The sequence below is a fragment of the Lissotriton helveticus genome, chromosome 6 (assembly GCF_964261635.1).
Source record: "Lissotriton helveticus chromosome 6, aLisHel1.1, whole genome shotgun sequence".
In the NCBI taxonomy this organism is placed as follows: domain Eukaryota; kingdom Metazoa; phylum Chordata; class Amphibia; order Caudata; family Salamandridae; genus Lissotriton; species Lissotriton helveticus.
The window spans coordinates 1588335822-1588624179 of record NC_136067.1 but is presented as its reverse complement, the minus strand read 5'-3'; positions in this window follow the sequence as shown (position 1 = coordinate 1588624179).

Genomic DNA, 288358 nt, shown 5'->3' with positions numbered 1-288358 from the left:
TGTATTTTAATTAGTTGTTTTAGCTGTGCTAAAAGATCTGGTGCAGACATTTCTTCAATGTCTGGATGTGGTGTGTATCCGGCTAGGACCGGCCACGTTGCTCCTGGTCTACCTAGTGGACCGAGCCTGGTGATGTGATTATTATGTTTTAGGGCGCCATTAAACCAAAGCAGGTGCTCTTGGTATTTGAGTGGTATCTCCACTTCCTCGAAAGGAGTGTAGATATCCGGTGGTTCCTCTATTTTATAATAGTGGAACTCTTTTGTTACAGCGTTTGCTGCTGGAAAGTTTATCCATGAGTAGAATACCTCTGTCTGCCGATATTCGTGTGCCTCAATTACGAATATGACTGTACCACCTCTCGGTGTTAGTCCATTTTCTATAAGTTTTAAGGTTATAGTTTTTCTTATGTTGACCGGGATGAGTATTGCCTCCGGGTCTTGCTGTAGGAGAGTTCTGTCATTCGCTAGGAGTTGAGCTGCTATTCTAGCTGTCTCCCTTTCTTCTTCAGTTTCTGACATTTTACTGTCAGGAAGGTTATTTTGTTTATTTGCAGATCAGGTTTCTATGGAAACAAAGATTAGATGCACAATATTTTGGAACAGTGTATCCTTCAACGTTGAATAAACCAAGAACCATACATAGGAGTCTCCTCCTACGAAGTTTGGCGGATTTAACCTTTCACCCACTCCAGACGTCTTTGGAGTATTATGGGAAAAGGGGTCTGTGTGAAAAAGCACGACTGAGTTACTCTAATGTCTTACGTTAGATTTATCGCCTATCCAAAACGTTGGGCGCCATGTAGTGTAGTTCCTATTTTCCCAATAGGCTCTGCGCATTGGAATAATATCTTCAATAGTATAGACGTAGGACTGTGGTTAACTAGGTCTTCTACTGACGATATTAGACTTAAAGTTATGTGTGTGCCAGCTAGCTCAGAGTTCACTAGAAACTTTCTCGAATAGGCAAGGAGGAGTTTAACCTCCCTGGATAGACAAGAAGGGATTTAGTTTCTGACAACCATAGAACATGACAACTTTGCTCTCCCCTAATCAAGAGTATATCTCTAGAGTCGTGTGAAAACAAAAGACAACTTATTTTACTCAGTCAGTACGTGCATTCTTACTTTCACCAGATTGTAGAGAAAAGGAAGAGACGGGCGTGTTCAACAAAAAGGTGTTATTTATTGATCAGTCTCTTTTCTCGTACAAGAGAAATGAATCGCTATCATTGCAATACTTATAGTTAAGTAAAGTGCATACAGTAAAAACAGAATTATAAAATAATACTGTAAAAGCATTGATATGGTTTCTTAGCCATATAATACTTAAAATGGATAAAAGTTATATACATATATACATTGACTAATCGTACTCAACTGGTGCTTCTAACTACACCTACCCCGGTGTACCTGACCTAAGCCTAATACGTGGGCGGGAGTAGATAAGTAGCAGTTTTAGTTAAGTTTGCTTTGCCAAGGATCGGATTCAAGAATTCTCTGTGAGGGGTTATTCAGTTCAGTACCTGGGATTTAGAAGGCTGGAGGGCTGGTATCTCTATCTCAGGACTCGATATCCCAGTTGCCCGCAAGGGCGGCTAGGAACGCCGGAGCTGGATTTCTCGGCAAGAGAAAAGGCAGCGTCTCTCTCTCTGCGCGTCAAAAGGGAGGGGCAGCGTCCGTGGGCTTCCTGCATCAGCTGGGCTCCTCGGCAAGTATCGCTGCTCCAATCTCGTCACCACCACCGTGTGTTTGCTTAGGGCAATGTCGGTAATATTTATACCTGAAAGGTGCCGAGATTGACGTAAGGATGGACATAAATACGTCAATAAGGATGTCATAAGAACTGGTCGTTCGTACATTCTTTACTGGAGTTCTTGGTTAAATCAAAACAATAGCTGCGGGGGATTTCCCAGGTTGCTGGAGGTTTGATTTGTTTTGAGAACTCGGTATGCTTTCTATGGGGGCTGGAGGAATAGTGCTTGCCTAACGTGGTAGCATGCGCTATGACCTAATCAGAAAACAGGTTTCTGTGCCGTTGTATGGCCATTAGTGAATTATTAACCGGACAAGGGTCAGAAATAGGAATATCTATACAGTTCCCATAGGAAACATATCACACTAGGCCCTCTTTGAATAGATGCAACCTAACCATTTGATCTTCTGTTAAGGATTGATCCGCTGGAAAGCCATTGCTCCATACCTAAAATATGAAGAGGATTTAGAAATAAGCTGGAATTTCCAGAGGACACTCTTTTTCCACCCAGTCGAATGCCTTGAGAAGTGGATGGATTAAACTCAGATGACCTCAAACTCCAACCAACGACTATATTTCGAATCCACAAACTCCTTGCACTCAGCAGCTTGTCAGATGACTAATGCAGGCCAGTTTCACCTCACCACTACCTAGAAAGGGATTGATAATATAAGTTCCATGTGTAAAAATTCATCACAGTTCCACCTAACCTTTACCCATAGGTAGTCAGCTGCACCAAAGGCATTCAGAATGCACATTGTGACTGTTACTTGTGTGGTCGAATCCCCCATATGCCTCGAGACTTAGCAGTGCACAAACCATCCCCTTGCACCTCCACCCACAAATAGAAAGCAGAAGGGAATGGAGTACACACCATGATAAAAAACCCTGCACATAAATACATGATTCTTTTTTAATAGTCTCCCTAGAATGTGTAATCTGCCACTAAACTATGACTTGAAGATTGCAGCTCATGCTTTGCTATCCAAGGTTTGATTTGAAAACCTATTGTTATAATGAAGATGAACTCCGAGGCAAGGTAGGCAAGGCAAGATCAAACGTCTTTATTCTGTCATCCACTCTCCGTAACTGACAAGTAGTTCAACATTCCATAGTGAACTCTGGAGGAACGTTCCAAGACAGTGGAAGAGGCGGGGGAGAGCGGGAGGTACCAAAAATGAGAGAGAAGAAGGAAACAACAGGGGGAAAGAGCCAGGGGAGAGAAGAGGAAGATTACAACACATCTCCCTACGGACGGGGAAGGGAAAGTACCGGAACAGCTAGAGGGAGGAAGGAGTGGGAGGGCAAGAGGAACCAGTGAAGAAAACAGGATAACCATTTAAGTAACATGGTAACCCATGGGCCTGGGAGGCAGAGGGCACACAGCTGTCAAAGGGAGGAAACAAACAGGTTACATTATGATGAAGACAATTTTGCGAGAAGTATTGTGCACGGCAAATCAGGGGGTATGGCATTGGCAATCGGATCTCTTCCCCTGATGAAAGCAAAAGGGGTAACTCCCGTTATCAAGTCGGAAGAGGTGTGATATGCCCAAATGCTTTCTCTTAACATTTTATCTACATCCATGTTGTTGGTACAAGCTAGATTAGTTAGATTTTTGATCCAGAGCATTGCCATCTGAATGGGGTCATTGTCTCCTTGGCAGAACACTGTAGATTCCTCATGCTTGATGCCCAGCTCACACAGGAATGTCTTCATTTCCAGAAGATGAGAATTTGGTATCATTGTTAGTGACTATGCAAGCTGGCACACCTTCGCATGCAAATGCGTCTCTTCAGAAGTAGATGAGGGCTTTTGTCGAGACACGTGAGACCCACTTGTATTTGATCCAGTGAGATGTGTAGTCCATGAGAACCATCAAAAATCTCTTAGGGACTCCAGATTGTCCTATGGGACAGATTATCTCCAATGCCAACTTAGCCCATGGAGTATTAGGAACTGCTGTAGCATAATCGGCAGGTTACAAATATTCACAGCAGGCCAACTTTTAACAACATCAGTTCCTGATATAGCATGAATCATCTCTGGCATTTCCCCTTCTACAGGGTTTTTGGCATTTTGTTTAGAAATGATGTTCACCCCTGTGGGAGGTATGTTTCCAGGCATTGCTATTTACTCTTTGTCCTATTCCGGTGAACAACTCAGACCAATTTTTTTACATCACTGCTGGTTTCCTCCACCCCCCCAGATACAAGAACTTGGTCTTCATTGTTGGGGTCAAGTACAATCCCCAGCTCTCTTTGATGGCTCCAACCCAACAGATTTGACCCTTTGTTTACCATGTACACTTTGCCCCATGTAGTTCTCCCTTTGAATTTAATACATACACTCATCATCCCCACTAAAGGGATGTTCTCACCGGCATACCCTACAGCTGAAATGTCAGGTTCCATCATTTTTAGAAATGGAGGTATCAAAAATGTCTATTATGACATCAACATTGAATAAGGTAACCGGGGCACACACATCGGCGAAGACATTTATGGACTTACTATTCACAAAGATGGTACATTTTGGATATTCAATAGGCTTGAGGTCACTGAATTGCACTTGAGAACTTGGGGAAGCTTGGCAGTCCCTAGCTTGTACTTGGAAAACAAACTTAGGGGCTATGTCCCCTTCACTGTGCACTACTTTCACTTTGTAGTTTTCACTGTTGTTGCGCACCCTACTAAGGTGCCCCTTCTTGTTACATTTTCCACACGTGACATTGCGGGTGGTACAACGCACATTATTGGCAAGGTGATTGGTGCTGCCACATCTATTGCATTTCAACCTTCCCTTTTCACTGGTAGAACGGTTATCTTTGGCTTCTCTCGGTTTAACCATGAATACCTCATTACCAATGGAATTGGCGTGTATATCACTGCTATAGCGAACATTGGCAACAAGCTCTTTGGGAGTCTTCATCTCTTTGATATACTTAGCAGTGTGTTCTACTGAGACTGCTATACTAACCGCTTCTTTTAAGGTGGGGTTTTCTGCCCGGAGCTTTTCTTGAATTCGACTATTATTGGTGCACCTGACAAGTTGGTACCTGATGAGTGAATCAGTGAGTTCACCAAAGTCACATAGTTGTGTTAGACCTCTAAGTGCTGCTATGTAATTGATGACAGATTCCTGTTTACCCTGGATGCGGGTAAAGAACGTATGTCGCTCCAAAACTTTGTTTTCCCTGTCACCAAAATGTGACTATAATTTTAACAGGGTGACTGTAAACTCACCAGTATCCTCCTCATCCTCTTCTAGTTCTGGTTCTGGTAAGGTGTCATAAATCTTTCTACCTTGTATGCCTAAGTTATGCAACAATATGTGCTGTTTGCGAACTGCTGAATACCTTTCGCCCCCTATTGCAATGAGGTATGAGGCGAATACATTTATCCATTCCTTCCAGTGAATTTCCGGTTCTCCGATTTCATTTAGGAACGGAGGAGGTTGGCTCATAGCTTGTCCCGCCATGGTGGGGAAGGGAGCTGGCTAGTTAAGCTGCAGCAGGAATACACAATGATCAGGAAGGTCACTCAATACCCAGCAGTAACTGGAGGGGAAACAGGAGTTTAAGCACACGTGGTGGGAGTCCCACTTTTAGATAATAGGATTTCACATAAATATTATGAAATTAGCCTGTAAGGAAGCACTACCAGGATTAACAACCCAGAATTTACAGAATTACCTAAAATGATAAAATTAGCAAAATCTGGACGACCAGGCTTGTAACATAGTATCAATGCAACTGAAGTAAATGGCAAAACTGCCCCGCCCCACTAGTAGTATTAGCAAAGAACAATCAAGTATAAATGCAACTACACAGGTTTGAGGTGTAATATACATGCAACAGAAGTAAATATCAAACTGACCCCACAAGTATTGTCATGGCAATTACATAAATTACATAAGATTTTATCTCCTGTAAGAATGGTGTGTTTCGCCGTACAAAACGCACCATGGGGAGGAGATGGGAATTTAAAGACCTCTCAGGGATAATTAATAGATGAAAGTTAGATTCAAGAAATAATCTTGCAGCTATACTGGGCGATGTCAGAGCTAAGGCTGGAGAAAATTAGTAGAACAGGTGTGTGTGTCACAGATAGTAACACACAATGCAGCTGATCCTGAGAGGATTTTAAAGAAGCACGGCCGGTATACTGGTTGAAAACACAGGTTGGTATACAGGATGTGAGCATGTCGCTGGAAGTGCATAAAGAAATGACAAAAGCGGTACAGGTCCCTACACAGACTCTGCAATACCCTTACTGAAGATGTATGTCACCCCAAAGATCCTGGTCTCGCGCAACTGATTGATCTGGTAGAAGAAAGCAAGGGTGGCACGCAGGGTGCGAGCGTGTGATGGGGAATGGCACTGAAAATGACACACGGGCCCCAGAATGTAATTTGTAAAAGATCTTACTTGGAGCTGGATGGCCATTCAAAAGTCCTGGCCTTGAACAATGAAGTGATGGGGAACAGGTAGGGTCTACCATGTAATGGGTAGTGATCCTTAGCTGGGGAAGCACTATGAGGGAAAGTGCGCTCCAATGACACTAAAATTGCAGCAGGAAGCAGGACAAATGAGGCTGGGGCGTCAAAGGAAACAACGAGGAAAAAACTGCCCTCTAGTTGTTGGTGCGCCGGAGCCTCCGATGTAAGGACTGCCTCCCGCAGATAACGCGTCGAGCCGCCATAGGAAATCCATCTTCTTTGCTTGCTGACGCGGCGTTGGTCATGTAGATGTGAAGACAGTGAAGCTGAGGCGGCCAGATGACCTCGGGTCCACAAGAAAGACAGCCCGGCAGAAGGAGCGGACCAAAGAGACTGAAGAAGAATCACGAAAATGCCGCTGCCTGAGGTAATGACATGGCAGACGACATCAGCGCGCCCACGCAGGTCCAGGGAAGAAAAAAGTGTGACCTGCTAAGGGCACAGGAGCGAGTCTCACGTAAGCAGGGGAAATCCTGGTTCAGGAGTGAGGGTCGAAGGAGAGCCTCTAAAGCTAAATCCTCGGACAGACAGTATACCGAGGCAGGGTGTCAGCAGGACTGCGTAGTCCGCCTGAGGGAGGCTCACCGCGCACCTTGAGAAGTGTCGAGACACCGGCCGGGCAGCCGTCTAAAAAGACGCAGTGAGTCAAGCAGCCAGGCGGCAAATGATGCACAGAAAGAGTACTTACGCCCTCGTGAGACACACAGGATCATCCGAAAGTTCACACACAACTCCCAGCAGACTTCCAGCGAGCGTTTCACGGATAAAGCAAGGATACAGGAGCAGTTTCTCTGAGGATGACTCACAGCAAGAAGAGTGCAGCACGAAGATCACCACAGAAACAACAGCTTCCCACAGAGTGAGGTACACCACACACGTTTAGATACTGATTGAAAATATGAACACAGGAGCCCAAATCTCAGTAGATCCCAAAGAGCGTTGATCGCACAGGACTTGCTCCACCAGAGGTACCTCTTCAATCAAATAGGAAAAGCCAACAGCATAGGTGAAGCACTACTTTCTCCAGACACAGCTGCTCTTCATAACTGAAGAAATCACCAAGTAGAAGTGCAGGAAGGAGAGAGCAATGAAAGGGGAGATGACAGAGATGGCCCCCTTCGCCAATTTGTCGCCAGTGTTATAATGAAGATGAACTCTGAGGCAAGGTAAGATCAGACGTCTTTATTCTGTCATCCACTCTCCGTAACTGACAAGTAGTTCAACATTCCATGGCGAACTCTGGAGGAACGTTTCAAGACAGTGGAAGAGGCGGGGGAGAGCGGGAGGTACCAAAAGGGAGAGAGAAGAAGGAAACAACAGGGGGAAAGAGCCAGGGGAGAGAAGAGGAAGATTACAACACTTATGTTGATGTGAAGATTGTGAACACAGAGAATGTGGCAGGCGACCTGAGCACAAACTGTACTACAAGGGGCTAAGGGCCTCATTTAGGGATTAATCGAGAGGGAAGAACATCGTAAAGTAGTGATTCTCTATCCCTGCCAATCCTTTAGTTTTCCTACACCATTTTGAGTTGGGGAACTGCGGGGTTACTTTAGCAGAGCCTCATTTGGCTTTGTCGATGGTAACCCATGACCTGGTGGACCATCCAGGACAGGGCCACTACGTCTAGTGATGGTCATCCCACCCTATTAGAAGTTGAGTGACTTTCATTGATTTTCTTTGCCTAAGTCTGCCATGCAAGGTGTGGAAAAACTGCAGTGCTGTCTGGAGAGCTGCCACAGAAGTGGCTCCCCTCACAATGCAGAGATTCTCACCAATCTCTAATTTAGACAGATGGCCCACCGCCAAAGTGGCCAAGAACATGGGCATTAACTCAGCTCCTTATAAAGTAAAGCACTATGTATCTGATCATCAGGCCCATATTTACTAATGCTTTATACTGGGTCTGCATTGCTTTAATAATGCAAACCAGATGCAAAATGCTATTCTGTCATTTACTATTGTGTGCAAATCAGGATTTGAGTCGTATAGTTTCCCAAAGCATCACAGAGTGGGCATTCTGTGGGTGATACATAGGTATTCCCATGCAACCACCAGCGGTAATGCAAATCCCTAGCTACAGTCATTTGTAGACTAGGATTTGCTCCAGAAACCTACACCTCCTCGAGGCAGGTGTAATGAGGAGAAGCTTTACCATTCCACCCTTCAGCTTGGTGATTTGAGGGTCTGCGTAACTCCACCGGATTACTATGGGATCCTAGGCTTCATTAAGTAGGTTAAGTCACCTCAAATCCTGCATGAATCTCTACCAATGACTCACAACATATGTATTATCATCTCAGATATCTCTAATAAAGAAAGTATTTCATGTTGTTATTGTCATACTATCGTGAATGCTAAACCATCAATTCCACATATTGCTGTAACTAAGTGAGATATATTTCAATGTCAAATACGTTCTGAATGTTGTCAAAGCAATGCACCTATCTTAAATATTGTCAAGCTGATCCACACATGGCGGTCGGAGAGTGTGACGTAATCATTTTGTGTGTTCTTATTGTGTTCCAGGTTCTCCTGGCCAATTACATGTGAGTTAAAAACTGTTCAGTTGGATGGACATCACTAAACAGTTCACCTGTGGTAATCACATCCAGACATCAACACACGGGAAACAACTGTTACAACGCAACTTTTATAACGCACTACCATTACGAAACTTTTACAACGCTACATACATTACAACGCATGCCATTACAACACAACCATTACAACGCATGACACTACAAAGCATACCACTACAACGCATGTCATTACAATGCAGTCATTACAACGCATACCATTAAAATGCATAACATTACCATCCAACACTTACCCTACTGTTGCACCCCCTGGAGTTAGAATAGTAATTTTTACCCCTGCACTATCCAACACTTACCCTACTGTTGCACCCCCTGGAGTTAGAATAGTAATTTTTACCCCTACACTATCCAAAACGTACCAAACATGCAATGTAATGTCATGCGTTGTAATGGTATGTGTTGTAAAGGTAGTATGCGTTGTAATGGAATGCATTGTAAAGATAGTTTTAAAAAATTCGTTGTAATGGCATGCGTTGTAATGGAATGCGTTGTAATGGATGTTGCGTTGTAACAAATGCGTTGTAAAGGTATGCGTTGTAAAAGTATGCGTTGTAACGCCATACATCCCAACACACAGTTTATCCGTTTATCCCTTCAGAGTAAGATGAACATAGATAAGGTCCTAATGAAATGCCACCTGACCAGATGAGGCATCCTAAGGCGTGAAACATGTAGAACAAATTAGGGAGACCACCGAATGACTAATGTCCAATTGATCCTCGTGTGTTTTCGTTTTTAACCGTGGCATGAAACCCCACAGAATAAAGCAAGTGCGTGTGAGATTTCTGAGTCAATTTTAATACTCACTATTATTTCACCTATCACACACAACCGCCCACCAAATCACTGATGCACACACCACAAATACAGGCAGTGAAAAGATGGATGAAAAGCCAACTAGGCTTTGCACTGCTGGTTTAGCGTTGAGCTGAACCAGAAGATGAAGCAGGCAACCTAGGTGACTGAGGGTTCAAAGTCCCGAATTAGGGATGCCTTGAACAATTGTGACTGCGCTTAATTTGTAAATGAATGCATGCAGGTGCCCAAAGCTCGGCTCACAAACCCACAGCCACTGCAATTAAATATTAGCGGACCGAATACCAAAGCTGTACTGTCTAGAATTCACATCATGCTTCTTTAGTCCAGCACCTGACACTCCCTCCCTCTTTTTTTTCACTCTTGCAGGTTTCTGCTTTCTCCATTTGTGAAGGTTTGTCCGCCTTTCTCTTCCTCTGTCTCTCCACTTTGTGTGGTTTTCCCTCTCTTGCTGTCAGTAAATGTCTGATGCCACAAAGTAGGTGCCAGCCCCCAAAAGTAAGTGCTGGAGGCCTCCACCAGCAACCACTGGCTCAAATTAAGTACTGACTTGTGGAACACTAAGTCATCCGACCTGTTACAACCTGGGTCTTATATCCACTGTAGGTGGCCTGTGTTTGACCTCAGGGTCACAGGTTAAAGTCCTGTGGTCCACTCATCCTTCTGAGGTCGACAAAATGAGTACCATTGAGTTGGGCAACAATAAACACCTGTGGCTCAGTGCCAAGATACACTTGGGTGAACATGCGCTTTACAAAATACACATGTTATGTTATTAGGACGCTGCTTATAGGGCGCCTCCTATTTGACTCGGGCATTTTGGAGAACCCCAAGCAAATCCAGGATAATACTAACTGGAAAAGAAGCAGGATTTTGTCTCTTATCTTTTCACCAAATGGGTACTCTCCAACACCATTCTATTTTATTCTATTCTATTCTATTCTGTTCTAATCTATTCTATTCTATTCTATTCAATTCTATTCTATTCTCTCTGACAAAAGCTTCCCAGCACTGGCTAAAACACATGCCACTCTCCTGCGGACACTATTCAAACAATCTAGTAGTTCCCTGAATTGCAGTTCTGATTCAGTATGCCTTATATGCATCGGTTGAGACTTCCAAAGCCTCGGCTGGATGTAGGCAAAAGATCGACCTCCAGCTCTGACTCTCTAAATTCTGGGGACAGTGAGCAGTAGCTGATTGGAAGAGCGCAGTGATTTCACAGGCTTGTAAAAGCTAATGAGTTCCTGCATCAATTTGGAGACTTTTTTGTGAATTGCTTTGTATACAAGGCATAGAGACTTAAATTGAACTCTCTTGTCTTCTGTAGCTTTGTGGCTGCAAGCTCTCGGTACCTTACACATTCCGGTCTGAAAAGTTATGAATTTAGGGGTCTTGATGACAAACTTGCTTGCGAATGTCAAATGAACTCCATCACCTCGTCATCTTTCTGACAATTAGGAAAAGCCTACCATGCATTCCCTTCAAACTGCATAAGACTGTTGTAACAACCCTTGTCTTGTCTAAAATAGACTATTGCAGTGCTCTTTATTTGAACACGCAACAGTGACGTCTGAACAAGTTTCAGATACTGCAAAATTCAGCAGCTCGCTTGCTTCTAGGTATCACCAGGAACCAATCTACTTCACATGTCCTAGCCAAGTTTCACTGGTTACCTATCAGGAAGCGTGTTGCCTTTAAGGCCCTCTGCATCACCTTCATGGCCCTGCATGACACGGGCCCAGAGTATCTTAAGTGTAGTTTCCCTTGGTACATTACCACTAGGATGCTCCATTCTATCTCAGCCAAAAACGTCACAGTTCCTAAGATCAGGTGGTCTTCATAGGGGGGCAGAAATTTCATAGCATGTACCACCAAACTTTAAAACAGCCTACCTCTGAAATATAAATTTATGACCAGTCTCCCTATTTTTTAGGAAAATTTAAAAAAGCCGGCTATTTGTCAACTAGGAAGGGCTATATTGAATGTCCCAAGCGGTACAAAAGGGGGTGGTGATGGACAGAGCATCTGAACCAATCAAACACTCACACCAAGTCAACAGATCTGGGTTTAATCCATCACCGTTTTTTAGCCCACTCTGCCACCCCAGTTCAGACATGGCCATATGCAAATCAGTCTGACCCTGTGCCTCATGGGAACAGTCCAGCCCGAACTCCCAAGCCATGCCTTCCCTGGACCGGAAACAAGCTTCCTAGGACTGGTTTCTGGCATTTCAGCCGTCTTCAGCCAGGCTTGCTTGAATCCAGTGGCAAAGTGAGCAAGGGGCTCACGTCTGAGCATACCCTGCCAACTTATGGCGAATAAAGCGGTACAAAAGGGGGTGGTGATGGACGGAGAATCTGAACCAATCAAACACTCACACCCAGTCAAAAGATCTGGGTTTACTCCGTCACCGTTCTTTAGCCCACTCTGCCAGAGTGAGCTAAAGAACGGTGATGGATTAAACCCAGATCTTTTGACTGGGTGTGAGTGTTTGATTGGTTCAGATGCTCCGTCCATCACTACCCCCTTTTGTACCGCTATATTGAATGTCCAACACAATCTTTTGGAACAGCAGCAGCGCCCAGATGCCTCCGGGCATTTGTGCACTTTATAAATAATGTTCATATCATATATCAGATCATCATAGACAAATTTATAAGCTCCACAACTGGCAATGCTCAAATCAGTATAACAAACACAATCTGGTATGAACTTAGGATATTGACAGGTAGCCATGACATGAGCATAATAAAGGACCCCACCAGTAATAATATGAGCCTAGAAAATGATATAAAGATGGTCTGGGGTATGCATGGTTGCAATACTAAAGTCACATGTCATGGGCCCGAGCCTGTAGGGTGTAGTTTCAGATAAACATGTAGGGAATGCCAAATATCTTTGGGGTGTGAAGAGACAGAGAGAAACTCTGCATATAATGATAATTGTGCCATACAATAGACAAGATCGGACAGCCAGTTCTTAAACGCCCGCCCATGACCCCAGCAGCAAGCTACATGCCTCTGCAAGCAGCAGGGCTAAGGCCACATATTTCCGGGAGGTAGCGGGCAGGACTTTAAAATAACACATTAAGGCCATAAGAGGCGTAAAACTGACCCTGTCCTCTGTCACGAGGGAGAGCTCATTCTGTGCTTCCGTCCAATAAGAGTTGACCAGGCCACATGCCCACGCATAGAGAGGAGAAGTGTGGCTCACTGGTTAGAGGAGGTAGACCCTGAAGCAGAGGTCAGACCCGGGACCAGGGTTCAATTCCCGACGCGGCAGGGTCTTGAGCCCAAAATATCCACGGACTCGATAATTCTCGTTTCGGTGCCTACTCGAATCACGGGTTCACACTCTGCAGCTCTGGGCATCAGCATGCTTAATCTCCACTACGGCGCCATGCGGCGGGATGCCTGGCTTTCACCTTGGGGATGCCCAGTACGGGTATCTCACAGGGAAAAGCCAGGACGGGTTCCCAAGGCAAGCGCCGAGATGCCTACGGGTAATCGAGCGCTATATAAGAACGCATAATAATAATAATAATAATAATAATTATAATAGAGTAAAAATTCAGCTCTGTCTAAGCCACACCGAGCACAACGGGCACTCAACTTAAGCCTGGATCTATGTAACATGATAGGAGTATATTACGCCCTCTGTAGAAATGTGTAATGAATACAAATTCTGAGCCTGATACTGGCAGATATCAAACCCATCTGGGAGCAGCAGTATCACAATTGCTCAACCAAAAGAGCTAGTCCAAATTCCTGCTCTCAGCAGTTCCGAGCCCTGCTTCAAGAACTCAAAGGCTCAGTCTGTGCATTACAATACAGGAAGGACACCAAATGTTTAGGACTGGCGAACTTAGGCATGTTATGCAGCGTGACAAAGGTGGGAGACTCATAAGGGAAAGTGGGACTAATTGCCCTGGAACTGCTTTTCAGCCGCACATAAATGAATGCATCTAATGGCAAGACCGGGGCATAACCCTAGTACTCAGCCTGTGTGAGGAATGTGCCATTTATATATACATCGCCCCAGTAAATAAGTCCCCAATGTTTGAGCTGACAATGCCTCAAAGATTTATGAGTGACCAGTAGCATGACATGGTATTCCAAAGGGAGCAACAAAGAACAAGGGAGATGTTTGCCTGCCATTTGTCTCTGCCAGTCCTCGGTGGTCAAAGCAGCACTTGACCAGGAGGACAGAGACCCAACCCACCGGATGCTAATATAAGAGGGTGGAGGAACAGGAGCCAGATAGCCTTGCTTAATAGCCAAATGTGAAAGAAATGGGGTTGGCCTAAACCAATGAAGAACATGGTGAGCCTGAGCACAGAGATTGTAAATATGTATACCTGGGGCCTCGAAAACCCATTCCTGAAAGAGTGGTCACAATGACACAACCTTTTGACCTACAAATGTGGCTTGTGAAGTCTTTGAAAGGGTAATCTCATTAAAAGTAATAGAAACTTGGTCACAGGTGTAGTGTGTTAAATTACTTCAAGTCCACAACCCTCTGGGGCACTTACTGGATGATGCCATCAGTGATATCATCAATGATGCCATTTGAAATGTGATCAGTAATTTCATCAATGATAGTATTAACATGTCATGAGTAAGGTCATAAGCAGTAGATGGCAGGGGCGCAACTTAAAGTTTGCACAGTGAGCACTGACTGTTGAAATTCAGTTGTTGTTTGCTTTTTAAACATTTGTTTTTATTTAACCTCATCACTGCGGCGCAAATTCCGCCGCAGTGCTGAACATTCCTATCGCGGGCGTGGTCATGACGGCTCCCGGCCGTCATCAGCACACGCCCACCGTGACTCATGACAGCCGGGAGCCGTCATGAGCATGGAAGAGGCTAAGTTCAACCTTTATCTATAATGTTACTTTGACCATTGTTTTTTTCAGTACATTTCATAGGATTTAACAATGTAAGCTATTACCAATCCTAAATACAATGTCACTTTTACCTTTGTTTTTCTTCAGTGAATTTCAGGTTTTTTTATCATACGCAAGCTTGAGCAAACACCCAACACCTCAGTCAACCTAAAGATAAAACTTGCACTGCACATGGACAGTGGTTATGAACATCAGGAGGTTGACCGTAGGGCCTGGCCTCTGACCAACTCATCCACAGCCCTGCAGCCCTACACTGCACACAGTCCATGCACCTTGCTCTGCGGGGTGTTGGCCTCCATCCAGGCTCTGCATCAAAACCCAATGGTCAACCAACCTCCCACAGATACCCAACCCACATGCTACCTCAGTGCAATGCAAGCATTATTTGGGAAGATTGCATGGTACCACAGTGCCATTTGGGTGAGCTTGGTGGGAGTTCCCGCTGAAGTACTGCAGGAACCTTTGATCCAATTTTTCTTTTCATTATCTTGGCCTTTGGGCTGGTCCCTCTGTGCTCCCCTCCCCACTCCCCACAAGTACATGGCACTGCATTATATCTTATTTTTAAAACCATTACACAACATAGGGAAAAGGTCTCTGAGTCCGGCAATGGATTTCCAATACCAGCGTTACTCCTGCGGAACTACCCATCCAGAAATACCTAACTTTGTCATCCCTTTAAGCTTACATCATAGGGTTGTACTTCAAACCCCAAACGTAACTGAAAATTGTAGGTAGGGTTGCATTTTTTTTAACCTTTTGTCGCATCTGCAGTTTACCATATTTGGTTTAACTACATCATGGATTCCTATCGAGCTCAAAATTAACTTGTGAAGCTCCTGAGTTCAAAGTTGTTCATAAGACCAATTTATCAAACTATTTGTGGTCAGGACACAGGTTTGCAATGGGTCGGCAAAGTTTGTGAGGATGGAACTGGAAGTTTCCTTTCTTACAAATGCATCTTGCAATAAAAACACACAAAGGGTGTTCTCTGTCGCATGAAGAAGCTGAAATCCCCCCTGAATTACTGCTGCTAGAGACAATACTTAAGAGCTGGCCAGTCCTAACTGTAAGTATACTGTTGGGCAGAAATTAAAGAGTTCACTTCACATACCCTGTGTATGAGTATCTCCTCAAATTTATTTAGGAAATGCCATGACGGATAGGGCATATGTTCTATCCCACATAGAAGTGTGTCCGGTGTATTATTTTTTTTAAAATTATAGAAATATCTTTAAATTGTTATCATTCTCCAGAGTTATGGAGGGAACCTACATTTTCCAATGAACTAATACTTTATCTCATATTTTTCACTTTGACTATATCTATCTTTTTTTCAATACATTTATTTTCAATAGGTGAATCGTTGTATGCACTTCTAGTTTATTCAAGTAATTTTGAAGACCCAAGGAATGGGACCAAACAGAATCAATTCATCAACTTAAACTAAGGATCGAATTATGCTGGCTCCCAGCTTTAGCATAACATGAGTATTTGTAAAGCGCACGTTCACCCCAGCAACGGGGCATCTTGGTGCTGAAATAACAGATGAATATTGTTACCCAACTCAATGGTACTCATTTTATCGACCTCAAATGGATGAAAGGTTGAGTGGACCTGCCGGGATTTGAACCTGTGACCATGAGGTTGAACACAGGCCCCTGCAGTGGATACATTAGTCCACTGAGCCACCAGACCCGGTGGCTTTGGATGTAGGGCTGGAGATTCATTGTGAGCTTTAGGCAAATTATTTAGGTCCTGGGAGGAGAGCAGTGGGGTCAGTAAAGATCCCTGTTTTAGGCTATTCTGGATCTCAACCTTTGAGATAAATCTCTCTCTTCTCATAAGCACTTCCTACGAGGTCACAGAGTGGAATGCCATGACTAACCGTGCGAGGCTTGGAGATATTGTTAATGCCATAGCTTACTCCACAGGATCTGCATATCTATTCTTTCAAATATTGTTGAGAAGTTCTTAAATTATGTGCATACATTTTGCTTACTTATTTCTGTATTTCTTTCTAAGATTGAGTCAACAACAGTTATGTTGTCCATTGTAGAGCAGATGGTGTCCTAGGAATTGGGAAACCACATCATTGAGGCCTCACAACTGTTATTTACTTTACAGTGATAGATCACTGGAGAAAGGGGAGAGCCATCAGCAGGAAATAAAAGTCAGACGTGCCAGTAAGGCCGGTTAACACATTCTTTCATTGGGTGCTTTTGACCAATGTAGATATCATCTGCATACAAAACATCAAGATACAAACTTTCAGCAGGAAATGAACGAGCAAAATACAACAGAAAGTTCTAGGGTAAACCACAATACAGTGAAACAATTATTGGAATTCATTTAATATTCCTTAGCACTACTGAAAGGAAAGTACTCACCCTGGGTTGGCATACAATAGACTTTATACAATTAATTCCATTCTGGAGGCCATGGTTCATATGGACTTACTAATGACTCTGTTGAACCAGAAGCCTATCTGGGCAAGACCCATCCTCTGCTCTTAGGTTCATTATATGTCAAATTCTCAAATGTCAAATTCTCTTATATAGCGCACTTATCACCAAGGAGGTCTCAAGGCGCACCTGAGGTTGGTCATTCTCTCTGGTTATGTGATATGGTTTCATAGAACAGCTCTGTTTTAGAGAATGTTTGCCACCTCCATTAAAGTCTCAAGAGAAAGTCTTGTCCAGGATATTCCATCTTGGTTTGCGCACTGCTTAACTTTTGCCAAACTCCAAATGTGTAACATTTGCAAAATTATTCTACCAGGTTAACAATATCTTATTGTCCAGTATGCAATAGGATTGTATTATATCACATTGTTTATTATTTATACTGTGCAAACAACTGCTGCGTTTCAAACTAGTAACATAAAGACATCCATAAACCATATAACCGACAAGAAAAATGCATTCAAATAATCAGATCCCAGAGAAAATTCAATAATCAATAGAAATTAAGAAGCAGAAATTCACATGAAAAATGAAACAAGAAAGATTGTGTACATTATATAGATGAACTAGGCCCTGAGGGACAGTGCATGGGGGCTCATTGTGGAGACGCCTTGTTAAACATGGCTGTAGCTTATAATTGTATGCGTTGTGAACTTGGCAAAGACATTGTTATAGGACTTCTGTGCCATCCTCTTGAACATTGTAATGCCATTTACCCATGTTTGTCTTACATGTGCTTTTATTCATGCGATGCACCTGCTCTTTGTTTCAGTTTAAAGCATCTGCCGGGTGTGGCTGCATAAATCCCAAAAGCTCTTTTTTATCTTTGATGTACGGTACAAAAAGGTTATTTATTCATGTAAAATCAAATGTGAGCGAACATGCTATAAAATAGTCCATTACAAAAATAAACAAGCATTGGCATAGCCAATAGGTCTCGCTTTTGGGACCTTATAAGTACTTAATTATGCAGCACAGTATCCTTGGTGCATAGGAGAAGTTTCCTAAGATGGAACAGCGTGAAAACATTTCTAAAACAAATTATTAACAATGAACAGAAAGTGCATTTTCCTTGTTGCTGAAGCTAGCCATACATTTAATCCAATTTTGCCATACACTAATGTACTCAAAAGAGGCAAGACAGTAGGAGGTGCATTACAGACCAATTTTATTGGACACCCCCTCCCACCCTAAAAAAAATACATACAGTGTAAAGATAGAATTAGATCAAGGGAAAAAAAGTTACATCTGGTTCAGGTTGTGATCCCAAGTAAAGAGCCAACCATAACATCGATGCAGCAGGGCTGCTTAGACATTGGTCAATACGTGTCATTGGAACTTCAGCTCCACCAGTGGCACGGTGTGATCTGTGGCAGAATGGTTGTCTTGCTCACTTGTGACACTGATTTGTAACAATGATATTTTTAAACAGCTGGTAGCGAATACCTTCTCTTTTAGTGGGCAGAGTACACTGTGTGAAAGAGTAAACATAGCCGCAAACCAATTACATCAAGAGCAGATGCACAGGCAGCCCAGGGCACAAGAATTCTTATGGACATTATACTCACAACTGAGCACCCTCGGGGAATAATGTTTATAAAGTAATCAACTTGCAGATTCCTACAACACATCCAAGGCCTGGTATAAAGGGGCAGAAGTAGTGACCAGGTGATGACGTTACCACTACTTCGTACAACAAACTTGACCTTGAGAACAAATAAAATGAAAGCTTTCACCTTTCCTACATTTGAATCCAGGGAATGGCCTTGGCAATGGGCGTACACGGGCCTGGCATCCTCAAGATCAGCTTGCACGCCCAGGGCGCAAGAAGAAGACAGATGAAGCTGTGGTGCATCAGTCGGGCGCCCCCAATGACCTCTTCCTGTTCCGGAGACGGTTACATAAGGCCCTGTGTATCGGAGATTATCAACATGCGGAGGCACAGAGCGTGGAGCCGCCACAAGACAGCAGTCGTTAAAGAGATTATGGGTGCATGGCGATAATATCTTATCCAGACCGGGCCGGGGCTCCCCAGATTACTGCAGGATATGTTAATGTGCAGGTTCTTTACATGGCGCTTTACTATGGCAGCTATATGGCCTAGGAACACTAGCAACACTGGCAGAATACAGGAGGGATGCACAGAGGGCTGAAGGACAAGATCACACGGTTGGATCAGGCACAGTAAGGGAAGCTAGGAGAACTGCTATTGCATGAATGTACAGTCCACAGCTGACCCACTAGATGTGTGGGGGGGCGCAGGAAGAAGGCTGTGGTGACAGTCTAGTGTGCAGAGTGGTAGTGTTTGGAGTTTGGGGCAATATTGAGAAAAAAACTAAGCAAGGAGGAACATTTAATTACAAAGAGAGCAAAAAGAAAACGGTGCCTGGTGGGAGGCATGGGAGTGTGCGTGAGTGTATGTATGAATGACCAATGGTCAGATGTATGTGTGACGTCACACAACATGGGGACAGACGAGTAACTCAAGGAAGAATACATTTTTTTAAAAAGCAGGCTACGTCCTGCTGCAGTATAGAGAGGCGGGGGGGGGAGTGGAGGCCAGCAGAGTGACGCGATCTGTGGTGGGGGAGGGGGAGAGAATTGAAGCGCAGAGAAAGGCACGCAAGGCTTAATGAGCCTTGACAGAAACCCACATGGCGGCTGCGCGTGTGCACGCGCACGCGCACTTGAAGACAAGCTTGAGGTCAGGAAAAGCCTCTGGTAGCACTTTTATAAGCCTGTTTACTAAATTTCTCAAAAAGCAGCACATGTGCTGGCTCAGCGAGACCTAAAAATATTAAAATTAGAACAGGTGGTTTGGATAGAAAGCTGGTGCTGTTTTCGTAACATGAGAGGATTAGGCAAAAAAAGCAATATTATTCTAATCTGTCTTTTTGTCTTTCCAAATGGTTTCATAGACCCCAGTATGATCAGGCCTATGAGAAATAAATATCAATAGTATGCCTACGTGTGTTCTTCTGTTAGGTGAATATGTCAAGTTTGATGATTTCTGCGTTGGTTAGTTTGTTGGAAATTACCATTAACTGACAGATGTATGAATTAAAAACTATTGGTTTTGCATGTCTTAAGAAACATTAAGGGCTGAACATTTAGGGGTATGAACGTTTTTTGCATTCACAAATGGAGATATTTGGTAAAATCGGCCGTTTGCAAAAGCAAAATAGCCTTTCATGATGTATGAAAGGCTGTGTAGTCGCAATTTTAGGTAATCGCAAACATTGCTATTACCTAAAATTGCGACTACAGGAACATGTATGAACCATTTTCCAAATGCAAATTGTGCATTTAGAAAAGTGCAATTACCATCGACTTCAAGTCGATGGTAACCATGTGCAAACTTTGAGAAATGCACAACTGCATTTTTCAAAGTGCCATGTAGCACACATTAGGGGAATGTGTGCACTTTACATCTGCACATTCATTTCTTTGGGAGTGCTTCAGAGTGCCCTTAGGCCTACGGGCACCCTTGGTTTTGCTTTACCAATTAGTTCATCACAAATTAGCTAATGCAAAACCATTCGGCCCATAGGAACGAATGGAGTGGTATTACCTAAGAGCAATTTGCTATTTACCGAATTGCTATTAGGTCATATCAAGGAATCACAAAATCTCTGGCAATTCCTTACATACATAGCATTTTGCAATTACCAAATAGCAATTCGGGTAAAATCGCTATTTTATAATCGCAAAATGCTTATTTATTTATTTATTTATTTATTTATGAGACTTATAAAAGCGCGAACAAATGCCCAAGGGCGTCTCGGCGCTGTGGACGTGGCAGAAAAGAGAGGAAGAAAGTTATTGATTAAACAGCCATGTCTTTATTTTTCTCCTGAAGATGATTAAGGTAGGGCATGATCTGATGTCAATGTCTAAGGAGTTCCAGAGTTTGGCGGTTGACACAATGAATTGACGATCGCCCCAGGAGGTTGTTTTAGTTCGTGGCACTGCCATGAGGAGAGCGTTCGTAGAATGCAAAGATCTGTTGGGAGCATAGAATGCAAGGGAGTTGAGGAAAAAGCGGGGTCCTTGTTTGCGAGAGGCTTTATAAGCAATACAAAGGGCTTTGAACTTTATTCGGTTTTTGACCGTGAGCCAATGACAGCCTTTGATGACTTGGGCAATGGATTTAAACTTTGGGGTGCCCGAAAGCATTCTTGCCGCTGCATTCTGCACAGACTGCAACTTATTGATGATTTAATGCTGGGCATTGGCCAGGAGTCCATTGCAGTAATCCATGGATGACATGACGAAAGCAGTAACCAATGTTTTGCCTGAATTAGGGGGAAGAAAACGGAGAATATTTTTGATGGATTTAAGTTTAAAGAAGGATGTTGACACAATGGAATTTGCGTGAGCAGCAAATGTTAACTTATCATCTAGGAGAACTCCCAGATTTTTTACTTTTGTAACTGGGTGGGGCGGGGGACCTAGTTCACCGGCCACCAGGATCCCGGCCAGGCAGGGCTGAGCTTGCCGAATGTCATTACTTCTGTTTTATTGGAATTAAGCTTGAGGCAGTTTGTGGCCATCCAGTTGCTATTTTCTCTCCATTATCTTTTATGGCCAGAACCAGTTGGGTGTCATCAGCGTATGAAGTTAGGCTCATCCCCCAGTTCTTGATGACTTTTGCCATGTCTGCCACATAGATATTAAATAGCGTGGGACTGAGGGATGAGCCTTGAGGGACTCCACAGGGCAATGTCATCTGGGCAGAGCTGAAATTGCCCAGTTGAACCGTCTGGGTACGATTGGAGAGAAAGGAAGCGAGAAGATCTTTGGCTTCAGCCTGGATGCCTATAGCCTTAACACGGTCGATCAGAGTGTTATGATCGACCGTGTCAAAGGCAGCGTTCAGATCTAGCAAGATGTGCACTGCCGCTCCTCCTTGATCGAGAATGGTTCTTATCTCATCGGTGACTTTGATGAGTGCCGTCTCGGTGCTGTGGTATTTACGAAAGCCAAACTGGGTGTCATCCAGTAGGAGATGGTCTTCGATATACTGGGAGGTTTGAGTATTTATCAATTTTTCTACTAGTTTGGCGGCAAATGGCAGACTGGCAATTGGTCTATAATTTTTTGTGTCTTCAGGGTCAAGATGTGGTTTTTTCAGAAGAGGTTTGAGGAGGGTATCTTTCCAGATGTTGGGGAAGACCCCAGTACAGAACATGGAGTTAAAAATTTCTGTAAGTTGAGGGGCTACGATATCAGCTGCTGGGAGAAGTATGGCAGGTGGGCAGGGGTCATTTGCAGAACCCGATTTAATGGTATTCATTGCATTAGTTACTGAAATAACGTTAATTTTTTAAAACTGCCTTAACTCGGATTGGGGTTTGATTGTATGCTGGGTGAAAGGGTCTTCTTTGGTTCGGTCGGAGAAATAAATTGGTGTAAATATTATGGACTTTGTCAAAGAAATAGCTGGCGAGGTTATTGCAGAAAGCTTGCGAAGGTGTGGGGATCGCTTGAGGGGGTAGATGTGAAAGTTTAGATACAACCTGATAGAGTTGTTTGTTAGAGTTTTTGGCTTGCTCGATCTGGGAGGAATAGTAGTGACTTTTTGCTTGAAGGATCATGGTTTTATATATAGTGTGTTAATTTTTGTAGTGCCATTTCTCTTTGGAGGAATAAGTCTTCTCCAATGTCTTTCACGGTTTCTGCATATCTGTTTCTGCAGTCTGAGAGCATTATTAAACCAGGGTGCAGAGGGGGAGCTATGGTTTTTAGAGATGGATTTTATGGGGACTAATTTATTCATGGCAGTGGTGAGCTAGTGGGTGTATTCTTCAGCGGCAGTGTTAGGGTCGTTAGCAATGTCTGGTTGCAAGACCGGCAGGGTTTCCATAAGTTGTTGGTTGTCAAGATCTTTCCAGGATTTAAACGTACCAGAAGCACGGGTCGCGGCGCCTACATGTGGGGGAGAGTCCGATGAAATTTCAAACATCACTGCATGATGGTCTGACCATGCAAGGGGTAGGACCTCTTTTTTCTTGATGTTTTTGTCATTAGAAAATAGACCATCTAATGTATGCCCGGCTTCGTGGGTACTATTGGATACCCGTTGAGTGAGACCCAGGGAGTTTAAGTCTGAGTTAAGAGTGGTGGTATCTTTATGTTCATAATTTTCTAAAGGGAAATTAAAATCACCTAGAATGGTCGTGGAATTGTCTGTGGCTAAAGATTCCACCATATCAACAAAAGTGGCTAGGAATTGTGTTTTGCTACCTGGTGGGCGGTAGAGAAGAATACCTTTGAAGCGTTGAGACGGGCCTAGGGAAATGGAAAATTGTAGCGCCTCACATGTGGTGAGTGGGACAGGGTTTATAGATATTTTTAGGTGGCTGCGGTATATTATGGCAATTCCACCTCCTAATTTCATAATTCTATCCTGTTTGAGAACATTATAGCCTTCTGGAACGGCTACTAACAGATCTGGCTCTGATGAAGCATTGGTCCACGTCTCCCTAATAAAAAAGAAGATCGAGTTTATGGAAGCTGATTAGTTCAGCAATTTCTTCTTTGTGTTTGCCCAGAGATCTTGCGTTAATGAGTGCTGCAAGAATGGTGGTCTTTTTTTGTTTGCTGGCAAGTGTCGCGGGGTGAATGAAGCATGGTTTTGGTATAGTGTGTATTCTGAAGGGGCAGCACGTACAAGCTTTAGTTAGGGAAGGGAAATCATAACAGGTCAAACGGGTACCTGAGCATTTGACTTTGGGGCACAGATTAAAGAGAGCATTGCGTGAATAGCTGTGCTTGGCAGCAGGGGCGATAGCATCAGGGTTTATGGCCTAGGCCCGGTCCTGGCGCGGACGGGCGCACCTTTGGCGCGCCGCCGGCGCACCTGCTGCGCCCGTCCACTGCGGTTGCGCTTGCTCTCTGCCCTATGTACTCCAGGGCCGTCCAGACACTGGAGCGCTACCTTCGGCATCCGCCGGAAGTGGAGAGGTGAGGGGAAGCTCCCGGTCTAGCCCTCCGATCAAGCGGCACCAGCCATGTCGGAACGGGGCCTCGGAGCGGGGATGCAAGTTAAAGCAGGTATGAACAGTGAATTATATCAGCAACAAATTTTAAAAAGTAAAGTGCAAGTGGTTAGAATTACAAAGCATCAAGCGGCAACTATAGTAATCAAGCCGCACGCGTCAACTGCGATGCCCCTGCTCTCTGCCCTATGTACTCTAGGGCCTTTCAGACACTGGAGCGCTACCTTCGGCATCCGCCGGAAGTGGAGAGGTGAGGGGAAGCTCCCGGTCTAGCTCTCCGATCAAGCGGCACCAGTGTGTCGGAACGGGGCCTCCGGGCGGGGATGCAAGTTAAAGCAGGTATGAACAGTGAATAATATCAGCAACAAATTTTAAAAAGTAAAGTGCAAGTGCTTAAAATTACAAAGCATCAAGCGGCAACTATAGTAATCAAGCTGCACGCGTCCACCATTTGATTGGACGCGTGCATTGATATTTGATACATGTGGTCCTTAAAGGCATATTTGCGCTGTGTTGTATGCATGTGAGGAGTTCTTTCTGAAAGTGTTGTAAGACAGTGTGGGATTTGTCCTGGTGGAGATTGTTGCTGGGACCACGGTGATGCTCAACGATGTGTCATGTCTGCTGGTTTGGAAGTGTGTGCAATAGGCTTTCTATCGTGCTGTTTGGGCTTCATCTTGACAACTTGCAGAATCGATTTTGCTGGTTCAAAGGCTTTGCATAATTACAGCCAAGAGCAGGGAGCTGCTTCTGATGCTTGTTCCTGGGCCAGAATAATCAAATCACACTCAGCGCTGGAAACGCAAACGTGTTGAGGTCATAGGAAAGCCGCCTGTAGGCAGCCAAAAAGTTCTCATTTTCTAATACTTCACCCTCTACCCTCCATTTTACTAGGAAACACTGTCACCACAAATTGCCTTCAGGGTTCATAATATAATGCACAAACCCGTAGAAAGATATTCATGTAACTCTCTAGGACAGAGTAAAAGGCCACCCCAGTTTGTGGTTACAAATCGTTGCAGGAAATTGGAACTATACCAAAATGTTTCCCTTTGGCTCCACGCTGTATCAAATTGTTGCTAGTATACCATAGCTTCAGTTTTTTTGTAGATTTAATTTTATCTTAGTTACAGGATGGGGCAAGTGTATAAATTAAGCTTGTCAAAGACACCCAGAATGGCCTTAAGGAAGGTGGAGATAGTAACATTCAATTTGGCTGTGAAAAATCGTCTCTTTTTGTCTGTAAATTGCACCATCAGCCCCGAGGGCACCTGGCGTTATTTTAAAAGTAATTGGGCTTCTTGCAATTCACAGTGTGCTGTGGCTCTTTGCCACAGCTCTGTGGGTGCACTTACAAAGAGGAATTGGCAAGACCTGAGGAATTAAGGGAGTAGGGACTCCCAATTACTGTAAATAATCAATGTGTTTGGTTCTGGGTTCATTTTTGGCAAAGCAGCATTTTAAAATCACTAGATGAAAGAAAGCATTGCACTGGAGTTATAAGAAGAGTTGGACCTGAGGTAGGGAGTTACAATTGCTTTCACGTTTTCTCGCTTTGTAAGAGAACACTTCTTGAGTATAACGCTGCTATGCACACTGGGGGGGGGATAGGCCCAAAGGACCAGCACCAGGTAGTGCTGTACTAAATTGAATACAAAAAGAGGAACCTGGCTCCGTTCGATGTTATGCTCTTATTATTTTTGAGCAACAAACAGACCACTATCTTTTCTGCATGAGAAGTAAAGAGACACACATTTTTCAAATTAACATACAAAACATGAGAAATACTTATGACGGTTTGAATTCAATGCATACTGGTGTAAGCATTGCGAACAGATCATACTTTATGTAAAACAAAATCTTATATAAAGTCTTTCTTCTGGCAGTCGCAAGGATGTTGCCCCTTGTAGCCTATTGCTTCTGCTCCTCTGGTCCACTTGTTGGCTACCGTCTGCCTGCCTTTCTTCTACCAGTGACTACCCGCCAAATGGCTTGTAGTGCTTTGCTGCTGTGCCTGAAGTCCTTTCTGCCTCTCTCTTAACTCGGTGCCCTCCTGTGATGTAGATTCAAAGGGGCTGGCTAAAATGCTCAGCCCAGTACCCTTCTATTGTGGAGGTAGGCTTATGCTACTCCTATACTGCTTTATGAATCACGCGCCCCATCTTTTCTGGGCGTGAAACATGCACTGCTGCACGGTGGGCTTTACCTGTTCTGAATGGGATGCATGATTGCCTTGCTGTTGACTGTGCTGAAGTTGAAGGATGTGTATCCACCGACATGTGTGCTGTACCTGCTCCGTGTATGAGGTAGGCCTGCCCTGCTATTGCCTGTGCTGCTGCACCTGTTCTGCGTGGGGGAGAAAGTTTGTAATGCTTGTCTTGTGTGTAAGGATGGCTGGCTTGCTACTGCCTCGCTGTACTTCTACTGTGTGTCATGAAAGTGTGCTGCTCCTGCTGCACCTGCAATTTCTGCATGAATGGTCCATGCAGTGCCCATTCTCTGTGGATGGGGGACCTGACTGGCTGCTGTCCATGTGCAAGAGCTGTCCGTGTTGTCTTTGTTACCTCAGTTCTTTATGAAGTATGCATGCCCTGCAGCTGCCAATAGAGCACCTGTATCATGGGTTGATGGCAGCAGGAGCTCCTCCGCAATGGTGGAGGAGAGTCACGTCACTGCCTGGCTCAGAGCCACAAAATGACAAATAAAACAATGTTGTAGCATTGTGTTATTTTTCATTTGCCAGGAAGGGCAAGGCGGGGCATGGGAGTGGGAAGGAGGAGTGCTATGTGCACTCCCTAAGTGCGCATATGTGTTTGGCCGCCGTCTCAAGCCGGCCAAACACACATGCACATTTAGGGTTCTCCAGCCTGGCTGCATTGAACTGCCAGGCTGGAGAAACCTCACAGACTCCCTAGTTTGAGTGAAGCATCTTTTTAGCCCACTCAGGCCAATCCCTGGGCTGCTTTCATAGCATGAGGGCAGCACAGGGATTGGATGGGAGTCTGTCCCAGGGGCTGCTGGGACCAGAAAGAGGACAGGAGGGGTGACCCGACATGGGAGGTAGCCGGCTGCTTCAGATACTTTTTTAAAATGTGTTATTCCTAACACCACCACCCCCGGGGACTCCCAGTCCTCCCTCTCGAGCATTCCCTCCACCCACCTCACTCTTTGTTTGAGGCGGCCACCACTGGTTGATGCCAGTGATACAACTGTGCATATGTCAAGATGCTTGGCTTGATGCTATCAGCTTCTGAGAGATGCTACCGACTGGATGTGCTGAAACAGTTCTTTCTGTGAATCATGTTTGCGCTGCTGCCAACATGGCAGCATCAGCTCTGTGTGTGTGGTTGAAACTTGCATGAATGCTTTAACAGCCGTGTACTTGCTCTGCATGCAAAAGAAGCTTACACTAATGCTGCATTAGTTGTGCTTGCTCTGTGAATGGGAGGGAAACTTGTGCTACTCCTACCGGTACTACACCACTTCTGTGTGTGTGCATGAAAACTGCACTGTTAAAGCCTATGCTGTATCCAAGGTCAGTTTGGTTCCTTGGGACATTTTTAAAGCAAAAAGCACTGATCAAATGAATATACATGTCTTTTTACGACAGTGCCTCCAGTACCTCTGCACTTCTGTTTGGATTGCTGTTAGATACTTAATAGGTTTCCAAATCTAATTGAGGCTTATGGCCACTGTTCCTCCATTTGTGATTGTGTGAGTCAACTCAGAGAAGGCTTTCACATTCTTTTACCTTCGTAGGCAGTCCTCTTCTGGGATTCTATGCATATATAGGTCCACCTCATGCAACCTACTTATCTATGTCATCACTCAGCACATAGCTAGGCACAAGGGGGCATCTTTATCAATATTACACACAATGCAACTTATCAAGCCACCTTGCTGTGCTGCACTGAGGGAAAGGGAAAGGACAAGAATACACCAAATCAAACATTAAAGGGCTCATTCCTGCTCTCTTCCTGCACTGGTGCACAAAATGCTGGTTAGGTTAAATGCAGGCACCCTCGCACCATGGTGCAAGGGTGCCTGAGTTGTAGATCTTATCTTATCTTATCTTAAGTGACATTTATAGAGCGCACTGACACCATAAGTTTCCTGGCGCTGAGGTAGATAGGGTAGAAGGAGCATCTTACTGCAGAAAAGCAAACCTCAGAGGCATTGTCCTCTTTCTAAGTGTGCTGCAGAATGCAGCACACTTAGAAAGAGGAAATAATGAGGAGAAATAAAGATATTTCTCCTTTTTGTGCAGCTGGTGGGGAAGCATACACTTCTGACGCATTGCCAAGTCTACCAGAGTTGGCAAATCTGGGAATGTGTCACAATGCATTGCTGCAGAGTAACACAAGGTAGTTATTTGTGCAGCCTTGCATTACTCTATATTTCTAAAGCCATGCAGGGCCATGCTCGGTGGCCTTGTGTGGCTTGATAAAACTAATTTAGGATTTACGTCGCCCTTGAGTCCCCTTGGGATCTCTTGCATTCAGGTCCTGCTCTCTCTGGCTTCTCTCATGGGCCAGCAGAATTTTCTTTTCTTCTAGAGGCAACTTTTTCGCCTCTAGGACCAGGGTTTCTGTTGCTGGTGTCTTGTTTTCCTCTAGGGACATCTCTGCCACAGAATTTCTTTTCCTGAAAGGCTGGGTAGCCAGTTACAGCTTCAACTCCCTCTTTGGCAATCTGTACTCCAGCTCTGACTCAATGAAGCTGCAGGAGGTCACATTGCTCCCTGATCTGGGCACTGCAGATGATCTAGCCCCTGTGAGCCCATCCTCCTGTGGCTCTGGAGCCTCTTCAATGTTAATTTTGTTTCCTCCCTCCACCTTCTTTTCTTCTTCCTCACCCACTTGCTGTTGCGGGGTGGACAGCCGCATGCAAACTTCCTCCCAGGCTCTGAGGGCAACCCGGCAGTCCTCCTTCTTGGATGCTTTCACCAGCTTTATCCCCCTTTCTTTGCACATGTTCCTTAGATATGCCATGCTGAGGCTTCTCATGCTGCTCAGATCCACTTCCATCCTTTCAGAAATCACAGGTGCAAAAAGTTGAGGAAAATGAAAGAATTTGAAAATCCTAAAGTCAATTTTTGATGTTGCTTTAGAAAGTAATTTCTAATTTCAATGTAAATCTCTGCGTGGTACTGTAAAACACAAGCCTTGAATCCCACTGCCGAATACCAATCAAAATACTGGATTCTTAATTGGGGCAGGTGACTACCCACCTCAAGGACTAATCACAATGCTCGCTAGGGTAAACTCTTAAAGTCATTAAATTAACCTGAGCTCAACTCCCTAGTAGCTATGACACAGAGCAGAGAGGCTTAACTTAAAGCAATTTGTTTAGCATTTATGCAGTACCAAAACAGTAATAAAGTTGAAATGCAACACAATAAAAATCCCAAACTAAACTAGTAAAATTCAATAAACAAAATAACACCAAAATGGCAAAAGTTCAATGAGAGGAACTGGAGATATGTTTTTTTCAAAGTTTTAAGTAGGAATAGCACCAAGAACCATAAAGTGCAGTGGTAGTCCAGGACCTAGGCGCAAAATGAATTGCTGCGTCTTTGTAGCTTTAACACAAGGTTAGCCGTATGACCGTTTGCGTCCACTTCTTTGACCGAGGTACAAGAGAGTGCAGTTTTATTTTTTTCAGTACTCTTCTCAGGTCGCAGACAGCAGGTACAATCCTCTTCTGATCTTTGTCAGCTCCAGGAGCAGTAGCGGCTCCTGGAGGGAGTGCGACGAGCGGTGGGGAGGGGCAGGGGAGGGCGTAGTAAACTCCGGATTAAGGCCGAACGGAGTTCAGTAACTAAATAAATAAATAAAACAAATTACATTGTGCGTGCTGCAACGCCAAACCTTTGATGCAGCGTGCAATGTAATTTTTTAATTTATTTATTTAGTTACTGAACTCCATTTGGCATTAATCCGGAGTTCACTACTATTCTGACGCATCTTTTGCCGCTAAAGTGACGCATTGCTGGAGTTGGTTGTAAGACTGACATAACTCCAGCAATGCATCAGAACAACGAGGTGAGTCCCATGTTAAAAGCCCTGCGTCAATCCTTGTGCCTGGTTTGAGAAGGCAAATGGATTTTGACGGAGTCAAGTCATACAGTGATGCTGTGAAAAGTTGTAAATTTCCATGTGTCAGTTCTACGTGGCTTTGAACGTGGGAACGCCTACCCTGCATACATTATACTTGGCACAGGTATAATGTGACTCAGGCCTCCAAAAACTAACGCATTGGGCCCAGTGCGTCAGTTTGTAAATATGGAGCTGTGTGGAGCACTGGTTGTGCCGCCGCTGCTTAAAAGAAAATGACGCTGCGGCAGCGCTAGCTCCTTTCAAATATGCTTCTGAGTATCTTAGGTTCAGGGTGAATGCATATGGTGAGTCTATGGACCCAAAGAAAGTATCAGCCTTTCTTGAATGGCATTCTGCCATCAATGTCAAAGAAACCAAAAGTTTCCATGGATTTGCAAATTATTATTGTTAATTTATTAAGGATTTTTTAAATTGCCTAGCAACATTACACATGTTTTAAAAAGAATAATAATAAAGGAGGTTTTCATTGGAATTCCTGAGCTGAAAACAATTGAATAGTGTCAAAATATGTATTCCTTCCAATCCCATATGACGCACTGGATCTCGGTAACCACGACACGCCCTCTGGCACCCCGACCAATGCGACCGTTCGAGAAGTGGCTTACTCGCAAAATGAACGATCGTGGGCTTATATCTGAAATATACTCCTTTCTCACGTTAGGCATCCAAACAACTCACTCAGAAGGACAGAGACTCTGGGAGGTGGAACTGGGACGCACATTGTCCGATAAGGATTGGGAAGATATTTTTTATAGATCACACCACACAGCACACTCCATGGGCCATGCAGAAACTGCTTTTAAGATTCCGTCCTATTGGTACTACACCCCAGCCCGACTCGCTAAATGGCACTCTCGTTGTGACTGCCTTTGCTGGTGAGGGTATGGTAACCCTGGTACCCTCCTCCACTTGTTATGGCACTGCCCAAAGCTCACGTGATATTGGGAGAGGATACTAGACGACATTGATAAGGCCTTCTGCACTACTATTCCCAGGCTTCCGGCGTACACTCTACTAGGCCTACCCAACGCGCTGACCTTCCCCCTGCGCTTTATTAGAGGGAGACAGATAGCACTTGCACTGAACGCTGCACACCGAGTAATTCTGGCTGGGTGGAAATCAGATAGAATCCCGGGCCATACGCAATGTTTGCATTAACTCTGGTATCTTTTGGGTATGGAAAAACTCTTGATGGCTACCCTAGGGAACTACGCAGTTTATGACATGATTTGGGCCCCATTCATAGCTAGCCTCTCCACTGAATTTCAGGAACTGACATGCCCCAGCTATCTCCGGCTCCTGAAACTGATCCCTTGGGACAATTCCCCCACCTAATATGGTGGCTCCTCGTGGGGCCCACGAACCCCTCAGACTAATGGAGGTCACGCTCCCTACAATGCCTACAGGCTGGACCCTTTCCTTTTCCTTTGTTTCCTGCTCACTGGGGAGGGTGGGAGAGGTTAGGAAAGGGAGTTGACGGGTTTCTCTTAATTTTCCTTGCTTCTTGTGAAAAGCAGCACCACTATGAAGCTACGACCTGTCACAGGCTGCCAGCTATCACTGCTAGCACGACTGGCAGTACACTGGATCATATGGATACCCATATGCCGGGGAGGCGGTTGTCGCCTCCCTCCTCTTCTTTTTACCACGTGGCCTGCCCTCTTTGGGTTGTAGGCGACATGCTGTGTTAACTACCAGTCGGTATACTCTCGATCATTGTATTGTTGCCATGATCTGATCAGCTTTTAGCCGGCCCGCTGGGTCGTAGGCGCCAGTGTTCTGTTTTACCTTGCTTTGTGTTCTGCCAATAAAATTGATTTAATACTAAAATATATATTTCTCAGCTGAAAAGCATTGAATAGTGTCAAAAGATACATTACTGAGCAGAAAAACATTGAATAGTGTCAATATTTTGTTCGTTGAAGCTCTGATCTTGAGCCATCTAGATATTCCTAAAAGGTCTGTAGAAGAGACTGACACTTCCAAATGTGAAGTGGTGGCCATTGTATTACTCCTGCAAGAAAGTGATGTACAAGAAAACACTTTTTTCTACCTATCCCATGTTTTGTTAGAAAGTGAACAGAACTGTTCAGATTTGATACTAAGATCCCAGAAACTCACAGAAACGTACAAATTCACAGATATGTCATTAATATTGGTCAAGAGGAAGACTGCAATGCTGTGGCACAGTGATTCCTCAAACCAGTAAACAAACGGGAAGACAAGCTTATAGAACAGCCTGTGCCAGCGGCTAATGACCTGACTTAACTGCATAGACTGGGTGGAACAACACTGAGCTTCAGAGAATGTGACTCCTTCCTATTAAAAATATATAAAGAGGATAGCAGGCCCCGTGAGTGTAACATGTACAGTGACCATAGTTTGGCAAATCATGAAAGGGCTAAAAGAGAAATGAGCAACAAATGCACACATTGTTGAAAACAATGCATAGAAGTTGCCATGCCACTCAGAAATGATGGCAGAAGTGGCAGAATTACAGAATTCGCACATTTTAATAAGAGGTATGCAGCCCAGCAAAACCAATTCCCCTTTGGGCCCAAAGCAGGAAAGATTACTGAAGTTCTAGTCTACTCCAATGTTGACCATTGTGTTATTTCAAAGATAATATCCATCAAAGACATTCTTTCTCTAAGTGGCTATAAATGCTGATGAATATCTGTACTCATGATGTGAGCTAAATGCCGCCCATTGTTGTTAAAATGCAGAGAAGAAAAAGTATATATATCCAAAAACAGTATGCCGTAGAGAGGACTAAAATAATGTTTCTACACTAATACTTCAAAGATGCAAATGGGAATTATGAGGACCAGAGGGCATGTCATGATGGTTTGTATTGGCTCAGCACAGAGCCAAGCGGCTACTTTTTGATCTGGGGCATCTAAAATTCATACCTTTAACCCATATTTACTCCAATTTAATGCATCAACTTTAGGCATAACAATTCGAAAACAGAGAGAGGCAATGTCAGCTCACCGATTTTGTCTTCTCCTGTCTAAAGTTCATGCATGAACTTGGAGAAATTCTGAGTTAGATGTATGAACTTTGGACACCTCTGATTAAAAAAATACAGGCACTTAGCCAATCATGATAGGATCATGTTACGGCCCCGATTTTACAAGTACACTTGGAAGTATCATGTAGTAGCATAGCCAGTGTGACATGAGCCCTAGTACAAGGAAAGGAATGGCCTCATGACTGCGGTTTGAGTGATACAATACAGCAATAATAGGGTTCAGTTGAGCTCTTAGGCCCCTGGGTCCCAGTGCCAATACCACTACACCTGCTGCACCAATGACAGCTACACCTGGAATCATGATCAGGGAAATAGGCTCAGAGCAGAGCCGAGTACCTGGTTTTTGTGTGTGAGTCATGTAAAGTTGAGACTTATAGCTCAGATTTCCTAAAAGTTAATCCATGAAATTTGGACCGAACAAGTTGGAAACTGGAGCAGAGATTGCCTCTCCATGTTTCAGACTTGATCAGTCTAAAGTTCTTGCATTAACTTGGAGAAATTCCAAGTTATATTTGGGTACTTTAGTCACCTCAATTACATAAAATGAGGCATTCGGCTCTCTGATGATCCGGCGTAGCTCTTTATGATATGATCTCTGTCCTCACACAGATGGTGATTGGTTCAGTCAGACTTCACCATTAGGAGGATGGAGGTGGACAAGTTAACAGGGAGAGCAGAGGCAAGGGTCAGCTCTGGCTCTAAGAGCCCATGCACAACCCAAGCCCTGAAAGTATTGACATGTAACTCATGCAACAAACATCATGTTAGAGTATAAGTTGTCTTCAAAATTCAAGAAAGTGTATTTCTTTAACACACAGAGGCATTTCACCTTAGTGCATCAGGTTATTGAGTTTTTAAAAATGACCTGACAAACATTCCAGTCCCTGCCCTGATGATAGGGCTCTTAGTAACCTAAGATGCAAGTCATTTATCATGTATTCCGTATATGTAGCCTTATTGTAGAAGCAAAACCAAAGGGGATGGTGGACGGAGTGTTCAACATTGCAAGCAATCACCCCCAGTCAACTGATCTGGGTTTAATCCATCATCATTCTTTATCTCACTCCGCCACCCCAGTTCGAACATGGCCATATGCAAATCAGTCTGACCCTGTGCCTCATGGGAACAGTCCAGCCCGAACTACAAAGCCATGTCTTTCCTGGACCGGAAACAAGCATCCTGGCAGCAACTTCATGGGCTATTGAATCAAGCAAAAGGCAGGTTTTTGTACAGGGTGCATCATGAACTCAAGTACTTCAAGGTATTCTCATATGTGATAATGAATGAAAAAGATGCTTGGTAAAATAAAGTATTAGCCTAGGATCACACAATTTGGTAAAGCAAGGAAGCTGGTATTGATCCCAGATTTCCCGATTGACACTGTGCAATTAGGTTACTAGTTTGGTATCTTTTTCTGCCACCAAAGGTTAATACTTTATGCTTAAATCTTGGAGAATGAGATTAGAGTTGGGTGACAGCCAGAATGCAGATTTCATTTTAAGCAGTTTTACATAGCGGGAAGCCGGGAACCATTTTCAAGGACATTAGAGCACTTCACACCAGATAAAGTCTACGTTACATAATCTTCATTTTAATTTTTTTGTCACAGCTAGATTTGCCCGGATTCTCATGATGCTGAACTGAGGTTGGGATTCGAGCTACAAGGCCACGTGGCCTGCCATTAAAACTCGGCTCGTTTTGGGCTCGAGTTTCTCAAAGGACCGCGAGCTGAGCCAGAACCAGGCGCGTGGCTCGAGCCTGCGTGTGCCTTCAGCAACTCACTCACCTCTGAGAGAGGGCAAGTCAGGGGAGTGAGGAACAGCTGCCTGCCTGCCTGGTGGCAAGCGCTACACACACTTTAAAAAAAATACTTTAAATGTACAAATTGTATATGTAAATGAACGATGCACATTTTATAGATAACCTCGCTGCTCTGCTGACATATGCTCATGAAAACAAATATTATCCCAACAGTCTGCTGTAGTGAAGTGAAGTGAAGTGAAGTGAAGGGGTTTTGTAAAGCGCAGCTGCTGCCCGAGGGCGTCCAAGCGCTACAGTAGAAGATGGGGCTAGGATAAATATATCCAGCACGCACAAAACAGTCATACTTTAAAAAGAGCGCTGCAAAACTTCCAGCCTTTAAAATAGGCAGAATGGAAAAGGTGATCCCTCTGACGGGGCCCTGACAAGTGAAGTTTGGCCAGGCCGGCAACATCTATTTTAAAACCCCATTAGGTTAACGAAGCGACGAAGCTCAACGTCTAAAAACAGCGCGGCCATCCAAAAATGTGTCGAAAGCCCTTTCCTCTGCAGCGTGTGTAAATTCTGCAGCGCGTGGCAGCCAAAACAACTTCAGTGCGGCGAACAGGTGCCAGAATTTTACTCCGGCATATACGTCCCCCCACCCTTTACAAACGTTGCGGCTATTAGTAAATTGGAATTAAACCTTTTACTGCGTGGTGTTCTTGTTTGTTGGCCACACATGCTTGCTGTTGCCTCCTCCCGAGAAGGATCGCTAATGTGGTGCACCAATGGTCCAAAATCTCCGGGGGCGTTCCAAATGCGAATACGTCGCATGACTCATCCTGGCACGCACATGGCCGGATTAACAAACCTACAGTAGGATTTGCAAAGCTGCTAGTTAAAAATGCAAAGAGTGAAGCGAGCCAAGACCGCTCCTCTCCTGACCCTGTGTAATAGTAATTCTATATGTTTTCTCTGATTTTCTTGGATCCCCAATCAAGTCCACAAACCGCATTCCAGAAAATGAAAACCATGAACACATGCCTGAGGTACTCTGCTTTAGTAACTCCCAAGTGTGGTGTGTTAGTTTCTGTTTGAGTCTCTAAAATACATTTTTAGGAGAGTAAACATTATTACTAAGAAAGTGATACTGCATATTAAAGCAAGAACAGTATTTGCATAGAACATAATTTAAAACTTATTTTAAGATATACCATAACAATAAATGGGTTGATTATCTTCTGTGACCAAATAGCCGAATAAAGTCGAAGTTTGAGTTCCTTCTTAAGGCTGTGGAACTCTGAGGAAATTTGCACTAACGTCTTATGGTATGACTGAGGGTCTTTTATTCAATATAATGCACAGTCATACCCAAAATCTTCCCCATACAGACTAAAACTTTCCTTATGTTCATTTATGTAACTGACCATAGCAGCAAAATGTTGACTAAATGTATGAAGAAATTAAATACACTAATGCAGGACGGTGTATTATAACTCTCTATCCAAACGTGGGAATTTAGAACACCTTGTTATATAAATGAGATCCCCGCTGAACAGTACACAGTACATTACTTATCTATAACCCATCTTTATTATTAAGAACATTGATTTAGTCCTCCTCAGAGACCAACAACACATCCATTTGTGGACAAAGATCTAAAATTTATAATAATATAAACAGATTTCAATCAATATAAGAAAACAATTCACAATTTTCATGAAATATCGGAAAGAGCTCTTTAACAAATTATAATATAGAAAACCATACCTGTTCATTTGGTGCATAGGTAATTAAAAATACCAAGGGGCAGATGTAGGTGGCCAATTACCGGTCGGTAACGGCCGAATTCGGCCGTTACCGACCGGTAATTGGATTTTGAGATGTAGGGCCAGTCATTTTACAGGATCGGTAAATTTACCGATCGGTAAATTTACCGAATCTGTAAAATACCGAATCGGTATTTTTACTGATTCGGTAAATTTGATATGTAGGTGGGACTTTTCTGAGTCTCACAAGCCTTACAAAATCGGTATTTTACCATCAAATTCAATTTGATGGTAAAATACCGATTCCGGTGTGCATGCACATGTGTGCATGCACACCTGTGTCATATGACAGGCAGACCTGCCCTTAGGGCATGTATGCCTGCCACATGGCACCGACCCTGTTTTGGGGGTGCTAGAGGGTGTCAAAGTGACACCCCCTGCACCCTTGTGAAATTCGGTATTTACCGATTCGGTAAATACCGAATCGGTAATGCCCATTCATTCCTATGGGCTTCAAAGCCCATAGGAATGAATGGGCATTACCGGTCGGTATTTACCGAATCGGTAAATACCGAATATTACCGATTCGGTAAATGCACATCTGGATTTACCTACATCTCCCTCATTCTATTTTAACGATTCATAAATACCGAATCGGTAAAATTCGGTATTTATGAGTCGGTAAAATAGATTTACCTATATCTGGCCCCAAATCTTGATGCATGGTTAAGTTAAAATATTATAATAAATAAAATACAAAATGCTTTAAAAAAACACCACTTATTACCGGGTAAAGATGTAATATAGAAAAGAGGTTTTGAGGACCCAAAGCAGACACCTTACAATTAGCAGAATCAACTGGGGCTCTTGTTCTTCTTACTAATAAGCAGTTAAGGAGAAAATACCCCATCTGAAGGAGCTAAAGAAGGCGTTTCGCATTGATTGATATTTGATAAGAATTGAATGGGTTTCTTTCTGAAACGCTAAAGTGTGCTACCAGGCTACTATAAATGTTCAAATTTCTGCCATAATTTTGATCATGAATCTAACCTAGCTTGTCCAACTTTCAAAAAGTGGCGTAACTGACCAGTGGTCCACAATTTTAAAGCAGCCTTATGACCATTAAAGCACTCCAACCTAAAGGACAATTCTACAGCAAATGTGCTTTTTTCACCCAGTCCTTTTCTCAGACTTAAATTAAGGAGTGCCCTTAAGGAAAGTGCAGGTGCCTGGAGGAGTGTATACCCCAATTGATTATACTTGCAAGTGCTTGAAAGTAGATTCTGACAAGACCAAATTGAAGTCTGACCATGTGATGCTCTCGGGAACTCTGATGATGATCCTATGTTGCTGTGTGACGAGCTCGATGTCTGACGTCGCACACTGCTCCACCACAATGTGAGGAAAAGCCTCCGCGGCTCGGCCCGCGCCACCCCCCCTGCACCACGACCTCTACCTCGACCAATCAGGCCGGGTTTGGAAGACAGCAGTTTGTGGCTGCGTGAGAGGTCTGAAGCGGGCGGTTTGAAGGGGGTGGAAAGGACGAGGCGGGTAAGGCTAGGCCGTGGCAACTCCCGCTCTGAGGTGAAAACGGCCGGTGTTAGTTCGGTGTGGCTTGTCTTTGCAAGGAGACCGCAACCCCGCAATTTTCACCCTTGTCAATCACAACCAGCATCCAGAGTTCAACTGTTGATTTGTTTTGCTTCCTCCTTGTGCTTTTCACCCCCCGCTTCCCTGAAAAGTAGCATTACAAAATAATGGGGTGACCTATACTAGTCCAAGGACCTGGGTAATGCTCGGTATAGAAAACAATGGTTCTAGACTAATTGCCTTAGGAAGGTATTAATTAAGTCAAAATCTATGAAAATAATACACATAGAACTCAAGTTACATCATAAGTGTACCCCAGAAGTTTCTCAATTAAATTAAGTATATCCTCAAAAAGACACACAAGCACCATAAATAGCTTAAATAGTGACTGTTTAATCTCACAGTTATTATAACAAAACAGAAAAGAGGGTTACTCCAGGGGGAGTGTGGAAAAAGGATTGTGCTCGTGCGAATAGAACAGATGTATAGGGAGGGGAATCAGAGAGCAGTTAAAACAATCAATTACACATAGTAATGACCTTAGTAAACTGATCGTGGTTTACAGTAGCACCAGTTTTACAATGGGGCCTGCCTCTCAAACCCTTACAAACCGTCACCTGGAAAAAGCTAAAAATCATATCCTGGAACATAGCAGGAATAAAGAATAGTAGGAAGAAGTTGCATTACCTGAGTTCTTTAGAGGCAGATGTGGTGTGTCTCCAAGGAGACCTGGTGCATGGGAGAAGTGACTTGTGATAATAGTTTCATTTTAGATTGCAAACAACACCTTCAAGGAGGGGACATGCAAGGGGGGGGGGGTTGTCTACTGTCTAATAAAATCCAATTGAGACATGAATGTTATAAAGATCTGAGTAATTTATTTTTTTAATTTTGACAGCAACTCTAACTAATTCTGCTGGAAATCTGAGAATGCCCCCACTAATGTTGATAAATGCTTATATTCCACCAGAAGCCTATTATGATATTCTCTTAAGTGAGGTATTTTACAATATTGAAAAAGCATGTGATAAGGAGTTTCCTCCACATATAATTTTGGTAGGGGATCTGAACTGTAAGATTTCTAATTTTACTTTAGATTGGTTACGCGAGAAAGAAAAAGAGGAAGCTATGTGGATACCACAAGCCCCCCCCCCCCCCCAAATAAGGAGGACTAATTATAGAGGGAAAATGTTAACTGCTGAGTTAATAAAGGTTAATGGTGTCATAACAAATAAACGGTTACCAGCCAACTCTCCCGCAGCCTTTACACACAGAACTCATGGGGGGGAGTCCATTTTGGACTATGTGGTGGTGAGATATGCCTCCTTCTTTTCACTGGGTGATAAGGTCTCTGATTCTTTCCTTAGTGATCATAAGCTTCTAACTTCTCTTGTAAATTTAAATACATTTCCCATCCGCTCTTGGGTGCGAGATGGCCAGTCCTTTAGTTTTGATTAAAAAACAGGGAGAAGTCATTGGGATTATAGGGCAATTTTAGGCCTTAGAAGTACCCTAGAGGCCACTTTAGACAAGTTGTCCGGTTGGTCAGGAAAAGAAATAGAAAGTTTTAATACTCTTATACAGCAACTAGGTGAAACTGTAAAACAAGTGAATCCAAAGGCAAGTCTGAAAGGGGTTCCCCATCTTCTTCTCTGGTTAAATTGTAAAATAAACACTCTAGTCAGGGAACAATATTTGCAATATACCCCAGAAAGATATGCCAGAGTGTTGTAATTAAAAAGGAGAAGACACCGGTTGAAGGCTTGGTTAAGAAAGGAGGATGAAGATAGATCTGGATAAAAAGTAGGGAAGCAGTTCTAAAACACCAGACAATAATTATTTGGTCTCTTGTTGTGGAGGGTTGTGGAGCCATAGTTACTGTTATATCCTTCATATCTTTCCACTCAGCACCAAAATTTCGCGCCCAGAGTATATCTTGCTTAAGAACTCTATTATACCTTTCTACTTGACCATTTCCTTGAGGTTCATACAAAGGTGTGGTCAAATGATGGATATTTTGTGATTTAAGAAAGTCTTGCATCTCACAAGACTTCAACTGTACACCATTATCAGAAATAATCACTTCTGGATTACCTTCCCTGGCAAACACCTCCTTCAAAAACAAAATCACACTGCTGGTTGTGATTCTAGGTACTAGTTTGACTTCCGGCCACTTGGAATGGTAATCTACCATAACAATGGCAAATCTACAATCTTGTGGCAAAAAATTGAAAGGCCCTGCAAAATCAATACCCACTTTCTGCCATGGAAACTCTGGCCACTTAACAGGAATAAGTGGAGCCGGACTGCATCGGAGAGACTTTTCACTATTAACACACTCCGGGCACTCCCTAACCAACTTATCCACAAACCTGTCAACTCCTGGCCACCAAAACAAAGATCTAATAAGTATTTTCATTGAGGAGATACCAACATGACTTTCATGACTCAAAATCAAAAAAAATTCTCGTAAAGAAAACGGTGGAATACACTTTCCTTGTCTGTAAATAAAATCACCTCCAATAAAAACTTCATCTGAAACCTTCCAAAAAGGGAACAACTCCTCTGGAACTTCATTTTTGGAAGGCCACCCTTCATGACAGTACACCATAACTTTCTGCAAAACTTTATCTTCTATCATACTTTTTTTCCATAAATCCTCTGAAATACTTCCAAAATTCCCAGGTAACACATCAGCAATTCCTGCTACAATCTCAACATTGTCTAAATCTTCACTATTCACACAAGAAAGACGTGACAAACAATCCGCAGTAACATTGACTTTCCCAGGAACATATTCCACAGTAAAAGTATATTCTTGCAAGCGTGACATTAATCTAGCAATCCTTGCTGTGGCATTCAAACCTCCACCAGGAGACAGAACGGAAACCAAAGGTTTATGATCAGTCTCGATAATAAATCTCAGTCCCCAAATGTAATTCCTGAAGTGTTCTACACTCCACACACACGCTAATAACTCTTTTTCAATCACTGCATAGCGTCTCTCTGTTGAATTAAGAGTGCGTGAGGCAAACGCCACATTCCATTCCTCTTTATCTGAAAACTGCGAAAGAACACAACCTAGGCCATACAAGCTAGCGTCAACAGTAAGAACACATGTTTTCCCAACACAAAATGCTTTAAGAGATGGCGCAGCAATCATGTCCGCTTTAATCTTTTCAAAAGCCTTTTGCTGACTATCTCCCCATTCAAATACAACATTTTTTCTTATCAATTCTCTTAAAGGTTCCATTTTTTTTTTCTTTTTTAAAATTTTTATTTGGTAATTCACAAATGCAGAAGTATCGATATTTGTCATCAAAAACAAATTTACAGGGAGGAAACGAAAACAGGAAAAACCAAAATATTATTTACACCAGTGGATACATTCTAACTAGCACTTCTAATATTTGCTCCATTTCTCAATTGGTTTCCAGATCTTAATACCACGTGCTTGAGCTCTCAACCCTTTAGAAGCAAAGATCGCTTTCTCTTGATTATACATACCCAACAGTCTTGATAACCATATTTGAAAGTTGGGGGGATCTGTATCTTTCCACCGCGCTGTTAATATAATACGATACACTGCTGACCCCAAAAATAGTAGTACTTCTTCTTCGGTGGTATGTGATAATGTATTATCATATCCCAAAATAAACAAAGAGGGGGATTCAGCAACTGAGTGACTAAACACTTCCTGCCAAAAATCCATAATCATTTTTTTCAATACTAATAATTTTTCACACTCGTATAACATATGAATTAAATGTGCCGGATGATTTCCACATCTAGGACATTCTGAGTTAACTCTTTTCCCCCATGTAAAAAGTTTTGCGGGGGTAAAATATAAATCATATATGGTTTTATACAACTGTGCTTTTAAATTAGAAGACATAAACAATTTTGTTGACAGTAACAATATCTTATCGATATCAACATTAGGATTATTTAGTTTCCTTGACCAGCCCTGCTCCACCACATCGACATCATCAGGTTGGCTGTCTATTAGTACCTCATATATCGTACCAATCCTGGTTGATGATCTTAATAGACAGTCAAATAAAGGAATATTCTCCAGTGTAATATCTGCACTCTTTAAATCCAGTATCGTATTAATCTGAATGTACTTGAATACACTATTACTAGGGATAGAAAATTTAGATTGTAACTGTTGGAATCTTTGTCTGACAGGAGGCGACAGAAAGTCACCGACAGTCGAGACTCCACATGTTTCCCATTTTCTGGCGATTGTATCATATATAGCTGGTGGGAGTATGGTAGAGTGCCATAGCGACGTGTACTTATTGTGTTTAGTAATATTCAGTTGTTTTCTATTTTTTTTCCAGATACCCCAAACACTCAGTACAATCTTAAATTTGACTTTTTTGTAGTATGAAAACTCAAGCTGTTTTACTAAAAGGCCTCTCGCCTTATCTCCAATGATTAGTTCAAATATTGAGGGAATATAACTTTCGCCTACTTCAGTTCTCAAAGACCTTATACAAAACAGTGGCTTCATCTGATGTAATAAAGCTGCCAACATGTAGTGTCCCAAGTTAGGTATTGCAAGACCCCCTCTTATGACAGGGAGAGAGAGAAAGCGGATAGATCTCCTTATCTTCCCATATCCCCATATAAACTTACTCATCTGAGATTCAAGGGTCTTAATGGTTTTGTCGTCCACCAATAGCGGAATCGCCCGAAACAGGTAGAGAACCCGAGGTAAAATATTCATTTTAAGGAAATTACTTCTTCCAATGATCGAGAGATGTATACCATCTATCCGCTTTAAGTCTGTTGTTATTTTCTGTACTAATGGATCATAGTTTATTTTAATAATCTCATCAATTTTAGAGGATATCCGGACTCCCAAATACACTGCGCTATCTACTTTCCTAGAATCTATAAGTTGGGTATTTTGTGTACATATAATCATCGTTTTATCCCTATTTAAAGAATACCCCGAGACTTGACCAAATGCATGAGTAATTCGTTCGATTTCAGTTATTGCCTCCTTGGGGTGTGATGTTACTACCGCCACGTCATCGGCGTAAGCTAATATTTTAGTGTCAAATGAACCAAAGGTTATTTGTCTAATTGCCTCGGTGTTTAGCAATTTTATAATGAGGGGGTTTATATACAGTGCAAAGAGGATAGGGGAACATGGGCACCCCTGCCTGGTCCCACGGGATATATTGAAAAGACTTGATTCCTGACCCATCGCCAAAACTCTGGCCCTAGGTGAGAAGTACATTGCTTTTAAAGATTTCATTAGACATTGTCCCAAATTATTATGCTCTAACACCGCCCACAAAAAAGCCCATGACACCCGGTCAAAGGCCTTCTCGGCATCCAGGAGGACCACCGACATCCGGCCCCCCGCGACAGCCATGGCATCAAAAAGGGCAATGACCCGTCTAGTATGGTCCGTAGTATCCTTGCCAGGAATGAAACCATGCTGCCACGGAGAGACCAGACGCTCGATCGTCCCCCTGAGCCGATTAGCCAAGATCTTCGAGTACAACTTCGAGTCTGAGTTGATCAGGGAGATAGGTCGATAGGATGATGGCAATTTGGGAGATTTATCTTTTTTGGGGAATACCACAATATTCGTTTCCAACCATGATCTAGGGGGTTTGCCACTAACTTGAACTCCGATAAATAAATCAAGTAGTATAGGAGTTATAATTTTATCCAAAATTGTATAGAGCTCGAGGGGAATTTTGTCTGGGCCTACTGCCTTGCCCGAGGCCAATTCTGCTAAAGCTAATCTTACTTCACACAGGGTTATGTCCCTTTCTAGGTCTTGTCTAGTAGCCATATCTACCCCTGAAATACTTCCTGATTCAGCAGCCCACCTAGCCAGTTCATTTTGGATTGTATTGGGGTCGAGAGAGTCCTCATTATCATACAATTTCTTATAAACGTTTTTAAAAACTTCTAATATTGTTTCAGGTGTTGTATATTCTTGACCCTCTGACTCAATGCACACAATTGAATTGAGAGATTGTTTTTGCCGAGTACTGAGAGCTAGTTGCTTCCCTACCCTCTCTCCTGTTTCTTAAATCTTATTGCGGTGGGATTGATAAGTCTCCGCTGCCCTTTGAGTTAGTTTACTATTTATTGCTGCCTTGAGGATCGTCATTTCTCTCAAAATTAAATCTCCCTCTCCATCCTCGGCACCCTGGGCAATTATAGCAGTATGCCGCTCTTCTTTTCTAGCTAAATTTTGTAGCTGAAGATCATTTAGTATTGCAGTCTCTCTCCTGTGCCTGGCTACGTAGCTAATTGTCTCACCCCGTAACGATGCCTTAAAACAATCCCATACCATGTTTCTAGATGAGCTATACCTATTACAATCAAAAAATCCTTGAGCCCATACCTTAATGCGATCAATATATCCCCTATTAACGAGTAATTTTCGATCAAAAGTCCAGCTTGTCAGAGGTCTGGCCATATTTTCTATATTAATATAGAGTACTAACGGATTATGATCCGCTATAAGCTTTGGTAATTTACAAATTCTTGCCTGACTAACCCTGTTGCTGGACACCCAGATATAATCTATTCGGACGTATTTTTTGTGAGGACACGAGAAGTATGTGTATCCTGGATCTTGTGGCTGTTTTAGGTCCCATATATCGGATAGGCCTAAACTTTCCTTTAACTGAAGGAGAGCGCTATAAACTCTAGGCTTACGGCCAGTATATTTGTTACGAGGTTGATTGTGAGCAAATTCCATTTTTGGCAGGGAAATATTGAAATCTCCACAGAATATAAGCGCTTGAGGCCATGATGACAACTCTGTCTCGAGATCCAAAAATATAGAAGGGTCGTCCTCATTTGGGGCATAAATAGAGCATATTGTAATCCCCTGCTTAAGCTCCACAATAACCCACCTGCCAAATGAGTCAGCAGCTACGCGTTTGGGTTCACCCAAAAATGGTTTAGCAAATATAGCAACACCTCTAGTCCTTAAAGTATGAGAAGTACATCCCAACAAATTAAATCCAGGAACCCTTAATACTCCCCTTTCAGCCCAAGGGATATGTGTCTCTTGAAGACATATAATATCAAACGCATTCTGTGTTATTATCCCACACATTTGCTCTCTTTTTATCCTATCATTGAGGCCAGCCACATTCCAGGAGCAAAGTTTTATCCTAGCCATGTTGTGTTGTGTTTTGTTTTTTCCCCCATTCCTGATCCATTATATTGCCAAACATAGCTTTATTTTTTGCGTTACCAATACACATTCCTTTTCTGATTCTAATTCTACATTCATGATTACCTTTTTTAGATTTTTTCCCACGGCTGCTTCCCTGCCCATTCCCACCCTTAGACCCTTCCCCCCCCCGCCCTCCCCACCCTCCAAAAACAAAGGCATTTAGACTCCATTAGAGTCTGTGGTGATGTGCGTGCATTGTCACTCTGGTGCTCCCAGTCTAACAATTGATAATTATCCATAAGGTCCTAGACCCATAAGTGAAAAGAACCAAAACAAAAAATTGTAAGTGAGGGAATAAAATGTATAGTGAGCTAACAGATCTAGAAGCTTTTAATCGCCTCTTTTCCTTCTCATGAGAGACTATCTAAGTACTCTTTTGCCTGAACCTCAGAGGTAAAAAACTTTATTTGAGTGCCATTAATTACTTTCAGCCTAGCAGGATTATTTAAGTATGCCTGAAGCTTCTTGTCTTGAAAAGGTTTTATGAGCTGGCGCAAGCGCCACCTCCGCTCCACTGTGGTATGACAGAAGTCAGGGCGTACAAAATAGGTTATCTGCCCGCTAGTTTTTTTTTACTCTGGACGCGCTTTCTCCCATATTGCTTGTCTCAGCATAAAGTTACCGAAATATACAAGTATAGCTCTCGGGTAAGCACCGGTTTTCGGTGCATATCTCATGTTGAGAGGAACTCGATGTGCGCGCTGGACCTCTAGGTCCCAGTTCCAAGCTGAGAGTTCTGGTAGGGAGTCTTGAAATAGTTTGACCAAGAAGGGGCGAGCGTCCACACCCTCTGCTCCTTCAGGAACACCTAGGACTCTCAAATTATTTCTGCGTAAGCGGTTCTCCATATCTTCGAGCTTCCACATCACGTCAGAGAGCCCCTTTTCATGGTTGTCGATCTGCTCACGATTTACAGCAATCTCAGATTCATTACCGACCACCCTCGCTTCTACCTCAGTCATACGATCATTAAACGAGGTAATTTTCCTTGAGAGTTTGCGAACCACTCCTTGGACTTTCCGTAGCTCCGCTTGTGCCTTCCGCCCATCCTGAGACGTCTCTTCTCGATGTGCCGCGATGGCTAGCAGCACCGTCTCAATTGTAGGGGTGGATTTATCAGTTGGGGTCCCAAAATCCGGTTGTTGGGTCGAGCCATATAAGTTTGCTGATACTGCTGGCGGTGGCAAGCTACTTGTAGTTGCGTAGTCCCATGTTAATTCATCTGTACCATGTTGACTCCTTTTGTGTCTATGTAAGATTTTTTGAGCAGTTTTCACAACCTTAACGCTAGTTTCATCGTCACTAGAGTCACTTAAATTCGAACCTGATGTCCAACCGGGTTCGTCTGAGAAGGAATAGAAATCGCTCGGGTCCTTATCCCTTTCCTTATCCTTGTCTTTGTCCTTGTCTGTACCATCTTCATCATCGCTCCGATTACGTGACTCTACTGGGAAAGCCACCCCCTGTTCCGAATATGGAGCAGCTAGAGATTCTGTCTGCTGATTTATCTGAGCTTCTGTAGGCTCCTCTACAATTGGGACCAGGTTTATAGATTCCAGACTGCAAATCTCAGACTCAGCGGGAATTTCAGAGATTATATTTACTACGCTATGCTGAATATCTGTTTGCACAGCATTCTCACGGGGTATGTCGGGGTGTATATTGTGGATGCCATTCACTCTCTCAGTAATTATAGGCCCAGGGGTCGGCAAGCTAGTCTGCATAGGAGGAACAGGCAGTTCATGTGTGGTATTTGTAGCATTTGCAGCTACCAATGCTTTTCTATTCATGCTGTTCATACTCTCCTCACACCCCGCACTGGCATTGTCCCGGCTCACCATTTTATCTTGAGGTATTTCTCCTCCCTCTGTCAATGCGTGTCTGTGTGGAGCCCTTTCACTTTGATTGACACCAGCTGATTCAGCCAGACCAGCCTCCGCTGACGGCGTCTGAGGTATGCGCTCTGCTCCTGTCTGACTCTGCAGGCCTTGACCCGGAAGAAACTTCCCCGGGGGTTTGCGGAGGAGGTCGGCCACAGAGGGAGTGTTTTGCCCGCCTTTCCGAGCGGCACCAGCAGCTGCACCCGACTTGCCGGGCGTCCTCTCAGGGGTTCCCACGGCCGCTGGACTCTTCACCCCACCTCCCCTGACCAAAGCCTCCGGATTTTCACGAAGAGCAAGTCGGGCCGCTCTCGTCTTTGCTGCTGCCGCTACTGAGGCAGCATTCTTCGGCGCCATACCCTCACAGAAGTCCCGGTCTCCTGGCACACTCGGCTTTCTTAATGCAAAACAACACTCTCGCAACCACAAAGCAGTATGAAAATATGTAAACACAATTAACAATAAGGTAGAGAACAACAGCAGATCTTTAAGTTTCAATTATCCGGAGATTTTAATTGGATCCACATTCAGCCGACACGTGTTTCGTCGTGTTCAAAAGTGGAGTCAACACGACTCTTCAGGGCTGGAAAAAGACCCATGCATCTATGGGTAGATGCTAACGTCAGTGTAGTAGGGCGGTGAATCCTGTAGCTGAATTGTACGGTAATCCTAGCGCGAGTAATCCAATTGCATAATGTTCCAGGTTAGAAATTCGACCTTTCTATTTCAGGACGTAGGCGCTCGCTAAAGCGCGATAGTAAAGAGTCAAGAGACTAGACACGTGTAAGTGTCAGAGTGTACCGGGAGGGGATCCAATATACAAAGGACTGGAGTGTTCTAATTCGTTTTCTTTACACAAGTGGTACACTGAATTTTGGATCCCTCCTCTGTGTGTTCCCGGTCGCCGTGTTCCATGAACGGACTGCTCTCGTCTTTGCTGCTGCCGCTACTGAGGCAGCATTCTTCGGCGCCATACCCTCACAGAAGTCCCGGTCTCCTGGCACACTCGGCTTTCTTAGCTCCGACGTCAACTCTGCGTCCGCTCTCACAGCGCAGTTCAGGTAGGGCAGACAGAAGCTTTGATGTCTCCTAATAAGCTGACAATAATGCTGTATAAGAACGAGCCCAAGTGTCTTAGCCAATGTGGGGAGTTGGTTCTTTACTTGGCTCTTTACTTGCGTCGCCTGTTCTTTGTAGGGAGTGTCTGTGATCATCATGTGTATAGCCGCTTGTAATCAACGGCTGTAATTCAGCGTTAGCCGGCACAGACCTTCTCCTTCTCCTTAATATCTCTAAGTTGTAAATCTGCTCAGCGGTTTTCGTTCAGGATTTCTTCACGCTCATTCTAGGGTCAGTTTTCTTCCCAGAGAATTTTAGCAGAGTCACAGCGCCAAGACACCTACGGGTATATGCTGCGCTTTATAAATTTGTAAAATAAATAAATAAATAAATAAATTGACTTAGAGCACTGAGTGACCCTCCATTTTTGACGCAAAATCCTTAATAAATTTACTGTAATATTCACGAAGACCAGAAAAGGAAAGAAGTTTCTCTTTAGAATTTGGTGCAGGTGCTTTGAGAATGGCATCAACTAACGATTTTTTTGGAACAACACCAGTTTTAGAAAGTGTATGTCCTAAGTACTCGACAGACTGTTGGAAAAATTTACATTTTTTTTTTTTTAAAGTCAGACCATAATTCTTGAGGATCTCACATACATTATTTAAGTGTTTCGAATGATTATCTACATCTGGTGAGAAAATCAAGATGTCATCTTGAAAACACTTCACATATGACTGCATTCCCTTAAAAAGATGACACAGTGATCTTTGGAAAACTGACGCCGCAGAGGTAAGACCAAATGGCATTCTTTTAAATTGAAACAACCCTTGTGGTGTTATGAAGGCAGTCAAATGACGAGAATCCTTAGCTAGCTCTATCTGATGATATGCCGATCTCAGGTCTAATGTAGAAAAAACATTGGCCCCTCCTAGCGTACTAACAACCTCATTAATGTTGGGTAAAGGATGGCAGTCAATTAGAATGTTAGCATTTAGAGCACGAAGGTCTACACACAACCTCAGGGAATTATCCGATTTTCGTGCCAAAACGATGGGCGAAACCCATTCAGACGATTCCACTTCTTCTATCACTCCCTCACTCAACATTCCATCTAATAACTTTCCTAACTCATCTCTCACATTAATGGGTACATTCCTCAGTTTTTGGTTGACGGGAGAAGCTCCAGCCTTCGGTTTAATCTCATGACAAAAACCCTTAAGTTTTCCTAATGTATCAGTAAAAACTTCAGGAAACAGCTCATCAACTACAACAGAATAATCATTTATCCCAGAATAATAATCCATTTCCTCTACTAACATAACAGGTTCTTTACTTCGTGGATTGAGTTTGATACGAAGTTTCCATTGATCTCTCCAACCCAAAACATTGATACCTTTTTTAGCAACATACATCTTCACTTGAGCAGATCTCCCTTTGAATTCTAAATTCGAAGTAATATAACCAACAAAATCAATGGAAGATTCATTAAAACATTTGGCAACAATGTCAGGGCTAGTTAAATCATCCAGACTTAAAATATCTTTAAATTTCTCATGAAAATATTCTACAGTTATAATGGTCCATGGCGAACCAGAATCAGCCATAAGAATCAAAACTTCACCCAAACATTTGACATGACACTTAGGAGAAGGAAGATACTCTTCAACTGCACCCACATCTTGAATCGAGACAACCATCCCAATACAAGAATCCTCATCCACAGCATTCAAATCTCTCACAACTGAAACATCTCTACTTCTAGACCCCACACTCCTTTGAGGTTCTATAGGTCTTTTACGATCATCTTTACAAGCTTTAGCAAAGTGCCCAATCCTACCACACTTGATACACTCCTTCCCAATGGCAGGACAACATTTAAATGATGCCACATGGTTGGTACTTCCACATCTAAAACAGACAATATTTCTAGAATCTTTAACATATTGTGGTGTAGACTTCTTCTTTAAACTACACACTTCATCAATAGCTTTACTATTCGCTTTTAGCGTTGACATCATCCATAGTCTTTCTCCATTTCTCCGATTGTTCAAAAGCTTTTGCCGTGGATATAGTGTCATTGAGATTTGGATTTCCCAAAATCCATAACTGCTCTTGTGTTTTTTTGTTCTTCACGTTTACAATAATTTGGTCCCTTATCATTTCGTCTGCTTAATTACCAAATTTGCATGAAATCACAAGATTTCTGAGAGCAGTTAGAAAATCATCAAAAGTCTCTGAATCTCTCTGAGCTCTTGTATAGAACTTATATCTATTAAGTGCAATACTAGAAGAGGGCTTAAAACGAGTTTCAATACGCATGAGGGCTTCATCAAATGTTCCAAAATCACCACTAGCAACAGGGAGAGTTCTGAAAATAGCTTGCCCCTCTGAACCTAAACAATGTAAAAAGATACTTTTCTTCCTTTCATTACCCATCCTTTCTTCATCGATCGCTTTTAAATAAGTAAGAAATTCTTCCTTCCATCTGGACCAAGGAATAGGAGGATCTCCCTTAGATTGTAAGAACTTAGTAGGTGGGTCAAATTGCATAGTGGTAAGAACAATTAAAACTCAAAAATTGAATACATTTTGTAAAATGTTGTATTTGAATGGGGAGATAGTCAGCAAAAGGCTTTTGAAAAGATGAAAGCGGACATGATTGCTGCGATGGACATATGCACCGTGTGATGTCGACGCGCAGAAATTCCAAGCGTGCTGCCATAGTTACTTGCAGCGTTTGACGTCGACACACCTCGCAAGCGTCAGCGTCATTTCACGGCGCGTTGAAGGAAACAAACACGGCATTTCCGTAGCTTCTGTGTGTTTAATGGTTGCCAAGGTAATCCAAAATGGCCGCCGACGTGAAATGACGCTGACGCTTGCGAGGTGTGTCGACGTCAAACGCTGCAAGTAACTATGGCAGCACGCTTGGAATTTCTGCGCGTCGACATCACACGGTGCATATGTCCATCGCAGCACGTCAGGAGTTCCTCCGTTTCCAATGCGTCAGAAGAATTTTTTGCCTCGAGATTCACACGCGCATAACAGCAGCGCGACTTTTAAAATGATGCAGGTAATCTTCAAGAAATACCTCAAAATGTGCTAAAATGAATAACAGGCGATGGGAACGCATTAGAAGTCTCCAAACAGCATGTAGATATTACTCCGAGGGTGAGGAAGTTGAAACAGCAATAATAAATCCACGAATTCCATAAGAGAGAAAAAATGTTTTTTTTTTTAAATAAATCCCAAAAAGGTTGTACCGCTCCTGTGCTCCTTAAAGTAGCAGGTACAATCCCACCCTCGTTGCCAATATAAAATTCCAGGATCCAGTTTAAATAAAAATTAAGTTTATTCTTCTGGAGCACAGTACTCTTTCCAGCCAAGTTCATCAGTAGAAATCAGAATACAGATCTTAGTGATGTCATACATAACTGCTAGGCATGTGCTACAATTGCGATTCTCCTATTAACATGCCTAGAGAATCTAGATTTCATTAACGACACGGAGGCTCACATTATGCAATGACTTTTAATTGCAGATCCAAGCCAGTCGCATCACAATATAAAGGTTCCAATAAGAACACTGAGATAAAGTAATAGACAAAACATAGCAACCATCAGCCTCTTTTAAATCAGGCGAACAAAGAAGGTGTAGTAGTTTCCAGAAGATTCGAAGGCAAACGAGAATGAAGAAGTCAACCAGACGATTCCTTGAAGATGAAGCAACCAAAGAATCTTAAGTAGATGGATTACCGGAAAGAAAGGAGACAATGAAAATTGTATCCTAGATAAAAAGGTAATCATAAACAAACAAATCCTGAAATAAAAGGAGAATTGAACAATCATAAATAACATTTCAATTCAAATATAGAATACATCAAATTTAAGTGACATTCAGAATAAAAATATTATATCCACAACCAAACAGGGAACGGGATGGGTGGGATAATGTGAGCCTCCGTGTCTTTAATGAAATCTAGATTCTCTAGGCATGTTAATAGGAGAATCGCAATTTCATTACAAGAACGGAGGCTACATTATGCATGTTGGTAGCCCTGTAAAACTACATTAGACATGTGTTCAATAGGTTTACAATAATATCTTGCAAAGGTATTAGCGTTAGACCAGTCAGCAGCTTTAAGGATATCATCCAGCTTACCTCCGGACCAAAGAGACTTACTTGCCATGGCACCTCTAACGGAATGAGCTTGAAATCTGGATATATCAATGCCAGCTAGAGACATAGCAGATTGAACCCATCTGGCAATCGAGGTGGAGGAAATAGCCTTATGAGGTTTAACAAAGGAAATGAGGAGTTGATTCTCATTAAGCGGACGAAGGTTAGACATTGTAAAATCATACGCTTTCATACATTCAACTACACAAAGTTTTGGAGAAGGATCGAAACGAGGATAGAAAATTGAATCAGACATGGTCTTTGTCCTTCTATAGACCTAAAATTTAACCCCAAATAAATTATAAGACCTATTAGAGATCTCCAGAGCTTTAACATCAGAGACTCTACGACAGGAGATAAGGCAAAGAAGAGTTGCGAGTTTAATAGAAAGAAACTTCCTGCTCAAAATAGAATTATCCGGCCAGGAAGTGAAGAGATCTAGAATCAAATTCACATCCCAGAGAGAATCATATTTTGGTCTCGGGGGTCTCTTTAAACGAATGCTCTTCATTACCCTACAAACAATAACATTTTTACCAATTGACTTGTCATTAATAAGGACATGACCAGCAGAGATCGCCGATCTATAACAGTTGATTGATCTATAACTCAATCCTTTGTCAAAAAGTTCAGAGAGAAAATTCACTATATCAACAATAGGTGCTTGAGTGGGATCCAAATTCCTCTCCAAGCACCAACGAAACCAGCATTTCCAGATATTGTTGTATCTGTAGTGAGTTCCCGGTGCCCATGACTCTCTGAGGAGAGTAGAAGCTGACGACGAAAGTCCTGAGACCTCGTTAGATCGCCTGACACTCTCCAGGCAAGAAGGTTCAAACTCCCGGATAGGGTCATTAGGTGTGGATCTCCGTTTACGTCTGTAAGAAGATCTTTCAGGGAAGGAATGAGAAATGGAATTTCGAAGGTCAGTTCCAGAGCAGTGGGGAACCACGCTTGTGATGGCCAGAAGGGAGTTATTAAGACTAGGGAGCACAGATCCTGCCTCACTTTCTGCAGGACTCTCTGTATCATTGCGAATGGGGGAAAGGCATAGGCATTGATCCCTGACCAGTTTTGGAGAAAAGCGTTCACTTCCTGTGCGCCGGGGTCCGGCATCTAGCTGAAGTAACGCTCTAGTTGAAAGGTGAGACGGCTCGCGAATAGGTCTATTTCTAATGGACCCCAATAAAAATTTAATGAGTCGAAGACAGCGACGTTCAGTTTCCAATCGCTGTAGTCCGAAAGGAATCTGGAATTCCAATCGGCAGAAACGTTCGACTTTCCTAGGTAGTATTCCGCTCTGAGGGCAATTTTGTGTTCTAAACAGAACATCCAGAGTGTCCTAGCTAGGTTCGAAAGGTCGGCAGACTTCGTGCCTCCCAATCGATTGATGTAGGCCACTGCCAAAATGTTGTCCATTTTCAGAACAACCGATCTCCCTTGAATTGAGTGCTTGAAACTCATAAGGGCATATAGGCCAGCAGTAAGTTCTAGGAAATTGATGTGGTGAGATGACTCCTCCTGAGACCAGACACCACCCGTATTCTGGTCTAGGAAACAAGCACCCCAACCATGAAGGGAAGCGTCTGATTCCAGCACAAAATCCGGTTCTGACCCGAAAATTGCTTTCCCATTCCAGGCTTCCAGGTTTTTTAACCACCAGTTCAGTTCTGTTTTGGCCTCCAAATCTAGGGTTATTCGGTCTTCGTACCAAAGACCGGACCTCAACGCCCTTCCTTTTATCCTTTGTAAGGCCCGGTAATTCAGAGGACCTGGGAAGATCGCCTGGATGGAAGAAGATAAAAGACCTAGAAGTCTTGCCAGATCCCTTAAAGGGATGTCTTCCTGTCTTAAGACATGACGAAACTCCTTTTTGATCTTTGAGATTTTTGAAGGAGGTAAAAGGAGAAGGCACTTGGAAGTGTCTAGAGTGAAACCCAGGAACTCCAGAGATTTGGAGGGGGTTAGAATAGACTTCTCTTTGTTGACGATGAAACCTAGACTTTCCAGCAGATTCATAACCGTTTCTAGGTCGATGTGAATCTGAGGTAGGTCCTGGGACATTATTAGGATGTCGTCGAGGTAAATAATAAGATGAACACCCCGTTCTCTTAGGAAAGAGGCTACCGCTATCATTACCTTGGTAAAACACCAAGGGGCGGACGAAAGCCCGAAAGGGAGAGCCCTGAACTGATAAAGATGATTTTTCCAGAGAAAATGTAGGTAAGGTTGATGTATTTCCGCCATCGGAATGGTGAAGTAGGCATCCTTCAAATCTAGTTTGACTAGCCAGTCTTCTTTTTGAAGAAGGTCTCTCAGAAGATGTATCCCTTCCATTTTGAAATGCCTGTAAACGAGAAATTTGTTCAGGCCCTTCAAATTTATAACAGGTCTCCAACCCTTTCCTTTTTTCTCTACAAGAAACAATGAGCTTACAAAGGTCAATGAATCCATGGGAACTTCTAATATCGCTCCTTTTTGGAGCATAGAAGATATCTCTTCCTCTACTATTTTCTCCTTTTCTACTGAGATGGGAATATCTCTCGGGAATGAGGTCTGAAACGGAGTTTGAACAAAATCTATCATAAAGCCTATTACTGTGGAGAGTACCCACGGGTCTTGAGTTATTTCCTGCCATTTTTTTGAAAACAGTTTCAGTCTGCCCCCCACTTTTGGAGGGGTAGAAGGAGAAAGTAAATGAAGAGAACTTACTTGGAGGGTTTGATGAGAAAGATGATCGAGATCTACCTCCTCTTGCTCGATTTCCTCTTCCACGGTTGGAGGTATTGTAGTAATTATTCTGGTATGAGCCTCTTCCGAAGGGGCGTGATCTCTGGTTGGGCCTTTGGTTATACCGGCCGGAAGGAAGGCCCCTTCTTCCGGCCCTTCCAAAAACATTATTGGTGAACACTCTCTTCATATTCTTTTGGGCCTTATCAAGAGCAGTAAAAGTTGAGACGTACTTCCCCAAGGATCTAATAAGCTCTTCACCAAAGAGCAGCCCTTTTGGGTTCTAGGAAGGTTCTTTCTCAGCCATATCCAATAGTTTAGGGTCCAGTTTAAAAAGGATGAGCCTACGCCTTTCGGCGTTAATGCTAGTATTAGCATTACCTAAGAGGATGAGGGCCCTCTGACTCCAACCTCTAATAAGATCTGTATCAAGGTGGGTGCCCTTAAGGCAACATTCCTCAGCGGAATCAAGAATTCTGCTCAATGGGCCGAGCACGTCTAAAAGGCGATCTTGGCATCCTTTAAATGCTTTTTCAAGACCTTTTCTAGGGTCGCGACCAAGTCTGAATAGGTATTTGATTAATTCAGGATCTAGGTTGAGAGCATAACACGCTTTCTCATCGATTGATGGCCTTGAACATTCAGCCTTTAAAATATTCCTTGTCCCCCTTTCGAGAGGGAATCGAATCCATTTTTTGATAAATTTGGATACGTGCTCCTGAGGAGACCATTGTGTGGAGCGTGGGTGCTTTAGATTTATGGGGGAGAACATCTCTTCTCCCAAGGGATTTAGAATACTATCCTTGGATGTAGAGGGGGCTTCGTCCTCCTCATCAAAAATTCCAACATCCCCATCATCCAAGTCCAGAACGTATTCGTCTGCATCTAACTCATCATCATTATCCGAGCCCTCCTCGAAGTCTTGAGCACTTAATGGTAATGAGCCGCTAAGGGCATCCAAGGTGTTTGGGCCGTAAGGGGCACCCGATTGATGTGTGTCATAAAAGACATCTCTATTGTTTGAGGTGCGAAGATCATCCGAAATTTTTGTGGTGCTAAGACCACCAACAATATGAGAGGTGCTAGGACCTCCTGTGCTCACATGGGTCTCGGTAGCGGTGTTGTTACTTTTTTTGGTACGTTTTGCACCCAGTGTCTCACCATTAAAAACATCAGACATATCCTCTTGTGAAGGAATTGGTCTCTTATAAGGGGCGAATTGGGCAAAGGTCTCCCTAAGACAGGATTTCATTTCTTTCTGGATCATAGTCCGGAAATCCTCCCCATTAAAGTTAGGGATTGTAGCACTGTTTCCTTCTGAATCTGAATCAGAAAGGTTTTGCATACTGTCCTTCTAATATATACGATTAGTATTATTTTTTATTTATATTTTGTAAGAAACTATTTACCCTTACTATATTATATTCTCTGACTGTTAATATAGGTATCTGTGCTCACTCACTGTCAATACAGGTATAGGGGCTAATTAAGGATAGGTATTCTTAGGAAGGAGAATAGGCATAAAGGCACAAATATTCAAATGCCTAGACCTCTATACACTCCCCTTTTCCTTTTTTTTTTTTTTTTAAAATCTTTCCAGGCCACTAGCTCTGCCGAAAATTATTAATGAAGAAACCACGAAGCTCCGATGCCCAGAAACAGCTGATTTCCAACCGTCATGGGGGTGAGGAAAGTCCCTAGGCGAGACACTCACGAAGCGTGAGGTTCGCCAGGGGACTTTCCTCTAATATTCGCAATGCGCGTCTACACGCTGAGGGGGAAGCTCGACGAAGAACGAGACGGTAAGGGGCAGCGTTTTGCCAATCGAGTTGGCGCTTAAGGCTGGGTCCCCTGCGAGCCTCTCCGTTAGACCGCGGGCTGCGCGTGTGTCTGGAGCAGGCGCGCGGCTTACTGCGGGACTAGGGTTATCGTTAGGCAAGGTCTTTTAATACGAATACTCTTCATAACTCTACAAACAATTAAGTTTTTACCGACCGTTTTGCCGTTAACGAGAATATGACCCGCAGAGATTGCGGATCTATAACAATTGATCGATCTATAACTCAATCCTCTGTCAAAGAGTTCAGCCAAAAAATTTTACTACATCAACAATAGGTGCTTGTATGGGATCCAAATCCCTCTCCATGCACCGACGAAACCAAGATTTCCAGATATTGTTGTATCTGTAGTGGGTTCCCGGAGCCCAAGACTCTCTGAGGAGAGTAGAAGCTGATGTCGAAAGTCCTGAGACTTCGTTAGATCTCCTGACACTCTCCAAGCAAGAAGGTTCAAACTCCCTGATAGGGTCAGGGGGTGAGGATCTCCATTTACGTCTGTAAGGAGATCCTCCAGAGATGGTATCAGAAAGGGAAGATCGTAAGTTAGCTCCAGAACTGTGGGGAACCACGCTTGTGACGGCCAGAAGGGAGTTATCAGGACTAGAGAGCATCGCTCTTGCCTCACTTTCTGCAAGACTCTCTGGATCATTGCAAATGGGGGAAAGGCATATGCGTTGATCCCTGACCAAGATTAGAGAAATGCGTTCACTGCTAGAGCACCAGGATCGGGCATCCAGCTGAAGTAATTCTCTAGTTGAGAGGTGAGACGGCTCGCAAAGAGGTCTATTTCGAATGCACCCCAGCAGGAATTTAGTGAGCCGAAGACAGCAATGTTGAGTTTCCAGTCGCTGAAGTCCGAAAGGAATCTGGAATTCCAATCGGCAGAAACTTTCGATTTCCTTGGGTAGTATTCTGCTTGGAGGGCAATCTTGTGTTCTAAGTAGAACATCCAGAGTCTCCTTGCTAGGTTGGAAAGGTCGGCAGATTTCGTACCTCCGAACCGATTGATGTAGGCCACTGCCCAAACATTGTCCATCTTCAGGACGACCGACCTCCCCTGTATTGAGTGTTTGAAACCATTAAGGGCATACAGACCAGCCGTAAGTTCGAGGAAATTTATGTGGTGAGATGACTCCTCCCGAGACCATACGCCACCCGTATTTTAGTCTAGGAAGCATGCACCCCAACCATGAAGGGAAGCGTCCGATTCTAGCAAAATATCTGGTTCTGAACCAAATATTGCTTTTCCATTCCAAGCTTCTAGGTTTTCCAACCACCAGTTCAGTTCTGCTTTGGGCTCCAAATCTAGGGTAATTAGGTCCTCGTACCAGAGACCGGACCTCAGGGCCCTTCCTTTTATCCTCTGCAAGGCCCGGTAATTCAGAGGGCCTGGAAGGATTGCCTGGATGGAGGAATATAAGAGACCTAGAAGTCTTGCCAGCTCCCTTAAGGGGATGTCCTCTTGCCTCAAAACATGTCGAATCTCTTTCTTGATCTTCGAGATCGTTGGAGGAGGTAAAAGGAGAAGACACATGGAAGTGTCCAGAGTGAAACCAGAAACTCCAGGGATTTTGATGGGGTTAGAATAGACTTTTCTTTGTTGACAATGAAACCTAGACTTTCCAGCAGATTCATAACCGTTTCCAAGTCGAGGCAAATCTGATGCAGGTCCTGGGACATTATCAAGATGTCGTCGAGGTAAATAATAAGTCGGACGCCTCGTTCCCTTAGGAAGGAGGCTACTTCTCTCATTACCTTGGTAAAACACCAAGGCGCGGACGAAAGCCCGAAGGGGAGAGCTTGGAACTGATAAAGATGTTTTTTCCATAGAGATTACAGGAAAGGTTGATGGATTTCCGCCATCGGGATCGTGAAGTAGGCGTCCTTCAAATCTAGTTTGACTAACCAGTCTTCTTTTTGGAGAAGGTCTCTCAGGAGATGTATTCCTTCCATTTTGAAGTGCCTGTAAACAAGAAATTTGTTGAGGCCCTTCAAATTTATAACCGGTCTCCAACCTTTTCCCTTTTTCTCCACAAGGAACAAAGAGCTTACGAAGGTTAGAGAATCCAAAGGAACTTCTATTATCGCTCCTTTCTGGAGCATAGAGGAGATCTCTTCCTCTACTATTTTCTCTTTTTCTGTTGAAACAGGAATCTCCCTTGGTAAGGAAGCTTGAAACGGAGTTTGAACGAAGTCTATCATAAAGCTGTCACTGTGGACAGAACCCAAGTGTCTTGTGTTATTTCCTCCCATTTTTTCGAAAAAAGTCTGAGTCTGCCTCCCACTTTTGGAGGGATAGAAAGAGAAAGTAAATGAGGGGGACTTACTTGGAGGATTTTACGAGAATGAAGCTCGTGATCTTGCCCCGAGGGGGGGGGGGCCGAGATTGGAGTGACCCGCTAAAAAGGGGGGGGGGGGGGAAGGCGACATAACTAGAGCGCAGCAACCCAAAGGAGAGAAAGGGAAGTAGGATCTCCATAAATTGCAGATCCGGGGAGGTGGGAGGGTAGAGAGTTAGATAAACCTACATAAAGGTCGAAGGAAAACGAATTCAGCAGCAACATGATCTGAGAATTAACTCATCTTTAAATAAACCTCCCCAGATACTAAGATCTATAACAATATCAAATGACAATAGTACTAAAATTAGGGAGAAAAGTATGAGCTACTTATCTGCTTGGAGCCGCATTTAAAAGAGGCTGATGGTTGCTATGTTTTGTCTATTACTTTATCTCAGTGTTCTTATTGGAACCTTTATATTGTGATGCGACTGGCTTGGATCTGCAATTAAAAGTCATTGCATAATGTAGCCTCCGTTCTTGTAATGAAATCAAAGGAATACAATGTACCTAAAAAGTGAAATACATTAAAAGGGAAATACATAGAGTGAAAGATATTAAGGATATAACACATACTGCTCTGTACGGACCACTCCCAGGAAAATAAATAAAACGTATAATCAGAGGAATGCGTACTTCAGTGGCAATGAGCCCCAATGAAAACCAATTACTGTTATACAGCATAATGGTCCTATTTGGAGTAAAAATCTCCACCTGGTTTTTAAATGCTGATATGAACGAAAAAATGTTCCCCCTTCTTGGAAGGGAGTATCATAGTTCCACTATTTAAGAAAGGAGACTCTGAGCTACCAAAAAACTATTGTCAGATTGCACTTCTTGACGTGGGGGGTATAGTCTTCGCTTAATGCCTACTAACCCAGATTGGAGAATGGGCAGAAGCTCATAAACCCATAACTATGGAGCAAACTGGGTTCAGGACGAAGCATGGAACGATCAATACTATGACTGCCCTTCAGGTTTTAAATGTAAAATATGTTAAAGTTAGAAGGGGGAATGGTACATACAGCTTTTATTGACTTCTACGCAGCATTTGATAATGAAGATCATCCTTTGCTATGGAGTAAGCTTTTACATTTAGATATGCCACCCTTTCAGAGTTAGTTCATGCCCTCCATACTGATACTTGGTGTAGAGTTTTATTGGGTGGGACAGAGGTTTATCGCAAGCTATCCCTACTGCAAATGGATTAAAACACAGATGCCTACTTGACCCCTGCTCTTCTCCCTATACATTTCAGACCTCCATGAACATTTGGCCCGAAGTAGGGCTTGCCCTGACAATAGGTGGAAAGTCGATTGTGTGCCTACTTTAAGCAGACAACATAATCATTTTTGACCTGACTCCTAAGGGTTTAATTAGCCATCTGCAGACCCTCCAAAAATGTCCTAAGACTAATCACCTAATGTAAAATATGTGTATGTATAGGAGGAAGAAGCCAAAATATGGAAACTTTGCATAGTATCTAGGAGGTCAAAAATTAGAAAATGTAAAATCGTATACCTTTCTGGAAAAATAGTGTGTAGAAATGTAAGTGATACAGTCCATATAGAAAAGAATACGTCTAAAGCCATCTCTCAGGCGAAATGTCTGGGATCCCTTTTTAGGGCCACAGGGAAAGACACTTTACACTTTTATTGGAGGTCTTTCATGTTAAGATTCCTGCCCTTTGTTGTATGGTAAGGAATTGATTGATGTAATGAAATGTGGCTTTTAAACAAAGTGGAAGGCCGAATTTTCAGAAGCCTAGGTAGCCTCAGTTAATCTGTCATTCTCTGTGGCTGCCCTTAGGCTAGAATTTGGATTGAGAAGAACCTGGGCACAAGGCCTTGCAGGGGTAGTGCATTGGGACAAAGGTCTAGCAAAGAGTGACCATGGTACACTCAGGTTTTGGTTCCGAAAAGAAATGTTTGATGGTCTAAAAAAAATTGCATTAATCTATGGAAATATTATGACTGCAATAGATTTTAGCAATTAGACCTGTCTTTGATTTTTACTATGATGCCGCACCAGTTAAAAGCTACTCTGAACCTGGCCACATGGTCCTTTAGTTTTCATATGGACAGGGAACCTTGTACTTTAAAGAAGGGTTACCTTCTGGCTATTGATTCATGTTTGATAAATAAAGTACAAGCTTAGATTTCATTGAATCTGCTGCATGGAATGCACTGGTTTTGGTTACTATTGCGGCAGGGCATGCTTTCTTTAAATCCTCCCCTGGCCAAATGGTGCGGTTCATCAGTGATCTGTAACCTGTGTCAAGATATTAACCATGTATTATTAATCTGTCCTGCTTTGGTATTATGTAGGCGGAAATGGCAGAAGCCAATTTGTTTACAGTTATCTATCCCCTTAGACTCAGCAGTACTACAATCACTCTATGATCCTCCTAATAAAATATGTTCTAATAGAATTTTAAAAATGTTTAAATGCCTTTTACAATTATATTAAGGGGCATCAATCTGTAGGTTGTAGAGACGGATACTTACTTATGTGGGCAAATTTTATCTTCTATGTATCAGTCATTTGTATTGTTTGATTGTATTTTTGTGATATATAAATTCTTCTTCTCTATATATATATAATTAAACCCCTGCACTGATGGCACGAGAGTAACTTTATATTTTAATCTGCAATTATTCTGCTGTTAGTTAGAATCCTGTAAAATGAAACCATTTTGAACCTTGGATATTGCTTATGGTTGTCTGATCTCATGATGGGGTGAATATTTAATTATGTGTAACTAATTTTAAATTAGAATTTTATCTTTTGTACATTTATGTATTTTGTGATTTTGTGTGGACCTCTTTGGAGTTCTGTAATCATAACTAAAATAAACTTGAAACTTGAGTCTAAGGATCTGTACAGATATTGTTGAACTCAAATTGGAAAGTTTTCTTAAAATCGTACATTCATTCAAGTTTGAAAAAAAGACCCTCTAGACACAGGGGTATATTCCAGAGCGTATGTCAGAGTAGGAAGAGATGTTTGTTCTATATATTTCTAACAAGTTGAAATCTCTGTTCCCTAAAGCATAATAACATTTTGAAGAGCACGTGCATGGTGCACGAAGGCTTTTTTCCCTAGTTTGGAAAAGTGCAATATATCAAAGAGGTTGCTCACAAAGGTTTTTTCCAAGTAACAATAAATATTGACTACCTCCATTTTTTCTTAGTCCATGTACCAATGAAACTTTAAACCTTTCTTTTTCCCCCTAAATATTACTGCTGGAATGCTGTGTTGTCTGAATCTTCTAAGAAGACCAAAAACACCTGAGGGATGTGGAACCTGAATATTGTGACCTAAAATCGGTTGTCCTAATTGCTGTTTACAATAATATTGCGTCTTGGAGTAACAATGTTTTAGCCAGAAGATAATTTTGTTATTAATATTCTTACACACAGTTCACCTACGTTCTTCAGAACACTGAGCTATCTATTGCCATCTATGTGTAAAATGTACGCTCTAGGTGAAAAGATTTCACCAGCTGCTGAAATCAAAGTTAACTATGTTTGGGTACTAAAAATAAAGGAAATAGTCTTCCAAGCCTGGTTATATGAGCATGTAATTGTTTTGTTCTTTTTATATGCACGACATGAAGTGCATAGAGTGGAATCAGTTGATTATTTTATAGTCATACTATTCTTGATTACCAGGGATTGACTCCCACTCATACATTCTGGTTTCAAGATGTAATGCGTAAGTGTCTCTTTTGTGCTTGAATAACGTCTTTTTTCTTCTCACACAAGGTACCCTAACCATTAGGTCTATACCTACATATGTTCCATCCTTTGATTTTTCGGTCTGGCTGGACAGCAGACCTGTTACTAGACATTTTGGGATCAATCTAAAAAAGAGCTTTTAGAAGTACTACAGAAATGGACTTTGGCTCCGCACACATGTTTGTGGACAGGAGTACATGCTTTGATTGGGCAAAGGTTGTGTACTTCCAGAAAAAGGTGCTCCCCTACATGCAGCTATGATTATTTTTTTATTTATCCAGCTTCCAGAGTAAGCAGTAGTATGGCTGCGCCGAGAAAGCTCAATATTATGCATTTGGGGCCTGAATACAATGTCGGTTGGAAACTAACCCGCCCGACTCTTGTCAGATTCAGTTCTGACTGACTTGCAGTCGGCGGTTCCTACTGACCGATTATGATGCTTCTGAACACCGTTCGGAAGGACTCCCATAGACTTCAATGGGAGCCTGTGTTCCCACCGACAACACAGGCTCCTATGGGGAAAATGGGTGTCTGTAGAAAACCATGGACTCTGTGGCGGACACCCCATGGTGCCTGCCACACTGTGCATGGTTTTACAGTGTGGGTCCCTTGGATCCCACCTCGACCCCAAACGGGAAGACTCAGGATGAAAGGAGGCCTGCTAGGGGCACTCCAAAGTCACACGAGAGCCATTGGAAATTGCAATTGCGTTTATATAGCGCCTACTGCTTGGTTCTCCACTTTTAATTAGATAAAGTGAAAAAACGGGTGTGTATTCTATTTTTCACCTATTCAAAAGTCTATATGACCCATGAGAGCCAGGCGAATGTCTCTGTACACCTTGTGCGCGTGTGTCTACGGGTCACTCTTAAGGCGCTATGCCTCTCTTTATGACGGGATGCAAACGGGCTTCACTACAGAGGGTGAAGCAGGGCTGGAGGGGATCTCATTAAACTCCCATTAAGAAGTGTTTGGAGGGGGAGTGGGAATTCCATCCTGCTCCTCTTGGAACACCCGGCCCCGCCCCTGAAACTTACTTTAGCATCTGGGGTTGCAATTTGAAGCAGCGCTTAGACTTGGAGTGCCCCGGGTAAGCAAGAGAAGCCATAAAGAACTTTCTGGATTCTGGCTGGGAGCATCAATGCCAATTAAGTACAGTGATAAAAGATCGGAAGAAGCAACGGCAATTTGTGAGCACGACACAGTTGCAGGTAGGCAATTCTAACACTACACATGGCCAGCACTGCAGTGCGATAAAGTGTCAGTGAGGCAGATCAGGGTTAAGGAGAAGATGCAAACTAGCGCCCAAAGACAGCTCCTGAAGCACTGAGGCTCACCTCAAAGGGCGCTTTATGTTAGGCACAATGTCAGCTTTGTACAGGGACAGAACAGAGTGCAGGGAGAACAAGAACAAAATGTGCCCCCCTCTCCGCCGGTGCAGGACACTAATAACCCCATCGTGTGTGAACGTCGGAGACATTGGTATTTAGGCCAGTCCAAGCTAATGACAGGCCACGTGTATAAGTAATAAAAATATTACCATTCATAGCGCACGCATGACATTTCTTTTTTTTAAGTTCAAAATGATTTTATTAAATTATTTTGTAAACAGAAGAAATAGACAAATACAATACAAAAAGAATAAATCATACATGCGTAAATAGTGAAAATATTAGCATCAAATATAGTAAGCCAAAAATGAATAGGAAGGAGGGAAAAGGGAGGGGAGGGCGGGGGGATGTACATATCTTAGAATCATAAAATAAAACAATATAGAATCACAATCATATTGAAAACAAAAAAGGATTGCGAAGTAGGGGAAATTAATCGGCAAAACACATAAGAAAAGACTTAATCATATCATTGCAGAACATAAGAGTCAATAGGAGACCAAAAAGATTGGAATGACTGCGAATTGTGAATAACACCTTTGAGAGACAGCTGAGCACCTTTTCTTGTAAAGATAATCCATGACCACCAAGCATGCACTGAAAGAGAAGAAGCATCTTTCCAACAAAAAGTAATGGATTTTAAAGCAGCTGTGATTAAAAAATTAAATAATTTAGTTTCTGACTCATTAAGAGGATGGGAAAGGGCAACAGATTTACATATTAGCATAGCATAAGAAATATCATCTTGCAAAGGCAAAATTTTCAAAATGATATTCCAGACTTCTAACCAAAATTTCATAATAACTGGGCATTGAAATAACATATAACGAAGTACCCCAGAACTCGAATTGCAATGCCAACAGACATCAGAGGTTAACAATTTCGCATGGTATAGTCGAGATGGGGTCCATAAGGCATTAAATAAAACATAAGCATTAGTTTGATAAAGAGACACCGGAAGCCATCCAGAGATACTACTCAGCCATATGGAGGACCATACGTCTTCTGATAGGGAGAGAGAAAGTTCATTATTCCAAAAAGATGATATTGCTCCAACATTTGAGCCCTGGGAGGAGGTGAATTTTTTATAAAAAACAGAGACAGCTTTGGGGGAGGACGTAACAGCCGTAAGGTAAATTAATAGGTCATTAGTGGTGGAAGCGGGAATACCATTGGGAAAAGAGTCCAAAATTGAATTACATAAAGATTGGTATTTTGAGAAATCCGAAGCTGGGATATCAAATTTCAACTGTAGTTGGTCAAAAGGAATAAAGGTGTTTCCACAAAATACATCCTTAAGATAAAAAATTCCCTTTGAAATCCATGAGGACCAAAAATTAATGTTTCTGTTTAGCTTAAGTAAAGCACTATGCCATAAAGACAAGTGGACTGTAGAGAGCAAGGGTAAATCAAAGTTAGAATCCAAATCATTAATTATTAACCTAGAGGATTTGATTATAGATGATAGATGAACAACCTTAGATACAGAAGACATTGACATCAAAGAGGGGAGTGAAAAGGGACGAACAATTGAAGATTCAATATCAAACCAAATTGGAGGCTTCACCACATGTGAGTTTGTGAACCATAAAGAGCTTTGTTTCAAAATAAAAGCTTTATGGTAGAGGTAAAAGTCTGGAAGGGAAAAACCAGCCTGGGATTTAGAAAATTTTAATTTCTTGTAAGCAATACGAGGTACCTTGTTGGACCACAGAAATTTAGATAACAGTTTATCAATATCTTTATAAAATTTGAGAGGAAATTGAGTGGGAATCATGGCTAATGAGTAGAAGATTTTTGGTGCAATATTAATTTTTATAGCCTCCATTCTACCCCACCAAGTGAGATAAAGGGGCGACCATTTGGATGATTTGTCTTTGATATAATCAAGTATAAAATCACTATTAAGTTTTAATGTGGCTGGCAACGAGGAGGCAAATAGGATACCTAAGTATTTCAGTTTACTGCTCTGCCAAATTATATCGGTGTTTGGTAACATATCCGGGGTACAAAAAGCATTCAAAGGAAAAAATTCTGTTTTACTTACATTCAACTTATAACCAGAAACCATTGAATATTTGTCAATAATGTCTAATAATGAGGGAACAGAGGAAATAGGATTACTAATAAACAATAAAACATCATCTGCATAGGCTAAAGTTTTAAGAGTGACATCATTGATCGCAATACCCTGAATATTATCACAGAGTCGGATATAATTAAGAAAAGGTTCAATTCCTAGTAAAAATAACAGTGGGGAAAGGGGGCACCCCTGCCTAGTACCTCTAAAGAGGGAAAATTGAGTGGAAATTTGTCCATTAATAAACAAACGAGCAGTAGGGCCAAAATATAAAGCAGAAATCATACGAATAAAATGGGTACCAAAATTAAAAGATAATAAGGTTTTAAATAAAAATTGCCAATGAATTTTGTCAAAAGCTTTTTCCGCATCTAAAGCCATCACTCCCGCAGGGGAAGCAAGATGTGGACTCTGTTCAATAACATGTAATAGTGCCCTAGTGTTGTTAGCCGAGTACCTATTTTTCATAAAACCAGATTGATCTGGATGAATGATTGAGTGAAGGATGGGAGCTAATCTAGTGGCAAGGATTTTAGCATAAAGTTTACAATCCTGATTAATTAGGGAAATGGGACGATAATTAGCAACCTGGGTAGGGTCTTTATCAGGTTTGGGCAGAACAATGATTAGAGCTTCTGTAAAGGAGCCCGAAATAGTGCCAGAGGAACCAAAATGGGAAAAAAGTGCACTTAAATAAGGCAAAAGGTGAGATTGAAACTCTTTATAAAACTCAGCTGGAATACCATCTGGGCATGGGGATTTATTCTTGGGAAGTGACTTAATAGCAAGTAAAATCTCATCACAAGTAATTGGAGAGCCTAGGCCTATTCTGTCTGAGGGAGAAACTTGAGGTAAATTACAATTAGTTAAAAAGGAATCAATTAGAGAATCATTACAGGGGGTTGGTTTACTATATAGGTTAGAATAGAAACGTAAAAATTCCTGGACAATATCATTATGGGAGGTAGCAACTTGACTTTGAGGACCACGAATTGAAGTTATTTGAGTTTTATCCTTCTTGATTCGTAAATAATTTGCAAGAAGTTTTCCTGATCTATTGGAATTAAAGCGAAACTTAGCGTTAGAGTTCGTAAGTTGGATTCCTGCTCTAGTACTAAGTGTAGCATTGAATTCATAACGAAGCTTTTGTAATTTAAATTTAAATTGAGGGTCACTAGAGGAAATAAATAATCGTTCATATTTAGCAATTTGTTTTTCCAAATGTTTAATATTAGTGTTAAATTGTTTATTCTCATGGGCCATAATAGAAATAGTGGTGCCCCTAATGAAAGCCTTAAAGGCATCACATCTATTCACAAGGGAAGTTGATCCCTCAGGGTTGAATAAAAAATAGTCTTGAATAGCTTGTAAAAGTTTAGACTTATGTTTATCATTAAGTACTATATTCGTGTTCATACGCCAACGACTTTGCTTGGCAAAAGTTGAGGAAATATTTAAGACAAAAGAAATTAAGGCATGGTCCGAAATATCAATGTTACCTATAGTAGGCTTGGTGGCTGATTGAATTAGGGAGGGGGAAAGCAAAAAATAATCAATCCTGGAGTGAGAATTATGGGGATTAGAGAAAAAGGAAAACCATTTATCAGTAGGAAAATGTAGCCTCCAAATATCAGCGAGCTTGGTTGTATGAAGGAAAGATCTAAAGGCATAAAAAACTTTAGGAGGTCGGAATTTTGTAGTGGAAAGCCTATCAAGTAACGGATCAATAATCACATTAAAATCCCCCCCAACAATTAAAGGAACTTGTCCCAACTTCAGAACTTCAGATGTTAACGTAGACCAAAAAGAAAGATCGTCAGCCGTAGGACCATAAATATTAAGCAAAAAGAACGTAGAATCATAAATTTTAACTTTAACCACTACATATCTACCTTCGCATCCGTGAACTTACTAAGAATCTGGCAGTGCAACCTCTTTGCAAATAAAATAGCAACACCATTTTTCTTGTCAAGCGCAGGAGAGGAAACAATACTATCTACCCACTTTTTCTTCATATAGTGTAAAATTTTGTCATCAACATGTGTTTCTTGGATAAAACAAATATCAGCTTTGCACATACCCAGGTAGTCCAAGATTTTAGTACGTTTAACTGGATGCCTTAAACCTTTAACGTTAAGTGAAACAATTTTAACATTATGAGTATTAGCCATTAGGAGTTAGGAGGAAGAGGATAGAAGAATGAATCAGAAGAAGAGGAAATGAAAAAATAGCCATGGAAAAGAGCGACTCTAAGTACAGAGTAAGAAAAGGAAAGACACAAAAGGAAGAAACACAAAAGGGATGAAAATTGACAAACAAGAAACAAAGACACAAAGAAGAATACAGAGACGCACACCCGTTCCGCAAGCATGGCCAGAAAAACCGTTGGAGCCCGTGAAGAGAGAAATATTCAAATGCCAGGATAAATCAGATTATAAGCATTAAAGTAACCGGATCATGAGTGTCCATTGATGATGAGGCTTGCTGTTCCAGAAAGAGACGTAAATCTTCAGGACGGTGAAAAGATTTAGAAAAGGAGTCTTTCCAAACTCTCATCGTAGAAGGATCAAATAGACCACACTTAAAACCAAGGCTTCTCAATTGTGGACGGAAAGAGGAAAATTCCTTGTGAATAGCAACAGTTTCTTTAGCAAAATCTTGATGAATGAAGATTTTACAACCATTTACTAAGAGTGAAGGAATGTCTCTTGCTGCTTTCCTGATAAGGACCAAGTGATGGTGTCGCAGAACCTTAAAAATCATTTGCCTGGGCTTAGTGTGGCGGGGATTTCTATGCGAAGGGATTCTGTGAGCCTTATCCACTTCAAATTTTTCAGGGAATTTGATGTTCAGGAGGCCAGGTAGTAAAGATTCTAAATATAAGCGACAATCCGATCCCTCAATCTCCTCAGGCAGGTTGAAAATACGAAGGTTGTATTGTCTATTACGGTTTTCCAATTCCAGCAAGTGAGTACGCAGTGGTACTATTTGACTCACTAAGGGAGTAAAAGAATCCAATTTAGTTTTATTGTCCTGAATTTTGATAGCATTATCAGAGACTTTCATGGACGTAGAAGCCATATCTTTACGAATATTTTTCACTTCAGTCGCAATTGTATCAGTATTCATGCGCAGCGCTTGAATTTCCTACAAAATTAGAGTAAGTGACTGTTCAGAAGAGTCAATAACATTAGATTTGGATGGAGTAGGCGATATCTGTTTTTTCCTTTTAGGAGCAGCCAAATTTTTATTTTCCATTTTTGAGGTGAAAAAATAACCTTTTGCGTCAAGTAAATACACAATAAGAAAATACACCTCAAAATTTGATAAATATGAGGGAAAAAGGGCATGAAATTCCCAAAAAGCTCTTGAGAAGGGCTGGTGCAGCAGCTAAACTAGGTCGTGGGTGTGGCTAGGCCCAAGCCAGGCCCTCTCTTTGTAATTACTCCGCCCCTTATGCAGAGCAAACCGGCAGAAGCTAAAGAAGAGGCAGGGGAGAGGAACCAAGAAGCCAGCTGAAGCACTTCCCCACAGTAAAATCGCCCAAAAAGCAGTCACAAGGTAGGAAATAGGTATAGATAGGCAGCGCTGCGAAAAAATAAAATATCCTGACTGAAAAATCGTCGTTATGAGGCTAATTAAGCCTGTGAACTCACGGAGCTCCTGTGGCGGCGGCCATCTTGGTCGACGCGCTCGCGCGACTCCGCACGCATGACATTTCTAAGTGCTGAAAATAATGGCTGTTATTGTTACCCATTTTATTAGTACTCAATATATCGATCTCAACAGGGTGAAACACGAGAGTTGGCCATACATGGGCAAGTATGCACTAGTTGATTGTTTTTCTTGAGTATGTAGAAATGCATAGATTCTTTAGGATAGTAGAAAAGAAGCTCTTATAATGGGAAGGTGCCCCACGGGGCGTAGGCAGTGAAAAAAGGCACAAAATAATTGGTGATACTCTGGTGCAAAAGATCATGGGGGTGTGGTCTGTACATATACTGTACAGTAACCATGGTTCTAAAGGAAACCGATATGCACCTGTAATTTGTGGGAACTACTGCATGTATTTAACATTTTAATGCAGATCACTTTCAAAACTCGCAGCTTGGTTTAAAACAGGCAAATTGATTCTTGGTCTTAATTCTAAACTTCCAGCAGTGTAATCTACCTAAACACCTGAGAGTCCAGTCTAATCTTTTTAGCTTCAGGAAACAGTTTAAGGCTTGCTTATTTGCCTGCCCAATGTGAACTGATGTAAGCAGTAAACTTGAAGTCTGGGATTTTTCCGTACTCAATGTATTAGATAACAGCGCCAAGACTCCATTGGCATTCACGCGCTTTACATAACAAATCAATATCAATACTGAATAAACCTATGAAAATATTTGTTTATCAACTGGTGCTCTGAGCTGGCAGCACTCATAGGATCTAAGACTGAGAACAGCTCGCCTTTGGATCACCTGTTAAAGTGGTGTTTGCCATTGCCCCCCTCCCAGAGATGTATTATTGACTCTTCCAGCCAGTTCAAGCACAAAGCATTGAAGTATTACAGATCATTGGCAATAGGCAATAAGGCATTACAGAGTACTACTGGTGTCACCAGTAGCCCGATATAAGAAAATGATGGTAATTTATTAATATAAAGCAAACACAAGGAGATGATGGACGGAGTGCTGAACCTTTTCAGACACTCACCCCCTGTCACAGATCTGGGTTGAATCCATCATAATTCTTTAGCTCATTTCATGATCTCAGTTCAGATCCAGCTATATGCAAATTAGTCTTGACCCTGTGCCTCATGGGAACAGTCCAGCCCGATCTGCCAAGCCCTGTCTTCCCTGGACCGGAAACAAGCATCCTGGGACCTGTTGCCTATGTTTTACCCTTATTGGTTTCTTGATCTGCATCAAATGATTGAATAGGAGCCGGGTTCACCAAATCACTGAGCATTTCCGTTGTGACTCAAGATGACATGCGTGTCCCTGCAGGGTGTCTTTTAATACGAGATGGCCCATGGAAACAATCCTGGGATGAAAGATCTCACCCTAATGTATGAACAAGAAATAAACAGCGTGTTTATGCATTTATTTTGTGAAGCATCAACAAACAATTTCTTGCCATCCCCAGAACTAAGAAATCAGAATCCAAGTCATATTAAAACAAGCCTTTGCATTGCAATAGGTCTCGCATTTACACGAGTTTCAGCTATTGGCATTGTAAATGACAATGCCTTTTCTTTTTCTTTTGGTTTTTGAAACATAAATAAAACGCATTGTCATTAACAATGCCAATAGTTTAAACTTGTGTAAATGAAAGACCTATTGCATTGCAAATGCGTGTTTGCTTTGCCAAATGGTATTTTGTGTGCCAATGCAAATTTTATTATTTTTTTGGCTCATGGTTGCCATTTGGGAAAGCTTGCACTCAAAACAGTATGCCTTAGTGGGTTATGGTGACAAGCTATAGGCATGATTGATGCACTGTGAAAAGTTACGTCCGATGTCATAGGGCTGACCTGCTTATTATGAAAAGTCAAGACAAAGCCCGTAGGCCAAGTTATTGTGAAAAGCATTTCCTAAAGCCATTAGGTTTTTAATAGTGGGTAGTTATCACATTGTGTGACAGGCTATAGACATGTATTTTGCAACATGTAATCTCACAGATTACGGTATTAGGCAAGGATTTTGGTGTTGGCCACCCACTTTGCCAAAGCCTGGGTTTTTTAAAAGTGATGATTTTGGTTAGACCCTATTGAGAGGGGTTGTATATGTTCTACATATTGATCATTTCATAACTACATGCATGATAGTTGACAGATTATGTGCACTTAAATTGAACTGTTTTGGTTATGGTAGGAAGCGAATGCTAAAGGCTACAGGCCATATCAGTTAATTTGGAAATATTATGCCAGATGCCATAGGTTTGATCTGCTTATAATGAAACACTATGACAAAACCAGTAGGTCTGACTTACATATTGTGAATCGCATGTGGTTTTTTTTTTGTCCTCATAACCTCCATGTTGACAAGGTACCAAAAGGATCAGTGGAAAAAAGCTGTCTCAGTGTAACCAAACAACTGGAAGGGATAAAATTGTTGTAGGAGCCGCCTACCCCTCAGCTTTCCACCGTAATCCAGAAAGGCACTAAGTCATTGATACACCAACATATGGCGAACCTTGGAGTAGTTTTAACAGCCAGAAGGGGGGCCGGGCATGAACCGGATATCGGCTGTTCCATAGGTACAAAAAAGCACCCTGGGAAATCAATCATTGGACTCGGGAAAAAAAACAACAAAAAAACCCTGAGTTGATCACTGAAGCCATGCAAACAAGTGCCAGAAAGCTCTTTTACTATGATTACCGGATCTGGCCAAGTCAGAGAGTGAAGTCTGCAATACTGAGTTTTGCCAATCCCTAATCGAGGGAGGAAGAGGGTCCTTCCACTTCCTGCAGATCTCTCTTCTTGCAAGCAGGACGGAGTAAAAGATTAAACATCTGAGTGGATATTGAACACCATCTAAGACTCCAAAAATTATTAGAGACAGATCCATTATCACCGGTCTTCCTAAAGATTCTGTGAGGGAATTGCTAATATCCTGCCAGAATGTAGTTAATGCAGGACATTCAAAAAACATATGCGTATCCGAGGCAGCGATCAGTCCACATTTGGTACAAGACACTGACTGGCCAGGTGTAAATTTAGAAAGTCTTAGGGGGGAATAATATGCCCTATACAAAGTAAAAATGTGATTTCTACGCAGCCAGTAGGGCTTAACAATACTCCACAAGAGCTCGAAAGAAGATTTCCAACGCGTTTGCAGATCAAAATCCGTCATAACCGAACCCCATAAGGAGTCTGGCAAAATGAAATCTCCATCTGACTCCTCCAGAATAAAGTTATACCATTTAGAAATTTCTTTCTTAGCTGGATCACTGTTTAATAAGTCCATAATAAAAGAGCTGTGTCCTCCAAGCTTTAACTTGTTCTTATTGGCCGAAGATATTTTATAAGCTGCTGTCCAACTGTGGATCTGTATGTATTTGAAACGGGAGAAGTTAGAGCCAACCTTAGCTTGCAAATGTTCCCACGACAGTAAATCCCCCTCATAGAAAAGGTCGCCCCATACTAGCAAACCTGCCTCTCTCAGCGGGATTGCTAAGGCGTCATCCAGCCAGGGAGGATTTTCTGGCAAATCCCACAGTGGAGTTTTCTCAGAGAAGTAATTTACTTTTATGCATTTCGTTATTTCGTCCCATGTTCTAGCAAAACCTTGCAGAGTCTTCAGTTTAATTTTTTTAAAGAACTTAGGATTTCCAAATTTGAAAAGAAAACCGGAATGGCCGATTTTTTCCCCCTCCAACATAGCTGTATACATAAGACCCACCCCCAAAGCTGCGGGACCCTTCAATAACATACGTGAATGAGACAATTGAAAGGCCCAAGCATAAAATTTTATATCCGGGGCTGTCAAACCACCCTTATCACGTCGCCGTCTTAGTTTTTTCCAAGCGATCCGTGGAAGATGGTTATTCCAGATGAAAGAAGAAATGTTTGATTGGAATTTGGCTAGGGTTTTTGAATCAAAATGTAAAGGGATGGTATTAAACAAAAAAGAAACCTTTGGGAGAATAGACATTTTGACAAGATTAACCCTGCCTATTAATAACAGAGGGAGGTGTGACCAAGATTGGAGAAGCTTACGGCAATCTTTAAATACTGACGACAGATTAACTTGGACAATTTTGTCAATGTCTTTAACTATGGTCAAACCTAGGTATCTCATTGAGGTGCCCGGATGAAGATACGTTAGAGGGTTGACATCATTCCAAACAAGCATTTCAGTTTTGGCAGTATTAATTTCATAGCCAGATACCTGACCGAAGGCTTGAGCCAGTTTCACGATGGCAGGAAGAGCCGTAACGGCTTCTGATGTTAAAATAAGCACATCGTCAGCATATAGTGCCACTTTCCTCATCCAACCTTGATAACAAAAAGGTTTAATAGAAACCTCCTCCCTCAAATATTGGGCAAAAGGCTTGATGTAGAAATCGAAAAGCAAAGGGGAGAGCGGGCACCCCTGTCAGGTTCTCCTAGTAATTGAAAAAGGGCACGATAGTTCGACATTAACAAGAAGGGCAGCAGAGGGATTGCTCTACAAGAGGCTAATTACCCTACGGAAACGGTCTCCGATGCCAAACCTGGCCAAGGCCTCCGACAGATACACCCAATTGACTCTGTCGAAAGCCTTGGTTGCATCCAATGTAAGGGCCGCCAGTGGAAGATTATAAGATGTTGCAATATCTATGGCGCCGATGAGGTCATAAGTCAATTCGTATAATTGTCTACCCTTCAGGAACCCCTTTTGATCCGAATGTAGGACAGAAGGTGCAATGTCAGCCAATCTTGAAGATAGAACTGTGGTAAATAATTTATAATCCACGTTCAAGATGGAAATTGGCCTATATGACCCACACTCTTCCTTAGGCTTACCCGATTTTAAGATGAGAGTAATAGAGGCATTATCCCAGGATGATGGAGGGGCCATTCATTCTAGGAGTATTTGATTAAAGAGATTAGTTAGAAAAGGAGTGATCTCTGAGTCCAAGATCTTATATAGCTCAGCTGGCAGGCCATCTGGTCCAGACGCCTTTGCCTTCTTAGATCTCTTAATGGCAGATGTTACCTCACTCTCTGTAATTGGTTTATCCAAATATTGGGATTGTTCAGGAGAAAAAGAGGGCAGAGTAATTTTATTCAGCCAAGCTTTAGCAGATTCAACTGATACCACACTGTCTTCTCGGTATATTTCCTGGAAAAATTCTCTGAATGCCTGCCTGATCTCGTCATCTGAAGAGATCTTGATATTACCTACTTTAATGGATGCAATGTTGTTCCGGACCTGATCTACTTTAGTCTTCCAAGCCAGTAGTTTGCCTGCGCCTTCACTATATTCAAAATGAGCCAGCTTACTGGCCTCCCATCTCTGTTGGACCCTTAGATTTAAAATCGATGCCAAGCTTCCCTTCAAGATGACCAGCTGATTCTGAAGAGGATCTAAAATAGATCTCGATGCTGTACTGTTAAGGTCAATCTCATGTTGAACGCAGGTCATTTCTAATTCTAGAGAGGAGATCGATTCATTGTAGCCTTTCTTCCGAAAGGCAACCCTAGACACAATCAACCCTCTCAACGTTGCCTTAAACGAGTCCCAGATAATACTATTGGAGGCAGTTCCACTATTAGACAAAAAGAAATTATAGGTCTCTGACTTAAGGTACAGGATGTCTTCTTCCTTAGTAAGGAGAGAACGATCAAAGGACCATGTTGTCGAGGTTCTTTTACTACGGAGACCTAATACCAATTTAACCGCAGAGTGGTCTGAAAGATGCGATGGAATATATGTTATCGTTTTGACAGAATCAACCAATCTTTGAGTAACTAAAATATAGTCGATCCTTGATTTATGATGATATTTAAAATTCCTATAGGAAACCCCCTGTTGATTTCCCGACCTAAGTCGCCAGACATCCACAAACCCATGCAGTCTCATGGCCTCTAGTAAGAAAGATCTAGTTTTAGACAAGACCATAGATCTATTATTCGGGGACTTGTCCAAGATGGGGTCCAGGACAATATTAAAATCGCCGGCTAGAATTATAGGTCCAGAAATAGAAAGCAACTGTAAGAAGATTGATTTCAGTGAAGAGGGGTCGTCTTGGTTCGGACCATAATAGCCCACTATTGTGACTGAGAAGCCAGCCAAAAGAACAGAGGCTATGGCCCATCTACCCGAAGGATCTACCACCTGTGATATTAATTTGGCTTTAACTCCCCTTTTAAAGATGATAGCAACACCTCTTATATGAGAGGTTTGGGTGGTAGAGACAGAAAAATCAATCCATCTATTCTTCTTGATAAGTGCCTCTAGTTCAGATTGTGTAAGATGAGTTTCCTGCAACACCATGACCTGGGCATCCGAGTCCTTTAAATATTGCAAAATCTTGCTAGCTCGGGACTTGGAGCGGAGGCCATTGACGTTCCAGGAAAGGAAACCCACATCACTCATCTCCTAACCAAAAAAACAAAAACACGGTGAGTAGTGCCATACATAATGAAACAAAAAATGTTTATAATAATGTAGCAGACATGTATAGAATATGAATTACCATTCCAGAAGCTACCACTTAATTTTTTTAGGTTAATGAGGACTTTTTTTAAATTTTTGCCACCCGTGCACGCTCCCCCCCGCGAGGTGGGAGCCCCTCCCCCCTTGAAGAACTCCAACATAATCTAACCGGAACAATGTCCAGTAGATAGTGCCCCACCAATTGATCCCCTGCAAGAAAGCCTAATCAGTGCCTATTCAAGTGACTAGTAACAAATGAATAAGAACAGTTGAAACTAGATTTGGTTGGCTCTGTAGCGCCTTTAAGTAATGTGATGAATATATAATGCCTATATATATATACATATATATATACAGCTACCTTATGGTTTTCCCAAATAGAAAACATGAAAGAATATATAACGGGAGGCACTAGAAAAAAAAAAAAAGGGCGTCGAATATTTTAGCCAAAACAATGAAGCTAATGTTAGACCTTGCGACCCCCTTTGCCCAAATCCATTAATAGCTCATCAGCTGCTTGCACAGACCTAATGTTATACATCTTATTGTTGTACATTATTTTAAGGGCTGCCGGGAACATGAGCTGGGCTGTTGCGCCCAAGTTTCTAAAGGCGTCCAGCCGCCTCCCAAACTTCCATTGCTTTTCAAGAGTAATTCGGGAAAGGTCCGATCTAATCAAAAAAGTAAAGCCTTTTCCAGACAGAGATTTTTGTTTTAAAGCCATATTTAAGATGCGCTCCTTTAGTACGTAGGTGTGAAAGTTGACTAAAATTTTGCGTGGTTTAGACCTCTGTGGATTCAGTTTAAAAGGATCTCTATGTACTCTCTGGATATCAAGAGACAATTCTGCAGGAGTGCATTCTAAAGAAAGTGCTTCTTTCAGTAGAGAAACGATAAACTGTTTAATATCAGACCCTTCAGACCCTTCTGGAACATTCAAGATGCGAATGTTCCCTCTTCTTGCGTTGTTTTCAAGGGATTCCATCCTCTCGCTGAGGGCCAGGTCTTCCTTAGTTAGTTTCTTAATATCCTCAACCGCCTGGTCCAAATGGACCGAGTGGGCGCCAACAGTCTCTTCTAACACTCCAGTTCTTATGGTGAGACTTTCGATTTTGTTGTCGAGCGTTTCACAATAGTTTTTGAACTCTAGTTGGTTAGCGGATGACTCAGCAAATCCCTTCCTTATCTCTAGTGTAAGAGCTGAGAACATTTCCAGCACAGAGGCTGCTGTCAATGGAGCTTGTAAAGAAGAAGAAGGGGCCGATAATGAGTTAGTATCAATTTGAACAGGTTTAGCAGAATCATCTACATCTGGACCGCCAGATGCACCTCCCAATTCGTTGGAGTCTAATTCTTCAACCTCTTCAGAGAATACAGTAATAGGATCTTGAGGTAAGCTCCGTTCCTGCGATAAAGATTGGAGCTGGAATTGTCCTGGCAGGAGGAGCTGCTGATCTGATTCTGGATCTATAGTTCCTTGACCACTAAACCCTTAGATTGAGCTATTTCTGAGACTTGAGCTGAACTTTTTCCAGCGCTATCTGCCACCGCAGAAACTGAGGTATCCCCTAGTATGGCAGCTTGACAAGAAGATAAGGAGTTAGTCTCAAATGTAGATGCCATGTCTTTATCGTCTAAACCTTCAGGTAGATGTAGAATCTGTGGAATGGCTTTAAAGTAAGAGCGAAGAGAAGGAGTAATTTTGGAGCCTGCTGGAAATACTATTTTAGAATCCTTGGACTTCGCCTTAGCTTTAGTCTTCACAATCGGGGTTTTAGGTTTGAATTCGGTATTCAAAAAAGAGGATGACTTCGTTTTAGATGGTGTATTAACTCCCTTTGCTACTTCTAGTCCCCTTACTGGAGCGTCACTTTTATTTTCCTTTAATTTCCTTCTTCGTCCACGACCACGACCTCGTTTATGCTCCCCTTTCGCAGTATTTAGTATGACAGCATTTAGAGGGCTGACTGTAGTGTTAAGTACCCCAGGGAGACTTAAAATACTCTTGCAAGGAGAGGTGTGTATATGTCCCTTGCTATTAAGAGTATCAAAATGCGAGTCAGGTATAGTAGGGGTGGTAGAGATTGACTCTAACAGCGACAAGTCTGGAGGGCTACTACTGGCCAGGTTATTGCCAAAAGACCCCTCCACTACAGCAAGGGTAGGGGAGTCTTGTAGATTTCCAGAGTGGGAATGACCTTGTAGCCCTTCCTTAGAGGATGTGTTTTCATGAGAATATGTATCCAAATCTAAGGTGCTTCGAGGAGCTGATAAATGTCTCAGTCTCTTACCCTTTCTTAGCTCCAGTGCTGCTTCGGGGATCCTCGGGCTGGATGTTAAAATAGCTTGTGACAGTGGGCGTTCTACCAGGAGGGGTGAGCAGCTACTCGCTCGAAGGAGAGAATGACTGGTGTAGGTCTTAGTTTTATTTTTGCATCCTAACCTCTCCACAAGACAAACACCCTGAAAATTACAGTCCCCGGGGTTTAGCACGTCAAAACCCGACTTGCCTGTATTTGCTGAGCTCACTTGAACCCCATCATCAGACCCGTTACCTCCGAGGCTGCACCAAAGACCGCCGCCGTCTCCGCCTCGGTCTTCACCGCTGCAGACTGCTCCGCCGTGGCCGAGGTCGGGACACCATAGAGGTAGAGAGAGGACTTCCGCGCACCGCCGAGTGAGCAGGAAGAAACCAATCATGGATACAGTATGAGGGTATGGCGATATAAGTTTTACCGTAACCTCTGCAAAAAGCTGAAGCTGAAAAGAGATGCTGCCCGAAGATTGTTCACAGGACGTTTACTGACATGATTAAGGTCCGTCACGCATTGCAGTAAGCAAAAAAGGCGATCATTGCAGGGTGATCTGTGCGGAGCACCGCGGCAAGCTAACTAGCTGCCGCCATGTTCTCCCAATCCGTAATCCAGAAAAGGCAACCTTCGTGAATCGCATGTGTTAAAAACAATGGGCTTTTAAGGATTGATTGCTATTACACTGCGCTAAAGCCTGTAAACATGGATTTTGTTACATGAAATCTCACAGATTTCCATAGTAGGTACAGTTTTGGTGTCGGTTACTCACCCGAATAAACTTTGGAGTTAGAAGATAAGCACCATGATAATCCTTATTAGGATCTTTTCAGAAGGATTTTATTTTGTTTTGTCAACAGTAATTTTGTATGTATTTGTAATTTTATTATGATATACCTGATGGTTCCTTTGTGAGAAAGCGTATGCCCAACACAGTAGGTCTGAGTTGGTCGTGGCGAGAAGCCATTGATAAAGGTTATAGGCCTGATTGTTATGAAAAGCTATGGTAAAGGCAGTAGGTCTGACATTTTAATCGAGAAAAATATATGTTAAAGTCAATAGGCATTTAATAGTGGATTGTTATTAGTCTGCGTTAAAGTGTGCAGATAGGTAGTTTGTTACGTAGAATCTTGTAGATTACTGTAGTAGGCAAGAGTTCTGGTGTTGGTTGGTTACCCCTCTGAAAAGTCATAGGGAAGGACTTTTTGCACTGTGAGGATCCTTGTTAGACCTTCTCAGGAGAGCTAGTATTTTGCTTTGCTAATTCAAATTTTGTACACTTTTGCAGTTTTATGACTGTATGCCTGATGGTTGCCTTGAGGGTACGCTCAATACAGCAGGCCTGATTTGGTTATGATGACAAGCCAATGATAACAGCCTTAGGCCTGATTTGTTCACTACGAAAATGTATGTATTATGAAAAGTTACAGCAGCAGGACTGATGTATTTACTATGTAACAGATGTTAAAACCAATCGGCCTTTAAGGGTGGATTATGTTTGCACCATGTTAAACCATGAAGTCAGGTATTTTGTTAAATTAAATCTCACTGATTACCTTTGTAGACACGGCCAGACTGGGAACAGAAACCAGATCTGACAATTCTGCTTGACTGCACCCTCCTGCGTTGGGGGGGGGAGGCTGCTAGTGTCAAGCTCATCTGCCGCATTTGTTACAGGGGGCTGATATTACCACACTGCTGCAAAACTGGCCTCCAGTAACAAACCCGCCCCCCATAGGTCAAAGACCGCCCCCCACCCTTCCGGCCCACTGGGGAAACAACCCATGCCTGCTACGGCCAGTCTGGCTCTGTTTGTAGAGAAGGAGTTTGGTGATGGCTACCCCCTCTCAAACCCAAGGGGGGTAGAATATTTAAACTGTAATAATTCTTGCTAGAATCACTTTGGAATGCCTGACAAGTTTAGCTGTCTGCCAGGATTTTGGAAGAAAAAATCATTAAGAAAAATAGACATCCATATTTATAAATTCACTGAAAAAAACATAGGTTTCAGGCACATTATAGTTATAAATTAGCATTTAAAACACCTTAGAAATTCACTGAAAAAAACACAGGTTTCAGGGACGTTATAGTTAGTTGGACATTTCACTTGTACAAAACCAGAGAACTTCCGCCGTTATAGTTAGTTCAGCTAACTATAAATCGCGACCCCGCAATGCACTGCTAAGGACGTCACATATTACATCATTCAGGACATGGTCAGTGACATCACTGATGACATCTCAAATGGCATCACTGATGACATCACTGCTGACATCATCCATTTGATAATCTGATGCACCTCCTCTCACTCTAATATAACCTTTGATACACCCACTGTAACACCCAGGATGTCCAGCATTTATGGCATTCCAAAAATTCATAAAGATGAGATTAATCCTCCATTGAGACCAATTATAACGACCATTGGTTCGATTATGGCCCATGGCATGTTTTAAGTTGGGGGATTAGATTTCCTTGAATCCTGAGGGTCCCTGGGGGCCAACTAGCCCACCAGGAACTTCCAGTCAGTGCCACAGGGCTGCGTTGCCGAGAGGTGGTCAGAGGCCATGCCCCTTTTTACACCTCTCTGCAACGCTACTCTGCGGAGCTTACTGGAGGTACCTGGTGGGCTAGTTGGCCCCCAGGGACCCTCAGGATTCATGGGGACTTAATCCCCCAACTTAAAACACGCTACAGGACGTGTCTGCACTCATGTCACATCAGGCCCGCCCCGCCCTTCACCACTGTGCAAACGTGCCCCGTGGTGCATTTTAAGTTGGGGGATTAAGTCCCCTTGAATCCTGAGGGTCCCTGGGGTCCCTGGGGTCCAACCAGCCCACCGTTGCAGAGAGGTGTAAAAAGGGGTGTGGCCTCAGACCACCCTTCTGCAATGCAGCCCTGACGCATACTGGAGGTACCTGGTGGGCTAGGTGGCCCCCAGGGACCCCTAGTACTCAAGGGGAATTAATTCCCCAACTTACAACGCACCACGGGGCGCGTTTGCAGAGTGATGCACTGCGGAGGCGGGGCCTCCGGCGCAATGCCGGTTTTTATTTTTTATTTACAATTTTAGAAGGGGGCTGTGTGGCCCCCCTTCTTTTCCTATTTTTTGGGTCCTGGGGACCCCATCCCCCAAGGCCTAACCCTTATTTTTTTGTTTTTTAAATACACAGGAAGGGGGCCGGGTGGACCCCCTCCCGAGGCCATTTTCGGCCCCAGGTACTTCATCCCCCGGGGTCTGGCCACTTAGTTGGGGACCGCGGGCTCCCCGCCTCCTGCAGGAGCCGGCATTGCTTTTCCACAAGGGGAGCTGCTAACATGCAGCTCCCTTTGTGGAAAAGCAATCTGCTTTGGATTTTGGAAGCGAGAGCAGGAAACCTGCTCTCGCTTCCAAAATCCAAACCAGTGTTTGCTATGACAGGGCAGGAGCTACGTCGCTCCCCCCCTGCCATAGCAAACAGCAGTGTCCCGGTGGTGGGCACTCCGGGGCACTGCAGGAGCCGGCCCTGGGGGGTGGCGGTCCCCAGGGCCATGGAGGGCTCCAGGAGGAAGGCCGCATGGCCCCCCTCCCATCCATTGCAAAGCCCCGGGGAGGTGCTGGTCCCCAGTGCTCGGGGGTCCGTAACAAACCCCCGCATTTAAATTTTTAGTGCCCCGGGGAGGTGGTATTTCCCCAGGCATGTGGGGGGCTCGGGCCCCCCACACAGGTAATATATTAAAAATAAGGCCCCAGGGATGTGGCGGTTCCTGGGGCAGCGTGGGGGGATTGGGACCCCCCACGCATTTTTTTATTAGCCCGGGGTGGTGGCGGTCCCCAGTGTTGCGGGGGCCCCCCGCAGGCCCCGTTAATGAATTTATAGTGCCCCCGGGACCTGGCCCACTCAGGGGCTTGTTTTAAACAAAGCCCGATTTACGGCAAAATTATAAAAAGAAAATGCTTTTTTTAGCCCTGGGGCGTCCTTGTGGGATTCAGGCCTAGTGGGTTCGGTGTGTTTCTACCCTGCACCCTTTTCTTCTTTTTTAAATATTTTTTCTACTGTTTTCTTGTAAACAAGATGGCTGCCAACACTTCCTGGTTTGGAGTGTTGGCAGCCAATTAGAATGAAGCTCGTGGTCAGGAGGGTTCGCGAACCCACCGCGGCCATAGATATCGAAACGTATCCTTTTTCTAATGTCTCAGGAACTACTGAACGTATTTACACCATTTAACAAAAAGGACTCTTTCTGAACCAATGGCTAAGTTTTTGCCAAATTTGGTGTAATTCCTTTCCGCTGTTCAGGCTGTAGCTTTGTCAAAAGTGGGAAAACAAAAAACAATTATGGAAAATAGGTCCTAACTATAACTACCTACTGGCGACCACCAGTAGGTAATGTGTATCTATACAGAGGACCCTCGGCTCATCCCTGTTCTGCCACTGGTTTGTCTCAGTGTCATTCACACTCTGCTTTCATCCTTGACAGTATACTGCAATGGATAATGGTTCAGTCCACATCAGTCATTGGTTCTCTTGGCCTGTAAATTATGGCATTTTCTGATCAGATGTGTATACCCACCTGAAAATTAGTGTGTTTCAGTGACAGGACTGATTAGTCGGTCATTTTATAGACCACCCTTCATTTTCCTCCTCTTTTTTTAAAATATTTTAAGAGAATTAAAAAATTCTTTAGGCAGTGCTAATGGGCCACTTACTTGCCACTCATTCCGCTGCTCTAAACCAGGCGACCATTATGGAATGCTATTGTCCATAATGTATCATTGTTTTACCATTCTAAGAGGGCCAACACATAAGTTTTAAATGTGGTGATCTTGATGGAACTTTCAAAACAACAATAGATTATGTACAATACTTCTGCAAGGGGAACAGTTGCTGCTATGTTTTATTTCATTATTACAAGCATATTCGCTTTATGTTTAGATGGCAGTATGTTGTTGAGGTTCTAAATATGTTACTGTGGTTGTCTCAGACGGAGAATGCAAGAATGAGTCAGTGGATTTATGAATGGATGTATGAGTGAAAAGATGAGCGACAGCGTGCATGGATGAGAATTATTGGGTCATAGTTACAAGCCCCTATCACCACAAGAATGTCACTTTTACTGGCTTAACGCTGCCCTTGAAAATAGGCACCCTTTCACGCTGTACTTAGCGTGAAAGGGGAGAGCAATGGGTGTTGGGGTGGGCGTTCCACCGCAACACCCATTGATTTTGACCCCCCCTACCCTATTTCGAAGGGAGGCGTAAATAGGAGGCAGCACCAAAATTAAGACCAGGGAAAACCTGGTCTTAACAGGCGAAACAAGGAGAAATGCTTTATTTCTCCTCGTTTTTGCTGCTTCCGTGTGTGCTGCATTGTGCAGCACACATAGAAACGTTGAATTGCCATTGATCTTTTATGAAATGACTTTTTGCCACTTCTATGTGTACTGCATTAAGCAGCACACATAAAAGTTACAAACATCATTAAAATACTGTTTATGTGCAGGAAGGAAGGCCTTCCTGCACATAAACAATCTTCCCCTCAATGCAGACACCCTTGAAATATGGTGCAACGGTGCCTGTGTTGGCGCTTTGCTGCTGATAAGCGGAAAGCTAGGTGCATTTTATCTTTCTCCAATATTTCACGTCATCATCATCATCTTATGGGCCCACAAACATAGAATACATTTGATTTCTTAACAAAATAATCACCATCATAATTACCAGACCTTGATTCTCCAATGGATCTTTTTGATGAGCTAACAGGGACTTGTATATTTATAGAACATGAGGCAATTTCCATATGAGGACCTGGATTAAAGAAATTCCAAATACATGCCTATTTCATCACCATTACACAATTGTCACCAAATAGACATCCCTTAAGACAAGAAAGTTTGACTCCAAGAAATGAAACCCATACAATAACGTTTGCTCATAGAAACAATTATCTAAGGCCTCAATATGAATGGCCAGAACATGAAATCACAATTCATAATCAGATTTAATAACAGTTAATTAGTACAAATAGCCACACCATACAATACAGATTGAATAAGAACATTTGCTGGTTGCCCAGGAAAAGAGAGAAAACAAGAAAAATCGAGACTCAGCATTTGAAACATACAAACCAAATATGATTGAGATACTGTCCATCTTCAATAGGGCTCTGATCAGTCAGAACTGAATCACAGCATGCCATAGAGAGGAGTCATTTAACCCGTCAGCCAAAAGGTTATTTCCTGCTCAACTTTACCATCTGGCAAATTGCAGGTTCCAGATCAGTCAGGAAAGTTCAGTTCAAAGTCTTGGTATTAAAAGAAAAAAACCAAAGGCAATCCGACAGCATGCCAGGCAGGGAAAATGGAAAATGACAGCCAGTCCTGACACCTCCTCAAGGGGCAATTATACTTCCAAATATTTACAGTTTACGCCCACAAAGTATCTTTTCAGTCAGTCCATACGGTTTCCATTGGTTGTACACAGTGGGCTGCTCATGGTGCTATCAATACCTCACTAAAAAATCTTAAAGCATTAAATAATCCTTTTGCAAATTCATCAGGTTCCAATTATATTATATTTCCATCCTCTCCTGGGAAGTAAGAAAACTTAACTTTGTTCACAGTCTGTCTGTTCGCAGGCGCTCTCTCTGGGTTTGCAGTAGTATTGAGATATTTCTGTCAATTCGGTTGCTAAATCAAAAGTGAGTCCATTAATAATTGCATTTAGTCTTTCTTAATAAATTCAATCATTATGTTTCTTTAACGGTTATATATGGATATCAGGCACTGCAACAAAATTTGCATGTTTACCATTTTCAAAACAAATATTAACGTCATTCTGAAGTGAACGTTTCTATCACGTGACATTAGAATGAGCTGCACATTTACTTACTATCGATCAATTCTAAGTTAAGCATTTTAATCATTATTATGTAGACAATATTTAATTTTGACATATTTTTTTAGAAGTTATTGTCACCACACTTTCTACATTAATAAAGTTTAGTTTCTCAAACAACGTGATTATATGCATAGATAAATAATTATTGTTTCTCTCTTTATTTATGTTTTCACATTTCTATGTTTCAAACAATTGTCCATGCTCTTACGATGCAGTATGAAAACTCACGTTTTACGACTTAGCCAGTTTTTCATGTTTTCATCAAAATGTTTTTTTATTGTAAATCTCTTTTGATAGGGAGAATTGATAGCGGCAACCGTCATTTAACTTTTACCCTCCATCACTGCTAAATTTAGCAGCAGCACAGGGGGAAACGCAGGGCTGCGCCATATTGTTGTAAATAAGGTGCAGCCCTGCGTTTCTGAAGTGGAGGAGTGCGGCGTTAAGCCAGCAAGGCTAATGTCGCACTCCTTCACTTTGTTGTAAATATGCCCCATTGAGTACCTAAACGAATCACTGACACAGAAAGCATTTTCATTCATAAGCCAGACCTATTGGCACTGCCAATGCTGGTTTACCATTGTAATGACATGTGACTCATTGGTAATGTATAGTTTCACCGTCATTGTCACTGACACACTTGACTGCAGTTCGCAGGACACACGAAAACAGCATCTGTGCACTTTAACGGAGAGTGTATGACCCTAAATTACCTTAATAGTAACAGGGCTTGTAACCTGGATGATTTTAAATATTCATGGGTCTGTAATTTATTTCATGCTGCAGGTGTCAGTTGTAAGCCTGGGCGGAGCTGGTGGAACCGCACTAGGTGGAGGTCACCAACTCTGTGGAAACTCTGCTCCGCCGTCCGCCCCCACCCCCCAGGAAGAATCACATTTCGGGGTCGATTCCGATCTGGTAAAATTCTCATCCATACGAATCGCATCCGGAGCCGTCTCCGTACGACTCGTACACACACCGTACGACTCGACGAGTACGATCCGGACCGGGGTATCAGGACGCAATTCGTACGGTCCATGTCAGGTAAGGGCGATTCGTACGGAAATTTGCACGTTCACATACACACCGTATGGTGCGTACCCCCCCATGATCGCAGGGGTATGCACCGTACCCCTGCGATCATGGGGGGTATGCACCGTACACCCAGCGGACATGCGGTACGCACCGTACACCCAGCGTACATGGGGTACGCACCGTACACCCCAAGATCACGGGGTATGGTACTTCTCCCCATGATTGCAGGGGTACGGTGCGTACCCCTGCGATCATGGGGGGTACGCACAGTACCCGTACCTGTTTCAGGGCGAAATCTGCTTTTACGGCTGTTTTCAGCTCCCGTAGAAAAAGGGTTGTACGGTGCATACCCAACACGAATCGTACTTGCCGGTTCGGAAAAAGCAGCCGCGAACCGTATAGATGTCGCGTACAGTGGGTTCTGAGGGAGATTCATATGGGGATTTCATTTGTACGATCCCTGTACGATTCGTGCGGACTCCAACTCCTGGTACGAATCGTACTTCGTCGTACATACAGGGGAAGTTGCAGGGTACGTTTCGTACGGGAAAAACGCTCCGAACGGCAATTCGGAGTGCTTTTTACCAGATCAGAATCGACCCTTAAATATACTTTAAAGGTTAAACACTTACTTTAATTGTGGCGTCCCTGGGCTGCCGTCCTCCTCTTCCTCAGTTTCACGATGATCTGCGCATGCACGCATGTATTTCTCGCAAGGAATGAGCATGCACGAGGGCACGCGCATGCGCACGCATGCGCAGATCATCGTGAAATCAAGGAAGAGGAGGACGGCAGGTCGGGGAAGTTAAGGTAAGTGTTGTTTTTTAACCTTTAGAGTATATTTAATGTAATTCTCCGAGGGGGGGTGGAGGCGGTGGCTGGGCAACTCCGCTCCGCCACGGAGTGTGCCAAGTTGTGCTGACTCTGCGTTCTCCCCAGAACGCAGAGTAGGCACAACTCCGCACACTCTGCGGGCAGAGCGGATCTCTCTGCCCACGGTTAGTCAGTTGGTGTTTGTAAGTCAATGAGCTGGTTGTAAAAGCTGCAAACAATCATTAATAAAATAGCCAGGAGGTTCATGTTAATTCCCAGTGTCCTTTATCTATAGATTTTACTGACACCTCTAGTTAGCCCAGCTGCTTGTGGAGACAAGGAGGAGATGGGTATCCATAATCAGATGGCCTTGTTGAATGGTCTCTGGAACAGTTTGTTTTCTGTCCTCTTGTGAATCAAGGGTAGGTTGTTAGCATTTTGCCTAGTTCACAGTTGTTCCAGAGTTGTTCTCCATACCGTTTCAGTGTTCTTCCTCAATCATTGCTTGTTTGTCTTTCGGAAGACCATGTGGAACGTCTGTACCTTACCACCCTGAATGGAAAGCAGATACTTTGGATTGGTCCCCAAAAGGTCTCATTCAAGACTCACAACACCTTGAAATCAGAACTCTGTTCCACTGAGAGCCAGTGTGGTGTTTTCAAAGGTAAACAGTCAAAATATTGAGTAAAAAATATCGAATGGGCATAATATCGAGTTTAAAATATAGAATGGACAAAATATCGAATGGACAGAATATAGACATCAAAAATATCGTTTTTAAGGTAAGTAATGTAATATCGAATGTTAAAAATATAGAAAGTTAAAATATCGAAGTATATAATATAGGTTATTAAAATTATCGAATTTTTAATAATATCGAATTTTTTACAGTGTTTTTTATGTTATTATATGTGTGAAAAGTGTGTATTTATGTTAAAATTTATTTTAATTAATGAATTTTGATTTTTTAATTTTTGCGCAATTTAATTTTGTAGCGGGTTGTGGGTTTATAGGGGAATAGGGTGGGAAGTAATTTAATTATAATTAATTAAATATGTAAATTTATTTATTGGTAATCATTTTTAATTAATTGTTAAATATTTATATTTGGTAATTAATTAAATTTTAATTGGCAATTAATTTTAATTAATTGATTAATTGCTAATTATGTTAATTTTACTAATTTATTTTCTGTAGCGGGTTGTGGGTTTATAGGGGAATTGGGTGGTAAGTAATTTATTTATAATTAATTAAATATGTAACATTATTTATTGGTATTTATTTAGAATTAATTGATAATTAATTTTTTATGGGTAATTAATTACATTTTAACTGTCGATTAATTTTATTTAATTGATTAATTGCTAATTATGTTAATTTTACTAATTTATTTTCTGTAGCGGGTTGTGGGTTTATAGGGGAATAGGGTGGGAAGTAATTTATGTATAATTAATTAAATAATTCAATTTATTTAATTGTATTTAATTTGAATTAATTGTTAATGAATTTTTAATTGTTAATGAATTTTTAATTGTTAATTAATTAAATGTTAATTTGTAATTAATTTGTATTAATAGGTAACTTATTGTAATAATGAATTTTAATTTGGAATTTTAATTGATTAATTATTATATTATATTAAATTGGTAATTACTTTTAATTAATTTTATATATATATATTAGTGTATATTTTTTTTAATAATATATGAAGTATTTACTTTCCCTACTGTTGCACTCTCTGGAGTGGAAATAGTAATGTTTACCCCTACGCTATCCAACGCTTTCCCTACTGTTGCACTCTTTGGAGTGGGAGTAGTAATTTTAAACGCTACGCTCTCCAATGCTTTCCCTACTGTTGCACTCTTTGGAGTGGGAATAGTAATTTTAACCCCTACGCTATCCAACGCTTTCCCTACTGTTGCACTCTTTGGAGTGGGAATAGTAATTTGTACCCCTACGCTATCCAACGCTTTCCCTACTGTTGCACTCACTGGAGTGGGAATAGTAATTTTTACCCTTACGCTATCCAACGCTTTCCCTACTGTTGCACCCACTGGAGTGGGAATAGTAATTTTTACCTCTACGCTATCCAACGCTTTCCCTACTGTTGCACTCACTGGAGTGGGAATAGTAATTTTTACCCCTACGCTATCCACCGCTTTCCCTACTGTTGCACCCACTGGAGTGGGAATAGTAATTTTTATGCCTACGCTATCCAACGCTTTCCCTACTGTTGCACTCTTTGGAGTGGGAATAGTAATTTTAACCCCTACGCTATCCAACGCTTTCCCTACTGTTGCACTCTTTGGAGTGGGAATAGTAATTTTAACCCCTACGCTATCCAACGCTTTCCCTACTGTTGCACTCTTTGGAGTGGGAATAGTAATTTTTACCCCTACGCTATCCAACGCTTTCCCTACTGTTGCACTCACTGGAGTGGGAATAGTAATTTTTACCCCTACGCTATCCAACGCTTTCCCTACTGTTGCACCCAGTGGAGTGGGAATAGTAATTTTTACCTCTACGCTATCCAACGCTTTCCCTACTGTTGCACTCACTGGAGTGGGAATAGTAATTTTTACCCCTACGCTATCCAACGCTTTCCCTACTGTTGCACCCACTGGTGTGGGAATAGTAATTTATACCCCTACGCTATCCAACGCTTTCCCTACTGTTGCACTCTTTGGAGTGGGAATAGTAATTTTAACCCCTACGCTATCCAACGGTTTCCCTACTGTTGCACTCTTTGGAATGGGAATAGTAATTTTTACCCCTATGCTATCCAATGCTTTCCCTACTGTTGCACTCTTAGGAGTTGGAATAGTAATTTTTACCCCAACGCTATCCAATGCTTTTCCTACTGTTGCACCAACTGGAGTGGGAATAGTAATTTTTACCCCTACGCTATCCAACGCTTTCCCTACTGTTGCACCCACTGGAGTGGGAATAGTAATTTTTATGCCTACGCTATCCAACGCTTTCCCTACTGTTGCACTCTTTGGAGTGGGAATAGTAATTTTAACCCCTACGCTATCCAACGCTTTCCCTACTGTTGCACTCTTTGGAGTGGGAATAGTAATTTTAACCCCTACGCTATCCAACGCTTTCCCTACTGTTGCACTCTTTGGAGTGGGAATAGTAATTTTTACCCCTACGCTATCCAACGCTTTCCCTACTGTTGCACTCACTGGAGTGGGAATAGTAATTTTTACCCCTACGCTATCCAACGCTTTCCCTACTGTTGCACCCAGTGGAGTGGGAATAGTAATTTTTACCTCTACGCTATCCAACGCTTTCCCTACTGTTGCACTCACTGGAGTGGGAATAGTAATTTTTACCCCTACGCTATCCAACGCTTTCCCTACTGTTGCACCCACTGGTGTGGGAATAGTAATTTATACCCCTACGCTATCCAACGCTTTCCCTACTGTTGCACTCTTTGGAGTGGGAATAGTAATTTTAACCCCTACGCTATCCAACGGTTTCCCTACTGTTGCACTCTTTGGAATGGGAATAGTAATTTTTACCCCTATGCTATCCAATGCTTTCCCTACTGTTGCACTCTTAGGAGTTGGAATAGTAATTTTTACCCCAACGCTATCCAATGCTTTTCCTACTGTTGCACCAACTGGAGTGGGAATAGTAATTTTTACCCCTACGCTATCCAACGCTTTCCCTACTGTTGCACTCACTGGAGTGTGAATAGTAATTTTTACCCCTACGCTATCCAACGCTTTCCCTACTGTTGCACTCACTGGAGTGGGAATAGTAATTTTTACCCCTACGCTATCCAACGCTTTCCCTACTGTTGCACTCTTTGGAGTGGGAATAGTAATTTATACCCCTACGCTACCCAACGCTTTCCCTACTGTTAAACTCTTTGGAGTCGGAATAGTAATTTTTACCCCTACGCTATCCAACGCTTTCCCTACTGTTGCACTCATTGGAGTGGAATAGTAATTTTAACACTCTTGCTATGCTACGGTAATAATATAGTATATTTTTAATAATATTATGTTAATATATATATGTTTTAACAAATAAAATTGTATTTTTCTATAACTTTAAATAATTATTTAATATTTTTAAGGTTATTTAAGTATTTTTAAGTATATTTTAGTTATTTATTTTTAATATTTTTTTTATTTTACATTAATTATAATAAATTCGATATTTTTACAAAGTACACATTTTTAAACGATATTTTTGATTCGATGTTTTTGTACTTACCTGTTTGTAGATAGGACTTCGATATTTTTATAGTCGATATTTTGGAGTCGATATTTTAAATGCCTATATTTTTGTAGTCGATATTATGTAAGTGATCCGTTTTCAAAGCATGGTATGTGTTTTTCCATAAGAAACTCTCCTTCCAAAAATAGGGTTAAAGGAAGGACAGGACATTGTTTTGATTTTCTGCTTACTTCTCCGGGGGCTGGTGCCACCAAGTATTTTAGGTGTACATTTGAAACTTGACAAGGTGTAGATAATTGATCTGTGCAAGGTCATACAAGGATGGATTGGGCAATAGAAAGACAGGGCCTTTGCAGTAACTAACAGGTGGTCTTCTTTTTGCTTGACAACTTTTCACCAGTTTAGACTTTGTGGCACTAGTCTGTTGAGAAGTCCATAATCCATTCAAAGCCGTTTTTCCCAATACCCATCCATTTGCTCTGATGTCAATATCGCATTTGTTGCCAGTAGGTCCAGCAGTATATGGCCCACTAATCGATTTTCATCCAAGGAAGGGAAAAGGACCTCCCATTCCCCCCCCCCCCGACCCCTTCACCCACCCCAGCTGGTAGCTTTCAGGACTGATTCAGTTACCATGTTTGACCTGAAACCCAGCGGTGCTGGAATAATGTTTAGCTTAGGATGCTGCCATTGATGTTACATCACTGTAGTCCTACAGATTGTGAAAAATTCAAGCGTCACTCAAAAAACAAGTTTAGCAAATGTGCCACGTCTATTCAGCAGCAGAGTGGTAACTTGTGCTATGTAATTGGTGGTGTATTTGGGAGCAGTGGTGAGGTAACGCACTGTTATTTTCAGACTGTACATTTTCATTAAAATGGGCACTAAATGTTCATAGACATGCAGTTTTACTAGTAAAGCTATGTAGTGCATAAAATGATAATGTGTAGAAATCGGTTTTCAGTGAATATTTCTCATCTGTGCAACACCAATTAAAGGGTCTTGATTTGTTTTGTTCCTATTAAAATGTTTATTTCCATGGCACTTCAGAATTACAAAAACTATGTTTCATTTGTTCTTTCTTAATTGCTGATATATTTTAGTTATAGGTTATTCATATTTAAGTTCCTTTCCCTTCCTGCACCCCAGCAAGATTGTCACCTAGGTCACTTTTACAAAATCCTCTCACTTTGCAGTCAGAGAAAAACACATAAACACCAGTTTCCTAATAAGTGGCAATTTATTAGAAGACATAGCCTGAAATGTGACCATTGTTTTTGAACACACAACAACTGTGCCCTATTACTCATTCATCTTTTGAAACTCCAGCATGGCTCTTTTCGGGGGTGCTGCAGCCCCCCTGCTCCCCTACATCCTTCCAGCACCTATGCTGAAGCCCCTTTGGTGGTCATGAAGTAGGCCATTGAGCTCCACTTAAAGTTGCTTGATGATGTTGGTTTCCAGGTTCCAGTTCAGGAAAGCTAGAATAAAAATCATCCTGATGTTACAGTGGGATCCATTCAAGGTTTCTTTAGGACTGAAGTTAAGATAAGTTTTGGTTTAAAATATGTGTTATTGCCTTTGACAACAGGGCTTTTTTCTTTTTTTGGAGGACCATCATATCCAGAGAACTTGTGAGGGTGGGTACAACCTTTGCCAGCAGCTTGTTAGAGCTGGCTCTTTGCAAGTGAACGCCAATGTTTGATGGAATTTCCATCAAAGCCAGATCGGGAACGCCTATCAGAGATTTAAGCAGCATTGTGCCTCATAATTGATTAAACTGTTTTGGCTGAGAGGACTGGAAATTATTAGGGCAGTAGTGATTAACTTGTGGTCTTTAGTGAATTTCTTGACAACTGGCTTATAGATGACAATGAAATACAGAGTGTTACCCATTGTGTGGGTTGGTGAGTTCACAAGTGGTTGGAACAACAATCATGTTGTTTGATCTTCCATATTTACCCACATGCTGACATTTTCTAGAATCTTCATCCTTTATGCTCTCGCTTCAAATAATCTGCCTTTATTGAGCACAGTGGTAAAGAAAGTTCTCTTGAGGTGGAAGTTGTTTCATCGATGTTGGTGCAAGTAAGGCGGTTGGTAAGATTGAGTACACCTCTTCACCTCTCCATTCTTATTTGTAATCTGTGGATCGGGGATGGCATCTCATTTATCACTTTCAATTATTTAAAGATACTAGGAAAAAGACATTTAGCAGAATTGAATACATTCCTCGCTTCATGATTCCATGAAATGAGCAAGAGAGACTACCATACTGGTCAAAGCTGGAAACTTCAGTGTAATTTTAAATATTGAATAGCAAGACATTGACACACACCATTATTGCTTAAGTTTTTAATATTTACCTATTTTGCTTCGTTTAAGCAATCTGATCTAGAAAGTTCCCACCTGTGCTTAATATAAATGTAGTTTGAATAGAAGCTGCTACAAAGACTGACTGGGTGAATATAGCAAACCATTATGCGATTGCCATTCATCTATGTCATGGGTTGAGCTCAACAACTTGTGTTCATAACTTAGTTAATTTATATTCAGCTGTTAGCCATCATTCTGAAATTTAATACAGATGTTTCCATTATGAGTGGTAGGTGGAATTAACTCAGGCTGACTTGGCCCTTCCCTACATATCATGTGCAGTAATCAAGTCAATACAAGAAAACCAGGTTCCATCAGTATGGATGTTCCCAGTTAAAGTGCCTCACTGTGCAGCGGTGTTCCGTTGCTGCATGTCCTGATGCAGGTCCATGTGAATACTTCTCAAACTGAGAGAAACTGATCAATATTTTAAGAGTGCCAGTAGCAGGTGTGCTGCTCGCATGTGTAACGGCTAAGGCTGTTACTCAGAAGGCTTGAGCTAACAGGATGTTGAGCCCTCGCTCACCTGGGTTGCATGCTTCATTATTGGGTTAGCCAGATAAAGGAGTTTTAACTAAGGTGAGCTTTTTAATACTCTTTATGGAGCCTCAAATGATTTTGGAGAGTATACAATTGTGAGATATTTGTGATTATAATGCAAGCCAATGATGCAGCATAATATGCAAATCTCTTGATTAAAGAGGGAAAGTAAACAACACATTATGGTGTCAGTGTGTGACTATGAGAGGACCGACATCCAACATTTCCCTCTCTTACTGCTCCCTGCACAGATACGTTCACTGCACAATGCTCTCCTGAAAATAAACTTTACAACAAAAAAAATCACCATTTGTTTTTCTGCTTCTTTTTTCCACTTGTAAATTATAGCCTTAAAGCCCACAGCATAAATACCCTGAACCCAGGGCATATAAGGATGTTAGAAACAGAAAGACAAACATTGGAATGTTGGGGTGGAAGGCTTATAGCATCAATTATAAGCCCGGAGCCACTCCATTGTCTGCAATGCAGCTCTCAACATTTCAAAGTTCTCACTGTTTTTATTACCTCTCTCACTTTCTGTGCTTTTCTGGTGGAATCTAGTTAATGAATTTGCAGTCGTTCCAGAGTTTAGTGTTCTGCAATTTATGTACTTCTAATTGGGAGAACGACTTATCTCTTATTTTTCTTTCTTTCTATAAAACTTTGTAAATCTCCATTTTGTATGTGAAAGTTGGATACAATAAACATTCATCTTTGAGTATTGATTCTTGCTGCAGGATTTTTGGAGGACTAGAGAGAACAAATCTATATTAAAATCACCTTGCGGTAGACTAATAATGCTTTATTAGTATCTTCATGAGCACAAGTTATAAAATAAGAGGAAAACATCTCTTCACTCATATAGCCAACATGTTTCTGCCTAATTTCAAGCCAGTCTCTGTGGCATTCATCAGGACTGTGATCCTTATATGTACACCTTCACTGGCTACCTAGCGGTTTGTGAGGCTCTGGGTATGCATATTAAAATATAGAGATGTGTGTGAAAAACAATAAATAAAAAGTATTACACTAGGAATATATTGTTCAACTGGTTCATATTATTTGCAGTGCTCTCAGGGTCTAACCAGTAGCCTTTATGGAGAGAAACCATACAACCATCACTGAACTTCAAGAAATGACTTGTTCCAAAAGCATAGCAGTGAGGTAGGGTATGTGGGAAGCACTGAAAATAATAATCGGAGCTATGAAAAATAACAGCCCAATATTACTTTTTTTTAAGCATGAAAAACAAACCAACCTATGGGTTCCTGCAAACACATTTTGCAACAGTATACACTCCAATGCACTGTGAGTGAACATGCTAGAGTAGAAAAGAATTGGCTTGTATTCCGTGATTAACTTCAATGAATTACACTGTCAGCTATGGTACCACTTGCTCTCCCTTGGCCCAGAAAGCTGTTGGGGGCCACACGGGGTAAACAGAGGTGATCCAATCTAAATATCTAAACAGCAGTAGAAAATATATGCATGGGTATGCTTGATAGGCGTGCATTAAGAGAAAAGGCCATGGAGGTGTGTGTCATTATGGCTAAACAGAGGTCTGAGCTTGCTCCCAAAGGAAAAACATTTTTTGAATTGCTATTAACTTTGGTGACCTTTGACGAATCTTCACAAAAATGTCCAAAACAAAAGTTCATCCAACTCAGCTCCTTCCTGGGAAACTTCATGGTAATCTGTTAAGTGAGGGCCAAGAAAAAGGGGGGCGGGTCCCAAACCACTTTATAGCCCATGCAATTTCCATAGGAAAAATTGGACAACTATACAGATAAAAGAATGAACAGAATTACATCACATTTGACAGAAAGCTAGCTCCTTACTCAAAAAGTTTTCTTTTTGTGATTTGATGTAAATTTGTTCAGTGGTTTTATGGAAATTAAGGTTTAAAAATAGTGATAACCTTGCCAAGGGCTCCCTCGTGAAAGAGCATTCTAATTTGCTAGTCCAACTGGAAGAAGAAAAATGTTGCAGCCACCCTTACAGAACTCGAAGATCCGAGTTCTGAATTAGTTTTTTTTAAAGATATAAGAGGGCAGGGTAGGATACCCTGTACCTAACCTTTGTGTAGAGGTCCTGAAGGGACTCTTTGTGGGAACAAAACATTTACAAAAATCAGGTCATCATGGTCCTGCAGGAGTCTCCGGGAGCCAGCGTAGATCCCTGTGCTCCCATTGGTAGCCAAGCACTCGTGAGCGGTCAACCCAAAATAGACCCCCACCTTATATTCTCCCTTTTTAAGCTTCGCCTGTACAGCTCTTGCACTGTGCTTGTGAAATCTATTGTATTAAATATATCTTAAAAGGGACGTCCCTTCCTATTGGTCCTTGTCACTTTACTTTTTTTCTCGTTTCTATTGGTTGTAGGACTTCTATTTCTTGTTCTTCCATGTTTGTTTCTCTTATCAGTTTCCCATCGGCAAAGTACTGTGTTCATCCACTTCTGGGCAACTTCTTTTTATGTTTCACAGCACTTGCGCGCATATCCGACAGCTCTCAATGCAGCCCCCCCTCTCATATGTCTCTATGACGTGCATGCATTCCGACGCATCAGTTGCAGATGTGGCTACCGCTCAGTGTTAGCAACCACAATCCTTATACCTTGGGACAGGGCAAGCTGTGGGGTGCGTATGGCACTGACTTCATCCACCAGTCTCCCCAGTGAGTGTTCATACAATGAATCATACTCCCCATCATGTCTGGCTGCTCCCTCCGGATTGTTCTTGGCAGGTATTTATTTCAAATGCCCCTGTTATTACCGCGTGTGGGTTTTCTCTTTCCTCACATCCTGCAGCCCCCTAACTGATCAGTCTGGGCCCATCCAGGGCAGGCTTACTTTCCTTGTAGCAGCATACTTAACAGTACGGAAAGAGAAGAAGGGCTGCTTAGCAACCGTCCTTGAGGAAGGAAAAGAAGCGAATAGTAGTCATACATACGCATTGCTGGTTTTCCCTACATCCAATGTAGCCGCAATATGCATGTTTTATAAGCGCGCTCTAGTGTTTCAGATGGTGACAGCATAGGGTGTGATCACGTGGCAACCCAACATACCTGCGCCCAGTGGGCCATGGGCGTAGGAGACACTAAATTTCTGGGGGGGACAGGGACAACCTTGTGGACTTTCCAGTGACCCTATACAAATCGCCCATTGTGCGAGACCGTACGCGCGTTAAACGTATACAATCGCATAGTTATGAAGAGAAATATTGAGAAAGGCAGGCAAGTAGTCACAGTCTGCAAGTATGCTTTATTTTTATTTACATTCACAATAAAGACCTCTTCTTCTATTTAACGAATTGTTTTAAAAAAAAAACGCTTTTCTTCTGGGGAAACATTTTTTGAGTGCAACTTGCTTCAAACAAATAATAGAAAGCCACCTATTGGATAACTTGTGTTATTCTCCAATGAAGCGGCCTTGGGGTTCCGGTGATATTTACACCCCTCCACATGGCCTCGATGCAACTGTAATGTTGTAACCTATGGAATTGGAGGGAGGGGGGAGAGGTTATGCTTGTGCATGTCAGTGTGTGGATAGAGTCTATTCATGTCTTAAATCAATAGACCAAATTATGTGTAAATGGCACCAGAAACTATGAATCGAATTTTATTGCACAACATCCAGCGCCTGGTGTTCAGTATAGCGACCTCAGAAGGATGAAATGCTGAGTCAGCAGTGATATGTACATCAGCACATATATAACTTAGATGGCAGCAGGAAGTATTTTGTCGTTTATTTTAAGCCCATATTACATGAGTGCACACCCAGTTAAACAGCACTGAGATTGTGACATGATGAGAACATCTAAGCCGACACAGCTCCTCCTTTCAGCAGCGCACTGGTTGCATTGCATCATTGTGTTATGTTGTGTAATGTCATTGCTGGACAGCTCACTGGAGCCCCCATACACCCGCGAAGACCCCATTTCCACCTCTCCCCCCACCTGCCTGCGCCCGTAATGCCGGCCGTGACTGCATATTTTTCTAAACTGCATCCCAAGGTCTGATTTAACAAGGCTAAAGATATCCTGAACTCTGAAGGTATTGTCTGCACTGAATATTTTGAAAGCAGGAATACTTAAATGGGCTCGGAGTGATTATTGTGAAAATAATGGTGCTGCTGAACCGGAGGAGAGAGTTGAAGCGGCCGGTGCACGCCTACAATATTTCACCAACCCAGGCACGTGACCACAAAGCCTGCACCAGCCTCAGTGCCCCAATGAGAGGTGGCACGCGGACGGTACTGCAATGTCTGGAATTACCTTCCTTTATTATGGTTCTCATTATTACTAGTGATAACTGGTAATTCCCCAATCCCCACCCGTCCCTGCTACCCCTCGTCCCACCCACTCCCATCCCTTGCTAAACGTGTGTTGGAGAGGTGCTTGTAATGTGTGGAATAAATTATTGGCCAGGGATGATTACGGGACATTTTACGATTATCACAACTTTGTGTTAACTAATAATTTACACTTGTCGAACCACCGATTAATAACAATACAATCGGGCCTAGAATGAATAATACATATGCAAACACATGCTATTGACGTTCATTTCTGCGTGTATATGCATGTATCTGTGTGTGCATTTATATTTTTCGAAAGGGCTGTCATGGCTTCCCTAAAATTTGGCAGATGGCAAAGGTTTTCGTGAGGCCTATTTGGAATGGGGGGATCTGATGCAAACAGAGCACTTGCCCCTTTTCTGCTGTTAGCCAAATAATTGTAAGGATATTTAAAATCATTGACCCTCTGTGAAATCCAAGGTCATAGCTTTCGACCCGTAGGTTGGGCACAGATGTGTGCAGATGGATAGGTACTGTTGAGCTACAGAAAGGCCCAAGGGATCCGCATCACCGAGAGAAGCGAGGCAGAGCTGAATAGAGAGATGTAGAGGACCAAGAGAAGGATCTTTGTAGATCAAAGGGCAAGCAGAGTTTGGAGACAGAAGTCAAGACGATGGAAAGGAGTGTGGGGTAGCTGCGTTCAGAAAGAGAAATCACAAGGAGGTGTGAAGAGAACAAACTGGGCTCTGAGGAGGTGAAAAAAAGGACTAGCGTGCTGGTGAGGGATCAGGCTTGTGGTACTTTGAAGAGAGTGCCATAAATCAATAGTGCGCTTTCCCTGCCAAATCTCTGTTTCGCCTACTCTATATGTAAAGGCAGGCCTCATGAATGCGTACTGAAAAGCATTTCTGTGCATCCTACCAAATTATTGCACTACGGTTATTACATGAAGATAATTGTGTTTTGACTCTATCCAGCATTAAGCAGACCGTGGGGAAAATGAGCAGTTATTTTTGCATGGTAATGTCATATGCACATTTTGTTATTCCCTTCAGCCATTAGCAGGGCAAGTCAGGTTCGTTTGCTGTGCACTCTCGTCATAGTGCACTCAGTCACAACTTGTACACCCCACCCCCCCACTACTTTCAAATGTCACCAGGCGCCACTAACAATGCAGTCTAACAGCCCTTGCGGCTACTTACAAGTTAACCAAACGTCAGTCACTTCAATGGGATAGGTACTCACGCAGGAGGGACCTGACACTGCGTGGGGGCGTGCTGCTGCCTGCAGCCCTTCCGTCTTCAAGCACGGGGTGAGGAGTCCGATGCCAGCAAATCAACCAGAGCACTGGCTGCAGGCAGCTGAGGCGAGAATAAAATAATGCCTGGAGCCTCACAAAGAGTGCAAAAGGCCAGAGGCAGGGGGGCGAGTGGCCTCTGACGTCACCTTATGCTGTGACTATCGGATCATTGGCGGCTCACAGACAGGTAACTGGAGAGGCGCCAGGTCAAGTGCAGGGCCATTAGGTCACGCAGCACCTCTCGCACTTTTTTTCGCGCGCTAATGGCCTGCCAATCTCCCTCTCAGGAGGTAGAGGGGAAATTTGTTTGACCCCTCGTCCCCCCACCCTTGCCCCCTGTGTCCCCCCACTCCAAAATCTGGGGGGGATATGTCCCCCGCATTCCCCACAGTTCCTACGCCCATGCAGTGGGCTGTGTGCTGAACCTGAGCTGATGTCATGTTATCAGTGATTGTGTTGTTTTTTTGCGGATTCCTCATACTGTGTTGGCTGTGAAGTTGAAGGTGAGCCAGGGTCTTGCTAATGTTTATTTCAAGTCACTTCCCTATATATGTGGGTCATAATGAATGGCTGCAGGAAGGTTACAGGTGATTACTTGTGCAAACAGACATGCAAGCTTGAAAAGGTAATCCAGTTCAAATGTGAGAATAGGGAGATTCTGATTTTCTGTACAAGCAATTATGCTTCCTTCTCTTTTCCTGGCCAAGCTCACCCTTGTTGACTCCTAACCAGCAGCTTCTCAGATATGGAATGGCAGGTTCTACATGTACTCTGATTCTTACTAATCACAATTTTGGGTCAATCTCTGTCGCCTCTCTGCAAGCTACTGTTCTTTAAGACCGGATTATTATATGAAACTGCTTATCTCGCAAGCACATATGATTGTTGATGTTTTGCTCTGTAAATGCATATTGCTGACACAACGTGCATATTGCAAGAGGTATTTTATGTAATGTGTCATACTTAAAGGAATCCCCATTTTTATTCACTCACCTGCATTTCCTTGTGACCCTTATCAGATACTACCACACGTCTCAATATTGTTGTTCTGCCGACTAGTCTCTTTTGTGTAGTTTGTCCATATTCCTGACACCTCTCTTTGTGCTTATTTGGTTTTCCCTCCGCCCTTTACGTAACATCTCCATAGCTGCACCCATTTCAAGCGTACTTGTCTGGGGGAATGTTTTTTTCTCTTTCTCCTCTACCCTTTACCTAATTTCCCCAGTTTTTAGTATCACCAGTAACAGCACAATGTATTGCTTTCTCAATAAACAAGACATAAAACTTACATGGAATTTCAGTAACTTATATTGCACACCTACTCACCAAACTACAACAAACAATAAAACCGGCTTATTTATTAATCACATAGGCGAAACCTAATGCATTTATCAGACACAGCGTCTAACTGTGTGGGGACGCAAACACAACGATGCAATATGGCTGTGGTGACATGTGTATCTCCAAAAATTAGAGAGTTTCCCAGAAACCAGAAAGGACTGGGTATCAAGTATTTATCAAAAGAGAATCCTTTCTGTGTATTAATCTTTCCTTTGGTGACCAAAAAAGCCTACACATTCAAATCAATACCAGTTTTACAATTATGGTATTACAAAGATATTAAGTAAATATTCGTACTCCACACTAGAAAATCATTTTTTTACTCTCAAAAGTTTATTATACAGGAACATTTATATTAAAAACCATTGTTTAAAATTTCAGACAATTAGTATTCTACGTAGGGTGCTCTGGTACAATCTTAAATACTGTCTAACAGTTCCGATTACGGTATCTACCTCAGAGTCACTCCCTATTGGAAAAATTATTAAAAATTGTGCATTTTTATGCTCACAAATTAAATACAAAATACATATAAACCATATACATATTAAAAGTCCCACTGTCGACGCGTTTCGGTGCGTTGGTTATAATTATGGCACCTTCCTCAGGACGGACGAGTTTAAAACCACAGATTATTTCACTTCTTTCTAAAAAGAGAATACACATAATTAATACACTGTTCCTACAGAGAGTTTATTCTAGTTGTGGATAGATCTAATGAAGTTACTCTTTGTTTGTTAACTGCCCTTACTTGAAGTATAGGGGTAGAGGTCCTTCTATTGATTTTCAGGACATCTATATCTCCTTGTATGGTTGCGGATGGAGTCACTCACTACGAGGTCTTTTTAGGTCATTGACTTCTATAATAAAAGAGCATGGAATTATGTATCATGTTACAGAGACTAATGGCCTATTTTTGCATTTGTCCACAGCCACTTACTCGTAGGGTTCTGGTAGACACTTTATTAAATGGTGTCTGTCGAGCAGGTAAGTTGTATTGATGTGCACCGTCTGAATTAGGTTATCATGCCGTGCCTGTAAAGTGCACGTGTGTCAATGTAAACTTTAAGTGATGGATAAATGACTAAAAGGTATATATAGTAGTAGACAGATACATACCAATAGCCTTTGCGTCTGATGCGGACAATCAGGCTGTTCTTTCTTTCACCCCTTCCAGTGGTATCTTTGTACCTGTGCCAGATAACATGACACTGTGGTTTAGTATATATGTATGTGGGGATTCTAGATTGTCGTTTCCCTGTCTCACTAGATTATTGTTTGAGAAATTGTACATACCGATTAGGGGCTATAGTGTCCCTTTATCGCCTGATGTGCAGCGTTCTCTCCTTTTCATTGAGCGCTGTAAGATTCACTGTGGGGTGGGGGGATATTTTCAGTACAGTCCTCTCCCAACCTGGGCCATAAATGAGAGGTCGTTAGATTGATGTCATGGCCCATATCGAAATACAAGTTTATTATTAATGCTACTTATTCTTTTCATTCCCCTGGTTGCCAGACTGGCTGCCTGTAAAAGTGATCTCACCTGATGCTGGTGTCTGATCTGTAGTCTATTTCGCTTAACTATACTGTTTTAGCCAGGTGCCTTATCAAAGTCTTATAGATACATGGCATCATTATGGTATCGGACTACATATATACTAAACCACAGTGTCATGTTATCTGGCACAGGTACAAAGATACCACTGGAAGGGGTGAAAGAAAGAACAGCCTGATTGTCCGCATCAGACGCAAAGGCTATTGGTATGTATCTGTCTACTACTATATATACCTTTTAGTCATTTATCCATCACTTAAAGTTTACATTGACACACGTGCACTTTACAGGCACGGCATGATAACCTAATTCAGACGGTGCACATCAATACAACTTACCTGCTCGACAGACACCATTTAATAAAGTGTCTACCAGAACCCTATGAGTAAGTGGCTGTGGACAAATGCAAAAATAGGCCATTAGTCTCTGTAACATGATACATAATTCCATGCTCTTTTATTATAGAAGTCAATGACCTAAAAAGACCTCGTAGTGAGTGACTCCATCCGCAACCATACAAGGAGATATAGATGTCCTGAAAATCAATAGAAGGACCTCTACCCCTATACTTCAAGTAAGGGCAGTTAACAAACAAAGAGTAACTTCATTAGATCTATCCACAACTAGAATAAACTCTCTGTAGGAACAGTGTATTAATTATGTGTATTCTCTTTTTAGAAAGAAGTGAAATAATCTGTGGTTTTAAACTCGTCCGTCCTGAGGAAGGTGCCATAATTATAACCAACGCACCGAAACGCGTCGACAGTGGGACTTTTAATATGTATATGGTTTATATGTATTTTGTATTTAATTTGTGAGCATAAAAATGCACAATTTTTTATAATTTTTCCAATAGGGAGTGACTCTGAGGTAGATACCGTAATCGGAACTGTTAGACAGTATTTAAGATTGTACCAGAGCACCCTACGTAGAATACTAATTGTCTGAAATTTTAAACAATGGTTTTTAATATAAATGTTCCTGTATAATAAACTTTTGAGAGTAAAAAAATGATTTTCTAGTGTGGAGTACGAATATTTACTTAATATCTTTGTAATACCATAATTGTAAAACTGGTATTGATTTGAATGTGTAGGCTTTTTTGGTCACCAAAGGAAAGATTAATACACAGAAAGGATTCTCTAAGTGACATGTGTATCCCCTTTCTCCTCATCTCGTAAATCCATGATGGTGATGTGTATGAGTGTAATTTCATTTATGTGAAATGCTCCTAATGGAAGAAAGCATGCTGGCGAAAACATATTATTGAAAGTGTTGAAGGGAACAGTCCTCTTTCCTCTTAGCTCCTCTTGTACCGTGGAATAAAAGTAACTAACCAAGTTGTTGTTCTACCATGTCTGTAAAGTAAATCTGGGGTGGGTGACTACCCATCTCAAGGAAGAATTCTTGTCAGGAAGAAGCCTTAAAGTCTTTAAATTAACCTAAACACAACCCCCTGGCAGCTATGACAGATGAGATGTCAGGCTTAAATAAGGGCAATGTTTAAAGTATCTATGCAGTACCAAAACAGTAATAAAGTCAAAAAGCAAAAAAAATAAAAATTCTGAATTATAGAAACAGATAAAAATTAAATAAACAAAATGACACAAATCCAATAAGGGGAACCAGAGATAATTTTTTTTAATGTTTTTGGTAGGAATATCATCAAGAAGCACAAAGTGACGATGACAGTGAATGGTCCTGATAGACCGGACATAGGCGCAATTTGGTGATGGAGCGCAGGTCTGAAACAATAACCAGGCTCACCATGGTCAAAGATTTCACCCTCTGACTTAGTCCTTGAACTCCCAATCACCCACAGGCGCACAATTCTAAATGCCCCAGGACCAAAAGGGAGGCACTTAGAGACTCACAGCGTGTCTAGCATTGGCCAAGATCAGGGACAACTCCAGGTCCAGTTGCCACTGTTCAGTTGAGTTCTTCCAGTAAAAGGCCTTTTATAGCTTTTCCTATCCCTTAAGCTTGAACAGGAGGTTAGCCTTATGACCTTTGATGTCCAATTATTTGTCCTGGGTGCAAGAGGGAATACGTTCATTCAACTCAATTCAATTCAAGAATCTTTATTCGGTTTTTCAAGCAGAAAAAAACATAAAAGCACATTTACCAATAATAAATATTACACAGTAAAAACATAGTATGCAAGCATAAAATACACAGATAATATAATATATATTATTAGCAACAATCACAAATAAGCAGGTATAAAAATAGCAGCAGTAATTAAACAGTTAGCTTTCCCTACTGTTTCTCAGTCTTAGGGCAGATTTTAAAAAAATAGTCAGAAATAAAGTGCTTTCAGGGTTTAGCAGTTGCAAATAGTAAAGGGCTGGTCTAACTTGGGTTCAGTTTTTTTAAGAGGGGCTTTAAATAGAACCACCGAGGTAGGCCATAAAATGGACAGATAAATAAAAAGTTCACCAAATCCTGCGCGGACTCATTGTCGCAACCGCACGATGGTAGCACTTGGCCTCGATGAGAACCCCTTGGAACAGTTAACAGAAGGTGATAATAATTCAGCCGAAACCTGATTAACAAGTGCCACTCGAAACCCGACATGTGCCAAGATAGATAAGGCTCCAATGAGGGTGTGGTTTTCAGCATAGCATGGTTTCGGACACTGGGTTTATTTAGTTCCACCTCTTCCCGATTCATTTGTTGTAATAGAGAAAAAAAAATCCTCACAGACTCTACATCAGCGAATCTAATCGAATCAGGATTTGAAAAGAGTTCTGGGCGCCCCACGGCAAAAAAACAATCTTTTAAATATTTTAGCCATGGAATTTTGAGCATGTTGTCTAAAGATTGTGCTTCCCCTAGGAGTAGATGGTTTAAAATCATATCTTTATTTAGCCAACATTTTAGCCAAAAAATTAGTGGCCGTAGTGCAAAGGTATCACTAATGAAAGGTGTTCCAGTTTCATCATGCACTATTAGGTTGGAAGTCCCCATTGGAACCCCCAACAGTTGCTTCAAAAAGAGGTTCTCTGCCACCACAATATCGTTAGCTGCCACGTACTCCCAGAGTTCGCTACCATAACTCCATATTGCCACGCTCTTTGCCTGGTAAATCTTTAAAAGTGCAGCAATAGGTCGTTTACCCATTTTCCTGGCAAAGTTAAATATAGCGGCATTTGCCTGGGTTATCTCGCCCCTTTTCCTTTGGATTAACGGTCCCCATTTTAACTGGTCATCGAACAGAACTCCCAAATAAGAGAATGTTCTGGATGTGGGGACCCTCTCCTTGTTAACCCTGAATGGATAAGGCTTATTAATAGGCTGCCCCACCTGCATTATGTAAGATTTGGTGTTGTTGATAGATAAATCACAGGCATCCATAAAATTATAAAAAGCATTTAATAGGGTTTGAAGGCCTCTTTGGTCCTAGCCAGGAGGACGGCGTCGTCCGCATACAATAAAACAGGCAACCCCTTGCGACCAACACAGGGATAGTCAGCACCGGTATTTAATAAGAACTCCTCCAGATTATTAATATATAAATTGAAAAGAAAGGGGGCTAAAATACAGCCCTGCCTAACACCCCTGTGGACACTAAAATCCCTGGACACCCTTAGATCCTGAGAGTACCTCACGTTGGCCTTAGTGTCCTGATGCAGGTCCCTCAGAAGGTTGACCAGATTAGGCTCCACTCCCATGGCACCCATGGCTTCCCAAAGCTTCCCCCGGTTGACACAGTCAAACGCGGAGGAAAGGTCCATGAACGCCATGTGGATTGCACCCCGCCTGGTCAAGGTATACTTCCCTAAGACCATGTACAGGTTGAGGCACTGCGCTACTGTTGAGTGGCCAGGCCGGAACCCATATTGGATTTTAGAGATGACCCCGTGAACATTGGCCCAGGCTGTCAGTCTGTTCAGGATTACTCCTCCCACCACTTTGACCACGGAGTCGATGAGTGAGATTGGCCTGTAACATGTAGTGCTATTGCGGTCTCCTTCCTTAAATACTGGCACTATCGTGGATGTGCCCCAGGACCTAGGGCAGCCATGCTCTGCGGCTGCGTTAAGCACAGCTGTAATGAACCGGCGCCCAGAGAGATTTGTTTGATTTTATTAAATCCGGGGGCATACCATCTGGACCTGGTGCTTTGTTACTAGATAACCCCAAGATGCCTTTCTTAACCTCACTAATTGTAAAAAGTGGGAGAGTTACACTTTGTTCCCCTCTAGCCACTTCTGTCTGCGGAGTATTGCTATTAAAAATAAGACTAAAATGGGATACTCACTCATCTTCGGGGATGTTGGTGCCAATTGAATTGGTCCCCACCACATCAAACAGAGGTTTGTTGAAAATACCCCAGAATCGTTCACTGTTTCCGAGGGTATTAGGGTCTAACAAGTCTTGCCAAAAGTTGTCCTTTATTTCTGCCTTGCGCTTAACCAAGGCCTTTTTATAGGACAGCCGTAGTGACCTGATTAGTATGGGGTCTCTAGGAATAGTCTTCAAAGCCACCTTTAGCTCACGGCAGACTTTTGAACAGGAATGGTCAAACCATTTGGGGTCCCTACAACGAGGGCCCGAAGTTGGTACAGTTAACATATCGCCTACTTTTGAAACAATCCCGTCAAATGCTAAGAGAATATCTGGCAGGAGGGACGGAGGGGATACACATAATGATAACTCGGAAGCACAAGTTTTAGAAATCTTGTCATAGATTGTGTCCGAGTTCACCTTAGACCATTTTAAACGCTGTCTACCATCCGAGCAATTCAGAACACCACAATTTGGGATCTTTTCACGTAGATTTAGAAGATTGCCGACCAATGAGATACAAACAGGAATGTGGTCGCTATATATGGTTTCCTGGATTTTAAAGCCAGATATGATTGATTGTAGGCCATTGGAGAGAACAATATGGTCAATAAAGAACCCCCCTGAATACCCTTTGAATGTAGGAACGGGCTGGCAACTACAAGCGTCAACCAAGGATATAGCAGAAATTAGGTCGAATTAATTTAATAGCTGATTCAGCATATCTCCCTGGCCAGAGTGTTCAAAGTGAAGGCCTCCCATTCTGTGACAACCCGATATTCCCATTGCGGTATTCATAGGGTCCCCACATGGGTGCACATTGAAGTCCCCTGTGATAAGGATCCGATGGGAGAAACTTTCACAATGGTGCCTAATGAAATCGCCCAATTCAACAATCCTGCAATCCCCTCTTAGATTTACAGCGTTATAAAAATTAATCAGGGACACCATTTCGTTCCCTCTTTTTATGGTCACTGCTTGGATATCGGTATTATGTGTAGTTATTGTTTTGACTACACAGAGCAAGGCTATGTCAATGTACAAAGCCAAGCCCCCTTTGGCTCTACCACTACGTGACGGTTCAGCCGGCACGAAAAAGCTTTTGTATCCTTCTAGGAATATATCACACTCCACCAGCCAGGTTTCTTGTAAACAGATCACCGAGAAAGACCTTATGAATTCTACCCATTTTGGATCTTTAGCCTTTCCCGCCAGCCCAGCGAGGTTCCAGGAAATAACCGATTTCTTACATACAGATATTTGCGGCAATCGAGTTGCAGTCATACTCCCTAATGAATCAACATTATTATCTATATTAACGCCCCTGGTAGGCGATGGGGGGGGGCACAGGATATTTGGCTGATAAGTGACTCGGTGGCTTCCTCAAGGTGGACAAGGCTGCCACTATCGGTTTCCACACGGCTTTCATCCCTGGAATGGTTGATTCAATCGACCAAATCTAAACCACTATACCTATTTTGTGTTTGTATTTGACTAGGTATATGCGGTTGCACGTACCGGCCCCCAGCCGACCTTTCCAGGCCCCGTTGTTTTACCCGTGTCCAGTCACTTTCCAAGTCTGAGGGATGGGGTGGGGGGTAAAAGTATGATAGTGGGAGGGGTTGAATTGAGGACCCATGGCTGTAATGACTCCAGTTGCAGATATGCCCCACAGTGCGCGGGTCCCTAAAATTCACTAGCACGCAGTCACCTTGTATGGTTTTTGGCCTGTGCCCCACCCAGGACAACCTGCGTACCATCATGATTTCGCTAGAGATGTTACGGGGGAGTGGTCTGTTCCTGTTTAGCCAATCAGCGGCTTTGTTTTTTAAAGAGATGAACGATTCCTTGATAGGGTTAGTTATTTCAGGGACCCCAGTTAGGACTACCAGATATGGACTTGATTGTGGCGGTAAATCAATTCTAAGGTCCCCAACAGTGCCTACATCAGGTAAATCCCGGGAGGTTTCTTTAGACTTAACAACATTAGCCCCTGTTGTGGTGTTATCAGGTAGTAGCGCAGGAGTAGGTAATTTTGTAGAGGATACGTTTAAAATGGATGGTGCTAAAGGTGAGATAGGGTTATGTATCACATCCCCCCTTGTGCGTTATTCAGCTGAGCATCACCCAGAGACAATGTTTTTAACTTGATATTGTCCACAATCTCCGATGTTGCTTTCTCAATCTTGGTTAACCGCTGCTCAATCTGTACGAGTCTGTCTTCAAAAGATTTGAAGGATGACTTTAGCAGTGCTCCGAGATTGGCAAGATCTAAGTCCCCCGGTGCCAATGTTGTAGCAACAGTTTTGGGCCCTCCTGTAATAATTTCAGACGGTACTGCTGACCCACCTCTCTCTACATGAGTCAGCACCTCTGTACCCAGGCCGATGGATGTTGTGTTACTGTCCCTGACACGTTTGGCAATTTTAGGCTTCCTGCCTCCAACATCAACATTAGCCCCCCGCTTCCTCTTAGGTATCGCCCTCTCGCGCCTCCCTCACAATTGTCTGGTATTTGGTCTCTCAGGTGAGCTGCTGGTAGACACCATGGTGTTCTCTGTAGCCATGGATGTTTGGAGCTGATCGATTAATGAGGTGAGGCCCTGATCCAAATGGGTGGGTGGGCTATGGACAGTCACGGGAACATCGATGATGTTTGCACGTAACGTTGAATCTGGAGTACGGGCGTTGGCAAGATGTCCCATGGAGGATCTTTTAGCTAGAGCAAGGTCTTGAGAAACCCTGCGCTTCATAAGGATGATCCCCTGATCAATGACTGAGTTCGCCCTGATAATTAAATTGTCCAATGTCCTTGTCAGGAGCCCACCTGAGGTCGCTACTTTACTTCTATTTTCGTGCACTGACATTTTGCAATACAGGGGACCAGCCAAGCAGGTACTTACAGTTGAGCTAGATGTCCAGAATTCAGAAACTCCACTTAGAAGAGGGGTAGCCCGGTCCGGTCTCCTTCGGGCTTGAACAGGCCCGCCCTTGGCCCAAGCTCATCCCGGCGCGTCCCGCGCGCGTTCCAACACGCGTTCCCGCGAAGCGGGGGCTGTGCGTGATTTTACAGCGCCTCCGGGCGTGGGAAATGACGTGGGCGGCTCCCGCCGCTAGTGTGCCTGGGAAGTGTAGTCTCTCGGCGGCCGCCGTGATGGAACGTGCGGCGGCAGGAGAGCTACAGGGCAGTCACGATGGGGAATATGGTCAGCCAGCCAGCAGGTAAAAACTACAACAATGCCCCCACAAAGAAACAACAGCACCCGCTCCACCGGGGCTGTGCGCGATTTTACAGCGCCTCCGGGCGCGGGAAATGACGTGGGCGGCTCCCGCTGCTACTGTGCCTGGGAAGTGTAGTCTCTCGGCGGCCACGGTGATGAAACGTGCGGCGGCAGGAGAGCTACAGGGCAGTCACGATGGGGAATAGGGTCAGCCAGCCAGCAGGTAAAAAGTACAACAATGCCCCCACAAAGCAACAACAGCACCCTATACGTTCATTCCTTCAGGGCTCCTCTGAGACCACAGACAACAGGTCCAATCCTCTTCTGACCTTTCACAGGTCCAGAAGTGTTCTTGAGTGGGTGCCTGGAGACGACGCATTCATGCTTGGCACAAAGTAGTGGGTGGGGATGACTCCTGAGCATGCCTTAACCAATGTCGTAAAAGTTCTCAGGGCCAACCCTTCCCACTTTGGACATTTTCAAGATAGAGAAAGTGTTGGTCACATTATACCTTGGCTCTGAGGGCTGGGGGTGTGTTTGAGAAGTATTGTATGGTAATCCTAGTGTCCTTCCACATCGAACACCAATCTCCAGTTTGAAGCAGTCACTGTATTTACAATAAACTCAGAGGCAGAGGTCTGGTAGGACAAACGCAGTGTTTACCAGCATTCAGATAGTGAATACATAAGAATTGTCTTGGCATCCTGTTTATTTCCTTTAAAGTGCACCCGAGTGTTACATGTAAAACCTAGAGACTGAAGGCTGGTAGGACAAAAGCAGGGGTTTCCAGCAGCTGGACAGTGGATACCCAAGAATTGTCTTGGCATCCTGTTTGTTTCCTTCCTTTTAAGTGTGCCCCAAAGTGTTAAATGTGCATCCAGACATCCAGCAGGCTTTGACACTCAATCAGGATTTGACACTATGCCAAAACATGCTCACAGCCCCCACCCTTCTGCTGAGCTCAAAGAGGGCATCCCTGTCCATTCAGGTTGCCCTGTTAATCACAGTGAATTATTGTGTAGCTCCTAGGAGGCAATTCTCACCCTTTTCACACCAATTCAAATGCTAATCTCTGGCTGGAGATAAAATTCAACTTAGCCTTCTGGAACTTCAGGCTGGGAAAGGTAACATTCAAAAAGTTGTTTTTCAATTTTATTTATTACAAATCCAACATCACTATTGAATTAGACTTGTAATACCTATTAAAAGTAGTTGATTGATTATTGTTGTAGCTGCCTCCATTACCGAGATCCATTACACTCTGTTTTTTTTTAACATAGGACAGCTTAGCCTGCCACAGTGAAAAACAGCGTTTGGGTGTTACTCACTGTAAGGAAATGGTAATATTAAATTTCTACATGTCCTATTTTTAAATACCATTCATCCTGGTGTGTAATCTGCAAAGCGTACATGGGGATGACTTTTTAATATCTAAAAGGGAGATTTTTACCTGCCAAAAGGGTTTATTTTGACAAGTGGAATTGCGATATTGACACTGCTAAAGTTAACCTACGCAGGGTAGGCCTGAAGCCATGGTTGCACTGCCACTGTAGTGCTGCAGTCCACTAGTGGTATTTAATTTCCAGGCCCTGGGTGCACTTTATACCCTATACTAGGAATTTATAGACAAATTATATATACCAGAGTCACTTTACTACTGGTTAGCAGGGGTAAAGTGCCAGAATTCTAAAGAAAGCACAAATATAGAGTCTAGCAAAAGGTGAAAAATGTAGATTTTTCCCAACCTGCCTGGTAAGAAAATCTGGATTTTATTAAAGACGCGAAGGCTAACATTATTGCAATCTTCTTTATTTAGCTACCGCACAGTCACTTTAAAGAACTAAGAACACTTCCAAGAAAAAAATTCAAACCTAATAAAAGGACAGAACACTGTGATCTCTTCCTTCTTTTTTTCCTAAACTTTCAGAACATTACTTTTTGTAAACTATGTTCTAAAACAGCAACAAGAAAAATTAGAAAAAAACAAGTCCAAGTCCAAAATCCCCTTTCATGGACAATTTAATCTCCAACACCACAGCTTTGCAATAAAGGAATACTCTATGCTCCTTATCATCTTCTTCTATTGTTGACCATGTCGTGCAAAATAATATAGAAATGTAAATAAGCATTGGGTTCAGGGTGGGAATAATATCAGCCTCAGAGTCTTTAATAAAATCCAGATTTTCTGACCATTAAGATTGGGAACATTTTTATATTTTATGTCAAGACCAGAGGCTAACATTATTGTAAATTTAAAGCTTTTTAAACAAACAACAAGCTGCATTCTCAACAGGCTTGAAGTAAAATGTGCAAAAGACAAATGCACCATTCTACCAATCTGCGCATCTCAAAATATCTTGTAAAGCACTACCTTGCATATAGGCTTGTGAAGCAGACGCCCCTCTTACTGAATGCGCTCCAAACAAACTCACATCCACTCCAGAATTCCTCATCATCTCTTTCCCCCATCTTGCCGATGTTGCAGATGACACACCCTTATGAGGTTTCCTGAAGGAAATCAACAACTGTTTTACATTCGCCGAGCTAAAATGTAAGGTTCTCCTTTCATATCCCTTCACAGAGCGGACCTCACACAAATTTACATAATAATTAAAATAAGGATAGAATATAGTCTGCGAATTGGTCTTGTTCTTTTATTTAAATAGAAACACACACCATCATGAGAAAAAATTCTGTTTGATATTTCTAATGCTCTTACATCTGAAACTCTTCTAAAAGATACTAAACATAGCAACGTTGTTAGCCTGTGTGATAATAACTTTAGATATAATAAGTCATTTGCACCCAGGCCATCTAAATACCTCAGTATTTTCTATACATCTCATAAAGAATTATATCCAGAAATTGGTGGTTTTGATATTCTTATACTCCTCATAAGTCTCTTGACCAACAGATCTTGTCCTACAGAAGTACCATTTAATAGAGTATTACCAACAGCAATCGCCGGTCGATGAACATTGATGGTTCAATAAGATAAACCTCCTCCAAACATTTCTGACAGATAATTTGCTATCTCTATATATCCACTGAAACGGGATCAAAATTCCTTTCCACGCACCAGGAAACCCATTTTTGCCACGCCAATCTATACATCTTACGAGTTCCTGGAGCCCATGATTCCTTGATAAGATTTGATGCCCCCTGTTAAAGTCCTGGCACCTCCAATATTCCCCTGAAATTCTCCGTGCCATCATTCTCAACTGACCCTCTAGCACCAAGGTGTGGAGTTCTTCTGCTGGGCCTAACAAGATCTCTGGGAATACGGGCAACAGGATTGGGTAGTCCACTAACATTTCTAACAACATAGGGTACCACACTTGCAAATTCCAAAGAGGTATCTCCAGAACCACTGTCTCTTTCCATGTGCGAGCTATCATTGCTACCCTTGTTATTATTGAAAATTGTGTGAGGGCATATCTCATCAGACCCCTCCAATTCTTCCTGAAAGCATCTATTCCTGCAGACTCCAGGTCCACCTCCTCCCAGGCGCCCACGGGCCTGAACTCAGAGCAGACCGCCGAGATCTAGCATGAATCGCTGTTGGTGAAAATGGTCAAGGTCCTGAACGCAGTAAGAAGTTTGGCACAATACTGGAAAAAACCTGCTCTTCTTTAGAGGCAAATATAGATAAAGTGGCCATAGACTTCACACTGCTCCACGCAGACCATAAGAGGCTAGCCGACAAGGTGCAGGCCCAGGAGCCAGCCATCATGGAGCTTCACCCCGCCACCAGCTCAAATATGTCTAATGTGCTCAACCTCACGGCTAAGGTCCAAGCACTGGAGAAGAGGCTGGACGACGCGGAGGGCCGGTCATGGCTCAACAACGGGCAGGTGGTGGGGCTGCTGGAGGACTCGGAAGGCCGGGACCATGTGTCCAATGTAGAGCAAAGGATAAGGAGCATTCTGCACAAAGGCTCACTGTCCCCCAGTTTGTCGTGGAGCATGCACACAGAGTGCCAACCCGGAGACCCCTCCCCAGAGCACATCCCAGACCCCTCCTGATCCGGCTACTCAACTTTAGGTACAGGGACGTTATACTGCAGGAGACTCAGAGGTCCTCGGGCATAACAGTGTGTAACACTCACGTTATGATCCAACACCCTTGATCTCTTCTGATCCATTAGAAGGAGGTTGCATGATAAATATTCAGACATCCAGCTCGTTCCCTCAATAAGGCTGCAACCAGTCGCAGAGCCTTGGTGAAACACCAGGGGCAGAGGAAAGACGGAAAGGCAGACAAAAAAACGTCCACATTCTTCCACCCCACCTGAACTGAAGGTATCTTTGATGATCTTACCTTCCTATTTCAAGTCTTAGCACTTGACCTCTGCGCACTGTCGGTACTACGCAATTGCTAGAAAAAATTCTGAATGCTTTCTAACACATTAATAAATTCATATACCAATAATATGTGAAACTATACACCAGTATTCTGGTTCAAATGAATCAAACATTTATTCTGTTGTGAATCACAGAAAACAGTCATTCTTATTAAAAAAGAACAATCTTTTTGTGTATAGTTTCACATCTTATTGGTATATGAATTTATTAATTTGTTAGAAAGCATTAAGAATTTTTTCTAGCAATTGCGTAGTAGCTACAGTGCGCAGAGGTCAAGTGCTAACTTGAAATAGGAAGGTATAGAAAACTGGCATACCAGACAGCATGTCAGCCCCTGCAGCACGCTAGGTTTAAAATATTGAGAAAAGGTTCAATAAGTAGTTCAAAATAAAGGAGTGCTCCTCCTGTTCTCATTTATTTTAGATCCTTGATGATGTTCCCAAATAGGAATGGTCAGATATGCATCCTTTCAATCTCACCTTCTTAGCCAATTCCCTGATTGCAGGACATCCCTTATTAAATGTAAACCTTTTATTTTGGAATGATGATATTCTACCAATTCATTCAAGTTCTTCAAGTATATTACTGGCCTCATACCTTTGTCTTTTTTCTGTACAAAAAAATATTGCTAACAAACTCTTTTAGAGCAGGCCTCGCCTCTATAATGGCACCATTTTCTTTTAAATCTTGTATTTCCTTGTTCACCAATTTTGTTAATTCTTTGTTCAATCTTATAATTTTTGGAATATGATCCTGAATGGTTCTCCAAAAAAGTCTATGAGCTAACCCATTACCGTTTCCAACACCCAAGGACCTTTGTTACCCTTAACCAATTGTTGAAAAACTGAGCAAGTTTGCCGCTCAGCTTTATAGGGGTAGCAGAAAAGTCTCGACTTACCTGATCCACATGTATGACATTCTCCTCATGATCCTCTTCCTTTATATTCTTGTCTTTGAGGGTAAAACCGTCCGGACTGATATGGTGATTGATATAGGTTTGGTTTAAATCCCCTTAAAACGAGGTCCTAGTAATGCCTTGGCCTCGGCCTGGGAACTGAGCCCTCGTTAACCCGGCCCCACCAAAAACACGTCTGTCAAAATCCTTTTTAATCTCTCTTTAATATTGTTTTAGTGAGCTGAAAGCCCCCACATATTTCGATATCTCCTTAATGAAATTATCCCCAAATAGTAGGTCATTAGCCGTTTGCCCCTCCTCGTTATTGGCTAACTCCACCAATCTAAGGTCTATTTTTAGAGTGACGCTTTTCCTTCTTCCCACTGAAATGGCCATATTAGCATTAGACTGCTCTCTGAATCCGTTTGTCTCAATTCTTCTACATTATTTCCCACAAAAGTCTCCTCAGCCATGTCAAATATTTTTGTTAATGGACCTGATAGATCTAATAACCTATCTTTTTTTTTTTGGATTAATTTTATTGATGAACAAAGCAGATTTGCTGTCATCAGACGTTAGTAACAATCTCACATTGTACAATTGACTAGGCAATATTACACTGAATATTGAATACAAGTTTGCAATGCAACCCCATCTATGTGGCATCAAAGTAGCACATATCAAGTCCATGCCTCCAAGCACACCAACAGCATGTCGGAGTGGTTAGTCACTTAGGTCAGGGTCAGAGGGCTCCGCTGGAGGGGAGCATATGTTGCCTCGGAATGCGTTCCATCTGCCCCATACACGTGTCCATTTACGGAGGCAACCCCTGTGGATAAATACCATTTTCTCCACTACCATTGCCCTATCTAAGTCTTGACACCAATGATGGTGCTGAGGGGCAGTGGGCACCCCCCAGTGTTGTGCAATATTTTGTTTCGCCAGACTAATCTCCAGGGTTGCCCATGTTTGTGCTGCGTGGTTAAGATCGGTAGGCTCCCATATATTGAGGAGGCACCGCCGGGGTTCTCGGAGAACTTCGACCCTGGCGATAGTAGCCATGACTTGTCCCCAGTATCTTGCAATGACGGGACAGTCCCATAGCATGTGAAAAAACGTCCCCAGTTGCCCACAACCCCTTAAGCATAAAGGTGTCTCGGCCAGTCCGATCTTGTGAATCATTGTCCTAGTGTAGTATGTTCTATGTAGTATTTTCAGTCTGGATGGGATCGCTACCTCATGGGGGGATGCAAGGGCCTCCTGCCAGTCCTGATCGTCCATGTCTCCCACGTTCATCTGCCACTTCTCTCTCAGGGCGTGCCTAGGATCTTTCTGGTTATTCACCAGTTTACAGTACGTGAGGGAGATCGCCTTTTTGGTAAGGTGGTCTGTTAGGAGGCGATCTTCTAGTGGCGATGATTCGGGGAGATCGTCACCTTGGGAAATGGCTTTGGTGAGTGCGTGTTTGATTTGTAGGTATTGGAACTGTTCCGAATCAGCCACCTGGTATGTTGTGCGTAGATGAGCAAACGTCACTACTTCCCCCTTTTTCCACAGATCTCCTACTCTGGAGATCCCTATAATGTCCCAACAGGCAAAACCCTTACTATTACGGAGCATACCAAATTTAGGGGAGTCCCAGAGTGGTGTGTGTTGGGTAATCCTTACTTCCCAGCCCAGCGCTTTCTGTGCTTTAAACCATGTGTGTGTTGTATGAGCAATGGGGCCAGTCAATGTGCGTGTTTGGGCCTTGTTGTATAGTGGTCCCAAGAGTCTATCTGTACCTAGGGCATGTCTGTCCATACGCAGTGCTGGTTCCTCGTGTGGGGCGTGGAGTCACTGGTTCACTAATATAAGTTGGGAGGCCCAATAGTACAGCCGCACATTGGGCAGAGCGATCCGACCGTCATACCAGCTACTGGTTAGTTTGTTGATTGCTATGCGGGGGGTTTCCCGTTCCACAGGAGGTCACTCAATGCTACCTCAATGGCTTTAAAGTAGGAATCAGGGACTGGGGTTGGTGTATTTTGGAGGACGTACAAAAACCTGGGGAGGGCCATCATTTTAAAAAGGGCTGCTCGGCCCAGCAGGGTCAGAGGAAGGGAGTGCCAATGTTTCACATCGCTTTCAGTCTCTTAACCTCATCACTGCGGCACGAATTCCGCCGCAGTAATGAGCATTCCAATCACGAGCGTGGTGATGACCGCTCCCGGCCGTCATTAGCACACGCCCACAGTGACTCATGACGGCCGGGAGCCGTCATCAGCATCGAAGAGGCTAAGCGGGGGTGCAAGGTTGCGTAAATAGAACTGAGCGCTATCTGGGGTAATGTTAATGCCTAGATATTTAAATCCTCCGTCACCAATTTATATTGTCACGCCCCTGGGCAGCTGCGGCGGGGGACCGTGGAGAATATATATGACCGATTTTGTCCAATTGATCGTGTATCACAAGATTCTTCCATAGGATGCACATATATCTAGCAGGCAATTAATTGAGCGGCAGGGTGAGACCATGTACAACAGAATGTCGTCTGCTTAGAGGGAAATACAGTGCTCCCATCCCTCAGACCAATGCAGTCCCCTTATCACTAGGTCGTCCCTAATCCAGGCCGCGAGTGGTTCAAGCACAAGAGCAAACAATAACGGGGATAGGGGGCAGCCCTGTCTTGTCCCTCATCCCAGGGGAAAGTCCTCGGACATCCTCCCATTAATCACCATGTGTGCCAGAAATTGAGGCCGAAACCAAAGTTCTGTAGCACTGCAAAAAGGAAGGGCCATTCCACCCGATCAAACACCGTGCTGGCGTCTAAAGATAGGATAACCGCCTCTTCTTGTATCGTCGGCATGTGGGCCAATACTCCATGTAGTCATCTCAGATTCATTGCTGTGTTTCGACCAGGCATGAAGCCCGATTGGTCGGGTTGGATAAGGGACACAAGGTGGGGTTGGAGCCTTCGCCAATATTTTGGCCTCCACATTGAGAAGTGAAATAGGGCGGTAGATGGTGCATTCTTCAGGGCGCTTACCTGGCTTTGGAATCGCCACCAGAGTGGCCACTCTCTGGTCCCTTGGCAATAGTCCCGCTTCCGGGCTGTCTACATACATCTGTAGCCAGGGGGGCCCTAGAATGTCTGCTTCTTTCTTATCGAGCACCACAGGAATGCCTTTCGGCTCTAGTGCCTTACCCGGTTGGAGTCCTCTGATAGCTGCTGTAATTTCATCAGGTGTGAAGGGTGCTTCTAGTGTTTGTGTCTCAAGGGCGGTCAACTTTGGCAAACATATGTCTTTCAGGAAGGCCATGCTGTCTTGCACAGTGGCGTGTGAGGCTGGTGTGTAAACTGTCTGGTAGTGATGTGTGAAAACTGTGACTATGTCCTGCGGGTCCATGACTTCCTCCCCAGATAGTGTGTGTATCCGGGCCACCCAGCGATCTGCACATTCCTTTTTGTCCTGCCAGGCAAGGAGTTTACCTGCTTTGTCCCCTACTTCGTAAATTTTGTGTTGCGTTTGTCTACTTCGGCCTTGGCTTCCTCCCACGTGTGGTCCCTGAGGGCCTGTGTGGCGAGAGCTAGTTTGTGGGTTGTCTCATGAGTCGGATCTCTCGTGCGATCAGCTTCTGCAAGGCTAACTGCCCTCTCTAAATGTAAAAATGTAAATTGATACTTGTATAGCGCACTACTCACCCGCAAGGGTCTCAAGGCGCTTGTACGAATACCGCTGTGGAACCCATCCTGGCTTTCCCTGTGAGGTGTCCACTCCTGGGCACCCCCAAGGTGGAGGCCAGGCATCCTTAGTGTTGTGGGGCCGTTGTGGAGATTAAGCAAGCTATTGCCCAGAGTTGCAGAGTGGGACTCCATGATTGGAATAGGCACCGAGGCGAGAATTATCAGGTCTGTGGAATTTTGAGCCCACGACCCACCGAGGCGGGGAATTGAACCCTGGTCCCAGGCTAGACCTCTGCATCAGGGTCTGCCGCTCTAACCATTGAGCCACACTTGAGCCACTAGCTCCTGCACCTGCTGGTCTTTGTTTCGCTTGTGTGTAGTGATCAGGGAAATGGATTGTCTGCGTATGACTGTCTTGTACGCCTCCCAGAGAATGGTGGGAGAGGATACCGAGTGCATGTTGTCTTGGAAATAGTGTTCCGCGGTCTTGTGTAGTTGTTTACCTATGGTCGGGTCTTTCGCGTATCCCGGGTATATGGGGTAGATGGGCTGTCTCCCAGTATGTTGTAGGGTGTATATGAGGAGGATCGGAGAATGGTCGGATATCCCTCTGGGGAGGTGCTTAACATCTAGTATACGTTCAAGACTCGATGGAGACGAGAGGACATAGTCCATTCTGGACATACTGTTGTGAACCCCTGAGAGGTGCGTGTATTGAAGCTCCGTGGGGTGGTGCGTGCGCCAGATATCTACAGGCCAAGTGCTTCCATGAACTCTCGAAAGAGCGTGGGGGTGATCCCTTGACTGCGCAGAAGAAGCCTATCTAGGGCAGAATCAAGTATGGCGTTAAAGTCGCCTCCTACAATAAGTTCTCCAATGGGCAGCTTGAGTAGGAATTTCTCTAATGCAGGGATGGTAAGACTCTGAAGTGCGGGGGGCGCATAGTTGGTGACAAAATTGTAGGCACGCCCCTCCCACTGACAAGAGAGAGCTGCAAAGCGGCCCTGGTCATCTGTTTGGGTGCTCTGGATTACTAGTGGCCAGCCCCTTCGGAAAAGTATACCCACCCCTCTGGAACCGGAGGTGAATGCTGAGTGTGTTACCATCTTGAAGCCCCACCTATCAAGCGCCTTGGTAGCAGTTCACACTAAGTGAGTTTCTTGTAAAAGGATCACAGAGGGCGCGTGTCTCTTGAGATATTGTAGTATTAACCCTCTCTTTATTTTGTCGCCTAGACCGTTAACATTCCAGGAGATCATAGTAAGAGGTGGACTGGGTTTATGGGTGCCTCTTGACGGTGACTGTGTGAGGTCAGGAATTACCCCCTAGGGGCAGTAGTGTGATCGGTAGGCATTGGATGAGTATGTGGTGGTCGTTGGGTCGCACGTGTGCAAACCTGAGATTGTACAGCATAAGCAGTGGGCAGCAAAACATTAACAAACTAAAAAATTCAAACATGAACATAAACTTCGGTCTCTGTCGTCCGGTCATACATCTTAACCAAACGAGACATAACACCAATAACTGTCTCATATTTTCCTCCCCCCTCCCTGCCTCCCTGCGCGGCGGTCCCCAAACTGCCCGCCTCCCCAACTGAGCTGAGTGCTTTTGCCCCACAACTGGTACTTGGGTTGGGGGTGAGTGAGTGTCCGTGTCCATGAAAGCCCTCCCGGCCGGCGTCCCCATCAATGGCTAAAAGTCCTCATAGAGGCAGAACATCGGCCACTGCGTGTGTGGCACGCCCGGCGTCCGGGTCATTAAGTGAAGAAAAAGTGTTGTGGGACAGTGCGCGCCCAGAGAGGAATGTGTCTTTGGGCTAGTCCAGTGTTTGTTATTCTTGCCCTCAGGGTCGCGTGCCCTTAGTCCCCCTTGTCGCTGGATTCCGGCGATTGCGACTCGCCAAGTCGGTGGTGCTGCTGGGTACTTGGTTTCCGGGATCTTGCTGCTGGACGCCATCCCTCCAACCAGTCCCTGGCCTCCGCAGGCATGATGAAGAACCAGGTTTTTCCTTCTGCTTCTACCCTGAGTTTCTCTGCGAAGAGCATGGAATACTTAAGTTCTCTGGCCCTAAGTTCTCGATGCGGATCGGCGGGGCTATCCTGGCTGCCTGCAGAATGATGTCTTGATCTCAGAAATTGAAAATGCGAGGCAGAATTGCCCGGGGGTGGAGGGGGCTCCAGGGCGAGGCCTCCCACCTGGCACTCGGTGAGCCCTTTCTGCGGAGGAGAAGCTGGAAAGCCCCTGTGGTTGCAGCTGGTTTTTCAGGAGGTCTTCCACAAAGAGGTCTAGAGCTGGCCCGCCCATCTTCTCTGGAACACCGATGATGCGCACGTTGTTGCGGCGTGAGCGCCCTTCCTGATCATCAAGTTGGCTGAGGATACATTTGTTGTCTTCCTCCAGGCTGCGCAAGTGTGGCCGTGTCTGTGGATAGGGTCTCTGTTGTAGATTCTACCTCTGTTAGACTCCGCGATAACTTGGAGAAGTCTGCCCGGATCAGGGAAATGTCCATGGAAATCATGCCGATAGTAGACTGCAGTTGTTGGAGGGCGCTCATTACGTCCACCAGCGTGATTGTGTCAGGCTCTTTTGGAGCAGGAACTTCAGACTGCGCAAGGCTCGTCTGTGGTTTGTCCGGTGGGTCTTTGGTGTATGCAAATGTGTCCAACTTTCCAGTGGGTGCGCCCCGTGGGCCACGGCCTCCCATCTCTGCCACTGCAATTGGGGTCGTGCCAGGCACCATGGGGGAAAGTGCAGTAGTCACCGCTGCCTGCCGCGTTGTAGGATAGTACGCTTGCCCTTTCGGGTTTCCTACCCAGTCCTTAGTAGCCTGTGGTGTTACTGGTCGGGTCACAAGTCGGGTCTCCGCCTATCACTCTGCTGTGGGGCGAGGAGTATAGCAAGCGAAAGTTTGTGCTGTAGCATAGTTGGCGAGCACTCCAGCAAATTGGCCGGCGCTGTGGATCCGCTGCTCGCCCTGTACCCCCAAGCAGTGCCTCCTCCGCCCTAAACACACACCTTGCCTAAATGGTGGGGAACGCTGCCATCTGGCACATGGAGGTTCTTGTTGCCAGCAATGTCACTGGAGTGCTGTGTATGGAGGCAAGCTGCATAGAAACCGACCCCAGTATATTCGTGCAGGTGGGTCGCTGAGGTCTCCTACCTTCGTGGCTGATTGATATGTCCTATGGGGCCTGAGGCTGTTGCTCGTGTCAATGGTGCGATCACCGTATGCAGGAGCACTGCTATGCGCTGGTGAAGTTGGTATTAATGCAGGGGGCCCCTGGGGGGAGTTGGGTGTCACTGTTGTCACTGAGCAATGGATGAAGAGGGCTGGCTGAAATACTGCATAAGCAAGATTATAACACAGTTGTAGTAAAACCAAAGGTCTGTAGCTAACACGAGACATATTAAATCACTCATTGAGTTCCTCAACCAATTTAGCAAAATTAAAAAGTATTTTATGATTGAACTAAGACAAGAATTGGATCAGTCACTGTAGAAATCTAGAGCTTCAAAGTAACGCTCCACTTCTGCACATTTCCATTCAGTGAAAGTTCCTTCATCTTACTCAAAGTGGCCACTGACGGCTTCCTCCTGCTCCAGGAGCACAGCACGATGCCCAGATCTAGTCCACCTCTTGACTTCAATCAGGTCAGTGGAGTTGAATATGACACATTCGCCAAGTGCAGGCAGGCCCACTTGATAGCTTCCAAACTTCATAGAGTTGCTGTGGTGGTGTCTCTGATTTGTGATCTAACGCAAGCACAGCCTCTTGCAGTTATTCTGAGTCTGCATAAGGAACTGGTCAGTGCTCCCACCATCCCATTTAAATGTTCAGTTTTTGGTGCAGACACTGGAGAGTTCTCTTACCGGCTATTAGCCCACAGCGAGTGATAATTAGCTTAATCACTTTTTTAAAAGTTACAACAAAGAATCTTCCCAAAGATAGTGCAAACCGGGTTGCCGTAGGAGAACAACTGCCTCTAATCGGAACAATGTCCTAGAGATGTGAGTGTATGGTGGCTTTGTTATCCTTCCTGTCCCACACACTCACGAAGGTTGGCAAAACTCTGTGATGGGTGAAGCATCTTCCCAAATAGTACACTTACAAGCAATTACAGGAACTCAAATAAGTCTTTCAATCTCTCATCAAATTTTAAGCGAAACACATCAAATGTGAACTGGTTAGTGAACTCTCAATATTAGAGTCAAAGTACCAGCTCTTCAGTCAAAGCAAACAAATAGCACGACTATGTCAAAAGTGCTGTGATTTTTCACAGGTGGTTCGACAGGGTAGTTAAGATGGTGACACACTGGGAGTTCCTTAATGTTAGTATCTATAAAAGTAACCCTATTGGTGTTGCATGCTAGTTTTTGTCATGATGTATTATCTTCTTTGGGTATTGTCATTCTTTTTTTTTAAGTTTGAAGTTTATTGAAATAAAAAGAGGCAAGAACAGAACAGAAAATGAAGAAACAATCAAGAGTTATAAGAAACATGAAATCATTCTTACGTATTAGCGACATTAATGGAGGAAAAACTTATGCATAAAACATAGAAGAGGCATTGAATGAGAGGAGCATAGGGGGATGAGGAAATATCACAAATTATAAAAGCATAAAAGTAATATGGTAAAACAGTAGATGTAACGATAACATAGTAAACAAAATAAAGTAATGTAAGGCATTCATGGTGGTTTACAAACTTCAACATTACGTATCGGAGATGAGGGAGGAGGCCTAGCAACTTTGGATAAATAATCAGTGAGGGGAAGCCATAAAAGATCACGTTTGATTGCTAAAGAAATAGGAGATACAAAATTAGTGTCAAGTCTGTGATTAAAACAGACTGCGTTCCACCAAGCATCAAAAGAGACATCATTAGCTTGTTTCCAATGTGATGTAATATGGTGGAAAGCAATAGCTATACAAAGATCAAGTAATTTGTGTTTGTGATAGGAATCTGTAAAAACAGGAGAGAGGGAACCTAAGAAAATGTGTGTAATGGAGAATGGAATTGTGAAATTGAAAATCTTTTGTAATTGGGACCAAACTAAGTGCCAGAAACGTAACACAGGAGGACATTCGAATATCATATGGTTCAGATCAGCTAAAGGGGATGAGCAGGACCAACAAGTAGATGGAATGTCTGGGGAAAAGGATGACAGAAGTAATGGAGTGAATAGTGTACGATTGTAAATAAAGGGTATTGTCATTCTAAACGTCTGAAATTTCAGCAGGAGCTTAGGCCTAGGCCTCCCACTTACCTGTGACCGGTCCTCCGACAAGTCCAAGGCCTTTCGGGCATGGCTTCGCTGCCTTAGTCTCCCGCCTCATCTCTTTTGGATTTCTTTCGCACTCTCTCTCACTCTTGCATCTTCTCTCTCTCATCTCTAGGTCAACTTTTCCCTCTGCACTTCTCAAGCCTTTTCTGACTCACTTCAGGTATTTGTAGCTTTCTCCACATTTTTGCCTTTGTTTAGCTCTGTGCAGCTCTTTTTGCTCTCTTGCCCAGCACCCTCTGTTTCATCTTGTTTTCCCTTTTACTTTAACTCTTCTGCTTTCACAGTGTTTTCTGCTATTTTGCATTAGCTCTTTTCAGCCGTTTTTTTCTTCTGCTCAGCCCCCTCTGTCTCAGCTAGTTTCTACTTTTGCTCTTTTCAGTCATTTTGGTCTTTACCATCGGTTTCTGCCTGTTTTATTCTTTTCTTAAGCTATTTTCTGCTCTCACCCTTTTTGCTTTTTAGATCTTCTCCTCTATGTGCTCTTGCCCCCCACACTGTTTTCTCCTTGCCTACCGGCTCCCCCACTCCTTACCTGCTTCTTTTCTCCTGTGCTTTCTTCCTGCTCTGCTGTGCAGACCCGCCCACCACCCATACACACCTGTACCCTTTCAGGACCTACTTAAAAGTGACCGCTGCGTGTCCGCACGACAGAGCGTACCAAAGGCATGCCAAAGGCAAGCCCATCTGCATCCACCAGCACCTGGCTGGACAGTGCCCAGCACCACAAACCCTGGTCCAAACGGACCAGCAATACACTGCATCACTCAGTTTGCTCAAACACCTCTCCCCCGCTGCACCACACATCCCAGTGGGAGCCTTGACCTGTACCCTGTGCCACTTCCCCGGCAGCAACCTACCTGAACTACCACGACAGCAAGTCACCTACACAACTCCTCACGCAACATGCTACTCTAGACCTGCTTGCTCAGCAAACCCGCAACCGAAATCTGGGACCTGCTGAACAGCGACACACTGGATGTTATCTTCCTCATGGAAGCCTGGCTCAAACCAACATTGGCACCAACATTGCTATGCCAATCCCAGCAGGCTACAAGATTGCCCAACAGGACCACCACCAGAAACCAGTAGGAGGAGAACTCTTGATTATCTACAAAGATGCCATCACCTGCTCAACAACCAGAGAAATCCTCTCCATGGAACATCTGCACTTAAAGCTTCAATTTCCCCAAAAACGTCACCCTAAATGTAACCCTCTTCTACTGACTGCTGGGACCGCAAGCTCCCTCCACCAATCTTATCACAGTTTTCACTGCCACCCGCACCATCGACTTCAAAGCTTTCGTATTCCTTGGAGACCTCAACTTCCACCTGGAAGGCAGGGTCAGCCCCTGCTCCAGGGCACTCTAGAAAGACTAAACAACATCGGACTAACCCAGTTCGTCACAGACCTACAGACATCACTGGACACACACTGGGCTGCATCTTCACCACCTTCAACAACATCAAGTTCAACTCATCCTCACATGGACGAAGCACTCCATAATCCACTTCTAAATCAATGCAACGCAGACCAACACACCCACCAACTCCAAACTACCCAGCCACAGCTGGAGCAAAATTTTAGAATCAAAATGGCTCAAAGCCCTCCACACAGACACATCCAACCCCGTGGACAACCTTAACAAGAACATCAACAACTTTAACAAATGGATCAAGAACTGTGTGGACTCTATTGCACCTATCAAACTCAACAATCAGGGAAGATCCAACAAGCAAGCCAGTTAGTACACAAAGAATCTCCAGAACACCAAACAACACTGCAAACAGCTAGTGAGAAAGTGGAGAGCCAACCATGAAGACACCAACAGAACCACCTTTCAAGCTGCACTCAAACAATACCACCAGCAAATAAGAGAAACCAAGAAAACAGTGCTAGCTGAATGCAACAACAGACGCTCCAACAGCAACAAAGAAATCCATTGGATCATCAATGATTTCCCCACATCCATGGTGAAGGAAGCTGACTCTTTTTATGATATACCAAAATGAGGTATATTGGACAAAGAGTCCAGGAATTCCCTAATGAGTGGACAGTAGCTTGCTCTAGCAATCCCAAGGTGCTCATCTAGGAGGTAGTGTGGTTGAGCAGCCTTAGGCTTTTCAGAGAGGAGTGTTAGACATCTGTTGCGCACACGCAGCCAATAATTGATACACACAACTAAATAGGGAGATCCACACCAATTTACAAAAATAACAGTATATCTTTATATAACTTTAGGCACCAGGATCATCAAAATCAGGTACGTACTTTTAAAAGTAGCAGGTTTGAAGAAAACAGGTTTTTGATACTTTAAATCACAGTTGAATTACTTCACAACAGGGTTAACCTAAGAAGAAGCATTTAAAAATGACATTCGGGACCCTACCCCGGGACCGAAGGTGAGTATGGGGCATGGTCCAATGCAGCACCAACAGGTCACCTCGAGATGCAATGGGTCGCCTGGGTGCAGAGGTGTGTTTTTAAACGTCTGGTGATTTTGATACTTTAAATCGTAATTTAAGCACTTCATGATGATGTTAACCTATGGAAGAAAAACATGTATTGAATTCGGACACTTAACAGTGACTTAGAGGACCAGCCTTCTGGACTTAAGGTGAGTATGGGGCAAGGTCCAAGGCAGCATCAGCAGTTCACTTCGGGCAGCACCGGGGTGGTCAGGTGCAGAGGTGCCTTACGGCTTCTGGTGCCCCATTCAAGTCAATGGAGATTGGTCAGTCGGAAAAGAGGCTGTGGGCATGTACTGGGGGGCAGTTGGGCTGAACCAACAAGGGGGATTAACACTGGCGATGCTCGTGGACACCTTTGGTTGTTTTCTCCAGGAGCGACAGGTGCTGTGGTGTCTTTAGGCATCGCGTTTTCGTCACTCGGGGCACTTGCGTTAGAGGGGGCCTGCAAACAGAGCTACAGGTGGTGTCAGGAAGCCCACAATGGGCAAGTCCAAGGTGGGCTTTGTCTCTGGAGGGCCGGGTGACCACGCAGGCACCATTGGCCCACTTAAGCTTCTGCTAGGAAGCACAGGTGTAGTGGTGTTTTACGGCGTCAGGTTTTTGCAGTCCGGAGTGCTCAAAGTCTGAGGTGCTTGTAGGATGCAGGAAAGCAGCTCTGCTAACCATGGGAGTTCATAAGTATTTAGGGGCATATCCTCAAGGCCCGTGATAAAATTATCACCGCTTTAGCGTCCGTTTTCAGGCGAAAAGCAGCGATAATTTTATCGCACAATCAGCATGGACACGCTAACGCATGTTCCCATGCCTCAGCGCCGGTTTCCCTAACGCCCATCTTTGCATCGCCAATAAGATGCAAAGTGGGCGTACCCTGCCAAACTAACGTGGAGAATGTCGCTAACAGACGTATCTCCAATTACCAAGGTAATCGGTAACCTGCTTAGCGATTACAAAAGTAGCACTAACCACGCTTAACGCAGGTTTCTTTACGCCTGCTTACAATCTGACTTAGCCATTATATCCAACGGAAGGTGGGTATTATGGCTAAGTCTGCCCTGCCCTATCAGCAACATATCGCCTTTCTTTGTTTGATTATCGCTGGATTTCCAGCGATAATCTCACGATTTACTGCTAATGCTGGATATTTTATCACTTTTGATATAAACGTTGCTGATAGCGCGCTATCTCGGCGATAAAATCCAGCGATAGCTGGAGATAATCATCCTCGCACTAAGCGCGTTTAGCGAAAATTATCGCCGGCTGTTGCTGATATGCCCCTTAATCTTCCTGTCTGTCCAGGTGCCAAAGGGTTCTGGACAAAGGGGGGGAATGCATCCTCACCTGTGAGGGATGCCAGATTTGCATAGCAAAAGGCAGTCGGTTCTTTGAAGCTCCTGTGCCTTGGAATGCTAATCTGCACATTATCCTGTGGGTGAGGTGTAAACACCATCTGCTGTGGTAGGTTTTGTTTCTGACTTCCTGAGAGCAAAGGCCTCACCTTGGGGGTTCAGAAACTCATCTATGGTGGCAGGCTGCCAAAACCCAGTCAGTCAGAAAACCAGTAGCTGGTATGTTTTCGGCAGGCACCTCTAAAGTGCCCTCTGAGTTCAGGTATTAATAAATCCATCACTGGCATCAGTATTGGTTTATTAATACTAGATGTTTGATACCAAACATCCCTATTTCCACTGGAGCCATCATATAGATGGGGAACTCGTTTTCACCAGTGTCCAGCATGTTTTAAAAAGGTTTCATTGATCACTTGTACTGGCAGCAATGAAACTGACCAGCACAGGGGCTTATCTGCTCATGCAGATATGTCCTCACATGTAATATAAGGGATCCTGCCTTAGAGTTGTAAGATCTGCTTTAGGGGTGACTTACAAATCTTAAAAGCAGTATTAGGGAACAAGGCACACAGGGATGTGTGTCATGTCTTGTTTTCACTTTTGGGTCTGCACCAAAACATGCAGCCAGCAATGGCAGTCTTGCATGAGTTTGGTGAGGGGTCCCTTAGGGTGACACAACTGTTGCTGGAGCCCTAAGGGACCCACTTTACTACCTAAAACCCAGGGGTACCATTTACTAGGGGCTTACAGAGTGTACTAAAGGTATTGCCCATTGAGGTAAAATTGAAGTTTTGGGGAAAGAACACTGGTTCTAGGGACCTGGTTAGCAGGACCTCAGGGCACTTCAGTCAAAGTTGCTTCATATGCCTGGCAAAAAGTTGGGGGACTATTGCAATAAAATCCCAGTTTCCTATACATAGCCTCTGTCAATCACATCATCCTCCCTCAAGAACTCACAATGACCTATCCAACTTCTTCCACAGCAAGCTCACGAACATTTACAGCAACTTTGCACATCAACCAGATCTCAGCGAACTCATCAACAACTAGTTGATCACTATGGTATCTGCGAAGCCTGTGCATACACATGCAACACCAAATGTTTGAACATGGCTCTATTAAAGTGGAACTCAAATCATTTTCCAACTGCAACTCTAGAAATGTCATTTACTTTGTATGGTGTCCCTGTAAACCTCTATAAATTGGGCGGACGTCTCAACAAGTCACACATATGCCAATACCACAGCAGGATCAGGTATGAGGTGGTAACTGCACCCATCGCCGCTCATGTTGTTAAAAAAACATACAGCAGAGGCTTTCGTATGGCAGGCTGAGAGAGGTGGTGGCCTCACATAAATTCTCCAGAAAATTTAATGCAAATGGATTAAACTCTGCAATTCTATAAACCTAGGACTCAACACCACCCAGGAATGGCAAACTTGTGTAGCTTAATTGAACAATTGACCCTACCAGGCTTTACCAAGCAATACCTATCTACTGACGTTATTCCGTACCCCTATGCAGTAATTTTCCACTTGGATTGTATGGATTACTCTTGCAACTTACTGCCTGCAAGCAGCAGCTCCTTCATTATTACCTACCACCTTCTGTACTTGCATACTTGTATTGATTGCTCATCCACTGCCAACCATCTGAACATTGCCTCAATTACTAGACATGTCTTGAACGTTGATGCCTGCCATTTTTATCATTGTCAGCTGATGTGGTCATTGTTTATGGTTTATAAATGTAATACCCAATCAGGTTGCCTCTGCCATTTTACATGCTCATTGATTTATGTATTGTATTGCTGACACCATTGCACACTGTGGTTTCATTGTATTTCATTTTACTTATGTTTTATACACATACACTATCTTTCTTTTAACAGTTGGAGGTTTGCGTGCTTCCCACCGTCTAAACATTTTGCAAACATTCTAGCACGCAGCCCGAGTAGCATGCACCTCGGCGTCTAGGTTGCTGTGACTACCACTTGGTCACGTCCCACTTGTTTGTCTCTCATTGTACAATGTAGGCCTTGGAACACATCCGCTCCAAGTCTTGGTATGACTCCCCGTCAGTATCAATAGGAAGAACGCCGCAGCTTAACCCAGTTGACACTGATGCAGCGTCTAGTCTGGATCCTTGCAGCCAACTGTCTAGAGAGCATCGGAAGATTCTTCCCAACCTTGTGGTGCACGCTCAGCTACCGTAACTGCCGCTCACTGGTTAAGCCCCATTGTGGCTTCTTACTCTTTTTTCAACCAGCATCGATTTATTTGATTGGCTTTCTCATCTTGGGGGAGCTCCATGTCTTCACTGTGGGTCTGCATACAATCATTGAGTTACTCTCTGCGAGTCTGCCCATCATTGGTGTGTTCCTTATAAGTTTATTTACACATCTCATGTTTTCTTACCCAGCTACCACCTAGGGTGCTCCATATGAGACCCCTTCCCACATTCTTGTCACTTTTGGTGTGCACACTGGTTATTATTATTCTAGATACCATCAGGTTGGGTACCAACAAATAATTACTTTGACATGCCATTTTAAGGCTAACGCATGGAGTAGTCATGCTGTTTTTTCTTAAATCCTAAGTGTCCCCACATTCTCTTGGGTCTGATGAGACCCCATACTGTAGAGGGGGTCAAAGGGTCATCAACAAATAAAAACGAGCCAGCTATTTGGTCCTTTGATTTACACAAGGGCTCTTTTTTATTTGCTAATAATTTTTCTATGTGGTCATTCAATTTGGTTTTTCAAACATGTGAATATATGTGTGTGCTGTCTGTACAAATGTACTGTTGATTTCCTTTCTGTTCCGTTGTCCACGTAGGACACTTAGCACTATGCGTTTTTTTTGCCTTTAAGACAATACCATAATTTTCAACACAATGATTGTTTGACTATATAATTTTTTCCCTTATTTGCATCCTCGAGCAGTACTCTTCTATTCTACCATTGAACCTGTCTTTATATCGTTCATCCACATATATTTCCAATGAGAATCGCTGTTCTTTTGACAGAGTATCAGAAAGAACTACAGCACAGAAACTGCACTCATTGCAGCCACCAGTGATATCAGGACCATCCTTGACCTAGGAGAAACAGCCGCCTTCATTCTGCTTGACCTCTGTGCAGTATTTGAAACAGTCTCCCACAATTCACTCATCAGGAGACTCCACGAGCACGGTGTCCAAGGACAAGCACTCAACTAGATCTGCTACATCCTCACAGGAAGAACCCATAGGGAAAGTGAGACGGGCTCTTTTACGCTTAAAATGAATGCCAATTTTACAGTGAAAGGGCTCCTGGTTTATAGACCTCCTGGTCCCCCTACACGTTTCCTCCCGAGTCTGGTTGAGGGGATCACCCACTTGGCATTAAGACATGATAGGCTTCTGGTGCTGGGTGACGTGAACTGGCATCTGGAGGATCCTCTGGATAAGGAGGCCTTTAGCCTTCAGGACCTTCTATCGTTCCATATGAGCCTAAAATCCTGCACCCCTACACATCGGCAAGGACACACCTTCGATCCTGTGTTTGCCAGTTGGGAGGGTGTAGGAGTAACCCCCCCCTCCCGGTTCCCTAGTCGGATAATTGTCTGATCCCCTTCAAGGTGGGGGTGCCAGAGCTCGGAGGTTTCGGAAAAAGTGGTATGCAATCATCCACGCCGGAAATGGATAAATTTAACGCTGGATGATTTCAACCAAGCACTGATAAGAGGCGGGCCCCCAGGGGGCACAGATATTGAAAGTGCCTGCGTGAACCTGGAGAGGCGCATAGACACTGCTCTTAATACGGTGGCCCCGTTACTCCCCAATAAATCTGCGGGTAGGGCTCAGAAATTTGCACCGTGGATCACATTTATTATTTATTTATTTATTCGGCTTATAAAGCGCACTGTCACCTTGCAGGCATCCTGGCGCTGATGGCTACATGAGGGGAAGGAGGGGGAGTCTGGAGGGCAACTGGAACTAGGCCTGCACCTTGCAAAAGCTGAATGTAAACACCAGGAGAGGCAGTGGAGAAAGGGTTTCTTGTGCCATGACAAAGTGAAATACACCAAAAAATACTATGGCCTTATTAGGAGGGCAAAAGCTACTTACTATCAGGCGAAAATTGGGTCCGCAGATAATTCTATCAAAGAACTCTTTAAAATATATAAGGAGATCTCCTCCCTTGCAGCTACCGCCGCACCAGGATTGCGAACTTTTTCGCGGAGAAAGTGGAGAAAATGTGCCCCTCCTTTCCAGGGATTGGAATGAGGGGTGTGGATTTCGCGGAAAAGACTGGGGATGCTGAGGTGGGTCGGAGGTTGTACAATTTTACTATTCCCCCCCCTGAGCTTCTCAGGAAAATATGTAGTAGCATCAAGTCCGGTTCACCCAGGGACCCCGCCTCACCTAAGGTGTTGGGCGGAAGTGAGGATACTCTGGAGTCCTGTATCAGGCATGTTCTGGAGGTCTCATACGGTGCCTGGTAGGTGGAAAAGAGCCATTGTTCTCCCTCTCCAGAAGAAGCCAAACATCAGTCCAGACATATTGGATAATCTGCGGCCTATCTCGCTTCTGCCATACATGGCCAAAATAGCAGGGAAGGTGGTCAATCCACAGCTGATGACCTACGCTGAGAAATCCAGCCTCTTGCACCCGTCTCAATCGGGCTTCCGGGGTCTTCATTCTATGGAGTCTGCACTACTCCTGGCCACGGGGTCCATCAGACAGGAGGCAGACACTGGGCACACATTGGCCTTGGTTATGCTAGACCTTAGCGCTGCCTTTGACACTGTGGCTCACTACACCTTGCTGCAGTGTCTGCATAAAGGCGGTGTCTCTGGCCCGGCTCTGAAATGGCTAAAATCATTTTTGGTATAGCGAAGCTTTCAGGTCAGACAGGAGGCATATTATTCCAAGGATGTCAGGTTGGATTGGGGTGTGCCTCAGGGATCTGCCCTGAGCCCTACCCTGTTCAACCTGTATGTCACTGCCTTAGCTGAGATAGCGCAGGGTTTCGGAGTGGAGGTTGTCTCATATGCCGACGACACCCAGCTGGTGATCTCCCTATCTGGGGCACCGGTTGTCGCGGCCTCTAATTTCAGGGCACGCATGCAGGAGCTTGACAGAGGTGCTCGTGGTGGGGGGGAAATGCATCAAGCTGGATGTCGGCATGGTGGCCTCCTAGCTTGGGCCCCACTCCGGTTCCTTGTACCCTGGCAAAAAATCTCAGAGTCTGGCTGGACCCCACTCTTTCCTATGAAACACACACCAGACGTGTAGTGGGGAAATGTTTCGGAGTCCTCAAAAATGTACGGAAAACAATGGACCTTCTTCCCATTGAGGCGAGGAAGACGTTGGTGCACGCTCTCATTACATCCCGCCTAGACTATGGCAATATCCTCTATAAGGGCGTTACTGTTAAATGCCTGGGGAGATTGCATTTAGTGCAGAACGCCGCTTTGAGACTGGTACTGGCGCAGCCTAGGAAGGCTGCCTCCAAAAGAGCCCTTGATACTTTGCATTGGCTTCCAGTTAGGAAGCGAGTGATGTTCAAAGCACTGTGTACATGCCATCCCATTACCCAGGGCATAGGCCCCTCGTATCTGAGGGACCTTGTTACCAGCTATGTGCCTGGAAGAGCCCTGAGATCCAGTGGGACTGGTCTATTGCTGGTGCCTAAAGTGAAGAAGGCCAGAATGGGTGGTAGATCCTTCCGGGTTTTGGCAGCTCAGAACTGGAATAAACTTCCTATAAATCTCCGGATGGAGACCTCTGAAGCTAGGTTTAGGAAGGCGCTTAAAACCCACTTGTTCTCTGGCTAAGTTTGGCTGAGCGCCATGGAGCCGGGTCACTGACACTTTATCTCACCCTAGCGCGGGGACATGCCGAGATGGCATAACCATGCGCTTTATACATTTCTTTAGTATTATTATGATTATAGAGTCAGACTGCCACCTTTCACAACTGAGGCCAAGAAACTTGTATGTGGAGTCCCCCAGAGTTCATCCATCGGCCAGACCTTGGACAACATCTACATGACTCAACTCACCAACCTCATCAGGTATCAAGGCATCACCATTACCTCCAATGCAGTCGACACCCAAGTCATCCTCCCTCTTATGCACAAGACACCCTCCAGCAGAACCAACTTCACCACTTGCATGACCCTGGTAGCGGAATGGATGAGAACCCACTCCTTGCAACTGAAATCCGATAAGACTGAAGTACTGATCTTTGGAAACAAAAACTCCCCATAGAATGCCACTTGGTGGCTGACAGAAATGGGACCCAAACCAACACCCACTACCCATGCCAGAAATCTGGGGATCATCCTGCATTACAAGTTCAACGTAGTGAGCTTCACTTGCTTTCACATCCGACGAATGCTGCAAAAAATCTTCAAATGGCTTCCACAGAACATCAGATGACCCATCACACAAGCACTCATCACAAGCCGACTGGACTACGCAACGCACTGTACGCTAGAATTTCCAAGCAATCCCTGAACAGACTTCGTAGCATCAAAAATGCTGCCATGAGACTTGTACTCAAGCTTCCTTGCCGCTTCCACATTTCATCTCACGTCAAGGAGCTTCACTGGCTCCCCAACGACAAACGCAGCCAACTCAAACTCCTCACGCACACCTACAAAGCCTTATACAACACGGGACCTGCAAACCTCAACAGCTTCATACACTTTAACAACCCATCAAGACACCTGCACTTAGCATCACTCTTACTCGCACACAACCCTGACATTCACAAAAGTAGAGTAGGAGGTCGCTCATTCTCTTACATCACATCCAAAACATGGAACGATGTCCCACAACACATCAGAGCCTCTTCCTCACTACTTGAGTTTCACAAGAAGCTGAAGGCCTGGCTCTTCGATATGATTCTGCAAAGTCCACACGCATAAGCACCTGCCTGAATACCCTGGCGGGTGACTGGTGAGCTCTACAAATTAACATAACATAACAACATGTTTCTTGAACCAGTTGATATCTGTGCAGTTTCGCATATATTGTTAGATATTATCCTCAAAGTTCTCTTTAAGAGCTGAGGATACTGATCTCAACAGGTTTGAGGAGAAAGCAGGGACTTTGACTGATAAACCTTTAGAAAGACAATAACCAAAAAGGTGACACCTGCATGAGAGAACAGTCGCAACATTAAACAGCACACGACTAAGATGACGGACCATTTTTTAAAACTCAGACACAGTGAATATAATCTTAAATGGGCCATAATTGGAAACGTCATTCATGCCCTACTTATAATGCGTATAGATGGTTACATTGAAGAATATTACCAGATATTGCCCACTAACAGCTTGGGAAATATACGATTGAACAAAATTAATTTGTTTTATACCACTAAATAAATTAAGAGAACTTTTGCTCTACAATATGTTTCAACATTATGTTTTGGTAACAGATCGTGACAACTGACAAGCAGCTCTGCTTCCCGTGTACATCTCTATCGAAGGAAACAGCTAGTTAAATACACGTGATCAGCTGAAAAAGGAGGAAAAAGATGACTGTTGAAGCACCTGGACATCCAACTCATTTCTTTTTTCTGTTAATGAACAGCTAAGAGGCATAGTCATGCATACTTATCCACAGCTATCCAGCAATTTGACTGGCATTGCCTCTCCTTACCATGTGGGGCCCAGTGAACCTTTGCTTTGAGAGACTGGAAGGACTGTTGTCCTTAACATTTTAATTAATTGAAGTTGCAATACCACCTCTGAGGCTGCTCACTTCACCAGCATGTCTCATGTTTACTGAGTGAGTGTTGAGGGTGGTATGAAGTGTGTTTACACTGGGCTGGCTTCATTTCCATGCCTGACCCCCAAAAATATATGTATATTTGACATGTAAGTTCTATGATTTCATTTATTATTTTTAATGTTTCGCATGTACCCTACCTGAAACACTTGGGACTTATTTGCAAGCCCAGTGCGCCGCCAGTGCGTCACTTTTATTGACGCACTGGCAGCGCAATAGGCTTCCCAATATTTACAAGACCATTTAAAGTCACCCTGCATGACTTTTCATGCCCATGTAAATATGCTTCCCTTTCACACATAACTCTGGGTGAAAGTGGTGCTCCATGGGTGTTGCTGTAGGTGTTCCACGCAACATCCATGGGACTTGACGCAGTGCCAGATTTACATTTTGTAAACCTGGGAATGCGTCAGAATCCACGCCTCCCCAGGGGATGCGATAGGAGGCACAATGAGGAGAAATACCTTTATATCTCCTAATCTTTTCTATGCGTGCTGCAGAGAGCAGAACACATAAAAAGAGGAAATGCCTTTGATGATTGTTTTGGTGCAGGAAGGTGTCCCTTTCTGCAGGAAAACAATCATCCTCTCAGCGCAGGCACCCTTACAACATGACGCAAGGGTGTATGCACTGGAGCACGGCTGCTGTTTGTCTGCGGGCACTGGGGAGAACAACAGTAATGCGCTGTATCTTGTAGATAAAGCAAATTCCTTCCCTTTTATTTTGATACACTGCAGCGTAGCAGGAAGGCTTGCTGCGCTACCATGCATCAAAATATTGTAAATGAGCACCTTGTGTTTTCTAGACAGGTGATTATTTGGTTTGAAATGACTTCTGTTTGTGTTTTCTCTATGCAAGCATTTTAATATGGAATTTGACATGTATTTTTGCATCAGTGTGTTTCGTAATAGCATCCGCAAGCAGCGAATTTGCACTCACAATGCCTCATACTCACACATAATATTTAATCTATATGGTATGCCCGGCACCACAACATTACTGGATATGAATGAGGCTGCATCTGATTGAGAAGTGTGCTCTCTCCCGGAAGCATGAGAAATATTGTACTCTGTTTCCAGCTAACTGCAGGCCTCGGCCCTGTAATTTACAGACTCACATTGTGGCGAGTTACCAAAGGCTAACGAGAGCTGTGATAAACTGAGCACATCAAAAGTGCTATATGGAGGTCATATTCACCTAGAATTTGACTCACTCTCATAGATACATTCTTATCCAGAGGGGAGAATCGCCTATTTTAAAGGAGTGGAACCCCAGAGGAGAGGAGCGGCTAGCAAATCCAGTCGTCAGTTCACTAAATTGTGCCTCTTCACTATTACTTGAGCAGTATATAGTTTTTGTACGTAATAAAGTATTTTTATTTATTAATTGAAGCACTGGGTTGGAGACTCAGTTATTGCACTGCAGCGTGATTGTTGTCCCACATTTCCCTATGGGAGCATGTGTTATGGCCATAAACCATCCGTGAGACAAGCTCCCATAGTGAAATGAGAGGTTGTGTTAATCCCTGCACCCCATAGCAGGCACCTCATGGTGCCGGCCTCAAGGTACATGGATTAACGGGGGGGGGGGCACATAAGTGCCCCCTCAGCCCCCAACCATAAGCCACAAGGGAAAGTAGGCTTTGCTAGGGTCCCCCAAACACGCTTTCCAACAGGGTTTTCATGTCAGAAAGGCCGGCATAGAATCCCTGCCGGAAACCGCCGTCCATTTGGATTATGGGCCGGCTGTATTATAATCAGCCGGTCGGAATTGAAACCGACGATAAGTGTCAGAAAGCCTCCAATCTGAACTTGGGGGTTTTCCGACACCCATCGTAATCGGCCGCTTGATGTGAACAAATCTGCCCATTGTAGGGGGAAGTGGATTTGCCAGGGTAGGTGCGCCTTGGGAAGTTGATGTAAACACCTACAAACACATAAGCTTGTGGGTGCATTCCCAACCTGAATAAGTTCTGTGATTTACTCCTGCAAGGGCAGAAGGAAATCTATATCCAGGATGAAAATAAGGATGGAACAGTCCAAAACAGATGCAGTGTAAAGAAAGAGCAAAATACTTTCTTGTGAAGAAAAAAACACAGTTAGAATTCAATTTCACTTTATGTTAAATTTGCACATGTGCAATTATACCTTGTGTACGTTTACATATGCGCAAGTGGCACATGTGAGTAACGAAATTCACAAAAGAATTCCACAACATCACGTGGGAATCTTTTATGAATTCCATGGTAATCAGAAATCTACTCCAAATGCAGCAGCCTTTTCTGATTCATTTTCAGAGTTTGTGGATTTGATGTTAAAGTCGTTGAAAATAAAAGTTACAATTTGCCTTTTTTCATCACTATCTCTCTATCTTCTCCTCATGTAAAATCAATCAGGTGGTCCCAATAGTGATGCCAACTTGCACACACCTCCCTCATCTCAGGTTTACAAAATGTAACTTCTGTATGCACACAATTCGTAAACTGTTTACCGTACAGCTAGAAGTTGATCTTTCTGTAACCTTCCACCCTAGTTAACCCCTCCTGCACCCAATAAACTGTATTTAAATAGAAAAGAAGGGGGCGAGGGATGCTTTACAGCCATAAAACATTATTTATTCACTCGGGAAATGAGCCAAACATATCTTTGCAGAGGCGGACCAGGTCCTTCTTTAAATGTACTGAACTCTTACAGACATGTGATCCGCCACGAGTCAAGTCATAGCGTTGTTTTCAACAAAGAATAAAATGTGGACACAGAACCCCCACACAGACCCAGCTGACCAGAACAGCAGGATTCTTGTTTTCTAAAACTGTATGTGTTCATTGTGGATTTGAAAACTGTACGTGAAGGGTACTTTTGAATTCTCTTTATTATTATATAGCTTCTTTTGGTTTATCACAACTCCACTAAACATTCATTCCTGAATCTAATAAGGCAAAAAAAATCTCAAAATTACTTATAACATTAACACATACAGATCACATCTATATGTGTGGGTATGAATATATTTATTCCATCAGTCAAAGTATATTCGGCCTGATAAATTACTGCCATCGGGAACAATTATACTAATAAACCTGCCTTCACCCCTTGATTACTATAGGGCAAAGGTCAAATTCCACATCGCTCTGCCACGATATATGTAACTGGAGGACTCCCTGCTTTCGTCCTCACATATTACAGACAGTTTAAAGTGTAAAATAACTGATTCTCAAAACGCTAAATTAATGTAATTTTATCTCACAGTTTAAATTTAAAACCTTGTTTTCCAGCTTTAGGATGGTATTAGTTTATTCAATTTATAGTAGATTCTATGCATGAACAAACAGCTTGGAATTTAGCATATAAGCATACCAGCTCAGTGTAATATCTCCTTTACTACTGTTTTTATGGATGAGCTTGGGTATCATGATTCATGACCCAATCTAGACCCCACCTCCTGAGAGTCATAACCCCTTTCCTCACTCAGCATCGGTTGTTATTAGTATATTACTGTAATAGGCCAAGTGAATATGTTCAGTCTCGTCAGTAGCAGCCCCTCGTAGCATGAAGTGGTGAGGCTGGGGAGGTCAAACAAGTACAAATAATAAAAAGAAAACTTACCAGCTCCGGCGGGTGCCACCTTGCTCTCGACCCTCACGTCCTTGCCAGGAGCCTGCTGCACACTGTGCAGGCTCCCAGCTTCCAATCCCAGCGCTGCTCACATACTGGGAACGCTATTTCCAGCATGTGAGCAGTGCTGGGTTTGGTCTGAGCGCCTTGCAGCCGCGGTCGGCAGTAGGAGTTCCTGCAGGGCGGTGACGTGGGGAGGGGCAGGGTGGGGGGTAGTAATGTATGGATTACGGAGTTTAACAGGTAAGTAAACATATAAATAAATAAAACGAATTTCGTTGCGCGCACTGCATCACCAAATGCGATGCAGTGCGCGCAACGAAATTCGTTTTATTTATTTATATGTTTACTTACCTGTTAAACTCTGTAATCCTTACATTACTACCCCCCACCCTGCCCCTCCCCTCCCCACGTCATCGCCCCGCAGGAACTCCTACTGCCAACCGCGGCTGGCGCCTTGGTTTGACGCTCAGAGATAAAGTGGGAGCCTGTGTTGGCTTCTCAACTCAGCTGTACAACGCAGCTAGCTGGAGAAAGGGAAAGTGCGCATGACTGTTTTGCCGGACCCAGGGGGCCGGCCAAACTGCCATGAGCACTTAGCAGTGCCCACCACTCCCCCCTCCTTCTTTGTGCTGCAGCTGCAGTGTCAGGATGGGAGACCACGGCCCACCCTCGCAGCCTGCAGGGATCAAAATAAAATGATATTAAAAAATGTTTTATTATCATTTTATTTTTGTACTGACTCTTTTGCCTCCTCTGGCTTTCAGAAGGGGGGGGAGCAACACTCCTCCGCCATAACGGAGGATCCGTCCCTGAATCTCATACAGTGATTCGGTACTTAAGAGTAGTTCAAGTTTGCCGACTTAGTATCAGCGAAATCCTTGATGAGTTCATTGCCTGCAAATGGCATTTGCGTCAGTTTCTCTGTGCCTCCTCTTATTCTGGGAACTGAGTTTTACTTGAGGAGTCTGTTTTCAGTTGAGAGTCAATATAATGTGTCTCACAGCAGCTAAAAATCTAGTGCTTGTGTTTGTTTGGGACTATATTGGCCATGTGACTTCAGCTTACCAAGCCAGAGACTGTGTCGTCACAATGGAATTCTGAGGCAGCCTAACTGGGTTTTATGTGCAAAACAAAGTTTGAGTTTTGGAGAGAGAGAGAGCAGTGGGTTGTGCAGCGCTAACTGCTTTTGTCAGCTTGCTGTGAAGGTCTTCTGATCATGAAGATCCCAATGCAGCACTTGGCGAAAATATTACCCAGAGATGTCTCTTATGCTTATCACAGAGAGCCAGTGGTATACAGGTTAAAAATTTGAGGTGGTTGAATCCATCCTCTCAGTCAGTAAAGCATTTACCTGAATTGATACTCCACAATTATATTAGAGTGACACTGAGAAAGAGGCATCTACTGTGAACAGAAGACTGACATACAGGAAGGACAGAAGCAAATCAGAGTAAGGCGATTCAGTGAGCCCAGGGTGTTTTGAAGTGTGCTCCCTTATCTGTGTCAGAATCACACATAGTGTATCACTAATGTCTCACTGAGTAGAATTTACCTTAGAAAGTGGGCTTTTCAGTAACAGACTACACATGATGGGAAAAACTCTGACCCTCCTATTGGGAAACAGCTTGAGGCAGACTGAATGGTAAGTAAATCCTGATGTTCTATACTGGAGCAGTCAGGTTTCTATTAATAAAATGTGACTGTGCTAAAATTTGACTATTCTGACCCATACCTGTGTTATCCTGAAGTAGAAAGTGTACAGATAGAATGTAATGAGGTAATAAATAATTAAAATGATGGAATGGCTCAGAAGACACTATGATTAGACAGTTGGCTTTGGAAGAGGAGATATGTAGATGATGCAAACAATGGGTGTGTGGAAAGAACTATTACTTTTATTTCAAGAGTACTGACGGATGCAGACAAATTACTGCTGGCCTGATTTAGAGTTTCTTGAGCGGGTACTCTGTCATAAATGTGACTGATGGATCACCCACCCCAGCCTTGGAGTATGCAAATAAATACACCACACATGGAGCTCTGGATTGGATGTCCTCCACAAACAATCACACACTGTTCTCTTATTACTTGATAACCGTTAAAAACAACATCTTAACACCTCCCAGCAAGTTACCTAATTCCTATGTTGAGTCCACCCAGAACCGAAGGGTCCTAGAGCATATATTATCACAACACTACATATCCCTCTTGTTAAGTAAAAAGCACAAACAACAGTTACATCATATTTCTGCAATAAGTCGTTGAGGTGCTCGCACCAGTTGGACAGATCGAGTGACATGAGGTCGTTTAGATTCATTCTGATCATGCTTCAATGGTCCAGGTTCGGATGCTTGATCTGGCCTTTCGGACAGGATTGCCTTATTTGTAATTGCAGGAGCTAGCGTTTGTACAGGTAGGTGCTTAAATTGTGATGAGTCCTGAGAGATCGACTTTTCAGGATGATGCACTATAATCATATTTCCTTTGTATGCCACAACCCTCAGAGGATCAAAAATAAACAGAGTGTCTATTTTCCGTTTTCGTTTCTGCTTGACCAGGACCAAATCACCTTCCTTGAAGCCTGTTTCCTGGGTTTGTCAATGCCGATTGGCGTACATCTTCATTTTTCACTTTTGAGAAGTGTCTGTGACACAAACCTGGTCAGCGGTCAATGGTCAGTCTACTATCCACTGTGGCAGCTTGGTTCCGATGGCTCTCCCAGACAGCAAAGTGGTGGGAGTTTCACCAGTTGTGGAGTGAGGAGTCGAACGATAAGCATGGAGGGCTTGACACAGTGCTTGGCTTAACTCAATCCCCTCCATTGATGCTCATTGAATTACCCCTTCAAGGGCACCCATGAATCATTCCAATTGCTTGGGTCAACAGAGGTGTACTCATTTGGTGACACACCATTGTCAGATTTGAGAATGGTGGGAATAAACCACACTGCAAAGATGTTATCCAGCTGCTCGATTACTTTGTAATGAGCTGTTGACAACAATTCCTCTACTAAAGGAAAGGAAAGCGTGAATACTCATCAGTGACTACAGTGAGATGATATCCTTTACCTAGGGCCCCAAAGAAATCAACTGCAACTCTTTCTAAAGCCTTTGCAGGAAGTCAGACATTGCCAATGGATGTTGCAGCATTTTGCTGTTAGACTTTGAGTTAAAGGCAGTTGCAAAGATGGCACTCTTTTAGTTCCCTCTCAACTTGCTCGTCTAAGCCACACTCGGTCTCTTAGGGCTCTGATAACTGTCCAATAGTTAGGGTGGTGGGCGTACAGGAATTCACAATGAAGTTGAACTACTCCTCAGCTGTTTTGGATGCTGAACTTTGACCAAGGAGAGGTACTGTTGGAAAATAATCAGCAGGGTTCTGGTCTTTACCCGGTTTGTACAATTGCATAGTTGTACTCTTGCAGCAGCAAACTCCACCTCTCGATGCAAGGGGGCATCTTGGCTTTCGGATTTAAAAAAATGGTGAGCAGCACTTTGTGGTCTGTTACAATAGTGAAACGTTTTACATATAGAAACACATGAAAATGTTTGCAGGCCCAAACTACAGCCAGTCACTTCTTCTCCAGCTGAGAATAGGCACATTCTGTGTCAGACAGGCTTCAATTGGCATATCCAGGAATGTGTCTCTGAATATTTGGATGACCATTATGTTGAGCAAGAATTGCCTCCAGCCCCACTGGGCTTGCATATCTTGGGATCTCAGTCTGTAATTTGGGGTAAAAATAGGCCATCTCAGTCGCATTCTCAATTGTATGTTTTATTCTTTTGAAGCTTTGATCACATTCAGCAGACTATTGGAAAGGGACATTTTGTTTTGTCAATTCTCTCAATGGAGCACTCACAGTAGCAACGTTACAAATGTACCTTCAGAAATAACTGGCTATGCCTCAGAAGGATAGCAGCATAGTGACATATTGGGGGATGCAGTTAGTTGACAATACTTTTGCATTATCAGGTTCAGGAGTCATCCCTCCCTCAGAAAATATGTGTCCAAAGAATTTAAGTGTGGTCTTGTAAATCTCCCACTTTGCTACAATCAGAGTAAGACCTGCATCAGCAAGCAATTGGCACACTTTTGTAAGAGACCTTTCAAACTTGTTTTGCATTGCTCCCAATACCAGTAATTCGTAATTAAACCTGTAATTAAAAGCATTTGTGACAGGTTAAATTATTTGGTGTATAACATCCTGAAATATTTCGGCAGCTGACAACACTCCAAAACGTAATCTTTTGTATCTGAACAAACCAACATGAGTCAAAAAAGTAATGATGTACCTGTTCTCTTACAATTGGAGTTGATGGTACCCCTTGTTCAGGTCAAGACGGGAAGAGACTTTGACATTGTTCAGTTGCATGATAATGTCTGCTATGTGTGGACCAGGATGTCTTTCTCTCGTGATTGCCATGTTGGCCTGGTGCTTATCAACACAGATGCTCACTGCACCTCCACTGTACTTTTTTGGCACTGCCACTATGGGCAAAACCCATGGCGTAGGACAGGTGGCGCGCTCAATTATGTCATGCTTCAACAACGTTTCTAGTTCTTTCTCAACCGCTTCTGCAAAGTGAAAGTGACTCTGCGGTGCCGCTGAGTGACAGGATGAACTTCCTTATTGATGTTAGGTTGCACTTTCATTATCTTGAGCCTGCCTCAGCCATGAAATAATGACAGAAACTGACTCACATTTTCAGATTGAGAGTTGAGGTTGTAATTGAGAAAGATCAGTCCAATGTCAGCAGCGGTAGCAAAACTGAGTAGACATGCACTAGAGGAAGTTCCTTGAAGAACGTGAATTGGCGCTTGGACTGACACTGCTTTATGTCTCAATGTTGCTGTGAATGACTCCTGATTCTACAATGGTTTAGAAACAACCCACATGTATAATTTCGTGTTTGACGGGTTGAGGAGTGGCGCAGGAGATAGGTTGTTGAACTTTTTGACTGGCATGATGTTAATTGATGCATCAATGTCTATGATAAAGGTTATGGGACACCTTTGACCTTTATTGTAATCTTGGGGCAATACCAAACACATTTTTTTCTTTAGATTGGTGGATCCCCTTTGCCATTTGTTCTTCTATGCAAGCAGCCAAACCTACATGTACCTGTCATTCCTTGGCCATTGCCATCATCGTACATCCATCTTCACTGGCGCGCGTCAATGATATTGACGAGCCTTTGTAGAATTACCTAGACGATGACCTTATGGTTTCTACTTGTTGTAACTGATGTTGCTTTTTTGCTTTGTGGGTATGGTGAGAATGCTCCTGGAGCTTTCTGGCACTCATTTTCTCTTCTCAAAGTGATGTTGTTAGTGTCTCTTTCGCTTTCTAAACCATTATGAAGTGGGTTTCCTTACCACAACCTTTGCACATCTGTCCTATGGCTGGACATTTGCCTTCATGTGGAAATGAATGCTTTCAATGGAAACACAACGTTTTCTTCTATGGAGACAGCAACTTGCATGTATCTACTTTGTGCTTGTGCTCACTTTTCGTTATCAACGCTGATTAATTTTTCAATGTTACAGTTTCCCTATCAGCGGCTTGTCACTTACAGCCTGATTCATGTACAATCCGTTTTGCGTGGCCCTAATAGCGAATCATAGCGACTCGCTATTGAGGACACGCAAAACGGCATTCATGTAGGAATTGCTAATTAAATAGCGATTCCTACATGTTCTTTATTTGCGAGTAGCAATTTGCTACTCGCAAAAACTCCCCATTCATTCCTATGGGCCAAGAGGCCCATAGGAATGAATGGGGAGTATCCCTTATTTGCGAGTAGCAATTTGCTACTCGCAAATAAGATAGCGATTTTAAGGGTGCCAGGGGTGTCCAAAGGACACCCTGTTGCACCCCTAAAAAGTACATTTGAACAGGTGTTGCGCACACACATGTCCAAAGGACATGTGTGTGTGCAACATGCAACTTAGAAAAATGCTTTTAAAAGCATTTCTCTGAGTTTTTGCTATTTACCGAGAGGTCTGACCTCTCGGTAAATAGCGGCCCCAAAAGTGCTAAATCGCAATTTCTTGATGTGTCATGAATAGCATTTGAGGAATCTCTAATAGAGATTCCTTAAATGCTATTCCTCGCATATTTGCGACTTCTTAAATAGCGATTTTTGCATTTGGTATCATGAATACCAAATGCAAAAATCGCACTCGCAAAGGGCCAGATTCTCAGAATCTGGCCCTTTTGCGAGCGCTAATGGCTACATGAATCAGGCTGATAGCTCTTTCCTTAGCTCTTTCCTTGACCCTTGCAGTCATTAGAACTTTAGAACTTTTTCTAAGCTGAGCGTCTCTCTCAACATGCGTCTTCAGAAAGAGACTGAAAGACAGTCATCAATGAATCAGAGACGTATGGCTTATTCATCATTAAATTCACTAACCTTGCTCTGTTTGATAAGCATAGCAAGTCTTTCAACAAACTCATCCATCATTTCACCAGCTTGCTGTCATGCGTAATTGAAAATGTACCTTTTATAGTCGACATTCAGCATCAAATTGAGCTTGGCTTCCTTTACTTCCTTGATTTGATAGTATGATACTGCATCAGTTTGTGATATTTTCTTCTGCCCTTCTTTTACTCTGTCACCGGCAAGGTTCTTCAAATACTTCAGCATCAGCTGAAATGCTGCCCTATTCTTCACTGCTCAATGTACCACTCCACAGGTGCATCCCAGGTGAGCTCATCAGCTCGTTGGCTCAAGGGAGCCTTTTAAACACAAGAAGGGAGGGAGCAAACTGCCTCTCACCCTAGCACAGTTCACCCCATTGCATTCTGGTAAATGCAGTACACGTACTACCACGTTGTAGTTTTTCACCAAAGTTGGTGCAAGTAGTGCTGTTATCTTTAGACATGTGTTTCTGGGTTTAACCCTTCATCAGTAGAGAGAATAGGTAGTAGAGAGCAGCTAAAAGTCATCTGGGGTGCCTGAAATACTGCCCAAGTCTTCACAGGTCACAATACCACTCAACAGGCACACAAGGGCACCCCAAGTGAGCTTTTCAGTTTGTTGGCTCACAAAAGCCTTTTAAAAACCAGCATTTACAATGCAATGGTCTCTGCATCATTAAAGGTAGAGCTATTGGCATTGCTCATGACATTTCTTTTTTTTTTTTAAATCATAAATAAATGGCATTGTCATTTACATTGCCAATAGCTTAATCGTTAAATAAATGGCATTGTCATTTACAATGCCAATAGCTTAATCTCTCGCAAATGCATGACCTATTGCATTTACACCCACACAGAGCCACACACACAAAGCCACCCACACACACATACAGAGCCAACCACACAGAGCCACTCACACAGAGTCATTCACATAGAGCCCCCTACACAGAACTATCCTCACACAGACAGAGCCACCCACACATAGAGCCACCTACAAAAAAGCTATCCACACAGAGCCACACACACACACACACACACACACAGAGCCACAGAGCCACACAAACACAGAGCCACAGAGACACACACAGCCACACACACACAGAGCCCCACACACACACAGCCCCACACACACAGAGCCCCACACACACCCAGAGCCCCACACACACCCAGAGCCCCACACACACCCAGAGCCCCACACACACCCAGAGCCCCCCACACACACCCAGAGCCACATACACACCCAGAGCCACATACACACCCAGAGCCACATACACACACTGAGCCACATACACGCACACAGAGCCACATACACACACAGGAGAGGAAGCACAGCGAGGGGGCAGGGAAGCAAGCACAGCAAGGGGGCAGGGGAGCAAGCAGAGCCAGGGGGCAGGGGAGCAAGCACAGCCAGGGGGCAGGGGAGCAAGCACAGCCAAGGGGCAGGGAAGCAAGCACAACCAAGGGGCAGGGAAGCAAGCACAGCCAGGGGGCAGGGAAGCAAGCACAGCGAGGGTGCAGGGAAGCAAGCACATCGAGGGTGCAGGGAAGCAAGCACAGCGAGGGGGCAGGGGAACCAGGGGGCAGGGGAGCAAGCACAGCCAGGGAGCAGGGGAGCAAGCACAGCCAGGGGGCAGGGGAGCAAGCACAGCCAGGGGGCAGGGGAGCAAGCACAGCCAGGGGGCAGGGAAGCAAGTCAAACAACCGCAAAGGTGCACCACAAAAAGCAATAAACAGATTCAAATGTTATTAATGAGCAAAAAAGAATGTTATTCTTCAAGTAGTCTTTATTTTCAATTATTCAATACAATGTACAGCAGGGAAGCAAGCACAGCCAGGGGGCATGGAAGCAAGCACAGCGAGGGGGGCAGGGAAGCAAGCACAGCCAGGGGGCTGGGAAGCAAGCACAGCGAGGGGGCAGGGAAGCAAGCACAGCCAGGGGGGCAGGGAAGCAAGCACAGCGAGGGGGCAGGGAAGCAAGCACAGCGAGGTGAGCAAGTACAGCCAGGGGGGCAGGGAAGCAAGGCCAGCCAGGGGGGCAGGGAAGCAAGCACAGCCAGGGGGGCAGGAAAGCAAGCACAGCGAGGGGGCAGGGAAGCAAGCACAGCGAGGGGGCAGGGAAGCAAGCACAGCGAGGGGAGCAAGCACAGCCAGGGAGGCAGGGAAGCATGCACAGCCAGGGAGGCAGGGAAGCAAGCACAGCCAGGGGGCAGGGAAGCAAGCACAGCCAGGGGGGCAGGGAAGCAAGCATAGCCAGGGGGGCAGGGAAGCAAGCATAACCAGGGGGGCAGGGAAGCAAGCACAGCGAGGGGGCAGGGAAGCAAGCACAGAGAGGGGCAGGGAAGCAAGCACAGCAAGGGGGCAGGGAAGCAAGCACAGCAAGGGGAGCTGGCAGAAAGTACGTGCACAAAAATCCAGCCTCCTGGACAGAGAGAAGCAGCCGGGCGAGATGTTCCTGCGAACAGTGGCCGCCGCAAGCCAGCCGTATCCATGTTCAGGAGGAGAGGGGGTGGGAGGAGCTGCAAACACCCAGATCTAACCAGCGCAAGAAAGATCGACAATCTACCTCAACTTTCAACCTCTAAAGCATTTCTGTACAATACACTGGTTTCAGATTATTCAGCGGCCGAGGTTGCGACGGAGCATATATATATATATATATATATATATATATATATATATATATATATATATATATATATATCCATCACTTGCAGGTGCCCTTTGAAAAAAGCCACAAGAAGTTCTTAGTACTTCACTCGTTTTAATGGCAACTTGCAAACAGGTTCACATCCGAGACAGACTTTGAAAGTTCTAAACGCCAAACGTGTTTCGGGAGTGATCCCTTCGTCAGCGGCGTGCTTGTCAGGAAAGATGAAAGCATGTTTGTTCGCGCCCTCTTAATGATTAATTAGTCCCTGCCCAGTGGGCGTGGCCGACACTGCGGCCTTGTGGGATATGTAGTGCGTTACTTCGTAGTCCTCAGTGGGTATGCCTTTCAAATTTGCAATTAACAACTTAAAATCCCAAGTGGCTCAAAGTACACTCCGGCGGACACCTGTCCCGCTTTGTAGATGCCATTAGGAAGTGTTCCTGGCAGTCCCCTGCTGAGCGCCAGGTTCTCTTTTCCAAATGCTGAGACCCCTTGGTACCAGCCTGGACCCGCGGCTGCGGTGGGCTTTTATTCACGACCGGGCTGGCCGTCTTCAACATCCATCACTTGCAGGTGCCCTTTGAAAAAAGCCACAAGAAGTTCTTAGTACTTCACTCATTTTAATGGCAACTTGCAAACAGGTTCACATCCGAGGCAGACTTTGAAAGTTCTAAACGCCAAACGCGTTTCGGGAGTGATCCCTTCGTCAGCGGCGTGCTTGTCAGGAAAGATGAAAGCATGTTTGTTCGCGCCCTCTTAATGATTAATTAGTCCCTGCCCAGTGGGCGTGGCCGACACTGCGGCCTTGTGGGATATGTAGTGCGTTACTTCGTAGTCCTCAGTGGGTATGCCTTTCAAATTTGCAATTAACAACTTAAAATCCCAAGTGGCTCAAAGTACACTCCGGCGGACACCTGTCCCGCTTTGTAGATGCCATTAGGAAGTGTTCCTGGCAGTCCCCTGCTGAGCGCCAGGTTCTCCTTTCCAAATGCTGAGACCCCTTGGTACCAGCCTGGACCCGCGGCTGCGGTGGGCTTTTATTCACGACCGGGCTGGCCGTCTTCAACATCCATCACTTGCAGGTGCCCTTTGAAAAAAGCCACAAGAAGTTCTTAGTACTTCACTCGTTTTAATGGCAACTTGCAAACAGGTTCACATCCGAGGCAGACTTTGAAAGTTCTAAACGCCAAACGCGTTACGGGAGTGATCCCTTCGTCAGCGGCGATGTATGATTATGGCAATTTGAGCTCAGCAGAGTACGCCTGGTGTGGCCACAGTCACTTAGGAAGGCAATGATGCTTGATCTCCCAGTCACTTGCCCCTGTGCCCTCAGAAAAGCTGTACCTTTTCTTACTGCTAATGTTTACCTGCTCAGGATACCTGACTGCGCGTTTGGACAGCTTTTTTCCTCAGGGGCTATATCATATATTTGTAGACTAGAGACTGTACTTACCCACACGTGATGTGTGGGCATGGCTTGTTCCAATGACTTGGAATAATTCATGTTTTTTTAAGTTGTACTGCGGTAACAGTTTGTTGTGGGTTGTCTTTGATAGCAAGTTAATTTCAGACACAACCCCAGTTAGAAGCAGGAATAACAGGCTGCCCAGAAGAGTTTCCTTCTTTAACCCCTTCGCTGCTAGGCCTTTTCCCCCTCCTGTGCTAAGGCTTTTTTTGGTGTTTTGGGGTAGTGCGCGCTTAGGCCCTTGTAACTTTTTGACCACATAAGGGATCCGCGCCAAATTTGCGTCCTTTTCTTCCAACATCATGGGAATTCTAAAGGCGCCCAGGGTTTGTGGATTCCCTTGGATGGGTCCCAGAAATTAACCAAAATATAGTGTTTTTTTGTTTTTTTCAGAAAAATGGGAAAAACGGGCTGCAAATGAAAGCCTCTGGCTTTTTCCCTGAATATGGTATCAAAAAAGGGTTTGTGGGGCTGAATTCTCCATTTTCTCAGCTTTTAGGGAATGACAGTGTTTTGTCAGAGAACCGACATTTTTCACTCAGTTTTGGCATTTTTCTGGGACATAGCCTATTTTTGCTATTTTCAGAGCTTTCCACCTCCTTCCAGTTAATGGTAGAAATGAGTTTGAAAGCAATAATGGATCCTGGAAAGCTTTACATTTCCGAAAAATAGACAAAATTCTGAATTCAGAAAGGGGTCATTTGTCTAAATCCATGAAGGTTTCGTTATAGAAACTAACAGTTAGATATTGGAATATTTGAAAATTTGTTGAAAACAACGGCCTTTTGTCTCAACGTTTTCACCTATAACTTTCTCTAATTTTGACAGCTCTTGGAAAGCAATATACCGTTACATCCGTTAGACCTTCCTGGTTGTGGGGATATATGGGACTTGTAGTTTCACCAAGAACCCGACGAACCCAGATCCAAAAACTGAGCAGCAACTTGCAATGGTATTTTTTCATTTACTGGGTATAGTGCACTTTGTCTTGGAAAATGTACACATGGAATAATCTGTATGAAAGACACCTATGTATGTATGAATTGGGTACAAATTATAGAGTTCAGAAACAGTATATAATTGCACATTTTCAAAGTTGGGAATACTCATACTAGCATGAGAATTATTGGTCATTTTTCATAAAGTTTTTTTTTCTACACAATATCTTTCATTCAAAGGGAGAAATGCAAGAAAGCTCAATTGGTAATAACAGTTGATTTACAAATCTGAATTACCCCAAGTGTACCGATAAAAACGGTACCTCACTTGTGTGGGTCGGCCTTGTGCCTGCGACAGGAAACGGCGCAAAATGCAACGTGGTCACACCTAAATTTTGCAGTTACAAATTGACCCTTTTTTGGCAAAGTGCCTACCTGTAGTTTTTGCACCCTAGTTCTTCCGGCACCTAGGGAAACCTAGCAAACCTATACATTTTTGAAAAGTAGACACCCAGGGGAATTCAGGATGGGATGAATCGACTGCCTACCACCAGGTTTTGTTACCCAGAATCCCTTGCAAAGCTCAGATTTTGACAAAAAAAACACATTTTCCTCACATTTCTGTGGTGGAAAGTTCTGGAATCAGCGTGGATCAACAAATTTCCACCCACCCAGCGTGCCCCCAGGTCTCCCGAAAAAAATGGTACCTCACTTGTGTGGGTCGGCCTTGTGCCTACGACGGGAAACGGCACAAAATGCAACGTGGTCGCTCCTCAATTTCCCAGTGAAATCTTAAGCTCTTTGGACAAAGAGACTACCTTTTGTTTTTGAGCCGTAGCTCAACCAGCACCTAGGGAAACCTAGCAAACCTATACATTTTTGAAAACTAGACACCCAGGGCAATTCAGGATGGGGTGACTCGTCTGCCTACCCCCAGGTTTTGTTACCCAGAATCCCTTGCAAACATAAATATTTGACCAAAAAAACACATTTTCCTCACATTTCTGTGGTGGAAAGTTCTGGAATCTGCGTGGATCAACAAATTTCTACCCACCCAGCGTGCCCCTAGGTCTCCCGAAAACAATGGTACCTCACTTGCGTGGGTAGGCATAGTGGCTGCGACATGAAACCGCGCAAAACGCAGCATGGTCGCATCTCAATTTCCCAGTGAAATTTAGCACGATTCGGACAAAAAGACTACCTTTTGTTTTTGCGCCGTAGCTCTGCCAGCACTTAGGGAAACCTAGCAACCCTATACATTTTTGAAAACTAGACAACCAGGGCAATTCAGGATGGGGTGACTCGTCTGCCTACCCCCAGGTTTTGTTACCCAGAATCCCTTTCAAACAAAAAAACTTGACCAAAAAAACACATTTTCCTCACATTTCTGTGGTGGAAAGTTCTGGAATCTGCGTGGATCAACAAATTTCCACCCACCCAGCGTGCCCCCAGGTCTCCCGAAAAAAATGGTACCTTACTTGCGTGGGTAGGCATAGTGGCTGCGACATGAAACAGCGCAAAACGCAGCATGGTCGCACCTCAATTTCCCAGTGAAATTTAGCACGATTCGGACAAAAAGACCACCTTTTGTTTTTACGCCGTAGCTCAGCCAGCACCTAGGGAAACCTAGCAAACCTATACATTTCTGAAAACTAGACACCCAGGGCAATTCAGGATGGGGTGACTCGTCTGCCTACCCCCAGGTTTTGTTACCCAGAATCCCTTTCAAACAAAAACATTTGACCAAAAAAACACATTTTCCTCACATTTCTGTGGTGGAAAGTTCTGGAATCTGCGTGGATCAACAAATTTCCATCCACCCAGTGTGCCCCCAGGTCTCCCGAAAAAAATGGTACCCCACTTGCGTGGGTAGGCATAGTGGCTGCGACATGAAACAGCGCAAAACGCAGCATGGTCGCACCTCAATTTCCCAGTGAAATTTTGCACGATTCGGACAAAAAGACTACCTTTTGTTTTTGCGCCGTAGCTCTGCCAGCACCTAGGGAAACCTAGCAAACCTATACATTTCTGAAAACTAGACACCCAGGGCAATTCAGGATGGGGTGACTCGTCTGCCTACCCCCAGGTTTTGTTACCCAGAATCCCTTTCAAACAAAAAAATGTGACCAAAAAAACACATTTTCCTCACATTTCTGTGGTGGAAAGTTCTGGAATCTGCGTGGATCAACAAATTTCCATCCATCCAGTGTGCCCCCAGGTCTCCCGAAAAAAATGGTACCTCACTTGCGTGGGTAGGCATAGTGGCTGCGACATGAAACAGCGCAAAACGCAGCATGGTCGCACCTCAATTTCCCAGTGAAATTTAGCACGATTCGGACAAAAAGACTACCTTTTGTTTTTGCGCCGTAGCTCTGCCAGCACCTAGGGAAACCTAGCAAACCTATACATTTCTGAAAACTAGACACCCAGGGCAATTCAGGATGGGGTGACTCGTCTGCCTAGCCCCAGGTTTTGTTACCCAGAATCCCTTTCAAACAAAAATATTTAACCAAAAAAACACATTTTCCTCACATTTCTGTGGTGGAAAGTTCTGGAATCTGCGTGGATCAACAAATTTCCATCCACCCAGCGTGCCCCCAGGTCTCCCGAAAAAAAAGGTACCTCACTTGCGTAGGTAGGCATAGTGGCTGCGACATGAAACAGCGCAAAACGCAGCATGGTCGCACCTCAATTTCCCAGTGAAATTTTGCACGATTCGGACAAAAAGACTACCTTTTGTTTTTGCGCCGTAGCTCTGCCAGCACCTAGGGAAACCTAGCAAACCTATACATTTCTGAAAACTAGACACCCAGGGCAATTCAGGATGGGGTGACTCGTCTGCCTACCCCCAGGTTTTGTTACCCAGAATCTCTTACAAACATAAAAATTTGACCCAAAAAACACATTTTCCTCACATTTCTGTGGTGGAAAGTTCTGGAATCTGCGTGGATCAACAAATTTCCACCCACCCAGCGTGCCCCCAGGTCTCCCCAAAAAAATGGTACCTCACTTGCGTGGGTAGGCATAGTAGGTGCGACATCAAACCGCGCAAAACGCAGCATGGTTGCACCTCAATTTCCCAGTGAAATTTAGCACGATGCGGACAAAAAGACTACCTTTTGTTTTTACGCCGTAGCTCTGCCAGCACCTAGGGAAAACTAGCAAACCTATACATTTCTGAAAACTAGACACCCAGGGCAATTTAGGATGGGGTGACTCGTCTGCCTACCCCCAGGTTTTGTTACCCAGAATCCCTTTCAAACAAAAAAATGTGACCAAAAAAACACATTTTCCTCACATTTCTGTGGTGGAAAGTTCTGGAATCTGCGTGGATCAACAAATTTCCATCCACCCAGCGTGCCCCCAGGTCTCCCGAAAAAAATGGTACCTCACTTGCGTAGGTAGGCATAGTGGCTGCGACATGAAACAGCGCAAAACGCAGCATGGTCGCACCTCAATTTCCCAGTGAAATTTTGCACGATTCGGACAAAAAGACTACCGTTTGTTTTTGCGCCGTAGCTCTGCCAGCACCTAGGTAAACCTAGCAAACCTATACATTTCTGAAAACTAGACACCCAGGGCAATTTAGGATGGGGTGACTCGTCTGCCTACCCCCAGGTTTTGTTACCCAGAATCCCTTACAAACATAAAAATTTGACCCAAAAAACACATTTTCCTCACATTTCTGTGGTGGAAAGTTCTGGAATCTGCGTGGATCAACAAATTTCCACCCACCCAGCGTGCCCCCAGGTCTCCCGAAAAAAATGGTACCTCACTTGCGTGGGTAGGCATAGTAGGTGCGACATCAAACCGCGCAAAACGCAGCATGGTTGCACCTCAATTTCCCAGTGAAATTTAGCACGATGCGGACAAAAAGACTACCTTTTGTTTTTACGCCGTAGCTCTGCCAGCACCTAGGGAAAACTAGCAAACCTATACATTTCTGAAAACTAGACACCCAGGGCAATTCAGGATGGGGTGACTCGTCTGCCTACCCCCAGGTTTTGTTACCCAGAATCCCTTTCAAACAAAAAATGTGACCAAAAAAACACATTTTCCTCACATTTCTGTGGTGGAAAGTTCTGGAATCTGCGTGGATCAACAAATTTCCATGCACCCAGTGTGCCCCCAGGTCTCCCGAAAAAAATGGTAACTCACTTGCGTGGGTAGGCATAGTGGCTGCGACATGAAACAGCGCAAAACGCAGCATGGTCGCACCTCAATTTCCCAGTGAAATTTAGCACGATTCGGACAAAAAGACTACCTTTTGTTTTTACGCCGTAGCTCTGCCAGCACCTAGGGAAACCTAGCAAACCTATACATTTCTGAAAACTAGACACCCAGGGCAATTCAGGATGGGGTGACTCGTCTGCCTACCCCCAGGTTTTGTTACCCAGAATCCCTTACAAACATAAAAATTTGACCAAAAAACACATTTTCCTCACATTTCTGTGGTGGAAAGTTCTGGAATCTGCGTGGATCAACAAATTTCCACCCACCCAGCGTGCCCCCAGGTCTCTCGAAAAAAATGGTACCTCACTTGCATGGGTAGGCATAGTGGCTGCGACATGAAACAGCGCAAAACGCAGCATGGTCGCACCTCAATTTCCCAGTGAAATTTAGCACGATTCGGACAAAAAGACTACCTTTTGTTTTTGCGCCGTAGCTCTGCCAGCACCTAGGGAAACCTAGCAAACCTATACATTTTTGAAAACTAGACACCCAGGGGAATTCAGTATGGGGTGACTCGTCTGCCTACCCCCAGGTTTTGTTACCCAGAATCCCTTGAAAACATAAATATTTGACCAAAAAAACACATTTTCCTCACATTTCTGTGGTGGAAAGTTCTGGAATCTGCGTGGATCAACAAATTTCCACTCACCCAGCGTGCCCCCAGGTCTCCCGAAAAAAATGGTACCTCACTTGCGTGGGTAGGCTTATTGGCTGCGACATGAAACAGCGCAAAACGCAGCATGGTCGCACCTCAATTTCCCAGTGAAATTTTGCACGATTCGGACAAAAAGACTACCTTTTGTTTTTGCGCCGTAGCTCTGCCAGCACCTAAGGAAACCTAGCAAACCTATACATTTCTGAAAACTAGACACCCAGGGGAATTCAGGATGGGGTGACTCGTCTGCCTACCCCCAGGTTTTGTTACCCAGAATCCCTTGAAAACATAAATATTTGACCAAAAAAACACATTTTCCTCACATTTCTGTGGTGGAAAGTTCTGGAATCTGCGTGGATCAACAAATTTCCACTCACCCAGTGTGCCCCCAGGTCTCCCGAAAAAAATGGTACCTCACTTGCGTGGGTAGGCATAGTGGCTGCGACATGAAACAGCGCAAAACGCAGCATGGTCGCACCTCAATTTCCCAGTGAAATTTTGCACGATTCGGACAAAAAGACTACCTTTTGTTTTTGCGCCGTAGCTCTGCCAGCACCTAGGGAAACCTAGCAAACCTATACATTTCTGAAAACTAGACACCCAGGGCAATTCAGGATGGGGTGACTCGTCTGCCTACCCCCAGGTTTTGTTACCCAGAATCCCTTACAAACATAAAAATATGACCAAAAAAACACATTTTCCTCACATTTCTGTGGTGGAAAGTTCTGGAATCTGCGTGGATCAACAAATTTCCACCCACCCAGCGTGCCCCCAGGTCTCCCAAAAAAAATGGTACCTCACTTGCGTGGGTAGGCATAGTGGCTGCGACATGAAACAGCGCAAAACGCAGCATGGTCGCACCTCAATTTCCCAGTGAAATTTTGCACGATTCGGACAAAAAGACTACCTTTTGTTTTTGCACCGTAGCTCTGCCAGCACCTAAGGAAACCTAGCAAACCTATACATTTTTGAAAACTAGACACCCAGGGGAATTCAGGATGGGGTGACTCGTCTGCCTACCCGCAGGTTTTGTTACCCAGAATCCCTTGAAAACATAAATATTTGACCAAAAAAACACATTTTCCTCACATTTCTGTGGTGGAAAGTTCTGGAATCTGCGTGGATCAACAAATTTCCACTCACCCAGCGTGTCCCCAGGTCTCCCGAAAAAAATGGTACCTCACTTGCGTGGGTAGGCATAGTGGCTGCGACATGAAACAGCGCAAAACGCAGCATGGTCGCACCTCAATTTCCCAGTGAAATTTAGCACGATTCGGACAAAAAGACTACCTTTTGTTTTTGCGCCGTAGCTCTGCCAGCACCTAGGGAAACCTAGCAAACCTATACATTTTTGAAAACTAGACACCCAGGGGAATTCAGGATGGGGTGACTCGTCTGCCTACCCCCAGGTTTTGTTACCCAGAATCCCTTGAAAACATAAAAATTTGACCAAAAAAACACATTTTCCTCACATTTCTGTGGTGGAAAGTTCTGGAATCTCCGTGGATCAACAAATTTCCACTCACCCAGCGTGCCCCCAGGTCTCCCAAAAAAAACGGTACCTCACTTGCGTGGGTAGACATAGTGGCTGCAACAGGAAACGGTTCAAATCGTACGGTGGGGAATTTACATTACCTTATTGCAAAACTACCTTGATTTTGGGGGGGGGGATCTGAATTTGTGGCCCGGGGCTCGGTGGTATTATTTGCAAAGTAGCAAACCCAAACAGTTCTGAAAACTAGACACCTGGGGGAGTCCAGGGAGGTATGGCATGCATGGGTCCCCCAATGTTTTCCTACCCAGAACTCTCTGCAAACCTTAAAATTAGGTAACAATTGCCCTTTTCCAAACTTTTTGGCGTGTGATCGCCGTGCCGGCAAAAAAGTCGTACCACCCTGCGTTCCCCTTGTTCTCCCGAGTAAAAAGATACCTCACTTGTGTGGGTGCCCCAAAGCAGAACACCCCAAAAATGAATTTTGAAAAAAGTAGTTTTTACTCACATTTACGTTTTACAAACTAAGCACCCCAGCCTAAGTCACTTGCCTTTGGCCCACCCACACAAGTGAGGTATCATTTTACTCGGGAGAACAAGGGAAACGCTGGGTGGTAGGACATTTGTTCCGGCAGCGAGATCCCACCCAAAAAAGTATGGAAAAGTGGGTTTTTGGACCAAAATTTCAGGTTTGCAGGGGTTTCTGGGTAGGAAAACATTGGGGGACCCACGCATGCCATACCACCCTGGACTCCCCCGGGTGTCTAGTTCTCAGAACTGTTTGGGTTTGGTAGTTTCCAAAGATGCCTGCCAAGCCCCGGGCCAAAAGCTCAGGTGACCCCCTCAAAAAATAAGATTATTTGGCTAAAGGTAATGTTTTCGTCTCCACAGTATGAATTGGGCCTTTTCCTAAAGCAGCCGCTATGCCTAACCACGCAAGTGAGGTACCATTTTTATCGGGAGACCTTGGGGAACGCTGGGTGGGAGGTAATTTGTGTGAGCCCAGTGATGCCACACTTGCCCACACTAAAACGTGTGAAAAAAATGATTTTTTCCAAGCAAAAAATGAGGTTTGCAAGGGTTTCTGGGTAAAGGAACGTTGGAGGATCCACGCAAGCCATACCTCCTTGGAAGCCCCCGGGTGTCTACTTTTCAGAAATGTGTGGGTTTGGTAGGTTTCCCTAGACGGCTGTCTCGCACGGGGCCAAAAACCCGGGTAACCCCTCTTGCAAAAGTTGGTGGACATGAATTCTCCAGCTTTTGCAAGAGGGGTTACCTGGGTTTCTGGCCCCGTGCGAGACAGCCATCTAGGGAAACCTACCAAACCCACACATTTCTGAAAAGTAGACACCCGGGGGAGTCCAGGGAGGTATGGCATGCGTGGGTCCCCCAATGTTTTCCTACCCAGAACTCCTTGCAAACCTTAATTAGGTAAAAATAGCACTTTTCCAAAAATTTTGCCGTGGGATCGCAGTGCCGGCAAAAATGTCCTACCACCCAGCGTTCCCCTTGTTCTCCCGAGTAAAAGGGTACCTCACCTTAACAGAGTTACTCAAAAGTCAAACATTCAAGCACGGCTATCTATTCCTCAAAGACACACACATACAGGTTGGATTTGGCACGAGGGCGAGTGATGGTTCAGTATATAAAATTTTATTAACAAGATATTTCAAAAAAATGAAATGCTCTGTCAATAAATAAATGCATAAAAACCGAACCAGTGACTCGCAACTCGTGAGCTGTAAAGCCACGACAAGGCACCAACCGTTTTACAGGCCATTCACGCACCTTTCATACCTGATACAAACAAGACCACTGACACCATCTGGAATAAAAGCAACACATTACAACAATCACAATAAGGGACAAGGTACACCCTAATGCAGAAAGAGAAAAAAAAACAATTATTACTGCACACCCATCTAATCCGCAAGCACACACACATACTGGTTGGATTTGGCACGAGGGTGAGTGTTGATTCAGTACATACAATTGTATACGCAAGTAATTTCACAAAAATGAAATACACTGTGTATAATTGCAAGTATGATAAACTGAACCACTGACTCACAGCTCGTGAGCTGTAAAGCCACGTCAAGGCACCAACCTCTTTACAGGCCATTCATACACCTTTCGTACGTGTGACACATTCAAAACATTCACAACGCCAGCCGCGGACCCATCACATTTCAACACTCACACCAGCAAACAGCGCCATTCAAGGGCCCATCACTTTCACACGCCCACATTTCTGACACTGGAACTACACAAATTGATGGACTGCGTGGAGTGTCACTCAACAAGCAGTGTGTGCAGTGACCAACAGAAAGTAACTACTCACACACCGCCAGCCGAGCGCCAGTCCACCCACACCACCAGCCAAGCACCAGACCATGCACACCGCCAGCCAAACACTCAGCGCACACCACCAGCCAAGCGCCTCTCCACGCACACCGCCAGCCAAGCACCACTCCGTGCACAGACAGCTAAACACCGCTCCACGCACACCCTCCAGCCAAGTACCACTCCACAAACACCACCAGCCAAGCGCCACTCCACACACACTGCCAGCCAAGCACCATTCCACACACACTGCCAGCCAAGCACCACTCCACACACACCGCCAGCCAAGCAGCACTCCACACACACCGCCAGCCAAGCAGCACTCCACACACACCGCCAGCCAAGCAGCACTCCACACACACCGCCAGCCAAGCACCACTCCACACACACCGCCAGCCAAGCACCACTCCACACACACCGCCAGCCAAGCACCACTCCACACACACCGCCAGCCAAGCACCACTCCACACACACCGCCAGCCAAGCACCACTCCACACACACCGCCAGCCAAGCACCACTCCACACACACCGCCAGCCAAGCACCACTCCACACACACCGCCAGCCAAGCACCACTCCACACACACCGCCAGCCAAGCACCAGCCGGCACAAACCACAAACACATTTAGAATTCTTTTTTTGAAAATAACACTAAACAAATGGAAATACCTACAAATCAGGTAACACAAATTCTTAAAATAAAAACTTTGCACTAATGCCAATCCTTGAAACAAACTAAAAATGTTTTACAGAATGCAGACCAGGCAATTCACTTTACAGCTCATTCAAACTCCCAATAGTTCTTTTGCGTGTGGTACGATTTAAAACAAGCTGACATACACAATGCAGGCTTAGAAGGACAGTCAGGACAGTATATACGAGACTCCTTCCGCACGCCTCTTCGCCAACAGACTCTGCATCTTCTAGTCGGAAAGTCTCTAGCAGTAGTGGAAGGAATAGATTCAGGAAAGTGGCGATCTTGCAATCTAGCCACTTCCTCCACCACTCCAAATCTAGGAACACTTGCCTGCTGCACAAGTACAAGGCTGCCTATTATAGACTCCTGAAACTTAAGAAAAGTCATCTTCGTCCCAGGACAAGACTTCTGGTACACAACGAAAGCATTAAATGATGCCAAGTGGAACAGATGGATAGCCAACTTCTTGTACCAAACGTAAGCCTTTCGAAGAGCAGCATAAGGTTCCAACCTCTGATCTACTCTGTCAACACCACCCATGAACTTATTGTAAGCTAGAATGCACACAGGTTTGCGCACTTCAGCACCCTGACCCCAAACAGGCACAGGTACAGTACTTTCATCGTGGATAGTAGTCAGCATGTACACATCTCTCTTGTCTGAATACTTCACAGCTAAAAGCTCCCCACATCGCAATGCCGTAGACTGTCCCCGCACAAGCCTTTTGCAAACAAGTTCCTTTGGGAAACCTTTACGGTTACTGCGCATTGTGCCACAAGCAACAGTGCCCACTTTGGCCAACTCCTTGAACAACTGCACACCAGTGTAGAAGTTATCTACATATAAATGATGGCCTTTGTTAAATAATCCTCTACCTAGTTCCCACACAATTTTCTCAGTTACTCCAAAAGTAGAAGGACAACCAGGAGGGTTAATGCGGGACTCCTTACCAGTGTACACCCTGAAATTGTAGACATATCCAGTCTCACTGTCACACAGCATATACAGTTTGATTCCATAGCGTGACCTCTTACTAGGAATGTATTGCCTAAAAACCAAGCGGCCCTTGAACAACACCAAAGACTCATCCACTGCAATTTCTTTACCAGGGACAAAAATCTCAGAAAAACGATCAACAAAGTGATCAAGGACAGGCCGAATTTTAAACAAACGGTCACAATCAGGGTGATCGCGTGACAACGCTAAACTATTATCAGCAAAATGCATCATCCGAAGAAGAAGCGTATACCGATCACGACTTATGACTGCTGGAAATATAGCTGTTACCATCAAGGGACTAGTGGACCAATATGAAGTAATTGATGACTTCCTTATCAAGCCCATCAAAAAAGTTAATCCCAGAAACTTCTTCATCTCTTCAACATTGGTGGGAGTCCACCGGATTGCTCTACAATAGGGCTTAAGGCTGGCACTGTTGGCCCTCAAATATTGTTCTGCATATAAATTGGTTTGCTCAACAATCTCTTGCAAAAACACATCGTCAAAAAACAACTGAAAAAAATTAATTGGCAGAAAATTCTCTGTATTCACTCTACACCCAGGAACACCAGTGAACTCTGGCAATGCCGGCTGCACCAAGCCAGGGGGAACCCAGAGGCCATCCCTATCAACGGGGGGAGCAGCCACCCCAGCCTGCAGCACCGAAACATCTTGCTGCTGTTCTCCAACGGGAAGCCTAACAGCCACAGATACTTCTGGCTGCACAACACCAACAGAAGACGTAGCATCCCCAGAGGGCTCTTCCTGCACTACACCAACGGGAAGCCCAGCAGCCTGAGATGCTTCTTGCTGCACTACACCACCGGGAAACCCAGCAGGCCCAGATGCCTCTTGCCGCTCTACACCAATGGGAAGCCTAACAGCCCCAGATGCCTCTTGCTGCACTACACGAGCAGGAAGACGAAAAGCACCAGATGCCCCTTTGCGCACCACAGCAATGTGAAGCCTTTTGGGTGCAGGCTCCAGCCCACATGCCTCTTGCCGACGTAAAAAGAAAGGAAACCTTGCGGCCCTAGGCAGCAGCACAGGTGCCTCTTGGCCCACTACCGGCAACACAATGTCCTCCTGTACCATAGGCCCTTCATCAGCACTAGAAGAAGAGTCATCATCCGATGATGATGATTCCATGCGAAGAGAAAACTCACTGCCTGAATCTTCTGCCGCTTCCTGGGAGTCCGAATCGGACTCAGACTCTGAACCATGGTCCGAGGAAGACTCAAAAAGCAAACCAAGAACCTGCTGAGCAGTAATCCTGCGACTAGCCATTATCCTTACAAAGCAAGAAGACTGCACACACAAGTGAACAACAACCTACACTGTGCAAAGTAAGAAGTAAACAAGGTAAGGCTTTCACTAAAAGATAAATACAATCCAAAACAATTTCACTCTTACAAAATATAGCTACACTCACCAGCACCTACTCTGTTGAGACACAGCGAAAAGAAATGAAATCCCACTAGAAAGAAAAAAAGAAATGACATTAGAAAACAAAGTGCACATCAAACACTAATGCTGAAAAAAAAAACACAGAGCCACACAAACTGCTAGAAGTACAACCTTTTTCAAAAAGACAAACATCAAGGAGAAGTAGTACAAAATACATTCACTTACCAAGCACAAGCAACTACACAAGCTGCAAACAGACACGCAACCTACAACAATCCAAACAGCAAAAGCCTGGAACAAGACAAAAATAGAGAAGAAAAAAAAATTACTACCACATTTCACAAACAATATAACAATTAAAAAAAAACAACACACAAATTTGCCCCCCAAATTAAAATTCGGCCAGATGGGCCATCAATTAGGGCTTAGACCAAATGAGATTAGATGAGGTTTAACATCAAGACACTGGATAATTTTTTGAATTTTTTTAAAGTGCCTGACCACTTTGGTGCCAGTCAGTCTTTTGCTACTACCAGTACCCATAACACACAGGGGCAGTAAGGACATTCATACACCTTTTGTACGTGTGACACATACAAAACATTCACACCGCCAGCCGCCCATCACTTTCACACGCCCACATATCTGACATAGCAACTACAGAAAATGATGGACTGCGTAGAGTGTCACTCAACTAGCAGTGTGTGTAGTGACCAACAGAAAGTAACTACTCACACACCGCCAGCAGAGTTCCAGTCCACCCACACCACCATCCAAGCACCAGACCATGCACACCGCCAGCCAAACCCCACTCAGCGCACACCGACAGCCAAGTACCACTCCACGCACACCATCCAGCCAAGTACCACTCCCCACACACCGCCAGCCAAACACCACTCCCCACACACCGCCAGCCAAACACCACTCCACACACACCGCCAGCCAAGCAGCACTCCGTGCACAGACAGCAAAGTAGCACTCCAGCACACCACCAGCCAAGCGCCACTCCACACACACCGCCAGCCAAGCAGCACTCCGTGCACAGACAGCAAAGTAGCACTCCACGCACACCACCAGCCAAGCGTCACTCAACACACACCTCCAGCCAAGCAGCACTCCGTGCACAGACAGCAAAGTAGCACTCCACGCACACCACCAGCCAAGCGCCACTCCACACACACCGCCAGCCAAGCAGCACTCCGTGCACAGACAGCAAAGTAGCACTCCACGCACACCACCAGCCAAGCGCCACTCCACACACACCGCCAGCCAAGCAGCACTCCACACACACCGCCAGCCAAGCAGCACTCCGTGCAGACAGCAAAGTAGCACTCCACGCACACCACCAGCCAAGCGCCACTCCACACACACCGCCAGCCAAGCAGCACTCCACACACACCGCCAGCCAAGCAGCACTCCGTGCAGACAGCAAAGTAGCACTCCAGCACACCACCAGCCAAGCGCCACTCCACACACACCGCCAGCCAAGCAGCACTCCGTGCACAGACAGCAAAGTAGCACTCCACGCACACCACCAGCCAAGCGTCACTCAACACACACCTCCAGCCAAGCAGCACTCCGTGCACAGACAGCAAAGTAGCACTCCACGCACACCACCAGCCAAGCGCCACTCCACACACACCGCCAGCCAAGCAGCACTCCGTGCACAGACAGCAAAGTAGCACTCCACGCACACCACCAGCCAAGCGCCACTCCACACACACCGCCAGCCAAGCAGCACTCCGTGCACAGACAGCAAAGTAGCACTCCACGCACACCACCAGCCAAGCGCCACTCCACACACACCGCCAGCCAAGCAGCACTCCGTGCACAGACAGCAAAGTAGCACTCCACGCACACCACCAGCCAAGCGCCACTCCACACACACCGCCAGCCAAGCAGCACTCCACACACACCGCCAGCCAAGCAGCACTCCGTGCAGACAGCAAAGTAGCACTCCACGCACACCACCAGCCAAGCGCCACTCCACACACACCGCCAGCCAAGCAGCACTCCGTGCACAGACAGCAAAGTAGCACTCCACGCACACCACCAGCCAAGCGCCACTCCACACACACCGCCAGCCAAGCAGCACTCCGTGCACAGACAGCAAAGTAGCACTCCACGCACACCACCAGCCAAGCGCCACTCCACACACACCGCCAGCCAAGCAGCACTCCGTGCACAGACAGCAAAGTAGCACTCCACGCACACCACCAGCCAAGCGCCACTCCACACACACCGCCAGCCAAGCAGCACTCCGTGCACAGACAGCAAAGTAGCACTCCACGCACACCACCAGCCAAGCGCCACTCCACACACACCGCCAGCCAAGCAGCACTCCGTGCACAGACAGCAAAGTAGCACTCCACGCACACTAACAGCCAAGCGCCACTCCACACACACCGCCAGCCAAGCACCACTCCGTGCACAGACAGCAAAGTAGCACTCCACGCACACCACCTGCCAAGCGCCACTCCACAAGCACCACCAGCCAAGCACCACTCACCGCCAGCCAAGCACCATCCAGCCAAGCACCACTCCACACACACCGCCAGCCAAGCGCCACTCCACACACACCGCCAGCCAAGCAGCACTCCGTGCACAGACAGCAAAGTAGCACTCCACGCACACCACCAGCCAAGCGCCACTCCACACACACCGCCAGCCAAGCAGCACTCCGTGCACAGACAGCAAAGTAGCACTCCACGCACACCACCAGCCAAGCGCCACTCCACACACACCGCCAGCCAAGCAGCACTCCGTGCACAGACAGCAAAGTAGCACTCCACGCACACCACCAGCCAAGCGCCACTCCACACACACCGCCAGCCAAGCAGCACTCCGTGCACAGACAGCAAAGTAGAACTCCACGCACACCACCAGCCAAGCGCCACTCCACACACACCGCCAGCCAAGCAGCACTCCGTGCACAGACAGCAAAGTAGCACTCCACGCACACCACCAGCCAAGCGCCACTCCACACACACCGCCAGCCAAGCAGCACTCCGTGCACAGACAGCAAAGTAGCACTCCACGCACACTAACAGCCAAGCGCCACTCCACACACACCGCCAGCCAAGCACCACTCCGTGCACAGACAGCAAAGTAGCACTCCACGCACACCACCTGCCAAGCGCCACTCCACAAGCACCACCAGCCAAGCACCACTCACCGCCAGCCAAGCACCATCCAGCCAAGCGCCACTCCACACACACCGCCAGCCAAGCGCCACTCCACACACACCGCCAGCCAAGCAGCACTCCGTGCACAGACAGCAAAGTAGCACTCCACGCACACCACCAGCCAAGCGCCACTCCACACACACCGCCAGCCAAGCAGCACTCCGTGCACAGACAGCAAAGTAGCACTCCACGCACACCACCAGCCAAGCGCCACTCCACACACACCGCCAGCCAAGCAGCACTCCGTGCACAGACAGCAAAGTGGCACTCCACGCACACCACCAGCCAAGCGCCACTCCACACACACCACCAGCCAAGCAGCACTCCGTGCACAGACAGCAAAGTAGCACTCCACGCACACCACCAGCCAAGCGCCACTCCACACACACTGCCAGCCAAGCACCACTCCGTGCACAGACAGCCAAGTACCACTCTACACACACCACCAGCCAAGCGCCACTCCATACACACCGCCAGCCAAGCACCACTCCGTGCATAGATAGCCAAGTACCCCTCCACGCACACCGCCAGCCAAACACCACTCAGCGCACACCGACAGCCAAGTACCACTCCACACACACCGCCAGCCAAGCACCGCTCCACGCACACCATCCAGCCAAGTACCACTCCCCACACACACCACCAGCAAACATGCCCAAGGGGTCGCTTCCTAAAAACTTTGTGTTAGTGGGCATTTTCCGCCCCCCCTGGGGGCAAAACGGCAAAAAAAACAGGCCGATTTGCCCCCAGGGTGGACAGAAAAACAAAAACACAATCATGTCCACCTGGAAGCGACCCTTACCCAAGGGGTCGCTTCCCAAAACAAACACATTGCCCCAACAAAAATCCCTGGTTCTAGTGGGTAATTTCTGCCCCCCCTGGGGGCAAAACGGCCGAAAAACAGGCCGATTTCCCCCCAGGGGGGGCAGAAAAACGAAAACATACTCAGACCCCGCCTGGAAGCGACCCTTGCCCAAGGGGTCGCTTCCTAAAAACTAAAATTATATCCCTGGTGTCTAGTGGGCATTTTCTGTCCCCCCTGGGGGCAAAACGGCAAAAAAAAACGGGCCGATTTGCCCCCAGGGGGGACAGAAAAACGTAAACAAAATCAATGGCCGCCATCTTGGCTAAAATCAATATCCCTGGTGCTAGTGGGGAATTTCTGCCCCCCCTGGGGGCAAAACGGCCGAAAAAACGGGCCGATTTCCCCCCAGGGGGGGCAGAAAAACGAAAACATATTGCCAGCCCGCCTGGAAGCGACCCTTGCCCAAGGGGTCACTTCCTAAAAACTAAAAGTATATCCCTGGTGTCTAGTGGGGGCATTTCCGCCGCACAATCGCGACGCTGTGCGCGATCGTGAGGCAGAAATGCCCTGCAAAGAGACATCAGGGGAAAGGAAAATCTCTTTCCTCTCCCCTGATGCCTCTTCGCTGCCCCCAAACCCCCGCCAGCCTCGAGAAACCTACCTTCTTCCAGCGCGGTCAGGAAGCAAATGGCTTCCTGAGCGCTGGGAATCCCTGATGATGTCAGCGCGCGCTGTGCGCGCTGACGTCATCAGGGATTACCATGGGGGGGGCGGGGGCGGCAGCGGAAGCTCTTCCGCTGCCGCCCCCATTGCAAAACCGAAGATCAGAGAGCCTCGGGGGGAGCGCCAGCGCTTCCCCCGAGGGTGGGGCTGATGACGAGCTGGCCTTGTCATCCGCGCAGGACAGGTAAGCGCGATGACGAGCCCAGCTCGTCATTAGCCCCGAAGGGGTTAACCATTGAATGAGCATAAGGCAGCTTGCATCAGTGTTGTGGGAAAAGTCTTGGATGAAAGCAATCACACCCTCCCCCTGTACAGAGAGCCACATGAGGGGTACTGACTAGAGTGCAGAATGGGTGACTTATTGCACTGATGTATTTCATTGGCTCACTCCTCCTAAATGTTCTGGCCTCTCCACAGACAATGTCAGGGTAGTCGTGGCGATCACACTGTCCCTCCACAGGTTTTTAAACCACGGTCACAAAACTTCCTGTGGCATCCGGTGTGCACCCACCCACCTCACATTAACCTGTTTTTGCTCCCACAGGCTTCAGCTGCCTCCACAGTGCTGGTGAGCAGTATTGAGAACCTGTCCCACAATAGCTTCCAGACTGGCGCAGCACCACACTTCCCTACCACATAGTCCTGGCACTGCACTTTAGCCTGGAGTGGACCATAGCAATGTCAGCACTTCAACTGTACAGAATAAGTGAAAATGTGCTTTCCACATGTGGACGTGTACAATTGCTGTTCCAAAAAATGATAAGTAAATAGATAACATTTGATTCATCATTGAGTCACATTTCCAATAATAAATGACTGAACCAAAACCCCTCTCTATGTATGAGTCTTTAATTGGGATATATTAATTTCGACTATCTGAAGCAGCCACTCCAGACCTAAAAATACAGAGTTGAAAATTGAATTTGTCTCATAACTCCTCCAGCTCGCAATGTCCTGCCTCTTCTATTAATAGAGGGAAGGTTGATTAACATTCTGGTACCAAGCCCAAGAGAACCAATGCTCATCATTTGTCCTTTATTCTTTTTGGGAGACTGGCGTGCAGAACTGATTATGAACTGGCATGACTGAAGCCCATTGGGATCTCTCTTGTATGAAGGCAGCATGCACAGAGGCATGGGCATGAATCAATCAACATGCACTATAGAGATACTATCCGCAGCTACTGAACACTGAATACAAGTCACTGGAGGGCCACTGGTCAGCATGAAGTAGAAGGCTGGATTTATATTTCCAAAATTGAAATGCATGTTTATACCCTATGTCCCAACTGATTACCATTACAAGCAGCCCCCTCTATTTCAAATAAGGGTACAGTTTAGGTCGCAATCATTATAATTAACACCATTAATGTGTAATTACCATGCGCCAAAAAAATTAAAATATTGAGGAGCTTCTTTAAAGTGTCTGCCTAGAGAATTGTTCTGTTCTCTAGAACCAAATGAGAATGGACCATCTTCCCCACTCAGGAATCCTCTCAAAGGTGTTATGCAACATTGAAAACAGTACTCCGTTACAGTTCAGCGTTTCACTAGCATGGCCCTTAAAACAAATGCAAAGAGTTGTCAAAATGTGTGTCTTTGGCAAACTAAATAAAACCGACAAAAAGTTATATCTAAAATATAATATATAAATATGAGCACAGCGTCATCAAGCTCTTTTTGTCTTCCTTGAGACTGTGAGAGAGGGGTGGAAAAAGTAGTAACTCACTCACGAGCAACATGCAGAAATGTGTACCTTCCACCTATAAAAGATAACTGCATGATACATGTAACTTGAGCGTTCTTTAGGGCCCATTGTGTTTCTTTTTATGGAACTAAGTTGGTGTCGGCCTACAGCTGCTTTGCCTGTAAAACTGGTACATATTTATAAATCTGTATAAACATTTATAAATATGTAACGACTGACAATAAATAGGTAATTATGGAATTTCTCTTTTTATTCACTTTTCAAAATTGTTTGTCTATAAATTGCAATGGTTTGTCCATTTTCTGGTACCCACCACGTATTTGGCACAAAGGTATCATGCCTATAGGCTTTCACAAGGGTGCAGACTTTTACAAATCTTTGAGTGCGTAATGGGGTATGTGGTTTGTGGTCGGGACTTCTCCTGAGTGGTTGACACGTCTGAGAATGTCTTCTTGTGGGCTGCTCAACTTCCGCATTTTATTTTTTAAGTAATGCTACAGTACGTTAATAAACCAATTCAAAACACTGCTCAATAACAAACTGGGGTGCATATTATCAATAGACAGCGATAAATATCGCAAAGCACGCTTAGCGCTTATTTATTTATGGCCGTCTATCACTGGAATTTATCGGCCAGTTAGCGCGTTATAAACAACACGTATCACTGAGGTGATCAAAATTCCAGCGATAGCGGGGATATCGCCATTTTCCAAGGAACAACGCTGGTTTTCCAGCGATGTTCAGCGGAAAATGGCGATATGGTTGATGATAGGGCCCTGTGTTCTTAGCCCCACAATCCACCTCCCATGTTAGGTATGCCTTAGTCAGGAATTTAACAGACGTTAAATACCTGCATTAAGGCTGAGTTAGCGCAAAAAAGATCAGCGCTACACCGGATGGGGCCTCGTTGTAAATATTGCGAAGCACCGTCAGTGATATTTTACACTGAAGTTTTACGAGGCGCGCCTACCTTGCATCTCACTAGCGATGCGACGTAGAAAGAAACCGGGAGCTAAGGCAAGGAAACACGTGCTAGCATGTCCTTGTTAATAAAGCGATAAAATTATCGCCGCTTTAGCCCTTGATAATATGCCCCTTGATACAGAGCTGTCTGGCAGAAGGAATAGGTGAGAAGCAAAGGTAAGAAGGTGGGAGGAGGAAGGGAGGGATAATGTTATAACGGGTCCCAAAACCCAAGCAGAGTAAGGTGTCTGTTTCTGGTGATTGTTATAGATGCCGGAGGGGTACAAAGAGGTTATTTTTTTCTACACTGGATAGCCCCTCTAAGAGCCAATAAGCTGTGTAAAAGCGAAAATGTTCCCCTGGAAGAGCATAAAGGGAAACGCATTGCGAGTGAGGTGAGTACCGACAGAGTCGCAAATTTATCCGCATTCACAAAGGTTTTTGAGAGTCATTTCAGCATGTATTTGTACTTCTATACTTGAACCAAAATAATAAAAATGTATGAACTGTAGAATTGTGTGCACTCTCTAGTTTTCACATGATATGTGTAGGAAAAAAATAATTTAATGGAAAAATTATTAATATGCATGCAACGTCTAAATAAAATAGATTTGAAATTTCGTAGGGTGAGGAAAAAACGCGTTCAGGAAGTATAAGCACCACACCTTTCTCGTGTGTAAGTCACAATACATACATGATCACATCCAAATATATGTCACATATATTCATGACTGGCTATCATGATTAGACCTGTAGTAATTTAGCGTGAATCGGAAAAAAAAACTACAGTAATACCAAGCCCACCTTCCTCACCTCTCCCTCAATGCCCTTGGCTCTCTACAAGCCCACAGGAGCTGTACATTTCTATTGCTGCAGTCCAGAAGGGTAAGTGCAAACCACCACTGCTCTATGAGTAGCCACTGAGCAAACTCTTTGGAGGGTGCAAGTGTTGCGATTGGGTTATTCTGGTTGTCACTAGCCTTTGCTTTTGACAATTTATTCGCCACAAACGTTTGCCATGAGTCACTCCACTATACATCCACACCATTAATGATGTGTGTAGCCCTCATAAACTGACGATAAGAACTTTCACCTGCATATTTTCGTAGTTTATACAATAGCGAACTTCCATACTATAACTGTCGGGTGCTTCTTTTAAGGCTTCCTACATTTCTGTCTCATGGCTTGACAGATCCACTGGTTCACTTATTGGTGACATGCACTTGAGTTTGTTGTGTTGTACCCCTATTTTGGTTTTATCTCGATGCACAATACAATTTAATTTTTTTGATTTCTATGGATACAATGTATTTTACTTTGTTTCTAGGAGTCCTTTACTATATGTTGTCCTGAATATGGTTTAACAGATGTATTCACCTGAGAGACTGAAACACTGACAGCTCTTCCACATCAACCTTTCAAATTCAAACAAGCGTAATATTTTGGACTCTTAACGAAGAGACTGTTTGCTCAGTCTGAGTGGTTGTTACATCACTTGAAATCATTCAGACACACTTGCATTCTTTATTTCACCTGTCCTTGTTGGTGTATATCTACACATGACTCATCACCTCCTCGAAAAACGTTATATTAATATATTTTACTACTGTGCAGGCAGACACAATTGCAGTTATCTTGCAGTTAAAAGGGGCTCAATTTGAATGGTGTAGCAGGTGCGGTGGCATCAGAGCCAAAAATCTAGGGACCCCACTAAACACAGAATATTGCAAAACTTTACTACTAAACAGGCAGTCATAAGTGCAGTTATCTTGCTGGCACAAGGGTGAATGTTGAAGCAGGTGCAGTGGCACTGGGCCCAGAATTTGCTATTACATCAATTAATGCTATTATTTCCCTCTTTCATTTCATTTTTCAAAATCTTGCTATTACTTACCAGCACTATACTACTAATATCGGCACAGTATATTGCCTTTTTGTACATAAACAAGTCATAACACTTTAACAGACTTTCTGTAACTTATATTGTACAACTACTCAGCAAGCTACAATTTACACCAAAAACTGCTTATCATTAATCACATAGACGAAACCTAATACATTTACCAATGCTTGTTCTACATTGGTGGAGTATGGAAAGTTTTGCTGTGATTTGCAAAAGTGGAGCAAAGATAAAAGGAGGACCCAATTCGCATTTGGGCACCAATGCCTTTCTCCGATGACGTTGTACTCAAGCGGAGTAGCCACAGGCCCTGTTGGATTTACATTAAATTTGGCAGGATTACACATTATTGTATGTAGATTATCCTTTTGGATAAAACAGGTGAGTAATGTAAGTATTTTGAAAGTTATAAGGCTTTTTAACTTAGTGATATCTGTTGTCTCAGTAGTGTTTTTCTTTCAACTTCGCAGAGGTACCACAGTACACAAGGGTGAGAAATCATTATGTGGTTGGCTAATGACTGCCTTTGCAAAAGTTAAAGGTAGCTATTTTTGGTTTTGGCTATGTTCTGTGTTTCGCCCTTAAATATAGGTAAGTATAAATAAGGTTTGATATTTTCCCCTACTTATTACCACTTTATTAGAGTTTCAATACATTTTTTTAAAAAAATGTACGTAGTATCACGGTACTGCCTCAGGAGTGTCTTGAAACTTCAAATCAATTAAAAAAATATATTACCTAAAACATTGTGCTACACTACATTTTACAAATTGTGTGTACTACAGTGTATTTTAAATTTTTAACATATTTAAATCTTCACAAAAAAGTCTACGGAGTACCACTGGAATGCCTGCAAATTACTGCACTACTAAACATTTTTATGTTAAAAAAAGTAGTTTTCTCAAAACTGCTGGAAAATTATTTTAGAAAATTATAAATCCATTTTTCTATCTAGTATCTCTTTTCTACAGTTATAACAGGTAGGGAACAAATATATACCCTAACATTTACCTGTATATACAAGGCCATAGCCCAAAACACAGTAAAAGTGTGCTGAAAACTACATGGCTGCCTTTCACATTTTCTAAAGACAGCCATTAGCCAATAAGATACTGCATTCTTATCATCATGCACTGATGTACACTGAGTACATACCATTGTATACTGTGGAACAATATATTACTAAGTATTTTAACACATAACTTTGCCACTACTTACACTATTTACACATACTACCACCAAACATTTGCATTTACACCTAATAATCTAGATTCCTGGCTCATTAGATCTGCATGTTTTCAACCACTTTCACACTATGTCTGTTTCAAGAACCACACTCCACTCCACTGTACGCCACTCCACTCTATGACAATCCACTCTATGCCACTCCACTCTATTACATTCAATGCCACTCCACTCTGCATCACTAGACTATATGCCACTGCACTCTGGCCTAATTCACTGTACGCAATACCACTCTACACTGATCCACTCTATGCAACTCCACTCTACTACACTCCACTGTACGCCACTATACTTGAATCCACTCCACTGTATGATATTACACTCTACCCCATGCCATTCTATAACACTGCAGTGTACACCGCTACACTGTAGGACCCTCAACTATATATTTCTCAACTCACTGCTATTCCACTGTACGTAACTGCACTCTACACCACTACACTGTGACTCACTCCACTCTACACCACTCCACTGTATGCCATTTGATTATACACAAATCTACTGTATGCTATTCCACACTGCGCAACGCTACTCCACACTACTCCATTCTACCCCACTCCACTGTACGCTAGTCCACTGTACACCACTACCTTCTATCATGCTCCACTCTACAACACTCCAGTCTACACCACTCAACTGTATGCTATTTCACTCTACACTATTCCATTGTACCCCACTTCAGTCTACACCACTCCACTCCATGTCAATCTACTGTCCGCTATTCCACTGTTCGTAACTACACTCTACACCACTCCACACCACTTCCCTTTATTCCACTCTAGTCTATGCAACTCCACTGTATCTAACTCAACTGTACGCCAATCCACTATAAACTCTTCCACTGTACACAATTACACTCTACGCCACCAGACTTTAGACTATTCCACTGTATGCTGCTCCACTCTACGGAACACCTCTCTACGCCACTCCACTGTATAATATTCCACTCAATGCTACTGCACTGTACAACACTACAGTTTTCGCTACACCACTCGTCGCTAGTCCACTATACCACACTCCATTCTACACCACTACACTGTATGCCACTCCACTGCCCACTACTCTGCTGTCTGGCACTCCACTCTACGCCAATCCACTCTATGCTATTTCACTGTATGGCACTCCACTGTACACTACTACACTCTATGCCATTCCACTTTACACCACTCAACACTATTTCACTGCACTTCATGTACATCACTCCACTCTATGCTATTCCAGACTATTGCACTACACGGTATGCCATACCACTCTATGCCTTTCCACTCAACGCCGATCCGCTGTAAGCTATTTCACTGCATGGGAATGCGGCAAAGGTCGGTTGTGCAGTTCAAGGGCTGAAGAGCCCAGGGCAGGGTAACTGTCTGGCGGCCTACTCAGGGAGGAAAGGCCCCCACATCTGCAGAAATAGCTTGGTATGGTCCTGTAAGTTGTAAATGACACATTTGTGCGAGGCAGTTTCGATCATTGCCACCAACCAATCTTCCTGGGCAGAGTGGAGGGACGCCTTCCACTGGTAAAGAATACATATCTTGGCTGTAGCCAGGGCCGTGTGATGGAGGCGGCCTACTGCGGGTGGGAAAGATCCGGGGAGTCCCCCTTGTTGTGGAGGAGGATAGTGATGGAGCAAGGTGGCAAAACAAAATTTTGTGTACCCCTTGTGAAATCAATGTTCCATAACGTTAACATTTACTAATGGAGTGTTGTGTTGAATTAATCAACAATAGTATAAGATGCACAAACATGCACACGTGGGAATACTAATCTTGCCTGCATGAAGCAATATAATTAACTAATTTGTATTGTTTTGTGTTGTGAACTAATGCACAGCTTAAAAATAAATAAACGCAATATGAATGTGCTTATTGTACACGTTATTGTGCTAGAAAGTTGTCGGATATGTAAGTAAAAAATGCATTTATGTGGCTTATTTGCTAGGTAATAAATAATAGGGAAACATTAGTATGGTGGGAGGTAAACAGAAGGGCTTTAGTTCCATATTTAACAAGAATTTGTGTTTGTTTCTATGATAGTTCCAAAAGTGACCTCTGAGGCCTAGTGAAAACATGGCTGCTCTGGTAAACTGCGAGCAAGTGCTGGACTGCGCGTGCGTGCCCAAAGCCGAAGTTACGAGTCAAGGAAGTGACCAGGCCAAAGACTGTCCTAAACAATACCCCTTTATTAAAATGCTGATTCGCCGTGAATATGATGTTGTAATGGTGAGGAGATGCTCACGCATCCCAAATGTGTCCAATCAGAACCCGAATTGAGGATGTTAGATACTTTTTAGATAGATTAAGTTAGGAAATTAGTGTATAAAAAGCCCTGATTTTGCTTAGAGGGTGTCACTCTTTCGAAATTCTCTCGAAGTGCTGTCGGATTTCAGATCGATTCCTGGATGTAAGATACTTTGATTTATTTCTTGTTTGCTTTGCAGCACTGAAGGATAAGATGAGGGCCTTAGCTAGGTATGTTAGGAGAGAATGAATTTGGAACTATCTATTCTTTCCTAAACTTTTAACTGACTTCTAAATAAATGACTGATTTCTGAGCTCTAAATAAAATGATCATTCTGAAATAAAGTTTTAGATTTTTACTGAATAAAGAATTAATTAATGCCTAAATGTCAGACATATTAAAGTTTTGCTTTTAATAAAATTAGGAAAATGGAATATTAAAGCTGGTCTTGTAATTTTTCCTACGCCTGATTTTCTTTCTAGCAGACCCATTGCCACTATGGTGGTGTGTCTGAATACAATTCATGTTTGATTACAACCATGGTAAATCGTATAAAACTGTAGGTGTAAATAATAACTGGTTAAATAGGTTTAGACTCTCCGCCAAATGTTACAGCATTACTCCTTTGTGATTCACCAAACCTTGAAGCCGTATGGAGTGAACAGAGAAAGTGTGCAGTGTTATGGGCCCCACTGATGAATAAATGTGTGTTAGGAGGTTTCAGGATAAAGGTGATGCTAATTAGAAATGATTTTTGGAGTTCCGCTGTAGCAGTTATTTCTTGGTAGCAGAGTAGTGGTTGCTAAGGAAATTAGCTAGGGTTATGTATAAAGTACTTTCTAGAATTTAATGTACAGAATTATGAACTAACATCTGTTGAGTTCGTATTACGTCATATGTAGTTCTGAAAAGGCTTCCAAGTGTTGCGTGAAGCTAGTGCCTCTGTCTGCAGGCAGAGGAATTGTGGCAAGTAAAGTCGCACTGTGCATTGGTCTGTTTCAAAAAAGTAGTATCGTCATATACTGCGGTGGTATTGTCGCATATCACTGTTTAGGGACATTAGGTATGAAAGGATAAATGTATAGTGAGGACAGTCTATAAAATCTTAGCATTCAAGTACAGGGATCATTGCGTATCCTGATTAAAACTTACTGCTGGGAGAGTAGTAGGACTTAACCCAAGCTTGATAGAAGGGTAAAGGAGTGGTGTCTACTTTACTACTGATAGAGCAATTCTGTGGTGGGCTAGAGGGCTAGAGGTAAGCGCTGCCTACTGGTGATACAGAGTTCATGTATATCTGAGCAGGGATTTCTGTATGAACGTGTGTAAATGAAATTGCAATACGCGTTCTGGTGAAACTCTGGGATTGTCTCTAAGGAGGTGAAAAAGATCTCTGTATGTGCTCTCCTGGAGAAATGAGTTCGTTATTGCCTGATAGAAGGGTGAGGTAGAGGGTAGTGCTGCTTTATTGACGAGTTAAAAAATTCTGTGGAGATAAGCGTCGTCTACTCTATATACAGAAACTTGTGTGATTGAGAAAATCTTTCACTTTGTTTAGCGAAACAGGCAAATGGTATTGTTTCCTGTAAGTTACTAACTGATTTTGTAAAATATCTTGTAAATGCGGCTTCTTGAAAAATCCTGTAAAGGAGGGGTCAGTCAGCGCTGCAAAAGCCGGAGCGATGGTGACTTCAAAAGTGTCGCGCTGGGATTGGTCCTTGTGACCAAGACGGAGAAAGGGCTGATTGGTGCATCACAGAACGCATCGAGAGCTATTGGTTGAGCACTATAGTGACGTATCGTGTTCTAATTGGTATGTTAGTGTGAACCGCGCTGTGATAGGTTGGTGTTACGGAAACAGCAATAGAATAGTACGCGATCTTTTGAAAACAGGAAATTTGTTGAAAATGGCTTACTACTATTATGACGAAGACAAGAAGAAACCTTCATGGTTTAAAAAGTTGAAAAATCTGTTTGTAAAAGACAAATAGGGAGTTACGAGAGAGGGAAAAATACTTCCTTCGCCAAAGACATCTGCTTCTCATATGTTGTCAAAATATGGTTACCATACGTGTGTTTGGTACGAGAATTGGGTACGGTATACCAAGGATGATGGTGTGTTAGCTTTTCCAGAAGGAGGATCTTTTGATTTGGCAATTTTGAGAAATCTGAGAGACAGAATGATGAAGCTTGAACCGAGACCTAGACCAACTCAATTTAAGGGCACTGGTCGAATGGGAAGATGAGATGAATGAATTGGAAAGTGAGTGGTTAACCAGGCATATCAGACCACGAGGTAGAGGTCGAGATTTATGGGGAGAAACACATGAGAGTAGAATGCCTAGATGGAGAAATGGTCAAATGTGTGATGGCATGTATCCAGTTAGATTAGTGGAAGAATATGAGGGACGGAAATGCACAGAAAAGAAAAAGAATGTGGAGATAGGGAACCAAAGTTATGGTGAAAGTGAGTCAGAGCATTCTGTATTGGAAGAAATATTAAATAGGAGACTGCCACCATATCAACCAGGTTCTTTATGGACTACCCCGAATGCTCCAATAGCAGATGAGAGAGTTAGTGAAACTCCGAGACAACCATCAAATTTCCGAGATTTCCCTGAAAGAGTAGAGACAATATATATCCCAAATACACCGATAGGAGAAGCTAGAATTTCGGGTACTCCTGTACAAAGTAATGATTCGCATAAAACTGTGCAAAGTGCTGAAAGGCGAAATGATGTACAACCAGATATGTCTGATTATGAACGTTCCACACGTGAGCTGCTTCAAAACCTTACTCAGAATATGGAAGCAGTAACTGTCCCAGTAACAATAGGACCTGTAATACCAGTATTCGAAAATCAAAAATAAAAGAGCCAAGCTTAACAATTCCATTACAACAGAGTTTGCTGAAAGTAAAAGAGAATATTTATCCTGATTTGTCAGAAATAAAACGGAATACAAATGTGAATCCACCTGAATTGACTTTTAATCAAAGTTCGTCATGCAGATACCCAACTGGTGCAGAATCTGACTCTGCAACTCCAGAGAGAAGTGTAGATAAAATTGAACTAACGCAAACACCTGTAGGACCATCAGATAAAGAATTAAGTGATTGGATTAAAACTTTAAAATTAAAGGAGCAGGAATTAAAAGTGCTGGATGTGGCCAAATTAAAAGTAGACATGGAAGAAATAATCATTGGAACTATTGGAGCAGACAGACTAAAAACGTATCAGGATGATGAGCTTATGTTTTGGTGTAAAAGCATAACATGGAAGGCCAAAACGGTGTATGATCAATTGGAAGAATTGGCAAGCGAATTTGGAATAGAATTTTCAAAAATAAGATCATTGCAGAAAAAATATCGAGTAGATTTTGCAGAAAGAGATATTGAGAACATGAATACTGCTGGGAGGTTAGCACAAATAAAAGAGTTGATTGTGCTATTATGAAAATGGGGGGAAGTAAGTAAATGGAGGGTTAAGTGGGCAAAGAAGAAAGAAGAAATTAGAGATAAATCCACATTAGCTTTTCCAATCAGGGAAAAAGAGACAGTGACAACTGAGTTTCCCATGAGGGAAATACCTGGAGGAGGATATGTATATGTTCCTTGGAGCAGACAAGATATATTGTCATTTACAAATGATTTTCCTAGGCTGAGAGAGAAACCAGTGGAATGGTATCATCCGGTAGACAGATTTGTAAAAGTGTCAAAAGTTTTATGGATCGATTTGGATGGATCATTTGACATAGTGGTGCCAGCAGATTTATGGACAGAATGCAAAATATCTGTAGATTGGCCAAGAGAGGAGTATCCCAGAGATAAAGTAACAGGAGCTCCATCACCAGATGTAATGCGAAAGTATGAACAAGTGATAGTATGGCTGAAAAATAAAATACCTCCAAAGGAAACTGATTGGGTCAAAATAGACAGGGCCACACAAGAGCCAAAAGAAACTATACATTCATCCTATGAAAGATTGTTGTAAGTTTTCAAACAGTATAGCGGTTATGAGGAACTGAATGAAAAAGATTTGAGCCACTTTATATATAGATTCGTATATGGTTTGAGACCAGAAATTTCAGACATGATTAGACACAGCATGATAGGTTGGCAGTCGAGCTCAATAGATAAAGTACTGAGACAGGCAAAATATTGCAGTGAAGAAATTGATGCAAAACAGAAAAAGCTGAAAGAGAAAGCCATGTGGACACAAGTGAAGGTAGCGGAACAACAAGTAGCGCAAATGGAGAGCAAGAATGCAGAGAATCAAGGAAGTTTTACGGGAAACCTAAATTAGTAGGAAATATTGATGAATTGAAAAAGAAATTCCCATGTTTCAACTGCGGCAAGTTAGGGCATTGGAAGAATGAGTGTAAATGTCTGCCAAGAATTAATGTGGAAAATACATCATTGAATCCGCAGGTGCAGTTTGAGGTAAATCAACAGCAACCGCAACAACAGTAGATAGAAAATCAGCAAAGTCAGGTACCACAACCACCACTGCCATACAGTGTAAACCAGCAGAGTTACAGTGCAGAGACAGGATTCAGCAGAGGTGAGCAGGTAAAAAGACCGCAAAGAGTGAATGCGTGTCCTCAGTATTGGTTACAAGAGGAGGATGGCAGTGAGCCGGATGAAAGTTTCTGACGGTGCCTGAGAGAGGAAGAAGAGTGTGTGCTTGGAGCCACTCTTGAGGTAGATCCGTCAGGTCCATTGGTGAGTGGAAAGGTGAATGATGTAGAAATGCCTTTACTAGTGGACACTGGTGCTACCCGTTCTACTGTTAGATCAGTGGAAGTTCAAAATCTTCCTCTCTCGGGAGAGACCATTCAAGTTGTAGGTGTAACTAATAGACAGATAAAAGCTCCCTTGACAAAACCAGTTGAAATAGAAATTAGAAATTTCAAAGATATGCATCGATTTGTGGTGTGCGATAGTAGTCCTGTTAATTTGTTAGGAGGGGATATATTGTGCAAGATGAACTGTGCCATATATTGTTCACCGGATGGCATAGAATTGCAAACTCCAGATGAGGATAGATTGTATAAAATGACAATGCTCATGATTGAGGCAGAGCAGGACAAGCTATTTCCCGTTTTTGACAGAGAAAAGATTCCTGTTGAATTGAAAGAGGCAGTGAAAGAAGGAGTATGGGATTTCACTGGAAAAGATATAGGATTGATGAAAGGCCTTGATCCTGTGAAAGTCACAGTGAAAGAAGGTGCGAGTTACCCAAATATACCTCAGTATAAGATGACTACAGAAGTAATTGAAGGAATAACTCCAGTGATTGACAAAATGATTGAGCAGAGAATACTGAGAGAAATAGCAGTGCTTGTAATTCACCAATTATGGGATTGAAAAAGCCTAACGGAACATTTAGAATTGTGCCAGACCTTAGAAAGGTTAATAAGATTGTTGTCCCATGTTGTCCGATTGTTCCGAATCCAGCATTGATTCTGTACCAAATTCCTCATGATGCAGAATGGTACACTGTGATTGACCTGTGCAATGCGTTCTTTACTGTTCCATTGCATCCAGAAAGCCAACCAATTTTTGCGTTCCGATTCCAAAATCGTATCCTAGCATGGTGTAGAATTCCGCAAGGGTACACTGAGAGTCCATCGATTTTTAATCAGCTGCTAAAGAAATCATTAGAAAACTTGAGCATGCCTGGAGAGTCTGTGTTAGTACAATACATTGATGATCTTTTGGTTGCATCGAAAACAAAGGATGCATGTGTAACTGACACCGTAGCATTGTTGAATCATTTGGCCGAGGAGGGACATAAAGTGTCTCCATCAAAATTGCAGTTTTGTCAAAATGAAGTACAATACTTAGGTCACAAGATTGCTAAAGGAATCAGACAAGTCACAATAGAAAGAATCAAAATGATACAAGGACTGCAGCCACCTAAACCTCAAAGACAGGTGAGAATGTTCTTGGGAATGGTAGGTTATTGTAGACAGTTGATTAGTGGATTTTCATTGATTGCAAAACCATTACAGAGACTGACAAAAGCAGATATCAGAGACCCCATTGTTTTGACCAAAACAGAGATGGAAGCATTTGAACAGCTGAAAACGAAACCGTGCGAAGCACCAGCTTTAGGAATGCCTGATTATGAGAAGGAATTTGAACTGTACTGCAGTGAGCGAGAAGGATGTGCATTGTCAGTGTTGGTACAGAGACATGGAAAATTGAGAAAACCAATTGTGTATTTCTGAGCTGTTTTGGACCCTGTTGCAAAAGCTTTGCCAGGTTATCTGAAAGCAGTAGCAGCAACTAGTGTAAGTTTGGAGGAAAGTGAAGGAATAGTGATGGGATTTTCTGTGAGGGTGTATGTACCTCATTCTGTGGAGATTCTCCTCACTAGAGCAAAAACACAGTATATGACCAACAGCAGAAGGACCCGATATGAGAAAATAATTTTGGGAGCTGAGAATGTGACCATTACCAGATGTGTGAACGTTAATCCCTCAACATTGTTACCTGTCACCATTGAGGCAGAAGTGAAAGGTGAGCTTGATCACAAATGTTTGGATGTTCTTGAATACTGCACAAAACCCAGACCAGATATCAGAGATGAACCTTTACCTGAATCAAATTTTGTGATGTTTGTGGATGGATCATGCCTGAGAACGGAGAGTGGTGTTCTAAGTGCTGCTTATGCTGTTTGTACTGTGGCAGAAGTATTGGAAGCATCTTGTCTGAAAGGAATTCATTCTGCTCAAGTGGCGGAATTAATTGCTTTGATACGAGCATGTGAATTGGGAAAAGAGGTGAAAGTAACCATAGTGACTGATAGTCAATATGGCTACGGAGTTGTTCATGATTATGGACAGCTTTGGTCCCAAAGAGGTTATTTGACTTCTGCAGGAACACCTATCCGGAATGCTGAATTTGTGAAAACACTAATAGATCTGATCCATTTACCTGAGAAAATAGCTGTTGTAAAATGTTCAGCCCATAAAAAGAGTGAGGATTTCATTAGCCGTGGAAACAATTATGTGGATGCAATTGCTAAGCAATGTGCGAAAAATCAAATTTAAATCAATCGAGAAAAACTTAAAGAACATGTTCTGAGTCCTTTAATGCTAACTACTGTAGTTAAAACTTGGCAGGAAGTGAAACAGATACAGGAGGAGGCAGAAGCAGAAGAAAAATATATTTGGCTAAAAGCAGGATGCAGGCAAAGAGAGGAAGATGAAATTTGGGTTTACAAAGATGAAATACCATTAATGCCCGATAGCATGATCTCAGACATGGCCCGAATGTACCATGGTCAGGCCCACATTGGTAGAGATGCTATGATTCGTCTCTTCAGGAAGACATGGTATAATCCCAAGTTCAGGATGATTGCTGAACGCTTGTGCCAAAGGTGTTTGGTATGTCAGCAAATAAATCCAAACAGGAGAACCATTGTAAGTTTGGGAACCATAGGACGGGAGGGTGGTCCATTTACAAGGGTGCAGATGGATTTTGTAGAGTTGCCCCCATGCAATAGGCTTAGGTATGTTCTTGTGATAATCTGTTTGTTCTCCCGATGGGTGGAAGCTTTCCCCACAAGAAGAAACGATGGATTGACTGTTGCTAAACTGTTTTTACGTGAGATTATACCACGTTTCGGTTTCCCGGTGACGATTGAGTCAGACCGTGGACCGCATTTCCAAAATGAACTTATGTAAATGATCTGTGAAGCACTGGACATTTGACAGAAGCTGCATTGTGCTTACAGACCTGAGGCTTCAGGAGTAGTGGAACAGGTGAATGGAACAATTAAAAACAGAATTGCAAAAATGTGTCTAGCAACAGGACTTAAGTGGCCCGATGCCTTGCCGCTTGTCTTAATGACACTAAGAAGCATACCTGACAGGAAAACTGGACTAAGTCCCCATGAGATTTTGATGGGCAGGGTGATGAGGCAGGCCTATGTATCTGTTGATAAGTTGTTAACAATTAATGATGACATTATACTGGATTACTGCAAAAATCTGTCTGATGTGGTAACTTCTGTGCTCCACCAGGTGGGAACTGAGTCAAATTCCAAAGAGAAAAATCCAGCTCATGATCTAGTCCCTGGAGACTGGGTTCGAGTGAAAGTGCATCGCAGGAGAAATTGCTTGGTACCTCGGTGGCAAAAACCACGACAGGTTATCTTGGTCAGTACTACTGCAGTCAAGTATGCTGGACTGAAGAGGTGGGTGCATGCAAGCCACACCATTCGTGTGCCTGCACCTGAATACCCACACGACGGTGAAAGTACAACTGACTCTGATTCTGAAGCTGAACCAGAAAAAACTCCACATACTGAAGATCGACAGGAACGTCGACATCTGGAAGTATCAGAATCCAGTTCTGCGTCTGAAGGTGAAGGTGAAAGGGAGGTTGTGGAGATACCAGATTCAGAAGATCAATCTGAAGATCGAGAATTGGTAAAACAGACACCAGTAAAGACACTAAAGAAAGTGAAGATAAAGTTGTTGAAGAGGAGAAAACTGAAGAGAAATCTGAAAACTCTGAAAGCAGGAACGGGGAAGAGGAAGTAACTCACGATAAGGATGAGATTCCAAGTACCAGTTATGAAGGTGTTCCTAACAGAGTAGCAGAAAATAAAGCTGAATCCGATAAAGACAAAGACATTGTGAAAATTATAATCAATGATACAGCTGAAGATACTGAAAGTGAAACTGATGACAGTGCAGATGAAACTCCATTAAGAAAAAGCCCAAGGAAAAGAGCTTGGAGAGTGGAGCATAACACAGTAGAGCCAAAGACTAAGAAAGTCTGTAAAGGAGACAATTGGCCTAAAGAAACTGGTGGATTGAGAGTTAAACTAGTGAACAAAACAAAAGAGCCAGAAGAGCAAGTGAATGAGATCACTAGCCAGAAAGAAATACTGGGAAAGAAAATAGAGATTATTCAAAGGCCAAAAAGAGTAAGACGGTCCAACCAGTAGTATAAATCACCTGAGTGGACATACATTGTCCTACCACCAATTGTTGAGGTTAATAGCAGCCAAGAAAACTTGTACTGCCCAAAGACAATTTGGAAAAGTGAGTAAGAAGTCAATTAAGAGAAAAGAGATAGATGCTCAAAGTATATGATAATAAGTAAAAATTCTGAAGTCCTGTGAGACCGATATTGTAAATATAGAAGAGGTCGGAGTTGACATAAGGTCGAAGAAAACCTGTTAGAAAAACTAACTATAGTATAATTTAGAATAGAACTGACACAAGGTCGAAGAAAACTTGTTAGTGAATTGAGTGCTGTACAACTTGTAGGTGACACTAGGTCGAAGAAATTGTGTTAGAGAAATATGGCTATCAGTAACCACAAAACAAAATGTTCTATTTTTAGAAAATGGTGTAGATGTTGCTCAATATGCATGGGATTGTTGATAATATTGTAGGTAATTTTAGCTATTGTTATTCCTTTCCAAGATAGTTTAACGAAACTGAAACCAAATGTGAGTTCAAATAAGCCAAGTGAGAAAGAAAAAGTTCATGAGACTCATGTGTACAAACCAGAGGTGCATCAGGATAGGTCAATTAGTGACTACACAAATAATACATTTTCAAAGTTATTACTTGAGTATATTAAAACTATGAATCTTGATGATTGTCATGTTTGTGTAAAATTGCCAGCATCGGTGTCAGAAGGGGTGACCTATCACCACCTTCCCCTCACATATGGAGTGACTTGTAGTGTAATTGCAAGCTTGTTTTATCAGACTGGGAAATTGGAATATCATTATTCCAATGTAAATGAAATATTTGCAAAATTAAAAATTGATAGTGCATTGAACAAAAGGAAACCTGCAGAAGAGATGGGAGAGTATTTCCTAGAATTAGATGAGCTGACACATGAAAATGCTTTAAAGAATAATTTAACATGTAAAATGAGAATTGAGGAGAAAGCATTTCTGAATATGGTTGAGGAAAGAAGGGTTGCTTACAAACGAAGTGAGAAAGTAAAACATGCGAAATCCAAATATTGGACATTTTATGATGAGAATCTTGATGACAAAAATATGAATGTGGCTATAAACATAGATACTCCAATGTTAGGGAAATTTTGTATTAGAAGAGAAAATTCTATGTATGATAATTATTTTGTGGGTGCAAGTCAATGTAAAGACACCTATGGAATTATAGGGGGTTGGGGATTTAAAGGAGGAGATGATCCTGTTTTTCCTGGAATATATTTCATCTGTGGGAATAGAGCTTACTATAGGTTACCAGACCACTGGTATGGGACCTGTTATGTGGGCTTGGTCTTTCCTAAAATTTTCCATGTAGATAGAGGTACTAATGGAAAGCATGAGATAGGTAAACTATTAAGTAGAAAAAGAAGAGAGAGTGTGATGGAAATAATAGGTGATGTTTTTGGCACACTGATACCAGCAGTGGGAATTTTGTTGCAAATAGAATCAGAAAATTGTCCACAATAGTTCACCGCAGGAGGATTCCTGATGGTTAGTACTGAAATGGTTGCAATGAGAGCTATGGTAATGCAAAATCGACTTGCCCTTGATATAATTTTAGCAAAAGAGGGAGGAGTCTGTGGATTTTTAAAAGTGCAACATTGTTGTACTTACATTCGGATAAAAGTCAGAATCTTGAAAAGTCTATTATAAATATTACAGATTTACATAAAGAAATTGAACCACTGGAGGTTGAAGGTGTTCTTGAAAAGTTAGGTAAAAGTTTCTCAGCAATTAAGCATTGGTTCCAAGAAATAGGTAGTTCAATTATAGGTAAAATACTAATTCCAATAACAATTTTAGTGATAGTGATTTTCCTGATAAGATTATGCTGCATATGCAAAGGTAGGAGAGATTTTAGAAAAGCGATAAAGAGAACAAATCAAGAACGAAAAGCAAGGAAAGAGAAAAGAATGAAATAGAAATGGAAGAAATCAGAGAGAAGATTTTCAAAGATACAAAGGAGAAAGATACAAGAGTGTAGATCATACTAATATGAAGAATTCGAAACATGTTCTGCTAAAAATTATCAACATTTTGAGAGATGTTTGGTGCTAAAATCACCAAATGAGGGAATTGATGGAGCAAGGTGGCAAAACAAAATTTTGTGTACCCCTTGTGAAATCAATGTTCCATAACGTTAACATTTACTAATGGAGTGTTGTGGTGAATTAATCAACAATAGTATAAAATGCACACACATGCACACATGGGAATACTAATCTTGCCTGCATGAAGCAATATAATTAACTAATTTGTATTGTTTTTGTGTTGTGAACTAGTGCACAGCTTAAAAATAAATAAACGCAATATGAATGTGCCTATTGTACACGTTATTGTGCTAGAAAGTTGTCGGATATGTAAGTATAAAACGCATTTATGTGGCTTATTTGCTAGGTAATAACTAATAGGGAAACATTAGTACGGTGGGAGGTAAACAGAAGGGCTTTAGTTCCATATTTAACATGAATTTGTGTTTATTTCTATGATAGTTCCAAAAGTGGCCTCTGAGGCCTAGTGAAAACATGGCTACTCTGGTAAACTGCGAGCAAGTGCTGGACTGCGCATGCGTGCCCAAAGCCTGCAAGCGAGAGCGAACTGCCTGTGCTCGGATGGGAAGTTCAAGGCTACCGTGCCCTGGAAGTCAGGATGTTTGCCAAGACATGGACAGTCGAGTGTTCTGAATGTGGGAAAGTAATGCGAAGTTACAAGTCAAGGAAGTGACCAGGCCAAAGACTGTCCTAAACAATACCCCTTTATTAAAATGCTGATTCACCGTGAATATGAGGTTGTAATGGTGAGGAGATGCTCACCCATCCCAAATGTGTCCAATCAGAACCCGAATTGAGGATGTTAGATACTTTTTAGATAGATTAAGTTAGGAAATTAGTGTATAAAAATCCCTGATTTTGCTTAGAGGGTGTCGCTCTTTCGATTCCCTCTCGAAGTGCTGTCGGATTTCAGATCGATTCCTGGATGTAAGATACTTTGATTTATTTCTTGTTTGCTTTGCAGGACTGAAGGATAAGATGAGGGCGTTAGCTAGGGATGTTAGGAGAGAATGAATTTGGAACTATCTATTCTTTCCTAAACTTTTAACTGACTTCTAAATAAATGACTGATTTCTGAGCTCTAAATAAAATGATCATTCTGAAATAAAGTTTAAAATTTTTACTGAATAAAGAATTAATTAATGCCTAAATGTCAGACATATTAAAGTTTTGCTTTTAATAAAATTAGGAAAATGGAATGTTAAAGCTGGTCTTGTAATTTTCCTACGCCTGATTTTCTTTCTAGCAGATCCATTGCCACTATGATGGTGTGTCTGAATAAAATTCATGTTTGATTAAAACCATGGTAAATCGTATACTGTAGGTGTAAATAATAACTGGTTAAATAGGTTTAGACACTCCGCCAAATGTTACAGCATTACTCCTTTGTGTTTCACCAAACCTTGAAGCCGTGTGGAGTGAATAGAGAAAGTGTGCAGTGTTATGGGCCCCATTGAGGAAAGAATGTGTTAGGAGGTTTCAGGATAAAGGTGATGCTAATTAGAAATGATTTTTGGAGTTCCGCTGTAGCAATAGCTAAGGGGGTGACAGGGGTTTGTAGCGGCATGGAGGCACCCAAGACTGTTTCAATATGCAACCAAAAGGGTTCGATCGAAGGGCACTCACAGATGATGTGCGTTATGTCGCAGTGGGGGGAAACATTGGTTATATTGCTGTGTTCACACCGCAATACCTTTTCAACACGAGCCTTACAACGCAAGTCATTACAATGACTTGCGCTGGATGGCGCTCTAAGCTAAGGAATAGTATGATTTACTATTCCAACACCTTCCTTCTGTAACGTAGGCTGGAGTTGGAATAGTAAATCATACTATTCCTAAATCCTGCGCCCTCCACAGAAGTCGGCCTGTGTTGAAAATGTATCGCCGTGTGAACACTGGGATGTAACATTGTATATTCTGCAGTAGGTGTTTGCGCACCACCAGCAGTTCGCATGGGGAAGGAGTCCTCCTCTGTTTAGTTTTGTTGGTGACAAATGCAGTCGTGGAACGTTTTGAAAAGGCAGAACCTCAGATGGACCTCTCTCGTGCCCTTATCCAGGGCTTACAGGATGTCCACCCAGTCTTTGTCCTACACCACTAACTTTTAGCCATGCTGAACACACAACAGCAGCCACACTGGTGTACAACTTGACTAAAACACATTTAAAAAACCAATAGCTCTTGCATTTGCGAGACCTATTGGCTTTGTCAATGGCTGTCTTTTGCCATGATCATTCATCCCCACCCCATACCGCCCTAAAAGAGTAAATAAGGAGGTACCGGGCAGGCCCCCACCAAAAAACACAAAAAATCATGTGCGCATGAGCTGGTGGCTTCTGATTTGAATGAATTTGGTGCAGGGCAGCCTGGACCCCCACCCACTGCAGCATTAATATGCCAGTGCTCAATTTGAGCCAGCGTTTTCAGGTGGGGCCCACTAGTACTGTCTTTTCCACTTCAGTCTTTGACCCAGAGCAAGAGAGAGAAAAATACAAAAGCAGGAAAGAAGGATAAATGAAAGACAGTAACAAAGGACGAAAGCAGGGATGAAAAAGAACCCGCAAGAGTAAAATAAAGGAGCAATGGATGGCGTCGGGAGAAAGTGGCATCAGGTGGAATGGAGACTAGCAGACTTGGGGTTCAGCAATTCTGATATTCTCAGCACTGGCAATGGACTTCTGAGAAATACTTTGGGCACAGGCACTTGTTATTTTACAAGTTACGCACTGCTCTTAGCTACGTACCTAGAAAAAAAACGTAGGTGTGCGAGCCGCTGAAGACTCCAGTCTGGCTGTCTCTGTTCGGCTTGGATGCTCCAGGAATCTCGAACTTTCTTCTGAGTTCTGCCTATTTCCCCAAACCCCCAAATGTGCTGCAGAGGAGGAGCTGGCCAGCATAGGAGTTCACATTTATTAAAACTTCTCCTAAAGCGCTAAAATGTCATCCTATTTCGGTATGCTACTAAAACTGAGCTATTGGTTCTATGGTTGAGTGTTTGAATCCGTGGTTTGCGGTGGATGAAGGGCCGAGGCACCGAGTCCAAATATCGAACTCTGCGGCCAGAGTTCTGATTGTCAGTCGAGAGGGTTCGGGAGTGATCCTGAAGCTTCGATTGATATGAATGTAGCGAGGCGTTTAATTAATACATAAACAGGAGATCGTTGTTGCCGATCTGGAAAAACCTACATGCATGACAATCGTCAACCTGTTGACATTGAGACCGAGGCACACGAGGAAAAGCACTTTAACAATCATCTTATTTCTGTCACATTTTACCACAGTGAACAAAAAAGGTCATTTCAACACCCTGGCACAAACTCTTCGAGACCCATAATGTGCAGTACCATGTGTTAGTATCTTGTCGTGTCCAGATTTTTTGTTTTTGCATTCTGGGAATTGTAGTTTTTTTTTTAAAAATCCCAATAGGAAACAAATGAAGACTACAAGTCAAAGACGAAACACTGACTGGATGAGCTACTCTCACACATGGCCTTGGGACACCTGAAAACAATGTTCAAGCTATGCCTTTCAAAAATATAGTGAATCAAAGCTACTAACCTACAGGAAAAAGTCTAATACACTACTTACTTATCTACAAACAGGCATTATTTGTATGCTTAGTAAGGTCCGGCATAGTGCTTTATGTGACCAATCAAAGCCATTCTTTTTGTATATGCATGAGAGAAAACCCAGCTGGCTTGCTCTGACAGAACACTAACCTGGCCTGCTCAAAAGTGAGTGATGACATCGGTCTATTGGCACTTTGGTTTAGGGTTATGTTGGGGTCTTTGGAGAGCATGAAGCACTGTGCATGGGAAACAACCTTTACAACGCAGTCATTACATTGCACGGCATTCACAACACAGTCATTACATTACAACATCCTTTACAATGCATGTCACTACAACGCAGCCGTTACATAACATGTCACTACAAAACATGTTATTACAATGCAGGCATTGCATCGCATGTCATTACAACGCATATGATGACAACGCATTGTACCCCTACACTATCCAACACTTACACTACTGTTGCACCCCATGGAGTTAGAATAGTAATTTTTACCCCTACACTATCCAACACTTAACCTACTGTTGCACCCCCTGGAGTTAGAATAGTATTTTTACCCCTACACTATCCAACACTTACCCTACTGTTGCACCCCCTGGAGTTAGAATAGTAATTGTTACCCCTACACTATCCAACACTTACCATAAATGCAATGTAATGGTATGCGTTGTAATGGTATGCATTGTAAAGGTTTAATGCGATGTAATGGAATGCGTTGTAAATATAGTTTAAACAAATTCGTTGTAGTGGAATGCGATGTAAATATATGCGTTGTAAAGGATGTTGCGATGTAAAAACGGCATTGTAAAGGCATGCGTTGTAAATGTATGCGTTGTAACATCATACATTCATCAATGCATTTTGGGTGCTGTAGTTTGTGTCCATTTAAACTGAGCCAATCAAACATAACTCTTCAATACAATATTATGTAAGTGCAAAGTCCAAGAATGGAAAAGTGGTGCCCCTGTGACATGGAGTCATCTGGTCATTCTATGTATGGGCAGTTATGTAGTCAGAAAGGAGTTGGATGTGCTCAGATGGATTCCTCCTGCTGATAGCTTAACGGGATGTGGAATGTGGGGCTCAGAGCAATTGGAAGATGATCTTCAAATCATTATTAACCTTTTTTTCACTGTTGTCACTCCTGATTGGCTGAGAAGCTATCCCTAGTCAAGCATATCAGTGAATTCGAACTTTTACAAGGATAGAGCCAAGTCTTAAAGCAAAGAATAGTTTTCAACAGGCCATAAAACCCCAGTGAAAAATATCGTTTCTTACACATTAAGCCAGTCCAAGTATTTAGGCAGCTGCATTTTGCATTCTGCGTCTATTCGTTTTACGCTTAGCCTTACAAGTATTGGATTAAAAACTATAAAAATCTTTTTTTTGGCGTACATTTTGTTTGCACACTTTATCACATTGAAATTTCTGTGATTTAAAAAAAAAAAATAATAAAATAAAAAGTAACAATTCATAGGATGATTTTTTTTCTCTCTCGGTTTGTGTTTTAGTTACCTACTGCTAATTTGCACCTGTGACTCGGTTCCTTGCAATAAATTTCCCAGTTTGCTCTACGCTAATGCATATACATAGACAGACAGAAAGATGCATGTAAACATACCGTGACTATAATATGAACAATTATAATGATATTTTATGTTTTTGTCACGGGAACTTTGATTGGCTGTTAACTGGGAGGATATCCTTTGCATGCAGCTCTGCGCACTGTAAACATCAGCTGTGCTGAACTGCAATACGTAGGGTGACCAGATGGCTCTGGGTCACAGGGAAACAACTTTGCCATCCCTCGATAGTGCTTTAAAATATCATTGTTATAGGGTGTGTTGTTCCTGAAGGCTTAATTAAGAAGAACAACACAAAAAGATGACGGACGGAATGCTGAACTTTGTCAAACATTCACCCCAATACCGAGATATGGGCCAGAATCCATTGGTGTTTTGCTTACCATGACATTCCAGTTTGGACCTAGCCATATGCAAATCAGTCTTGACCATGCTCCCCATGGGAACAGTCCAGCATGAACTGCAAGACAAGGTCCTCCTGGGACCAGAAACAAGCATCCTGGGACCGTTTTCAGGGTTTCACCCCTTATCAGCCAAGTTAGTGTGAATCCAATGGCATAGTGAGCACGGGACCCACATATATTTACTCACAGACTCATAACAGTCGCTCACTCAGCTACTCACTCACCCATACAGTCACTCATGCACCCACTCATTCACCAAATACAGACAGTCACATACCTACTCATTCATCCATAAACCCACTCACACACTGAATCACTCACCCATACAGCCACTCACACATCCAGTCACTCACCCATACAGCCACTCACACAACCACTCACTCACCAATACAGCTAGTCACATAGCCACTCTCACACCCATACAGTTACTCACACACCCATTTACACACCCACGTATTCACCCACACTGCCACTCATTCATCATTGCATCCACTCAGATGTCCACTAACACACGGATACACACAGTCACACTGCCACTCACATAATATATTTTTAGAAATAGTAGTACACAAAGTATAGCAATTTAACTTTTGTAGTACCTTAGTATATATATTTAACACTCATAAATGTTTAGAAAACACTCACAATCACTGAATGATGTCTTCAGTGATGTTAGTGATGTCATGAGTGATGTCACTGACCATATCATGAGTGATATAGTATGTGAGGTCATAAGCAGTGCATTGTGGGGGCATAAGTTATAGTTAGATCAGGTAACTATTGAAGTTTACTAGTTTTGTATGAGTGAATTCTGAGCCTAAGTATAACGTACCTGTAACCTTTATTTTTTCAGTGAATTTCTAAGGATTTATAAAATTCTATTTCTTAACTATAACGTCTCTGTAACCGTTGTTTTAGTCAATGATAATCTAGGTTTTTTCAACGTCAAGTAAGATGGCCATCGCAGCGCAGGGTGGGGGGTTGGACGCAAGGTGTGGCCTACCATTGTGTTGCCCCCACACAAGCTTGGTATAATAGATTCGCCAGAACAGACCCCGTTTTTCACTATCTCCCCAATGCATATTTCAGTAAATTTAGCACCAGGCGATGTCTGGTGTGGAGTGTGGAAGGAGAGGCAAAGGTTGAGGTATGCAGGCCTGGCATTGTGGAAGGCCTTGAGGGCATGTGTGAGGAGCTTGTAGGTGATCCTTTGGTTGACCAGGAGCCAGAGGAGGTCTCTCAGGTAGCAGGTGATGTGGCTGTGTTGGGGGATGGTCAGGATGAGTCTGGCAAAGGCGTTTTGGATGTTTTGCTGCTTTCTGAGTTTTAGCGTGGTGCCAGCATAGAGTGCGTTGCTGTAGTCGAGTCTGTGGCTGACGAGTATTGTATTGTATTGTATTGTAATTGCATTTATACAGCGCTTACTACCCCGACGAGGCGTCGAAGCGCTTTTTCGGCGGATAGCACGCTACTCCGGGACCCACAGAGGATTAGTGTTGAATTAGTATAGTGAAACATGCAAGTACATTTTAAGTGGTGGATAGGTTAATCAGTTATTTGGATTTGGAATGATAGCAGAAGGATAGAGTAGGATAAAGGTTTGTATTTATTTATCGCTCGCTTGTTGACGCATGCTATTCAGGAAGCCTATAAAGGATTAGTGGTGAATTAATATGGTGAAATATGAGGTTATTTCAGTGGTGGATATTAGTCTGCTACTTGGAGTGAGAAGGATAGCTGATGGATAAAAGGGGAAGAAAGATTTGCATTCATATAGCACTTGTTACCCCTGATGGGTGTTAAAGCGCCTTTCTGGCGAGTAGCACGCCACTCCGGAACCCATAAAGGATTAGTGTTGAAAATTAGCATAGTATAAATATGAAGTAATTTGAGTAGTAGATATGTTATTCAGTTATTTGGGCAGTATATTAGTATAGTTGAATATGGAATATGGAATTTGAGAAGTGAAACATGTTAGTCTGTTAATTTTGATTGAAAAAGCATAGTGGAGGGATAAAAGAGTGAAGGATTTTTTTGTTTTTTTTAAAGTCTTAGCAGTAGGAAGAGGCTTTTGAATGAGTAAAAAGGAGTTTTGGAGGGAAGGAGTCAGAGGGGAGAGTGTAGAAATGTTTGTTTTGGGGGATCGGTGTAGTAAAAAGAGGTGTCAGATGATGCAAGGAGGGGTAGAGCAGGAGAGAGTCTAGAAAAGGTTATTTTGGCGATCATAGTAGTGGTATGGGGATTGGAATAAATGAGAGAGTGGATGTAGAGGATATATTGATAGATCTATAGGATGAGAGATAGGGTAGTGCATTAGAAGGAGTAGTAGAAAGAAGTTTGAGATGAGTCAGAAGGTTGGGCTAGAAGATATATTGAGCGAAGTATAGGCTGAGAAATAGGCTAGTGCATTGGAAATGCTATATTAGAAGAAAGTGATAAATATATAGATCCATAAGTACATTGAAAGTATATAGATACGTAAAAGAAGTAAGTATATTTAGATTAAATATATTGATAGAGGCACAGGATGAGAAATAGGGTCGTGCATTGGATATGCTTTTTCAGGAGAAAAGTAACAGACACACAGATCCAAGTACATGGAAGGTACATAGATATACAATGGAAGTATGTACATGTAGACCAAAAATGATTTTTATTTATTGATGAATATTATTATTATTTTTATTATTATTATTTTCTTTTTTTTCTTCTTTTAACAACATAATTGTTTTACATGTTTTCTAAAGTAATAAAACAAAGATAGGTACAAATCTATAGTGAAAACAAATGCTTATATACAGAGGGATATGCTGTAAATTTCTATTTCCGCATGGTGCTTATGTGGGGAAGAGCCAGATCTTGAGTAATTTTCTGAAGATAAGGTGGTTGTCGGTGGATCTTATGTTGGGGGGTAAAGAGTTCCATAGTTTGGCTGCTTGAACAGAGAAGGATGTGCCACCTATTGTTTTTTTCCTGTATGGTGCGATTTTGAGGCGAGATGCTCCTTTAGAGCGTAGGTTCCTTTGTTGAATGTGTTTGGTGATTTTATTCCTGATGAAGAGTGGTCCTATTCCATATATTTCTTTGTGGGTAATACAAAGCAGCTTGAACGTGGATCTTCTGGCAAACGGTAACCAATGCAGGGCTTTCAAGGCAGGGGAGATGTGGTCTCGTGGTTTGATATGCAAGAGTAGTCTGGCAGCCGAGTTCTGAATCCGTTGCAGTCTTTTCATGGTCATTAAAGGTGATCCGTGGTAGAGGCTATTAGCGTAATCGAGATTGGATAGAACAAGGGAGATGTTAGCTTGGACCTTGTGTGGAAATCCCAAATGAGGGAAAATTTGTCGCAGCGTTTTTATAGTAGCAAAGGTTGATCTTGCTAGTTCATTCACTTGGACATTCATTGACAGCTTGGAGTCCATGGTCATTCAGAGGTTTCTTACTTCCTTCGATACTTTAGGCAGTGATCCCAGTTCATCAGGCCATGCGGCAAGCGGGTTGTAATTTTTCCAATCGCCACACGTGAGTATTTCAGTTTTTGAAGCATTCAATTTGAGATAGCTCCAAGTCATCCACTGATCCACGGCTCTGAGACAGCTGAAAATTGGTGATTTTCCAATGTCTTTGGGGCATTCCAGTTGAAGGAGTATTTGCGTGTCATCTGCATAGTTGTAGCACGTGAGGTGAAATTTATTGATCAGTAATGGTAAAGACTTCATGTAGATGTTGAAAAGCATGGGCGAGATGATAGAACCTTAAGGGACCCCTGCCTTTGTGGAGTACGGTTTGGACGAGAAAGGTGGGGTGTGGATGACATTAGTTCTGTTTCGAAGGTAGGATGCGATCCAGTCTAGAGCAGTTCCCTCTATGCCGGCTTCATAAAGTCTTTGTTTCAGAGTGTCATGGTCAACCGTGTCAAAGGCAGCTGAGAGGTCCAAGAGGAGTAGCGCAGCAACCCAGTTGCGGTCAACTGTATTCTTTAGGTCATCCCAGATGGCAAGGAGGGCAGATTACGCGCCTCTTCCCGGACGGAATCCTGTTTGGAAATCTGAAAGTATGTCATTCTCTTCAATGAATTGTGACATCTGGGCGAACGCTGCTCTTTATATCAGTTTGCCCAGGAAAGGTCCACTTGTAATGGGTCTGTAGTTGTCGAGGTTCAGCGGGTCCAAGTTTGTTTTCTTCAGTAAAGGGCGTATGTATGACTTTTTGAGTTCTTCTGGAAATATTCCAGTAGTTAAGGAATCGTTGATGATTCTTCTTACTGGAATGGCAGCAGAGGTTGTTAAAAGAATTGTCTTGAAAGTTTGTGGCGGACAGGGGTCAGAAGGGCTGCCGGCAGGCCTGCTTGCTTTGACCAGGTCCATACATTTATCGTGTGAGATGTATTGGAAGGAACGGAGAGGCTTGATTAGAGCATTCTTGGATAGTTGTTTTGTACAAGGGTTAGTGCTGGTGCTTTGTTTCTGTTGTAAGTACGAGTCCAAAGTGTCTGCTTTGTCCGTGTAATGATTTGCCAGTTTGTCTGTGAAATCTTGAGTAACAGGATGAGTTCCTTCTAGGCAATTTGTTTTTCGAAATTCATTCAGTATTTTATAGAATTCTTTATTCGCACATTTAGCGTTTTGAATTCTGTCTGAATAGTACCTTTTCTTAGCTTTTTTGATAGCCCACTTATATAATCTGTTCATTTTTTGTAGGTGAAGTTTGTCTTGTTTGGTGTTTGTTTTGAGCCAGGTATGTTGCAGCTTTCTAATTTGTTGTTTTATGTCTTTTAATTCTGTTTCTCCAAGGCGCTTTTTTCCTTTTGTTCTGTTGTGTGGTTTTGAGTGGTATCAGGATGTCAAAAGCTTCTTGTAGCCACTCATATAGATTCTGAACAGAATTTATGGTTTCCAGATTTATACTGGATTTTAGTTGTGTTTCCAAGTGTTCCAAATTGAGTTTGTTCCCCGGCCGATAGGTGGATGGATGTAAGGTAGTTTTAGGTGAGTCGATTAGTGTTTAAGCATGGGCGTAAAATCCGCTCCGCTCGCGGATTTTTCGGATTTTCGTCAAATTCGCAATCCGCGAACGCTCGCGAATTTGTCGAAAATCCGTGAATCCGATCGCGGCGGATTTTTTGCTTGGTTGCGGCGCGCGGCGTGGTGCACGGCGTTCACTTTCCGTCATTTTAGCGTTTGCCGAGTTGTTTTTCTTTGCGAGTGACGCGCCATTTTAGATCTTGCTGCGTGTTCCCGCGGGAGTTTGTCGCCCGCGAATACGTACTCGCGGCTTGCCACCTTGCACAGCACACCTCGCGAGAGTTCGCAATTGCGAACACGTAGTTGCGGCGGAAAGGAACAATCTCGCACTTGCGAAATAGAGATTTTGCAATTTCGCACAAGAAAATCACCAGCAAACAGGATAAACCTTCAGAAAATTATGATTTTTATCAGAATCACTCCTCAGGTTGACATTTGCATGGCCTTTTTTTTTGCAAGGAGTCCATTTTGGGGGGGGGAGGAAGGAAGTGCCCCACAGTCTCCAACTTCCTGTTCCTGTCCAGCAGGCTCCTCCCAGTGCTTTGTCCATCTCCTGGTCACTTTCATTTGGATCTGGAGCTGGAAGGATTACTTTTTGTGGGTGCTGCTGGATATTTGGATTTGAGGCCTTTTTGACTGTCTTTGGATCACTTTTGGATTAGAAATCAACTTTCACAAGTAAGTTTGTTTGGGGCATTACAGTTGCTGCAAGTACAATTTTGGAACTTTTTCAGAAAATTAAATAAATTATATTGTGGGTAGCCACAGTATCCAGTAGGACCAGGGTTGGTTATGGGTGCATGATACAACTGTTTTGTTGAATTTAAACACCATTGAGGCCATGGATGGGCTGGGATTGTGCAGATTTTATTGTTTTTGTCGTTTTTTTGGGCCTGCTGGTGTAGCCCTTTGCCCAGGGGTGGTGAGTGTTGCATGGGCCTAGTCTTTCTGTGGGGTGTCTTCTTGAATTTAAACACCATTGAGGCCATGGATGGGCTGGGATTGTGCAGATTTTATTGTTTTTTGTCGTTTTTGGGGGGCTGCTGGTGTGGCCTTTTCCTTGCCCAGGGGTGGTGCTGGTGCATGGACTGAGTGTGCCTGTGGTGTGGTCTCACTCTCTTTGATGTAAACATCATGGATGGCATTGGATTGTGGTGATTTCTGGCTGTTTTTCTGTTTTTTGGGGGTGTACTGTTGATGTGGACTGGCCATGTGGGTGGTGGTGGTGGCCATCTTGAGTGCTGGCTGGTACAGGCAACATGTGCTTGGGGTGTAAGGGGGCCATTTTGAGGAGAGGCAGTGTCTGAGGCCTGCACTTATTATGCCTACTTTTCATCCCTTATGCCCAGGGGTAGTGAGTGTTGCATGGGCCTAGTGTTTCTGAGGGGTGTCTTCTTGAATTTAAACACCATTGAGGCCATGGATGGGCTGGGATTGTGCAGATGTTATTGTTTTTTGTCGTTTTTTTGGGCCTGCTGGTGTGGCCCTTTGCCCAGAGGTGGTGAGTGTTGCATGGGCCTAGTCTTTCTGTGGGGTGTCTTCTTGAATTTAAACACCATTGAGGCCATGGATGGGCTGGGATTGTGCAGATTTTATTGTTTTTTGTCGTTTTTGGGGGGCTGCTGGTGTGGCCTTTTGCTTGCCCAGGGGTGGTGGTGGTGCATGGACTGAGTGTGCCTGTGGTGTGGTCTCACTCTCTTTGATGTAAACATCATGGATGGCATTGGATTGTGGTGATTTCTGGCTGTTTTTCTGTTTTTTGGGGGTGTACTGTTGATGTGGACTGGCCATGTGGGTGGTGGTGGTGGCCATCTTGAGTGCTGGCTGGTACAGGCAACATGTGCTTGGGGTGTAAGGGGGCCATTTTGAGGAGAGGCAGTGTCTGAGGCCTGCACTTATTTTGCCTACTTTTCATCCCTTATGCCCAGGGGTAGTGAGTGTTGCATGGGCCTAGTGTTTCTGAGGGGTGTCTTCTTGAATTTAAACACCATTGAGGCCATGGATGGGCTGGGATTGTGCAGATTTTATTGTTTTTTGTCGTTTTTTTGGGCCTGCTGGTGTGGCCCTTTGCCCAGGGGTGGTGAGTGTTGCATGGGCCTAGTCTTTCTGTGGGGTGTCTTCTTGAATTTAAACACCATTGAGGCCATGGATGGGCTGGGATTGTGCAGATTTTATTGTTTTTTGTCGTTTTTGGGGGGCTGCTGGTGTGGCCTTTTGCTTGCCCAGGGGTGGTGGTGGTGCATGGACTGAGTGTGCCTGTGGTGTGGTCTCACTCTCTTTGATGTAAACATCATGGATGGCATTGGATTGTGGTGATTTCTGGCTGTGTTTCTGTTTTTTGGGGGTGTACTGTTGATGTGGACTGGCCATGTGGGTGGTGGTGGTGGCCATCTTGAGTGCTGGCTGGTACAGGCAACATGTGCTTGGGGTGTAAGGGGGCCATTTTGAGGAGAGGCAGTGTCTGAGGCCTGCACTTATTTTGCCTACTTTTCATCCCTTATGCCCAGGGGTAGTGAGTGTTGCATGGGCCTAGTGTTTCTGAGGGGTGTCTTCTTGAATTTAAACACCATTGAGGCCATGGATGGGCTGGGATTGTGCAGATTTTATTGTTTTTTGTCGTTTTTTTGGGCCTGCTGGTGTGGCCCTTTGCCCAGGGGTGGTGAGTGTTGCATGGGCCTAGTCTTTCTGTGGGGTGTCTTCTTGAATTTAAACACCATTGAGGCCATGGATGGGCTGGGATTGTGCAGATTCTATTGTTTTTTGTCGTTTTTGGGGGGCTGCTGGTGTGGCCTTTTCCTTGCCCATGGGTGGTGCTGGTGCATGGACTGAGTGTGCCTGTGGTGTGGTCTCACTCTCTTTGATGTAAACATCATGGATGGCATTGGATTGTGGTGATTTCTGGCTGTTTTTCTGTTTTTTGGGGGTGTACTGTTGATGTGGACTGGCCATGTGGGTGGTGGTGGTGGCCATCTTGAGTGCTGGCTGGTACAGGCAACATGTGCTTGGGGTGTAAGGGGGCCATTTTGAGGAGAGGCAGTGTCTGAGGCCTGCACTTATTTTGCCTACTTTTCATCCCTTATGCCCAGGGGTAGTGAGTGTTGCATACTTGCATGTCCCTAGTCTTTCTGTGGGGTGTCTTCAATGTAAACATCATGGATGGCATGGGATTGTGCTCATTTTTCTGTGTTTTGTCGATTTTTTGGGGTGTATAACTGAACTGATGTTCCTCTGTCTTCCATTGCTTTTAGGTGCACAAGAAGACTCAATAGAACCACCAGTGCCAGGAAGAAGTCCTGCAGCGGTGTGTGCAGCATAACGTCACGCGACGTCACGTCTGGACACAGAACCCTCTGCAACTCGTGCAACTGCTGCCTGCTGACCTGCTCTGAAGAAGATGGCCCCAAAAAAAGTAACCCGTAGCTCCTCTAGCAAGAAAGGTGCCAGTAAGGAGCAGAAGAAGCAAGTTACCAAGGACACTGGTGTGCCGCCCGCCCCTTTTTTTGGGAGTAAAAAAAAAAGTATGCCTGCAGCAGCTGCAGCGGGATGTGCTGGGGACCAAGCTGGCAGCAGCACCCCCGCTCCATTGGGCTCAGTGCCACCACCACCACCACGCCAACTTAAGTCCAAGCCCTTGAGTGCTGCAGAGGCAGCCAGTATACTTCTTCAATCACCATCGACCAGTGATGTTGGCTCATCGCAAGAAAGCAGCAGCAATGTCCCTCAATCAACACAGGTTGTTGTAGCTCATCTGACGAGTGTTGAACAACCACAGCCGCAACAACAATCACATGTGCAAGTACAAGCCCAAGTACATGTGGAAGGAGAGGCAGCGCAAGGAGATGCGCAAGCAGAGGTGCATGGAGGGTCACAACAAGTGCCCACAATAGTTGTTCCTCCCGAAGTAGGGGCACATCAGGAAATCGACAATCAAGGCGAGGTATCATTTGAGGAAGCCACTCCTCCTGATGATCCTTCATTGTCTTCCACACCCCTAGCAAGGAAGAGATCAAGGGTGGTGTCTACATCCTCTTCAAGCACACCTCCTTCTGATGATACGGATCAAACTTGGGAACAAACAAAGGTAGTTAAGCGTAAAAGGAAGCTCGTCCAAAGTCTCAGAGTTATGGAGTGTGATGAGTCTCAACAAGAAGTGGCGGATACTGCTGCTGATGAAGACTCTGCCAACGACGACCCAGTCATCATAAAGGTCACTGCAGCCCCAGCGGGCATGCAGCAAACAGACATTTTGACCCTAGCCCGAAGAGCTGCTGAGCGTGATGATGATGTTGTCGATGAGGAGGCAGTGGAAACACCACAATCATTGGAGTTAAGTAGTACACCAACTCGTCCCGCTTCCATATTTCTTTCTGGCAAGAAGAGACCTCCGTCAACCTCGACCTTAATTAGTGGCGGTGAAAGTGCAAAACGTACAAAAGTTGGGCAATCCACATCCTCCACTTCATCTGGCATTAGCTTCATGACCACCACCACCAGTATCGCCGCCTCCTCCATGTCCCACAGACACTTCAAGTCCCCAGTTTGGGACTTCTTTACTGTTTGTCCAAAAAATCCAAAGTTTGCCATTTGTACCATTTGTAAGCAAGCAGTTAGTCGTGGTAAGCCAGGTACCAACTATGGTACCGGAGGCCAGAGAGGTCATCTTAGGAGACAGCACACTGTCAAATGGTTTGCGCACCTAGATGCGATCAAGAAAGGCCAAATTCAAGGAAACGTTGATGTTTCATCTGATGATGACGAGCAGGAAGAAGACGTGTCAAACACTTCCCTTACACCCAGTACCCCTGTCAGCAGCACACCCAATGTGAGGCACACTAAGAGTGTTGGAGCGAGTGAGACACCAACGCACAAAAGTTCACCAGCGAGCAAAATTGGGTCAACGAAGTCATTATCAGCCCGTAAATGCTTGGTCCAGGGCAACATTAGAACAATGCTTACTTCAGACGTGCCATATGAACGCAACCACCCACTGACGCGTCTGTATAACACTAAGCTGGCTAAAATGCTAGCTGTGGACCTTCTACCTTTTTCTTTTGTAGAAGCGGTAGGTTTTCTTGAATTAGTGGCAACGCTCTGCCCTAAATGGAAAGTTCCGAGCCGGTTCTATTTTGCCAGAGTTGCGTTTCCAGCACTACATGAAGATGTGCTGCAGGCGATTGGGGCAGCTTTGCAGAAGAGTGCTGTTCACACAATACATCTGACAACAGACATGTGGACCAGTGGCCCAGGCCATGATTACATGTGCATCACTGCACACTGGGTCTCTTTTTCAGGTGTTAAAGCAAAGCTAAACGCAGGTGTTGACCCGGACAAAGTTTTCAAAGCTGCTCGGAAACATGCAACACTAGCCATGTTTGGCTTGGAGAAAAGTCACACAGCAGAAAACCTTTTGCAAGAGTTTAACAAAAAGGTCTTGACAATGCTATCCCCCCTAAAACGCAAGATTGGTTATGTTTCCACGGATAATGGCTCCAATGTAGTTAAGGCCATGTCGGAGGGTGGCTATTTCAGAGTGCCATGTTTGGCGCACTGTATCAACCTGGTAGTTCAAAAATTCTTGAGTGATAGAGACAGTGCAGCGTTCGCGGTAATGGCCACCTGCCGCAAAATGTCCAACCATTTCAGCCATTCTTTTAAGGCCCGGAAGCATCTGCGGAGACTGCTACTTCAACGTAGAATGCCAGTGAAAGCACTCATCCAGGAGGTGGCAACACGTTGGAACTCAACCTTCTACATGCTTGAGCGTCTGTATGAGCAGTATACGGTACTCGATCACTATTTCTTCACAGAGGGTAAATCTCAGAAGGAGGACCTGCGGATGACTGCGGCGCAATGGGACATAGTTAAAAGCCTGACAGACATGCTTCGTCCTTTTGAGTTCTTCACGCGTGCAGTCAGCCAGGAGGACTGTAATTTGGGAAAAGCTATCCCATTGTTGTGCATGCTGGAGCACCAACTGATGGCGGTGTCTTCTGAGTTTGAAAAAGAAGATGAAGAAAAAAAAAACCATTTCATTTTGTCAGAGAAATTATTAGAGCGCCTACGTGGTGATGAACATCTTCAAAAGATCAAGTCCGATCAGCATTACATTTGTGCTACTATTCTGGATCCACGCTACAAAAAGGCGCTGGCAGACGAAGCATTCTTTCCTTTTGATGATGCAGATGTTCAAAAGTACAAACATTGGTTAGCCTGGTCAGCCAAGAGGTTTGAAAAAGAACGGCAGGTTATTGAAGGAGAAGCCAGTACATCAGCATCAGCATCAGCAGGCCATCCCCAGTCACAAGAATCCACTTCTGCACCTGTGGCTGGGGCACAAGTGACCTCTCAGCCGTTAAAGACACCGGCAACTGGATCATCTGCACCACACACAATGACAACACTAACAGTGGCTGCGGAGGAGGATTGGCTAAGTTTGATGGGGTATTGTTCTCGAAAAAATGTCACAGCCACAGCAAAAAGTAAGCAAAGTGGAGGAACCGTTGATGACCTTGAGTCGATGGTGCAGGACTATATGAATGACTCAACAGTGGTCTTTCTTAATGAGGAGCCATTGCAGTATTGGCATGGCAAAAAACAATTGTGGCCACAGCTCTACAACCTGGCTATAAACTATTTGTCTTGCCCACTCGCAAGTGTGTCTTCTGAACGTGTTTTCAGTGCTGCTGGTGGCATTGTAACTGCCAAACGGAGCCGCCTCTCGCCCAAAAATGTGGAGCGGCTGACAATGATCAAGATGAATCAGCACCTCATACCACCTGATTACAAAGTACGAGAAAGCACGCCGCATGAAGACGAGGAGGACGGCAACGTAGATGAGGGGATTTTTTCTCTGTTCGGTGGCACTGACCTCATCCAGCCTGAATTCGCAGAGTATGATGACGAAATCTTGTTCTTATTCCCTGACACCGAGCACTGAAAATGAGACAATCAATCAAGAACTTTCTTTTTCGTCCTTATTCCCTTTTATTCCTGTGTGCTTTGTGTCTCTCTTTCTTTGTTTTGCACAGTTAATTTAATTCAAACTTTAATCACCTAATACCAAAAACAAGACCATCATCAGAACTGTCTTCACTTGTTTGCTTATTGCTTTGAAGGTGCCGCAGTCTACATTCCTCAGGTTCACAAGTTCCGAAGAACATGCTCCTCTATCCTCCTCCTCCAGACTGCGATTTCCCTCCAAGCAGAGTGCTGGATTACGCCCAATGAAGAAAGACTCAGCACTTGTGGGGGTGTTGTACTTCTTTGCGGGTGAGTTGACGGATTTGGGCCCATTGCTGTGAAGCTCTAATAATGGACAAAAGTGTTTTGGACCAAATATGAGGTGGAAATTTCTTGCCGTTTTTGCTGACTTGCTTGCCTTTGAGGTGCTCTTTGGCGGGGTTCCGGGGGTTTGTGGGTAATTTTTGGTGTCTGTCGAAGCACTGCTGCGACAGTCTAATCTTGATTGCATTTGCTTTTCAGGAAATCCGTGGTGGAAAACAGGAGTTATGATGATTGATGATGATGACCTAGCTGAACAGCGCCGCATTTTGACCGAAGGCCGAGAGATATTGTAAGTATGAGATTTAGCTTTTTCGCTGTTTGGGGGTGTTGTCGGTTGTTTTTTTGCGGGTGGGTTGGCGGGTCTTGCCTGGGGCATTCCTGGGAAGGTCTAATACCGGATAGAAGTGTTTTGGACAAAATCCATAAGGAACAGCCTTTTTTTTGCTATTTCTTCTGACATCTTGCTCAATGTAGCGTTTTGGGGGGCTTCCTGCTGTTCGTGGGTGGGTTGCGGCCGGGGTCTCTGTCGAAGCACTGCTGCGACAGTCTAATCTTGATTGCATTTGCTTTTCAGGAAATCCGTGGTGGAAAACAGGAGTTATGATGATTGATGATGATGATGACCTAGCTGAACAGCGCCGCATTTGGACCGAAGGCCGAGAGATATTGTAAGTATGAGATTTCGCTTTTTCGCTGTTTGGGGGTGTTGTCGGTTGTTTTTTTGCGGGTGGGTTGGCGGGTCTTGCCTGGGGCATTCCTGGGAAGGTCTAATACCGGATAGAAGTGTTTTGGACAAAATCCATAAGGAACAGCCTTTTTTTTGCTATTTCTTCTGACATCTTGCTCAATGTAGCGTTTTGGGGGGCTTCCTGCTGTTCGTGGGTGGGTTGCGGCCGGGGTCTCTGTCGAAGCACTGCTGCGACAGTCTAATCTTGATTGCATTTGCTTTTCAGGAAATCCGTGGTGGAAAACAGGAGTTATGATGATTGATGATGATGATGACCTAGCTGAACAGCGCCGCATTTGGACCGAAGGCCGAGAGATATTGTAAGTATGAGATTTAGCTTTTTTGCTGTTTGGGGGTGTTGTCGGTTGTTTTTTTGCGGGTGGGTTGGCGGGTCTTGCCTGGGGCATTCCTGGGAAGGTCTAATACCGGATAGAAGTGTTTTGGACAAAATCCATAAGGAACAGCCTTTTTTTTGCTATTTCTTCTGACATCTTGCTCAATGTAGCGTTTTGGGGGGCTTCCTGCTGTTCGTGGGTGGGTTGCGGCCGGGGTCTCTGTCGAAGCACTGCTGCGACAGTCTAATCTTGATTACATTTGCTTTTCAGGAAATCCGTGGTGGAAAACAGGAGTTATGATGATTGATGATGATGATGACCTAGCTGAACAGCGCCGCATTTGGACCAAAGGCCGAGAGATATTGTAAGTATGAGATTTAGCTTTTTCGCTGTTTGGGGGTGTTGTCGGGTGGTTTTTTGCGGGTGGGTTGGCGCCGGCGGGTCTTGCCTGGGGCATTCCTGGGAAGGTCTAATACCGGATAGAAGTGTTTTGGACAAAATCCATAAGGAACAGCCTTTTTTCAAGGTCAAATTTTGTTCTAAAACACAGTAGTACACCTACCTTGAGGGGAAAGATCCGCTATAATATTTTGGCCATACTTATTGATCCTTAAAAAGGTGACTCAGACAGAGCACGCAATTTCTAAAATATTGTACTGTCTATTAGGGAAATCAAAGTGTGACTTTTTGCACCACACAGCGTACATACCTTTTATTTATTTATCAGTGGTATTGTAATAGCACTTCCTGTTTTCCGTTCAATAATTACAGGCCGGGTTTCAGTCAACATCCGCCAGGCAGGCAGTGGACAGGGTGTCTTCTGTCAGTGGTCACCACATTGATGGACGAAGCGTCAGCTGGAATGGAGGAGTGCCGCCAATAAGAGGAATTGTTTGCTGCATGCTTATTACTTACCAAATTCAACAGGACAACTCCAACAACATACGCAATACAGATACAGTATCCATTGTTGTCTTTTATTCTATGAGTGTGACTGCATGTGCTTACCTTTAGTTTGTAACCAAAGATTGTCTGTATCTTCAATTATTGTTTGTCCATGCTCTGCTTTTTTTTTCTTCTCTCAACAAAACCTACCCAAAAAGAAACCCCCATTCCCATCCATTTTACAAACCCTAACCCTCTTCCCCCGGGCTGTGTTGTTTTGCTTGATGTCTGACTAAAATGACATCAATAATTCCACACACTTGCTGGGGAGGATAAGGTCATAGCAGCAACAGGCTGGTGAAGGAATACGAGGATATCTTCTAGACTTACTCAGCTTCAGTACTATATCTTCTAGTAGTAGTAGCCAATGTCAAATAAATTCAACGCAAGTACTAGTTATACTTGCAAGCAAATACTTTACCATTTGTTAGGCTACATTATGGCACTGTTCTAGTGTACTGTCACCTGCTATTTTCTCGATTGTACCGTAACCGTTGTAATGCTACAGTAAGGAGGACAAACAAGGTTTCGTTTTCTTTTTTTCCATAGGCATGCAACTGCCACTGTGTCACATCACTAGTACCACCGCAATGAGGAAATGTCACCCGCCCAGGATTGACAACGTTAATCCCCATTTCACCTGGAGCCAGCCCTGGGCCTAGCCCTAATTTCTAACACAAATTACAGGTAAGATAAGCGTTTGGTGGGAGGTAGTATAATGGAGTATTATTTCGGAGTAGACAAGAGATTGACGGTTGTACTACTAAAGTCCTACGACTGTTCAGGAAAACAAAGTTACTGTTACACCCCCGCCCCCCACCCACCAGACTGAAAAGCAGTAAAAAACAGGTATGGTCAGATAAAGTTGAAAAATATATTTATTTAGCCCTAACAAAATAATCTCCCTCACCCACCCTAACCCCAACGATTGTCTCTGAAACGTCCCAAAACGATCCCAACTCCCAAATCCCACCCCCCAAAAGTCTATAAAAAAAGGGCAAGGGACACTCCACTACTGGAGGGTGCTGGTGCTGGTGCATGATGCGGCATGGGCATCATACTCCTTGCGGAGGGTGGCAAGCTCGGAGCGGAGGCCCTTAACCAAGTTCTTATACCTCAGGACCTCCTGCTCCAGGTTGGACATGCGGACTCGTAGGCGGCGTTGGCGTTCCTTGCAGCTCCTGTGGGGGGCAGCTGGTATTTCGGTTGCTTGGCGGTGGCGGTCGTCTTTCTTAGCCCGGCTCGGTCCCGCTGGCTTAGTCACGGAGGAGGATGCAGTGGTCACAGTCGAGGATGTTGCCCCGCTCGACTGCGTGTCCTCCTCCTCCTCCAGGGCCACCAGCCGCCGATATTCGGCGACTGTGGCCTCCAGCCTCCGTTGCCGGGCCAATCTAGCCTGCTCCCTCCTTGTTGTTGATTTGGAAGGAGCAACTATATGAAGAAAGAAAGACATAGTCTGTAACCAATGCTCCTTATTAATAACACAAAGTGATTGAGCCGAAAGTTGGGTCACAGAGTACAAGTAGCAAATTGAAAGCACAGTACATAACTATTGAGGACAGTATCTATGTAACCTCCCACTTCTGCATCCTTGCTCTAACAGTAGTGGTAGTTTAATGAACTAATTCTACGACCACTATGGACTTCCATTACAGTCGACTATGACAGTACACCAGTCTTATTCTTCTTCTTCTCTCTTGTTTAGGGAAATGGGTACGTTATCTTATGCAAGCCGGCAGAATGACATGGACACAGCACAGTGAACTTGCACCCGAGAAAAAAAGTTGCACACCATGATGAGTGAGACAGACTTGCGTTACTGTACCGGTCCAGTACATGCAGGTGGTGAAGCTATTACTTTTCTATTACGGGTGGCACTGAGAATACTCTGTTACAAGGGCTACTGCTTAATTAATTTACCTTTCACCCTACAGTGCAAATGAGTACTAGAAAAGGAAAATGAAGAAGCTAACTAATTTGATTATCTATCACTTCACATGGGACGTATTTAATGACAGATGAGATGACTTTAGGTGCTTTGCTTAATATTGAGTGAACAGTGATACACCCACACATGAATGACGTACTACAAGTAAACTAAAGTTATTAAGAGAGGTACGGAGTGTCCACCGTAATAACCAGATATATGCTGTGAATGCAAACGCAATACAAAGTACTGCTACTATTCATGGTAGTATTGGACACATTTACAATTTCTTTTCCTTGCCTTCCCTGCACTGGAACGGTCGTGCGGGTGCGGTGGTACATGCTCTTCAAGGTAACACTTACTTCACCTGGCGACCATCTACTCTCTCTAGATACACATGTGCTATCTAAGAGTCAGAGAATACCATGCTCCAGGCATCCATTCAGTCAAAGTATACGCACACATACAGTTTCTGTTTCACACACCCAGGCTGCTGTCCTTCCACCCATCCTTGCTTCATCATTGACCCAGCCATGCACCATACCATATTCTTTCCTTCCCAGCCACCTCGGGGGCCAAGCAAACACATATCGTTCTTCTTTGCCAGCCATCATACAAGTTCGCGTCCCACTTACTTACACCCTTCTTTCGCTTTTCGTTCATCCCATCCATCACGTTCATCTAAGAACTTATTGGGATTCTTCTCACCAAAAACTTCACAGCTAAGTCGAAGTACATTTCGAGGAGGCTACTACCTGGTTGATTTGTAATTGTAATACACCCGTGCAGAAAGCACACTATGCAGTCTTCAATCTCAATAAGTAAGGAATATATAGCTTACCTGTTTCCGCCACCACCGTTTGATCCCCCACAGGAACGTCCGCCAGCTCTTCTACCGCCGCCTCCTCCCCAGAGGCCTCCGAGTCCTGGTCCAACACAGCCACCTCCGCGCTGGCCCCTTCACCAGATGTTACACCTACAAAGTACATTTAAGAATGTTAGAATACACCACTCACTACTATATAATATTTGGTCTAGGAGAAATGTTAAAAAAACAGAATACAATGTAATAATTTGTGACTGTCTACTCCATAGTAAAAATGTCCCATTTTCCAGGGAAGGCTGTTGTCTTGCTGCACTTTTATGCACAACTGATGAATGCTTGCTTTTGATTTTTAACACGCACCACTTTTTCTCCTAACAGACAGAAGCTTGACTCCTGAGTCCTAAGAACACGACCAGGATCAAGTTCAAACCAGGTGAGAGTTCGGCTCGACCACAAGAAATGTGTCCAATTAATCGTCAGCACTAACCACTTTTCCGTTTACAGTTAAATAGTTTTATGACAAAGTAGATTTTAATAAATGTGTTTACTTTTAATAAAGCTTTTAAACTTAAATAGACTCTGTGGTTTTTGTTCTTCTAGACTAGAGTGGATGAGCTAAAGGTTTTGGAATTTTTGCAAGCATGAGTGCCTCTGACACTTCTTGACTGTGCTGTGACTCCGTACTACTCTCTTGTCCTGCGTACGATAATCTAGAGATCATTGGGGATCTATAATCGGTGACTTCGGGAGCTGAATGACTCTGCCACACTATCTAGTCAGTAAGGAGACAGTGCATAGAGGTATTGCTGAATATAATGGGAGTCCAATGGAATTGCCAAATGTCCAATCTTAGTTAGCTACACAGACAGACTAATAAGAATAGTCTAGTAATACCACAGGGAGTCATATTCGAGGCAGGATAAGAATTTATATCCAGTCTACAAGAAGATCAAAGACGATTTAGAAAAAATCGAATGAGGAACGCTAGGAAAAAATAGGTACTGTTTATTAAAATGTAAACTTACTGGGGCCAGCAAAGGAGCCCTCGCCTGCCCGATCCTGGCCTGCATCCTCAGCACCCTCCTCCTGTGTCCTCTTGCCCTTGGGGGGAGCTGATGTACAACATGAAAGAAAGAAAAAACAGAAAACATGGATGAGATTTTTCAACCAAATCAAACATTTCAAAAGAACAATAACAACATATTTTGGAAAAATAGCAAATAGATAGACAACTATTCCACGGGATCTATCTCATGTGGTATACTACGTTATTCGTATTGCCTGATTTGCGGAACGTTGACTTAGAAAGTTCCTATGTAACTCAATAAACAGACTACTAAAGAGGTTTGCCTAGGCCTGGCACTGCAGGCAGCAGTGCGCAACACGTGACAGACAAAGTCCATCCTGCTTGCAGATCAGTGAATACTCAAACTATCAATCCACCCACCACCGCCACTATTTCTTCTTATAGCCATGTGTCTAAAGGAAGGACTGGACTTCAGTCTGTTGGGGCTGATTTAGAAGTCCCTTGCGGAAGTTGCGGCTCATTTTCCTCCATTGTTGCGTGCCTTTTCTGACGCAGCGGCAGAACAAAAGACTCGCCATGGTGTTGGTGCGGCGTATATATTAAAAAAAAACCACATATGGGCATATGGGCGATGCATCACGTTGTAAAGCCCTGCGCCATCAGGGGGCGTTCCGGCGCAAGGGAGGGCGTACCTGCGCAGGAACGAATCCTAAAAGTGGCTGAGGGAAATCTACAAGATGTCAATCAGTCACTTTTAGGACAATGATGCATGACTCAAACCCTGCGCGCTTGAAGCCGACGTACGGCTTGATGCAGCATTGGGGAGATAGGGTACCCCAGAGCATTGCTGGAGCTGCGCCATCGTTGGCACGCAACTCCAGCAATGCGCTGCCTTTACGGCACAGATGCGTAAGGCTTCTGTGACGTTTTGGGCCAATGGGTGGTGGTGGCATGGCACACAATTACTGCCGCATCCCTGCTACTTTGCAGGGATGCGCCGGTAATTGAAAATATGACCCTTACTGTCTAGCATTACGCAGTTCTTTTCTTTACAGTACACTCATACATAATTTCTCAGGCCAATGAAATGCTTCTGAACACAACATACAAAACAAAGAAGCATAGTAGCAAGCAAGGCTACTGAGAAGGAGAGCAGTGCACCTGAAATGCATAGAAGATTTTGAAATATAATTTACCTCAATGTAATCGGCAGCATTATTGCTCTTGGTAAAGAACAAAGATTTGCAAATAACAGAGCAGGATAAAACAGAGTAGTAAATGTACTACTACTACTACTCACCAAGCCCGGGGACCTCTACGCCGAGCGCGTCCAGCAAGTCCCGCTCCCGGTCCATGACATCGGTCCAGCGGTGGGTGGCCTGGTTATATGTGCGCCGGACCCCAGAGATCTTGTACATGGCCCGGCACACCTTCTCCCACCGCTTGCGACGCTCCCGGATGCCATAGCCGGTCGCGATCTTGCCGCCTCCCAGGATCGTCTTGGGGAGGCGGCGCTGGACGTGGAAGATCAGTGCCGCCACTTCCTCCGCGCTGAAGATCTCCCTCGGGACCACTTGCTCCCCCCTTAAACGCCCGCACGGGAGCCGGGCACGGGGTGCGGGACCCTTCCCCTTCTCAGGGTGCTTCCCGGCTCCCTTTACCATGGTCTGGGCAGAAATAAACTTAAATGATAAAGAAGAAATAGAATAGTGAAGAAGAAAAGAAAAGAGTTTAAAAAAGTAGTTTAAAAGTAACTAAAAGCTGCAGAAAACACAAAAATATAGAGGTAGAAAAATAGAGGGATAGATAATAAGTAAAATTAGATCAAAAAAACTTCAAACAAGCAAAGGATGGCAGAGATTGAGAGAGGATAGAGAAAGCATGCCCAGAACCATAGCAATGAATGAGAAACAAGATGGCCGCGCCCGTTCACGACCGCGTGGGTAAGTTCGCGCGAGATTTTCCTTGCGAGTACGCGCGAAATTGTACTAGCGAGCAGCACACTTTGCGAGATTACACATAGCGGGCGGAAACGGAATTACGTCACGCCAACAAGATGGCCGCGCCCGTGTACGACCGATAGGGTAACTTGGCAAACGTATAGCTAGAAGCGCCTCGCGAACACGCGCAAGATCACGCGAACATACACGTCGCAAAAAAAACAATTTTGTATTCGCACGTATTCGCGGCTTCCGAAATCAATCTCGCACGGATTCGCGCCCCAAAAAACGCGCGAAATTGCAGAAAAAACGATTTTAGCTAAACTGAAAGCAATGAGCAGGTGCAAAAGTTCAAACTTAACATTAGTAACATTCAAGGTAGTGCTTCCTGATGGGCCCCTCCAGAGTTTGCAACTATTCTATGACCCTGCTATGACCCAAACAGCAGGCTCATAGAATAGCTACAAGTAGACCATAAAGGTCCTGTGAAAAAAAAATTTCACTGCAACAAAAAGCAAATTACAGATAAGGAAGGAAGCAGGTGCCAGCCAGACTGGAACTTTCAAAATTACTGACACATTAATGAAACACAAATTAATTGATGGCAGTTGAAGAAGGGCAGGTGTGCTTGCTTTTTTCAACCACCATAATCTACAGTGATAAATAAACCTAATAGGTGCCAGTGAGGATGTACCAGAGGGTGGCATGGGTGTCCCAGAGGGTGGCAGTGGTGAAACAGAGGGTGCTGTGAACCTGTGATGATAAACCAGACGTAGAAACAACATAGTCGCGGCCGTTGCGAGCCGAAAAGTAAGTTCGCAATTGCGAACTTGTCCCAAAATCGGCGCGAACACGCGCCAACACAAAAAACGGAAAAATCCGCAAATCCGCTAGAGTTCGCGGATCTTCGCGGATTGCGAATCCGTAAATCCGCAAGTTCGCGTACGCGAGATCCGCTAGATCCGCCCATACTTATTAGTGTTGTTTTATGTTGGAAAGCAAGCAAATGGTGATATGACCATGTGACTGGAGTTATAGTTTGAAAGGCAACTAGTTCAGTATTAGCAAAAATGACATCTAGGATATGTCCAGCGATGTGTGTCGTATTGGGGACAATCTGAGGCAGGTTCAATGCGTCTAGGCCAGTGATTATTGTTTTTAGATGGGTCATATTGGTTTTATCAAACCAAATGTTAAGGTCACCCAGAATGCACAGGTCAGGGTAGTTATTAGCATCCGCATCACTAACTGTGAGGAGCTTATCTCTGCCTTTTTCTTCAAAGGAGAGCCACAAGATAGCTGCCCACTGACTCTGGGGGACCTGCTGGACTTTGCCGGCCCTTTCCAAAGCAGTTATCCACTTGTGGATGTCATCCCTAACTTTGTAGGGGGGCACTATCTTACTCAGGTGCCTAGTATTCTCATGGGACCTGTCTTTATCCTTAGGGATATTGCTGCCACCGGTGGATTGTGACCAACTCAACTTCTGCTCTCTAGCTAGGGCAAGCTTCTCTTTGACAAGGGCAACTTCTAGTTCTTGCCTCTCAATCCTTAGATTAGCTTCCCTCATCCTAGCCTGATGTTCTCTCCTATCACGAGAGGTCATCCTTCTCTGAGCAAGGGTATTGGATCCCCTAGAGGCATTAGAGTGGAGGGACTCGCCTGAGTGGGACCTTCTCCTCTCGTACCCCTGGTTAAGTCTACTAATAGGTCTGTATGGGGGCTAGCCCATTCTCAGCCCCATGTAGGCTTAGGTTAGCCTGGCTAAGTCTCCCAACTTGGACCTGGCTATCTTCTTCAGATTCTTCCTCTTGTTCATCTCCTTCTTCACCTATGACAGTGGGGTCTGATGCATCATCTGTAGAGGGTAAGACCTCTTCTGCATGAACTGAGGGGACCTTGTCTAGAGGCCTTCTCAGCATCAGCCCTCTCTAAGAGTTCTATTAGGTGGGAAATGGTAGGGTTGGAACCCTGTTTCAATCTCCTTAAGGTACACAAGTGTCTCATCTCTTGGAAATTGAGCATTTCATATCTAGAGGGTGCCCTGGGAGGGTCACCCCCCACAGGAAGAGTCATACTTGGCTCACCTGTGGTAGACATGATTATAGTGAGTTGTGGTGTATGCACCTACCTACACTATGTGTTTCCTACTAGAACCTCTCTAGGAGTTGTAGTCCGGGTGTGCTAGGCCCTTTGGTCTACAACAACTAAGTTCAGTAGAACTTATGTATTCTAAGTCTTGTTATATGTACCTATGGTACCTAATGTGATCTTTCAAATGATATCTCAAAGATTACAATTGGTAAAACAACAGCAAGCTCAAATCCCAACCGCTGCACACCAATGTGAGAAGTTGGCCTGATATGTGATGTCCACTATTCTAGTGGGCACCCTGTATCAGTCCAAACAACCCTTATGGTGATGGTTGTAAAGTCAACCTTATAGACCAGCTATCCTAGTGGTAGCATGGACAAAAGCAGTCTTAGGCTAAACTCAAGAGGACATGTGAAGCCAGCTGTTTTACCATATGCAATCCCTTTAATACCAAATGAAAGGACACCACACAGGTTATATATTCAAAATATATGTATTTATTTCTAAATCAATCCTCTGAACTCTTTATGAGGGCAGAGGCACAAGTGCATAACAAGTAACTCAATATAACATACAATAAGTTGCACAAATATGGATAGGCCCTGGTGGCCCGCTAAACCATATACTAAAATAGTGGTATAAGAACCACGTCACGAACAGTTTAAAGGCCTAGGGCCTAGAGAATCGCTGGGGCTACACTGGACTAACAGTAGTTAGGAAGCAGGAGGCCCACGGGATGCGGGTGAAGAGTCTAAATTATTAACGTTCCACACGTGAGCTGCTTCAAAACCTTACTCAGAATATGGAAGCACTAACTGTCCCAGTAACAATAGGACCTGTAATACCAGTATTCGAAAATCTAAATAAAAGAGCCAAGCTTAACAATTCCATTACAACAGAGTTTGCAGAAAGTAAAATAGAATATTTATCCTGATTTGTCAGAAATTAAACGGAATACAAATGTGAATCCACCTGAATTGACTTTTAATCAAAGTTCGTCATGCAGATACCCGACTGGTGCAGAATCTGACTCTGCAACTCCAGAGAGAAGTGTAGATAAAATAGATCTAACGCAAACACCTGTAGGACCATCAGATAAAGAATTGAGTGATTGGATTAAAACTTTAAAATTAAAGGAGCAGAAATCAAAAGTGCTGGATGTGGCCAAATTAAAAGTAGACATGGAAGAATTAATCATTGGAACTATTGGAACAGACAGACTAAAAACGTATCAGGATGATGAGCTTATGTTTTTGTGTAAAAGCATAACATGGAAGGCCAAAACGGTGTATGATCAATTGGAAGAATTGGCAAGTGAATTTGGAATAGAATTTTCAATAATAAGATCATTGCAGAAAACATATCGAGTAGATTTTGCAGAAAGAGATATTGAGAACATGAATACTGCTGGGAGGTTAGCACAAATAAAAGAGTTGATTGTGCTATTATGAAAATGGGGGGAAGTAAGTAAATGGAGGGTTAAGTGGGCAAAGAAGAAAGAAGAAATTAGTGATAAATCCACATTAGCTTTTCCAATCAGGGAAAAAGAGACAGTGACAACTGAGTTTCCCATGAGGGAAATACCTGGAGGAGGATATGTACATGTTCCTTGAAACAGACAAGATATATTGTCATTTACAAATGATTTTCCTAGGCTGAGAGAGAAACCAGTGGAATGGTATTGTCCGGTAGACAGATTTGTAAAAGTGTCAAAAGTTTTATGGATCGATTTGGATGGATTATTTGACATAGTGGTGCCAGCAGATTTATGGACAGAATGCAAAATATCTGTAGATTGGCCAAGAGAGGAGTATCCCAGAGATAAAGTAACAGGAGCTCCATCACCAGATGTAATGCGAAAGTATGAACAAGTGATAGTATGGCTGAAAAATAAAATACCTCCAAAGGAAACTGATTGGGTCAAAATAGACAGGACCACACAAGAGCCAAAAGAAACTGTACATTCATCCTATGAAAGATTGTTGTTAGTTTTCAAACAGTATAGCGGTTATGAGAAACTGAATGAAAAAGATTTGAGCCACTTTATATATAGATTCGTATATGGTTTGAGACCAGAAATTTCAGACATGATTAGACACAGCATGATAGGTTGGCAGTCGAGCTCAGTAGATAAAGTACTGAGACAGGCAAAATATTGCAGTGAAGAAAGTGATGCAAAACAGAAAATGCTGAAAGAGAAAGCCATGTGGGCACAAGTGAAGGTAGCGGAACAACAAGTAGCGCAAATGGAGAGCAAGAATGCAGAGAATCAAGGAAGTTTTAAGTGTAAACCTAAATTAGTAGGAAATATTGATGAATTGAAAAAGAAATTCCCACGTTTCAATTGCGGCAAGTTAGGGCATTGGAAGAAAGAGTGTAAATGTCCGCCAAGAATTAATGGGGAAAATACATAATTGAATCTGCAGGTGCAAGTTGAGGTTTTTACTACATTAGATGTAAGTATTTTGAAGCAAGAAGAGGGGTTATTATGACAAGTTTGTAACAAAAAGGTTTATTTAGAACTGACTTACAATGCGTTTTTTCGTGTTATCCACAGATATATTTTTTTCGCCGAATTTATCTGCTTGAAACCTCTAAAGGTCTTTGAAACTCGGATTTTAAATGTAAGTCTGTCTGCGCGGGCGCTACTTTATCTCAGAAGGGTAGGGTCATATTGCTCTTTCACTATTTAGATGTCTGAGAGCTTCGAAATCAGAGGAAGTGAACTATAATTTGACATAATTTTTGTCTTCCCCCATTTAGTTGCGGAGTTATATCTCTCTGCAGCCCTACGGAAAGAGGGCATAACGTCCATGTAAACAACAAGTGTCTGCCTCACGAGGGTGACGTACCTAGGATATAAGGTGGGTGTACGGGCATTCTCGCTGAACATTTGGTGAGAAAGAGGGATAGCCGTTAGTTCTTAACCAGTATGAGATGTGGTTATCATACCACCTGGTACTCTTCAGAATGAACCATGCTGAATAAGGATAAAGAGAATATGAAATGTAGCATGTTATCCAGGTTCTTGTATCACTGAAGTGAAGTCTACAACTATCATGTTGAAAATAGTATGTAATTAATATGTAGATGTACACATTCAAGTAATAAGAAATGTGGTTGTAATTACTGTCTATGTGGATAAATCTGAGTTGTGTGTAAAAATTTAATTCTCTGTGTGTAAAAAAATTTCTTTGATTTGTCTGATAATTCGTGTTGGAGTACTATGGAAAGGCTGTGTTATTCTGAGCAAAGGCTGGGTTTATTGTAAGTGATACTGTGTTTGAATTTAATGTACAGGTTAATTTTAACTATGCCATGGTGTAAGCACTAAGACATTTTTTATGTGATTACAGATTGCTTGGGAATACAGACTTTATTTCCTGATGAAGACGGCGATAGGCTAAATGTCCGTCGAAACGCGTTGAATTGGAGGGAATAATACCATTAACCTTTGATTTAAGACTTTTTGTATATTTCCTGGTGTTAGGTGTATGAATTTGAGTAGGAGTATTTGCGTTTAGATTCACCCCTGTGCAATATTTTCTGTGTTCCCAAATTTATTGTGTTTTTATGCATTTTTATCAATATTTTTATAATGAATAAACTGTGCTTATTTTGAAATCACTATTATCTTATGTTTTTTAAACCTTTGCATTGCTCTTAGTTTCCTAGTCTCCAATTGGTTGTAACTGTGTCTTTTGTCTTAAATATATGTTGTTCTTCTACGTTATTGAGAAGTTGATGTTCGTTAAATATATTTACCTAAAGGGAAATTTTCTTGACATAAAGTCGCAAGTTGAGGTAAGTCAACAGCAACCGCAACAACAGCAGATAGAAAATCAGCAAAGTCAGGTACCACAACCACCACTGCCATACAGGTTAAACCAGCAGTTACAGTGCAGAGACAGGATTCAGCAGAGGTGAGCAGGTAAAAAGACCGCAAAGAGTGAATGCGTGTCCTCAGTATTGGTTACAAGAGGAGGATGGCAGTGAGTCGGATGAAAGTTTCTGACGGTGCCTGAGAGAGGAAGAAGAGTGTGTGCTTGGAGCCACTCTTGAGGTAGATCCGTCAGGTCCATTTGTGAGTGGAAAAGTGAATGATGTAGAAATGCCTTTACTAGTGGACACTGGTGCTACCCGTTCTACTGTTAGATCAGTGAAAGTTCAAAATCTTTCTCTCTCTGGAGAGACCATTCAAGTTGTAGGTGTAACTAATAGACAGATAAAAGCTCCCTTGACAAAACCAGTTGAAATAGAAATTGGAAATTTCAAAGATATGCATCGATTTGTGGTGTGCGATAGTAGTCCTGTTAATTTGTTAGGAGGGGCTATATTGTGCAAGATATTGTTTACCGGATGGCATAGAATTGCAAACTCCAGTTGAGGATAGATTGTATAAAATGACAATGCTCATGATTGAGGCAGAGCAGGACAAGCTATTTCCCATTTTTGACAGAGAAAAGATTCCTGTTGAATTGAAAGAGGCAGTGAAGGAAGGAGTATGGGATTTCACTGGAAAAGATATAGGATTGATGAAAGGCCTTGATCCTGTGAAAGTCACAGTGAAAGAAGGTGCGAGTTACCCAAATATACCTCAGTATAAGATGACTACAGAAGTAATTGAAGGATAACTCCAGTGATTGACAAAATGATTGAGCAGGGAATACTGAGAGAAATAGCAGTCCTTGTAATTCACCAATTATGGGATTGAAAAAGCCTAACGGAACATTTAGAATTGTGCCAGACCTTAGAAAGGTTAATAAGATTGTTGTCCCATGTTGTCCAATTGTTCCGAATCCAGCATTGATTCTGTACCAAATTCCTCGTGATGCAGAATGGTACACTGTGATTGACCTGTGCAATGCGTTCTTTACTGTTCCATTGCATCCAGAAAGCCAACCAATTTTTGCGTTCCGATTCCAAAATCGTATCCTAGCATGGTGTAGAATTCCGCAAGGGTACACTGAGAGTCCATCGATTTTTAATCAGCTGCTAAAGAAATCATTAGAAAACTTGAGCATGCCTGGAGAGTCTGTGTTAGTACAATACATTGATGATCTTTTGGTTGCATCGAAAACAAAGGATGCATGTGTAACTGACACCGTAGCATTGTTGAATCATTTGGCCGAGGAGGGACATAAAGTGTCTCCATCAAAATTGCAGTTTTGTCAAAATGAAGTACAATACTTAGGTCACAAGATTGCTAAAGGATTGAGACAAGTCACAATAGAAAGAATCAAAATGATACAAGGAATGCAGCCACCTAAACCTCAAAGACAGGTGAGAATGTTCTTGGGAATGGTAGGTTATTGTAGACAGTGGATTAGTGGATTTTCATTGATTGCAAAACCATTACAGAGACTGACAAAAGCAGATATCAGAGACCCCATTGTTTTGGAACTGTGCGAAGCACCAGCTTTAGGAATGCCTGATTATGAGAAGGAATTTGAACTGTACTGCAGTGAGCGAGAAGGATGTGCATTGTCAGTGTTGGTACAGAGACATGGAAAATTGAGAAAACCAATTGTGTATTTCTGAGCTGTTTTGGACCCTGTTGCAAAAGCTTTGCCAGGTTGTCTGAAAGCAGTAGCAGCAACTAGTGTAAGTTTGGAGCAAAGTGAAGGAATAGTGGTGGGATTTCCTGTGAGGGTGTATGTACATCATTCTGTGGAGATTCTCCTCACTAGAGCAAAAACACAGTATATGACCAACAGCAGAATGACCCGATATGAGAAAATAATTTTGGGAGCTGAGAATGTGACCATTACCAGATGTGTGAACGTTAATCCCTCAACATTGTTACCTGTCACCATTGAGGCAGAAGTGAAAAGTGAGCTTGATCACAAATGTTTGGATGTTCTTGAATACTGCACAAAACCCAGACCAGATATCAGAGATGAACCTTTACCTGAATCAGATTTTGTGATGTTTGTGGATGGATCATGCCTGAGAACGGAGAGTGTTGTTCTAAGTGCTGCTTATGCTGTTTGTACTGTGGCAGAAGTATTGGAAGCATCTTGTCTGAAAGGAATTCATTCTGCTCAAGTGACGGAATTAGTTGCTTTGATACGAGCATGTGAATTGGGAAAAGAGGTGAAAGTAACCATAGTGACTGATAGTCAATATGGCTACGGAGTTGTTCATGATTATGGACAGCTTTGGTCCCAAAGAGGTTATTTGACTTCTGCAGGAACACCTATCCGGAATGCTGAATTTGTGAAAACACTAATAGATGTGATCCATTTACCTGAGAAAATAGCTGTTGTAAAATGTTCAGCCCATACAAAGAGTGAGGATTACATCACCCGTGGAAACAATTTTGTGGATACAATTGCTAAGCAATGTGCGAAAAATCAAATTTAAATCGAGAAAAACTTAAAGAACATGTTCCGAGTCCTTTAATGCTAACTACTCTAGTTGAAACTTGGCAGGAAGTGAAACAGATACAGGAGGTGGCAGAAGCAGAAGAAAAATATATTTGGCTAAAAGCAGGAAGCAGGCAAAGAGAGGAAGATGAAATTTGGGTTTACAAAGATGAAATTCCAGTAATGCCCGATAGCATGATCTCAGACATGGCCCGAATGTACCAAGGCCAGGCCCACATTGGTAGAGATGCTATGATTCGTTTCTTCAGGCAGACTTGGTATAATCCCAAGTCCAGGATGATTGCTGAAAGCTTGTGCCAAAGGTGTTTGGTATGTCAGCAACTCAATCCAAACAGGAGAACCATTGTAAGTTTGGGAACCATAGGACGGGAGGGTGGTCCATTTACAAGGGTGGAGATGGATTTTGTAGAGTTGCCCCCATGCAATAGGCTTAGGTATGTTCTTGTGATAATCTGTTTGTTCTCCCGATGGGTGGAAGCTTTCCCCACGAGAAGAAACAATGGATTGACTGTTGCTAAAGTTTTTTTACGCGAGATTATACCACGTTTCGGTTTCCCGGTGACGATTGAGTCAGACTGTGGACCGTATTTCCAAAATGAACTTATGCAAATGATCCGTGAAGCTCTGGACATTCGACAGAAGCTGCATTGTGCTTACAGACCTGAGGCTTCAGGAGTAGTGGAACAGGTGAATGGAACAATTAAAAACAGAATTGCAAAAATATGTCTAGCAACAGGACTTAAGTGGCCCGATGCCTTGCCGCTTGTCTTAATGACACTAAGAAGCATAACTGACTGGAAAACTGGACTAAGTCCACATGGGATTTTGATGGGCAGGGTGATGAGGCAGGCCTATGTACCTGTTGATAAGTTGTTAACAATTAATGATGACATCATACTGGATTACTGCAAAAATCTGTCTGATGTGGTAACTTCTGTGCTCCACTAGGTGGGAACTGAGTCAAATTCCAAAGAGAAAAATCCAGCTCATGATCTAGTCCCTGGAGACTGGGTTCGAGTGAAAGTGCATCGCAGGAGAAATTGCTTGGTACCTCGGTGGCAAAAACCACGACAGGTTATCTTGGTCAGTACTACTGCAGTCAAGTGTGCTGGACTGAAGAGGTGGGTGCATGCAAGCCACACCATTCGTGTGCCTGCACCTGAATACCCATACGACGGTGAAAGTACAACTAACTCTGATTCTGAAGCTGAACCAGAAAAAACTCCAGATACTTAAGATCGACAGGAACGTCGACATCTGGAAGTATCAGAATCCAGTTCTGCGTCTGAAGGTGAAGGTGAAAAGGAGGTTTGGGAGATACCAGATTCAGAAGATCAATCTGAAGATCGAGAATTGGTAAAAACAGACACCAGTAAAGACGCAAAAGAAAGTGAAGATAAAGTTGTTGAAGAGTAGAAAACTGAAAAGAAATCTGAAAACTCTGAAAGCAGGAACGGGGAAGAGGAAGTAACTCACGATAAGGATGAGATTCCAAGTACCAGTTATGAAGGTGTTCCTAACAGAATAGCAGAAAAGAAAGCTGAATCCGATGAAGACAAAGACATTGTGAGAATTATAATCAATGATACAGCTGAAGATACTGAAAGTGAAACTGATGACAGTGCAGATGAAACTCCATTAAGAAAAAGCCCAAGGAAAAGAGCTTGGAGAGTGGAGCATAACACAGTAGAGCCAAAGACTAAGAAAGTCTGTAAAGGAGACAATTGTCCTAAAGAAAGTGGTGGATTGAGAGTTAAACTAGTAAACAAAACAAAAGAGCCAGAAGAGCACGTGAATGAGATCACTAGCCAGAAAGAAATACTGGGAAAGAAAATAGAGATTATTCAAAGGCCAAAAAGAGTAAGACGTCCCAACCAGAAGTATAAATCACCTGAGTGGACATACATTGTCCTACCACCAATTGTTGAGGTTAATAGCAGCCAAGAAAACTTGTACTGCCCAAAGACGATTGGGAAAAGTGAGTAAAGAAGTCAACTAAGAGAAAAGAGATAGATGCTCAAAGTATATGATAATAAGTAAAAATTCTGAAGTCCTGTGAGACGGCTATTGTAAATATAGAAGAGGTCGGAGTTGACATAAGGTCGAAGAAAACCTGTTGGAAAAACTAACTATAGTATAATTTAGAATAGAACTGACACAAGGTCGAAGAAAACTTGTTAGTGAATTGAGTGCTGTACAACTTGTAGGTGACACTAGGTCGAAGAAATTGTGTTAGAGAAATATGGCTATCAGTAACCACAAAAAAAATGTTCTATTTTTAGAAAATGGTGTAGATGTTGCTCAATATGCATGGGATTGTTGATAATATTGTAGGTAATTTTAGCTATTGTTATTCCTTTCCAAGATAGTTTAACGAAACTGAAACCAAATGTGAGTTCAAATAAGCCAAGTGAGAAAGAAAAAGTTCATGACACTCATGTGTACAAACCAGAGGTGCATCAGGATAGGTCAATTAGTGACTACACAAAGAATACATTTTCAAAGTTATTACTTGAGTATATTAAAACTATGAATCTTGATGATTGTCATGTTTGTGTAAAATTGCCAGCATCAGTGTCAGAAGGGGTGACCTATCACCACCTTCCCCTCACATATGGAGTGACTTGTAGTGTAATTGCAAGCTTGTTTTATCAGACTGGGAAATTGGAATATCATTATTCCAATGTAGATGAAATATTTGCAAAATTAAAAATTGATAGTGCATTGAACAAAAGGAAACCTGCAGAAGAGATGGGAGAGTATTTCCTAGAATTAGATGAGCTGATACATGAAAATGCTTTTAAGTATAATTTAACATGTAAAATGAGAATTGAAGAGAAAGCATTTCTGAATATGGTTTAGGAAAGAAGGGTTGCTTACAAACGAAGTGAGAAAGTAAAACATGCTAAATCCAATTATTGGACATTTTATGATGAGAATCTTGATGACAAAAATGTGAATGTGGCTATAAACATAGATACTCCAATGTTAGGGAAATTTTGTATTAGAAGAGAAAATTCTATGTATGATAATTATTTTGTGGGTGCAAGTCAATGTAAAGACACCTATAGAATTATAGGGGGTTGGGGATTTAAAGGAGGTGATGATCCTGTTTTTCCTGGAATATATTTCATCTGTGGGAATAGAGCTTACTATAGGTTACCAGACCATTGGTATGGGACCTGTTCTGTGGGCTTGGTCTTTCATAACATTTTCCATGTAGATAGAGGTACTAATGGAAAGCATGAGATAGGTAAACTATTAAGTAGAAAAAGAAGAGAGAGTGTGATGGAAATAATAGGTGATGTTTTTGGCGCACTGATACCAGCAGTGGGAATTTTGTTGCAAATAGAATCAGAAAATTGTCCACAATAGTTCACCGCAGGAGGATTCCTGATGGTTAGTACTGAAATGGTTGCTATGAGAGCTATGGTAATGCAAAATCGACTTGCCCTTGATATAATTTTAGCAAAAGAGGGAGGAGTCTGTGGATTTTTAAAAGTGCAACATTGTTGTACTTACATTCGGATAAAAGTCAGAATCTTGAAAAGTATATTATAAATATTACAGATTTACATAAAGAAATTGAACCACTGGAGGTTGAAGGTGTTCTTGAAAAGTTAAGTAAAAGTTTCTCAGCAATTAAGCATTGGTTCCAAGAAATAGGTAGTTCAATTATAGGTAAAATACTAATTCCAATAACAATTTTAGTGATAGTGATTTTCCTGATAAGATTATGCTGCATATGCAAAGGTAGGAGAGATTTTAGAAAAGCGATAAAGAGAACAAATCAAGAATGAAAAGCAAGGGAAAGAGAAAAGAATGAAATGGAAATGGAAGAAATCAGAGAGAAGATTTTCAAAGATACAAAGGAGAAAGATACAGTGTAGATGATACTAATATGAAGAATTCGAAACATGTTCTGCTAAAAATTATCAAAATTTTGAGAGATGTTTGGTGATAAAATCACCAAATGAGGGATTTGATGGAGCAAGGTGGCAAAACAAAATTTTGTGTACCCCTTGTGAAATCAATGTTCCATAACGTTAACATTTACTAATGGAGTGTTGTGGTGAATTAATCAACAATAGTATAAGATACACACACATGCACACGTGGGAATACTAATCTTGCCTGCATGAAGCAATATAATTAACTAATTAGTATTGTTTTTGTGTTGTGAACTAGTGCACAGCTTAAAAATAAATAAACGCAATATGAATGTGCTTATTGTACATGTTATTGTGCTAGAAAGTTGTCGGATATGTAAGTATAAAACGCATTTATGTGGCTTATTTGCTAGGTAATAACTAACAGGGAAACATTAGTACGGTGGGAGGTAAACAGAAGGGCTTTAGTTCCATATTTAACATGAATTTGTGTTTGTTTCTATGATAGTTCCAAAAGTGGCCTCTGAGGCCTAGTGAAAACATGGCTGCTCTGGTAAACTGCGAGCAAGTGCTGGACTGCGCATGCGTGCCCAAAGCCTGCAAGCGAGATCGAACTGCCTGTGCTCGGATGGGAAGTTCAAGGCTACCGTGCCTTGGAAGTCAGGATGTTTGCCAAAACATGGACAGTCGAGTGTTCTGAACGTGGGAAAGTAATGCGAAGTTACAAGTCAAGGAAGTGACCAGGCCAAAGACTGTCCTAAACAATACCCCTTTATTAAAATGCTGATTCACCGTGAATATGATGTTGTAATGGTGAGGAGATGCTCACCCATCCCAAATGTGTCCAATCAGAACCCGAATTGAGGATGTTAGATACTTTTTAGATAGATTAAGTTACGAAATTAGTTTATAAAAATCCCTGATTTTGCTTAGAGGGTGTCGCTCTTTCGATTTCCTCTCGAAGTGCTGTCGGATTTCAGATTGATACCTCGCTGTAAGATACTTTGATTGATTTCTTGTTTGCTTTGCAGGACTGAAGGATAAGATGAGGGCGTTAGCTAGGGATGTTAGGAGAGAATGAATTTGGAACTATCTATTCTTTGCTAAACTTTTAACTGACTTCTAAATATATGACTGATTTCTGAGCTCTAAATAAAATGATCATTCTGAAATAAAGTTTAAGATTTTTACTGAATAAAGAATTAATTAAAGCCTAAATGTCAGACATATTAAAGTTTTGCTTTTAATAAAATTAGGAAAATGGAATGTTAAAGCTGGTCTTGTAATTTTCCTACGCCTGATTTTCTTTCTAGCAGATCCATTGCCACTATGATGGTGTGTCTGAATAAAATTCATGTTTGATTAAAACCATGGTAAATCGTATACTGTAGGTGTAATTAACAACTGGTTAAATAGGTTTAGACACTCCGCCAAATGTTGCAGCATTACTCCTTTGTGTTTCACCAAACCTTGAAGCCGTGTGGAGTGAACAGAGAAAGTGTGCAGTGTTATGGGCCACATTGAGGAAAGAATGTGTTAGGAGGTTTCAGGATAAAGGTGATGCTAATTAGAAATGATTTTTGGAGTTCCGCTGTAGCAATAGATAAGGGGGTGACCGGGGGTTATAGCGGCATGGAGGCACCCAAGACTGTTCCAATATGCAACCAAAAGGGTTCGATCGAAGGGCACTCACAGATGATGTGCGTTATGTCGCAGTGGGGGGAAACATTGGTTATATTGCGGTGTTCACACCGCAATACCTTTTCAACACGAGTCTTACAACGCAAGTCATTACAATGACTTGCGCTGGATGGCACTCTAAGCTAAGGAATAGTATGCTTTACTATTCCAACACCTTCCTACTGTAACGTAGGCTGGAGTTGGAATAGTAAATCATACTATTCCTAAATCCAGCACCCTCCAAAGAAGTCGGCCTGCGTTGAAAATGTATCGCCGTGTGAACACCGGGATGTAACATTGTATATTCTGCAGTAGGTGTTTGCGCACCACCAGCGGTTCGCATGGGGAAGGAGTCCTCCTCTGTTTAGTTTTGTTGGTGACAAATGCAGTCGTGGAACGTTTTGAGAAGGCAGAACCTCAGATGGACCTCTCTCGTGCCCTTATCCAGGGCTTACAGGATGTCCAACCCAGTCTTTGTCCTACACCACTAACTTTTAGCCATGCTGAACACACAACAGCAGCCACACTGGTGTACAACTTGACTAAAACACATTTGAAAAACCAACAGCTCTTGCATTTGCGAGACCTATTGGCTTTGTCAATGGCTGTCTTTTGCCATGATCATTCATCCCCACCCCATACCGCCCTAAAAGAGTAAATAAGGAGGTACCGGGCAGGCCCCCACCAAAAAACACAAAAAATCATGTGCGCATGAGCTGGTGGCTTGTGATTTGAATGAATTTGGTGCAGGGCAGCCTGGACCCCCACCCACTGCAGCATTAATATGCCAGTGCTCAATTTGAGCCAGCGTTTTCAGGTGGGGCCAACTAGTACTTACTTTTCCACTTCAGTCTTTGACCCAGAGCAAGAGAGAGAAAAATACAAAAGCAGGAAAGAAGGATAAATGAAAGACAGTAACAAAGGACGAAAGCAGGGATGAAAAAGAACCCGCAAGAGTAAAATAAAGGAGCAATGGATGGCGTCGGGAGAAAGCGGCATCAGGTGGAATGGAGACTAGCAGACTTGGGGTTCAGCAATTCTGATATTCTCAGCGCTGGCAATGGACTTCTGAGAAATACTATGGGCACAGGCACTTGTTATTTTACAAGTTACGCACTGCTCATAGCTACGTACCTAGAAAAAAATGTAGGTGTGTGAGCCGCTGAAGACTCCAGTCTGGCTGTCTCTGTTCGGCTTGGATGCTCGAGGAATCTCGAACTTTCTTCTGAGTTCTGCCTATTTCCCCAAACCCCCAAAGGTGCTGCAGAGGAGGAGCTGGCCAGCATAGGAGTTCACATTTATTAAAACTTCTCCTAAAGCGCTAAAATGTCATCCTATTTCGGTATGCTACTAAAACTGAGCTATTGGTTCTATGGTTGAGTGTTTGAATCCGTGGTTTGCGGTGGATGAAGGGCCGAGGCACCGAGTCCAAATATCGAACTCTGCGGCCAGAGTTCTGATTGTCAGTCGAGAGGGTTCGGGAGTGATCCTGAAGCTTCGATTGATATGAATGTAGCGAGGTGTTTAATTAATACATAAACAGGAGATCGTTGTTGCCGATCTGGAAAAACCTACATGCATGACAATCGTCAACCTGTTGACATTGAGACCGAGGCACACGAGGAAAAGCACTTTAACAATCATCTTATTTCTGTCACATTTTACCACAGTGAACAAAAAAGGTCATTTCAACACCCTGGCACAAACTCTTCTAGACCCATAATGTGGACAGGTGCACAGCAGCTGGTGACAAAGACAGGGTGACCTGATGACTTCGTGTCACTGGGACAACCGTTTTCCATGCCTCGTCCCTGCTTTAACATACTAATGAATTGCAGGAGTTGTAGTCTTGGTTTATTCAAAAAATTGGATTGGGCCAGTACTACTGATAAAAATGTTATATAAAAACAAAGGCCTGGATTTAAAAAAATGATGTCGTGGTCTGCCTAGCCAGAGAGCTCCCTATTCAGGAAAACAAACCATGGCAAAATAAATAAACAGATGTCAATGTTAACACTTTAATCTGACACCCGTACTAATAGACTTTAACTTTGCACAGATCTCGCGAGGCTTGCAGTACCATGTGTTAGTATCTTGTCGTGTACAGATTTTTTGTTTTTGCATTCTGGGAATTGTAGTTTAAAAAAAAAATCCCAATAGGAAACAAATGAAGACTACAAGTCAAAGACGAAACCCTGACTGGGTGAGCTACTCTCACACATGGCCTTGGGACACCTGAAAACAATGTTCAAGCTATGCCTTTCAAAAATATAGTGAATCAAAGCTACTAACCTACAGGAAAAAGTCTAATACACTACTTACTTATCTACAAACAGGCATTATTTGTATGCTTAGTAAGGTCCGGCATGGTGCTTTATGTGACCAATCAAAGCCATTCTTTTTGTATATGCATGAGAGAAAACCCAGCTGGCTTGCTCTGACAGAACACTAACCTGGCCTGCTCAAAAGTGAGTGAAGACATCGGTCTATTGGCACTTTGATTTAGGGTTCTGTTGGCGTCTTTGGAGAGCATGAAGCACTGTGCATGGGAAACCACCTTTACAACGCAGTCATTACATTGCACGGCATTCACAACACAGTCATTACATTACAACATCCTTTACAATGCATGTCACTACAACGCAGCCGTTACATAACATGTCACTACAAAACATGTTATTACAACGCAGGCATTGCATCGCATGTCATTACAACGCATATGATGACAACGCATAGTACCCCTACACTATCCAACACTTACACTACTGTTGCACCCCATGGAGTTAGAATAGTAATTTTTACCCCTACACTATCCAACACTTAACCTACTGTTGCACCCCCTGGAGTTAGAATAGTATTTTTTACCCCTACACTATCCAACACTTACCCTACTGTTGCACCCCCTGGAGTTAGAATAGTAATTTTTACCCCTACACTATCTAACACTTACCTTAAATGCAATGTAATGGTATGCGTTGTAATGGTATGCGTTGTAAAGGTTTAATGCGATGTAATGGAATGCGTTGTAAATGTAGTTTAAAGAAATTCGTTGTAGTGGAATGCAATGTAAATGTATGCGTTGTAAAGGATGTTGCGATGTAAAAACGGCATTGTAAAGGCATGCGTTGTAAATGTATGCGTTGTAACATCATACATTCATCAATGCATTTTGGGTGCTGTAGTTTGTGTCCATTTAAACTGAGCCAATCAAACATGACTCTTCAATACAATATTATGTAAGTGCAAAGTCCAAGAATGGAAAAGTGGTGCCCCTGTGACATGGAGTCATCTGGTCATTCTATGTATGGGCAGTTATGTAGTCAGAATGGAGTTGGATGTGCTCAGATGGATTCCTCCTGCTGATAGCTTAACGGGATGTGGAATGTGGGGCTCAGAGCAATTGGAAGATGATCTTCAAATCATTATTAACCTTTTTTTCACTGTTGTCACTCCTGATTGGCTGAGAAGCTATCCCTAGTGAAGCATATCAGTGAATTCGAACTTTTACAAGGATAGAGCCAAGTCTTAAAACAAAGAATAGTTTTCAACAGGCCATAAAACCCCAGTGAAAAATATCGTTTCTTACACATTAAGCCAGTCCAAGCATTTAGGCAGCTGCATTTTGCATTCTGCGTCTATTCGTTTTACGCTTAGCCTTACAAGTATTGGATTAAAAACTATAAAAATCTTTTTTTTTTCGTACATTTTGTTTGCACACTTTATCACATTGACATTTCTGTGATTTAAAAAAAAATAATAATAAAATAAAAAGTAACAATTCATAGGATGATTTTTTTTTCTCTCTCGGTTTGTGTTTTAGTTACCTACTGCTAATTTGCACCTGTGACTCGGTTCCTTGCAATAAATTTCCCAGTTTGCTCTACGCTAATGCATATACATAGACAGACAGAAAGATGCATGTAGACATACCGTGACTATAATATGAACAATTATAATGATATTTTATGTTTTTGTCACTGGAACTTTGATTGGCTGTTAGCTGGGAGGATATCCTTTGCATGCAGCTCTGCGCACTGTGAACATCAGCTGTGCTAAACTGCAATAGGTAGGGTGACCAGATGGCTCTGGGTCACAGGGAAACAACTTTGCCATCCCTCGATAGTGCTTTAAAATATCATTGTTATAGGGTGTGTTGTTCCCGAAGGCTTAATTAAAAAGAACAACACAAAAAGATGACGGACGGAATGCTGAACTTTGTCAAACATTCACCCCAATACCGAGATATGGGCCAAAATCCATTGGTGTTTTGCTTACCATGACATTCCAGTTTGGACCTAGCCATATGCAAATCAGTCTCGTGCTCCCCATGGGAACAGTCCAGCATGAACTGCAAGACAAGGTCCTCCTGGGACCAGAAACAAGCTTCCTGGGACCGTTTTCAGGGTTTCACCCCTTATCAGCCAAGTTAGCTTGAATCCAATGACATAGTGAGCACGGAACCCACATATCCACTCATAGACTCATAACAGTCGCTCACACAGCTACTCACTCACCCATACAGTCACTCATACACCCACTCACTCACCAATACAGACACTCACATACCTACTGATTCATCCATAAAGCCCCTCACACACTGACTCACTCATCAATATAGCCACTCACACATCCACTCACTCACCCATACAGCCACTCACACAGCCACTCACTCACCAATACAGCTAGTCACATAGCCACTCGCACACCTATACAGTTACTCATACACCCATTTATACACCCACGTATTCACCCATACAGCCACTCATGCACCTATACACCCACTCAGACGTCCACTTACACACGGATACACACAGTCACTCACATAAAATATGTTAGAAATAGTAGTACACAAAGTATAGTAATTTAACTTTTGCAGTACCTTAGCATATATGTTTAACACTCATGAATGTTTAGAAAACACTCACAATCACTGGATGATGTCTTCAGTGATGTCATTTGAGATTTCATCAGTGATGTCATCAGTAATGTCACTGACCATATCATGAGTGATGTAGTATGTGAGGTCATAAGCAGTGCATTGTGAGGGCATAAGTTATGGTTAGATCAGGTAACTATAACCGTTGAATTTGACTGGTTTTGTATGAGTGAATCCTGAGCCTAAGTATAACGTCCCTGTAACCTTTGTTTTTTTCAGTGAATTTCTAAGGTTTTTTTAAATTCTATTTCCAAACTATAAGACCTCTGTAACTGTTGTTTTTTTAAATTATATTCTAGGTTTTTTTAACGTCAAGTAAGATGGCATCGCAACGTAGGGTTGGACTCAAGGTGTGGCCTGGCATTGTGCTGCCGCCACACAAGCTTGGTATCATAGATTTGCCAGAACAGCCCCAGTTTTTCACAATCTGCCCAATGCATATTTCAGTAAATTTAGCACCTCCTAGTTTTCAGAGCTGTGACAAAATATCAATGTTAAACTTCGTAGAATGGGGTAAATTGGGTAAAACCTGCAAAAGAACACAGTAATTACATCTCAAGCAGGTTATTCTCAATTGTGGGAATTCTGACTCATTATCTGTGTTATCTCATGGGGAAATATTAGCTGAAATCATTATTTCTGGCTCTGGTATCGGCTCACAGAGCTAACAGGGAACTCGTAATGGAAGCCATTGTGCCTTATAATAATATCCAAGACTAGCTGAATATGGTATATTTTAGGAAGTATGATCTTTTCAAGCTAAGACCTTTTGACCACAGGATTTGAAACAGAGTTTTCAACACTATAAGCAGACCCTCCAGGATTTCGCGGTTTCAAGATTGGCAAAAAATAGGCAAAATCTGAGATTTGGAAAAATGCAGTGATTTTTACAAAACTGCCTGCGAAATTTGGAAAATTTGATCTTTTTATTTTTGGGGGACGAGGCTGACAAAGGGCTGTGAAAAGATAACAGTGAGGATGACACTGCCGGACTACACACTGGGACACTCTGTCACTATCCCAGCAGCTGCAACCAGTGTTTTATTCTTTTTTTTGCTTGAAGACATAATTGACTGATCCCTCAAATACTACAGTAAATGTTTCTGCTTTCCAATTCACTTAAACTACTAGACTGCACATGCTTTAATCACCAAACCCGGGACTCTGTCCCAAGCGATGACCAAGTTGAAGCCAGGCAAAGCGTCTTCTTTTATTCTGAGTTATCGATCCCATGGAACTGATACCCCTACGTGCAATCTGCCTGACTATAGCATGGACTCTGCTCATAGTGTAGCAAAGTGTTTAGATACGAGACCCATAAACACATCCCCACATGTTGCATCGCAACAAGAAGGGAAATAATGTCACAGCGCTATTTTAGCGGGCATCTTGGAAGGGCAATTTCTCCATCTAAATGGTACATGGTTTTCGCCAGCAAAATCAGGAAAGAACCTTTATTTAAAACAACTATACAACTCCAGCGCGAACATGTATCTATTGAAATATTGATGTCTTAAAGACTGTTTAAGTAATTTTTTCCATCAATTTAAAAAATCTTAGTTTCAGTCCGCTTTGTTACGGGCGGGGCTCAATCTTCTGTCTTCATCTTGAGGAAAATTTCAAGCGACAGGTGTAAGAGAGGTGAAGTGTTTAACGTTTTCGCGACAACAACGAAACTACTTTCCGTTTATGTCAAGCTCATTTAATAGTTTATATTGCATTTTGTAATATATTCTCTGTACTATTTTTTACCGTTTTCCTAAACTCACATAATAATCAACAGTTTCTCCAATCAGTGGCTTTTGTGATACATATATCATGATTATATGGATTAGCGGATTAGTGTGGCTCACTGGTTAGAGGCGGCAGGCCTGAGAGCAGAAGTCAGCCTGGGACCAGGGTTCAATTCCCGACGCGGCATGGTCGTGGACCTTGGTCAGCGGACTCGATAATTCTCGCTTCGGTGCTTACTCTAATCAGGGGTACCACTCGGCAACTCTGGGCATTAGCTTGCCTAATCTCCACAACGGCCCCAACAATTCCGGGGATGCCTGGCTCCACCTTGGGGACTCCCAGCAAGGGACCATCCCACAGGGAAAGCCAGGACGGGTTCCCCAGAGTTATACAGCGCCGGGACGCCCCGTTGCTGGGGCAGCTGTGCTCTTTACAAGTATACTACATTTACATTTACATTATTACACAAGAATGTGTGTAATTATGCAAAAGCAGTAGACGCAGGGACTAACTCATAAAATTTCTTGAGATCAGCATATGTAATGTGGCATGGATGATCAGTCATTTTAGGACAATGGCCAGGCACCAGTCCTGGTTGATCCTGCCTGCTGACTACCATCACATCCATTTTACTCTAGCTTTCCCCTTTTTCCTGGCTTCTATCCTTTTTTTTAAAAAACTTTATGTCCTGTTCATTGTTGCTGTGTTTATTTTCATTTTTTTGCTTAGACTTCTTTTTTGGTGTTTTTACACTTGACTAAATTTTTTTGCAGGCGAAGGAGAGGGGTCCTGCTAGCGCTGAATGGGCATTACGCCTTGGGAGGAGAAGGTGGAGGCACTTATTTTTTAGATTTATATAGTTTATATTGCATTTTGTAATATATTGGAATGATGATAAGTATTCAATCTTAAATTATCATCAAGTCCAAAAGAGGAACCCATTTATATTCACCATCCTCACCGCCGTAACCTTTCCCCATCTCCAATATTTGATGGTTCTACCAGCTAAATGGGCTCATTTTAACTGAACGGGTAAGTCTTCCTAGATTTTTGTATAGTGCCTCAGGTAAACGTCTAGCAGTAATTAAATGAAAATCGAAATACTTTTTCTTTCCCTCCATCCAGGAAACTGTTATATCCTCTAAGAACATGCATGTTGTCATTATCATTAACACCTACTGATTTTGGTAAATGATTGTAAAAGCCTGAGACTGCATGACACCGATGTAGCCAATAACTAGAGCTGATACTGTGAGTAACAGATTAGTCAGCGTGAGTATGAGATCACCCACAATTACTGAAAACTTAAATAACTTATCTTTCACGTTTACTCTCTGGATATCTGAATTGTTAAAGTGCCAGATCAAAAAGCAAGACCAACGTTTCAGACTTTTGATCTTTGAACTAGTAAGTAAATTTGTATTTTTATTTGCACAATTAATTAAAATAGTTGCACGATGTACAGTCAAAGAATAGCCTTTAAAAATTAAAACTTTAGAAATTTAAAAAAGAAGAACAATATAAAAATCAATTAAAGAACAGAGAAGTTACTAGTTAAATTAAAAAGAGCGCAGAAATGTCACAAGGGGAAAAAAGAATTCAAGCTTTGACAAAGGGGAGTTTCAGGGAATTAATTTCGGTAATAAACTTAACAAAACGCGCTGCCAACTGCGGTGAGTCTCCCCTCATACATGCATCTAATGCTTCATGGCAAGTCCTGATATTTAGTAGGAGCCAGAGTGGACACAACCAAAAATTTCTTTGGGCTCGGAGTTCTCGGCAGATGCACAGGATATGGATAAGGTTTTCTTCATCCTGTTTGCAAAAGCGGCATTGTGGAGATGCTTCTTTCCTGTAGCCTTGGCCGAACTTGTATGCCATCAGTGGTATTAAACCAAAGCAGAATCTCATCAATTGAAGTTTTATGTCGACTTTCACAGAGGATGCAAGGTACGATGGAAGGATTTCCGAGGTGTATAATTTGGAGGCCCAGGAGCCATGGAAAAGTTGATTTACCCGCTGCTCATCAAAATCATTTGAAATAATTTTTGCTTGCCTAGTTAAGAGTTTTGTTTTCGCCTCAATGGGCAGCGAAGAAAGCAATATGTCTTTTGCCTCGAGGGATTCGAGGCATGACATCAAATATTTGTTCCACAATGTTTTTGGGTTGCTGAAGACTGTCGATAGACAGCTCTTTAAGGTATGAGCGCTGGCTTGTTTAGTTTTTAAGCAGTAGCTGATGAAACGTGCACTCATAATCCATCGCTGAGAGTATAGCAAGAATTCTTTTCTAATTTGGGCATGAGCAGTTGAATTAGGGAGTCAAAAAACCCTGCGATAACAAGACGATTGCGCTCTGTCCAGCCAAATGTTCATTTTATCCTTAAAGATTATTGCTCCAAAGGAGATTGTGGGGAGTAGTTTTGCAGTAATCAGTTTTGTTAATGGTACTAAATCCTGGGAGTGCAAAGTACTTTTTGTTCTTATGAAAGCCCCTTCTAGGCTTCGTGCAACAGCCTGCATTTCGGTTATGTGCACGGTGGGTCTCCCTTTGTGGTCGATCCACACGCCCAAGTACTTGTAGGCAGTGACAGTTTCCAATTTCTTCCCTTCAATAACGTGTTCTTTTTGGTTTTTCCAGTGGATATTGTCATTGCTTTAGTTTTGGAGACATTTATTTCGAGCGTGTTCGTGTTGCAGTACTGGGCGAGGGAATTAAACAGTCTTTGAAGACCCACCTGGGTTTGATCGAGCAGAATGGTGTCGTCCGCGTATTGCAGAGTTTGAATCTTTCTTGATTCTATTCCCGGAGGGAAAGCACGGGAACTTGACAGCCATTCGTGGGAGGTCTGCAAGGTACAGATTGAAAAGCATTGGTGCAAGAGTGCACCCTTGTTTTAAACCTCTGGTGGTATAGATTTTATTGGAGGTAGACCATCTTGATGTAACTCTCACTTTAACCCAGGTGTCAATGTGTAATGCAATTAATGCTTTCAGTAACGACTGCGGGATGCCCCATCTTGCGAGTTTTTCCCAAAGTTTTGGTCGGCTTACGCTGTCAAAAGCTTTGCGAGAGTCTATGAATCCAAGATGTAATGATTTCCCTTTTGCAGCTAGGGTGGTTTCGATCAGATGGGCAAAACAAATCAGATTGTCTTCAATGTGGCACCCTTTTTGAAAGCAGGTTTGGGTGAATGGGACTAAGTTGTTAGTTTCCACCCACTTGGTGAGTGCAGTTAAGAGAATACTGGCATATGCCTTCCCGTCCACATCTAGAAGGGCTATCATCTGATAGTTATCGGATTGGAGCGCGAGCCCTTCTTATGGAAGGGAAAAAGAAGTGAGCCTTGCCAAGACCCCGGGATGGGGCCACCCAATATTGCAGCTTCAAAGAGTGGTGACAGTATCTTGGCCCATTTTCCAGCAGAGGCTTTAAATATTTGGGTCAGAATTCCGTTAGGACCAGGAGCACCGCCCAAACGCAGTTTCTTTATTATTCTTGTTATGGCGTCGGTAAGTATATTGGCGGTGGGGAAAGTTCCGTCCTGATTAACTAAATGATCAAAGAAGGCCGTACTATTGGTGATCTGGCCATGCGGTGCTGTGTAGAGCCTTTTAACATAAGTCTCCCAGTCCTCGGGGGAAATGTTGGTTGCAGTAGGGGGTTTCGTAGCTTTGCTGGCCTTATTAACCCAGTTCCAGAATTTTCTTTGGTATTTAGATTTTAGAATCTCGAAAGCTGTTACCCAGTGCCGCTCTTCTTCCAATTTCTTTAATAAAAATCGGGCCTTCCTGTAAGTTTTCCGCGCAGCCATGATGTCTTCCTTCAAGCGCTTATGTTCACTTTCATTATTAACGTTTGTTCGTTGTAACTTATTTTGTTTACTCTTTGCAGTAATTACATGTTGTTTTTGCGCTGACAAAGTTGTCGTAGTTGGAATGTCCTTTGAAGGGTTGTTAATAAGTTTTGGATTAAAGCGATCTCTAAAATTGGTCAGTATAGTTTCCCAAGTGGGAGCCGTCACAAAACTAATACCAGCCAGGGGCCATCTGGTTATGAGCATGTCCACCTCCCTTTCAATTGCGTCCTGGTTACTTTCTGACCATCAAAGTTTTCTAACATTCTGTAAACTTGAAGCTGTCTCTATCGTGTTTGTGTTCGGGAGATGTAGTGGGCTGAGGGTGATACTACAAGTTAAAATGGCATGATCGCTGTCGGGAGATGATGTTACCGTAAATTGGCATACCAGGTGGAAAGCCGTAAGCGATATCCATATGTAGTCTAGGATGGCCATACAGAAAGAGGATACATGAGAATATGCGGCCGGTTGGTCTGTGGCAATCCTTTCATTGAGGATGCGTACACCAAGGTGATTCAGCATTGTTGCCAATTTCGTTCCATTAACATCCTTTCGGTGATACTAGGATTTTATCTCCGGGATTGCCCACATTACATTAAGTGATGTTATTTGAGAGGATTGGGTGAAATCGATGTCCATTAAATTTGCGTTGAAGTCGCCCATTATCAACCACAGGTCATTTGGGTATAAAACTTCAAGATTATTCATTAATGGTAATATTTTACTCAAAGTGGACTCTCGTCTCGTTTTTGTTGGGTGTAAATAGATACATCCAAAGATCATTTTTTGCTTTGGTTTCCCCTTTACTTGGCTCTCGATCTCAGTCCTGATGAAAATATAATCGCCAACTCCACTATGGAGAGTTTCTATCTTCGCAGTCAGTAAGTTCTTTATGGTGATCAGCACGCCCCCGGATGCATGACCACCTACTTTAGATGGGATGGCGGTAGATTCTATTACTGTTAAGTCTTCCCAGATGGTGTTTTCCAAGGCCCACGTTTCTTGGATAGCAAAGATGTTGTGGGAGAGATTTTTAAGAAAGAAGGGGTATTGGTAAGGATGTAGGGGCTAGCCTGGATGCCCCATTCCTTCAGTTGTTTTATGTTCTTCATCAACGTTGCCCCCCGTTCAGGATTGAAGAAGGTTACCAATGTGGACTCGTTTCTTTGTCCCGAGGCGGGATCTATGAAGGCCACTGTCTCAATATCCGTTGAGTTCACACTTTCTAGAACTTGCAGGTGAGAACATAGCTTTAGGATATTACCTCTGTTTAGTATGTCCCATTTTCCCTGGGATTCATACTCCGGGTATAGCAGTATTTTTCTGTGCTGAGGTTGTCCCGGCATGGGGCTCTTGATGCAGCAGGGCCAGGTTGAGACTGGGTACAACGGGGTCAACGGGGTCATTGCCAGGAAACTCCGAGTTGTTTTGTGTACTTGATTTTATAATTAATGGGTAGGCCCTTCTAGATGGATCATTTCCTATTGAAGGTTCTTTGGGGGGGGGACGTCTTATTGCCAGTGCTATCCGCAGCCATAATTACTTTGTGGCAATTCTCTTCCTCTTCTAATTGTAACAATGGAGTTTCCTCAGTAGTTGTTCTTGGTTTTAGACTTGGCTCCTGAGTAGTAGAATTATGTGTTTCAACAACTGTAAGAAGTGGACTTTTATCAGATAATTTACTAAAATTGTCATATTGCTTCAGGCGATTGCCGAGAGGGTTGTGGTATACTAGAGGATGCACATCGGTTAATGAGGCTTCCAGATTTTCAGTTTTGACTATTTGAGGTGCTGCTGGTTTATCGTCCAGGTTAGTCGGGTCAGTGGATGACTCTCCCGTGTTTGTTCCAAGCCATTGTGTTAGCGCATTGCCCTTTTTCTTTGCTTTGTTTAATTTCTTCAGTTTCTTCTTATTCTTTCTGGACAGGAAAATTCCTGTCTGTGAATCTTGATTGATCTTGGTTATGGGGATACGGTGGCTTGGTCGGGTAGGTCCGTGTGCTTCAGTGTTGGATTGCGTGGTTGTTTTTACAGCGTTCGATGTTTGTAGGAGAGGATTAATGACAGGGTCCAGAGGTACTAGGGAAAGCTGTTTGCAATGGTTGTTTAATGCGGCTTTGTGCGGAAACTGTTCCAGTTGAAGACTGATGCTGTTGTTATTACAACAGTTTAAGTTGTTAGAGATTGTTTCTAATGGTCTGTGGGTTTCCGAAATTCGGAGTTGGGTGGGGGGAGTACTAATACTCTGTGTTTTGGGTTGGGTCTTTGGCCTCAGGTCTTCTATTAGTGTGGACATTATTTCAGGTAGTGTTTCAAGTTTTTTTAATAGAGGCTCACATATGCAGCTGCTTTGAGCGTGATTTGGGTGAGCAGTTGCATTTACAGTTGGTTCCAAGCTCGAGTTCACATCGAGGGCATCGCTATGAGCCATATTTTTTTGAGCTCTTCGTATTAGCGAATTTAGTTGCTCTAGTTTTAAATCTATTCCTATTATAGAGTCGGCAACTAATTGTAGAATAGATATCTGGGTGTCGAGTTTATCGGCATGCATGTGGGCAACATTATTCATGGCGCTCAGTGCTTGATTGGTGACTGCCAGAAGTCCTTCGATTTTAAGCATTCCTAGATTGGGTTGGGAGACCTCATGCCCAGGATCCATTGCGAGGGAATTTTTTCCAGTAAGATAATTGTGGTCCAGGGATGAATTGATGTGTGTATTAATTTGTTCCTTTGAATTGTTTTTATTAAAACTTGTGGTAAAACTACAGTCTTTGGTGCCAGTATTAAGGCTACTGCTGATTGCTGATGGCACTTTTAATGGGCTTTCTTTGGTCGCCGCCTCGAGCAGAGCATTGTTTCTGGGTAGAGCGAAGACTGGTACCCCATAGACAAATGGAGTGGATGTTTGTGATGGAAGATCGAAGCTGTGTGTTTGGGGGGAGGTGTTCGAAGGGCCATTCGGTGGGCTTATTGCATCTTCCCGCGCTAGTCCATGTTCTAATGGTGAAGGTCTTGAGGCCCTGATTGAAGGATTGATTGATGAAACCCAGATTATAGAGTCGTCGTTGCCACGTGCCGTGCGTTCATCTTTGTAATTACAATTTCTGTTTTCCGACTCGGGGTGAGGCGTTCTTTCTCAGACTCAGAGACGCTGGCTAGGCTCTTGGTGGGCAGTAAGGCGAAGGGAGCTGGCACTGCCAAAGAGCGTGGATTTTCAGCTGGTTTAGTGGTGCTTGGCTGAATTGACTGGAGCTCATGGGGAAACAGAGATGGTATAGGATCAGAGGAAGGGCGTCTTGATGTGGGTTTTTCCAGCTCAGGGGCAATGGGAATAGTTGTGGTCTTGCATTGAATAATTATTTCGGGATAGACGAAATCAGGCTGGGGGATGCTAATGAAGTTTTGTATGGCGGATTTTGCATCCGAGTCACATTCGGGGTGAGGCACGGATTGATTTAATTTGTTAATCCAAAGAAAGTGCTCTCTGATATCGGCGCTGCTTTTGTTTTTGATTTTTAATTGGTGTTGCGAACGAGCAGATTGCGTGTGAGTGATAGACATTTTGTCACCCTTTAAAAGACCCAATGAAGGCTTTGGGGGGCTCTCGGCCGCCTCTTCTGTTATATAGCAGTTTAGACTTCTGGTGCTTAGCAGACTTATGGGGGCGGTGAGTATTCTGTAGTTGAAGACTGCTCCTAGTGCGCATTGTTGCTAGGAGAAGAGGGAGACCTGTCTTGCTTCTAGTTATTAGAGGTATTTAAGAAAGGTGTTTGAGAGGTATTTTAAAAGAATGAAATATTGAGATATTGACGCTTCCCGGGGTTTTTAAAGTTTTTTGAAGATTTCTAGCAATTACTGGTGATTTTCTTATGTTTGTGGAGATTTTTCTGTTACTCTGGTGCTCGGGTGTTTTGAAAAGGAGCTTTTTATGGAGGGCCGGGCCTTTCTAATGAGGATAACCTCGTAGATCGCAGAAAAAGCAATGTAAAGGCGAGCGGGGCACACAGGGGTGGGCCACGGGCAGAGTTGGACCTGGTCAGCTCTGCCAGGCTCACCGCCCCCCAGCTCTTACTTGGCAGCCACCTCTAATGGCAGCAGCGCTCGCAGTCCCAAGACCCAGGACTCACCTCACTTTGTGTGCTCTGTGGTCTGGCTTGGAGCAAGCCCCTTTTGTGGGGCTTGAGAAGGCTTACGATGCGGGCTCACAGGCACAGTACAATGGAGCCTCGGGTGGACGGCCGCCGCGCCTCCTCCGTGCCTCCTCCGCACCTCCTCTATGGTCCGTAGTCCAGTTCCAGCTCAGCTCGGCTCAGTCACGGAGCCTCCAGACACAGAATCAAGTCGAGCACAGCACAGAGCTGCACAGATGAAAACGGGCAGCGGGGTCCAGGCAGGTCCAGCAGGAGTGGGTGCTGCTTCCGTAGCTTTTTCAGCGGGGATCTAATGGGACTTAAAAACGGCTCCAGGCAGGTCCAGGCAGGAGAGGGTGCTGCTTCCGTAGCTTTTTTGGCGGGGGTCTGATGGGACTAAAAAAACGGGCTTTCACGGCTTTTCGCGGCTTTTGCGGCGCTCCACGGCTTCCACAACTCCCATGGCTGGGGGGGGCAGCGGCCCAGTAGCCGGAGCTGATGGCCGGAGCCAGAGCCGGTAACCGGTAGCCGGTAGCTCGTTGTCTGCAGCTGCAGCTGCAGTTCGGCCGTTTGGTCCGTTCGAGATGGCGTTCTGGCGTTTCTGGCGTCTAGCAGCTCTCTGGCACACTCTCTTTGAATTACATACCACGTTTATAAGATGTGATACATATTTTGAGCTATACATATCTGAAGATGAAAACTCAAGTTGCATAGGTGAAAAAATTGTAACGTGAAATGGTACCTCAATTCAGATTGTTTTGAAATTGTACTTCATGATGGTGGTACTAGAGACTTGACATAACATGTAAGCAAGACAAAGTGGGCATTTTTGCATTGTTTTATAATCTCAGGGCCATATGTATGAAGCTTAAATGGGTTCGCCAACGACGAAATGCGCAGAATTTCGGCGTTTGCAAACTCATTTACGCTAAATGGTATGTATGTAGCAAAATTGAGTGCAAAATAAGGAATTGCAAATTTGCGATTGCTTATTTTGCGATTGCATTTAAGGAATCGCAAATTTTGCGATTCCTTAAATGCAATGTATGAAGCACCCCAGTTGTGCGATTTCTCATTAAGAAATCGCAAATTACCACCAACTTGAAGTTGGTCGAAATTTGCGATTTCTTTCACAAAAGCACTTTTTTGCATTTGTGAAGGTGCATATGCGCACACATGTGAATTTCAAGGGTGCATCAGGGTGTCCTTATGACACCCTTGCACCCTTGAAATTATTCTCAATTTGCGATTCTCAAATTGCGAATCGCAAATTGAGAATAACTTCACATTGATTCTTATGGGCCTCCTGGCCCATAGAAATGAATGGGAAATTATTCCTTAATTGTGATTCGCAATTTGCTAATCGCAATTAAGGAATTTTAAGAAATCGCAAAAAAAATGGATTTTCTACATACATACCAATTTGCAAATCTCAAATAGCGATTTCTAAAAAATCGCTATTTGAGATTCGCAAACCTGGATGTTGATACATCTGCCTCTCAGTACTTTATTCAGTTTTGATTAATTGTTTTTTTTTTTTAAGTAATAGGCATGATTCAGCGGTGCCCCAGCAGGGGTGTGTACATTGGTGTTGAAACATTCCAGGGAGAAAAAGGGCCCCCTCTCACGAGGTTAGGATTGGAGCTGTACTACGGTAGAGATGCAGGCACTTTAAACATGCTTATTTCAAAGTGGAATTTCTGCTAAAACAGTTTCCATTGATTTAAGGCTGATAACAAATAACTGTGAGTAAAATAAAGTGCCGTAATAATACAGCTAAATTTCCATTTTTGTGCCACAAAATTTGCAAATCTATGCCACAATAATCTGGGGGAGGGGTGTATAATGCCTTTTCTGTGGGGCAGTCAGCGGTTACATAGCAGTATCTATGGTCGGTCCTGTCATTTGTCACTGCTGCCCAAGACCTCAGGTACTCTTTCACTCCAGTTGGATCAATCAATCAATCAATCAGTGTTCTTGTAAAGCACGACTACTCACCCGTAAGTGTCTTAAAGTGCCGGGGGGGATCTGCTGTTCAGTCGAACAGCCAGGTCTTAAGGTCCTTCCTGAATTAAAGCAGAGATGGAGATTGCCTGAGAGGCAGAGGTAGCGAGTTCCAGGTCTTTGGAGTGAGGTAAGAGAAGGATCTTCCTCCAGCAGTGGTCCTGCGGATCAGTGGGATGGTGGCCATGGCCTGATGGGTGGAGCGGAGATGTCTGGTGGGAGTGTGGAATGAGAGGCAGTGGTTGAGGTATGTGGGTCTGGCATTGTGGAGGGCCTTGTAGGGGTGTGTGAGGATGATCACTGAAATAATATCGAGGGACAGAATATCGACCAACAAAAATATCGTTGACAAAATATCGAGAGACAAAATATCGAGTTTCTATCTACAAACAGGTAAGTACAAAAATATCGAGTTAAAAATATCGTTTACAAAAATATAGTTGTAAAAAATATCGACTTTAATAAAAACAATGTTTAATTACATTAATATAAAAAATTAATTACTAAAATATACTTAACAATACTTAAAATAACTTTTAATAATTAAATAATTAATGAAAGTAAAAAAATAATATTTTTTTAATCATATTTCTTAAAACATATATATATAGTAACAAAATTTAATTAAATAATAGCCAATATTATTAACGTACAAATACAAAAGAGTAAAAATTACTATTCCCACTCCAGTGGGTGCAACAGTAGGGAAAGCGTTGGATAGCGTAGGGGTTAAAATTACTATTCCCACTCCAAAGAGTGCAACAGTGGATATTATTATTATTATTATTATTAAGCGTTCTTATATAGCGCTCGATTACCCATAGGCATCTCGGCGCTTGCCTTGGGAACCCGTCCTGGTTTTTCCCTGTGAGATACCCGTACTGGGCATCCCCAAGTTGAAAGCCAGGCATCCCGCCGCGGGGGGGGCCATAGTGGAGATTAAGCAAGCTAATGCCCAGAGCTGCAGAGTGTGAACCTGTGACTCGAGTAGGCACCGAAACGAGAATTATCGAGTCCGTGGATATTTGGGCTCAAGACCCTGCCGCGTCAGGAATTGAACCCTGGTCCCGGGTCTGACCTCTGCTTCAGGGTCTGCCGCCTCTAACCAGTGAGCCACACACGCAACTTTTACAACGCACTACCATTACAACGTAAGTATTGGTAAGTATATAATAATTTTTATAATTTAAATTATTTAAAATTAATTTAATATAATTTAATTTCATTTCATTTCATTAAATTAAATTAATGTAAATTTTATTTTTCTTTATTTTTACACTGTACCCCTGTACCCCAAAAACCCAAAACTGACCCTGAACCCTAAAAAAAACCCTTTACCCAAAAACCCAAAACTGACCCTGAACCCTAAAAATACCCCTTTACCCAAAAACTAAAAACTGACCCTGATCCCTAAAAATACCCCTTTACCCAAAAACCCAAAACTGACCCTGAACCCTAAAAATACCCCTTTACCCAAAAACTAAAAACTGACCCAGAACCCTAAAAATACCCCTTTACCCAAAAACTAAAAACTGACCCTGAACCCTAAAAATACCCCTTTACCCAAAAACTAAAAACTGACCCTGAACCCTAAAAATACCCCTTTACCCAAAAACTAAAAACTGACCCTGAACCCTAAAAATACCCCTTTACCCAAAAACTAAAAACTGACCCTGAACCCTAAAAATACCCCTTTACCCAAAAACTAAAAACTGACCCTGAACCCAAAAAATACCCCTTTACCCAAAAACTAAAAACTGACCCTGAACCCTAAAAATACCCCTTTACCAAAAAACCAAACACTGACCCTGAACCCTAAAAATACCCCTTTAATTTAACATAATTAGCAATTAATCAATTAAATTAAATTAATTACCAATTACATTTTAATTAATTAACAAATATTTTTTAATTAACAATTAATTAAATATTACTACCAATTATTAAATTTACATATTTAATTAATTATAATTAAATTACTTCCCACCCTATTCCCCTATAAACCCACAACCCGCTACAGGAAATAAATTATTTAAATTTACACAATTAGCAATTGATCAATTAAATTAAATTAATTACCAATTAAATTTTAAATAATTAAAAAATATTATTTAATTACCAATTAATTAAATATTACTACCAATTAATACATTTACATATTTAATTAATTATAATTAAATTACTTCCCACCCTATTCCCCTATAAACCCACAACCCGCTACAGGAAATAAATTATTTTAATTTACATAATTAGCAATTAATCAATTAAATTAAATTAATTACCAATTACATTTTAAATAATTAACAAATATGATTTAATTACCAATTAATTAATTATTACTACCAATTAATAAATTTACATATTTAATTAATTATAATTAAATTACTTCCCACCCTATTCCCCTATAAACCCACAACCCGCTACAGAATAAAATTACACAATAATTTAAAAAAAATCATTAATTAAAAATAATTATAACATACAATGACACTTTTCACACATATTATAACATAAAAACACTATAAATAATTAAATATTATTTAAAAAACGATATTTTTTACTATCTAGATTATATACTTGGATATTTTCACTTTCTATATTATTTACAGTCGATATTACTTCACTTACCTTAAAAATGATATTTTGGCTGTCGATATTCTGTCCTGTCGATATTTTGTCCAAACGATATTTAAAACTCGATATTCTGTCCAAACGATATTTTGGAGTCGATATCATGTCTGTGCACCGTGTGAGGAGCTTTAGGTGATCCTTTTGTTGACCGGGAGCCAGAGGAGGTCTCTCAGGTAGCCGGTGATGTGGCTGTGGCGGGGGATGATCAGGATGAGTCTGACGGAGGAGTTTTGGATGTTGTTCTGCTACTTCTTTCTGAGTTTTTGCATGGTGCCAGCATAGAGTGTGTTGCTGTAGTCGAGTCTGCAGCTGACGAGTGTGTGGGTAACAATTTTCCTTGGCTCGTGGGGATCCAGTTGAAGATTTTCCGGAGCAGGTGAAGCGTGTGAAAGCAGGAGGACGAGGCCGCGTTGTTCTGGTGGTTAGTGAGGGTGAGGAACCCAGGATGCTGCATAGGTTTCGTGTGTGGTGCATGGGTGTGGAGTTCACAGCACTGATGGCCACCCGCAGTCGTCCCAGGTGGAGAGGGTGGGGCCCAAGATGAGGACTTCGGTCTTGTCTGAGTTGAGCTTGAGGCAGCTGTCCTTCATCTAGGTGGCTACTGCTTAATTTCCGCTGTGAAAGTTGTTCTTGGAAGCTGTGGGTTTGTTAGTGAGGGAGAGAATCAGCTGAGTGTCGTCAGCGTAGGAGACAATGTTGAGTCTGTAGTTTCTAATGATGGTTGGAAGCAGGACCATGTAGAGGTTGAAAAGGGTGGGGCTCAGGGAGAAGTCCTATGGCACTCCACAGCTGATTTCTGTGGGTTCTGAGAGAAATGGTGGAAGTCTGACTCTCTGTGTTCGGCCGGTGAGGAATGAGCTGGTCCAGTCAAGGGCTCAGATGGAGATAATGGCAGCACGTATTATGAACCTGAAAGCAACTTTAATGCATTTCAAGCTAAACAAACACACCCCCAGTCTTTTTTAGCCAATCGAGGTGCCCACAGAGGCCGACAGAGGGTAAGATTCCAGACTCAATCGAGAGGCAATTATCAGCCTCAACATCATCACCAACTGCAGGACCCTCAACTTATGAGGGAAACCCACAACCGGCAACACTGGAAACAGGGGCTGTGATTCCTATCTTTAATCTGTCCAAAGTTGATCTTGATGGACCCAGTATTAGCCTATTATCTAAGGGTCTATCATACGTTCCACATGCTTATGCTAACAGATTTGAAACATATCAAGATATTATTTCTTTTTTTCGTAGGATTAGACTCAAAAAGTTTTTTAATGCAAATGAGGAGACAAACAAAGATGCAAACTCAATGACCCCTCTTAGACTTCCTTCTACTTTTAGTCCATCTTTAGAGCAGCTAGGTCCGGAGGTAGCCGCATTCGAATTAGTCGTACTACAGAGATTGGAGCAAGCATTTCGATTTGTTCCAAAACCTCTATACAACCTTGATGCAGACGAACATAGAGCTTTGAGATCTCTGGCCAAAAACAAAGATCTAGTGATTAAAAGCTGCGATAAGGGAGGAGGCATCGTAGTTATAGATGTCGATAACTATGAAAACAAAATGAAAACCATGCTGAGCGACATTAATTTTTATCAGCCCATATCAAGCAACCCCTTGGAAACAATCTCACAAAAAATACGAGAACTAACACATCAAGCCCTACTAGATGGTGATATTACTAACCATCACCAAGGCAAAACTGCATGTATTTACGGTATGCCTAAAGTGCACAAGAGCACTGTAGATCCCCCCTACAGACCTATAGTCTCCAACATTGGCACTGATATAGAGCCCTTATTGAAATTCATAGATTACATCCTACGCCCCCATATCCCTAAGATTAATTCTTATATTAGGGATACGGGAGAAATGATCAACAAAGTAGAAAATATGAACTACAATGTTGGGACAGATCTTTTAGTAACGTTAGACGTAGAATCTTTATATAATAACATCCCCCTTGAAGGTGCCATGGAAGCCACTAATTGGTTTATTGATAGAGACTGTATAGCATGTCCTAAATCTTTCATCTTAGACTGCTTCAATATTGTACTAACTGACAATATGCTTGAATTTGGTCATTCTATATTTCGCCAGGTTAGAGGCGTCAGTATGGGCGCATCAGTTGCGCCATCAGTTGCCAATATATATATGGCGTCCTTTGAAGACCGCTATATATACAACGAAATTGCCCCTTTCTATGAGTCAGTCCTCCACTGGTCCAGATACATCGATGACATCTTTTTTATCTGGACCAGTGGAAGAGATTCCTTAGAGGAATTCCTGAGGTGGTTGAATGCTATTGACTTAAATCTTAAATTCACAGCCCAAATTAATACAGATAAAATTGAGTTCCTAGATATCTATATTCTGCACCATGAATGTAAACTTAAGGTTGACCTCTATGTTAAACCAACTGCAAGGAACAAACTCTTGCATTTCAAGAGAAATCAAAGGCAAAGCATTCCCTTCACTCAATTCCTTCGTGTGAGAAGGAATTTCTCAAACCTGTCAGATTACGATAGACAAGCAGCTATCATGAGAAAGAAGTTCCTTGATAGAGGATATCCGCATCGATTGATCAGGGACTCCTTAAAACGAGCTAGATTTTTCGATAGGGATTACCTCCTCAGGACTAAAGAAATTCCTCCTAGTACTCAACTTGTATGTGTGACCAGACATTCCACCATACTGGCACATTCTGAACAGTAACCCCAATGATAACATCAAACTGTCGAAACCTTTGTTCGCCCATCGGCGCAACAAAAATATTAAAGATTTAGTTGTACGGTCTGGATTTCAAGACAAGACCAAAACTAATGGTTTCATACAGAAATCAATAGACAGCACCACTCCAGTGAGAGGCACTATAAGATGCTCTACATGTAAATCATGTGATACCATCTTAAAAGGTGAAAGTTTTACTCATAATGGTTACACAAGCAAAGCCACAGGCATGTGGAACTGCAAGACATCGAACATCATTTACTTTATCTTATGCCCCTGTGCATTAGGATATGTAGGAGAAACTTCTCGTTCCATTCAGATAAGACTGACAGAACATCGGTCATCAATTAGGACTAAAAAAATCTTGGCACCAATGGTAAAACATTTCTTAGAAATGGAACATAAGCCAGAAGATTTCCAATGGAGGATATTAGAAAAAATCAGAACCCCAGATCTAAAGGGAGGTCTCAAAATTCGAAAGAAACGCGGAGTGTTCTGGATTTTCTCCTTAGATACCCACAAAAATGGGTTAAATAGTGATACTCCTTGGGAGAATGCTATTATTTGGCTGTGCAACACCAGTCCTGCAATAGACAAGTTTTGTTAGATTAACTATTTTAGATCTGACTTACAAGCCATCTGCTCATATTAAAGTGTTTCTCTTTTTGTATTTTTTTAAAAAGAGTCTCTATCTCTGAGGTAAGTGTTTAAATCTGCCTCTACACTTGACTACTAGAAAGGAAATCCTTTTGATACAATTGGATCGAACATGAAGTCATAAGAAGAGACATATAGGTGTTTTGCCACTCTTCTGTTTATTAGCAGCCCCCTCCTTTTTTCTATGTTTATTATTTTAAATACGCATTATATTTTATGTTGCAAATTAAAATACCACATAACATAAAAAGTCGGACTGTCATCTAAACGATTAATCCCTTTATAACCGCTATATACACAACGTAATACTTATTGATATATATGCATCGTAGCGTAACCCAATAATCCTCGAATCTGTTGATTTCTTAGGACTATCATCTGCAACATTTGCTCGTATGCCGGTATTTTTGAAATTCCGAAAATACCATTCATAGCTCCTACATACGTGCTTACTCACAATCTTAAGGTAATAATTTAGTAATTCCAGCATACATTTTAGGCATTCTATTGTTTTGTTATGTAAAAGTAGTTTCTTTTGACGCATCAATCGAGGTTCTAGTTTACATATAATATATTAGAAAGATCACATTAGTTGGTTATTTCTAGTGTATACTCATTTTCTATCTCATTGTAAATCCCTGAAACTAGTTGGGTAGACATTAGGCTATGCGTTTTCGATGTATGTGTCTTTGAGAATTTAGATCTCTTTTCTCGACCAACATCTCGACCAACATCACGGCTAAATAATATATGGGGTGTTTATTTGTGTGCTCCATACAATAACTACATCGTTTAAGTTATAGTATGTCCGCAATTATTCAACCCCCTTCTTTGTTTAACCCTTTATTTAATATGAGGTGTAAAATAATTACACTATCTAAATGTAAAAACGAGGAATTTAACTGTTTATCTAAAGAATGAGTTAATCTCATTCTCTAAGTTATAATATGTTCGCAAATGCTTAAACTTGTCTACCCTACATGAGCCTTAGTACAACTACTTAACTTGAATGTATAAATGTGGAATTCTATATTTTTTAATTTAAGAACTAGTCATTTATTGTTGACTATTCATTTACTTAACTGCTTCACTGTCATTATTCCCTTTAGGATTTTTGCACTTCTTTATTATCATTTTCTTGAACTATCGGGTTAACTGACGAAGTATTTGAAGAGATCATACACAAATGCTATCACCACACCATAGTACTCCAAGTAAGTCCTACACACGGCATGATAATATGCGTAGATGTATAGACTTAGTGACGATCTCCACATTATTTTGCTGTATTTTAACTATTTGATTTTAACATTTTAGAACCATATGTTTGCACACTTGATCCCTCTGAGATAAGTCCAGACAACACAGCAGAGCCATCCATGCCTCGCTGTACACTATTGTTTTAAGTAAGTCAACTCTGATATTTTGTCACCATACTTTGCCATCTTTTAATTATTATTCCCACGACTTACTCAAGAATGAACTATGACAGTTAAACCTAAATCAGACCATGTAAATTAGTATATACTTGAGGGTCCCTATCTTGTCTAACGCTCCCCTCTCTTCTTCTTTATAAACTTTGATACCTATCCTATATAGGCACGATACCTAACATACGAGTTTATTAGTTTAACTCACTGTATATAGGCATGTTACCAAGCGTATTAGTCTATTCCAATTGCAAAAGTTAATTTTGTGTCAGAATAGGTCTCTGTATCAGTTTGGTTTAACACAGTCCTTTTGGCAAAGCAATAAGTTACTCAATTTAGACAGGTATAAATGTATGCATTCGTGCCACGTTATCATAAAGTGGATGGAGTTGTTCTCACTAGCAGAATTAGGAAAGCATGACTACTGTGATTTAATGTATGGTATACATGAATTATTATTTTTATATAAATGTCTTTTTTATTGTTATGTCTATTTTTATTACAGGTGTAGTAATTACCTGAAGAAGGCGTTTTGATGCGCCAAAACGCGCGTCGACAATTTACCGATAATTACTACTGTGTTTTTGATTATTGTAATAACTGCATTCATATTGTGTATTTTTAACTCTTGTCTTTTTTCTGTAATTTCTTGTGTATTGCTATGTATTGCTATGATAATTCTTCTTTTTTAATACACTGTATTGGATACATCATATATAAATAAAATAAAAAATACTGTGGCTTTTTTAACATATGTTTTTGTTTGCTTACTGTTACTGTTGAGCACTCCATGGTACACTATAATTATGATTTATTAATTGCCTAGGAAATATATTTACTCACATTGCCAGTCAAGGGCTTTGTCATGGATGCCTGCGTCGTGAAGTCTAGCACAGAGGGTATCATGGGAGATGGTGTTGAAAGCAGCCGAGAGGTCCAGGAGGATGCGGGCTGTGGTCTGTAGTGGCGAATAGAGCGGTCTCTGTGCTGTGGTTGCCTCTGAATCCAGATTATGAGTGGTCCAGGATGTTGTTAATTTCGATGACCTCAGAGAGTTGGGTGTTGATGGCCCTTCTCGATGACTTTGGCTCCGTTGGGTCGGCAGAGGGTTTCTTCAGCAGGGGGTTGATCTCTGCACGCTTCTAGTCTTCAGGGAAAGTGGCGGATTCAATGGAGCAGTTGATTGTGTGACATTGTTCGGGTGCAACAGAGGCACTGGCTCTGTTGAAGATGTGGTGGGGGCAAGGATCTGAGGGGGCTCCGGATTGGATGCTCTTCATGATCTGGAGGGTCTTGTCAGTGGTGAGAGAGGACCAGTGGTTGGATAACCACGTTAATGCCTTTACACACTTCATTCTCCAAGGATAATAATGGTGTGGTTAAGGTTTATTCAGGAGGTCTCAAGGTATCACAAAAGCAATTCAAACAATAAACTGACTCCTGAGTGATTGCTAAAGTGGTAAAGTTTGGCAATTAAAACTAGATACAACACAAAAATATAGGATGGCGCAATTCAGTGGTCCACAATGTGTACCTTGTGAGCAACATGTTGTTTGTGGAACCCTAAAATGTTGCTGGCAAGTGATTCTATATCGCACTCCAATATTTGTCTAGTTTTGAAAAGCACATACATTTCATGTTGTTGTGAAGGAGAGCTTTTAGAGCTGTAATGTCATTTGATCATGTGCAGTAGGACCCTTGCAGTCCTCTGTGGACTCCTTACACATTTATGTAATAAGTGTGGAGGTACCTGGGTGTGGTCAATAAAGTTTATGATGTAGTGCGTTCAGTTAATGGTTGCATGCCAAAGAATAAACACCTGTGTTACAGAGCTCCATGTGTGATGTGGTCATTTGCATGCTTCAGAGCTAGGGAGAACATGACACCTGGTGATGAGTAGGGGATACGTGCCCCGAAGAAACAAGGCTGCTTTCAATGAGAGTTTGCCGAGGTCCAGCAAACTGCTTGTGCGTGCCACGTGTGCCCCAAGAAACAGTCTACGGTTGGTGTCTGTTGAGTCAATGTGCCTCTTTAGCTCTTACAAGGCCCTCGAAGAAAGTCAAGATCCTACAGAGGAGCATAGAAGTCAACTGGTAAAGCCAAAAAATATTGACATACTGAGCCACAGCATAACACAGAGCCATTATTGATACAGAAAAAAGCACTAAAGGCAGCAACTGCCAGGTGTAAGAAAGCGCTAAAGGCAAAGATGACCAGGTGCAAGGAAACACTTAAGAGTACAAGTACACTTACTAGTCTGAACGAAGGAAGTGCCACCCAACCTCAGATGGGGCCTGTTTGGAGGCTCGTCCGCCTAAAGTAGCCAGAGGCATCCAATCTGATGAAAAGCCAGCAGGAATAGTGAAATTGTTCAATGGCTGCAGAAAGGAGTGCCAAATACGGTGCAGCTGCGTCTTTGAAACTGCCACTTCCCTTCATTACTGCCAAAAAGCAGAATATTAGCGCCAGCTATACTGCATGGATTGAAACGGTTGATGACTTCATAGATGCTGTAGAAGAAGTAGATGGTAAAAGATCAAATACTTAAAAAACCTTGCAGGTGATGGAGTGAAAGAAGTGTTAAAAAAATATTTTAAGCTGCTGAAGTATCATACTGTCAAATCAAAGAAACATCAGAAGTCAAGTTCAACCCAATGCCGAATGTCGACTATGAAAGATACCTTTTCAACCAGGCATGACAGCAAGCTCTTAAAATGATGGATGAGTTTGTCAAAATACGTTTTATCCTCATCAGGCACAGCAAGTTCAGTGAATTCAATGATGAAGAAGTGATGCATCTCATTGTCATCGATGGTTGCCTCGCCGATTCATTCAGACAGCGTATGCTGAGAGAGAAACTCAGTATAGAAAAGATACGTGTGGCTGCCAGAGCTGAGGAATGTGCAGCCCATTAGACGATGTCTCAGGAGAAAAGGAAATTGTGTTTCCAATGTGAATTCACATTTTCACATGAAGGTAAATGTCCCGGAATTGGACAGATATGCAAAGGCTGTGGGAAAAAAAACCAGTTCATCCCAGTCTGCTCAGCGAAAGATAAACTAAGTGAGTTACGACAAGAAGAGAAAATGGACATCAGAAAGCATTCTAGCCACGCCCACAAGGCCAAACACCAACATCAGTTGAGGCAAGTAGAGACTAAATGAAGTTGATCGTCATCAAATTAATCTTCCAAAGGCTTTTCAGTGTCATCATCGAGCGACAGTGAAGAAGATGGATGTGCAATGCTGATGTTGATCGTAGAACGACGTGCACATGTAGGATTGGCTGCTTGCAAAGAAGAACACAAGTCAAAGAGAGATCACCATGTGAAGCAACCAAACTCATTTGAACAGTGCTGCAAGATCACGTCAAAGGAGAATAGCTGTACTACAGCTTTTGCTATTGACAGTGGGGCATTGGTTTGTATCGTGCTGGCAGCAAAATACAACAAACTGTCTCTAATACCACATCTAATGAAGTTGAAAACAAAGGTGTAAACATGGGCTGCTTCTACGCCATTGCAAAGTCAAGGGTCATTCGTAGCAAGCATGAGACATACGAAAACAACGGTACAAGCACAAATTCATGGCCTCCAAGGTACTTCATTGAGTGTATGTCTACTCAGTTTCAGCATTGCTGCCTACATGTGACTGATATCTATCAGCTACAACCTCAATGCACAGTCTGAATTAGTAACTCAATTCCCGTTGTTGTTTCACGGACTAGGGAAACTCAAGACAATGAGGGTGCAACTTCACATTAATGAGGACATTCGCCCTGTTGCTCAGTGATACTATCGGATTGCTTTTCATTTACAGGAGACCCGTTGAGAAAGAACTAGAAACATCAATAAAGCATGTCATTATCAATCGCTCTAATAGTCCAACGCCATGGGTTTCTCCCATAGTGGTAGTGCCAAAAAAGGATAGTGGAGGTGCAGTGCGCATTTGTGTTGATATGCTCCAGGCCAACAAAGCGATTGAGAGAGAGAGACATCCAGGTCCACACATAGCCGACATAATTACACAGTTGAATGGTGCCAAAGTCTTCTCCCGTCTTGATTTGAACAAAGGATACCATGAACTGGAGCTGGAAGAGAACTGTAGGTACATTGCTACTTTTTCAACTCATGTTGGTTTGGTCAGATAGAAATGACTCAGCTTTGGTGTGTCATTGGCTGCAGACATTTTTCAGGATGTAATTTGATGAGTAATTCAACCTGTCACACATGCTTTTAATTACAGTGATGATATACTAGTGTTTGGGGCCACACGAAAGGAGAATGACAAAGGTCTTGCATAAGTATGCCGTCTGCTCACTGATGCAGGCCCAAATTTCACTGCAGGAAAGTGTGAGTTTAACAAAACCAAACTCAAATTCTTTGGGCATATTTTCTCTTAAGGGGGAATGGCTCCTGAACCTGAAAAAGTACAAGCATTGTCATTCACGTGTAACCATGCTGTGATCCTTCTTAAAAATACAATATCCCAACAGATAACATTTAGAAAGACAATTACTGTAGTATGCAAAAAGCATTACACGAGCAAGCAAATAAGGAGACAAACAGCGCTATTTATGACGCTATATTCAGCTTGGCTCAATTGAAATTGTGATTTGTGATTCTAAGTCACCTTAACTATGTCACACACTGAACCACCCACTGTATAATATTCTCACCTTGTTCACGTTGCGCCGTCCACGCTGTTCACCCCATCACTTGGGTCGCTTTACACCATTTGTATATATTTGAGCACCAAGTCTACTTTCGGTTGTCATTTGGAATTTTTGACCCCTGTGCTGCTCTAATTATTCAATTTGACCTTGTCCGACTTTTTCAACATAATTAAATATATAAGCAATTATGATATATAAATCGTTTGAATTTCTGTCTCCTCAGTTGCTTGCTCGTGTAATGCTGTTTGCATACTACAGTAATTGTCTTTCTGAATGTTACCTGTTGGGATATTGTATTTTTATACACCTTTGAACCCTAATCCCGACTTGGTTTATGGGTCACACTCCTGTGTTCTTTACAAAAAACGTGATCCTTCTTTGGCATGGCCAGCTATTGCTACAGATACATTCATGACTTTGCCAAGGTGAGTGCCCAATTAAGATATTTGACAAAGATCATTATTCCCTTCCAGTGGTCCTCTGAATGTGACCGAAGTTTCAAGAAAGTCAAACATGCAATTGAAAATGCAACTGAATTGGCTTATTTTGATCCAAAGTTGCATACTGAGATCATAGTAGACACCATCCCAGTGGGGTTGAGCACAATCCTTGCTCAACACAATTGACATCCAAATGCTCAGAGACACATTGTGGCCTATGCTAGCAGAAGTCTAGCTCAGACTGAACGTGCCTATTCTCAGTCAGAAAAAGAGAGCCTGGCTGTAGTGTGGACTTATGAACATTGTCATGTGTTTCTGTATGAAAAGCATTTCACCCTTGTCACTGACCACCCGGTGTTGCTCACCTTTTTTGATAATCTGAAAGCCAAGATGCCCACTCACATCAAGAGGAGGGGGTTATGATTACAAGAGTATGACTGCACTATTGTGTATAAGCCAGGGCAGGATCAAACACCCTGCAGATTACCTCTTACGAGTGCTGTTATAGCGTCAGAGTGCAACATCTAAAATAGCTTTAGAGTATATTAATTGCATTGTAAAGTCCAGCACCCCTGCAGCTCTATTCATTGAACAGATCGCTGCTGCTACCAACACAGAGACATGTTCACACTCAAGGATATCACTGCAACGCAATTAGGGGGATAACATACTCGACCTCTCACAGATATGAAAAGTTCAAAATTGTGCAAGTAGAACCTTCTGTCACTCAACAAGGTATTGTGCTAAGAGGTTCAATAATTATCATACCTGAGAGCTTAAGTCAACAAGTTATTGAACTGGCACACGAAGGACATTGTGACATTGTAGACACCAAGACAGCCCTCAGAGATTGAGTGTGGTTTCCATGTCTTGAACAAGTCTAGAAGGAACTGAAAGCATGTCACCTGTGTGTCTGCTTTTCTCCCAAGACAACACAGCATCTGCTATATATGTCTGACCTTCCTGAAGAAGCGTGGGAGAAAATTCTAGTTGATTTCTTTGGACCCTTAAACAATGAACATCATCTGAAGGTAGTTATTGATGAGTACTCACGTTTGTCTTTAGTGGAAAGGTTATCATCAGCCACCCATTACAAAGTCATTGAGAGGCTGGATTATATTTTTGCATCGTGGGGTGTTCTCTCCATTCTTAAATCTGCCAATTGCCCACCACTTAATAGCAGAGAGTTTAAGGACTTTATTTCTTGCTTGAATGTCAAGCATCAGAAAACCACACGTCTCTGGCCACAGGCAAATGGTGTTGTTGAACGATTTATGGGCAACCTGAAGAAAGTGGTTCAGCTCGCTGCAATTGAAGGAATCAATCTCAAGTCAGCCTTATGTCCAGCCCTTCGTGCCTATTGGTCAACTCCCCATTTTACAACAGGTGGAAGCCCTGCCACCTTGCTGTTTGGGAGAGTCATTGGAACTAAGCTACCACAATTGACCACAAGTTGAGTAATAGAAACTGATGAGATTCGTGTCACATACATTTATTGCAAAAGCAAGATGAAGACCTACGTCGATTAGTGCAGATGCGTCAGGGAAACGGTTTTCGGAAAAGGAGACCGGGTCCTTGTCAAACACAAATGGAAGTGCAAGACTGACACTCTGTTTGATGCTGATCAATTGAGAGTCAAGACAAGTGGACATATGGTGACCGTTCAACATCCCAGAACGTCCTTTACAAGAGGCTTGTCATATTTTAAGCATCTGCCTCGATGTTCATTGGCTCCAGACATCACAAGTGAGACAAGTCCACCTAAGGGCCCAATTCAAGCATCTGAGCCTACATCTACGATTCCAGATGGCAGTGCAACTCCTTCACCTCGTATGACTCAATCGGAAAGAGTGGTGCGAGACCCTCCATGACTTATTTAGGAACTCTAATGTATAAATGTTGTCTGCACTTTTTATTTAACAGAGGGGAGATGTAGTGTTGTGTGATCATGTGCAGTAAGACCCTTGTGGTCCTCGGCGGACTCCTTTCAAAGTTACAAAATCAGTTGGTAGGTAGCTGGGTGGTCTGGGTGTGGCCAATAAAGTTTATGATGTGGTACATTCAGTTAACAGTTGCATGCTGAAGAATAAATACGTGTATTACAGAGCTCCATGTGTGGTGTGGTCATTTTCGAGCTCCAGAGCTAGGAGGACGTGACAAGAGTGTTTGTTTTCTGACCTTTCCGTGCCTACTCTAACAATGAATCAAATCGGCACATTAAGCCAGAAACATAAATCTTTAAAGGTTGCGGGCATCAAAGATAGTGTGGCTGCAACACACTCTATTTGACATATTAAAAACTTCAAAAAAGCGCTAATTTGGCATTATGTTATTTGCCAATTGGCCTTAAGGAATTTTGCAAACTGAGTTCACATGAGAATTATGAAAAATTGCAATGTGATAGATGGACATTGTAGAAAACTGCAAAGTATACTGGCTGGGGATTATGAAAGCTTACAATGTGTTCTAACAGGCACAGTGAAACTTAAAAAGTGCAACCTAGTGCCTGTTTGGCAAGTGTGCACACTGGGAGTATTTTCAAAACTTGTAAAGTATTCTAATTTGTGCATTACGAAAACCCATATCTTGAATGGGGTAGGAAAACTGATTTATGGTGTCCCAGCTTTTCAGTGTAGTGACTCATACTCTTGTAGCTAACTTGTTTAGTTTGGAGTGTGGGAATCTGACATATGCCATTTAAACACTACCAAATGTCGACGTATGACAATCTACGATTTGCCACCAGCACATATTCCAAATGTTTATGGGAAGGAGTCCCTGCGTAATGGTAGCCTCCGGTCATGCCATAAAATCCCGAACATTCCTTCCATAACAGTATTGAAATCCTTACATATTTTATACATTTTCCTGGCAAAAGTAAAAATGGATTTCATATACCATGCAGTTTCAAAGTGCCGACATGTTTCATTGCTCTTGTTTCAGCAATTTCATCAAGGCAATTTGGGGTTCCTGATTCGTTGTCACCACACTAACATATGTAATGGACCTTATGATTGCCACATCCGAACGTACCGGCAACCATACAGGGGACCCCGTGTCATCCGATCACGTGTCCTTCGGTACCTTGGTATAACAACTCAAGCCCGTATCGCCGCGTCCCTCCGGCGCCGGAGGCACTTTGAAAATGCATGGTATATGAAATCCATTTTTACTTTGGAAGGCTTGCAGCACCAGAATAAAGATTGAGAGCTAGCAACCCTTACCAAAAACTTTTTAAACCTATTTTTGGTTGCACTTTATATATATTGACACATTTGATAATTATTTCTTTTTGGGTTATATGTGCACTGATATTCTATCTACACAGGTGCATTTTGGTATTGGCTATTTTCTTTACATAACACTGTTATTATTGACACTTGGTTGTTGTCATTCGTTGGTTATCCTTGTATACCACACACAGAGAGAGTGACTGATGATGAGAAGTGGGTACACTGGGTATTGTTAACCAGGAACCCCCTCAGGAGTTACGTCCGTGAGGCACTCTCTCTGTTTTCACACAATTTTTCTTTTTTTGGTTGTGGGAACCTGTATCTATCCTCTCTTTTAAGCTACATCCCTGACCAATGAGTGTAGTGTTATTTAACACACCCGGAGGATCTTGATGACCCATTAGGTTATCCTTGTTGGTCACCACTTGTGGATGTATTAACTGTAGGTAAGGCATGTTTTTGTTTACAGTACACGTGGGCTGTGCCTGGACAGATGCTTCTGGTAAGTGCAATGATGTACTGGTGTGTATGTTTGTGTGTGTGTATATCACCAGGTGTGTCCAATGTGGAGGAGTGTTAAGTGATGTGTGGTCACGTAAGAATTTTAGGGGAATATGATATATTAAATGGGGTGAACAAAATTTATAAGGGGTTGAGGTGTTGTCGATGTAAAATGTAGTGGCTTGCTACTCTGTATGCTGCATATTTATTTATTTAAAAATTTCGGAGTTTTATATAGCACAAAAGCACTTTACATGAGCACAAATTGCATTATAGACGGACACATTCATTAATTGGTTTGAGGACTCAGGGGTTGAGAGATGTTTGTTAGTCGGTATGCATGGTGCATGGTCTTGATTGCCTTCTTTCTGGGTTTCGATTCATGGGATGAAATGGTGTATTTTTTTGTCGATATTGGAGATGATGTTATATGATGGGTTTGAGTGTAACGTGTGAATGGTGTATGATGAGGATGGTATTTCACCTTTGGTAGTGTGATGTAGTGCTTGTCGGATGGTGTTAATCAATATTTGCTATGCTGTGTGTGTGAGGTGGGGTAGGTGTCGGTGGGGTTGTGGTTGGTATAACAAGTGGATGAATGTATTGGGTGGGTTGTGGAGATGGACATCAATGGTAAGGTGGTCTTGTGTGTGTACAATTGACATGTTTTGTTGTGTAGGAGTCATGTAAATAATCTCTATATAGGGTGCTGTGTCCTTCTTTCAAGATGAACTATTGAGATATCTGTGGTGTTATCATATGGTGGATGGGTAAATGCACTGAATGAGGGGGTTTGGAGGGCTTCCATTGTTGTGTGTGAGAGTGGGCTTATGATGTGGTAGGTAACGTGTATTTTAGTAAATTTCTAGCTTGGGTGATGTGTAACCTGTCGATAGGACAGATTAGGAGGTTTATTGGCTGATAGTGCATAGTTTCAGGTATGCTATAGATGTGGTACACTTGGTATGCTAGTGTGAATAGGTTTAAAATAATTATGAGGTGGGTGACCGCCGGATGTCTAACTATATACAGAGGGTTTGAGTTGGACTGGGAGATTCCTAAATTGGGATATGTGGTAGTTTGTAGGGAGGTAGGGTTTTGTGAGGGGGTAGCTGTGGTGTGTGATAGTTGTTTATTGTGGCACGTGATGTGTGCAGAAGATCTCAAGGGTAGCTGTTTTGTTGCTTTTTTGGGAGGTGCTAGTGGAATATTTGCTATGTAATGTGTTAGGGGGTGAGGTGCTCGGTTTGTTGTGTCGAGCGTATGATTAGTGGTAGTTAAGTTAACAGATGTAGAACTTGGGGTTTGTATTTTATACTGACGTTCTTTGAGGTGATGGGTGAAAATGTGATGTAATATGGCTTGTGTTCTGTTTGGGAAGGTGTTTAAGATGTGGATGGCTGGGGGGAGTACTGGGTATTTGTGGTGTCAGAACAGGTGGTGATGTGGGCTCCTTGCGGTGTTCTTTAGCCCGAGGTTAGGCTTTGCTTCTTGCGAAAGTAGCTACCGTGAGGTACTTGATAGCTTTACTGACTAAACCTGAAAACAGCCAAGTTAAAATGATATGCTGCCATGAAAACAATTGCTTCCAGCACTGAAAACTATGATGACAATCAGTGGAAAAACCCTTCTGAGAATAATTAAACAATTCCTTCCTGTGCTATAAAAATGTATTTTTATTCTTAACCTCTTTTTGGCAACTGGCCAAATAGCTTCTGACGGCTTTTTCCTCACACTGATAGTATATCGCTAAATGAATAACAAAACTAGCTTCCCCCTGTAAATTCGAGATGCGACACCATTGTTTTGTTTTACTTAAAGTAAAGTGTATCTGCATCTGATGAAGAAACATAAACTGCTAATTTGACATATACGATTACAGGTGCCTCTGTTTAAGACACTCAGCTAGGCATCACATCAAACAAAACTTGCATTTCTGATGAGACAAAGCGATGTTATGTTTTCAAATAGTACCTTTGCCACTTGCATTTGTGGGTTGTTGGTCACGATATAAGAACACCAGAGGCGTTGCTGTGGGGGGGAGGGTGTGGAGGAGTTTCGGGTGTTCCACTCCCGGGTAAGGGTGCTTTTAGTCGGGTATGGTGAGGTGTCTGTTAGATTTCACCAGGACGTTTTACACACGCACAGACAAAAACACACACACTCCCTCTGTTTTGAAAGTCTTCAAAAATGTTGTTTAGTTTACAAAATAGTGTGTTTTCTCACACTTAGTACCCCTACCAATCTGCATTTGTCTCCCTTTCCTCTGCCCCTTTAGCCCCTCTCATGCCTCCTGCTTGTCCTAAAATGTATTTTAAACATTACATGCCAGTATGATTGTTGGAAAATCTGAAGCTCACACCCCCCAATAATAATGACCAAGCTACGCCCCTGATGAACATGACTCCAGATGCAAACCAACATTGCTCTCAGGGTTGGAGTTAGATTAAAAAAAAACAATCCAGAGCATTAAAGGAAAAGTATCCCATGTGCACAAATTGCTATTGGGGATGCACTATTTGTGTAGAGCCTGTGCAATGTATATCTTTCAAATTTTTTGAGCGAGCTTGATAAAAATGGTGATACTGCCAAAACTACTCTATCTATTCCTGAACATCCCCTTTTATCCTGGTAGATTTTTTTTCAAAAGTTACGATCCGAATTGACCCGTCTTGTGTGGGGAGGGAAGAGCCCGAGGCTTAAATGGGAGATCCTAACTAGACCTTATGTCCAAGGGGATTTGGAATACCCGACTTTGAATTATATTACTACTGTGCTCAGGCACACTATGCTTTTTTCTGGGTACACTAGACTCGCTATATGCCCCAGTTGGCAGCAGAACACTGGCTGGCCCTGCCGGTCCCTATCGAGGGAGCATTCTTTGTCCCGCTACTAGGTAGAGACAAGACACCGACGACAGTGACGAGCACGGCTAACGCCTGGTCCTGAATGGGCAAGTTGCTTAATACACCATTGATATACTCTTCGCTCCTACCACTCGCATATCACCCAGACATGCCCCTATTGCAGGAGACTGTCTTTCATAAAATGGCTGAGCGCATACATGTTAAAACATGGGGGGATCTATACCATGAAGGTACATTCCGCACGTTAGAACAGCTATTCTTGGGTGTCCAACACTCACCTCTCGACGCGTTCCTGTACATTCGCTTTCGACAGAGACTCCGATCGGTGATGCCTGACTTTCCTAGTGAACCTCCAGTTTTTGCGCCGCTGCAGCGGATCCTTCAGGGAGCAGTGGCCAAGAAATTGGTGTCGACAATTTATAAGACGGCACATACATTGAGAGAACTACCAGTGCCAATAGCAAAAACACAGTGGGACCGAGAACTGGGAGTCGAACTGACAGACAGGCAGTGGGACTTCTGCTCACAACAAAGTGACCGAATCTCATCGAGCAGTAGACTTAGGATCATTCATTATAAATACCTGCACAGGCTATATTACACGCCCGCTCGCATGCACAGGTACGGGCTACGCGACTCAGACACCTGTGATAGATGCCATGCTCCAGGGGCTGATTTTTTACATCTAGCGTGGTCCTGTGATGGAGTGCAGGCATACTGGCAGCAGATTTTTACTGCCCTATCTAAGATGATACATGTTGTGGTGGAGTCCTCCCCAATGTTAGCGCTTTTGGGATATGTTGAGCCGCTGCAGGCTTCACACCGGAAGTTTGTCGCACTGGCATTGATCATGCCAAAAAGAAGAGTGGCGTGCAGAGGCAGGGCACCTAAATTTAAGGTCTGGCTGAATGACCTCACGTATTGCCAGGAACAGCTGACGACATATGCTGAACTGCTGCCGATAACCTCTAGACCGAATGACATATGGGCCCCACTGAATTGCTATTTGTTGGCATAGGAAAATCCTGACCCCCAGGAGCTACACCCTTGAGCACACGAATTGATCGCTAGAGCTTCTAAATATGCTATCCTACAAGAAGGGGGACAGGGCTGTAGTTGGTGGAAGATGTTACCTAGGAAAGGTCTGGATTTATTAAGGGACAGAGCATGGGAGGGAGTCGCCGGTACTGCAGGATGCAGGGTATCCTCCTGATGTTTACTTAGGCTTGCTATGTCACGCACCTTGCTGCCATATCCGGGAGGTATGCTGGGCGGGAATGGAGCACTGATACTATAGTAATATGGAAGCACAGAGTTGGGTAAAAGATGCTTATATTGCATAATGTTTGGAGTGGGCATCCGCCACGAGATATGTAAATATATGTTTTTGATGTTTGCAGGCCCTGCCGCACTAATGCCTTTATTGAGAGTTAAAAGATGTAAATGCCCAACATGTTATATGTTAATGTAACGAAGTTGGAGTTCTTGAAGACCTGCCACATGCAGACTGTTATGCCACACTGCCTTATTGTTGATGAAATGCGTGGAAAATGTGTACCCTCTATGTTCTTGATTAATGGCAAATTCCAATAAACAAAGTTTAAAAAAAAATAATATTTTTTTCAAAGTTTTTGGCAAACAGTGCATTAACCCGTTTACCGCAGCGAATATTTCGCTGCAGTGCGGGCGTTCCACGGAGTGGGCGGGGCTGTGTCGGCCGTTGGCCGTTCGCAGCACCAGGGAGGTAGTGCTCGCGACGGCCAACGGCCGACGGGAGCACGGAAGGGGTTAATAGACCCAGCTGTGATTTTACCCATACTTGTGGAGAGTTTGTGTGTTTCTCCAGCCTGCTTGCTCTCTTCACCCTGCTTGCTTACACGCGAGCTTACCTGGCTCTTCAGCCCAAGGTACTTTTCCTCTTATCTGCTTAAGCTCCTAAGGTAAGGGTGCACTAGACATTACGAGATCACGATCTTTTGATACAAAGAAACACCCCACAGTGGCTATTGGACCAGCACATTGGCATTGCCAGGTAGGGCAGTCCTAGTCCAAGATTACTCCTCTCTTTGAGCTTTGCTGGAGAATTGTGGAACAATATACCACCTGGAAATGAGGAGCTAAAGTTGCATGGCTAATTGTATAAAAACTACAAACTAAAAATTTATTTGATTGCGTTTGGGATTGAGGAAGGCCAAGAGGTGATTTGATAGGCTTCTCAAGAGTTACACTGGTGCTGGAGATGTGTGCCCTGTGTGCCCTTGAGTAAGTAATTGGGTCAAATTTAGGGTTTGGCGGAGCAGGAGAAATACCATGAACCAGCGGTCCTCCCACCCTCTCAAACATGTGGCTCTCCCTCTATGTTTAGAGCTGATTAACCTAGGCTACCATCGATCGAGCTTCTGCTCTTTGACACAGCTATCCATCCACCCTATTGAGCTGGGACTGCCGGGTCACAGTGACAGCCGTCCCGCTTTAGTGTGGGTGGGATTACCATCACTCATTTTCCATGGTTACGTATGTGGTGCGAGGCATAGAGGAAATAGCATGGGGAATGCTTGAAAGGGTCACATATGCAGGGAAAATTTCACTGCATATTTACCTTTTTATCAGAGAAAATAAAGTCCTCATTTGGAGTTTGTTTTCTAACCACAAAGGTTTGTGAGGGGGTGCTTTAAATATGGTGCCTGCTCAGCAAAACTTCTGTACTGTGAAGGGAGCTGCATGTCCCGTGAGGCAGACATTCCTCTGCCACCCTGCTAGACTGGGGGCTGGTTCAACAGGGTCTAAATAAGGCTACTTGAGGGCATGCCTGTCCAAGCTATAATGACCTCCTGTCTGGCCACTACAATATACTGTGCAATCAGCTCGGGACTCATTGCATTGCGAGTGATGGGTGGCGGGTTACCTCCGGATGCCAGTGTGATCATCCAGGTGGCCACAGCATGTGCATTCCGGCTGAATGGCATCTCTTCTGAAACAGGTCCTGGTAATGTGGCGGGAGTTCTATCATTGTGGTGCCATTGAAGAGACAGTGACAGCAGAGGGCACCATTCGAGCTACAGTGGCTGGCTCCCTCTCACGGTCAATTGGGAGTGGGAAAACAGACAGGGTCAACTGTGGAGCTGAAGCCTTGGAAGGGGGCTACATGATTTGTCAGCGCAAGGTATGGAGAAGTGGCTCCTTGTAGCAACTGATGAGTGCCCCGGACAAAAGATGCACCCTAATGCAAGCGTGCCTGTGGAGGATGGCCTGGGGAGTGAGGTGAGGTCCTTGATGAAAATTCTGGTCCAAATGATCTGAGAGGCAGGAGAACACAGGAGGAAGCCAGCAAGACACATTCCACAATGGACATCCTAGAACTGGGACTGGAAGAGCCTACCCAGTTTTCCTGGCTAGGGAGCCCTCCTCCATAGAGTAAGGAAGTGTTGGGCACTAAGCCTAACACCACAGAAGTGGGACATCATCACACAAAGGCAGTCACCTTGCAAAGTCGATGTAATGCAACACAATGTAACAAACAAGTAGTGCTAAGCCCTTATCTCCCCAGCCCCCTGAGGAAATAAACTATGAACACACCAGCTACCAGTGATTGGCCATCTGAGGGATGCCCGCAAGGCTGAGCATCCCCTGAGTCGTAGAGTAAGCATTGCCAAATTGACAATGGCATGGGCCTGACCATCAGGGGGACATTTACAAAGACCTGGCATGAATAGGAAAGAAGCAGTCATTAATGATATCCTGCAACAAGGGCCAAGCAATTAAGGTGAGAGTGAAGCAACATACATTCTTAAGGATTTGCTGCTGCAGGCATTCAAAGAGCTGAAATATAAGATCATTCCACTAAAGAAGGACTTTCAGCATGCACTAAAAGACATTTGCAGAGCTTTGTAGGAATTGGAGACTAGAATAAACACAATGGAGGAGAGTAAGAAAGGACAGGTAGATGACTGTTGCTATAAAGAGAAAATGTGACCATATGTGAGTATAACCACCATAGAGGGGTCCTGTGGCAGTGATGCACAGGTTTATATGGTAGGGATGAATCCCACATTAACTTCATTTCCATATTCAGAAGGGCTTGCTGAATGTACTTCTTAACATTCCTAGATGACTCCCATAAAATGTTTAAGGGTTAGTGGGGGGTAGGGATCATGGAGGGGAATTGAGAGAGGAATACACACCCAGTCACCTTACGATACCCTTTAGCATTGGTTCAGCCTTGTTTATGGGAAAGTGGGTGTAGTGTCATGTAAATAACGAATGCTGCAACTCTTTTAGTTCCTGATGAACTTCGTAGACCTTTGATGTAAGCATTGGAGAGCAATGAAGTGAATGTAGGTTTAGAACGTTGAGTTCTTCCTTATGCGCTGCAGGACAAAGAGGTTTATGACTACTCTCTGTGTGTGGTGTTGTCACTGGTGAATGCTGGGGCTGGGTAGGGCGCTACAACTAACGATGAGTAGGGGATAAGTAACCCTTAGATTGCCATCACTCTTTCCAGAGAGTTTGCCGTGGTCCAGCAAACGGCTTATGCATACCACGTGTGCCACAGCGAAAGTGCAGAATACACTATGGCATTTGTGGAGTCTCAGTGCAATGTCAGACAGTGTAAATTTTTGTGAAAAAAGAAAGCATTGTTGAAAATCTACACATTGGTGGCTGAGAATCCAATGAAAAGGCCGCAAAGAGAGGTACCACGCTACTAAGCAAAATACTGTAATATGTCACTTGGGGTGATACTGCTAAAGACTGTTGCAACCAGGTCTTGAAAAGCAGCGTATTGTGACAATCTAGTGAAAGTTAAGTTGTAATCTTTTATGCTATGGAGCAGAGATCAACCAGGTGGTTAAGAAGAGACATTTAATCGCAAAGCAAATTGGATATCATAACGCTATCTGCTTATCAAATCATTCACATTTGAAAAGACTTGTCCACTTACTGAAACAACTAAAGAACGTCATCATACCACCGCCTGCTGTGGAGTGGCCCAAGATTGCGGACCATGGTTGTGCTTGTAGAGCTGTCCATAAACGAAGCAGCCCACCACCAAAAGCTGCAGAGTGGGGTTTCAGAACAATGCTACAGATCACCATTAAAATAAAGAGCTCCAATGGAGAGCAAGAGTGAGGACAAAGCTCCTCCAACTGTCAAGGTTGACCCTGAAGCCAGCACGTCATATGTCTGTAGACATGGTTTGCATAAGCAAGTTTACCAGGACGCATTAGAGAGACCACTGTTGTCAACTAGTGGGTATACTGCTGCTGCTTTCTTAAAACTGCCATCATCATTTGACACTGCTAAAAATGCAGTATTCAAAATCGATGGACTGCTTGGATAGAGACTTTTGAGGATTTCATAGATGCATTAGATGAAATAAATAACAAAAAGATTGTCAAATACCTAAAGAACATGGCTGGTGAAGATGTAAAAGAAGCCATAAAAAAGATACCACAGGATGGTGAAGTGGGGTACCATGAAATCAAAGCAGCCATGAATGTCAAGTTCAATCCAGTGGCAAATGTATATTATGAAAGATACATCTTCAGTCAAGAACACCAGAGAGTGGGAAAAACCACCTATAATTTGTTGAGAGACTAGATCTCCTTATAAAGCCTTGTAAATTCAATGAATTTCATGATGATGAGGAGGCTACACCCCTCAGAGTTATAGACTGATGTCTGTCAGATTCCCTTTGGCAACAAATGCTGAAGCTCTGATCTTAGGGCGGGTTCTCATGGCTGCCTGGGCTGAGGAACGTGCTAATTGACAAGCAGCTGACAAGGAGGCCAGAGGTGCCCAGAGTATGTCTGTCATGAACATGAAAATTAAGTCAAAGCATAAAACTGAGGGATGCAAATTGATGTCTCCACAGAACAAGAACATTTGCTTCAGATGTTGATTGTCATTTCCACATGATGGTAGATGTTCTGTCATTGGACAGATTTGCATCAGCTGTGGCAAAGCAAACTGTTTTGTGATGGCTCACAAGTAGAAAGAAAACATAAGTGCATCACAGCATGAAGATAAAATGGCTGACCGAACTTTGCATTTACGTCGTTCGACGTGCTCCCACAACCTCAAGTGTTCACACCAGCTGAGGCACCTCGACATCAAACAAAGTTGATCGTCATCAAAATCATCGTCAAAGAGTTCTTCAGTGTTGATTTCAAGTGATAGTGACAGTGATAAGTGCGCAAAGTTGATGTTCCCTTCAGAGAGACATGCACATGTGAAACTAGTTGAATGTGAAAGAAAACACAGACAAAAGAAAGATCAACATGAAAAAGCACCAAAGATCTACAAACCTCTGACGATTACCCTGAAGATAAATGGGTGTTCGATAAATTTTATTATTGATAGTGGTGTGTTGATCAACATTATGCCTGACGAGAAATATTGTGAATGGCCTCCATTACCAAAATATTACTTACTTTACATACGGTGTGATGCTCGATATTTCTGCCCTTTGCTAATGACCAGATTTGTTCCTACAGGGTTTCTGTACCCCTTGACCTATTGCCCTTTAGCCTCTAACCTTATTGAAACTGCTGCAACGTGTCATTTGGGTTGCTTTTGTTGCATGTCTATTGTTCTACTAAATAACAATGCGGAACTCATTTTGCGATGTTGTTAACAATCAGTTTACGTTTTTAGGTCTGGTTTGCCAGCTCACGTTTTCCAGATCTCATGTTAACATTACCTTTAAATTTATTGTTCAATCAGGAGCTTTCCTTGGGAGTGACTAGATGCTCTTGAGGGCCCACCTCCTGGCACCACCAGCTCTGTGTGATTTCACACTGAAATCAAATGTGGCTAGCTAAGGGGAAAGGATTTTGGAGTCAAGGAGGGAAACCTATAACAACAAGCGACAAGGTTGTTTATAAGGCCCTTTCCTGAATAACTTTTTTGCAACAAGATCTATTTTGTTTTATACTTTTTGAGTGGCATTTCCTAACAGCCTGATATATAGGTCTAACCTGGGCAGCACATGCGCTGTTCTGCGAGGCATGCTGTATTAGAGTATGGACTTGAAGCCACGCCCACTCTCCGCTCATATTTGTCATAGGCTTGTGTCATTGTCCTTCATATATGCTGGCTACTGATTCGGTAATAGGCTTGTTAAAACCTCCTTAGTACCGCCTTGCCTTCATTTGTAACCTCCCATGAGGACTGGCCCTTGTACTTCGGTTGTTACACCGTACATCTTATTTAGTCTGTAAGCACTATTTTCTTTCATGAGTTTCTCCTACTGCAGGTACGACATGCTTTCCTGCAACATTCAGCACACTTTCACTTTCCAAGCAATAGGTCTCGCATTTACAAAGTTTGAGCTATTGGCATTGTAAATGACAATGCCTTTTATTCATGTGCTAATTTTTTTCAAAACAGATAAATAAAAGGCATTGTCATTTACAATGCCAATAGCTTAAACTCTCGCAAATGCGAGACCTATTGCATTGCAAATGCTTGTTTTTTTAGGGAATTTGTAGGGTTTCAGGTAGGAGACGTGTGGAGAGGATGTGGCTTAACAGCTATAGTGGTCGACCTCTAAGCTGGGAAACCGGGTTCGAGTCTGGCAGGGAACATCCTGTGATTCTGGGCAAGTCCCTTAATCTCTCCATGCCTAACAAAATCCATTTATGTCCGTCTGTAACGCAACTGGTGTTCATGTAAAGCCTCTGATACCTTCAGGTCGAGTACGATCTATATAAAATCTCCCCAAAAGCACATCTTGGGATTTAAAAAGAACACAAGATTAACACACTTTTAATTCCATGAAGACAAATCGTTATTTTTTGATCTCTCATCACTTATTAAAAGTTAATATACCATTAGTAAGTCCCAGTGTCGCTTAGGGACCTAAAGTCTGCTAACATCAGGCGCTTTCAAGGAATGTCTTGGTATACTGACAGAGGAGACTTCTCTTATTGCTGCTTCACAAATAATAATAACTTCCTTAAGTATTTCTCCCAGGCATGGCTTTCACAGTGTTGTTCAAAGAACATTTAGTTTTAGTTTTTCTTCATACACTGTCTTGATTAATTGTACTTGTTAAGAAACTCTTGCTCCTATACTTCATATGTGAATAGTTCAGGAGCGGCTCCCATCAAATAAAATATTAATAAAACCATTTTATTTTTCTTACATTATTGCCAGCTAAGCTGAGGTTAGGGCGGGCCGTGCTGACGAGCATCACGTGAGCAGTAGGGGGGAGTGGCAGGCACTTATAAGGGTGCAGTCAGTTTGGCTTGCCATCTTAGGCTGACCAAACAGACATGCGCACTTGGGTTTCTCCAACCCAGCTGTGTGGTACAGCTGGGTTTGAGAAAAGCTGCTGGCTCTCTGTGCCTGAGCGAGATTTAAACCAGCCAGCTCTTGCCAATCCAGGCGTTATTTTTATGCTAGGTATAGCATGAGAGCAGCGTCTGGATTGGGTAGGGAGCCTGTGCAGTGAAGCCCATCCACTTCAGGGATGAGAGGAGCAATGAGGTGGCCGGCAGTGGGAGCGGAGCGGCAGGTATGTGTTTTTATTTTATTTTTAACACCCAACCCCAAGCCACTCCTCCCCCCGCCCTACCACTTTACTATAGTAGCAGCTACAAGTGGAATAATTCACTCTTCTTTCTCTCGGATGGGTCACTTTAGACGACTGAAAACTAAGTCAATGGTCAGAGAGGTATTTGAAGCACATATATGCACTTAACCAGAAGATGAGAGGCAAATCTCATCCCTCTATTGCTTCTCGGGACTCTGACTCGATCAGGAGCTCCGCCTCCTTCCTGAGATCAAAATGGGTTTTATCTCCAACGTGCATCAGGAACTCCACATGTGCTGCCTGCAACACAACACTGAGCATTTTTAGTGGGTGCTCCTTCCCTCTATGGTTGAAGACACTCAAGCTGGCCGCTGCCCAGAGGAATTCTAGACCTTGTAGTCCAGCTGTATGGTTGACGGTTCTAAGCAGGAAGAAGCCTGTTAGAAACCATTATAAAGATGGTCCTGAAACAGCTTGGGTATCCAGTGGAGAGGATGGGCCCTCAAATCGTTTTGGTTGTCCTGACATTTACACAGAGTGGGCTTTGATTCACCCTATAGAAGTACACTCTTACCTCATGATTGGCAGTTTGGTGCACCACTCTGCCTCCTATGGAGTGCTTGAAAAGCAATGCACAAGGGACTATTTTACATCTCAAAAGTACACTGTCAGCACAGATTACATTATTGTTGTCATAAATGCATTGCATGCATAAATCTATCTTTATATTTTTACCGCAGCAAGCTTTTTTAATGTTTAGTCAAGTCTCACAATGCAAGCCAGACCTCCATCTTTGCCAATACTTATTAATTGCTGGTCATTCATTTTTATTTGCTTTATATTTGAGTTATCTGCCTTACAAAATAAATGGTCTATACCTAATCAGTGATCAGGTGTGTAACATGAGTAGACGGACCTTACACTGAGATGGGTTACCACGCATATACAGATATGTGTCATTGCGAAATGCCATAAACTATTTTTCTTTGGCTCACCTTACAATCCCTAAGCCACAAAAGTGTTTGTTTCAGAGAATTTAAGTTTCCAACACTGCCTAAAATCAGAAGAAAAATGTGTGGAAGCTCCCATTACCACACATTTTATAGCCCACTGCATTTTCGTTGCTGCCCAAACGAGTGACTTAGGGGCCTATTATGATTGCGGATTTCCCGCATCCTCTGGGCCGGCGGAAGCCACCGCCGGCCCGGAGGATGCAGGAAAACTGCCGCGGAGGCTTGAAAGACCCACGGCCAAATTAGGATGGCTGGTGGGTCTTGCAATCTGTCCTCCGCTTTTCTGCCGCGGTCGTCTTCCGACCGCAGCGGAAAAGCATTAACATGGCTGGCGGTGTCTATCAGACACCGCCAGCCATATTAGGATGGAGTAGAAAGTATGCTTTTCCACGGCGGCTTTTCCGCCGTGGAAAAGCATATGGACCTTCACTTCGGGGGCCCGTTGCGGGCCCCCTGGGTGAAGGGGGGGTGGGGGGTTCACATGGGGGGGTACCTATGGTACCCCCCTGCATTTGCGTGAACAAAGCGGCAGGCACTGCGCGGTGCCTGCTACTTTGTGCACGCAAATGCCGTGCATGCATTTTTAACCTTGCGGCGGATGCAGCTTGAAGCTGCACCCGCTGCAATTTTAAAGATAGAGGATGTGACCTCCACCCTGGTGGTCACATCCTAATCTGCACGGAGGGACCGCCGCTGCCCCTGCGGACGGTCCCTCCTACTCTATGGTGGCGGACGGACTCAGGTCCGTCCGCCATCATAATCTGCCCCTTAATTTGGAGAAAAACTACGTTAGAGCCTAACGCATTGGCTTGAAAATTACTATTATAAAATATTATAACAACGCTAAATCCATGAATTTTTCAACAACATGTTTTATTTCAATAACAATATGTCACCATTTTACAGCACGTATTATAATATAAAGAGGACCACCAGTAGTAGTTGAGCTTATATAGCGCACAGCTACCCGCAAAGCAGGTGACCGGCGCTTGCTTAGGGAACCCTTCCTGATATTCCCCTGTGAGATAGCAGGGTATCCACAAGGTGAAAGTCAGGCATCCCGCCGCGAGGGGCCGTTGTGGAGATTAAGCAAGCTGTTGCCCAGAGTCGCAGAGTGTGAACCCGTGAGTCGAGGAGGCACCGGGGTGAGAATTATCGGGTCCGTGGAATTTTTAGCCCAAGACCCGCCGGGGTGGGGAATTGAACCCTGGTCCAGGACCGATCTCAGATTCCGGGTCTGCCGCCTCTAACCCCTGAGCCACACTTCTCCACCAGAATTATACGATTCTGCTGCTTTTACATATAGTATGGATTTCCCACACTTGCCACTTAATCTCTCATCTCCTGCAGAATATTTAGACTTCAGTTAAGAAACAAAAGTTATTTCTACCTCAAATGGATCATGGGTTACTAAAGAAATAAGCATTTACAATGCAATGGTCTCGGCATTGTTAAAGTTAGAGCTATTGGCATTGCTCATGACATTATTTTTATTTATGTTTTTGTTTTTAAAACATGAATAAATGCATTGTCATTTACAATGCCAATAGCTTAATCGCTCGCAAGGACGTCCCAGAGCACAGCGTGTGTTTGCACTGTGTCATAATTCTGAATGGGTTGGAGTTTTGCACCCCACGAAATAGTCTGGAGGCGAATTTCGGCAGGTCAAACTAGACAATATTTACTATGGGGAAAAGCCCAGAAAATGCAGATTTGGTGTGGTAAGCACGAAAACCCACATGCTAGTCCCCATTTTCGCAGCAAAGCTTTCAATCAGTATTATTTATGGCATCCGATAAATAAGGATCTCCAATGTATCAATAATTATCAGGCATGATCAATAACCCATCACCAGCACCGGGTCAATAGTTATCTAGGTCTAATGGTAAAACCAGTGACAGTGGTTGGGTTTGGTGGTCGTCAAATAGACCACCCACTCTTTGGTATGCGGAGCTACTAATGGGACTGGCTATCAGCAGACCCTGGAATCAGAAGATGATAAGACCTGAGGAAGGGCACTCCAATACCACACACAACAATGATAGTTTTGCTTGTTCCTTATCAGAAGAGTTTTCTCGAATTATAAAGTTGTGTGAATAAATCTCATCTGTATAGTCATGTACATTAATAGTTAAGTACTTGAGTCTGCGTACAAGTACTTGAGTCTGCGTACTTGTAGAAATTAAAGAAGGAATAAGTTCCATTGTTTGTTAGGAAAAATATATAAGACAGGCAGTCAAACACATTGCCTACTCTAATGCAAATACATATTTTGAATTTAAGAATCCATGTATTTCAAAGTAAATGGTGGAGGTTACACCCCACAAACTGTTTCTACAGAATTCAATTACAGCGTGGAATTTTGGCCACTTCATTGTGTATGTCCAACCAAATAAATATGGGAAACCCTACTAAGTTACAATACTAACAAGATCATTACATACTATTAAACACAAATCATTTTCCAAAGGCCTCCGGAATCAAGAGCGATTTCCCACCAAAATTCACGTAATGTCCAAAACCAATGCGGCAGAAACCATTTGGAAATATTCAACTTTTTTTCAACTAAAAAGCTGCACATGTTCAACCACACGAAGTTAAAAAGCTGCCTTTCAAATATGTGGACAACATGAAGTTAACCTTCTGTCTTCAAACACGCTGATATCATGAAATGTTATACAGATGATGCAGCCGTGGAAACCTTTCAAGAGACTTAGAATTCCCCAAATGCACCTTTTAAAGTTCAGACCACAGACTGCGGAGCCCTGTTTGATGGAAAAGACAAGGACTGCTCCTCCTCCCCGCCCCGAATCAACATACAAACTGGCGTCTGGTTTCCTGAAAACAACAATCTAGGAAGCAGCCTTCCTGAGGGATGAAAGCGCTTCAGGAGTCAGAGGCCAGTATGAAACGTTACCATGAAGTGAAAAAAAAAAATTCTGGACTGCTCCGCGACATTGCATTTAAATTACATTTATAGCCAGCTTACTGATTCTAACGGGGAGTTACAAGTATGGTAACGCAGGAGCTTCTCGCGCACCAGCGTGGTGTATTGGAAGGAATTAATGTTGACTAAATGAATTCGGGTAGGAAGGGCAAAGCGACGAAAACAAGAAAAGCGAGGCAGAGTCTGCTCACGCTGCCTGCACGTGCCAGTTGGCCCTCTGATTGGTTAATAAGGAACACCAATCAGAGAGCTGACTTGAGCGTGCAGGCAGCGTGATGAGGGGTGTGCTCTCTCCCGATGACGTCAGGGAGAGAAAGAACAGCAAAAACACACCCCTCTATATCAAAAAGTCGGGGCTTGAATGGAGTACCGCCCCTCTCCTCCAATGGCTGGCCTCCGTTTAGGAAGCCAGCCAATGGAGAAGAGGGGTGGGTTCAAGCCCGCCATATTGTAAACATAAAATCTCAGCTGCGCGACACTGCTGCGCAGTGTACGCTAGGCCGAGACCTAAAAAACACACTTGCAAAACTGACCTAGTCACCTTTTTTTGCTGAACACTGTATTCAGGTGTTACATTGGAAATAAGGAGGGGAATCTTTTGCCCAGATAGTATATTGTTTGCTAAATCGATGTGATTGCTACATGAAACTTCTACAAATTGTGGCACATTGTGCAACATAATTTGCATTTTCTTGCCATATAATTTAGTTAGCCCTGCCCACATAATTTGGCCGTACATTGCTGCATAATTCCAGTAGCCCTGAATATAAGTGATTATTGATTTGCATGTCTTTATTGTGTCTTTGTATAGATCCACAACCAAACTCATACTATCAATTTATCCCCTACTCACATTTTCATGCTCTTTGAAGTAACACATTTTATACTCAAATATCTCATATAAAGAACATACCCTTATATTTAATCCACTGCTTCCCTTCATTGGCCCTCATTCCAAGTGGCCTGGGTAATTGTTACCACACATATCACCATTATGAGTTTTGTGATAAACATAAGCAAATCAAAGCTGCCAATATTTAATGGGAGAAAAGTGCCAGGTATTGACTGGACCATGCAGCTTTTGGTGGTGGAAGCATCAACATCCATGTTCTTCCCCAAAAGCTAGTAATTGAGTAATAGTTATCACACTCAATAAATGTAGACCCAGTCTGATAAACACCATTTACCTTGCTGCTCGTTATGAGGGCCATTGGGTTACATGAACAATCAGTAAACAATGGCAGATTGTCAGCGGCCCACTTTCTAATGACATGGGTGAATGCCTTCTTCAGTACAGTAAATAGTTAGAACTGAATACAGAACAAGTCAATTTTAATCAAAATTAGAAAGTGGACCTGCCATAAATTGTGTCCAAATATAAATCATGCACTCTTCTAAATAACACTGGTCAACGAGATTCAATGTTCTACAAAGTCTATTTACAAAGTTATGGCTAACACTATAATTAACAACGTAGGTATGCATCAAACCTTTAAAAATGTTTTAAGAATTGAGGGCTCATGTTTACTTTACAGTATGCTCTCTGACTTGTGTGGACATTTTTCCACAACCTCTAAGTGAGTCAGGAGAATCACAATGTTTGAGGATGTTCAATTACTGCCCCCCTCAACATGATGGCCATCATTACAAATATATATAAATCGAATAAATCGACGTAAATCTCAGTGATTCAAGTCTATTAGATTGGCAAACACTTCATGACAATTTTCATTCACTTCTTTGGCTTTTCATTTTTTGTCTTTTTTTGAATATGGCAAAAGAAGCAAAGAGAGCAAGGTGGAATAGGAGGGGGCAACATATCACAAATGAAGATATCTTTCTATTTTGTGTGACTTCTTGAAAATAGTGTAGCAAATAGAAGCAAGGAAAGACAATGAAACCAAAAGGTAGACAGTAAAGAAAAAGAGAAAATAGGGTATTGTTAATACAAAGCTGATACCTCAAATCCAAATGGCCTTCACCTTATTCCCATATTACTTCCAGGCAAATTTCATGAAGGATACTCTTAGATTTCTTCACATTCCATTTGGAAAGGTAAGAATTCTAGGAATTGATGTTAAAAGCCCAGACCCAGTAAGTCCCTAAAGTGAGAGGTATAAAAAGCATAACATTCTTCCGTTCAATGATCTTTACCAGGCAAATCTTGTAAGAGAATGCACATCGTCGGTTACACAGCATAATTAATCCACCAGTCATCCCAGGGTCATAGTAACAAAGAAGTTCATCCACTCTGACCAGTCTCCTAAAGACAAGCATTCCAAAATACCATTAGTCCTGCTCCTATTCTGTTAACATAGACAGTCCATCTATATGCCCTCCTGTTGTGGAGCTATTACATACATGTGGTAAACATGACAGTTTATTCAGAGAGACCCTTCAGTAGAACCCTTTTTGAGTGTACAACAGATCCCACCAGGACTCAGCCCATTGTCACAAGAGCTGCCAATTGCCACAGATAGAAAACTCTCAGAGTACATTCTAATTCACATTTATATTCACATTGCTGATATCACAACACAGAGATATGAGCAATGGAGGAAAAGAGACAAGATACAACAACGTTTGACATAGCAGTATGATCTGGAAATCTGTCTTGTTAAATCCCAAAATAAAATTAAACTGAGTGGAATTTTTTCTCATATTATACCAATGGTTTATTGCTTTGTTAATATTTTCAATGTTTGTTTTTTCTCCCTAAAAACTATTATAAAAATCACTAAAGAAGTGAGGATTGTATTGTGTGTATTCGGGTTAATGGGGAATTTGCAAACATTAGAAAATGGGAAAGTATCAATTGCTGCTGCTAAGATTATTGTCATACGCAGAGATCTAATTCTTTGGAATGCTTGAGAATAGCCATTTGGGTAGCCAGAATATCCACATTCTAAGCTGGAATGTGAATGGCCTGAGAGTAGATTCCAAGCTCAGACATGTCAAGGAAGAGCTAACTATGCGCAAACCACAGCTAGTTTGTTTACAGGAGACCTATCTAAGTTTGCCAGATCTTAAGAAATTGGAACAGCTGGACTATAGGATACTCTCAGCTTCTGGCTGTGATAGGTCACAGAAGGGGGTTACCCTTCTCATTATAAATATGCTGACGGCTTATAGCTCAAGTTATGAAAGCCAATTTCCAGCATACTCTTTGTGGGCTGTATGTGCCTAAAATGGATGATCCTTCCATGTTCAACTTTCTTTTAATGGAATTAAGTCAATGGGGGACCTGATTATAATCTGTGGAGATTTCAACTTGACACTTAAGGCAGGATTTGATTCAACATCCAAGATGGAGTCATCTTCTAGGCATTTGAGGCACACACAATCAGCCCTTAATCAGATCATGCCATCCAGAATGTTTGGAGGGATTGTTGCTGGTCCGAGCTGGGTTTTACATTCTAACCGGCCCCACAAAATATGGTGTCACGGATCAATATGTTTTTAACTAGCAGCGGTAAGATCTCCACTCTCAGGATTAAGCAACACCCACAAATTCTCTCAGTCACAGTTATCTCTCACTGTTTTTTAGATACAATTGTAGTGTCGGAGAAAGTAGGTCCTCACAATGGTCATTTGACCATAAATTATTAAGGGATACAGCATATATCAAGGCTATGGTTTTCTCTTTAAAGGAATTCTTTACTTTTACTAATGTCTGCTTCATCTACTATCTTTTTGATGCACTGAAAGCCATGATTCAGGGACGAACACCTACCTTAGCCTCAACTTCTTTCTGAGCTTCAGAACCTGTAAATAGAATACTGTAACTGTTTGGTCCACCAGCAGGTATATGAAGCAGACCTGAAATTTGAACAATTGATGTCTATTCAGATGATGATCTACAGAAGATAGGCATCCTGTTTTGAGAATAGCAAAGAGATTAGGCAAATACTTGTTTATCAAATTCGAGATCACAGTTCCAAGAATGTCATTACTAGTATAAGAAGCCCTTTTGGTCAGGTGGTTGCAGTTACTGAAGAAGTCCTGGCTGTGTTCCTGTATTTCAATATTGTTTTATAGGTGGAGGAAACACTTTCTTCATCTGCTGGGGTAACTGAGTTTTTTCAAGGAGTGAAACTGCCAACATTTTTAGCCACCCAGCAAGCTGCACTGTGGACTCCCATCACAATAACTGAGACCAGAAAATCTCTACCTCCGTTAAAGCATCGGGTCCAGATTCTATTCTGACTGAGGTTAATAAAGCTTTCTCTGATATACTTATTCTCCATTTCGTGGAATTTAGTTATCTCTTCTTCCTTTCATACTGGCATCCCATTACCATTGCAGTATGTCCGAAAAAGGTGGTAGGACCACATTACTGTATTTCTGAAAAAAGGAAAGATCCTCTTAATTGCAGCTCGTATTGGCCTATTTCATTAATGAATACCAACGTCCAGATATATACTTGGGTTTTAGCCAACCGACTCCCATCGGTCACATCTTTTTTGGTGGATCCCATGGAGCATGGCTTTATCCCGGCAGAGGACACCACAACTCACATCAATCTTGCATGGCTGCCTTGGAGGTTGTTGGGTAAGCGTGGTCCCTAGAGTGGTGGGGAGCATGAGGTGTTCTTAAAATACCCCTCACACACCAACAGGCCCCTTGGTGTCATGCTTCATCATAGGGGTCTTCGCACCCCTCTACGGGATGCGGCTTGCTACGACCTACGTCTTCGCGAGAGCACTTTTTCCTCAGACTCACAGCGGAGCCTGCAGGGCAGAAACTTTCTCCTGGCAATCGATGCAAATTGGCTCGAAAAAAAAACCAAACCCGTTCTGAGGCTCATGAGGCATAACAAGACTATAACAATATGTTTGCGAAATCGCAGATACTTTCTTGAAATTAATTTAGGTACACAATAGCCTTTATTTATTCTCAATCACTTTTCTGTAAATTACAGTTTTTGTTAAAAATACGTGAGTATGGTGGGGATTTGTGCACCCCGTCCTGAAGAAGGAGTTCCCAATCCGAAACATGTTGACACACACATGAGGTGATGTACATAGCAATACATAAGAACCTCACAAACATACCTTTTTAACAGTGCCAGCCCGGAGGATCATTAAAGATTTTTTAGTTTACCTCACTAGCCAGGCACTTTTTAACCATCACTACAAACCTCACCTCTCACTCAAAATCACATACACCCCTACACACACACCTCACATAGTCTGAGTAAAAAGTGCTCCCGCGCAGACGTAGGTCGTAGCACGCCGCATCCCGTAGAGGGGTGCGTAGACCCCTATGATGAAGCATGACACCAAGGGGTCTGTTGGTGTGTGAGGGGTATTTTAAGAACACCTCGTGCTCTTAACAAAATCTAATAGGAATTTGTATGTTATGACTACTCCTGCGAATATAAGTGGAATTAAGTTTATCAATAGCAGGGGGGAGTGAGTTATAGTTACCTTAGGGTACAAGTTATTTTTACTAGTATAACGTGTGAATTTAAGTTGTTTTTATTATCATGCATAAAGCTAAACCTTGCCTTGGGGGTTTGCACGCAGGGCCTGGTCTCAATCCTGCTTTCCTTTAGTAAAGGTTGATTAACCTGGTTTTTAGAGTGTATATAAATATATAGCAACCCCGCTTGACGGATGTCATTTGAGATGTCATCAGTGATGTCACTGACCATGTCACGAGTGATGTGATATGTAAGGTCATAAGCAGTGCATTGCAGGGGCGTACGTTACTGTTAGCTCAGGTAACTATAACAGTTGAATTTTTATGGTTTTGTATGAGTGAAATCTGAGCCTAAGTGTAACACCCCTGTAACCTTTGTCTTTTTCAGTATTCAGTTTGTCTGTGTGTTTGCACCATGCACTTGTGTTTGCATTAGGCACTTATTTGTTAAACAGTAAAAAATAAAGAAGAAAAGAGAAATGCATCGATGTCTGTGGTGCCGTGAATTTCCTTTGGTGAAGTGAAACGGAAACAGTGAACAATATATATATATATATATATATTCACTGAAAAAACCATAGGTTATAGACCATATATAGTTAGGAATTAGCATTTAAAAAACCTTATTTTACTCACACAAAACCATTGAAATTCCATATATAGTTAGTTGCACTAACTATATATCGCGCACCTGCAATCCACTGCTGATGATGTCACATATTACATCATTCATGACATGGTCAGTGACATCACTGATGACATCACTGATGACATCTCAAATGACATCACTGATGACATCACTGATGACATCTCATTTGACATCAATGACCACATCACTGATGATATCATTCATGTGACAATACAATGCATCTCCTCACATTTTAATATAACCTCTGTTTCACCCAGTGTTAAATACAGAATATAATTTTTGAAACCATTGACACACCAATACTAGTTACTACATACGCACTCACTGATTCCTACGTCTACACACACCTTCACTCATTCACCCATACTATCATTCATACATACAATCACTCATCTTTACAACACTATCATATGCACTCATACACCTATACAGACACTCACAGTCTGCCACTCATCCATGGAGTTACTCACACACCTAGTCAGTCCTGTAAAGAATCAATGACACTTCCATTTTCTTGTCTATACAGTTAAACATAGAGCACCTTACATTTTCAAACATATACTAACACATACTTACCTTGTTATACAATCATTGATACAAGTACACATTGATCTGCACAGAGTCATACACCTCCCAGCCAGCCACACACACACTCAGTCTCCCATACAAATACTTGGACAATCAATCAGTAACCCATATAGTTAATCATATAGCTACTGATCAAAACATGCAGCAGTTTACAGAACAACAGACATAATGATGCACAAATTAAGACACTTTAGTCACTAACCCATGCACTCAGTGAGACACATTTAATCACTCACTCATGCATTCAGTCATGCACCTACTAAATCCTTTGTCCAGACACTTATACTTCCACTCATTCTTCAATATGTAAGACACATTTTAACTTTACAGAAACATACAGTCACTGGATGTTGTCATCAGTGATGTCATCAGTGATGTCATTTGAGATGTCATCAGTGATGTCATCAGTGATGTCACTGACCATGTCATGAATGATGTAATATGTGACATCATCAGCAGTGGATTGCAGGTGCGCGATATATAGTTAGTGCAACTAACTATATATGGAATTTCAATGGTTTTGTGTGAGTAAAATAAGGTTTTTTAAATGCTAATTCCTAACTATATATGGTCTATAACCTATGGTTTTTTCAGTGAATTTTCAAGGTTTTGTAAATGCTAATTCCTAACTATATATGGTCTATAACCTATGGTTTTTTCAGTGAATTTCAATGGTTTTTTAATAGCAAATATCATAAGCTGTCGAATGTCAAGTACGTGGTAAGTGAAAACATTTTCGTGTTTATGCACACTGATCTGCTTTGAATGGTGCCCCCCCCCCCTCATTTCTATTAGGAGTACTCTCTCTTTGCAGATAGTGAAAGGTAGTTAACGCAGGTCTTTGCCCCCATTGTAATCCGTCGTGCCTGCTTCTCTCTCCATTTGATTCATTGTTATCCAAGTATTTACTGTTTTAGAATTAGTTCTCTTTGGTTCATTCTCTATTTACAAACAAACACAGAGTCGCAATACTCTGTTTAGTCTTTGCAGATAACGAAAAATCGTGTAAAAAAAAAAGAAAAGGAATCGAGCAAAATCAGTAGGCCACTAATGGGATCTCTTTTTGACCTCGCTAAAATAGAAACATTAGGAACAACCCCTCATGACAAATACAAAACTACTGAGATGAACTGAACTCCACACAATGATGGCTGCAAAACAGCTCTGCTCCGCCACCCACCCCGCCCAAAATAACGATAAAGAACGGCTGCCATGATTGGTTGCGGAATGACCACGACGGAGCTACGAAATGGTGCTGCTCTCATGCTAACCCCAGCTTCAGTCTGAAACATCCAGAAACACTGTAGACTACCAATTCGATCAGTTCCGGTAGCGCCCCAATGTAACCCGGTAGAGAAGAACTAGCCCTCCCCTCTTTGACTGATGGTTCTTGTTGCCTGTCCCTTCTGTTGTCATTTAATAGAACTATTTAGCCTGCTGAAAGGGGTTGTGTTCCGACCGCTGGTTGGTGGAGACATTTTGACTATATTCTGTACCTGCGTTGTCGCGTAATGCGTCATATGACGCGCCGCGTTAGCGCATCCGGAAGTCATCCGGGGCGCGCAGCGCGTAACGTAAGCATAACAAGTCATGTGACTTGTTAATAAAACTTTTCATTGGTTCATTTTACTTTTCTTATTGTAATGATGAAAGGCTTGATCATATGACCTAAAAATTACGCTTTTCATTACTTCCGAACATTATTTTTTCTTAAATATATGTTATAATGTTCCAGGCTAATGTACTTTCCCGGAAATTTTACAACTGTCCTGCAAGTAAAATATATTCTTTTTTCGAGAAAAAGAGCGTTTCTTCGTCCCATGACGGAGCCGTTGAGCAAAAGAGGGTCGACCTGCTGTCTTAGTCGCCGATACGCCTGAATATGAGATTCTTATCGATCACTTTATGTTGCAGGAATAGAAAACACAACAGCCCTTGACCATTTATCTTTACTGCGTTCCTTCGTATTATACCTTTTACCCTTCATGTAATTGGTCTGCTTTATTTCACTTGCCTTTTAATGATTCTAAAACAGTGACTATTATTAAAAACTTTACCAATGTATATACTACTACCATGTTTTCTTTTAAAAACCTTTATTGTGAAAATTTCATTATACAAATACGAGCCTATAACCACGTGGGCCGGCCACGGAGCAAACTGTAATCGTATATGATAAATAGACATTTACACTGTAGAGGAACGTAACGGGCGGGCCATTAGGTTGCAAGAACTAAGGTGTCTAACAGTTACGGAATCGGTGGACGTACATTTTATAATTAAAATACGACAGGGCCAGTTACAATAAAATTATCTAGATATACATTTGCGGGCAAGTACCATGGGTGACGTTAATTCGAACTTTCAACAGTACAGTAATCAATAACACATCAGAACTTAATATCAATAGGGATGTCGAAATATTCAATCAATTCTCGTCCCCGCCCGCCATGTGCTTCAAAACTGCATACGTATCTCGTGATTTCAAGGTTCTGCAACCAGTACACAACAAGGAGTTACGAGTCCCATTTATTCTGGCGCCATTTTGGGCGAGGACGGGCAGGTCCAGGATATAGTCAAAATGTCTCTACCAACCATCGACTATGATGATGTTCATATGCTGTATTTATTAGAGTAACACTCAGATGTCCACATGAAATAAATTTGCCACAATCTAAACATGTCATTTTAATCTTTCCAAATTTCTTCTAAATATTTGGGACCGTTTCCCTTGCCTCTGAAGCTCTCAGTGCCACTTCTTTGATGAATGTACTAGCAGGTCAGGGGTTCTCCTCCAAATCTCTCTTTTATGCAGCACTATAATTAATTGTTGCCACCTCTCCATATGACGATGCATGGTATAGTTACCACAACTATATTTTTTTTCGGTTCCTCTAGAGAGTTCATCGTGGCAGATGAAGCGTGTAACGTACCGGGCATTTACCTTTTTTTGCATGTACAGGAAAGGAAAAAAAAATCGAGCGTCCGAGTTCTAAGGTGTCCCAGGGCCATTTTAGTGGACCAGGCCCAAATCCAAAGAACAGGCCGCCATTTTGAGAGTCCTGTTGCAGCCGCCTGTCGCTGTAGCATCAAGAGCAGCCGAAACTCAGCTGAATGGCAACTGAAACGGTAAAGGGGCGCCCCACTACAGCAGACGAGCCAGGCCCAAATCCAAAGAACTGCTGTCTCACAGGCTAATGGGGCGACCCACGCCGAGTTTCAGCATTGTAGGATGACCACACAAGTACAGCAACTTGCTAGACATCACCTCGGTGCCATCCGGATCTCGGCGCCCCACTGCAGATGAAGTGCCTCTCAACTATGAAACCACCACGGTGACATCCGGATCTTGGCGCGTTGTGCTGCCTTCGGCCTATTCGCACATCGGTCCGCTACTGACGCCATCTCACAGGCTAATGGGGCGACCCACGCCGAGTTTCAGCATTGTAGGATGACCACACCAGTACAGCAACTTGCTAGACATCACCTCGGTGCCATCCGGATCTCGGCGCCCCACTGCAGATGAAGTGCCTCTCAACTATGAAACCACCACGGTGACATCCGGATCTTGGCGCGTTGTGCTGCCTTCGGCCTATTCGCACATCGGTCCGCTACTGACGCCATCTCACAGGCTAATGGGGCGACCCACGCCGAGTTTCAGCATTGTAGGATGACCACACCAGTACAGCAACTTGCTAGACATCACCTCGGTGCCATCCGGATCTCGGCGCCCCACTGCAGATGAAGTGCCTCTCAACTATGAAACCACCACGGTGACATCCGGATCTTGGCGCGTTGTGCTGCCTTCGGCCTATTCGCACATCGGTCCGCTACTGACGCCATCTCACAGGCTAATGGGGTGACCCACGCCGAGTTTCAGCATTGTAGGATGACCACACCAACTTGCTAGACATCACCTCAGTGCCATCCGAATCTTGGCATCTCAACGCCTAGTGGTATCTTCCATACAAAAAATATTGTTACGCTGCCTTTGGCCCCATTCGCACATCAGTCCGCAACTTAGACATCACCTCGGTGCCATCCGGATCTTGGCATCTCAGCGCCTTGTGGTGTCAGTCAGAAAATATTGTTGTGCTGCCTTCGGCCTATTCGCACATCGGTCCGCTACTGACGCCATCTCACAGGCCAACGGGGCGCCCCACGCCGACTTTCAGCATTGTAGGATGGCCACACCAGTACCACAACTTGCAAGACACCACCTCGGTGCCATCCGGATCTTGGCATCTCAGCGCCTTGTGGTCTCTTCTACACCGGAAATATAGTAGAAAATATTGTTGCGCTGCCTTTGGCCCCATTCACACATCAGTCCGCTACTGACACCATCTCACAGGCCAACGGGGCGCCCCACGCCGACTTTCAACATTGTAGGATGGCCACAGAAGTGCGACAACTTACTAGACACCACCTCGGTGCCATCCGGATCTTGGCGCGTTGTGCTGCCTTCGGCCTATTCGCACATCGGTCCGCTACTGACGCAAACTCACAGGCCAACGGGGCGCCCCACGCCGACTTTCAGCATTGTAGGATGGCCACACCAGTGCGGCAACTTCCTACACACCACCTCGGTGCCATCCGGATCTTGGCGCGTAGTGAAGCTGCAGCAGCTGCAAATAAGCTTCAGACAGTGTTACAACCGCTGCTCAGAACTCTCAACTATGACACCACCTCGATGCCATCCGGATCTTGGCGCGTTGTATTGCCTTCGGCCTATTCGCACATCGGTCCGCTACTGACGCCGCCTCACGTGCCAACGTATTTTCTCCGCATTTTATACCCTATGCCGCATAACAGGTCATGTGACTTGTTTATAAAACTTTTCATTGGTTCATTTTACTTTTGGTTTCCTAATGATGGAAGGCTTGATCATATGACCTAAAAACAACACTTTTCATTGGATGAAAACTTTTTTTTTCCCCCAAACGATGAAAGCCCCACCTTGTTTCTGGATGTTTCAGACTGAAGCTGGCGTCACCATGAGAGCACCACCATCTCGTAGCTCCGTCGTGGTCATTCCGCGAGCAATCATGGCAGCCGCTCCCCACCAGAAGCCTGCAGGAGTCGGGGCCCCCAAAACTTTTGATGAATTCTCAAGGCGGAGGGGACGCTTTCGAGAATGGGGTCCAAGACCTAGCAGACAAGCGTCCGATTTCCAAGGTGTCCCAGGGCCATTTCAGTGGACCAGGCCCAAAAAGGAAACAGCCTGCCGCCATTTTGAGAGTCCTGTGACAGCCGCCTATCGCTGCACCGCAAGAGTGGGCGCAACTCAGCTGAATGGCGGATTTTGACACAGTGGACCAAAAGCGGACGGAATGGCAACTGAAACGGTAAAGGGGCGCCCCACTACAACAGACGAGACTCCACCTGGAGAGGCCCGTTCACGCCGCCTCCCCCGGGGCGCTCCACGCCGTTATTCGGAGCAGCATTGTAGGATACCAAAACCAGTGCGGCAACTTACTGGACATCACCTTGGTGCCATCGTTCTGCTGCCTTGGAACTATTCGCACAACAGTTTGCTACTGATGACCCACCCCCCGCGACGCCCCACGCCGTTATTTGCTGGGTGGCAACTTACTAGACATCACTTTTGTGTCATCTAGATTTCGGCGCGTTCTGCTGCCTTGGAACTATTCGCACAACAGTTTGCTACTGATCACCCACCCCCCGCGACGCCCCACGCCGGAAATCTGGACGTTGTGCTGCGTTGGGACTATTCGCACAGCCGACCGCTACTTCGTTGTTTTTCTCTAAAAATGTTTATATGTTATTACTATTTTTGTTTTCTTGTATATATTTATAAATTATTAAAGTTTTATAATCTTACTACTTTGTCGGAGTGCTATATATTTTTAATGTGACACATAATTGTAAAAACTTTGATGTACAAAGAGTCATCCCTGGAATCTTCCGCTTCACGCTCGGTCCCCTCCCCAATCACAATACAGAATGGTTTTCAGATAATAGCAACGCTTCTGCTGTGACGGATCTCATCGAGTGTGGGCCTTGATCTACTATAACTCCTTTGAAGACGGGTGATTCTTTACAGCTGTGGCCATAAACTACATCTGCAGGGCTAGCTGATAGCCTAGGACCGGCCTGGACAATCGGACACA